The sequence below is a fragment of the Anomalospiza imberbis genome, chromosome 18 (assembly GCF_031753505.1).
Source record: "Anomalospiza imberbis isolate Cuckoo-Finch-1a 21T00152 chromosome 18, ASM3175350v1, whole genome shotgun sequence".
Taxonomy (NCBI): Eukaryota; Metazoa; Chordata; class Aves; order Passeriformes; family Viduidae; genus Anomalospiza; species Anomalospiza imberbis.
The window spans coordinates 1,059,291-1,347,648 of record NC_089698.1 but is presented as its reverse complement, the minus strand read 5'-3'; the positions used below and the strand labels follow the sequence as shown (position 1 = coordinate 1,347,648).

The window sequence follows — 288,358 nt, the reverse complement described above, 5'->3', positions numbered from 1 at the left end:
TGTATCCCCTATTTTTGGAAGTTCTTCCAGACATGGACCGTTTCTCATCGTGGGGTCTACTGCAAAATAACAGAGGTGGGAAAGGCACCAGATGCAGCAGGCTCTCCAACACACTGCCCGCTGCTCTGGGGGTTTAAGTCTCCAGGGTTGAATGTCTCTAATAAACAGTATTTAAAGGTAGGGGTGAGGAACAGCAAAAGCAGGAGAGATTTTGCTTGAGAGACAGCAAAGGACAATTCCCTCCTTTTCAAAGCAGGTATGGTAAAATGATACCTGCTCCAGCTCTGTACCAAGCTGCTTTGCAGCCTCATTTAAAAGGAAAAAACCATTTAATTAGCTCTCCCTGGACTCAGGAACAGGTGGGTCCCAGGTGAGGGGGGAGCAGAGAGAAATAAATATATATATATTTAAATGGAGAGCAGGCTGGCCTTGTTGCCAGCCCTCTCAGCTCTGCCTTAATCACTTTGAAGAACACAAGTCCACAGTGACCTCTGTTGTTCCTTTCATATTGGAGATTAAAAGATGAAGCACTGGTTCTGCAGCTGCTGAACACACAGAGAGGAAATCAATGACTCTTTCAGACAGGTCTCTGTGCAAAAAGGGTTATTGCAGACATGAAATAATTTTAATTCAGCTGTTTAAAAATAGATGCTACAAAAAGAGAAATGGCCTTTCTTTCTAAAAAAACAAGGAAAATGATTTTTTTTCAGAAGCCAGAAAATCAGATGACTCTCATTTTAGAATAGACCTTCCATTATATATATATTTTTTTTCCCACTTCTCATCTTTACTTTCAGACAGCAAATCTGCTGGAGGAGAACGTCAGGTAGCCCCCTGCATGCTCTGCTGCTCTCCGGGTTCTCAAGGCTCCCTGTCACCACCACAAAAAGCTGTGAGCAGCAGGGCTCAGACACAGGAACCTGTGCAGAGGCAGCACCACAGGCTGCAGGAGGGTTACATCAGATACTCCTGATGTGTTCAACAGCCAAAGACTTCATCAGCACCCGCAGCCCGTGCTGCGCTTCCCACCGAGGGCAGTCAGGAAAGCACAGAGCCTGGTCCCAAACCACGGGGACAGTGCAAAGCCACCCCTCACTGCTGTCCTGGCCAGCCAGGAGGGAAGGGATGGCAACCCAGGCACATAAACCCAACCCTGCCTTGCCTGCACACCCCAGTCATGCTGAGGAGGGGGTGGGGGACACCAGGATGGCCTCAGCAGTGGGGCTGGAGCCTGCTTTTCCCCCAGCCTGGCACCTTCTGTGTGGCTGAGGTTTAAAAGGCAGCACCAGCTGAGCTTGGAGCTGGACCAAAGTCATTGGAATGCTGCAGCCCTGCAAGGGGAACCTTTGAAGCCTTGCTTGCCTTCTGTGCCATCCCAAGCTGCTCAGGAGTGATAAGCAATTCCACATGAAAAGGAGCTCAAGACACTATTTTTCCTTCATGTGTAACAATAACAAACTGTATATTGATCCCTTTTTCTGGAAAATAGCCTCCATTTGTGACTCAGGAATTGCAGCCAGGTTAATTGCACAGTGCAGTTTGCTGTTTGACCTTCTATTTTTATCTTCCCTGGCCATTTCCACAATTCCTCCAGGGAGCACCAGCTGTTTGAGTAGATGATGCTGGATAGAGAGGAGCAAGCAGTGATGAAGTCCTGTAAGCACTGAGCAGTGTAAGATTTACCAGCAGTCCTCAGGCTGGCTCTCACATGGACAGAGCACAGTTTATTTCTTTAAACACAGAAACAAAGACAAGCTCAGCAGAATGCCACGAAGGAGCCGCTGTGCGAGTGAAAGTCACACTGCACACAACCAGACCCAGGAGTGTGAGTGGGTTTCCTCCTCACTCATTCCTGCCTGGAGTGGAAGACAATCCCCCTGTTCCCACCAGGGCCTGGGGCTCTCCAGGCCAGCTGGGATAAAGCACTGCAGAGGAAGGCACCCATGGATGCAGCACATGCTGGTAGAACACATCAACACTGCCCCTTCCAACCCCAGCCTGGGCACATTTCCAGGGCGCTTCTTCCCACGTGGAAGTTTCCCAAAGGTTTGGATTTTCTCTCGGATGCTCTGGCTGCTCAGGAGCCTCCAAGCCCCTTTTCCCTGCAGCTTTTGCAGCTCTAGATATGATGCTTATTGCCTGACCCCCTCTCTGGGGCACAAACTGTTCTGTGAACACGAGGAGAGAGCTGATGGAGCGCTGTAGCTGATTATGTGAGATTGTCTGGCATCCACTATTGCTCAAACCCAGTTACATAAGTCTGAGGTACTCAGAATAACTAAAATTACCCCCCGCTCCAGCTGGTTCCTCTCTGAACCCTCATCTGGCATCATGATGACAATGGTGGGGCAGAGGCTGCTGGCAGACACAGCCTGGGTGGAGAGGGAGGCTGCAAAACCACTTCCCATCAGCACTGCTGCACACTGCAGTGAACAGCCACCCAGAAAATTACATATATAAATATATTTTCCTATGCAATTATAAATTCATAATTTTAAATTCGAAATTTAAAATACATTTATAAACAATTACATTATTCATATGTAAATTTATATATACATAAATATATATTTCTATATAAACATATATTGCATATTTATTATATATTATATCTATGTATTATATATTATATTTATATATTATATAAATGTATATATAAAAGTATCAATTCATTGTTGGGGTTTACAGAGTGATTGACAGAAGCACTGCCTGGAACTGCTCCTGCTCTGGGATACAACAGCCAGAGTGAGCCCAATGCTCCAGGAATTAATGCCACCACAGCTTGCAGGAATGGCAGCAAGACACTTCAGTCCCTAAAAAGGTTAAAACAATTGAAGAACCCCGGCACAGGAGCCTCGTTTGCCATTCCCTACCAGCACTGCTTGGTCCTACCCTACCTCGTGGAAGTTTGGAGCTGCTCTCCCAGGGAGCCAGGCTGGGGCTCAGGGCACAGCCCAAACTCTGATTTATCCGAGATCTGCACCCTTGGTGATCACAGGGAAGTGAGAAACTGTTTGATTATTTAAATGATGGGAGCTGAACAGGTATACTCAAAGTTAGGAGAAAATGTGTGTTCCTTTTGATAATAGTTTTATTTATTAATGAAAGTCATCATGCTGTAATGTCATCTAAATTAGCCTCAATTAATTTCTGAATTAATTAGGTGCATTCCTGGTAATTTCTTTCTCCTCTTACACTTTTCAAGAATCTTTCAGTGATAAAAGGAATTTTAGTACAAAGAAATGGAGAGGTCTCTTTATAACAGACATTCAAGATAAGAATAGAATAGATACAGAAGGCAGGAGGGTAAATCTCATCAAACTGCTTTGAAACCATATATTTGAAGTCAATTATTATATCAAAGTCACTAAAAGTCATCAAATATCCTCATTAGCCACAATTTTTGATTTTCAAAAGTGATAGAGGCTAATGGAACTGCAAGTTTTTCACCCCAACTCCAAACCATCCCCAGCACCAAACCTGGGCACTGAAAGGGGTTTCTGACAGGGGAAATATTGCTATAAATATTGTGCATGGGCCTGGGCCTCCATTGCACAGAAACCTTGGAAGACAAATTGAGCCTGCTCTAATTTTAGGTAGAACCTGCACCTGAAGATCAGACCCAGGTGGATTAAGGGTTGTTGGGTGTTTTTCAGCAGGGTGGATCTGAGTCATCAGAAAGGAACAAAACACTGAGCAACCAAAATTCTCAGGGTGCTGCATATCCCATCAGCATCCAGGGGGCCCTGGGTGCCCCCAGGACAGGGCCCCACAGGTGACACTTCTCCCCTAAATTCTTTTTGGGGGTTCCCACAGAATTGCAGCATTTGATCAGCAAAACAAGCATGACAAGCAGCCTGCAGATTTTCTAGGTGGGGTATGAGGGGAAGAAAAAAAAAAAACCGCAAAAAACTCCTGAAAAGGAATAGTCCAAAACTGGTTTTTTCCTCTCTTTACCTTCCAAGGATTGCCACTGGGGTCTTTGGGACTGCAGCTGAGGGGTACAGTGAGGCTGCTTTATCAAAATCAACCTCCCACAGTGCATTACACACCCTTTACTACTACTCTGATGCTTCTAAAAATACAACCATGAAGCTGTATAATCTGATATGAAATTACAGCTTATTTTGCCACAGAAGGAGGAAAGAAAAAAGAAGAAAGGGAGAAGAGACTGATGCCACTGACACATTTGAGAACACATGATCTGTTTTGATAGCACATTGTATTTGCAAAGCCTGTCCCCAGGCAGGCTGTGCTGGAATGAATTTGGAATCAAAAGGCACGTGGTCAGGCTAACTGGAAATAATTCTGGTACCCTTCTTTGTGGCAGTACAGAAACGACAGAGGATCCAGAACATGCATCCAAATATATATCCTCAGAATTTAATTAGAGAGAATTATTCTTGCCTACCTAGGATAATTGCAACATTATGTTGTGATGGCTGTTAGCATCACATATGCTTACAGATTAATAGTGTTTCTTCCACGTCTGCTTTTGATTTAATCAGGCCATCACTCATTACAATCATGCATGGCTGGTTCTACAAGATGAGAAAGCACAAGAAACAACTTGCCTGGTAACAAACAGACCTGGAGCTGCAGGGCTCTGCCAGCAGCTGAGCAGGGAATTCACCAGAGCTGTCACCAAAACCCCCACCTGAGCTGCAAACAGCCACGTGTGCTGGATGCAGTGGGCACTGCAGGCTTTTCCTGCAGCATTCCCAGAGGATCCCTTCCCTTCAGGGCTGCTCTGCAGGCAGGGCACAGCTCCTGAGGGGACCCTCACACCCCTGGATATTCTGGGAATGAGACCTCGTGGTTTGGGATGTGCTGGCTCACAGGCAAGCCAGGGGGCTGGGTTTGTGGTCAGCCCCTCTCCAGGCTCTTGGCCAGCTCTGCCACACCATCAAAACCCACCTGGGGACACTTGGGGAGTTCTGTGGTCCTCATATACATCAAAAAGAAGGAAAAAAAATACAAGTATGTGGCTATTTGAAGCACAAGCAGTCACAGAGGGACTAGATTTACACATAAAAGCAAAATATACATTTTTACTGTGTCAAAACAGAGACTGAACCTGTGTTTGATATTAACACTGGAATCCTGACCACAACAGAACAATTCATTATAGCATTTGTAATAGCGGTAAAAACAAAAGATACATCACCAAGTTGAAGACCCCTGAACAATTCTCCCAGCCCTACAATATCATCAGGACATTGACCTAAGAACCAATCACAACCCAGATCAACGAAGCAGACACAGACCCAGCAGAACACCACAAACCCCATCAAAACCAACGGGAACAGCATTGTGATGCTTTATACCACGTGACAGACATAGCAGGGATCACTTTCATGCATTTCCAAATAAACTTTAAAAGGCTTTTATGGATAATAGTTTAACTTCACAAATTCTGGCTGAACAAAGCTGTCTCCACACTGGCCACTGTTTGGAGCTGGTATTTAACTGGGGAACCTTTTTTCTCTCTTTCCTCCTCCACCCTCCCTTCATGCTACAGGACCGTAATCCCTCTGAAATTAAGCATCATTGCCTAGGACACACATCTTTTCATGCAGCCCAGAAGCCATGATCATACCCTTAGAAACAAGCAATCCATAAAGCAAAATACACTCCGTGCCTGAATGCTAATGCAGCAATTAATCATTTTGATATCCTTGCTCTCTCCCCTGCTCATTTTCCCTTGATTTTTTGATGTCAGAACCAACTCAGTAGAACAGCACACTTTTAAAAAATCATCTTTCAAAGTCGCAACATTAAACACCTCAGAGTGGAAAGCAAACCAATCAATACACATTACAGCACTCATGGCAAAGCAAGCTCCAGAGCTACGCTTGCAAAGACACACATGCCAAACTCCCTCTGAAGGGAGCAACATCCACCTGAAACCCAGCAGCAGCTTTGCTCCAGAAAGCCGCCCAGCATTCCTTCTTCCTGACCCCCAGAGAGCCCCACAGTGACTGTGCCACCAAACACAGGGACTTGAAGGGAGACAGGTCCCATTTATTCCCCCAGAAGCACGACACAGTCACAAAACCCCAGGGCAGGCGTGCCAGGCAAAGCCCTCCCATCAGCACAGCGTGGCACAAAACGTACCACTGAGAAGGCCAGAAGTGACTCCAACCAATTGCAGAACAAGGCTAAAATCCACCAACAATACATATTCTGAGGGTTCTGTGAAAGTTGAAAGCCTTCCCTTACCTTTAGAAGCACAACAGGAACCAGGAGAAGCAGAGCAGGAACCTCCTCCAGCAGCAGGTGATGGAATGTTCTGGTGGTGGGTTTTGTGGGTTTTGTGGTGGGTTCTGGTTGGTTCCAGCACAGGTGGGGCCAATAACAGGGTTGGTTCTGGATGGTTCCAGCACAGGTGGGGCCAATAATGAGGCTCATTAGCTATAATGAGGCTGATTAGCTGCACCTGTGCCCCAACTGCCACACTCAGTGCCCAGTGAGAGCCCCTGCCCTCGGGTGGGTTCTGCCAGAGGAGATGGCAATTCCCAGCTCAGGTTTTAATGCATTCTGTGTCTGGATCCACACGTGGCAATTAACATTCATTTGCAAGAACAACGGGCTGATTAATCAGCTGGGATTGCAAATGACACACTTGCACTTGAGGCTCGTTTTGTTTTGCACCGTGCATGGTATTTAGCTAAACCTGTGATTAAAGGCTGGTTTCTGAGGCCTTGAAGAATAAACTTCAGCTTTGATGTTGCTGATAAAGGCAGGAGTTTTCAGAGAATGAGATTTTGTGGGGGAGTAAAAAGAAATTAGGTGTTTTGCTCTTTGCCAGTGATTATGAAATCCAGGAGCATTTTAAATTCAATGAAGATTTGTCACGGCGCTGCAGAGGGGACACAGGACTTCATTAGCAGAGGAGGGAAGAGGGAGAACATAATAGGGCAAGATTAAAACTGGGCTGCAGAAATCACAGTGGCAGGAGCACAGTGCCTTGCTGTTCCAGGTGAACGCAGCTCAGCCCCTGTGCATTGATCCCAGGCCATCCAGAGGATGCCCTGCAGAGCCAGCTGCTGTGGATGGAAGCAAGGAACAAAATCATCTTGCATTACTCCTTGCTTGTAATGATATTTATCACTTTTTAATTATCGTGGCTCTCTGATTTTCAACAAAGAGTTCATGTTGATTTATGGGTGAGAAGGAGGCCAGAGACAGGAAGGCTTTGGGTCACCCCAGCTGCAGTAGGGGTGCCCACCCATGCTCTAATTTTCCTTCCCAAGTGCCTCTCCCCATACAGTTTGCTGCCTCATCTCCTTGGCCAAGCCTGACACTTTCTGCCCTGCTTTTGATTATTTTCCTGCCTTCCTCCGGAGTCATTCTGTGGTACTTTGCCAGACCTTTGCATCCCAAGTGCCACAGACCCACCAGCAATGTGTTACTGCTCGTGTGAGCCACGCTCCTGAGCACAGCAGCTGCAGTGGAATCCTCATGATTCAGGTCAGAACTTGGGCCCAAAATTGAGGCTGAGTAAATGGTGATACTGCCTTTAAAGGACTAAATAAAATAATTCTTTAACTCCAGTGCTATTAGGCTGCAGAGTTAGAGGAGAATGACCAGGGTTCCCTTCAAGGTTTCCTTCCATTACCTCAGGTCTGTCATGTTGATTACTTTGAATCTTCTGCTCATCCCTGGAGGATCAGCATTAGTAACTGGGAACTAGGATGAAATTCCCCTCCCAGTGCAGAGGGCAAACCCAGATCTCTGACCACCTCTCTGCCTTCTTCACACACGCTGGCAGCACCTCTCTGCGCACAGATATCACCAGACTCTGCTTTCCCCTGCAGTGCTGCAAAGCTGCTCCACAGGAGCTTCCCCTCTGTCAGTCAGAGCAGGTCGAATTGGAAAGACTCATTCCCAAAAAGAATTTTAATAGAAAAATGATACGGTTCCCAACAGATATTATTTGCATGAGATCACTGAGCTGCCAACCATCAGTTTGTAGGTGAGCAGCAGCCAACAGTCAAGGACTTCAGACTGAGCTTGCTAAGAGTAGTTCTCCTGATAATTAAACACTAATGTTCTTCCATGAGTACATTATAATGAAATAAATTGCTTCAAGGGAACAATAAACTACAGGCAGCATCTGAAGCATTTCAACAGCACAGAGCATTTGGCTGCTGCAATATTCACTCAAAGAGGAGAAAGGTAATAACATCTCAGAAACCATTTAGAAAACAATTTTCTGAACTTTCAGGGTTTGTAGGGACAAACTGGGGCACTCCAGTGTGTGATTTGACTCGCTCCCAATGACTCACCTGGAATGGAAACACACACGTGGAGCTCCTCCGTGAACAAGAACAGCACCAGCCACGATGGCGCTGGGGTCAGGGCTGGGTTTGGGACCTGTGCTGTGCCCTGAGAACATCCCAGAACGTTTCTCTTCAGTTTTTCTTGCTTATCTCTTATTACAGCACGTGTCTGCTGTGTTTTGGATTTGAAGACTGCCTGCAACTCACCTGGGGAGCCTGTCTGGCCCCACAGCTCTCGATCACTTCACTCATCCCTTGGGACACAGCTCACAGCAAATTCAGTAACAATTCCACACAAAAGCCAGGCCCCACAACAGCAATATTTACTTGCCTCCTAAAGCAGAATAAATTAAATTATCATTGTAGCTTCCTAATACTTAAAGTGTGCTATAGAAATATTTATAAAGAATTGAGAAAGCGTATTGTACATATGTTTCCAAGTGAATGAAACTGTGCATGTGCCTCTCTAATTTAAGATAATATCCTGACATTTGAAGATATAAGTTGTGAGCATAGCAGTTAAAAATAGTTTAACTGTCTGCTCTCTTCCTGCAGGGCAGCAGTGAGGGATTTATCTTTCTATCTTGGCTTCTTTAACTTTTGGAGCTAGTGGAAAATACATTTTTCTGTCATAATGCTTGTTTAAAACACCAGGTTGAGCTTGTTCTGCTTGAAGAGTTAGCTGCTGCAAAGGGTTGATTTAAAAGAATAAAGCATATTCATGTTTATAGTGCAATTTGCAAGCAGTGATGAACATGCTCTGGGAATGGGAGCTGCTCATGGTAAAAACTCTCTGGCACCCAATTCTCAACAGCCATTGAGAATGTAAAAATTCACAGAGATCACTCTGAGTCATGTGCAACAAGAAAGAGAAATCTCCCTTCTTCTGCTCTCTCAGTGTGCCACAATTGCCTGTACCTTGGCCTTTAGCCAAGACAGATGGATTATCACTAAACACATTTCTGTAAAGCCTCCTTGCATTTACATAATGTAAGTTTCTAACACTTAAGCAATTAAAAGGATTGGTGCTTATGGCTTTAAAGAACTTGTGGTTTAATTACGACTCACTCGTTCTGTGGATATGATGGGAGAGAGAAAATGAAGCATTTTGGGAGTTAAGGAACTTGCTCACTGCTTTACCCTGCATGGGGCACGCTGCTTTGTTGAAGGACTTTTTTTGCTTGAGGAAGAATAATAAGGGTTGAATTTCAATTTGTTTTCAATGCGCAAATCCCCTTCCGTAAGATCTGTTCTATCAGTGGAAGTCTTTTAGGATGGGATTGGCTTCTTTAAAGTTGTGAAGATACAGTTTTGTTTTACATGAAGAAGCTAAAGACAGCCCTTACTGGCTGTATTCTGAATTCCAGCCTTGTATTTGAACGTGTCCTTGCAGTTCAGGTAAACACAGATAAAACTTTGCAAGAGTCTGTCTCGGGCTTCTGTGTTCAAGATGACCCTGAGACTGTAAAAAGTCCTCGTTTCCCAGCCCCACAGCCAAAGAAGAAGTCCAGATGTGTCGGTTTTGCTTCTCAGGGTTGTTTATTTTCCCTTATCTAGAACATTCTCTCTCTGCCCTGCTGAGCTCTGTCCAGCAGGTCAGCCATGGCATTCTGTCTGTCCTCAGGGTGGTGTTCACATTTTATACCAAAAACTCCGTGTGCCATGTTTACGATTAATTCCCAATACCTGTCACCTATGTTGGACAGTGTGTCTCTAAACCAATAAAAAGTGTCACCATCACAGTGCAAGATAGAGGACAAGAAGAAGGAGAAGAAGGACAAGACACATCCAAATTCCTCCACCTTGCCTCCCACTCTAAAAACCCCTAAATTCTACTTTTTCACCCTGTGTTATATTAACTCAAGCTCTTGTGACCTGTAAATCTTCACACAAATTTGGCAGCTTTTCCCATGGGCTAAAATGGAAGCCACAGGTGGTTTTGACTTTGTGCCAAGGTCTCTGAGCCCCCTGCCAGGGTCTGGAGATAGCCAGGGCAGCCAGAGGGATGTCCTGGGTTCCCACAAGTCTCCAAAGCCTTGTAGAACAGAAATCCTGATTTAGACAGCACCACAGAGAATGGGACATTGGCTGAATGTGCTGTTGCCAGCGAGATGGTGCCCATGGGAAGCACCTTTAAATGTGCTTTTTGGAAGTGTTGGGTTTTCCCACGTAGGAAAGGGTGGCATTCCCTAAAATTGTGGGTACAACAGGAGATGGTGCCACTGACCTTAATGGTCAAGCAACAAACACAAACACATATCCTGTTCTCACACGCCAGCAGGAACAAAGGCTGTGTTTTGGTTGAAGTTCTGTCACTCAGTACAAAATAAGTTTTAAAAGTATTAAATTTTTTATTTTTATTTTCAATTATCTCAGTTTCCTTTCTTCTTGTGACTCATTTCATTTTGGAGATGCTTTTTCTTTCCAAGGTAAGAAAACAGACATTAAAAGTGGGTTCTGGTACACAGCGTTCAACTATGATGAAAAAATACAACAGGCAACTAAAAAAGCACAGAAAAGCTTCACTGGATTCTCCTGTTGGAATGGAATGATGGTTGTGCCAAATGTTTCCAAAACTGAATAAGTAGTTTTTTTATTATTGTAACAGGGCACAGAGACTCCAGTCACCACGCACTAAAATCCCAAGCAGCTCTTGCTGTGTTGGGTGCTGCACAAAGATTGAGTCAATGGTCAGTGCTAATAAAATCAAATAAACAAGGAAATCCCGTCAGGGAGGAAAAAAAAGTGAGATTAAAAAAACCATGGGGGCTTTGTGATTTATCAGCTGATTTGTCCAAGGGCATTGAGAAAGTCTTCACCTGGAACAAGCATTTAAATCCAGACCTTTGAAGCCCTGTTCTTTCAGTCATTAAACCACTTCCTGTCTCAAAGTGCAAAGAAATTTTTTCTGAACTTTTACCTCTTTTGTTCTGCCCAATTTTATTACTTTAAACTATGTTTAGAGGACACTGACTTTTCCTTTATGAAAACTAAGTATTAACCAACATTAAAGATCCATCCTTTGATTTCTCTACGTTAGATCAAATTTAAAATTGCATGTTACTCACAAAAACCCCAAAAAAACCTAATCCTTTTTTTATGGAATTCAGCTCTATGCTTACTTACTTTTTTATCCTCCTTTTCCTTTCCATTTTGTTCTGTTCTATCAAAATAGGCCTCCTAGTAAGTAATACCAGTTAATAGCAATTACTTAAAGTATATTTTGCTTAGTAGAGAAGCAAAAATCATCCTTGATTTCTTGATGTGTTCTGTAATCCATGTCATATGGATGGCTCCGTAAATCTTTCTAATGCCTAATAAAATACACTACTGAATAGCACACTCATTACATATTAAACTGAAAATTCTGCTGCCTAACTGCTGGTGTGTGGTTTGAAAACAATAAAACCAGCATGGATTTATGAATTACAATCAGTTTTCTACATTTCTGATTCATAAAAATACATTTATATGCTCTCTCCTTAGCCAGCATTTGAACTTTTTATCCAGCCTGTGGCAAATGAATGCAATCAAAACATACTGTCTTTATTTACTGCTGCATAAGAAAATGTCCCATTGTGTCTAAACTGGACTCCCCATGTATGTTCAGAAGGTTGGTTTTATTTATTCTTGCCACTCTTTGTTTTGTTTTGCTTCCAGGTCAGGGCTCACAACATTTGAATTTCCTCCTCTAAATGTTTTTGTATTTCCTGTGTGCTGCTTTGGTATTCCAAATAAATACATTTGGGTTTTACACGTGGCTTTGTTTGGTTTGGTATTCCATTCTGCTCCCTCTCCTTCCAGTCTTTAGAAGAGATGGTTGCAGTCAGAACAGCCTGTTTCAAAATAAACCCAGCAACCACAGTCCTGAAGAACTCCATCCTTTTCCACGATTTCAGCTTTCCTGAAGTCTCCAGCAGCACAAACTCTCTGTACACAAATCATTTTCCTTTTGCTCCAGCCGGTGTCATTTGTGGAAGGAGAGGAACAGCAGGAGCTGCAGCAGTGCTGTGGAGGGGAGGCTGTCAGAGCGCTCACATCCTCTAACGGGGCGTTAAAAGCAGAATTACCAGCGTTTATTGCCAGCACTCATCACTGCTAATCCAGATTAACAGTCAATGGCTCAGCACACCGAGAGGGAATAATGAAGAGGCAGGTTCTGCTGAGTGGGTTGTGATGGGAGCAGGAATTAGCTGGGATGGAGTTCCCAGCACTGCAGCTTCTCTGGGGCAGTCACTGGCACGAACCAATGGCTCCGTTGGCACCCGGCAGGTAAAAACACAGAACCCATCAGTGCAGTGGCAGAGGAAATCCCAGGAAGCCACACCAATCAGCTGATGGTTCCCATCATGGTGGGGTGAATTCAGCCAGTGCCACCGAGCTGATCCCATCCAGAACTCTGCTCCTGGATGCCCGAGCTGGAAGGAAGCAACTGGGGAAACACCTCTGCTGTGCCAGCTTCCTGCAGGATCAAACTTCGGGGGCTATTTTCAGTTTGAATGACTCTGCTGTGAAGAACAACAGGAAGAAAGGTGGAACAACCCAGATTTTCCTGAAAGTGTTGCCTGTGGCTGGGTGTCTGTCTCAGCAGCTCAAATTTTCTGCAAACTTTTGACTTTGCAGCACTTCCTGCTGGTAGCAGTTTCCTTCTACCACTGCTGTCCTCATCATTCCCATTTTTCTGCTGGTCTTTTCCCTTTCCCCATCTAGAGACCCTGCCTGTAACCTGTAGCCATGAAACCCCAGAGAATCACAGAAGTGAATAAAGTTTCTGTGCTGGCAGCACCTGCTCAAGAGGCTTGAGAGGCAATTGGGAGTTTGCAGAAGATATCCCAACCACAGAGTCCAGCTTTTCCCACAGGTCTGTAAATCCCGCTCCCCACACATCATCCACGCTGACCCATATTATTTTTGACAGAATTTTACTCTTTCTGACCCCAAGATGTGGGGGTTTTCTCTTTTGGTTGTATCTTGGGCAGCTCCCATGGTCACCCAGCCTGGCTCACAGGGGCTGCAGCTCTTTGCTGACCCTCCTTCACCTGCTCCAGGTGAAATCAGAGGCTGTTGGAAAGTTTGACTCCAGTTAACAATCCCTAGCAATCGCTGAAGGTAAAGAGACAATTACTTTACTATCAAGTTGGATCCACAGGGGTTTGTACAGTATTAAATACAGCACATTGAGGGTACAATTTATGGAAGAAAAGAGGATCTGAAATAAAGTAACATCACTCAGATCAGGTTAAGAGATACTTGACCGGAGAAGGTCAGGAAAACTTTTAAAAGTTTTGGATAGAGAAATCTGCAGCTTTCTCAGCTGGGGATGACTGAAAACTCGTAGTTCAACCTTACACCTCACATGAAAGAATTTCCCATCTGTGTAACAGCAAGATTGAGGAATATTAGAGAAGGGAGCTTAGGAGATGGCAGGAGGATCTCTGCGTTGGTCTGTTGTTGATTGTTAAAATATCCTTAGCTTCTCCCCAGAGTGTTTCATTCCCAAAAAGTCTCTTACGAGGTCAGTTGTCCTTGAAGAAACTTTATGACTTGAAAATTAATGGAAAAGGATGAGGAAATATTAAGGGTAAGTACAGTATTCCAACACCTCCAATTGCAAAAAAAGTCTGAAATAGCTCTCAGCCTCTTTTATTATTTGATTTTTTTTTCTTTTCTTATAAGCTTCCACATCCCTAAATATACCCCACTAGTTTGGCAAGGTGGCTCAAAAAATGAAGTTGGATTTGATCAGTGGATGGGCATGGCAGGGAGTACTGGGACTCAGACTGATTCTGAGCTTATGCAGCAGTTAATTTATTGCTGGGCTAATTGAATAATGCATGAGACCTTCCACCTGGGACTGCTGAACTTCCTTTCTGATCTCAATCCAGCTTTGGAAGGACTGTGATAAACCTCTTCCAACCTACATTCAGTACCTACGCTGGAACATTCTGAGTGTCAGCTTCTGAAATATGGAGTGGTGATTGCATGCTATGGAAATTTTGCTCAGATTTGGCAAGTATTTAATGGTGCTTTCCATATTTTCCCCTGAATTTTTATCATCCCAATCAATTCAGAAGAAGATGTAATATTCAGATCTTAATAAAGCTGTAAGCAAGCATTTATTTCCTTTATAATTTTCTATTAATTACACAGCAGCTAATGACTTTTAAGAGTCTGCTATTAATTAATTTACATTGGCTGTCTTTAATTGCCTATTAAGTACCTGGACTCATTTGCAAGATTTACATGAAATTGTTGCCAAAAATGTCTTGTGCAACTGCACCAGATCCTTTTTCTGCCTGAATTCTCTATTGTTCCATGCCATATTTATCATGGTTACTTTCCTTTTGCACAGCTAGCCTCTTAGCAGCTTAGATCTAAAAGCATTTAAAGTAATTATCCTCTGTAATTACCTTCCTCCATTTCCCTGACTCTTTTCTAATAGTAAAAAAGCCAAGAAAAAAAAAAAGCCCCGCTCAACAACAAAACAACAGATTTAATCAGCTGTTGGTCAGGCATTAATTATTTACAAAGAATAACTGTGTAATCTATAACAAAGCATACACTAACAGTTAAGACTTGTCCCTGAGGCTAAAAGATGAATTTATCTTCCAAGGAAAAATTTTGAATTGCAAAAAATTTCTGCAATTCCATGCTGGGAAGAAAACGAGATATTTTTAGCATTTCAGATTGTGTAGGATATTTCCATGGTCGTGGCCTGCAGAGATGGGAATGAGGTTTTCCACCTCAAGCAGATTTTCCAACAGACCATCCCACAGCACACCCCTCCCTGCCCAGCTGCCCTGCCTGGAGGAGGCTGCCAAGAAAACAGGAATGGTTTTGAGGCCGAGTCCATTGGAAGGTTCCTGACACGGACACATCCCTGCACAACACTTGCACTTCACAAAAAAGGCATTTCCAGGGGAAGAATATTCCACAGGAGAATTTGTCTCTCTCAGTAATTGGCCCTGCCCTGAACCAGGAGTGCTTCTACCTTTTTTCCCTCCTGTAATCTTATCTAACGTAGCTGTGGATGTTCCTATTACCCATACAAATGTCTAATCCCTTTTGAATCCTGCTAAATCCTTATCTGTCCCACAGGGTAAATTTTCTTTGTGTAAAAACCCTGATTCCTTTTAGGCTTTTTCAGATTTGTAAGTGATCCATCTCTTTTCTCCTTGCATGATGAGAAAGGGTAAATAGGAGTTTCCTTCCACCTGCTGTGTGTTGTTTTGCATACCTCTTACACATCCTTGTTTCATGAGGTTCTCCACTAGGATAATCCTTTCCAGCCTTATTTCACAGGGAGGGGGTTTGTTTAAGCAGGACGTTTTTCCCTTTGGATGGAGAAGAAAATAAAATTATGAGATGTGAAATATATAATTTGACTCACCAGAACTGTAATTTTACGCAAGTGTAATTCCATTGAAATCAGCATCTCCTAATGTGCAAGGCTTGTCTGTGCTCTGCCTGTGCCTGCAGTGGCACCATATCATTTTCTGTCCTCTGCTGCACATTAGCGAGCAGTTTTTATCCTTTTTTTGAAGCACAGCTGTACGCTGAGCAGAAGGCTTCCTGCGACTCTCCAAAACAATTCCCAAGGCTTTCTGTGACCTGCTTCCAAATAATTTGGACACTCACACCATGCCCAAGCAGAAAGCTCTTGCAGAGACAATCTCTGGGCTGATTTCACTGCTTCAAATGTGCTTGGCAAGGAACGGGAGATGGATGGGGAGGAGGGAGAGACCACATGTGGCCATTTATTTTAAGATATGTAAATGGCTGGCAATACTCTCATTCTATCATATTTTATACCAGCAGCTGTATCTTAATAACAGAACAAGTTATATTTTATTTTGATGATATCCAGAGCCCCCACCTTCACGTGGGTTGGGTGCACCTAACAAATGTCTCAGCTACAGCAGTGAGGATAAATGGAAGATTATTTTCCCTGCTGCACAGATGAGACACAGGAAGAGATAATGTTATGCCCAGAGCCTCGTAAGAGGTTTGTTATGAAGGTGGAAACTGGATCTGAAGTTTCCAAGTCCCAGTTTGGAACGTTAAACCCCCAGCACTGCTCTGCCTTGTTCCTCAGAGAAGACAAGCCCAGAGTGGGACTTTGCTCCTTTCCCTGCTGCCTGTTCCACCCCTGTGTCCATCTACTCCTCCTGCTTGGGGCTTCAAACTTTTGTTTGATAAACTCGGTGTCTTTGGGGCTGTGGCACAAGCAGAGAGTCTGGCACAGAGATAACCCACTCCTGGTGACATCCAGAGCTGAGGGGCTCCTGAATTGTAATTAATGAACACGCAGGAGGTTCTCCAGCAGTGCTCAACTCCACAAGAGAAGCAGAAGCAGCAGAGATAAAGCAGCTCTTTTTCTGCTGATAATTAAGTGACGAAACAAACAAAAAAAAAAAGACAAAATTGTCTTTATATGTCAAATCAGCTATAAAAAAATTCCAGCTTAAGACAGAAGAAGAATGAAAATCTGTTACCTAAGTCTTTATTTTCAGAAGCCAGTATGTAATGGAACTAATGTGACAAAAGCTTGAAGAATACCTTCGTGCATTTTTGGGTTTTTATATATGCAAATCAAGTAAATGTTGGGCTTAAGGCTGCTTACTTAACAGCTGTACAATGGGAGCATTAATGTGCTTTGGCTTGAAAAATGCATATTTCAGGCAAAAGGAACTATTTGTGTCAATATTACTGTGTGGGTGATAGAGAGGTGTAAAAGAAGATTGATAATCCAAATAGCAGCAAGTCATTCCATACTGCTGAAATCAGTGGGGGGAATCCCCTGGAAACGAATTCATTGCTGTGTCCCAAATTACAGGACTCTGTTGCTGTGATCCGATGATGAAGCAGGGCAGGAGATGGTGAAGGGCATTGGTGTGGCTGTTTGTGACTGACACCAGGGATCTGAATCCTCAGCTCCTGCCCCTGCTGCTCCTGGAGCCTCCTGGGCTGCTGGAGGGGACACAGGCACTGCCCGCCTGTCCTGAGGGGGACATTTGGAATTCTCCTCACATCAAGGATCCTTTGGTGATGAAACCTCACTGGTGCAGAGCTCTCCCCGTGTCAGGAGCATGGGTGGAGCACAGCCTGTGCCCTTTCCCCGGGCCCAGAACAGACCTGCAGGCAGGAGCCTCCACGGGAAGCTTCCTGAGCTCTCCTTGGCACAGCAGCAATAAATAATTGCAATAAATGGTAATAAATGTAACACACAGTTGTTTGGAATAAACCCAGCTGGTGGTGATCCCACGCTGGCTCCACGCCTCGGGAGGGGTCCATGGGTCCAAGAGATCCCAGATTTGTCGCTATCGGACACAAAACGAGCACACAGAAACTCCGTAAGTTTAAAAAAGAGTCAATTTTATTTCTGACCTCGCAATATATGGAATGCTAAAAGTGATAGTGGATTGGAGGATGGAATTGCCACCTCTCCAGCCACACTGGTCAAACCAACAGTCCATCAGTTCTCTCCTCCCTCAAAGAAGAATGCAAAACAATCATAACTTACATGAACAGTGCGAGAACTCCAGTAGAAATACGTAAACATCAGAAGGCATCGAAAACTTTTAAAAGAACTTTAAAACTTTCAGAAGAACTATGAAAGAAAACGTAACACTTCTAAAAATCAGGGCAACGCGGATTCAGAGATGTGTCCCAACAAGGCTCATCCCCAGTGTCTGCAGAGCTGGCCAAGCAGCACAGGCTTGCTCCTCATGCATCAATTAATTGGGCTCTCATGCATGAAGAAACTGGCTGTTCAGACATGCAGCAGTGGGCACTCCTGCAGAAGTTAATTGGGCACTCATGCATGAAATAATTGGGCACTCATACATGAAATAACTGGGCACTCATGCATGAAATAACTGGGCTCTCATATGTAAATTAATTCTGCGCTCCTGCATGAAGTCACTGAGCAGCTATTTTTTGACTAATTACAGGATTTTTGTTTAATTATGCAGTGCCCCAGTTCGCCAGATGTTGTATCACTGTCACAAGTTACCTGCCCAACAAAGTGCCTGAACTGAGATATTTAGGAACAGAAAAGATTCTGGGCTTCATATTAATTAAAATGGAGTTTTTAGTTAGTGAAATAAGTATGACATTTACTTGATCATATACTCCAGAAGAAAGTATCATAATTTCTAGTATTTTTAAAATAAAATTATTAGTTTTATGCTTTCCCTAAATATTTTAATTCACCTCTAGCTGTCATCCAGAGCTCCATGCCCACCTCACTGCTGTGCCCAAGGGCTCTGCAATAGTGAGAAAACCTTTAGAAAGGAACCAAAGCAAACACCAAAAAGCCAAACACACACAGAGCCTGAGAACTGTTTAAGCCAAGCGATTCTTGGGCCTTGCAGTACCTGTATTTTCTTAAATGTGATGGCTGTAAAACACACCTGGCAAATTAATAACAGGATGGATTTTAAATGCTGCATCAGATCCCTCTGAGTTTAAATCAATGTGGCATAATTAACACTGTTCCTCCCAGATAAAGGTCTTCTGGGCTGTCAACATTTTTTAATACTCTTCCATCTGAATAGAATGTTCTTTTGGCAGTAGATATTAGTTGGCAGGAAAAATTACTCATGACCTTTTAGCTTACACAAATAATTCAGGCTTCTTTTTCTGCTTAAAGCCTGAACACTGCATCTTCCAGAAAAAGTGACAAAACATAATGGAAATAATTCTATTTTAGCATTCAGTGCTGGGTGGTTGTTTTCAGGCAAGAAAAAAACAATATGCACTTTTTCTTTTTTAAAGGCTAAAGTCCAAGAGAGACAGAATTTCATTATTAGACCATGCAAATTACTCAGCAGCCCGTGTGCCATTGGTACTCATAATATTTGGATATTCTTCTGTATTCTGAGTGTTTCTGGCCAAGTGCTGGAAGCAGGCAGGCTCCAACGTGCAGCAGTGGTGTGGATTTTGTCCCTCACGAGGCATGGACAGCAGCAAGGAGAAACCTTGGTTAATGTCGCTGCCGAAGACACCTCTGTGCCATAAGGCTGTGCTGGGGCCCTGCCTGCATTTTGTAGGGTTCCGTGTGAACAGCTGGGGAGAGGGATTGAAAGCAGAGGAGCCAGCCTTAGAAATTCTGGTTTACAGCTCAGTCTCTGCTTCTGATGCAGCAGATCTCCAGCTGTTCAGTCCCAGCCAGGCAGAGATGGACAGCAGATGCTCCCCTCAAGACCCAGCTGTGCCTGTGGAAGAGGTTGTGGCCCCTAAGTGCCCATTAATGACCCTCCTGGTCTGCTGGGAGTGCACTTTGCATGAATCACTCCGTTTGTCTGAGGGCAGAATTAACCAGACTCTCTCAGATCACTTCTTCAAATCATCTAAATGAAACCTTGCAAATCTTTGCTGAATTACTGGGGAGAGAAAACTTCTGCCCAGAAAGTGAAGGGTAAGTGACTTCAGGCAGGAATCTCTGCTGTCACTGGGGCCAGAGCTGGAAAAGCGATTTTTACTGGTTTTACTCCTCAATTTGGTGTCAGGGCTCACACACCAAGGGGGAAACAGGGCTGAGCCTGAAGCATTGACCCAGCAGCTCTTGCACACCCTGAGAAATTACCCTGCCAGGTTACCTCGCTGCTTTACCAGGTTCTGATGGTCCAACCTTCATAAAGACAGCACTAAATAAAAACTTTCCACACTGTAGTTAACTTCAGGCACTCTGCTCCATCAGAGTGGATGTTTGCTCCCATCCTTGGATATTCCTGATAAAATCTGAAGTATTTCCCAAAATATTTACTGTAGTCAATGTTCATTGGTTATTTTGCTGCTTAGAGAGATGGATAAAGTTGTAAATAAGGGTTAAGTGTAATTTTATATAAAATTTGGGGGCTAGGTATACTTAAATTTGGGTATAAAGTAATGAGTAAGAGTTAAGTGTAATTTTATATAAAATTCGGGGTTTAGATGTACTTAAATTTGGCCATCCTGTCCAAATTTACATTTGCCAAAGTAAGCAAAAGCTAACCTTGACAGGGGGAAGAAAGCTCTGTTTTGCTGACACCATGTTCCAGCCAACAAGAACAGAACAGAGCTGTTAAAAATTGTATTTTTCAGCAGGTGTGGTCAAGAACAAGGCTGGAATCCCATCGGTTCAAAAACCCAGGGCTTGGCATCACAGCTCTTTTCCTCTGGCTGCTTTTGCAGTTCCCACACGTTTTTTGCACCGCTGGTGCCAGCAGTGGGGAATTTTCACAGTCCACACCAGGGCTGTTGAAATTGCAAGGAGCACAAGAGCAGCAGCAGCAATTAGAGCCTGTTAGAGGTGGCTGAAAACGCCACAGCAGAACACAGAATTCCTCAGCTCTCAAAGCACTCTGCATTCATTATGAATTTAGAGTGAGGCCATTTTTCCGTGTAGAAAACAGGAAAGATTGAGCTATTTCTGTAGTGAAGTCTTGGAGGCCAGCAAAATCTGTGCTACAGAGATTTAGTCTCTAGATTTTTTTTTTTCTTGCATATAGGAGCATATTTTAGGCAGAAATAACCAAAGCAGAGTAATTTTCTTCATATTGGGAGTGTTCTATCATGGATGAAACCCCTCAAACCAACCCAAACCTTGGGCTTTTACCTGGAGTGAAATATCTTGTCAGCATTTCAAGAAAATCTAAGTTCTGTGCAGTAAAGCAGGAACTTAGGTGACAAATAACTTAGCTTCAAAATTCAACACCCACTCCCCTCCCAACCAGGCAATCTTGTCCAGCCTGACTGGTTTGTTTTATGGAACTGGGAGAGAAGAGTTGCAGACACTTATTTGTTCTAAAATCCCCTGCTTTTACCATCTGCTGGGATGAACCACTTGCCACTCATTAGTGCCTTTTTCAGGTTAATTAAGCTTTGCCTCGAACAACACTGCCTGACACATCCAATTTATGCTGTGCCATTGCCACTGGATGGCATGAGTTAGTTGTGCTACAGCACTGGATGTGCAAGGGATCAATTAAACCTGGACAGCTTTTGCCAATAGATATTGAAGCACTAAACTGGTTGAATTCCCATTAAACTGGGAGTTCTCATTGTTTTATCAGGGCATGGCCATGGGCACTGCCTTTGCCTCCCAGTGCTGAGCCAGTGCTCATGAGCACACCCTGAAAGGAAAATCAGCGTTTCCTCTTGTTTAGATAAAAAAGACAAATAACCTTGTCCTGGCAGTAATATCCCTTAGTACAACACTGAGGGTTTAGTATTGCACTAAGATACAATAGATTGGTGTTTCACACCAATCACAGGTTGGTGTTTCAGCTACTGCTGCCATCATTACCTAGAAATTCCAGTTCCAGCAATGGGAACCAGCACAGCTCAAAGCCTCAGTGCCAGCTTCAGAGCCCTTCCAAAATCCAAAGGCACTTTATTCCGAGTGCTTCAAGCTAAGCTGATTGCTAGATTTCCTTCTCCACCAGCCATGTGTTTGAGAGTCATGCCAAAACCCACAATAATCCCGCTGAAAGACAAATACACGCAAACACAGCCCATTTTTAACCCCCTCAGCTGGACCCACAGCATGGCAAGGGCTTTGTTCAAAAGCTGTCCCTGTGTGGGGCATTCCCCAGGGAGGACTCGGCTCCCATGGTGTTCCCTCTTTTAGCTTGGAACACTGAAGGAAAAAAACCAACCCCAAAAACAAACCAAAGGGACCTCTGAGTTATTTCCCCCCGTTCTTTCCCCAAAATGTCCCCTCCTAAGAGAATTTTCTCAGGAAGGAGGTGACATTGGGTACAGAACTCTGCCTTTCCCCTGAGGGGCACCTCAGATCCAGCTCCATTCCATGGGGCACAGCAGAAGCACAAAGGGGGAGGAGGTGGGAGAGCAGGGTTTGGGGTTTTGTTGTGGGTTCTTCTCCAGATTGTGGAATCAGATCATTTTCCAAATTGTGGAATTTGTGTTTTGGTGTGCGTTCTTTTTCAGATTGTGGAATGAGATCATTTTCCAAATTGTGGAATGAGATCAATTTCCAAATTGTGGAATTCGTGTTTTGGTGTGGGTTCTTTTCCAAATTGTGGAATGAGATCACACTCAGGAAGGTGCCCTGTAAAACCCTCAGGTGCAGCCATCCAGGATACAGGGTAGGTAACTGGGAAAAGCCCTGAGAAATCCCAGCAGGGCTTTCTGAACTTACCAAAGTTCAGTCCTGCAGCTGGAAACCAGTGCAGACTCAAAGGGCACATCTGTCAGACTGAAATCATGAAATATAACTAACAATTTACTGAAGGGAATGTGAGAGCTGTTCAGACAGGATCATCCCCCTGCTTTATGTCACATCCCCAAAAACTCTCTGGACATCTTCCCTTCACACTTTTTTCCCACCTCACATCCAAACAAAAGGGAAAATACAGTAGCAAATATCTCTTCTCCTGTAAGAAGATCTAAATGTAATCTATTTATGAATCACATTAATAATGGAATAAGGAATTGATGCATAAGAATGAAAACATTTACATACCACAAAGAAGCAGCTTTTACCATAAATTATTAATAGCCTAATAATGACAATATGAAATAATAATTAACAAAGGTACAGCTATTATCACCCAAACAAGAAATGGCTTGACTCAACAAAGGATCCTGCATAACAGATATGCTAATCTTATTTTCCAATTTCTGGAAACATTTTCTGTTACTTTTCAAAAACTCATTATCAAAGTCACAAGTAGGAAACTACTCAAACATTGCAATATTTTGGTTGTAAAACAATTTGATAGTTATAATAAAGGTTTTTTTTCATCTCCCAGTGGAGAAGAGGATGAATTCATTTATGCAAGAGTAGTTTCTTCCAGAGCCATTTTGCGAGATGATTTATTTGTAGAGCGGGACAGACAATAATAAAGTCTCAGATTTAAACAGCGCCTTTCACCCCAGAGGATCCTAAAGCAGCTCCCAAGATCTGTCTCTGCCCAGGAATGACATCCCCCACCCCTGCAGGGATGGATGGGGCTGTTCAGCAGCTCGGAGCAGTTTGAGGCAGGCGCTGAGGAGCACAGGGGCAGCAGAGCCTGCTGCCCTGATTTTTAGAAGTGTTAAGTTTGAAAGTTTTAAAGGTCTCATAAAACTTCTTCAGCCTTCTGATCGGTTTACCTGTTTCTACTGGAGTTCTCATGCACTGTTCATGTAAATAATGATTGTTTTGCATTCTTTGTGGGAGGAGAGAACTGATGGACTGTTGGTTTGACCAGTGTGGCTGGAGAGGGGGCAATTCCATCCTCCAACCCACGGTCACCTCTGGAATTCTATAAACACCAGATGCACGAATAAAACTTGCTCTTTTTTCTCTTTTAAACTTACCAAGGGTCTGTGTCCTCACATCGTGTCCAATAGCAACAAGAGCACAGGTGGCATTAGAGGCTGCTCCTATCAGGCAGATCGGGATTGTCCAAGGCAGCTCAGCAAAGGTGGGCTTTGAGTCCCTGAGTCTCCCTGTGCTGCTGCTGGGCTGTGATTCGGCTCCCAGCCCAGCAGGACACACCACTGCTGCTCCTGAGATCCTCCGAGGCACGGCAGTGCTTTTGGAAATGCCCCCACTGGCTCAGAACTGATTCTCCCAGCACAGCATTCTCCCCTAGCCGTGCAGAGGAATCCCCCCTGCACACATCTGGGAACCACTTCCCCATCACAAATTCCCAGTTTTGTACGCTCAAAAGATTTGGGGAAAAAAAAAAAAAATCTGACCTGTCCAGGCAGCTAATCCCATTCTTTAGGATAAATTCAGGAACAGAATTTATGACCTGAGAGACTGGACGTGAGCATCCAAGCCCCACGGAAAGCATTAAAGAGCATTTCACTGCTAAGCAGCAGGTGACCATCGGTTTTTTCAGTAGTCCTCCTGCTGACAAAGTGAGTGTTAAACACCAGCCGAGCACAGCAACATTCACCTGTTCCCGTGCTTTCATCCCAAATTCACTGCAGGCAGCCAAAAGGCTCCCGGTGCCTTCACTGGCTTTGGGCCACGAGGAGTTTTCTTTTTCAAGTCTTTTGGAAGAGACAAATTTCATTTTCCTTTTATTTTTTCCCTTTTATTTTATTTTTGCTTTTATTTGCTTTTGTTTTTTCCATGTTATCATGCAATACTTGGGTAGAGTTTCTGGCCAGGAGTTGCTGCACTCAGCCCAAAGGACTCGTTCTGAACTGAGCACAGGCAGGGTTGTTGCATGCAGACACAGGTGATTAAAACACTTAAAAAACACCAGGAAAGAATCCAGACCTGGCGTAAGTTTGCACAGCTCACATTAAAAAAATAAAATAAAATAAATAAATAAAAAATAACCCTCTGCTTCTTTCCTTCTAGTCTGATTTCACCTGGAAATCACCAAGATGCCAAATTCTCCAGGCTGAAGAATCCAGCACTGTGCCCCATTCCAGCAATGGAAAAATTCCAGCATTCTGGAAAACTGTAAAAATAGGGACAGAATTCATTTATACACAGCAACTTAACAACAGCACAGCAACACCTGCAACTTAACTGCAGACGATTGATGCTACCCTTGATAATCATTTTTGATGACACGGGAGTAGTAGGTGGTGTGGTCTTCCCCAAAAAAGCAAGGAGCCCAGGATGTCTGGATGTCACCAGAGCTGCTGGAGCACCGAGGTTTCCCACTGAACTATTTAGGTCACAAGAATTACAGACTGGGAGTTTAAGCATGGATTAATAAAAAAGCAATTTCCACTATCAGTGTTTTCCAGCACGCTTGATAATCCTTTGCTTTTCATGAGATGTAACCACCCTCACCCCCAGGTCAGTGCCCAAATGGTTTGCAGAGGGCCTGCAGAGGATAATAAATCGGGGTTGCCATTTCCTGATCTTTGTTTAGTCCTAGAGCAATCTGTTGTGTGACAGCCCCATGTTCCATGTGACACCAGATTCAGCTTATTTTACAAAAGTCACAGTTTCTTGAGCAGGGATGGGAGCAGCATTTTGTGGGGTTTATTTTGTTTTATTCTTTAATAAGGATTTATGTTGCGAAAAGGTTGCAGAAATAATTTTTCTTTATGTGGAACTTGGCAATATGGGTGATTATGGTGGTGCTGGGTTGATGGCTGGAATAGAGGGTCCTGAAGGTCTCTTCCAACCTTGATGATTCTGTGATTCTGTGGGACATGGAGCTTTTTTATTCATGCATTCTGCAGTTATATATAAGAGCCTTTATATATTTACAGCATGTAATTCACAATGTCCAATGTCTGCATTTCTTGTTCTCTGTAACTAAGCCCAGAGAACAGAATTTCAATTCCTTAGCAACTTCTTGGTGTTTATTAATGTTTCCATCCCTTGGTAACAAAAAAAAAAAAAAAAAAAAAAAAAAAAAAAAAAAAAAAAAAGGGCTAAAGGGCTTCTGGACATTTGGAGGAGCCAGAATGACCCCACACGTTGTATTTTCAGATTGAAAATTTGAGCTTTCCTCCCAAACCTCTCTCTTTCTCCCTCTCTCTCTCAAGGAAAGGATAAACATTCAGCAGCAGATGTTTAGTAAAGGTCACTACATTTATAAGTATGAGCAGAATCCTCCAGTAAAGGATGAAATTTAATACTAAGTGTTTCCTGACAAAGTGGAATTAATTACTACAGTCTTCCTTGCCTAAGTTCCCATTAAATTAAATTTCTAAATGATTGCAAATCCAAATAAAGTAAAGATGTGCTAAAGGTTTGTACAAGGGATTGTCAGTCAAAGGCCTGCTTATCTAAGGGGAAGCCTAAAACTTGCTGGCAGCAGCTGGTGGGAGAGGATTTAAGGTCAGGTTTGGAGTTTGTGGTAACTGGCCATCCCTAAATGTTTATAAAGTGACATATTTGAGCGATTATGCCCAGTTGGTGGATTTATTTCCAGACAACTCATTAGCAGCAGCAGCAGATTTTGCAAGGACACAGAGGCATTTCCATTCACGGGAGTTTTACAACATTTGATTGGCACTTCTGGACAACGCTGCACCATAAATATGGAAATATGAACACATTTATTTTTCCATCATAATGGAGCAAAACCAGGATTTCTATGGATGTCTTCTCCAATATCTGCATAAGGTGAGGCCGTGGGTTCCCAGCACACACAAATACCATGTGCCAGAGTTCAGAAAGCAGGGGAGGAGTGCACAATGCAGAGAGAGGAGAAGCTCCTTTATTAATGTATTCCTACTCATATCCCCAGCCCCTTAGCATTCTCATCTCTTGGGAAAACCGCATTCCTGGTGGGAGATTTAATCACTGTCAGGCTGAAACACCTCCAAAAAACTAAGGACTCAGCACTAATAAGCTCTTAAAATGGATGGAGATACTCTGAAAATTGATGTAGAATGTTACTCAATTAGAAAAAAAAAACAGTATTATACAATGCCATTAAATGCTGATCGGCAGAGTAAATCTCTCGATTCCAGCCACTTGTTAGTATGAAGGAAGTTTTTCCTTCCTAGTGGTGATGCCCAAGGAGTTTCCCCGGTGAAATGAAAGCATGGAACCCGGGCAGGCTCGCAGGAACTGTCAGTGGTGTGAACCGTGGCACTGGCATTGTCTGCCACACAAAGCTGGGGGCAGAGACATCGGGGTGGTGAAAAGCCACGATAGCATCTTGTGCTTAATGGAGTCCCACAGAAAAAGGAAATGAGCCTTGAGAAGCTGAATGCCCTTTACCCAATCCCCAAACATTATTTGTCCTTGTCCTTATGTTCCAAATTAATATCTTGTTTTCCAAGCAGTGTAGCATTTCCATTACAATGACGTGCCACTCTGGGTTAGCAGAATCATTAACCAAGCTATTTACATCAATTCCAGGCAGCCCGTTCTCCCAGGATTGCTGCTCATTCCCTCTTCTGCAGGTCCTGGTCTCAGGAGCAGGCAGGAGGTGTGAGGTAGCAATGGGTGCCAGCACACTGGTTTAGCTGTTCAGGGATTGTTTAGGGATTGTTTAGGGATTTTCACTCTTGTTTAGCTGTGGGATTTTCAGCCCGGAGCCATCCAGGACAGTCCCACTCTGCAAGAATAAAAATCAGCTCTGGGGCAGGATGAGAGAAGAAGCTGCCAGGGTCTCTGAGACTTTGGGTGCCTCCATCCCTCAGCACGTCCTGACCAGAATGTTCCTCAGCAAAGCCACACAGGCTGGTGTTCAGGTGATGAAGGTGTCACCAAAATCCGGGAGGAAAATAAAATCCCACTGGCACTTTGTTTGTAGTGACAGAGAGCCAGGCATTGCTTTATTGTGGCCAGGATGTGCCATGGAAAACATTCCACTGCCACCTCTTTGTACGAGACTTTCCACAAAACCAAAATCAATTCTCCTTCATTGGTCCCAAATGACACAGTTCTAAGGATTTGATTTCCCATTGGTTATTGATCCCTTTGTCTCTGATGCTGCTTTGTCCTCATTCTGTGGTTCTCACACCAGTCTTTCCCCAGCCCAGGAGGCTCTGACCGTGCCAGCAGAGATGTTTGGAGTTTATGTGCATCGTGCCCATCAATGGCCCTGTGTTGCCCTAATTTTTAAAAGTGTTACGTTTTCTTTTATAGTTCTTTTGAAAGTTTTAAAGTTCTTTTAAAATTTTTCTGTGCCTTCTGATGTTTACATATTTCTGCTAGAGTTCTAGTTCACGCACTGTTCATGTAAATAATGATTGTTTTGCATTCTTCTTTGTGAGAAGAGAGAATTAATAGACTGTTGGTTTGACCAGTGTAGTTAAGAGAGGTGGCAATTCCATCCTCCAATCCACTGTCACTTTTAGAATTCTATATATTACAAAGTGAGTAATGAAATTAAGTGATTTTCTCTTTTAAACTCACCAGGCTTCTGTGTGCTCATTTCGTGTCCATTAGCGACAGCCCCGTATCTCCCGTGCAGCTGCTGCTCACTCCCAGAACATGGAGATGTTCAACTCCCCAGGCCTGACCCCCTGGAACAGGGAAAAAACCCTTCAATTCCCATTCTTTTGAAAAGAGCCTTCGATTCCCTTTCCCCTGGGCAAAGGCAGACAACCCCCTGACCACAGTGACAAAAGCATTTCAAAAGTTGCAGCATTTCCAGCAAGGGCAGGGTGGGTATGCCAGGACTCCCCCCGGGCACAGATTTTCCTGGGGGGCACAGGGAATTTTCCCCAGGCAAGCAGTTCACTCCTGCAAATTCTCCAGGCTGAAGAATCCAGCACTGTGCCCCAGCCCAGCAATGGAAAAATTCCAGCATTCTGAAAAAATATAAAAATAAGGACAGAATTCATTTATATTATAACTCCTGCATTCCAATTCCTAACTTTGATTGCTTATCTCCGCCTAAAACTCCTAATTAAACTTTTTAAAATATAAATACTTTTTAGTATTTGAAATCTGCTATTTTATATCTTCAGGATTGATCTATCTTGTTGAATAAAGGCCAGAATGTCTGGCAAATATATTGTGCAGGGCTCAAACTCATCTATTTCTAAAGAAAAGAGAAAAGAAAAAACTGTTTTTTTCCAAATGAAAAATTGAAGCTGCCTATCCCTGAGAAAAATTGTCTGGACAGAAGTTGTGAGGCCATTTTGACGATGCTTCAATCCAGTATTTAGTTATTTATTTATTCTTATATTTAAATATAATATATATATCAATAAGTATATATTTTTAATATATAAAAATGTAATAATAATAGAATAATATAATAATATGTAAAATATTATTATAATATAATATAATATAATATAATATAATATAATATAATATAATATAATGTAATATAATTATTATAACATTACATTATAATGTAATAATATGTAAAATATGTAAAAATGTAATAATAATTTTTTTTTCTTATATTTAAGTATATATAATTAATCATGCAAGTGGAAACTGGACTGTTTTATTTTTAAAAAACCCCCACAAATAGTTGTTAATCATACTAACACAATTTCTTAATAAAACATTAGAAAATACCTTGTCCCCCTAAATTTAAAAACTGGCATGGCATCAGTTTGCTTTCTTTTCTCTAAACTTTTCCTGTGCTCTAAGGCTGACTGAAAACCAACAGTGATGGCCCTGGGTTTCTTGGCCAACCCTTTAAAAGTGGAGGATGCAGCCAAACCTGATTTGCCAATTTAAATATGACAGTTTTATTGCCTGCTGTTTAGCATCTGCCATAATTAGAGCCATTAGAGGAAAATATTTTATCATTATATGAGAATTTCTCATCTGTGGAAATATTTCTGCACAGCATCTAGTAAAGTATTCTTACACAGTCTCCAATTATTCAAATTTTTCAGTCTTAATTCTTTCTCTAAATCAATGTGGCTCATAATTATTTTAAGCTTTATGGAATTAGCTCTTTTAAAAGCACTGCTGTACATTCCATGACAGATCTGGGCTTTATTCTGTTTGCATATTACAAATATAATCCAGCTATAATCATCTACTCCTAAAACACGGTGATTTTTTCGTCCTCCAATTTATCAGCCTTTTGTTCCCAACGCCCTAATTCTGTGCTAAATGTGCTTTTTGCTTTTCACCATTTTCATTTTGCTGTCAAGGGCAGCATTGTGGGACCAAGCTCGTGTTGAGTCAAGGCCAGGCAGGAGGGAGCTGTGCCATTTCTTTTTCTGGGTGTGTCTTCCCCTTCATCACAGGTCATGCTCCACCACACCAAGGATTGTCCGGTGTTTGCAGAATTTTTGGAGAATTCTGTTGAAATCTGCTTGATTTTCCTACCAGTTCTTTAATTCACATTGCTCGGTCACCTCCAATGTCTTTTGATTTCAGGGGCAAACCCTGAAATTCTCAAATTAGCAACATGGATCCTCTGGGCTTTGAGATGGAGCTCCCTCAGTGGGGTCTCAAAGAGAGCAGAAATCTCTGAGAGGGTGCCTTAAATTTGGAATTTCTCACTTGGCAAACACAGTATGAATGGCATGGCTCTTGTGCACATGAGAGCAAAAAGAACTTGAAGCCGAAGAGGAAAAGCAAACCTAGGAAATCTCAGAGGTTAAATCAGAGACTGAAGGTGCTTTGCCATTTTGGGAGGTTCTGCAAGCACCGTGCATTAACAGCAGAGAAGTGTTGATTTTAAGCTGAACAATGCAGGGTAATTCTTAAAAAGCGTAATTTGCTTCTGCTCCAAGTGGTTAAGCACAGCAAACAATGATCCACAATTCCCTGAGGACAAATGGAAGTTCTCTCTCAGGCCAGAGGAGTTTCATCAAGAGCATGGTATCAACGTTAACCTGTTCTCCAGAAGAGGAAAACACTGTTTTCTGGCAGGCACTTTAATACATTTTTCAAAGTACTTGGCTGGTTTGCACAGTTAAGTACTATTGGATCCGAAGTTATGCCAAAATGAGGCATATACCAGCAAATAAAAAAGAAGAGAGAGAACAGGCCTGCAGGAGAGAAAGGCAACAGGTCACAATTCAGTGCCTGTTTTGAACTGACAGATTAGTCAGACAAATTTGAAGATAATGGGAAAGGAATCCAGCTTGATAATTTTGTACAATACAAAATTTGCAGGCAAACCTCTCTTAACACTGCTCCTTCAGTCACAAGGGCAGGGAACCAATAGGCTGCAATAGGAGTGAGTCAACACCAGTAAATAAAAATATGCATCCCTTGGCATTTTGAAAAAACCCCACAGATGTCACATCTAGGCAATTACCGGGCCTCAAAATGGACCATGCTGCAGATGGAAATGAGAAATGGCATTTACTTACCCATGGTTTTAATAACATATGCAGATATTGTGTAATGTGTGTCAAACGCCATTTGGCTCAGCAGAATGTGATTAATCTCAGCTCTTTGCACCATACCTTCTGCTCTGCAGACTCAACACCGTGTGCTGTGGGGAGCATCTTCTGGGGCTGTCATGGTTGGCTGAAGAATCTTTCATTTCTCCTGCTTTAATTCCCCTGGTTATTGTTTGGTTCCCCTGGTGAACACCAGCAGGATCCCTCACTACACTCCAGTTCCATCCACCAGCATTCCAGTTCCCAAATGGAAGCGGGGTATAACAGAGCTCCCTCTGATTCCCAGAAGAGATAAAGTGCTCAGAATCTCATACAACCAGGCTTTAATGGGAGAAATTGGATTTTCTTTTCCATGACTGTTCCACAGCAGAGAACCCAGCTGCCTAAAATGAAGTTAGAGCCATGCCTGCCATGATTTCATTTTCCAGCAGGCAGGCATTGTTGGCATCTTGCTGGAGTCCTGGGCTTGGAGTCAAAAAAATGGGGATGGGGCTCCATTTCTCTTGCTTAACCTTCTGCAAGACATTGCACTGCTTCCTTGGCTTCTGCATCAGTGAAAGGAGTTTTATCTCTCAGAAGCATCTGGCGACTTAGGAATGCACATGGGCTCTTAATTCACCCCAGCACGTTTCAAAAACAGAGCCCAGTGTCACTTCGTGTTCTTCCTGAGGATCTTTGGTAGGCCCTAAGTCCTGTGGAAGAGTTAAACTGTGCAACAGAAATAGTTAAACTGTGCATTTCTAACTGTTGCTAGAAATGCAGGAGTTTTTAACTCATCAGTGAAAAGGAACTTGTGAATTTAAGTTGTCCCACAGAAGTCTTTGGGATGTTCTCATTTTCCTTACAGTGATGAGCAAAAACCTTGAATAACAGCAACTAAAATAGACACCCAACCCAAAAAACAGTAATTTGGAGGGGCAGGATACACTGCTTTCCATCCCTTCCACTTGGCACCAAAAATGTTCAGCTACTCGAATCAACTCTCAAGAATTTAGGAGCAATAAATCATGCTACAGTTAATTTACTTAGGATTTCCTCCTAAGTTAATTTTTATATTGTACTTAAGGGAAACCAAAGCATTTATTTGCAAGGCTCAGGAATGTCACATCATACAATTTCTGTTTCAAACCTATTTTAAAAGAAATAGCAATGTTTCACTTGTATTAAATTTAATTTAGGCAAAACAGAGAAGTTGCAGCAACAGTTTTCACCACAATAACTCATTCTAATGGTGAATGCCAGGCATGGCAGGAATCCTGAACTACAGATCTGATTCCTTACCACATCTCAGGGCCAGGGAGGATTTTTGCTACAGCTTTAAGAGAATTCCTCTAATTTGTCTTTATCATTTGCCTTTTTTTGTCTAATTTGTCTTTATAATTCATCTTCTAAATACTGTAAAAGCTAAAATATCTCTGTAAATAATTGATTTTGAAATGCCTTATTTTCATCCCGCGCCAAGAATTCAAATAAAAGCGTGCTATAAGAAAATACAAGCCTTTACTTCTGCCCTGCTTTATCTGGGATGTTTAATAAGCTAATACTGTCCCTGATATCAGATCACAGGGAGGTTTCCAGCAGATGATAAAGAGTGGACTCTGAGCAGCTTTATTTTGCTGTCATAATTCTAGAATGTGTCGCTAACAGTTGCTGTATTTAGAGCTAATTTTATTTGTCTTTAGCTCTCACAGCTGCCCTACCTCTCTGTTTACATGAGAAGAAAGAGATTTTAATATTAAATAAATAATTTTTTTCCAATAAATTTTAAAGAGGAAGGTAAAGAAGGAGTGAAATGCATTCTCCAGGCAACAACTGTATTTTAAAGACAGAACCCCAGTGGAAAGCTCCTGTTTTTATCCTGCAAGAGTCTCCTCTGACAGCATCTCACAGTTTGAATCTAAGGAGCCACAAAGCACCTGAAAAGAACTTTGCCCACGTTTAGAGGGGAAAAAAAAGAGAGACTCTGAAAACAGAAAATCGTCCTTTTTTTTTTTTTTTAAGAACACATGAAAAATAACTGCTGACATATCACAACAGCAGCCCACAAAAAACTCACTGCTTACCAGTGGCTGCTAATCTCTGACACGGGACAATAAAAAGAGAAAGATGTTTTTAGAAGGAGATGGCTGTGCCTCTGGTGCCTGATGTGCTGTTTTCCTGGCTGTGCTCTCTATAATCAGCAGTTTGCTGATCTCACCTCTGGAATTGTCCAGAGCTGGAACAGGGCATCTCGGGGTCTGGGTGTTGAGGTGACCCCAAGAATGTAAAAGTCCTCGTTTCCAGCCCGTGCAGCCAGAGGAGGAGTCTGAATGCACAGGATCAGCTTCACAGGGTTGTTTATTTTCCCTTATCTAGAACATTCTCTCTCTGCCCTGCTGAGCTCTGTCCAGCAGGTCGGCCATGGCATTCTGTCTGTCCTCAGGGTGGTGTTCACATTTTATACCAAAAACTCCGTGTGCCATGTTTACAATAACGTGCCAATGTCTGTCATTGATGTTGGGCAGTGTGTCTGTACCTTAAACCAACAGAAAAGTGTCACCATCACAGCAAGACATGGAGGGCAAGGAGAAGGAGAAGAAGGTCAGGACACGCCCAAATCCCCTCATCTTGTACCCCTGAACCCCATTCTAAAAACCCCAAAATTCTACTTTTCCACCCTGTGTCAATTCAGCTACCACACTACTCAAACCCTTGTGGCTTGTAATTCCTCACACAGAGTTGGCAGCTTTTCCCACGGGCTAAAATCGAAGCCACAGGTGTTTTTGACTTTGTGCCAAGGTCCCCGAGCCCCTGCCAGGGTCTGGAGGCAGCCAGGGCAGCCAGAGGGATGTCCTGGGCTCCCACAGGGGCACAGCCAAACCCCTGCCCCCGAGTCACAGTGCAGAGGATCTGCACACAGCAAACGCTCCTCTCAAGCCAAACACGGATGGGAGTGGGAGGTAAAATTTGTCAGTAATGTGAAATCTCCAAAACGTTACTCTACACTCTGTAAAAGCCATGAAAGGCACTCATTTGCCCCCGGGGATTGCAGAGGAGAGCCATACCCAGCTGCCAAGGACAGCATCCCAGGAACACCAGGAGCCAGGAGCAGGCTGTGATCCCAGCTTTCAGTCACAGGAATTTCTAATGCTGGTCATCCAAACATGAACCCTCTTACAATTATTTAGAGGAAGCAAAGGAAAAAATAAAAATTATATTGAAATTGCCTTAAGAAGCAAAAACAATTTGCTTCAGTCATGGCCTGCCAGAAGTGATTTGCCCAAGTTCAGTGGCTGAAAGTCTGTTTCACTCATTTATGCTCCCTTTGCCACAGCAATTGATGTCAAGTGTGAGCCATTGGAAAGTTTAGAAAGGCAGCAAACAAGCTGTAAACAAGTGACTGAGGGAGAGGGAAATGTTTTATGGCTGGCAGCTTGCATCAGGCTGGAGTGTGGTGTTTGGGAGTGCAGTGCAGTTACAGTGAGCTCTGATTTATCGTGTTTATGGCAGCAATATTCGATGGCTGTGCAGTGTAAAGGAGTGTCAGCCCTGCATTACAATCGCTGTGCCATGCTCCATCTGTGTGATTTACAGGAAAACACATTCTGTCATCAAGCTTCTTTCACTTTTTTCTCTTTAGGAAATCTGACTTGAGTTCTGTGTTAAATGATGATTGCTCACAAACTGGAAAGGGTGAACAATTGCAACTGCAACAGGAGCTGAAACCTTCAGGGACTTATAATTTTATTTTTGGTAGGAAACAATTTCACTTTTAGATGGATGTGCACAACTTGTAAGAGGAGAAGGAAACAAGGGACATGAGAAATGGAAGAGCTAGAACACAATAGGATCCAATATTCTGCGCTTTTGCTCAAAACCAAGATGAATAATCCGGAACCAAGAGGCAACATTAGCTTGCAGCAGGCAGTGTTATTAATAGAGCTAAATAAATTGCTGAACAAGAGGCATCCCCATGATAAACTGCAGGTAAATCATACCACCAGGACTGCTTGGTTTATTAATTGGAGGCATTTTTATTTGGCTTTCCAGGCCACTGGCTTCTCTGAGAGTCTCTTTTGGAGTATTTTGAAGTGTGTAGTCCCAATTTTAGCATGCTGAGTGGTCATAAAGCCAAGGACATCCATGTTGATGAACAGAGAAAGGTCTCTGTAGCAAAGTGGAAACAAAGGCTAAATGGAAAAGTCTGTTCATAGTTTGTTTGGTTGTTTTGGTGTTTTTTTTTTTTGTTTTTTTTTTTTTTTTTTTTTTTTTTTAATCAACAACAGAAGAGCTCCACTTAAAGGAACCAGAAAACAACTGGGAACCACTTCCTGCTCAGGAGGCAAATAATCTGTGAGCAGGGAGAGCTCAATTCTTCCTGCTGCCCTCACTTTGGCTGGGGGAGAGGAGAGGAGAGGAGAGGAGAGGAGAGGAGAGGAGAGGAGAGGAGAGGAGAGGAGAGGAGAGGAGAGGAGAGGAGAGGAGAGGAGAGGAGAGGAGAGGAGAGGAGAGGAGAGGAGAGGAGAGGAGAGGAGAGGAGAGGAGAGGAAGAGGGAGAGGGAGAGGGAGAGGGAGAGGGAGAGGGAGAGGGAGAGGGAGAGGGAGAGGGAGAGGGAGAGGGAGAGGGAGAGGGAGAGGGAGAGGGAGAGGGAGAGGGAGAGGGAGAGGGAGAGGGAGAGGGAGAGGGAGAGGGAGAGGGAGAGGGAGAGGGAGAGGGAGAGGAGAGGAGATCATTCCATTTGCATCAGTGAGCCAACCTGCAAACATCTACAACCTGGCCCAGGCAAAACACACAGAGGTTTCTTATTCTTTTATGTTTCTTGATGAAAACATACATGGAATTTGATGATCTGACCCTCCAGAAATCTTCCCAGGGAATACACAGCCCATTTTCACATGGGCAGACTTACAGCTTCCACACAGCTCTGAGTTTCTTTGAACACACAATAAAAACTAAAAAAGGGGATAACTTGACATTCCAGTGCTTGAGAGAACTTGCTGCATTTGCACAATAAACAGCAGCTGGGAGCTGCTTGCCAAATAAATATTCAAAATTATTTAATTGACAAATGCATCTCTTAAAGAAGGAGAGAACTGTCACTTCCTCCACAAGGTGAAACCAATTAAAGTTTCCACTGTTTTTATCAGAAAATAAAAACAATCCAGCAGCAAGAGTAAGGAGCAATTATAGGTATTTCATGACAAAAGAGGAACTTGACGAAAAAGAAAAAATAGTAGAAAATTTTTATGAAAAAGTAAAGCACTTCATCTTCCCTAGCAGGGAGAGTTTGAATTATGGCTGCAGCTTACAGGTCTTGTGAGTGGAATTGCTCTGTTATAACTGTGTTTTTTATAGCAAACGGTGGTAAGAAGGAGCAAATACACATTTCTGGGAATGAACAGAGGGAGGATATGAGAGCCCATCCCCGCAAACAACGGATGATGTGGGAAACATTTTTTGTTTCTAGCACAAAGGGCAGATGGACCATGGAGAATGGATTCGAGTGACCAGTGTGTGATTCTCTGTTCCTACACAGTGCCATTGGCTTCACAGCATCTGAAGACACCAAAATAAAAACGTGTCAGAGTGACTCCTTTTTGAGCCTAGTATATAATATTTCCTATTTGAGCCTAGTATATAATATCTTCAGCTGGAAGAAACAAGTGTGGGGCTCTTTTTATCTTCACTGTGTGCTCCCTATCTTGAAGTCAGCAAACCCTCATTTTTTAAAGACATCTCTGTCTCCCTGTGTTAAGGAAACTGCTCAGTCTGATCATTCCTGAGAAGGAGTGTCTCAAATACAAGATCCTCATTAGGAAAATATTTATTTTCCCCTGCCTTCCGAGAAAATGCATTTCATTGCAATTATATCCATGCTGCACGCACTAGATATGAGAAAAGATTAGGTTCCTGGAAGGCTGCTCTATAAACCCATCAGGATAAATTTGCTGGTAATGTTTTCTTGGATAGATCCTGTACAATTGCTATTTGTATTATGGTGGAATTACAAGGCTCTCAGTTGGAGATCCATCATACTCGAGGCATGAGGTACCTGATAAGATCTCCAGTGGATTTTGTGGTTTTAATTGGGAAAAAAATAACTCATAAGCAGCCACCTTAACATAGGACCATGGGAGGAGAAAACCAAAAAGTATTTGGCAGGAGACTGCACTAATCTCCAGCCTGTCAGATAAAACTGTCAGTATTAATAAAATCTTCACCATTTTCTTTCAGTTCTGCAATGTTACCTCAGCATGTTTGGGGTTTTGCAGCCTCCCTGTTGCTGAAGGTGATTTGACAGGAGCCTGGAGGGGACAGGAGCAGAAGTTTCAGAAAACTCCTCACTGGGCTCAGCACTTCCCCAGCGCCAGGCAATGAGAGAGGCAAACAAAACATGGAACCTTAAAAACACCTAAAGAGGCAAACACTTAAAACATGGAGCCTGGAAAGGGCAGGAATTCAGATATACAGGACACGAGCTCATGTGAATCTGCCTGACCTCTGTCTGACCAAACTGTGAGGAAGCTTACTGACACTCTGCATGGGGTTCAGTTGTACACTGATGAGTGCAGGATCTGGAAAATATAAAAACTAAAAGCTTAAGGCATCACACGGTGTAGCTCTCTCTCTCTGGGTAATTGAGTGGAGAGCATTTGCTGGGATTTTTGTCCTCAGTTAAAACAGGAGGCTGACATGAGTGAGGTGTCTGTGCAATTTCCATGGGAGACCCTTTTTCCTGCGTGTAATTCATGACTGCAAATCCCAACAATAATTTAGAGCAGTGATAATCCTCCACAGCACTGACTCTAAAGATCTTTACAGCAACACAAATGAGATCAAAGGACAAATAAAAGTCTCTTAATCCCTCTAAGTGTGAGTTCAACCTAATCTTGCATTTCTGTCTTTTAATTCTCTCTAAATCTGTTTTTAACTTTGCTTAACATTCATTATCCTTTTTCATGCCCTAATTCTGCAAGGGGAGAAAAAAAAAAACATGTCCAGGAGGACATTCAACATTTCTACACAGGGGTGGCATTTTGAACATGACACACTGGTTTCTCCTGTCAGCTTTGGAGTGGGACTGGATGCAGGGGAGAAGTGGATGGAGGATATGCAGTGGAAGATTAAGATTGATGAACGAGGTGCAAATCAGCTCCTTGTGACAGCTCTGTCACTTGGATGAGCACAAAATCTAAACAACTACATTTCAAAATGAGACTGTCAGAAAAAACAAACCAAAACAAACCCAAGCCACCTGAGAACTACAAACAAACCCCCCTAAAACAACAAAAAACCCTCCTCGTCCACCACACCGCACCCCACACAGCATTCCTGAAGTTCCCTGGCACTAATAGACCATAATTAGCTATTCCTTCTACCTTGTTGAGCTCATATCATACATAAAAGATCTCATAGCTTTGGACTGTTTCATTAATGAGGTCCTGTATAAATTGTGCAGTGCAGCTATTGCTCAGTAATATTTGGAAGCCATGCCAACATTTCTATGTTCCGCTGATTTGTGTATTTTGGGATATTGAAGGCGTTTTTCATTAAGCATTATTCTTTGCTAATGTGTAGTTAATAACTTAATGGAAAAGCTTTTAAACTGCTCTGAGAATTAATCCACTCATACTTGTTTAACTGCTTGATTTCCTAATGGATATAGTGCAGGATTTAATATTCTGCTCATTTACATTACTTACCAGAAGAAAGGAGACCTTTAACTGCCTTTTCTAAAAACAACAGTAAATCATGTTTAGGTTGATTGATTTCTGCATACATATTAACACAATAATGAAAGGCACAATGTCTTCATAATCCATCCATTGTGTTCAACTGCAGCTGAAGAGTTAGATTTTTTTTTTTAATTTTTATTTTTCACTTAGACTGGAGAAGCAGCATCCCTACTGTCTGAATGTGACTTAGCTCACAGCTGGATTCACTCCCTTGTACAAAGGGTGGTGCTAGCTTAAAATGAAATTCCATTCAGTCCATAATTAACAGAGCTACACTGATTTACATCAACCACTGCTCTAGCCCTAGACATCTGGTATCATAATTGAAAATCTTTCTTCAAATACATCAGACATTAAAAAAAAAATACTAAGGATTAGATTATATCGACTTAATTCACTCTGAGGAATACTTTCTCCCCTGACACAGTCAGTGGGATGGACACTGGAGGGAACACCAGGAATTGAAGCAGCTCACAAGGAGATCTCTCCTTTCAGCCCTGCCTGCCCTCCTGCCGTGATTCCAGCAGCTCCACCATGATGGTGAATTTATGACACAGATTAAAATCTCCATATATAACCCCAGCCTGAAACATGCCCAGTCAACCCCAGGGAGGATGCAAAAGCTAACTGAGCACACATCTCCATATTTAACTACCAAATTCATGACCAGCTAACACTGACCCACATCAGAGTCTCCAGCAGAGGAACAGCTCAAGGCACCTGAGCCAAGCACTGCCCTCTCGAGCGTTCTGCGCTTCAGAAGGAAGGCAAACTGCAGCAGAAGTGTCTGCTCAGGTGGGCTCACCCTGCACCTCAGAGCTTCATTCACCTCCTTGGAACTGTCCCGGGATCTCAGCACTGCTCAGCATCAGCTGGAACGAGGGGCAGGGACACTCTCAGAGCTGAACGCAAACTTCTCACCCATACCCCTGGGATACCCCTAAAATATCCCTCTGTCTGTGCCCGGGCTGTCCCAGCCCTGAGGGCCGTGGCAGAACTGATGTGCCAAGAGCTGGGCTTTCTTATGGAAATGCCACATTTAGAACATTAGAAACCCTGACAGGCTTTACTGAGGATGCTGTGAAAAATTAGTGTCGTGAGTGCTCAAATAATCATAATCAAAGTGACTGAAAATTACTGCCATGAATGCTGAAACAATCAAATCCATAAGAGCACCACAAAATTGAGTAGCTACTCCAGGCCACATGTCAGGCTTGTCAGATGATATTTCTGCTGCCTGAGTGGCAGCTGTGGTTCAATACAATCACACCCCAAACGCCCCCACAAGCTGAAAGGCAGATACAAATGGTGTGACCTGGAAGAGCTGGCATCCCACAGAACTCTCTTAGGCAAACAAAATCAGCAAAGGTCAGAGAAACATCCAGGCAAATTAAACAGGATATGTACAGTCCTCTGTGGTTGTTAATAAATCTTCATTTTTCTTTACTTACGAGGCAATATCCTTTAAGAGAACTTCTTGGAAAATTAAAAAGAAAGATAAATTACCAAACAAATATTTCAGTGTAAAGATCTTGAGCCCTAAATCAGTAAGCCAGATGCAGACCAGCAAAACAAAACTTCTAAATGCAAGTGAGTATTTCCCCCTAAAGTCACAGAAGGGAAGGGGGCCCTCAATCATGGGAATAAGCAGCTGAAATAGCATAAACAATTCCATTTGAGCCTCAAGTTAATTATGGCACTGTAGCTGTCAAAAACTCATCTGAAGCACTTGCTGCCTAAATTGAAGGCTGGACATCCAAATTGAAATGTCGTTTTTATTAGTGTCTGACACAGAGGAATAGCCTCTTCTCTTCTAGTAGGCTGTGCCCATTAGCTGCCATTAGTGCTAATGGATTTATGCACAGACATCACATGCACAGACATCACTCAGCACCTTGGAACACTCCTGATGTCACATTAGATAACAGCTGGTTGATTGCAGCCTGCTAGGAAAGATTCCAGGTGAGGCTGGGCAGGGCCTATATTGGTGCTCTCAGTGCCCTGACATCTGGGGCAAAATTGGGTTTTTAAATAGACACTGCAAAGAAACTTTAATCCAGAGCTGCAAAGTCAAAAGGGATCATAATCTCAAATTTTGCCCAAATTATAGATATCATTTCAGAACTTTTGCCACCTTTCCCAAGGATTTGCTCTCCCTGCAGACCTGTGGCTGGAATGCTGTCCATACCAACTCTTTTGGGGATGGACCCAAAACCTTCCAGCCACCAAACTGAGGTTAGACAATCACAGTTATCTGCCCAGACATAGTTGCATTTCCAGTTTGAGCATAATTATCCTCATAACCCCCTGTTAAAACATAGCTGAGCAATCTGGAAGCAGCCATCCCTGATGTCAGCAGCAGCACCTGGCATAACCACGATGTCACCTTCATCTCAGGAGACCAAGTCCACAGAGAGGGAACAAAACCAAGCCCACAAGGATGCTTGTGTTTATTAAGCACTGTGCCTGCTGCCATAATCCCATCATTCCTTCCATTATTGATTTGGCATTCCTGGCAGCACTCTGCCAACAGGAAGTCGAGTTGAATATTTCAGCTGGAGGTAATTGTGACTAATTGCCATCTTCAAACAGCTCCTGCACTGAATTAATCCTTGCAGAGAGCCACCACGTTTTATTAATGCTGGGGTCTAACCTGCCACAAAGGCAGTGTGGAAGAGTGACTGTCAGAGTCCAGGACATCCCGCTGGCTGCCTCCAGACCCTGGCAGGGGGCTCGGGGACCTTGGCACAAAGTCAAAACCACCTGTGGCTTCAATTCTAGCCCATGGGAAAAGCTGCCAACTCTGTGTGAGGAATTACAAACCACAAGGGTTTGAGTAGTGTGGTAGGTGAATTGACACAGGGTGGAAAAGTAGAATTTTGGGGGTTTTAGAATGGGGTTCAGGGGTACAAGATGAGGGGATTTGGGCGTGTCCTGACCTTCTTCTCCTTCTCCTTGCCCTCCATGTCTTGCTGTGATGGTGACACTTTTCTGTTGGTTTAAGGTACAGACACACTGTCCAACAGAAATGACAGACATTGGCACGTTATTGTAAACATGGCACACGGAGTTTTGGGATAAAATGTGAACACCACCCTGAGGACAGACAGAATGCCATGGCCGACCTGCTTGACAGAGCTCAGCAGGGCAGAGAGAGAATGTTCTAGATGAGGGAAAATAAACAACCCTGAGAAGCTGATCCTGTGCATTCAGACTCCTTCTCTGGCTGCACGGGCTGGGAAACGAGGACTTTTACACTCTCGGGGTCACCTCGACACCCAGACCCTGAGAAGTGACAACATTCACCTCTGGCTGCAGGATCAGCTCCTGGGGCACCTCTCAGATAGCAGCCGAGGTATCCCAATAAGCTGTGCCGAGCTCCAGGCTGTGCAGTTCACTTCAGGGATCTCAGTTCCTTTTGTGCAGAGAGCAGATGGCGATGGGGACCGGGTTCTGTGGCTCTGCACATCCCTGCTAAGTGGCTGTCAGAAGCTGCTGCACTTGCTGTGTGCTTTACATGCAGCACATGGTAATTCCTGAAAGGCTTTTATAAACACCACTGGAGAGCACTTTCACCTCTGGAGCACTTTGGTTAAGAGCCCTCCAGCAAGGCCAGAGAGGCTGTACAAAATAAGAATGGGAGAGAGCCCTCACTGAGCCCCGAGGCTGCATCGTTTTTGGGACAGAAGTGGGAGGTGGAAGGGATTGAGAAAACAAACCTGCCTGTAACACAAGGGTCACTGGGTCAGAACTGCTCATGCCAGGTTCCAGCTGGTTTGGAAACTGATCTCCTGCTTGTATTGCAAGTTTATTTTGCACTGGTTTGTGGGGAGACATAATGCAGTGCTGCTGCAGAATGAAGTAACTTAGAAACCAAACAAGAGAAAATGAACGACAAACATTCCTTTTCTCATCACAAGCTGGCTGTGCTGTCTGGCCTCCTCAAAGCACACAGTTTGCTCTGTGAGTGGGAGCTGCAGGAGGAGGCCTGTGCTCTCTGCCCTCCTGGAGGGTGCCTGCGTCCTCTGCAAACTGGGAAATGCCCACCCAGAGGTGCCCTCACAGCCACAATGCAGATGAGACTCGAGTGCCCTCCCTCTCCAGGCAGATGTGAGCTCCACGCTGATGGGATCCTGGGAGTGTCCCCAGTGCTCAGGGCAGTGGCAGGGAGGGAGAGCAGCACAGAAGGCTCCAGTTTGATGGGTGGTCCTGCAGGAGCTGCATTCTTGGTGCTCCTACCTGTAAGCCAGCCTGGCTTTCGCTGACCTGCTGCTCACCCGGGCTTTGAGACATGTGATGACACTGCTAAAACTGAGCCATGGAGAAAGAACCAGCAGCTTGCCCTGAAACAGGTTAGTAAATCATCCTAGGGCTGAAAGAAGCTTTTATATTAATGAAATGGCTTTGTATTACAAACCTAATCTGGATAACCTGTTTAATTCCTTGTCATCTTAATTCATGAATCTACATTAGGAATTCCCAGAGGTCTGGAACGCTGGCCTGAAAATTTTAATTTCCTTCAAAATCATACATCTCAATCAGAAATCAAAATACAGTGTACCAAGTATTTCTTAAACAAGTGGAACCTGAAACTAAATATCTCTTACATATATTTAATGTATTTTCCTATTAAGAATCATTGTAAATATTAAATACATCACTTTAGTCTAAAATTCAGTTAAACGGATTTATGTTACTTAGCAATTCAAGTGTAGATTTCTTTTTCTAATGGAATTCTGAAACATAGATAATCCTCACAACATGTTCATGAATGCTATCTAAGTCTCATAATGCTCTTACAAAGCAGTGCTTTTCTCTTTCAATAGAAATATCTTGGGAATGGCAAGCAAACGTGGGGACCAGCAGAAATCACAGAACGTATCCACAGCCTGGATGTTTCCAGCTCCCAGATCCCAGTCCTGCCAGCTGGGCACCTCCAGTACAGCAGCAGCTTGCTTAGAACCAGTTTTGCTCTTCCACAATTGGGAATGCAGCTGTGAGGTCCCACCCACCTCCAACTAGGGCTGGACTCAGCCCATCAGTAACTCCAAACCATCTAGAGTTAATTTTTCTTACCCATGCAGTGAAAAGGTTTTCAAAGGGCCATTATCGACCCCTTCAGTTCCCTCAGAAAAATGTACTTTGGCTTACAGGAGGATCCTCCTTTATTCTGGAAGTTAATCACTGTAAGGTGATCCATGCTGGTGGGGTTTTTATGGGTTATTGCTGTCAGGCAATGCTGTCCCACACCACTGAGGCTATCAGAGCTTGCAAATGCAATTTTTATTTGTCTTTGTTCTTGCTATACAGCCGACACAGATAATACCTCAGTAGTTTTCTCAGCCAGCACCAACAGAGAGCTGGCTCATTTAAACAATCCCTGAATTGGATCCAATTTGGCTGCAAGGCTGGATTTTTCATAGCACAGCACAGGGCAGATAAAGACCATTTTTTGCCATGGATTTCTATTCCCTCCCAGCTCTCTCTCACACCTGTATATCAATACATCATTTGGATTATTGCTCAAAGCATCACATGCCAGTTGCACTTTTATATTTTCTGGGGTCCTGCTGTACTTTCAGGTGCAAACTAATGCTGAAGTGCTGGCAGTGACATGCACAAGGCTCCTGCCAGGCTTGGCAAGGAGAAGGCTGAGGTAACCAGCCTATTTATACAATGCAAGGCCTCATAAAGACAGCTCTGCCCAGTGTGAGAACCAGGAATAACCCACTCACTGGGGTGACAGAGCACAGACTTAGAACTAACACAGCGCAGAGCAGAATGAATGGAAATGCCTGGACTGGACACCCTCTGACAGCAATAGTCCAAAGGAGTTTGAATCCTCCCTGTCACGCAGAGTTCCTGCCTGATTTCTCATCTGGCTGAACACTGACAGCAGCTCCAACAAGACAGCACAGTGCTTTTCCATCCTCCTTTTATCATTTCTAATGGCAAATGCCAGCAGTGTACAAACACCTGCTGTATCACACTTTCCCCTGTCTGAAGAAGAAAGGAGGCTATCAAAGCTGGGGTGAGGGGGCTGACTGGTTTTCCTTATAACAGCAGGCAATAAATGGCCGAAATGGCCAGCCCAGAACTCCCAAGGGTCATTTGCAAATACGACCCTTGGCTGCATGTGCTTGTTCGTACAGTCCCTCTGTGGCTGCAGGGCACGGGAGCAGCGCAGGCAAGGCAGGTGCTTTGTGGTAATCATTTCCAGCAGATGAAGATCGGCCCCCCAGCCTTCAGAGTGTTTTTGAGAGGAGCCAGGCTGGACTCCAGATTGTCCTGGCAGCCCCACAGTTTTACCATTCTTCAGTGCCCAAATGCCCTCTCTAGGTTTGTTTGCTTCCTCAGACACATGAAAACCAGCACCCCTCTATCAAAATGTGCACAGCCCAGGATTAATTTCCCATCAGTACCTGCTTGGGACAGTGAGTTTGCCAGTCCATGCTTTGTGCATTGTATTTGATTGACCAAATTTACAAATGCTTTACTCCACCAATGGCAAAACCAAAGCAGCTGCCATGCTGATTTGTTTTATTTCATTCCTTACCAACTCTTCAGAACCTCAAATTTGCCCAGTATTTCCCACACTCCTGTGCTTCACCCTGTTCTGCAGGCTTGGAGTTATTCACCGTGACTTTGCACCCTGGACAGCCAAATTCTGTACAGACAGACAGACCCACTCTCTGTGGAATCCTGCCTATCCTGCCTCTTCTGGGTTTTCCAAAAGTTCTTTCCCAGCTACACAGATCTCAATTCTGCATTTCTATTTCAAAAAAAGTGAAATTTAAGAAGAACTAATATCAATTTCCCATTTTTCAAATTGGGTTTGCAGATTTATTCACAAAACTAACACTCCATTCCTTTGGGATCACTGAATGGAAGAAGAAATCCTTCCAAGAAAATTGAGGCATGTTGAAGCAAATGCTTGCCTGAAATTAAATGGTATTTTTGTACTCAGTTCTGCTTTCTCTACTGGGAATTGTGATCAGATAAAAAAATCATCTGGCAGACATCTTTCACCCTATTTACATGTTATTGTAACATCATCTCAATCAGAAAATATTTTCCATATTGTTTTCCCTCTGTATAGGAGACACAACTCTGCAAATTGGTGCAATATCTGAGATTTGAACTATGGGCAATAATAGCTGATGATGCTAAATGTTATGACTTTAATTGCACTTTCTAGGAGGCAGATTATTCCACTTTTCAAAAATTGTTTCCCAAGACACTTTGGTCTAAAAACACTTCAATTATTGTACTCACTTTTGTCAGGCTTTTCAATTCACCCTGGAGTTTCTCAGCCAAACCATCCTAATGGGCACAACCTCTTCCAGTGCAGGTCCAGCCTGTCCTTCCATCCCTGGACACATCTCCTGAAGGACAGAACACAGAAGGACAGACAGTCTGCAGCCTTCACTACAGGCAGTCACAGAGAACTGACTTTCCTTCAGTGAGCTGAGACCCATCCATGCATTTTCAGAATGGATAAGCTCCTTTTTATGGAGTCGTGCATCCCATGCAGGCAGTCCCACAGGAGCTGGCATTTTGTCACCCTAAAACTGCTTGACTTCAGCTTGGCAGCAGATTTTGGCTTTCAGAGCCTCCTCTCTGCTCAGCAGTTAAGGCAACTCTTCCATGTCCCTTCTAAGCCCCACTGGCTCATGAAGAAAACTCTGAAACTCAGCTAAAGGCAACAGCCAGGAGAGAACACATCAGATCACAGAGGAGGCATAGTTCCATTAGCCATCTATTTCTGTAGAATATATCTTTCCGCTTTTCTTTTCCTTTTTTAGTTTGTGTCGCTGCCAGGTGTATCTCTCCTCAAAGATAAACTGATTAGCTTTAGGAGATTTTAAGGGAAACATGCACAACAATAATTTTTATCTTCAAACCTGTAATATCCTAACACCAGCCTGGCTCTAGAATAAATTCAAGCCATCAGAATATCAGTCATGTAATGATAAACAGACTCTATAATGCAGATGTGTGTAAAATAATCACTTAATTATGAAGTGTAGCTCTGGCAGTATTTTGCCACACTACAGAATGACACAGCAAGTAATATGGGGAAGCAGTTCAGTGCACACATTACTGATTTTCTGCTGCCTGCCTTTGCAGCAAGCCCTGCTATTGCTGCTTTGAGTAGCAGGGCACTAATTCGGGGTGCAGGAGTTGAATTGGCCTTCCCAGAATACAGAGTGGGCTGTTTAAATAATCTGACAAGGTTTTTGCCTTCCTTTTCTCCTGCCACCCCCCAGCCTCCACACACAATCACATAGCATCATTTAGACAAATTGTTTCAAAGCAGCCTTCCCATTTCTTTTTTTTTTTTTCTTTTTTTTTTTTTTTCTGGTGTGAATTTATGCGGGCACTCAGATCCACCACAGACCAGGAGCTAAACTAACACACTACTTATGCACATGCTTTATTCAGCATCACCTCCGGGAGATTTCCTGCTTCTGAGCTACTGTGCAAACAGCCTTTGGTTCATAGCAGCAGAAATCTCTTTTGTCAACATTAGCATTCCGTGTTTGGATTTATTACAGATCCTGAAAATAATAATCATGTTTTCCTTCTCTGAAAACACCGACCCATTACATAACTCCTTTCATTGATTCTCACTACAGCAAAGGGATTTCCCAGTCCTCGGGGAGGGGGGACCTGTGCCAAAATGGGGTTTTCACAGCCACCCCTCAGCCCAGTGAGAATAGAACCTCTGTTTCCTCAGCAGAACCCCTCTTTTATCAGCAGAACCCCTCTTTCCTCAACAGAATCTCTGTTTCCTCAGCAGAACCCCTCTTTCCTCAGCAGAACCCCTTTTTCTTTAACAGAACCCCTCCTTCCTCAGCAGGACTCCTTTCTCTTCAGCAGAACTCTTTTTTCCTCAACAGAACCCCTCTTTCCTCAGCAGAACCTCTACTTCCTCAACAGAACTCCTCTTTTCACAGCAGAACCCTTTTTTTCCTCAGCAGAACCTCTGTTTCCTCCACAGAGCCTCTCTTTCCTCAACAGAACCTCTACTTCCTCAACAGAACTCCTCTTTTCACAGCAGAACCCTTTTTTTCTTCAGCAGAACCCCTCTTTCCTCAGCAGAACCTTTTTTTCTTCAGCAGATCCTTTTTTTTTTTCTCAGCAGAACCCCTCTTTCCTCAGCAGAACCCCTCTTTCCTCAGCAGAACCCCTCTTTCCTCAGCAGTGGCCTCGTGCTCCAGCCAGAGACCCTGCTGTGCAGAGTTGAGGTCCCCCAGCAGCAGCAGCAGCGGCTCTTCAGCAGCAGTCAGCTCCAAGGCACTGTTAATTTGTCCTGTCAGGGGTTGTTATTAATTGATCACTTCCTCTCCTGAGTCCCCACGTTCTTGTCCACATCAAACAATAACTTCCTCCACACAAACCTCCCTGATCACAGTGCAGTGGAAAGCAGGGGAAGGTGATCAGAGCATGGCCTCCGTACTTGAGCTTTCACCACAATAAATAAATCTCCCTGCCATCTCCCTTTCAAATTCTGGACTATTTCCTTTGGGAATGAATGTTAGCAGGCCACGGCCAATGCCTACTTAGAGGTTTTCCTTTATTTTCCAATATCTACCACAAAAACTGCAGACCTCTTTACTGCTCATGGTGTAATTTTCTTTCCTTCCATTTGCTGCTTTGTAACTTCAGCCTCTTGTAAATCACATTAAAAGGACTTGCTTTCTAATAGTTTTTTTATTGACTAATATATTTTATTTGGCACCTGTTACCTTGGTGGAAATTTCTTCTTGCAGTAATTTACTATATGTGCCACAGTCCCTTGAGCACTGGGCAAAGGAAGCCAGCACAGTTAAACACGAGATTTACTTGATGCTCCTTGGGCTTGGGGTTAAAAAAAGAACTTGTTCTTCTTCTGAAAACCCAGCAGCAGCCTCGGATCTGCAAGGAGAGCACTTGCCACCCTGAGTACTTACACCAAGCAGCTGGCATGATGGATTACCATCTACAAGTTATTTAGGCATGCTGGGCCCATTTATCTGTTTAAAATATGAAATAACTCTTAGCTAACACAGAAGTGTTTAGTGAGACTTAATGAGCTGCTCATGTGTTTATTACAGAGATTCCTAAGAACCAAATGGCAGAATGTTGCTTTAGATATGAAAGATGATTAAAACATCTTGTGAAGTATCAATTTGTAAGTAAAAAGGGTTCCAGCTATGAAACCACATGTGCTATTACACTCCAGAGGCCATGCCACAATGCCTGCATATTTTAAGAATATTTTTTTAATTTTAGTACAATATTTCTTTATGACCACAGTTTATTTTTATATTAGGGATTTAAGCAATACAAGCTCCTGTGAGACTGGGTTGGTTTTCACATATTCTGTCTGCTGAGCAGCATTTGCTCACTGAGTGAGTGAAGTGTCAACTGTGTTAACATCTTTGTTTTTCCAGGTGCTGGTGCCTGTGTGTTTATCCTGTACAAGACACAGGTGTCAAAACGGTCCCCCTCCTCCAGATACACAAAGCAAGTTTTAGGAATCTATTCCATTGTGCTCTGAAACATCTAAAGACTTCCAAATAGTCCCAGAAATAGTTGGCTCTCAGTGCTGTAAAGTGAGGCTTCTGAGAGGAAAGAAAAAAATACCACAACCAAAGCAAAAAAGTCCTCCACTAAAGGAAACTGTGACTAGAGAGAAGTTTCCCAGCTTTGGGGGTGGCTGGCCCAGATTACAGAGCTCAGCCCTGTGGGCAGTGCCAGAGGCAGCTCTCCTGCATGGCACAGAGGTCTGCAGGTGCCACCACACTGCTGGCCGTGCCCTGGGGCAGCAGGACCCAGCTTGGCCTTGCCAGATAACCAGGGGTTCTGAACCAGCCGTGGTGCATTTCCCAAGAAAGGAGCGCCCACCTCCCTGCTCTGTCTCTGCCTTCTTCACCGTGAGCCCGTGGTGTGGGAGCCCAGCACATCCCTCTGGCTGCCCTGGCTGCCTCCAGACCCTGGCAGGGGCTCAGGGACCTTGGCACAAAGTCAAAACCACCTGTGGCTTCCATTCTAGCCCATGGGAAAAGCTGCCAACTCTGTGTGAGGAATTACAAGCCACAAGGGTTTGAGTAGTGTGGTAGGTGAATTGACACAGGGTGGAAAAGTAGAATTTTGGGGTTTTTAGAATGGGGTTCAAAGGGACAGGATGGAGGATTTGGGTGCATCCTGGCCTTCTTCTCCTTCTCCTTGCCCTTCATGTCTTGCTGTGATGGTGACACTTTTCTGTTGGTTTAAGGTACAGACACACTGCCCAACATCAATGACAGACATTGGCACGTTATTGTAAACGTGGCACACGGAGTTTTTGGTATAAAATGTGAACACCACCCTGAGGACAGACAGAATGCCATGGCTGACCTGCTGGACAGAGCTCAGCAGGGCAGAGAGAGAATGTTCTAGATAAGGGAAAATAAACAAGCCTGAGAAGCTGATCCTGTGCATTCAGACTCCTTCTCTGGCTGCACGGGCTGGAAACGAGGACTTTTACACTCTTGGGGTCACCTCGACACCCAGACCCTGAGACCACGGTGATGGAAGCGCATCCTCACCCAGCATGGCTGGCACGGGGGCAGGAAGGGCAGGGCGGGTCTGGAGCAGTGATTCCAGGAGCACAGGGTAGGGCACGCACACAGCTTCCCTTCTGCAGCTCTTTAAAGATCAAGCATTATGAAAATACTATGGTAAGAAATCAGAAAGGCCCTGATACTCCTCCTGCAACCCAGCAAGGCTTGAGCACAAAAATATCAGGAGCAAGGTAGGCACAGATGCCCCGTGACACAGAAATCATGCTACACATATTTGTACCAACATTCCATCTCCTTCCTGAGAGAAATGTGCCTGAAGTTGGTTTTAAAACACATTCAGTTTTCACCAGCCCAAAAGATCAGCTCCTTCAGCAGAGATCAGCTCGGGTTAGAATTGCCCTCGAAGAAACCAGGTTAAAATCACTGCAGTCTCAGGAGTTAGACAGAGCCTAATGAATTTATCTCCTCTCTTTCAAAGCATGAGCACAGACAGTACTGAGGGAAACTTCAGGGAGCAGAGAGCAAACAGCTGCCTATAGGGATGGGGGAACGACTAAAAGAATGTGTATTTGGAGGAGTTCTCTTTAACCAAGTTCTTTAATAGCACAAGCAGACAAAATCTGATGACCTCCCGTGGAAATGAGTTCCATAAGCTCATCATAAAGTCAACAAATTCACGTTCCTTTATGCTTGTTACAAATGAACAGCTCTTTGTAACAACATTTTGTTCCAGAAGAAGAGCAGCCAGCTTATAAAAAGGGCTTCATGGCTCAGCAAAGCTTGTAAGCTTAACGTAGTAACGAGCAGGGTTTGATTATTGAGGATGACTCCAGGTGTTCCTCCAAAGCCACCTCACCAGCTGACCTTCTGAATCTATAATATCAAATGTTTTATGAGGCACATTGTAATGAACACAATGGAAATGGGAAACTTGGTGGCTAAGACAAAAATGCTGCCTCCTCCAGCATTGTCTGAGATTTTTACTATTGTCCTGGTCATGATCTGTGAAGTCAAGAATGGCAAGCAGAAATAAAGGGAGAAAAACGAGCTCATGAAAAAAAGAGACTTTTATTACATCCATGCAGGAATGTTATTAAAGTGAAAGAAACCTGAGGGAACAAGAGCTTTGAGCTATGATATTCTTTTCTGTAGAGCTGATGAAAAGAGACTATGAAAGGTCAAACAATTCTAATTCTCCTCCCTGAAGTTAGTCATTCTTCCTGTTGTCAATGTCCCTCTGTAGTGTACTTAGCCAAGGCAGGATTGCACCAGTGCAGGCTGCAGCAGGAATGAATGAAACAGAGGAATGGATGCATTCCTGCTTCTCATTTCCCTGAGATGCCGCCAGTCTCAAAGCCGCCCCCCAGCCTGTCACCCTGTTCTTTTGAAAGTTTTAAAGTTCTTCTAAAAGTTCCTATACCTCCTAATATTTACATATTTCAACTGTTTTCTCACACGTGTTCATGTAAATAATGATTGTTTTGCAATCTTCTTTGTGAGTAAAAAAAATTAATAGGCTGTTAGTTTAACCAGTGTGGTTGGAGAGGTGACAGTTTCACCCTCCAATCCACTGTCATTTTTACTATTGTATGTATAGTAAAGTCAAAAAATAAAGTTAACCTTTTTGAGTTATTTTTCTTTTTCCTTTTCCTTTCTTTTTTTTTTTTTTTAACAGAAAAAGGGTGACACCAGCCCCTCAGATCAAGAATTCCAGCTGTGGGAAGGAGCTTGGTTTTGTGGTTTGTTCATCCCAAACCTGGCTGGGAGTGAGTGACTGCTCTGAGCTGTTCCTGTTCCAGAGTCACTGCACAGCCCTGCTGACATCCCTCCCACACCTCCTGCAACACTCCCGAAGATCTGGGGAAAGGTGCAGAGCACATGACTATGGAATAAAGTGTGGAATCCCAGCTTGGTAAGAAACCACAGGGATTCACTCCAGCATGGTGAGGATTTCACCCAAAACACCAATTCTACACACACATGAATGAAATTACGTGTAATTTCTGGGATTTTGTGATGCCCTAAATCAGCTGGGTACAAAGGGTTAAAAATAAATATCTATGTAGGGAAGGAAGACATTTGTATTAGTAGTGTCTTTAATGAGTTTTATGTCTCCTGCAGATAATATTTCAGAGCTTAACATTTCAGTGTCACAGGCATGTGACTGAATTTTCTTTTTGTGGAACACAGGATGGTGGATAGGCAGTTGGAGAAGAAAATACAATCTTGCTTCCTTTCCATATTCATGATAATATTTGTCATAATAATTTAGTTTTGTTTCAGTAACAGGAATGTTGGTGTTTTTCCATTTCCCCAATGCATTTCCATTTTCACACTTCCCCCTCCAATATTAAATACATTGAAAATGCTGCCAAAATATTCAACAGCATCGAAAAAGAAGAGGAGAAATAAAATTACAGTCACAGATTTCACTTCACTCCTTCTTCTAAATTAATAAATATTTCGTTTTCTTGTCTGAAGCAGTAGCAATGTACCCCAATGAACTTCCACTCCCAAATCCAAATTTGAAAAGCTGACAAGCGTGGCTTACCATGTAGACTGCCTTAAAATGAAACCGTGGTTATTATAAGCAGGAATCATCCCCACGAGGGAAAAACCAATTAGATTTTGTCACATGGTTCTACCAATAAAGTGTCTCCAGAGTGAAAGGTTTAAGAAATAATTTCAGGAATTGCCAATGGAAGTGCGGGAGAGTGGAGTTCGGGGTCGCTGGCTCGAGGCAGAGGGGTGGCAAGCCACACTCCTGGTCAGGATCAGGGTTTTTCCTGTGCTGTGAAACTCACATTCCCTCCCCTGCTGCATAGCAAAGCCCATAGTGACACTTGCTGGTGCAGCAAGGAGTCTGAAACAGAACGCTGAAGGAAGCAGAGCCTGCCACGGCTGGTTTTTTATTCCTCTCTTCCCTTGGGGATAAATGCCCTGAGGGTTCTGTTTCCTGCTTGGCCGAGCAAAGACTGTCCAACACAGGGGCAATGATTCTCTCCTGATCTGCGGTGTCAGCACTGAAACAGCAGCCTGGGCTCCCAGGAGCAGGGGCCACCTTGCTGAGTTCCCTCCGTTTTCCCCTTTTCCCCCTTTTAAAAAGCCATCTGAAGAAGAAAACTGTGGATATTCTCAGTTCAATCAGAGAGAAAAAGAGAAAGATTTCTGCCAGGCTAAGCCTGGGTAAAAGCCCAGAGGAATGTAAACAATCCATTATCTTGCTTTCCATTCATATTGTTTATAGATGTGTTCTACCACACCGACCTGAGTCCAGTGTACCAGTCAGGTGAAATGTTTTTACTCTAAAGCCAATGGAATTAATGTTCACCATGTTCTCTATAAAAGAGAGAAGTGTTTTTGAATAAACGCTCATTTTGCCTTCTGAAATCGTGCGAGTCGTTTCGCCCGGCCCTGGATCAACGGCGCCAGAAAACTGCTCCAATATTTCCCTCCCTTTGCCCTCCACCCCTCCTGCCCATCTCCTTGAGCACCCGGTACCCCTGACACCCCTGGGCTGTGAGCAGCTCTCCTTGCAATGAGGGGGGATGGCAAGGTGTCTCTCCTCCTGTGCCTGGCATTCCTGCAGCCCCTCAGCCCTGCTCAGGGCTTTGCCCAGCTCCCAGCAGAGCAGAGCATGGCACTGACCCTGCAAGGACAGCCAGAACCTCAGGATGTGCTTCCAGCCACAGCAGCTTGAGCACTGCCTCATCATCCTGGTCCCAGCACAAAGGACGTTGGGAGACACGAGCTGACCCTATCTGAGGGAGTTCTGCACTCATGTTATCCATTTCTTAAAGCCACTTGGCCTGTAATATACCCTTAAAACCCCCCAAATTTATGACAATATGAAAATATTTCAGCTGGGAAAACTCATATTTGTGCAAGAGCAGGAGCAAGTGTTCGTCCTAAATTCCTCTACAAAAGAACCATAGAGTGGGAGATTTAAGTAGCTCCATGGAATGAAAGGGAGAGAGAAAATGATACTTCACCAAAGAAACCCAGGCTTCAGATATTGCCATATTTCTTATGGGAAAAGCATAAAATAAAGTAAGCCCGAGCTACTGCTTAGGTGATACTTCAGAAATGCAAGTGGAGTCCCAGCAGAATTTCTCAAGTTGCTGTCAATTTATTCAGGAGAAATACGACTTAGCAAAAGCCATCAGCACAACAAGCTTTTATTTACCCACTCCAGGGTTTTGATCTCTCCACTTCAAGCACAATCCTAAGGAGAATGTCTGTTTGCTGTGGTTCAGGATGGCTGATCTTGACTCTTTTTTAAACAACCAGGCCTGAATAGACACAAGATTGTGCAATCTAAATGCACAGTAGCCCTTGTTTGCAGCCAGCCAACCACAAACTGCAAACTGTTGCTTTTCCGAGACCCAAGCATCAGCTTACCCATGACCATCCAATGGCAATACCATCACAAAAATGTGCTTCTTGCACCTTTTGAGGTCTGATGCACTCACATCCTTTATCTTAGAGGCAAATAGCTGTGCCTGGAAGAACAGTTTGTATTTTTTTAAGCATCACACGATCTTGTAGGGCAAGTGTTAGAGGCAAGGGACCTGTAGCCACTGTCCTTGGTCTGCAAGCTTCTCCCAACTCATCAGAACCAGAAACTTAAATAAGGCAGGAGCTGAAAACATGGGGGAGCTGAAAGCAGCTGCTGCAGCAGGACCTGCCTGCTCCCCTCATGAGCCGTGGGGCTGCTGAGCCGTGACAACAGCACGTGTCACAGGAGATGGAAAGCGTCCCTCTCCATCCCAGGGGCAGATCCTTCACCTTTGGAACTGAATGCTGGAAAACAAAGGAGAGACAGCAGCCTGGCAACTCACCAGGAGAAGGCTGCCTCTCCCTCTGCTGCCCAAGATGGGATCTGTCAGCACGGCCCTTGTCCAGGAGATTGGGAGGTTCCAGAAGGCACCTGGAGCCTGGAAAATGAAGAAACTCACAAAGCAGGAAGTTAAAGGTGAGCAGAATACCTGTGCTGAGGTAGCAGGCTTTCTCCTTTCCATGTGGCACATAGAGCGTATAGGGAACCCCTTTCCCTTTAAGTCTATAGTTGTGTCTGTATTTTCATCCATGATCCCGCCCCAAATACTGAAGACAAAACCTTAGGATGGACACAGTCCACAGCTCTTGTAATACTTCAAAATACAGAATTGTAGCAAAACCAGAATGGAAATCTTTCCTTGAAAAATGCTTATGAGAAAGACAAACACTGCTCTTGGGATTACACATGAGGGAATGTAGAACAAATTAAGTTCTCAATATAATGACATTGAGGTTGCAGAGAGCATGAATAGAGGTGAATTTGATGTTAAGGAGTTTAAATAATTTGCTCGAGGTCACAATGAAGTTTTCTGTCTGCCCTGAGATTAGAAGCCGGGAGCTATTAAAGTCTTTATTTTGTTCCCAGACTGCCAGACTGGGGAATAAAGCTCCCTGCAGGGAGGAATATTCAAAAACAGAAAAAGAATGGAGAAGACTTATTTACTCAGTCCAAGCCCTAGAGTAAGAGCACATATGTACTGTCACCAGTGCTTCTCTGTCCCTCCTGTACTCTCCCTGACCTCCCCTGACTGACAGAAGTTCTGACAGCTTCTCAGGAGCCATCTGTTCCAAACTGAGGCGTAGAGCTTCTGGGGCTTGGCAGAAGGGGACTGAAGGGTGGCTCCACAGCCCCAGGCATGAGGAATAGCTTCACCCCTGCCCCTCAGACATTCTGGGGAGCTGTCCCTGTTGGCAGCTGCTGTTAGATCCACTGAGAGCTTGACAAAGGCAAGAGGAAAACAGGGCTGTTCCTCGCAGCCACTGGAGGAGCATGGAAAATAGGCCACCTAATCCTGGCGTGCTCCAGCCTCCCACACGGCGGCGGTGGGAGGCGGAAGACGGTGACACATTTCAGTCTGGTCCTTCACTCCTGCACGGAGCTGTCAACACCTCAGATCAAACACCTGCAGGATCTCCCCCAGCCAGCCCCTGACTGCGTCCTGCTCCGCTGCCGTGCTGCTCTCCTTCATGCAAACAACATGCCAGCGTGTGCTTTCCATCCTCTCTTCTGAAAAGCTTCCCACGGGTCCCACGGACACCAGGAAAGGACCCACGGACAACCTGGTGTCCGCAGGGCAACTCCCCACTCCCTCCAGGGCTCCTGGGGAATGCTCTGCTTTCAGCACGCTCTGGGGGCTCCGAGGGATCTGCTCTGAGGCAGGTGCTGTGCCACGAGAGGGACACCTCAAATGCAGCCCAGGGGAAGGGAGAAGCAGGAAATCCCACCTGGACCAGTCTATCCCACCTGAACTAGTCAGTCCCACCTGGACCAGTGAATCCCACCGGGACCAGTCAATTCCACCTGGACCAGTCAATCCCACATGGACCAGTGTATCCCACCTGGACCAATCCATCCCACATGGACCATTCAATCCCACTGGACCAGTCCCTCCCACCTGGACCAGTGAATCCCACTGGACCAGTCCATCCCACCTGGACCAGTCACTCCCACCTGGACCAATCCATCCCACATGGACCAGTCAATCCCACCTGGACCTATCTGTACTCTGTACAGCCCTGCAGCACCAAGAATATCACAAAAAACCACCGAGTATCACAGGGAACAGCACCAGTTTTTCAGTAATGGCTGTGTTTGCACGGATTAACAATATTTCTGATACTGAAAATCAACCTTAACATGAAATCTTTTGGAATAACAACAGGTTTTTTCTCTATCTGAGCAATTCTTACCCAACCACCGTGGAGATGTGGCCATTTACTGGGCCCCTAGTAAATGGCCAAATTACTTCAGTGCAATTTAAAAAGTACTGATTCCTCATTCAATTTTCTCATAATTATATTGCCCAACACTTGAATGTTGAAACTGCAAATGACAGAGGTATGAGAGCATTAAAACATCGCTACAAATAAAATTTGAGATTAAATCAGCTGGGGTTAGATGGCAACACAATCCTACATGTCTCAGGACTAAGCTGATCAACGACTGTGAATGGGAGGAGGTTTTTGTCAGGCTACAATCCAAAATTATCCTTACACATCTTTCTACACCTGGAATTCAACACCACAGCACCTCCTGCTGCAGCTCCTGGGCACTCTGGTTCTCTTCTCGGTCACGTTTAGGAGACACTTGGATGCTGCAGTGAGGGGCCAGTACCACCTGCAGTTGGTCTCTGTGCAGACAGCAGGTTTGGAAAGGAATTGAGCATTTTCACTTCCTCCTGCCAGCACTCTGGCTGCCTTTGGGAATTCAGGCTGGATGGACTCCCTGGTTGTTTGGTGTGTCAATGCTCAGGCTCCCACAAAAACCCCCACAATTTCTCCCTTCAAATGGGCCTTTTCAGGAAGCCTCACGTGCATTCAGTAAAGAACCAATGCTCAAGTTCATGCTATTATTAGCTTTTAACCATGCACACACAGTCCAAACAAACCTGGGCTTTGCAATGCCGTGATCCCTTTGACCCTCACCTGGTCATGTATTCTGCCATGAAAAGACAGCAAAAAACACCGTCTGTGCTTGGAGCATGTCTATCTTCCTCATAACAGCTTTACCTCAGTTCTTTGGATTGTATTTTTTCTGACAAATGAGGAACAGCTGATTAACAAATACGTTGCTCTTTCTACAGCAGAACTTTTTTTCCAGGCTGCAATGTTTGAGAACAGAACACCCGAAATCTGTCAAAACAAAATTTCTTTGGAATCAAGCCACAAAGGAGAAAATGGAAAATTAAGTTGCCACTGAAAGTTAATTAATACAAAGCACCAATTGATGGGAGGAATAAATCCTTAGACCTAAAAATACCTGTGCAATACAAGCTGAGAGGTTATTTTTAGTCCTACTCTTAACAAAAATACCTCAGTATGTTCAATAATTACAGACTAGATCTCCAGGGCAAGATATTGAGAAAAATTGTTTACAGCAAGCACTTCCAAATCTCAAGAACTTATCTCAACAGATTTTAAGTTGTTATTAAGCTTTTGCTGGCTTTTTAAAGAAATGGCTTTAAAACATTTTTCCATTATGTGCCTTCATTTTTGGTTATAGTAAGTGAGGTTTCTGTGTAACCAAAAATCATTACAGCACAGGTAGTTTCAGTGCCTGAGTACCCATGAAAGCCAGTTTTCTGGAATGTATGTGTGAAGCATGGATACACAAAAAATTGCTTTTCATGTACTGAAAAGAATGTATTTTGAAATTAATTCAGAGTTCAATTAAAAACATTTCATCTTTCTTTTGTAATAAATAGCTCCTTATGACCAAGGAGATGGCACAAATTAAATCTTCTGAGCTTCTTTTAAAAATCTATATCCAGTTCCTAAAAATCTATATCCAATTCTAAACATATTAAACCACTGGAGCCTTGTCCTGGCTTCTCCAGAGGGAGGGAAAAGTCTCATCTGCTGAGCCATGAGAGCCTTTAACTGTCTCTCTTTGGGAACTGGATGAAGCTGGATGTACTTTGAAGGTTCTTAATGCATCCTTTTGCAGCAGCTGACAAACCCCAAAGCTGTGCCCAGGGAAATCCACCCCTCTGCCAGGATGCTGGGTTTGTGTCCCCTGAGAAACGGAGTGGGAAATGGAGTGAAAAACGCCTCTATCCATCTCTCCAGACACACAGGAGTTCTTCCAGCTGGATGCCAGACATCCCTCAGCTGAGGGACCCTGCCCAAGCCGTGGCTGTTTGGCTCCACTCCCTGTGCTGGTTATGGGGGAAATTCCCTCCTCAGCTCCAGGCCAGAGCTGACCCCCCTATCTGCCACTGCCAAGCAGCAGAGGGGGGCTTTGCTGCCACAATCTCATCTCAATTCCCCTGGAAGACTCAGGTACTATTCAGGGAAGTGCTGGATATTGCTTCCTGAAAGAGCACATAAAAAAAAAAAAAAAACAAAAAAAACCAAACAAACAAACAAACAACCAAAAAAAAAAAAAAAAAAAAAAAAAAAAACCAAACAAAAAAAAAAAACCAACAAAGCTTCATGCAGTCTAAATATATGGTGCTCAAGTGTATGTCCAAGTACTGGGAGATAAATGGATTTACACTGGCAGGAGGCACAAACATTCATTCAAATACAACATCCCTGTTAATTCACTGCAGACATACGAGCTGAAGTGGACACATGGGTTAATTGAATGATTCTCCAGAAAGAATTTTTTTAACTTCCTCAAGTAAATAGTGTTTACCAAAGACTGAAATTATTCTTTAACAGGAGGAACACATGTCAGAAAATTCATTCGTATTCAGGAAGATCCATGCGTGCTGGAGGCATTCTCTTCTAAGAATTTTTGAGAATATCAGGCACCTTAGAACGAAAAAATAAGACACAAATGTGCTGTGAAGGACAGAGAAATGCCAGTTCCCTTCGAAGCAGGAGCCCAGGCTGGGTAGAGGTTGCAGAAAAGTGAGGTGACACCGCCTGGGATGCACAGGACAAGGCAATGCCTGTGCTGGGTGAGGATGGAATGACACACAGTGATGCTGGGAAGGCACAAACACGAATTCAGCCCCCTCCTGGCTAAGAAATCATGTGCAGTCCAGTCCTCGTTACTGTGTGTTTGACATTCACAGCCCTTCATTGGGAGTTTGGATATACTGTGAATTTTTGCCACGCTTTCTGTCATATCCCTATGCAAACTGTCCCTCGAATAATGTGTTATTGTTTCTCTGTCTTGGACGGCTTAGTTAAAGTTTCTGTTTTATCTGACTAAAAGAGAAGAAGGGGAAAACAACGTTGGGCACAAATTCCTGAGCAATCAGTTGCCATGAGCTCTGGAACTGAGAGTTTCCAAGACAAACACAATTTAAATCTGATCGACATCCAATGCATTCTGGATTTTCTTCTGATTGCTGTATTTAAATAACAGATATTAGGAGTACCCTCCCATGAAAGCATATTTTCTTCTCAGCACTCCCCCTTTCAGAGTCAGTGGTTGAACTGCTCAATACTTCTTGCATTTGAGGACAAATCCAGCTTTTCCTGTTGTGGCTGTGGACCTTTTCTGAGGAAGAATTCACTGACCACTTGCAAGAGGGCAAGTGAATGAAAAAGAGAGCAGAGCGGGACGGGGTGAAGGAAGAGACACAGATTGTGAGATTCCTCCCAGCTCCTGAATGACTGCAGGGGCACAGGGGACTGCTCCAGGACAAACCCCTGGGGCTCTGCAGTCCCTCCCCACCACCTCTGCAAACTGCAGCACCAGAGCGAGGCACTGGGGCATTGCTGACCCCAATTTTAGCTCCAGCAGCTGTCACTGCGTCAAGGGGGAGTACTGGGAATGTTCTGTGGGAATAACTTCAGTGTCCTTCCTGCTGGAGATGCAGCACCTTCTTGGAAAAGGGATCTCTGTAGAAGATGGGGAGATACAGAGGGAGATGGTATACTTAATAAAAGGTTTGGATGTGCCACTTTTGCTTACCAAAGAAAATTGGACAGAAAAAACCCTTGGCTGCTTGATGAATTGTTCAAATGCTCATTAGCATCAATCAGATTTATTTGAACAGATAATTATCCCCATATTGTGCTTTCATCACTGGAATTGTTTATGTTAAACTGTCAAGCAGCCGTTTTCAAATTTTACTCCTTGATGTGTTAAAGTTCCTTTTAAGGCAAGAAAAACAAGGAAGGATTTATTCCCCCCACCCCCCAGCTCTGTTTTAACCCTTTTTGAAGTCTTCCACGAGGCTCTTGAGTCTCCAGGAGCAGCGAGTGATTTCCATTTCGGATGTTCTGGATGTACCGGTCTCTGTGTCCTGCTTTAACCCCTTCAGCGCACAGGTGAGTGCCCCCTGCGCAGAGGGTGCAGCTCCCAAGGGACATTTCCCTCCTTGCAGAGCCCATCTGGCAGCTGACAGCCCCTGAGTGCTCACTTTGGGGGCTGCCATCAGTGTGTTCAGCAAATCAGCCTCTTTGCACTTACAAGAGATCAGAGCCCCTGTAAGATAGCAAACTGCTCTGCCTGAGCAAAACAAGCCCAGCCCTGCCTGCAGGCTGCTCTCCCTGCATTTATCTGCTGCTAAAGGAAGAACTTTGCCAATTTATGTGTCCTTTAAATTTTCTCTGGCTGTCAGTCCCCTTTATATTACATTCACAATAGAAGTTGATCGTGCTAACCAGTATAAATCCGTTTTCAATGGTAAATTACTGGTTTCTGACAATGTTCGACATTTGATGTTCTGTAAAAATTGAATAATTTTTAGCGATTGTTTTCCCACCCTTTTACCTCCCACAGCAATAAGCAGAAATTCTTTAAAGGCATCTCCCAGGAAAATTTGCAAATATTCCCATGAAGAATCACTACAGGAAAAGCAAAAAAATCAAACAAAACCAAAACCAGAACAAAACCCCCAAACCTATTAATAATGTCTTGAAAGGTAAATAATTCTAAATAACATCAAAATTTCCTAGTCTGCCAGTTCTCTAACTGCAGCATGTGTACTACAGAATTTAACTTGGGAGCTACAACCAATTGGTAAATGGCAATTTTGATGCCTAACTCCTGTCAGTAAGGAGCAGAGAACTCTGTCAGTGTTTTCACACAATTCTCAGCCTGAGAATTTAACAGCAAACAGGAAAACAAAGTGTTCACCAAACCTTGCCCATCAAGCAAGGAAGGACAAGCTCCTCTGTGGCCCCTGTCTTTTATCCTCATAAAATCCCTATTAAGCATTTTTCAGTAGAAATCTCCAGGCTTGGGTTTAAACTGCCCCTGGTTTTGGCCAGCTTTGCTGGTGAATCTCAGCACCCCGGAGCTGTCCAGCACCCAGGCTGTTCCATCCTGTTTGCTGGGCAAATTGGCACCTTACATCCTTCAGGAAGACTTTTTATTTTACAGCAGAAGTAGAAGCCTGTGGAGGAAACATGGAAAGCCACTCCAGCATTTCGTAAAGGAGCACATGAAGATTGGCATTATCATTTTGAATCCTCAGCAAGAAACCTTTTGAGCCCTGGGAGATGCCAGTGGCTGCTGGCCCCAGCCCCACCAGTGGCTGCTGGTGCCAGACTGGGACAGCCACACACAAAGGCTGGGCTGCTGCTCAGGGCTGCAGCTCCAGCTCTGCTCAAAGGGCAGCCACAGGAAGCTGTTCTCCTAAAGGGAAATAAATCAGGTGGCTTAACTCTATGGAGCAGAGGAACTTGCTTTATTAACTGTTGGTTTTGAGACTGCACAGGCAAGGCTTGAAAAATGAAGTGAGGATGGAGCCTGTGTTTTGCATTATAATTCAATTTAGAAATACCACACACACACGCACACACAGGGCTTTATTGCTAATGGATGCACCAAGCAGACCTGACTGCTCTACATCAACAGCAAAACAAAGAACTGCACATCAGCAGCAGACTCTCATTAGCAGTAATGTTATTGCAAAGCGTGGAGTATCTGTCAGGCAAATGTAAGTGCCTCTGACATCCACCACAGCTCTGTCTCCCTGGCTGGGATGATGTGTTTCAAATTGAGGAACATCTGTTTTGGGCATGTGATGAATCATCTTCAACTATATTTCCTATTTCCTGCTATCCTGTGAGATCAGATAGTGGAAAGAAGTTATATAATACTATAATTGTATTGGTTTTCAGCACTTCTGAAACTTTTCTCATCTATGGCTCATTTCATGATTAAAAAAAAAAAGTTTCCTGAGAGAGGATATTTCCATTTCTAGACTAGCAAGAAGTTGAAATCAAAATGTTATGGACATCCTTCCTTTCCTGTTGGTAGTGTGTTGGCTGAAGTGGCTCACCTAGCCCAAGACAACAATTCTAGAGAGGTACAATGCTGTTTTTGTCAGTGTCCTCTTCAGCTGATAAATTGTCTCACTGGATGTATTAGAATTTCAGCTGCTTGCAGAGGTGTGGGGGAGTAAGCAAGAAACAGGTGAGGTGTAAGGTAAAGTGTAGGTTTAACTAAAACATAAATAGAACACTGCAAAAGCTTTGGTCATAGAGGAATTTGGCAATGAAAATAAGACCCTTTGATTGAAATGTAAAATTTCACACCTCAAAAAAGGGATTATTATTCAAGCAATGGGACCTGACAGCATATCAGCACAGCACATGTAGAAAATTTAATGCAGCTCTAGTGTGCATGTCTTCTGCATTTCAAATGAAAATCAAGAGCTGTTGAGAAGAATAAGGATGTTCTAAACGTGCTGGGTTGTGAGCAGCAGTATGAACACCTTCATGCATGAGAAAGCACAATTTGCCAGCTCTCAGGAGGGGATCCCTGTGTGTTTAGCTCATCCACCTGCTGACATACCACCACTCGTTTCTCTGGGAATAGAGTTTATACAGGAAAGGGTTTTTCCAGGAAAGCTTTTGGACTGCTCAGCTGGTAGAAGGCAACAAGTCCTGCAGCTTTTGGAATTCCCTTTGGTTTCTGGACCATTGACGTTGTACTGGATCACACCAGGTGATTCTGGCTAAGCAGAAATGTCCCTTTCACTCAGCTGCAGGTCCAAACGTGGATCCCAGCTTCCCTTAAGTTCACTGGAATGTGAAGGAATTAAATCAGGAATTTAATTGGGCTCCTAGGCCACCGCTCCAGTTCAGGAGAGTTCTGTCCCTGAGCAGTACAGAGTTTGTTAAGCACAGTACATTGTTTATTCAGCTTCCAAAGCTGAATCCCTCACAGCTGGCCATGAGCTTTCCTCCAAAAGCAAACTGCCACCTCAGCAGGGCATCAAGAGCAGCACGAGCGTCTCCACCAGCAGCATCTGGTGTCTCTCAGTGGTTTTATCACCCTGGTAAGTGCTGCAGGTAAAGAAATCAGCACACAGAAATGAACACAGTATGAAACCCTCATGTCCTGGCATTTCCACTGCCCTGTCCCAACTCTCACCATGAACAAATGATGCCATTTGTCTCTTTCTCTGTGATCCCACAGTTGTCCACATCCAGTGAATTTAGGGTTTGCTTTGCTTTCAGAAGGAGGCTGATTTATAAATTTTTGCCAGCAATCAAACTTGGGCTGAATGAGGACAACCTGGAGACTGTGACATAACCTGTGCAAATCAGCCTGAAGAAGTTAAGGAGGTTTTTGATCAGTCTGTACCAGGTACTTCTGGAGGAGCTCCCTGTCACCCACTCTCACTCTTGGCTACTTCCAAAGGTGCACCTGCAGCCCAGGTGCTCTGAGAACATAAAGAAATGTTTTCCTCCAAGGATGCACATCTGAAATGCAGATCTTGGTGATCTGGGCATCAGACAATGCTAAGGAGATCATTCTTCAGTTCCCAGGAAGATCAGTGACATTGGAAAAGTGAGTTCAGTACTTTATGCATCTCTACTTGCTACAGCATTCTGCTTTATTAAGAGTGTGCAGTATCCCAGCTAATGAGGACCAGCCTATATATATATTATATATATATATATATATATATATATATATATGGACAACAACTTTATCTCTTTCTAAATGAGTGTCTCCTGTGACTGAATTCTCAGGGAAGGCTGTTCTTGAAATTAATCTTGAATGCTCTAATTAGAATGGCAGTGGCTACAGAATTCTCTAATGGCTACTTTGAAGAAACAATTACTGTCTTTATTATGATAACCCTCCAGATGAGATACTACAGTTGACAAAAGATTATTAAACAAGTTATTATTCAGTCACTGGCTCACTTAGGCAATGGCTTGTGCATGTAATGATGAAGGCCAGCATGCCAGCACTTAAAAGCGTTCTAATACAGTGCCCAACATTTTAATACTTTTTGGACAGTATGATATTGCAATAGATTGGGGCTTTTTTTAGAAAATCGATGGCAATTGTACTATAATTAGATCTTCGTAAGAATGTATAAGGTGTGATTAGCATACAGAATTTTAAACCTTTTATTTCACATCTCTCAGAAATTAGCGTAGGTCAGAATCTAACACAATGGGCATTATTTCCTATGGTGAAGAATTTATTTAATCCAATTTGTGTCTCCTTATAGCCATAGCCATCTGTCAGTCAGAAATGGGACTTCAAGATAAACTATGTCAAGTCTTTGATAAAGCCTGAAAAAAAAATCAAAAGGAAAAATTAAATCCTGACTTGTACCACTGAAAGCAGCGTTATTTGGGCTAAAGTAATGTTTATTTCTACAGCCCTTGGGTTGTATCTACTTGTAAAATATCTTGGCAAGAAAGGCATTGCAGGAATGCAAAGATGTTATCCTAAGACTACCTATAACCACTTTGCTCAATTATTCTCCCTAGGGATGGCTGTGTGAATAAGTGAGTAGTCATTGAGATTTTGAATTAGTCTTGTGTATTGTAACCTCACTGCATAGCTCATCTTCCTCTGCTGTGGAGAACACAAAGATCCTCTCTAAAAAGGCAGTGCACCAAGTTTTCTAATCAGATTCTTATACCCTGGTGACTCTGCAGACCATTTTCTGATAGAACTGAGGCATGGGCTATGGAGCTAAAATAGAACAGGCTATTAAAAATGTTATCTCTATGGAAGCTTATAATAACAATACTAAAACAATTCCATGATAGAGAAGAACCCACTTGGAAAAACGATGCATTAATTTAGAGTCACAAAAAGCTTCCAGAGAGAAAGAGATCTATAGAAGGAAGGTCTGGTATCAAGGAAAGCAGCTGCATCTCTAATGGCATAATTCAGTATACTAGACAACAGCTTTTTTTAAAAAAATCGTGCAATACTGACTGAATCACTGGTGATTGTTTTATCTGATCTCAGATGGGCTGTATAATTACAACAGTCATACTTGGGATTCTCTAAATACGAGCATACATATGAGCAAAGTCTAAAAGTAAGCAAGTAATACACAAAACAAGTCGAAAAAGTGATTTCCAGCATTTTGATGTCCTTCGATGCTCTTTTGTTTCACTTGTGCCGTGTGCCGTGTTGGCAAATCTCCATCCCAGAGCTCCCTGGGATCAGCAGGCTGTGCTGGATTCTCGGCAGTGGAACATGGGGAGAGCAGCTGCATTTTTCATCTGCCATTGCAGGGCGTGTCAGCACCAGGAGCTGCAGCTCCGTGTGTGCTGCTGGCTCTGGGAAGGACCCTGCTGGGAAGGACTCTGCTGGGAAGGACTCTGCTGGTCCCTGCTGAGGTGGGATGGCAGCACAAAGGGAGAGAGGGGTTTGTTGCCCTGATTTCTTAGGATTTTCTAAAGACTTCTGAGTTTACATTCTTGTAGAGAACTTTCTCACGCAACTTTCTGTAAACAACCTATTGTTTTGCATTCCTTCATAGAGGCGGAGAAATTTGATGTACTGGTAGTTTGTCCAGTGTCGTTGGAGAGGTGGCACGTTCACCTTCCAATCCACTGGCACCTTTTGAAAACTAGAAATGAATGGAGTCAGAAGAAATAAATTAGTCTCTTCATTGTGACCATAGCTGTGGTGTGTCGTTTTTCCTTGTGTCCTCTGGTGACAGGGGTTTACCAGGCAGATGGCTTCAAAGTGCCGCGGTTCATCTCTGTAGTCTGATAAACAATTCTCCAGAGAGATTTCTTTCCCTGCAAGTAACACTATTTGCCTCTTTCTCGCTGAAGGTATGTGTGAATATATAGTAATAAAATAAATACAACATTAAAATAACAACGCTTCGCCAAAACGGCCCACTGAACATCCACATCCTTGCTACCCTTCCATGCCATCATCTAGCTTTCGGGGAGATGCTCACATTAATCTTTCATTTTCACCCACGTCTTAGTTACTTTAAAATACCTGGTGAACCTGAGAGAAAAATTTTTATGAAAGACGTGAAGTACCTTGGGCAAAATAAACTCCCAAGCCTCCACACCCTACAGCAGTGCTGGACTACCACCAGCCCTTGCTGCGGGACTCTCTCCCGCAGAGCGGCTCAGAGCCGCGCAGCCCATCCTGCCGCACCAGTACTGGAAAGCTCCCGACGTTCCTGGGTGCTGTCCCTTCCCAAGGCCATGTCCTCACAGCGCTGTCAAGCCCAGGGTGCTCCGTTTCCCGAGCAGGAATTTGGCAGGGCTCCCTGGTAGCTCCTGGGTAAGCAGGCCGGGCTTTAGTCACTGGAGGAGTTCTGCTAAAAGGCTCCTTAGAAAGTTCCAAATCGCACTCGCTTAATAGCGCAATATTCGTTCGCTAACTCAAGGCAACAAAGATTGCAGGCCCAGGTGTTAATACAAAAAAGAATGGTTTTCTTTTAGAAGCGTGCTCGCAGTGTAAGCTTCCACAGTCTATAATTTACATAAACCCAGCTTAGGCTCTCCCCGGGGAAACAGCTCCATCGCTCGCAGCGCATTCTTTCTGTCTGTGCGCCTTCCCAGCCTGTCAGCTCTGTAAGTGACACATTCTGGGAAGCCTCTCCTGGCTCACCCCGAGCTCCGTCCCTTTTCCAGCTCTTCGAGCTTTCAGGCTGCTTTGATCCCGCACTTGGCCCTGGGAAGGGTCCCCGTGGCAGCCCGGCCGGAGCCAGCTCATTAGCGTTCCTCCGAGTGATGACCCAGCCATTATCACCCAGCTCCTTTGAAGCCACCTATCTGAAGTTATCCTTATCTGTGTCATTGTCTTACATTTCCTCTTAGCTCCTTTAACCAATTGATAGGCTGCTCTGATTTAACTCCGTCCATGCCGGCAGGGAGCAATACTGAATTGGACTTGGAAACACTCATAAACAGGAACGAGAAATGTGTTCCCGATGAGAAAACGAGTTTTCTTTTTCTCCAACACCTGTTTCGTCTTCCCTCTGTTATAATGAAGTCAGAGAGGTAAGAGTGCTTAATGATTTCCGCTAGGTCTGATCCAGAATAAAACCTTTTGTTTTCTTTTCTCTGCATACAAATACGTCTGGTCAAACTCTGTGGTACCTCCTGAAATATTGTTATAGGGATCTTGAAAGATTCTTGCACTTGGGCCGTTGAAAATTTCTTCTAAAGCCATAATCATATACAAGCCATCAATGAGTAAATCTCCTCCAAGTGTCCCAACAGCTCTGTTAAATTGGGAGCAGGGATTTACCGAATCCTTTCCTTGGATGCAGTTGTGAAGATTGTGTGCAGTCCTTCCCTTCTCATATCAGGCCAGAGAACACCCGTTCAGAAAGAACAAAGATAATGGCCGAGATTTAAAACGTCTGAACTTCCTTCTTTCCCTCCTTAAAATCAACTAGATTCACTCAACAACTCCATGGAAGAACGTTCAAAAAAAGGCTCAGGCACCCTGAAAACACCAGCCACAATCTCAGCGACTACAGCAATTTGCAGTTACCTTTAGGTGTGAAGAAGGCATCAGCGGACCTCCAACAAAATAAGCGAATTTTGTCACTGCTGTTTTTCTAGATAATTTCATTACAAGAAACATTCCCACAGATTTGGCCTGATTGAAATTAAAAACGAGCCGGGTGGTTTGTAAATATTTTGGAAGTGTAGGTTATTGGTGTAAAAAAGGGCAAAAGTCACAGGTAGGCTCTGCTTCTATCTAATGAAGTTTGAGACAGGAGACTGGAAGTTTTGGAATGAGCTGCTCATGAAGAATAATTTCACAAATTCGTTCGTTCTCCCACGGGTGAAATTCACTTGTGGTTTAGGGAAAAGTACAAAAGAGCTAAATCTCTCCTGCCCTGAGACTAAAGTTATTACTCAAACAATAAAATATAAATGAAAAAAAAAGGTATCCAGTCATCTTTACCAATTGCCCATTTTCAGGTTTTCTTATGAGATCTACTCAGTATATTTCAGTTAAAGAGATTTAAGTATTTCTGATATTCTGGTTAGGTTTGCCTTTTACAAGTTACTGTGAGGTTTTTGGTTATGGGACTCAGGATTTTATTACATATTTGCAATTTTTTTGCCAGTGCCTTCAGCAAATCCAGGATCAGCCCCCTTTCTGGAAGTTTTATATATCCTTTTATGCCTCTATTTTATTGCACATCAAGGCTCATTGATTTTTTTGTGGCTACCACAGTGGAAAATGAGTTATTCACTAATTATTATTCAAGTGGGTGTGACTATGTAGCACCACGATGTTCAAGCACTCCATCAAGTGTGGAGCATGGCATGAACTGATTAAACACATCCCTTCTTTGATAAATGTGTCCTTCCCTGTCCATCAGGCTGGGACAGGAGGCTGAGTGAATGACAAATTCCTGTCATCCTCACGGAGGTTAGCCAGGAAGGAAATGGCTTTCTGATCTCACTAATTTACTTTTCACTCCAGTTTTGGTTTAACAAAGCATCTCAGGTCTGACATGTTTCCTGCCCTCTGTGGATTGAGCACATTAGTTATGCAACAACTGCCTGAAACTTCCTCAGTGCCTGGGCTCAGCCTTCAGCACCTCTGGCGTTGGGTAAAGACGACAGAAGGTGGACTTGCCACGGGGAGTAACTCCAGCAGAACATCTCTCTTACAGAGATGGCTTCAGGGAAAAAAAAAAAAAAAAAAAAAAAAAAAAAAAAAAAAAAAAAAAAAAAGTAATGTATTTCACAGGCTAAGGAAAAGGAAATCCCCAGGATTTTAAACAGAGATCTACCTGAGGTGTATAAAACACTCCTAGCCTCTCCTGGGCCTCATGCCACTCCAAAACTACTCTGCAAGGTTCTGTCTTCTCCAAAACAGCTTTTTTAGGCTTCTTGGTGTTCTCCCTATACCCAACTGATATCTCCCCAGCTGGGCTTCCATCTAATGTAACATCTTTGTTCTGAGGTTGTACCAGAAATTCAGGGGGGACTAGCAAATCACAGAGCAAACTTTCTTGAGTATGCAGCCAAAATATCTCGTTTCATCAGGCCCCTAAATAACTTCTGCAGTACTCTCCCCCTGTTTGGGGACAGGTGTGAACTTCCTTTACAGGACTAATTTCCAGTTCCAGGTAATATCTACAGATAGCTTTACATGAATGGTATGTAAATACATCCCTGGGTCCAACAGCTGATATAAACCAACATTTTTTCACGGATTTCTGTGGTCCATGACTGGAAAGGAGGAGGGCTAGAAGAGCTGAAATTTGACATTCAGTTATTTTGCTTGAGACACTGGAAGAATTTACTTAACTGTTGTCATGGTGGTGGTTATATAAGGCCCGGCAGGAAAGAAAATAGAACACAAGACATACAAGCATTTCTAAAGTGCAAACATTTAAATAGCAGCTTCTGTTTAGTTTGTAGGGTTTTCTCACCTCCTCACTTCAGTTACAGTTCTCCCACATTTAATTAGCTCCCTCCAAATGGATCCCAGATCACGTCATGCTTAATGCAGGGTCTCTATCAGATGTTCTACCTCTAGCTCTGCCTCCAGCAAATATCTACTTGTTTTAATCATGGGTAGCACTGCTGCAGTGATGGAGGAATGTAGAGTCCCTGGGAAACAGAGATTTTCATAATTCAGGATAGAATTTTAAACAAGTATGCAAACTCAGAGTTTTAAATGTCTAAAAGGCTTCAGTGGAACGCCAATGGGATAAAATAATATTTGCAGCTTCCAACGACCATCTCCAATGATTTCTCCGACGTGTTAATGGCTCGGGCAATTTAATTTACATACAAAAGCACAAAGTGGAAAGCAGTTTCCTCTGAACACCTGTAGTATTTCTCTGGATATATTGGGGGATATTGCAAGTGCTTCAAGCGAGGATACATGAGGAATGTATTAGCCAGAGTTCATTAACTTCTTCTACTAAATACCAAATAATCGTGTTAAACTTGAAGGTGTACATGTTCAAAGAGATCCTACTTTTATCTTCTCCGTCTCTAAAGAAGGCTGTGGGAGAAAAGGCTCAAGCAATGTGTTTTTCTTTTTCTTTAACTTGAAGGACACACATCTGAATCCTTCCAGACAAAGCTCCTTTGCCTTCTTTCTTTCCTCTAGAGAAAGAATATGTGTATTTCATCACACTTTCCTCTTAAACCCTTTCACACCTACCAGGAGATGTCTGTACTCCCTCAAAATGTGGTCCATTAACGAAAAGATACAGGCTATAGCTGATTTCCATTATTAAAAAAAAACAACAAATGAAATAAACCCTGGTTTGTTGATACCCAAGCAGCTCACACATAGAATCGCACGTCCAGGGTTCTGCACATGAGCTCATCTTTGTGGAGAAGGCAGAGCTACTTACAGCCATTACCTGTGCAGGAAGTTTGTCAGATGTTTTACTCAAAGAAAGAACCAGAAATGTTGAGAGACTGCTGGAAGCACCTCCCAGACTGCTGTGGACAGCTCTGGCTGACCAGGACAGTGCTTCAGGGTGACAGTGGGCACTGAAAACTGAATTTGCTGCTTTAATTCCAGGCTGGGGATCTCAGCACCACAGGAGGCTCATCTCTTGGAGTAGGAAGTTTCACTGCCCTGGACAGGTCTGGCTATCTCGTTCTTACCCAAGGGATGGAGATAAAACAGCCCTGTCACAAATATTGCCTTTTATGGGTTTTATCACAGAATTTATATATCTTGCTTGTGATGGAACTCGGTTCTCATACTCCATCCACTGACTGCTGCATTACACCTGCAACAGCAGCAGGTGTAGGAACAAAGTGAATTTTTCAATTTGACCTGTTGTTTTGGATTCCATTAAAAGAAATTTTGAAACAGTGTGAGTCCACACTTTTTGTTTGATCTTTTGATATATTCATATTTGCAAGTAGCTAAACTAGTTTCAAGAAAAATGAATTGAGAAAAGCTTTAAATCTCACGCACACGCCTGAAGATTTTAAAAGCTGGGCCTAGAAAATGGTATTGGTCCATTAATAAATACCAAGGACATTTTTGCCAGCTCTGTTAAATGCTTCCATCAGCTGAAAATGCATTATTTTGCAGTTAGAAGGGTGTTAACCTTTTAGTTGTGTGGGATCAATAATAAATCCATCCTCTTCTAACATGGTTTACCAGGTAATGATGATACTTTAATAAATAACAATGAGCTCTTTATTCAACAATACATAAAACATAACTAGAATTTTGTTTAATGACTCATAACAGTAATTCCTTATTTTGCTTTTTTTTTCTTTTTTTTTTCCCTTTTTTTTTTTTTTTCCAATTCCCTGACCTATTGTCCCTGGTATCCATAAGATACTTATGTGCAATCCTTAAGAAATGAGATTTATCATCACGCCTTTGAAGTGCAAAGGACCACAGGCCTCTTTCCTGGTGGCTAAGATGTATTTTTTAAGGCAGTGCACCATTTTTAAGTGTTTCTTTTCTCCCTCGCGTCCCACCAATGCCACTGCACTCTGCACATGAAGATTTACCAGGGCTCCCATCTGTGGACAGCTGTAGGATTGGAGAAGAAGGCAGGGGAGATCCTTGAACTGGAACTGTCAGTGCTTGCCTGAGCTGGCTTGTGAGCCCTCAGTGTAGGAACTAAATAACTCTGTGCTCTGACATCTCAGACATTATCCACATCTCTGGCAATTAAAGACTTTTGTAAAAGGTGATTTCTGCATTAGAAAATTAAATGTCTTTTCTAGAGTGACCAGAAACTCCATGTAATACCAGAGCTGTGCTATCTCTAAAGCATTTCTAAGTGCAAAAGCACTTCCAGAGATAATACAGAGGTCAGCAACATTTTCTGTCAATGTGGAATTATCTGGAAATATCGGTTTTCAGAAAAACTGATTCAAGATCCACGCAGTGCAATAAAAGAAAGTGTTTTTTGTTTGTGATGAACTGTGGGCAAACATCTGCTGACCTAGAAGGAGTCCACATCCAAAAAACCACACTGAGGAACTGGCAAGAAAGGTACCAGGCTTGGAAAGGAAGGACTGAGGGAAGAGTGAACTTATTTGCTTCATGTGGAAGGGATCCTTCAGATCATTCCCATATCCAGGACTGAAGCTGGGAAAGAAAGGGAACAGCAATGGCCCAGGCAAGCAAAGGGCTTTTTATGAATATTTGATCTCAGAAACCAGTAACAGCTTTAGCTCGAGAAAAATGGGGAAAGGATACTCTTACTGGTTTTACTGGTCTCTGTGAGAGGAATTCAATCCAAGCCTGCTGCTGCTCTGGTAGTGGAAGATACAAGGGAAGAAAATGAGTAAAATGGGCATCGAGAGGGATGTTTTGGAAATCACTGTTCTTATGTTATCTGATTGCTGAATTCTTCTGGCCTCCCTGCAGCTGTAGTTCTGTATAAAAGCAGCCAAGCTGCGATGTTGTGAGCAAAGGTTTAACAAATAATAGCCTGGAATCTATTTATTTCCATCTGCAAATGTATATGTCTTGCTATTCACATTTGCATAATGAAAAGTGTGTTAGAATCCAGATGCTCATCAGCTTGGACACACAGTCAGTTTATTGGAGGGGCAGTTTTGATGCCTCAGTTCCACACCTGACCCACTGTGTTTGAAAGTCAGTGCAAAGTCTCCCATCCATTAAGTGAACCCTGTCCTGACATTGCAGGGGTTTTCAGTCCTTACCAAACAAAACTCCACATGTCATTCTTTGAAGATTTTCTCTGGCGGCCACCCCTTCTCTAAAATGCCTGAGCAAACCATCTGTTCTCCAGTGTGATGAGAAGGCATTTCCAGTCCCCGACTGGAGAACAGCCACAATCTCACATTCCCCAAGAACAACTCAACCTCTTCTCAGACCTCCACCCCGCCTAGCTCCAAGGAGGCAAGCCAGGCTTTTGGCTGCATCCTTGCACGTAGAGCCAGGACCATTTACCTGACGTACCAGGGGCTCTGTAGGAGTTTCACTTCCCTGCTTCTCCTTGACTTTTTGCATTTTTAACTAGACTGTATTCTCAAGTTGGAATTTGCCAGCTGAACTGGAACCTCAGTCTGATCAGGACCATTGATCAAAGTGTAACAAAAAAAAAGACATTTTAGTAAAATTCAGTAATATTTTCACCATACCCATTCATACAGGATAAATCCTAACCTATTAGTAATCTCATTTTCTTAGATGCCAAACCAGCATCTTTTGAAGTGGAAAAGCATCAGTGTAAAGGTGTTAAATAATTTCTCAATGCAATAATGAAATTGTTTTTGTCCTTTTCCTCAGTAGCCAAAGACTGCAACGAATCACTCCATTTGTAATGAAGTCTAACACTCGCTGTGTCAAAAATATATTTAAAGTTACAAAAGAAGATTAATTTTTACTTTTTCCCATAGTAGCAGATTACCAGCACCAGTATTTTCAGATTGTTTGACTTGCTCTGGGGGCAAGAACTCTTTGTATACCATGTGATTTCTGCATATGTTTGCACACCTTTCTGTAAAAGTGTTTTGGTAGCTGTTCCAGCCCATTGTAATTTGTCACTGTGTTGCTCCAAAAACCCTGATCTTTTTGTATCTTTTTTTTAAGTGGGGTAAGATGGAACAAGATCATATTCGGATTTTGTAACACACCGTATATTCTGCACGGGTGTAAAGTATGACATGAATTATTGCAGAAGCTTGTTAGAATGCCCTCAGCCAGGAAATACTATTTGCACGGGTGTAAAGTATGTATTTGCACGGGTGTAAAGTACGTATATTTGCACGGGTGTAAAGTATGACATGAATTACTGCAGAACCTTGTTAGAATGCCCTTAGTCAGGAAATACTATTTGCACGGGTGTAAAGTATATATTTGCACGGGTGTAAAGTATGTATATTCTGCACAGGTGTAAAGTATGACGTGAATTGCTGCAGAAGCTTGTTAGAATGCCCTCAGTCAGGAAATACTATTTGCACGGGTGTAAAGTACGTATATTTGCACGGGTTTAAAGTATGTATATTCTGCACAGGTGTAAAGTATGACGTGAATTACTGCAGAAGCTTGTTAGAATGCCCTCAGCCAGGAAATACTATTTGCACGGGTGTAAAGTATATATTTGCACGGGTGTAAAGTATGTATATTCTGCACGGGTGTAAAGTACGTATATTCTGCACGGGTGTAAAGTATGACGTGAATTACTGCAGAACCTTGTTAGAATGCCCTCAGCCAGGAAATACTATTTGCTCAACGACGTCATGAATTTTAGCACAACACACCTGCATTTGCTCATCACTTCGCTAATGGCCGCTGCTCCCGACGTGTCAGAAAACAACCGCTTGTTGACAAATGGAAGCAAGCCGGGAGCTGTTTACAGTAAGCCCCTGAGGCTGGGGAAGCGAGCGGCGCTGGTGCCAATGGCTGTGCTGAGGGCCCTGTGCCGTGCCAGGCCCGCCCGGGACGGCTCGGCCGCCGCCCGCAGGGACGCTCGGCCTTCGCTGCGCCTGGAGCCTCTTGGGGCCTGCCTCGCCGCTCAGCCCGGGCTCCGAGCGAGGTCAGGCACGGCTCCCACCCTTGTCAGGTGGCACAGCCATCTGGCCGAGCCCGGGCTGATCTCATCTCTGTTTCATCCGCTCCGCAGCCCGTGAAAGAGAGACAATGGCCTTTTCAACGGCCGGGGCTCAGCCTCTGCTGCTGTTCGAAGAGTGGGTGGCTCTCGACCTTGGAAATGCGGCCATGCTCAGCGTCTGTAGTGCTGGAATGTGCCCCCAGAACACTCCAGAGCTCCTTTCCAGTATCGAAGGCAAATGTTTGTTTATGGAAGTTGAAGCAAAGCATCCGCGTGATCAAAAGAGGAATGAACAGGCGCCTGGTATGCACAGTAAAGAGATCCCTCCTAAGAGGAAATTTCTCCTGTCTCAGCTACTGTTCTGAGTCCAATCAGGACAGAGGAAAACATTTCCCTCACTTAACTCTGAAATGACAAAAAGAACAGGAACCATGGCGGGGAAGAAAAAAGCCAGTTAATATCCCGATTTGCTCTCCTGTGTGCGTGAAGTGCTGATGCACTGCTGCCAACAGCTGTATCAGTCCATTGTACAGCTGAGACAGGACTCTGGTGACTGTTCCGTGTTCCTTGGGGCACAGATCCACAGCCCAACAACCTGCTGTCCCCAAAAGGGACAGACCTGCTTCTCCTTCCTTTCCCTCTGCTTCTGCCCTCTCATCTGCTCACAGCTGTCTCCCCTGCCCTGGCTATGCTGCATTTTTGGAATCTTCACTGAACTGATTGAATTTGTCAGACAAGCAGAAAATCATCTGCATTTTCTTTATCAGCTTTTTTTTTTTTTTTTTCCCAATGGCTTGTGTGAGCTCAGTGGAAGAGAACCAGGAGAGACATGCAGGGAGGAGGTGAAGAAAAGCTGGTACAGAAGTATGGTGGGACACAAAGATGTGGGATGTGAGCCTTGCTGTTCTGCAAGAGAGGAGAGGAGACAGTGACTGCTGCAGCTGCCAGGAGGAGTCAACCCTCTGCTCCTTCCCACCTCTCACCCAGCCCAAGTTTTCCTGCTGCCACAGCCACACATGACACAACCAGAGCTGGTGGCAAGGCTGGGGTCTTTTGCTGCACCCTCGCCAAGCTGAGGGTGCTAAAGACACTTCCCTGTCCAGGGGAAATCTGGGATTTTCCTTTCCCACTTTTTCTCACCCTGATCGTCCCTGAGTCAATGCACCAAAATTGTTCCTCTTTCTTCCATCCTATTTTCCCCCAATTAGAGTAAATTTAAAAATGTGACCTAGAAAGTCCTTACCTACCATTGAGCCTGCATAGCTTCTCACTTGGAATTGCCTTTAACTTGTTAATAAGGCACTGCAGGTAATATTAACCTCAGTCTTAGAAGGCACAGGCACTTTTCACTACATCAGTTAAACCAAACAAAATCTCCTTTCTCTCATGCAGCTGTTTGACAGCATTGGTGCTATTTATATTAAGCAGCTATCTAATGCTCAGACTATGTACTGATAGCTTAAGCATGGGATTTTTTTTTCTCATCTGTTAATACCAAATACATTGATTTGCTCGCTGAAATACAGTTCTGATATTCCTGGCCCTTCAGATTCATTCTGCATTAAAGAAAACTCTTACTTCACACCATGACTGAACTGTGGTCTTGGAACAACACATGCAGAATTTTGAAATTATTCTCTCCAGTCTTGACAATTGCTAAGGCTGAGAAATGAAACTGGAAGATTAAAGGCAATCATGGTCTCTTCTACTCTTGAATTCCTCCAGAATTCAGAATTTGCCCTAACTGCTGCAGTACCTACAAGCTTCAGGACAGAATCCCTGCAGTACCTGACAGGACAAGGAAAAGCTGCTTTCTGTGACATAACAACTGTTTCACAGAGAAACTCCAATCCAAGTTCTTTTCATTTGGTACCAAAATGGAACTGAGGTGCTGAAATGGATTTTGAGGCTTTCTTTTTATCAAACCTCCTAAATTAACAGAAATTGGGTAGCTAAGAATGGTGGGCAGAGCAATAAACCAGCAAGATCGACATCTGGTTTAGTTTGCCCATCCAAGAAGTGAGCCTAGGAAATTCAGGTGAATGTGATATTTAAATCACTGTCATCCATCAGAAGGAAAGAACAGGGAAAGCTTTTGTGAAATAAATGACAAATGTCTTCAGCCTGACATTCTAGAAGATGATGGACACTTCAGACTGTTCTTGCAGGTCAGGAGGTGGATTTTATAGATGTTTTTGAGAACGAGATTGGGACTGCTACCTTCCTAGGAGAAAGAAAACGAGAAAGAAAGCAAGAAAGGAAGCAAGAAAGAGGCATTAAAAACATCTCCTGGCTGTTCTGGCAAGCAAAACCATCCCAGAACAGAGATGAAATTCCTGCACAAAAGACATTGACATGTCATTTACAGACAGGTTGTGAGCATGCAGTTATTTCCTTCCTCTGGATGGAAGTCATTGTGTTTTGGAGAAGAAAATTCAGTTGATATTTGAAATCAGAAAAATGATTGTTTTGAAAGAACAGCACAAGCCTTCTTAGCAGAAAATTACAGAGAAGTCCAATTCCTACACTGCTGATTGCAAGCTTTCGTATCCAGATTTATCAGAGACTGTTTGTACCCTGCCTTGGACAAACATGGCATGTCAACCTGCAGGTGCCAATGCAGTCTAATGATTTAATAATAAAATACTATTAAAATAATGCATAAGAATATAACATATAATGAATATTATTATAAATACTCTAGAGAATAAAAATGTCAATCAAAATACATTCTTAATAAAAATGCTTCTATTGTATTGACATTAAAATAAAGGATCCTTGCATGCTGTCACACGTAGCTTTAAATGAAACCTCATAATAAAATTAGAATTGAGTAGCAAAAGCTCCCATGTTCAACCCTCTTAGAAGCAGTTGCAGTAAGGGATTCAGATTAATGCAGTGTATTGTTGCAAGATAATTTCCCCTGAAGCAGAGTTCCTTAATTTATTTGGTTAAAAGGTGGTTAATACTCTGATGAATGAGAGCTTTTAAATTTTCTGAAAATGCTACTGTTGTAATTTCAGATGTTGTCAATATAAATTTCCCGTACTTTTATAACACTGCTGATTACTTCCACTGCTGGTGTCTGTGGGAAGGAGTTCCACAGACATTGCCTCTCTTCATAAGGGCAATTTAAAAATTGCTGTATTGCAATTATATTGAATATCTCTTTGGCCTTACATTAATATAAAAATTAATGAAATTCTTGATTTACCTTTCCATTATTGTTCATTATTTATGCCATTTAATCATCTCTACTGAGAGCAATAACTTAACTGTTAACTGTTCTTACCCTATACTTAGGAAAAATGCAAGGTTGTCTCATGGACCAGTTTTGGTTTAAGTTCATAAATGCTTGAATGTAGTTGTGGAAATTTGGACAATCCCTCCCTTTCCACCTTTCAATTTGGCAGGGCTAGGGAGGAACAGCACTCTTGATATTATAAAAATCATGATGTCAGCCTTAAGTCTAAATTTGTAAGCACAGTAAAATCAAGAAAACTTATAAAAGTTCCTCCATGAGTCTTTCTAAAGCTGTTTTTTGTGTTAGCAGACAAAAATGACTTCATGTACAATCTATTCCTGGCACTAAATGTGTGAGCCATCATTCAATGGAAAGATAACTCAGCCTAAAATGCCAAGTTTCCATCTTGGTACTGCAGACAAAAGTCCTCCTGTTCTGATAGTGTGATTTATCTTTGACACTCAAGAGTTAAACAAGTCTGTCTGCTTCACATATGGGCCCCATTAAACTATTGATTAGAAGCCTTAACATTTGTGGAATGCATCATGGAATGGTTTGGGTTGGAAGGGACCTCAAAGCCCATCCAAGGGCCACCCCTGCCATGGCAGGGGCACTTTCCATCATCCCAGGCTGCTCCCAGCCCTGTCCAGCCTGGCCTTGGGCTCTGCCAGGGGTCCAGGGGCAGCCACAGCTGCTCTGGGCACCTGTGCCCGGGCTGCCCAGCCTCCCAGGGAGGAAATTTTTTGTAATGTCTGATCTAAATCTGCCGTCTTGCAGTTCCCATCTATTCTCTCTTGTCACTCCAGGCTCCTGTAAGGATTCTCTCTCCATGTTTCCTGTGGCTCCTTCAGGTACTTCAGGCTGCACTTAGGTCATCCCAAGTCCTTCTCTTCTCCAAGTGAACAATCCCAGCTCTCCCAGCCTTTCCTCCCAGCAGAGCTGCTCCATCCCTCTGCTCATCCTGGAGCCTCCTCTGGGCTCTCTGCAGCAGCTCCAGCTCCTGCCTGTGCTGGGCCCAGGGCTGGGGCAGCTCTGCAGGTGGGCTCTCACCTGAGTGGGGCCCAGGGGCAGAATCCCCTCCCTGGATCTTTTCCCACACTGTTTTTGGAGCAGGCCAGGACAAAGTTGGCTTCCTGGGCTGCCAGCGCACGATGGAGCCCAGAGCATCAAAGATTATCCACAGAGCTCCAGGTTCAGTCTATTTCTTTTTTTGGGCATCTTGAAGTTCCTCTTCTACCAGCTTCTGTGGGCAAAGATATTCAAAAAAGCAGCAAGCAGCGACAGAAGAGTTCTGTGGAGAGCTTTCTGCCTTGATCTGTTCAATCTAAATAAAACACATCACTTCAGGAAACTGAGCTGCTTTTTGTAACCACAAAACCTGGTGTATGTTACTGAGGAGGGAAGAGCAGGCAGACTTACACACCCCCTCAGGAGTTCCTGTCAGTCCCTGGGGATGTTCTAAAGTTTACATCATCACTCTGCATGTCACAGCCTGCCAAACTGTGCTCTTCAGACCACAAATATTTAATGGGAACATAACTAATAGTATCTGGCTCATCTGTAGAGTCATATTGTCTTTCATTTCTAATTAAAATTCTCATTATAGTAAGAGTGGTGGTAGTTTCTGAAAGAAACATTCAGGGCTGACAGTTTTCCATTGATCCAACAACCTTCTCTAATGCTTCTTGCCTTGAGTTCATCCCTCACTTTAACGTCCCACCCTCACTGCCAGTGATTTCTGTACGGTTGGCGACACTTGTAAATCAAAATACATCCAGGTTACTTCTGTTTGTGCCCTGGTAATTTCATGTAATTACATTAGTCTGAATTTCATTTCAGACTAATGTAAATTAGTCTGGAGACATATCTATGGAGAGCTCAGCATGGACAGTTATCACTTCGTTCTTCTTCTCCTCTTCATCATGTAACTTAGTGATTTTCTGGTTCCCATCAAGAACAGAACTGCAGAGTATTTTAGATTGCAAGAGGCCTCCGGAGGCCATCTAACACAAGCCCTGAGACACTAAGAGTCATATCTGGGGTGATTCCAGCATTTCTGCTGAGAACTGAATGCCCTGGTAGAAGAATTTTGTAGCCTGTTTCAGGCCTACTAATTAATTAATGTATAACAAAATGCCTGAGCACTGAACACTGCATAGTGAACTGAAGTTTCAAATGTGTTATCCCCTGGAGACAGTCATAAGGTAGGGCTTAGTTCAGCAAATGCATCATTTTATGATATGACTTTGGCACTTGGAGGGAGTTTTTGAAAGTAAATATGTAAATCTGAATATTCAAGAAAGTCTTTGGGACCTTCAGAAGAGCCAAGAGTCTGCAACAAAGCAGTTCCTGCATCACATGCACGTGTTTCTCGAAACCTGTTTAGATGGCTATCCTAAACCATTCGATGCCTAAAGTGTTTTCCTAATATTTCTCTAGCTCTGGTTGTTTGTGTGTTTGTTTTTTTTGTTTTTTTTTTGTTGTTTCAGGTCTTTTAAATCTGCCCTGTGACAGGCAAGACTCAGCATTCTTATTATTAAAAGACAGCTGTATCTAAAGTGCCATTTAAAATCTGTTTGTTGCACATTTCCTTCATTTGATTGGGGAAAAAATAAAAACAGGCAGAAGTAACATCTAAAAGTTCCTGCTCCATGCCAGACTATTATTAATTTCTAACTAGGACTATTTAATTGCATCTTCACTGATTTACAACAGTTATTGGCCACAGTAATCAAACAGCTATTAAAGCAATTTGAAGCATTATACCCTTCTAAGACTGTATTTGTTTTGCAACGTTTTCTTTACAAATAATATGCATTAGTTTGTAACATTATCCTCATCAGCCCAGAGGGCTGCTGAAAAGCAGCAGTTACGTGAAAGATTGAATTTCAGCATTTCAGGTCCTATTATGCTGGGTAATTAAATGAGAACCTCTTCTAATTGTAGTGCATCAAAGCCCGACAATGTCCCGGCAGAAGCGGCGTGTTCCGTTCATTAGGCAGGGAAAATGCGCTGGGCATGACCAAGGAACGGCGCGGGATGAGCGCGGGGCGCGGTGCGGGGGTGCGGAGGGTGCGGGGATGAGGAGGGGTGTGGAGTGCGGGGATGCGGAGCGGGGACGCAGAGCAGTGCGGGGTGCGGAGCGGTGCGGGGTGCGGGGATGCGGAGCGGGGATGCAGAGCAGTGCGGGGTGCGGGGATGCGGAGCGGGGATGCAGAGCAGTGCGGGGTGCGGGGATGCGGAGCGGGGATGCAGAGCAGTGCGGGGTGCGGGGATGCGGAGCGGGGACGCAGAGCAGTGCGGGGTGCGGGGGTGCGGAGCGGGGATGCAGAGCAGTGCGGGGTGCGGAGCGGTGCGGAGCGGTGCCAGGTGCGGCCGTGCCGCCCGGCCGGCGAGCGGCGCTCCGGGAGCGCTCCCGCGGCCACGGCGCTCTTCCTGCGCCAGGGGGAGCTGCGAGCGCTGCGAACCCAGCCCGGGGATCGGATCCAAGCCGGGAACGCATCCCCAGGATCCAGCCCGGGCATCGGATCCAAGCCGGGAACGCATCCCCAGGATCCAGCCCGGGGATCGGATCCAACCCGGGAACGCATCCCCACGATCCATCCCGGGAACGCATCCCCTGGATCCAGCCCGGGAACGCATCCCCTGGATCCAGCCCGGGAACGCATCCCCAGGATCCAGCCCGGGAACGCATCCCCTGGATCCAGCCCGGGAACGCATCCCCTGGATCCATCCCGGGAACGCATCCCCTGGATCCAGCCCTGGAGCCGCATCCATCCCGGGAAGACATCCCCGGAATTCAGCCCCGCGATCCAACCCGGGAGTCTCCCGGCAAGCCCATCCTCAGAGCGGCTCGGCGCTTAAATCCGCCTTACAGGAGGTTTCTCCTGGCTCCTGGCCGGCGGCTGTGCCTCGGTTATCCTGTGCGAGGATCCAGTACTGACATGACCATTCCCAGACCCCAGCTCCATTCCGTGCATCCCTGGGTGCAGCTCCAGGGACCCGTAATTGTTAGCACGTGTTGGAAGCACCGGTTGAACTCCAGCTCGGTGTCAGGGGCTGCCCCGGATCAGCAATTTATCGTGGGCACAGCATTTGGAAGCGGCTCTCCTCTGTCACAGTGCAGCCCGCAACACGTGGGACTTGAGTATTCCAAAGGTTTGCAGGCAAATCCAAATATGCAGCAGGGAGGTGACAAACACCTTCGCAAATATTGTATCTGACAGATATTTTGTTTCTTTGGTAAGTGCATATGAAGACAACTAATTGTCTTAAAGCTGAAACCAGGACACTAATTCACATTGCAGAAAACATCCCAGAGTACTTCCTGGTATTCATACTTAAACCTTATCAACAGATCTTAATTTCTTTTACTTTACGTAAACAAGAAGAGGAGTAAAAGGGATCAGAAACACTTGTGGGTGAATTGTTCCAAAGGTTATTAATATATATAAATGCTGCAAAATACACAAATGAAAAGTGCTGTGGAAGGCACAGAATTAGTGGGTTTTGGAAATCCATTGCAATAGAACCTAGAGCTTATAATTATTGCAGCATGGTCCTTCCCAAGAGTATATAGTCCCAGGTTATAAAACTTGGATAAAACAAAGAAACAAAGAGGAGAATCATTACAGATTGAAAAAAAAAAATACTGCCAGCAGAACTTCAGTAAGTATTTGCTATATGAAAATAAATACTCATTTTTGGCCCTGTCCAGATTCTGTTGCATTTGCTGTCCTCAAATGATGAAATCATGTTTGCGTTTTATGTCTCTGGAAGCTCATAGTCCCAAATGTTACTGGTAACTGAGTGCTTACTGCAAGTGTGGCTGTTTTGGTAGCTGTGTTGAATGGTAGGATGGAAGGCCATGTATGTAATCCCTTTGATATCAGTGATTTCAATATCTACTGGGTTTTTGTGTGGTCATTTACATTTTGAGGAGTGGTCTTCCGGTCCAAAAAGCCACCTCTTCACACCTCAAGCTGAAGGGTATCCACCCGTGGCACCCCGAATTTTTGATGCATGCAGTAGGTAGCTATCGTGTACTAGGAAAGATGAGTGACCAGGTGAGCTGATTCCTTTTGCAAATATCGGTACCTTGTGATCCCCAGTGGTTGTTAAAAACATTTGTCAGCCAAAGAGATGACAATGCCAGGCCCTGTGGTAGAAAAACCCCTTTCAGATGTACTGAGTACAAAGCCAGGCCGTGCTCTGCATGCAGCACCAGTGAGTAACTGCGAGAGATACAAGTTATATCTCTATTACAAGGATAGATGCTGACACTGGAGTATAATAAAATCACTTTAAATGGCAATACTCCTAACTGCAAACAAAGCACAGAAGGCAGAAGAGAGATGATAATGCACCCAGGCACAGGGATGGCATAAAACTGAATGTTGAGTATTTGTTCACTCTATTCCTTTATGCGACTTCAGCTCTCTGGCAGAATTTGGGGTGCATCCCTCTCCTGTTCTTCCTTTTGGAATCCTGTATAGATGGGACAGCACAGGATGTGATTTCTATATGGATACTTGCAGTGAGCTGGCCACAATCACATTCTAAGGATTTAAAATTCTGTATTTAAAGAGAATGAGTTATGAAAATTATAACGATGAATAATTACATGAGAGAGCAGAGAGATACATTAAATGAGACAGACAGATACTCACCCAGTCTGACCAATTTGAAGAACTGCAGAATGTATGTATAGCTCTTCCCTCTCTGCATTCATTCCCAAACCACGTGGTGTCATTAGCACATTTCACATCTAAGGACACTGAGGGACCTTGCTTAAGGTCCCACTAAAAGCCAGAGTCACTGGGATGATGCAGTGCCGGGAGAACAGTGCACGGCAGGCTCAAACTGAGAGCAGCTCAATGGGCCTTGGAGGAGCAGACACTGCTAAGGGATCCCTCCACACCCCTCACACGGACCCAGGGCAGTCGAATTCTGCCTGAGTGACAGGCTAGTGAGCAAGGACCACTTTACACCGCAGAGTTATTAAACTCACCATTACACACTGCAATGTCTGTTACACTCAGGTATGTCAGGAGTGCTGAACTGCTGGGAACATCCCAGTCCCAACACCTGCATTCTGAAGTTCTGTCAGGTTATTCCCTCTGATACACTTCTGCTGCCAGTCCAGTCTTAGGGTTGGTTGACAGGTTTCTGAATTTCTTTTAATATTGATTAATATTTTAATATTGAAGGTCTACGTAGCACAAAATTGAGTCATTTTTTGCCTTAAACCGCCCACATTTTCATATTAAGAAAATTGAGTATAATCTTATACTTCAACTATTTTTCCATTTTCTGATGAACATTATCCATCCCATGCACAGAACAAGACAAATTTTTAGTTTTTGCACTCCCTAACAAAAAAAAAAAGCAATTTGGATGGCTGTAGTACCTGTTGTCATGCTCAATCACCTACACAAAATGCTACTTCTCCAAATGTATGATCATGTTTCCACCTGAGAAATGTTGGTGAGATATATTTGATGAACAGAATTTCTGCATGACAAAATACAAATTGTACAAAACACCCCAATGCCTACACAGGGGTTGGAGAGTTCCTCTGGCAATTGCTACCTGCACATGGAAATAAGAGCTTGGATTTGATGGGTTTTTCTTTCTGTTTTCATTTTTTAGCATTGGGTCAGCGAATTGGCACGTGATTTCAACATTGTGGCTGGCAAAATATAGAGAGGGAGCTGAGAGCCCTCAAAGGCTGCATTTTCAGCCTAAAAAACATTACATGATACGTCTGAACATTTTTAGAGGCTGACTGACCTTAGGAAGACAACTTTGGTGCAGTCACTCTCCCTGCTTCTGAGCATGTTCCCTACTTCCTTACAGTTTTTGCAGGGGATATGCTACATGCGAGACTGAAAGTTTTGGTTTTGTTTGTTTAAAGTCATGAGAGCCCATAAAGACTTCAAAACAAACTCCTGAGATTCTGACGTTCTATAGATTCTCCAAACTAACTTCAGCTGGATAATCTGAGGAGCAGCACCATAATCGCCATGAATAAAATGTCAGAATCTAACTTTAAATGTACAAACTTACTCTGGAGCAACCAAACATCACAAAAATTCAAACCTATTCAGGATTAGAGATGATTTAAATGGCTTTGATTAGTGCTTAGAGACATAATTTGGACTATATCAAAGGTAGGTAATGACATTTTCTCTATTATTTACTGTTACAGTTTCCTTTTTCAGGACTCCTTATATACTGTCCCCTGCCTTCAGACACACTGCTCTGTTTTTTGTGTTTGGTGCTAATGGAGCTTTTGTTATAAATTGTTCACTGCAACCCATATTTTCATTATAAAAGCATTAAGAAAGAAATTAATCTGTGTTCTTTGATTGTGATTTATGTACTTAACCCCTTCGGTTGAAAATGCAAGCCTAAACAAATCATCTTAGGCAGAACCTGTGCTAAAATTCTGGTACTGAACTGCTGTACCTAGAAGGACATGAAATCAAATTTCACCGGAGTAAGAACAGTTGTAGCAAAACCTAATCTGTCCAGCCTTCTTTACCATTTATATCTCTTTGTTATTTGACTTCTGCCTCTTATCCACGACAGTCTCTGCCAATGGACTCAAGGTGCAACTTCCAAAATTTTGCTCTTTTATGCAAGCAACACGCAGGCTCCAGCTCAGACTTGATAAATAGGACCTCTACTGCCTGTCAGTAGTACTTCTGAATAATCTCATGTTCCATCTAATTTACATCAGACTGATTTTTTTTTCCCCAATTCGAAGAAGACAGATGTTGGTAGTTTATGAATTATGATAGGATTGGGTTTTGGTCCCTTAGTGAAAGTTGCCTTGGAAAGAAATAGCATTTCTTGTCACCATGTCTGCTTTTTCTTATAAATGAGATGAATTGTCTACATTATCTACAAATTCAAGATACGGGACATAAATGTTTGATAGCTGCTGTGTTTTACTGTCAACTGCGGGATTCTTATATTTAAACTCATCCAAGTATTTGTAGTGTCTAGTGAAATCTACCATCAAGCAGAAGAGACTAAAGCAGTTACACATTTCTAAATGAGTTTCTCAATGAGAAATGCTTCTTTACACTCTTGTGGGAAAAATTACATTGAAATTGCATCAATATGATGTTCTCTTTTTGCTTTTTCCACATTTGAATTAGCTGCTACTGACAATAAAATCATGTAAACCATGACAGCACAAAGCATACTCCTGACAAAGTTCTCTGCAGTGGAAATCTCTCTCCCTGGAAATCTCTGTGCTAAGGAACTCTTTCCTGACTTGGCTTATCAAACCAGGGATAATGTCTTGCATGAACAATAGGCTTTCTAGAATCTGCCAAAATATGCTTTACTCATTTTGCTTAGGGTAATATCTACTAATAAACTTTGACACCTTTTTCAGGAACTGACTGCAGATAGAGCCTCACTGATTTTGGCCAGCTACAAGAGAATGGCTGCATTTGCCTGAAGATCAGAGCCTGGTTTCTCAGGCTAAAACCAGCAGATTGTGGAATAAGCCATCATTTAAAGGAGTTGCTCTGTCATAGAGTGTTCATGGAGGGTTTTTTCCCCTGCTTAGGTGATTTCTGCCCTCAGTATATTTCAAATACTCACTACTTGATATCAACCTGCCCCTTGCTTGCTGTGTGCTACAGCTGTAGTAAATATTATTGAAAGTGTGTTTACTGTCGGGCCACAAATATTTACATTTGATTTCTTGCCACAAGGAGGAAAGAGACGCCAGCTATCCAGGATGCCCAGGGGAAAGCATCAAACCGAAAGCAATAAGGATGAAACGGCTGCCTGTGAATTATGTTTGGAGGATGGGACTGAGAACGCGTAAAAGAGGCAAAACAAGAGGGCGAGGAGGCGGTGGCGGGGCGCGGTGAAACTCAGGTGGGGCAGACACGGGCGGGCCCGGGTGTTTCGCGGCGCGTTTCCCTCCGCCTGCAGAGGAGCGCGCACAGGGCAGTCTCCTCTTCTGGCAGCGCTCTTTTCCTGCGCTTTGCCGTTCGCACCGTGCGCTGCTGCCGGCGGGAGCGCCGCGGCGAGGCCGGGGCCGAGCCGCTCCGTCCATCGCTCCGCTCCCGCACCGCGGCTCCCCTCGCTGCCGTGCCCGCTGCCCGGAGCCCCTCTCAGCCCTCCGAGCCCTTCGCCCTGAGCCGCTGTCTCACCGCACCAGCCGCGGGTCCCGCTCCATCGCGGCCTCGGCCCCGAGTCCCCGTCCCCTCACGCCCCTGAGGGTGGGGCTCGGCGGTGCCCCCTCCCTCCATCCCTCCCTCCTTCCTCCCAGGGAAAAGTGTCGGAGCGCGCCGCGGCCCCTCACACGGCCGGGGAGAGCGGCGGAGGGCGCTCGGGGCCGGCGCGGCCGGGCGGCGGCCGTGGGGGCGCGCCAGCCGCGCCGCTTCCCGCACCTTCCCGTCCCTCTGCTCACCCGCTTCCAAAGTTCTGTCCAGGGAGCGCCAGCGGGGCCGGCCGGGGCAGCCGCGCTGGGCGCTGCCCGTGCCCGCCGCGGTCAGCGCGGAGCGATGGCGCGGGCGGCGGGCGGCCGCAGCTAACGGCGGAGCGGCCCCGGAGCCCCGCGGCCGGGCGGGACGGGCCCCGGCGGCTCGGCAGCCCCTCGGCAGCCCCTCGGCAGCCCCTCGGCAGCCCCTCGGCAGCCCCTCGGCATGGCGCGGGCGGCCGGGCTGCTGCTCGGAGCGCTGCTCTGCGGAGGTAAGGGCCGCGGGGGCGCGGAGCGGGCACCAGTTGATCGCGCTCGGGCGGCGGCGCGTCCTTCCCGAGCCGAGAGCGCTCTCGCCAGCCGTGTGAACTAAGCTGCCCCTTCCTCCTCTTCTTCCCCCTGCCTTTTCCCTTTCAGTCCTGCCTCCGCCTCTCTCTGCTGCTTTCTGTCTCCCCGGTTATGGGGATGGTGGGAAACCTTGCGGGCTTGCGTTTGTCTGAGATGAGAAACGGGCAAAGTTTACTTTCGTCCTCGACAGTGATGGTTTTACAGATGCGTGTTAATTACTGCGTTGTGTTAAAGGAGCTTCTCTGTGGGAGGGGGTGTCCCGGCGCCGGCTTGGAGCTGAATTTGGGCAGCGGTGAAAGCTCCAAGAGCAGCACGGTGACAGCGTTTGGGAATAGCGTCCTTTAAATTATATTGGAATTGTGCGGTGTTAGCTCCGGAGCCTGGATGGAAGAGCTGTCACCTGGGTTGGACAAGATGCTTGTTATCTTGATTAAAGGCACAGCTGAGGAGCAGGTTTGGCTTAGCAGAGAGGTCATTTGAATGATCTGCTGGTTTTTCTCATCGCTGAACTTCTGTGATGAGAGAGTTCCTTTGACAAAGGCAAATCTCTTCTGAAGTGGCTCAGGGATGCACACAGTGCATGCTCCCAAGAGGGGTTTCTGTGTGGAATAGTAGGTGACTGCCGTGTCTCAGCACTTCTTGTTTTCTTGCTCAGATGAAACACGATGGTTGTGGATGCTTTATTAAACCATGCCCTCCTCCCCGTCTGGGTGGGAGCGTGTGGAAACTTCCTAAGCTAGCCGCAATGCCTGCTGTTGTTTCCATTCCTAGGAATAAAAACATAATTTTGCCCTTTATCCTGCTGGTATTAGTGGTGCTCTTTGACTGTCGTAAGAAGATTACTCCTAAAAGACTCTTCATTGTTTAGCTCGGTCCAGCCCTGCCAACCTCTCTCCCAGGGCAGTTGATTGTGGAAGCAGCCGTGAGAGATACGGAAATATCTCAAGGGTGAAGCAAGAGCGGAATCAGGAGCAATTCATAAAAGGACTTTTCCCACCCCAGTCGGCAGGGAAAACAAAGTACTTGGCAGAAAATTGCATGGCCTTTTAATGCCGGTCATTTCAACGTGCATTAAAATTAATGGACAGCCCAGTGCCTTGACATGCTCTGATGTGAAGAGTCTAAAATGCAGGTTTCTGTTCTGATTGCAGTAGCCTGGAGGTGAGAGCCAGATCAGCCTCGTGCTCACCTGCAGAGACTGCACGGGATTAAGGTTTGGAAGGAGTGCCTGGCGTTTTGTGGGGCCGCTTTGGTGAGCGCATCCTCTGCGGTGAGCGTTCGCACTGGGCTTAGTGTGCCCAGTTAGGCACCAGCACATGGGCACTGCTCTCGGAACCACCCCCCGTGCAGCAGAAACAGGGGTTATGATTCTTCCTGAAGGCTGGAGAAAGTGCTCCGGGGAGAGTTTATAAACAACCCAACTCCTTAAGCCGTTTGTGCCTGCTGGAGCCTGGCTCAGCGTTGTGTCTCAGCCATGCAGGAGAGAGGTCGGGAGTGGTGGCCCAGCCAGGCACTGCCAGCAGCTGCTGCTGGGGGCTCCGGGGCTCTGCTCTGCCAGAGGAAAAGACAAAATATTACTTTCCTTCGGGGAGGAAGAGCAGAGGTTCTGAGCGGGGAATTGGCCTGAGCATTGTTGGGCACTGTATGATTTAGAAAAGAGCCGCTTAATTAAACTTATTTAATAAGGTGTTTGTATAGTTTCCTGTGGAGCCTTAATGAGCGTTTCATTTGCGCTCCCCTCGTGTATTTTGCACTCTCTTTGTTGGCGTGTGACGACAGTGATTGTTCTTGAGAGCTAAAGTCCAACTAAATGAAAGTCACTTCATAGCTTGCAAGCAAAAACGTTTGTAAATGTGCCGAGAAACTTACTGTTATAGACAAGTTGTCGTTTGCTATTTAAAGAGCCATATTTACTTCTCTAAACTCATTAGCATCTCCTATCAGGCTAGAATTTCTAAGAAAATTCTCACGAAATGTTGCCTTAGGCCTCAGTGTGCCATTATGCTGGGGTTATTATCTGGCCAATAATGTTAATTCATTCAGTCTCAAGAAAGAAGCTTGGCATTTCATTTAAGCCATGCCTCTAGTCAGACCAGGATGTATAAAGTCAGTGTGCAAAAGTGCTCTTGCATTTAGGTGCAAGCACATGTTTTACATACCAATTATTGGATGTCTGCTCCTTAGGTGGAGAGGATGTGTGTGAAATTATATTTACATAAGTAAATCCCAAGTGTATATATATTCCTTTCAGGAAATGACCTCTTTTCAGCAAAGTGCTAATGCATGTGCTTAAGCCCCTTTATAGCCTATAGGAGGTATTCATGAGCTTGAAGGAAGATTATTTATTTATTTTAATAGCTTTTCTGAGTCAGAGCATAAATGTGAACACACATGTACAGATTCACTTCATTTTGTAATGGATAGGTAAGTGGGAATCTTCATTTTGCTATTAGCAGTGAGCTAGAGCAAGGCTCACAGAAACTGCAAGTACACTAAGCCCTGAAAAAAAGCGTTTAAGGAGGCACAGCTAGAGAACTGATTTGTTTGCACAAGCATCTCTAAGTGCAAGAAAGTGTTGAACAGGAGCAGCTGTTCAAGGTGAGTGGAGTTAGCAGGATTTTAGGTACAGAATCAGTGTTTGAGCCCAAATGCAAACACAGCTGTGCATCCATAGGTTGGCACAGCACCTGCCAGGGCTCTGCTCTGCCCTTCTTCATCCCACAACCCTGCTGTACGTCCTTGTTTTAGTTAAAATGCAGTGGACGCTGATTGAAGCTCTTTATTTTGAATATTGCTTCATTCTGATTTTGAATTAATCAAGCAGCGAGGGTTTTTATATATCTGATTTTGGAAGTTCAGTAGAATGGCATACCCTACTGTTATGGAAAACTTTGTAAATTTCCTTTTTCTCAATTTCATCACTTCAGTGCTAGCCAAGAGCACCCCGGGAACTTGCATTATGTTAAATTATAGCTGCGTGGAGTTTTTATAAGTGGCTAATCTCTCTTCTAGATAGAACCCTTTCAAAATGGAGATAGTGCTATTAATATTCTGCTTTACTTTGTTTTCATATTTGGTAGTAGATCAAAGTTTATTAGACACTGTACTTACCTAGTAAAACACCCAGCAGTTGTACTACAAATGGCTGTTCAAAGCTGCTTCTAAGTGCACGACTGTGATATAAAATATCATCCCTGTAATCGCTTTCCTAATGCATAAATGTGTGTCTGGCTGTTGCATTGCAGAACTAAATATCTGTGTAAAATTAAGTGCTAAACAGCACAATGCTATGTTTTCTTAAATGGCCAAGTATTAGTAAGTATTGACAAATTCTATTCATTGGGATGAAGGGATGGGGTTTTATTGTGAATTGGGATTTAGATCCGTGTTTTTAAACTCTAATGACAAAGCAGAAGTTCAGCACTACTGAAAAGGTGGCTTGTAAGGAATAGCCAGGAACTCTGTGAATAATGGCAAACTTGCCAAAAGTGTTGGAATACAAACTTCCCTGGTTAGAGTTTTCAAGGTAATGCCCCTCTGCAGTAAATCTTTCAGAGGTTCTGTTCCCAGGTGTGGCTAAGGTTGTGTCTATCTAAGACAGTTAAGTGACAAAAAAGTAAATTAAAGCCTGCAATCTTCAGGGTGTGACTATGCCATGAAAGAGGTGTCAGAGATTTCTGTGCGGAATCCCAGTTTTCTCCAGGGCTTTGGTAAACTTGTTAATTTACTCATAAGCTGCATGCAAGTTTGTGCTGCCACAGTGAGATTTTGGCAGTGGTTCATATCTGGCAGGCACCACTAGATGTGCCCCAGCTATTCCCAGAGAGACAAAAAGCATATTATGATAAAAGATGTAAAATGGCAACAAGCTGAGAGAACTGGGGTGTAAAGACACTAATGGAAAACCATCCCATAGGGGTGTTAAAAGGGTAAACTGAGAATGCTGGGGAAAGCAAATGCATGTTTTGGGTGACTTCCAGCCATACCTGTCCATCAGTTTGGAGGAGACATTTCCTGTGCAGCAGGGAGAGCTGACTGCACAGAGGAGGTGGGTTTAGTGTAAGGGAGGCTGTCAGCAGAGTTGTACCTGGTCTCTGCTGCCAGGATTAGCACTGCCTTGCTGGTTTTGTCAGTCATTTTTCTCCCTGTCTCTTATCCACTGTGATTGCCACTTTGGTGAAAGACTTTGGTGACCCTGGTTTGGCCACCTTGCCCGGTGGGACTTTTTGGTTTGTTTAGTATCTAAACGCTCCAGTGATAAAAATACAGGCAATATTTTGGGATGCTGTAAGGTGTTAGCTTAAGGTATTTGGCTGAAATTTGACTTGCCTGTCCTTCATAGTCATTAGCAATAACTTTCTGGCCAGAAAAGTTGTTTTTGTCTAGTTCTAGTTCAAACTCTTGTCCTGACGTGCTCTTAGAGGCCTGAGTCCTTTATATTTTATTCAGCCTTCCTTACAGACTCAGTACCCTGGCAAAACAGTTTCACAGTGTTCAGCTCTTCAAGCAGTTGTACTGTTTTGTGTTCTGTGGACTGGCTCAGGCTCTAGTGACAGATGTGACCCCTTTGAAACAGGGACGGACAAATGGTGCATTCAAAGTTCATAGCTTCTGCAGTCTCCTCACTCAGAGGTATCTGCTGAAAGCCTGCGGATGCATCTCGCTCTGGAAATCATTTCAGCCCAGCAGTGCCTGTGTTTTAGTTAGCAAATGGATATACTCTCTCTTTATCTATTTGTTCGCATTTTTTGGGTCAATACACAGCCTCAGGTCAGCATTTTTCTTTTCAGCTGTATCCAGTGAAATGACCCAGTGAGTGTACTCTTCTATTTTCCTTGCTAATCTAAAGCATATTAATCTGTAGAGCTTGGATTCCATAAACAAAGTGTCATCCCCATCACTGAAATTACTTGCAGCTTTGCAGCCCTGGTCAATTAAGTGAACTTTGTTAGGGAAGTACTTTGGGACTAAGTGGCTCTTTCCCATTACACTTAAGAAATGTGCTAATGTCTTTCTGTTGCAGCTCTGACATCTTGGGTCAGTACCTTTGTGCTTGCAGACAGCCTCTTCTGGCACTTTTTCTTGCTTGAGTAACAGAGATCATGTGAATTACAGTGCCAGTGTCATCAGCAAAGCCTGCTCTTACAGCTGTGCAGTTTTAGCAGCTTGACAGATGTGAGAGCAGCCAGAGCAGTCCCCTTTAGTGGACACTTTTACTGTACACTGCTGCAAGAATTTCACCTGGTTTTGCCATCCTCTGGTTTTACAAGGGGTGAGGTCAAATATCTTTTTTTTTTGTTAATTGTTCTTTCTTGCATCCTATGTTTAGTATTCTCCAGTTGTTGTAAAGTTTCTGTAATTTTGTAGAAGTGCAGTGTGAAATTTAAAATATTTTTATCATAATTACATTAATGGCTGTTGCCAAAATTTCTGTGTTTGGTGCTTTTAGTTGTGTATTTCTCTGTAAGACACCACCCTGCTGTAAGTGACTTGCCCTTTCCAATACCATGAAGCCAATACTAAGCCCGAAAACAGTGGTTAGGAATTTGACATTTATGAGAAAACTTAGAAGGTAAATAAGAAGGTAAAGTTTGAGAAAGGTGCTTATTTATGAAAAAAAAGAAAAAAAAAAAGACCACAATCAAACTCTGAAATATGTTTGTGCTTTTGGATAGAAAAAAAGACTTGTTTCCTAAGCATATTTAAAAATCAGATTTTCTGTGCCCAAAGAGGAAATCTGAAGTAAATAAAAGGAAGCTGATGCTCCCTGATGCTGATGCAACAGAGGGCTTGGACCACTGGATTCTGCTCATTAACTGCAGCAAGCAGTCCCAGGGTGTAGATATTTCAATATCCCACCAATGTGTTTAAAATTTCATTACTTAGGTAACTCCTGCATTTTGCTTTCAACTGGGCAGCTTTTCATTTGAAAATATTTTTGAAACCGATGCAATTTACAAGACAATTTGCTTTTAAAATTGGGCTTGCATCCCAAATTTACTTGGATGATTCTCTATTTTTGGTGAACCATTTCACATAAAGTGACCATTTTGACTTCAAGTAGATCTATTCAGATATAAACTGACAGATACTCTATTAACGTTTTTCTGTAATATTGTATAGCTTTTACAAAAACGAGCTGTGATGAAAAGATTTGTCATTCCAATCAGCTTCTGAAAAAGCATTCTAACTTTATGTAACCATTTAATTTTTCCTTCTGATTAAGAGTGAAAGTTAGCTTTTGGAATGTTCATTTCTGTCCTGGTGAAATTCCCTTTTCTAACCAGTTGTGTTGCCTGAGGGTGCTGCTCCTTACCAGCTTGAGCCAGTGGGAATTGATGCTGCCAGGATTCTGCCCTCTCCCAAACTGAGCTACCCTCTTTTTGTGTGCCAGCCCTGGCGTGCCTCTAATTCCTCTGGAAGCTGCTTCAGGGGAGATAAAGCACATAAAATACACTTTTTTTCTTTCAGTAAAGGGTGAGTTTGTATCTCCTTGGGATCAACTTTCTGCTTGAATTAGCGAGAAGGGGGGAGGAGAGCAGAGCTGAGCTGGGTCCTGCAGCCCAGCAGTTGCAGTGGTATGGCTTTAATTTGTCCCTGGGACACTCCAGTAAAAAAAAGGGATTGTTCAGGGAGCTGCTTACATCATATATCCACTGCAGGATATTAAACACTGAGAGGTTAGAGAACATGAGAGGCACTCTGTAAACGATGCAGCTTTGATTTTTGTACCAGGTGGAGTTTTTTCTCATTTTGCTGGTTCTGTGTCGTGTTGAACAAATAAAAGTGAGGCTTACATTAATATACTGCCATTTCCTCATGCAGGTAGAATGTGCTTTTTGATGTTTAAGATAAAATTATTTTCCTGAGCTCAAACCAAACATCACCATCCACAACAAAAAAAAGAAAACCCCAAACCCTGAGTTTCTTGCACTGTTATTTCAAACAGGATAGGTAGCACTACTGCTATTAGAGTTGTCATTAGGAGAGTTTGGTTTTAGTTTCTTATAAATTCCCCAACCATTAACTGTTTCAGCTAAAGTATTCTGTGCCAAGCATCTGCCTCAGATTGAATAATTTTTTTTCTTTTCCAGAACTTCAGCCAAGAATGCAGTGGTTTACAAGAACAGAGCTTATGGAGGGGGGTGGGGGGCTAGAAACTCTGAATTTTCCTTTGTTTAAAAACAGTTGCTGACCTCTTGTTTGGGAAGCACTGATACCCTAATGCCAGGAGGAGACTTGGGAGATTGCTGAGAAAACAGTCCATGGGTGATTTGATGGGGTGTCAAGTTAGCAACATTTGAAAGGATAATTTTGCTTACGACAGGGAAAGAGCCGACGTGTCCTTAGAGCTAGAACCTGTGGCAATTGCTGTGCACTGGGCCCGTGCCTGCCAGGGTGAGCTCTGCCCTGCTGGCACTTCCAGGTGCTCTCTGCAGCAGCGTCCCCTGAGCTGTGGGCAGGGCAGTGTCCATCCTCGTGCTGTCCATGGCCTGTCCCTCCAGGATGCTCTCCTGGAGCAGGGCTGGGCAGGTGGGCACAGACCTTCCGTGGTGTCTCCTGCTCCAGTGCCCCTTGTAGCCAGGTGGCACCTCCCTCGGTGGGCATGCAGTCAGGCCCGACTGCTCTGTGACTTAATTAGCAGTTTTAATTCCTGCTGTCTGCAGCTGAATTACCCCGTCAGTCATTGTTCAGTGCCCTCAGACTCGTGTGGAGACTGAAGCCTGACCAGTGGCCTGCATTTGCTGGGCTGCTGAAGTGTGTTTGACTCGTACACTCGTTTCCAGCCATGGCTGGCTTGGTGCTGCGGGTGTGCTGGTGGAGACAGCAATTATGCCTTATCCATCTTTTTTCTTTTAAATCATTTTTTCACGACTTGAAGTGGTGGGTTTTTTTTTTTGTTGTTTTTTTTTTTACTTTCTAATTTCATATCTCTCTGGAAACAGCCAGAATGTTTGATTTTTTTGCACTGTGGAATCAAATGACCTCTCACTCTGCTGGTATGAAACAAAGAGTAGCAAATGGAATAAGTGACTACTGTGGGGAAGTTAATATAGTATTGACTTCTGAATACCTGTTAATTTTCACTGATCAGGACATGGGGGAAGAGGGAGATTGAATTTGGCTGCCCCTTAGCGAGGGGTGGATACCTACTTATGAATAATATCATCCTAAAAACTCCTGAGGGTTTCAGTTTTGCTACAGATTTATGTAAAATCTTGTAGAGCATCAATTTGTATTACAGCTTTGTCATACTTCATAGTATACTTTGTTGTTATTCCTTGAATTCCCACCTTTTAAATGATGAACCTAATCTAGGCTTTCTCTGTCTCTGCTCTCTTGGTGGGATGTGAAATTTGATGTTTTGTGGCTTCCAGGTGTGCAGCATCGAGCTGTTTAGAGGGAGAAGATGCTTCTCTTGGTGCACAGCTGTAATTTGGGATTTAGACTCGACTCGTACAGCTAGAAAGGGCCCCTGGTTTTCTGGGCAGTGTCTGTGCTGTGAGATGCTTGTTGGGTGACTCTGTGTGTGACAGGCTTTGGCACCAGTACCAGGGAGAGCTGCACCTGCCTCACCTGGGTGTAAAGCCTCTGCCTCCGGGAAGAGCTGACGTGACACTGCATGAGCTTGGGATCCTTCTTGACTGGGTCTCTCAGCAGGTCTGGCCTGCTGTGTCTTCACATCTTTGTCTTTTAGATGGCCTTATTTTTGCTGTTAAAAACAAGAAGCTGTGTTTTATTTGGCAGAGTGACTAATTGCTATATTTTCTGTCTTTTATAGGTGCTCAAAAAAACAGTGTTTAATGACAGATGTTACTGAGCTCTTCCTGTATCAAATGCCTTTGTGCTTCTCTTTTTCATAATTATTCCCTGGGTAATTCTGGAATGAAATCTACTAACGGAATTCAGGAATAGGGAACTCTCTTGCCATGTGTATGTGTTGAACATGCCCCCTTGTCATTCCACCACAGTGAGAAGAGGGAAGAGCAAGGAATTCTAAGTGGTGTTCCCTATTTTCTGTAATTCTCTCCCCAGCTGTATGTGCAGATGTGAATGCTGAGGTCACCTGTCAGATTTCATTTGTTCATCTGTAGAATGGAAATGACTACAGCACTTGATTACCTTTTTGTTATCATAATGTGGATAGGGAAAAAAATGACTTTGGGATAAATTGTAAGTTCTTTTTACAATAATACCTGCAGCTGACTGGGGAGTACTGTGAATTATTGCTGTTCCATTTTTACTGAGGGATAACCCCAGTCTGATAACAGATCAGGCTCACATGACAGTGCTCAACAATTCACTGCAGGTGCCCATTAGTTACATTTTCATATTGTTTCTATAAGCTGATGTGTTGTGCTTTGGAACGTCAGCAAGCTGGTAAAAGGAAATTTTCCACTTGTGTGTGACAGAATGGAATTGGAATAGTCTCCTTTTTCCTTTGGAGTGTCACCAGGAGTCTGGAGATAAAAGGGTGGTGCTGACTGGTCTTGAAGGACAAATGTGGAAACACCTTTAGTGCAAGGTCCGTCTGGAAGGTCTTTATTGCATTATACCCTCATTCAAAGAAGCAGAGATTCGTGTGTTGCCTTGGCTATTTCACGGATTAAAGCTGGATATCCTTGTAGTTCGGGCTCAAAGCTTCACAAGTCCTCAAAGCTTCAGGCTTCCATTGAACTTTAGTCTTGGTTTTGAAAATTCATTTAGAATTAAATTAGCTGTAGCGATGAAACTGTGGCACTTAAATAGGAATCATCAGATGACATTTAAACATGATCCTGTAGTGCAGTCATGTCAGAACTGGTTTGAGGTAAAATAATCATGCCTTTAGGCAGTGTTGTTCAGGAAAGTCACAAAATGCAAATGGTTCCTTTGAACAGAACTTACATTGATTTGTTTTTGTTTTGAGAAGAGGAAGAGGATCCACCTTTGTCAGTTGCTGAGATGTGTGAATTGGAATTAATTCCACAGTTCTGAATGCCTCTAGAATTTGGATCCTGATCTAGACCCTGAAATGCACCTCTCAGCTTTAAATCAATTCAACACTGCTTCCAAGCCTTTTAGACTTTAGCAATGTTCTGACCTTTTTTTGTACTTTTTGCCTCTTGCACCTCCTCTCTTTTTTCCTTTAATAAAGGTGTTTCACATTGGAGCACTGGCTCTCCAGGCCTTTTTAGTTTCTCTTGACTTTTCCTAGTTCATTTTTTTATGACTGTGGACTTTACTAAAATCAAAGATGAGATTTTAGTGTTAGAACCTCTACAGGAAGACCTGCCGAGACACTGGCACAAGCTGTTGGCTGACAGACTTTATTTATTTAACAAGTCATGGTTGCTTGGTAAATGCCTTCAGCCCACCTTGTTTTCCATGCAATTTCCCTTCCAGTGAACAAAACTGGATTTTATGTGTCAGACATTCATAGTGTTACTCACAGACAGATAAAAGTGTACGATGATTTTTTTCCCCCCCAGCATTTACACATTCCTTTGTTGGAAGAGGGGAAAGGTCAGGATGTCAGGTATAATTTGGCACTGCTAGACCATGTCAGAGTTGAAGTGATTTTGGAACTGTGTCTCTTTTAGAGATAGTTATTCTTTTTATAAATGATAGGTATATAGGTATTTATAAATGATAAGAGGATGTCTGAAACAATCTGAGTCCATTTGCCCAGATTATTAAAGGACGTTTAATGTGAATTATTTGGCTGTGACAAGTAGGGGCATTTTAAATGTATTTATCTGTGAGTACTTATTTGGGTTTCACCTCTAAAGAAATAAAATGTAACCAGAATTTTCCTTGCTCTGCCCTGTGTCATGCCGCAACCTCGCACAGTTTCTGGACACAGAGAGAAGCTCAGTTTTGGTGGAATTTTGCTCTGGAGTTTTATCAGCACAGCAGTTACCCATTTTATCCATGACTTTATCAAATACTAGTTCATGTGCTGGTTTCTGGCTTCATCTGGTGCGGAGAGCTGCTGAATGTTCTCTCCACCAGAAACAGCGGGGTGATGCTCAGGGAGGGTGGGAAGAAAGCACAGTATTTTCATTGGTGGGCTGTAGAGTTCGGGTGCTTTGGTTCTTACTGGGAACTGGGGCTTAAAACTCAGTTTTGGTTCAATACAGCGGCTCTGGTTATTGTTCCTGGTGCTCAAGGGAATGGCCTTTGCCCAGGAGGGTGATTTGAGTTCCCAAATGCAGACACCTGCTTTGGAGGGACGGGATTTGCTGCAGCTGCAGGTGTTTCCTGTGTCCTGGACTGGTGGGAACAATTTCACCTGACACAGGTGCTGATAATGACAGCTGTAATCACAGGTGAGCTTTATTAAACCCAATTATTTAGCAGTGAGCACGGGGCCTGTAGCTGCTGGTAAGTGGTCAGCATTTCCTGGGAATCCATCCTGTTTGCACAGACTTGTAGATAAAGTTAAGATCCTAAACTACTCTCTGCTCCAGTGATCACAGAAGAGTAAGGAATGCTTCCAGAGGATAATTCACATTGATGGGATGCTTTGACTCCCAAAGGACCTTTCTTCTTCCACCTACAGAGTAAGTTTGTATTTCTGGGCATCAAATGGGGGTGAAAATCTCGCTTTTCTGTTACCTGTGCTCTATTTTGTGCATTCGGTTATCCAAATATTGCTCTAATAAGTTATCCAACCTTCTTAGAAAACAAGGAGGGAGTTTCCAGCCCCTGCTGCTGTTAAATTTCTGCTTGTTATTGAAGAAATGCACTTGGATTTATATTGAAATGTACTATACTAAAATGGCACGAAAGTAAACAGCACTTTACATAAGTACAGGGTGACTATGCAGACCCTCACCTCAACCCCCCCTTTTATAATTTCTAATTTGTCTCACCACATTTCAGGTTCTAGCTCCCTTAACTGAAAATGAAATCAAACAGTGTGAGCTTTTGGGAAACTGTTTTGAAGAAGGGAAAATGCAAACCACATGGTACATTCCCGATGTGAAGATTTAGTGGAGAAATCTATTTTCATTGGGAAAACAAACTCTACTGGGTTTACTAAGTGACATTTCAAAGCAGTTCGAGATGAAAGGACTGTGGTCTAATTCATTGCATATGTGATATTTCCTAGTGGATAGGTGTTATGGTGAGAAAGAAGCCAGAGAAGTGCAGTAAAACTGAGGGGGTTTGGGTCTGAATTGGTAGTTTAAAAATGAGTCTAATCCCATTTTTCTATCTAAAAAGTGGCAGATTCCCATGATCAGACAGTGACAGAGTAGCTGTGCAAGACTTTGCACTATACTGCTTTTAAAATGAGACTGCCTAAAGCTCAAGCAGTTTTAGCTGAGGTTTTTCATGCTGTGTGTTTTCTGACTGATTCAGAAGATTCTCTGTGAAGTGGTTCAGTTGTTTCTGAGAACAAAGACAGCTGGAGAATCCTGAGTTCTAGCCAGCTACAGTCATTTCCAGGAGCAGCACTAGTTGGGTTAAATCCTGTGATTTTCACTTTTGGGAGGCAAAGATAGATGGTGTTTTCCTTAATCTCTCTTTCTGAAGTGATGATGATGTATGAATGCTAGCATTCATTTTTACTAAGTAAGATTCATGACTGCAGATAACTCCTGCAAACATGTCCCTGCATTACAAAAAGGCACAAAAAAAGGGGGGGGCAAAAATATTTTGAAGCTTTTGGTCTAATTCCACGAAAAATCTATTCAAAGTCGCCAGACTCGAGTGAGAAAACTGCAGAATTATTATTGCAGAATTGAGGTGGTGGCAGCAGCCTGATTCAGGGAGTCTGGTCTTTGGGGAGCAGCCTGTCTGTGGGATGGCAGGGCTGCAGGTGGGTTTTGCTGGGTTTGTTCCTCTCTGTGAGCCGTGGTGGGCCCCGTTTGCAGGGGAGAGCAGCAGAGCTCTCAGTGCCTCCTTCTCCAGGGAGGAGGAAGCGCTCGGGGCACGCCAAGGGTTAAGGAACAGGTGCTTATCCACAGGCCTGCTGTCTCATTTTGCACACAGGATGGATAGCTTCCTGGGAAAAAATCCCAGTTTTTGGGCTGAAGGAGGGTATTGTCTGCAGGCTTGGGCTCTGTTTGCTCCAGGAGCTGGAAGGTGTGGGGCTGGTCAGGCTTTGCCTGGGATCAGCTCTGCAGTCTGGGAGTGAATGGTGTGGCTGTCGCTGCTTTGCACGCTCAGTGGTGGTGGCAGCATCCTAAAACACGTTTTAACAGCCCTTCAAAGACCACAGCCTTGTTCTTAGGAGCCAAATGCAAGCCGCAGAAGGAAGACAGGCAGGGGATATCTGGTTCTAGGCATCTTGCATTTCCTCTCTGCAATTTCCCTTGGCGTTCAGGACTCCATTTTCTGAATCCTTCTTTTACCTTCCTTTGCTGTAGCCAGACGTGCTGGATAAGTTTGCAGGTTAATTTGTGTCTTGTGGAAGGAGCAAAGATTGTAGAAGGACAAAGAGAAGTTTAGTGACACTCTGGGGAATTATTTTCGGTTCTTGTTCCTGCTGCACAGCACTATGCTGGGGGGGAAAAGGCACATTTCTGTTATGCTTTGATTTTTTTTTTATAGCCGTCCCTAAGGTAAGCAGGAGATTTGATCAGAACTTGCACTGATACTGACTCCTTCAGAAAATCAGGCCACAGGTTTTCTAATTAGGCATCTGTATTAGCAGATGCTTCTGAGAGTGTAGCTGCTAATTTTGCTGTGCTGCAGTTCAGCCTTTTAAAATCGTGGAAAATTCTGTTCAAGCAAAGGGCTGTGTAAGTAAATGTATTAATATTTCTGAAGTGTGCTGTATAGTACCATGATAAGCTGCCTAAAAAGTTTATCAGAATGTTCATAATTGAGTGCAACACTTGAATATTGTGTCTTGAATGACTGCACGGAGTTATACATAATGATAAAGAAATGGTGAGCAGCTGTCTGTTCTGTCAGCCTTGCTCACAAGTACTCTGGAAGAAATAAATTGTCATTAAAGGCTGTATCTTAATGCATATGTATGTGGGGATGAATTAAATTTAAGTCTGGATTTCCTTATTACTTTTTAGTGCTTTCCTTGGCAAAAGTAACATTCTTTTTTTTGTGAAGGAGCCTTCTGGCTCATTGTAGGCTATTCCTGCTGCTTTTAATATCCTTTGAGATTGATTCATGAAGTGCCAACATCTTGAGCTGTGGAAAAAGGGTAAGAATCCTAAAGAAAGACCCTGGATACACGAGAATAAATTTGAACTCAGACTCTTTCTGTGCCACTTTGATCTGAAAGAGACATCTTGTGATTCAAAGGAGCTTTGCTGTTAACTAAGACCATGAATTTAGTCAGTTCCATTTTGATTAAAAACTGACAGCATTAGCAAAATGTATAAAGACAACATCTGGTTCAAGTTTACTGGAGTGATACTTTAGAAAACTAAAAGAGCTATGTCTGGTAATTGTTGAATGTGTCTGTATGTGATAACTGCTTGGAGGGAAAAAATCTCTGTGGCTGGGTGAGCTGGAGAGCATTTTGATCCTGGTGATGCTCAGTGATTAATGTGCTGGCTGGTAGAGGATGGGTTGGTGTGTGTCCCTTTCACTGGCTGGGAGTTCAGCCTGGCAGAGTGAAGTTGTGAGGAGCCCAGAGAGCACGGAAGCGGAGGATGGATGGTTCCATCAGTGGAAGGATGTTGGGATCCCTGGCACACCTGGAGGAGGAGGTGGTGGACCCAAGTGCAAACAGCCTGGAACTGTGCATGCTTTGAAAATTTACCGATGCAGGTCATGGGAAGGAAAATCTGTGGCTTTTGGACGACTTTAGGTCTCTGAGCAGAGGGCAGGAGAAAAACATGTCAAAGCAATGTTTTCCTATAAATTTATCAGTAAACCTTTGGCTTGCTGTGTGTGCTCTGAGCAGTGTCGGGAGGATCTGCCATTCCCTTTCTGCACACTGCATGCAGAAGAAATGCTTTTCCCCCACCAGATTTCAGATGTTGCAGAATCCCCTAAAAGCTCTTTGCAGCTGTCAGGGAATGAGGATTCAAACATTGCAGAAAAGGCTGAGCACGTTGAAGGTCAGGAATGGTATTGACCTGTATGGTTGAGAAAAATGTTACAAGAATCTCCCCCAATTTTTAATCTGGTGCATTTTTTAGGTTTGAATTTAAATTTTTTTTCTAGGCTTCGACCACAAAAGTTAGGCTTTTTTAAAGATCTTTGTAAATATTCCTGCTAATTAAGCTATTGACAGTGAAGCTGAGAAAATCCACTTACAGATTTTTTTTTTTAGTGTAGTGGTTAATGCTTTGAGAATTACGTTGTCCATTGTATGAAATTCTTAACAGTCAGCTTACAGAATGAAACTTTATTTGAATGCCAGAGTGGTGATTTCCTTCAGCAAGTAGCAGAAATAGGCTTAAGACACTCCTTTAATTAATCTATTTTAAAGAAAGGGAAATACTAAGTGTTTAGAGAGAAAGAAAAACAGAAGTGTCCTCTTTTAAAGTCTCAGAAGTCTGTTCAATGGCTCTAGAGTTCCTTGATACTTCCTAGAGTGCCTGTCAGTGCCTTACCTGATGATATTTTCATCTGTTTACTGACACATCACCACTGAACTATAGTGCAGGAGTTTCTTTAGCTGATAAATAAAGCTTTTATCCTCATATCCTTCTTGCAAGAGGGCTTACTTGAAAGAAAAATAAATATTTTGTAGGTTCTTTTTACAATGTGAACACAGAGCAGTTATTTATAGTTCTGAGGGCTTTCTTCTGGGACCTCTTTTGGTTTCCTCAGGAAATGTACCTTATTCTCTTTTCCCTTCCTTAAATGTCATATATTAAAAAAATCTAAGGAGATGGTGGTGTTCAAATAGTTGTGACTGAGAACAGAAGTCTTTGGTTCAGACAGCCCAGCAGAGCAGTGTGTGTTTCAGAAACCTTCCTTTAATAAGCAGAAGTGGCCTGGAGGGTTTCTGTGAAGTTGAAGTGGTGTGATAGCACAGAGATGGGATGCATTGCAGATAAACCCAGGCTGAAATGCAGGTTTTTAATGCAGCCAGCCAGCCCAGCAGCTCTGCTCCGTGTGCTGTGCACAGAGGACAGCCCAGCCCCAGATTGCTGCTCCTGCGCAGAGAGGCTGCAGCAGGGACCTGGCTGAGCTCCTGTGCTCCTCCCCAGCCCTGCACACCCAGCTCTCACCTGGCTCTGAAGGTAAAGCCACCTACTCCCTGCCACGGTAGCAGGTGCAGATTTGGGTTCTGGCCAGATCGTCCTTGACAGGACAAAGTTGGTTTTGTACTTTGATTTTTGGATGCAGCCATTATGTTGGCCAAGCTCCCACAATAAATTATTTTTATGTGCCTAATTCATCCTCGATGAAAAAGACCAATCCATTAAGGACTCAGCACTGTTATGTGTTCTTGTGGTGTATGACATCAGTAGAATGCCACAAGTTAATTACATTCTTAATTACAGCTTTGTATTGAATTAGGGTTGTATTATCCATAGAATAATTGAAAACCTGCTGAGATCGCGTCTGGTAACATCTAATTGTATCCCATGATTTTTCCCCCTAAACTTTAAATAAAAACTGGCATTTCATTTAGCATGGATTTAATTAATTGACATGAGAAATGTAATTAGAGCTGAGGCAACAGACCAACTTTCTTTAAAAAACCACTCAGAAATTAATGTTATTTTGGGGAACAATTAACAGTTTCCAGAGCAGGCTCTATTCTCCTGCATTTCTGGAAAACCCTTGAGCAGGCACAGTTGAAGAGAGGAGTTGCTGCTATCAGAGGAGAAGACAGATTTGAATGTTCAGAGACATTCTCAGTGCTCTTCCAGCTTGAGGAAACTCAGTCCGCTCGCAGCTTCAGGCACGAGAAACCTTGGAGTAGCTCAGGAGGAGCACGGAGATGGAATGATTCTCCCAAGCTGAGAAGGACAGGGCATGGCTGCGCTGTACCAGCAGCAGCAGCAGAGCTTCCTGGTGCCCTGAAAGGCAGGGGCTTTCTTTGCCAGCTTTTACTGACTCCAGTGGAATTTCCTTCTGCCTGCCCAGAGTTTCACCTGTGCGTCAGCGAGAGCTGCTTGTGAGCTGGGCTGGTTTCCCTTTCTGCCTTTGAGTTTGTTTGGAAGCTGCTTTGCCACCCAGCATCCAAAGAGCACTGCTTCAGGTAACAGGAAAAAACATGATTTCCTCTTTTTTTTCTTTCTGCACTTCGCTTTAGCAGATTCTTGCCCTGAATTTCAAGGCTGTGGGTAGCTGAGTTAGGCAGGACCTGATAGTGAGAACAGTGGTCAGGTACTTGGCCAACACTGGCCATCTTTTCTCCTTTTTGATAAAAGTCTGGGATCTTAAAGAAAACTCACTGGACTTTAAAGAAGTCATCTGAGAAGGAAATGCAGTGAACAGTGTGTTCAGTGTCAGGATTTCTGAGCCTGACTTCTAATCAGAAGCTTTGGGTCTGTCCTTCTTTTCACTTTCCTTTTGTAGGAGCCTTGGAAATTGTTTGGGTTTGTGTTTTGTTTAACAAATTATGATTTTTTCCTACTGGTGTTTTTCTGTAGAGACAAAACTTTTTATTTAAATCCACCTACAACAAAGCTTTAATTCCAGGATGAAGAATAATGTCCTTTGGCTGTTTGCAGAAAGATTGATTTGTTTCAGGACATACAGTTACCTCCTGTGTATAACCTGACTTAGAAGTTCTTCTGTTTGATATCTCTAAAATGAGCATGCACTGTTCAGAGCTGCCTGTACATAAATCTGCATCTGCTTTGTTTCTAAATGGAGAGCGTAAGCAGGGGTGGCAGTGCTGTGTGAGAGCAGGTCTGAGAGATCTCGCTGTGCTTGGACACCAGCAGAAAAGCCCTGGGTACATCAACTGAAAGCTGGCTGGCAGCCATGGCACACAGAATGGAGGGAATGTTTGCCTAAAAGACTGGATTGTGTCAGGCGTGACTAAGCAGGAATTTCAGCTAAAATGCGTTAGCAAATTGAATGCTCGGAGCAAAATAAGAACCTTCATGCTCTTATCTTTGTTCACTTGAGACTGGGTTTGATTTTTAATATAGAACATCAATGGAGGGAGGGAAAGGAAGGTCTGCGGAGTGTTCCTTGATTTTTAGGAATGCTGATGGAGGTGACTGCTGACTATTTTGCCACGGCTCTGTTTACATTCCTTGTGGAATATGCGTGCCCTTTACTCACCTGTGGCTCGTGGGGCGCTGGGCTGTCAGTCAGGCAGTAAAATACTTTAATTACCCCCGTGCACCAGACAGAGCAGAGAGAAAGGGTGGGAAGGGATGAAAGGAGTTCAAGCTTACTTTGTGACTGTCAGGAGAATGATAAACTGTAAGTCCTGGCTATTATTATCCATCCTTTCTCCAGGAAGGGCATTCCTGATGGGAAGAGGTGTTGGGGTGGATGTGCTTTGCGGGTCCTGCTCCGAGTGTCTGAGGGTATGGGAATGGCCACTGCAGAGTGGTGGCTCCGTGGACTTTTATCCAGCAGCTGAGATAACCTGGAGCTCAGGGGGGAGAGATTTCCTCCCCCTGCTGCAGGACCATTAGGTTTTTGAGAGGCTGTGATGATTTTTTTTTTTACTTCTTCCCTTCATACTCCTAATTTCCTTTTTGTTTTTTCCTTTATACCAAAGATGCTTCCTCCCAGGTAGAGATCTTCAGCAGTTAAATTGTGCTCACCTGGAATAAATGGGAACCCCTGTTGCTATAAGGTTTCTGGAAAGCTGTCTCAATTAATTAATAAACAGGTAGTAATCTTCGCTGAAATACATGACCCTGCCTGCTCAATCTCTTTTTTTCTGGCCTGCTGTGTTCTTTGTTCATTACTTTTCTAATGATTATGTATGCAGTTCAGTGAGCAAATCACCATATTCATATTTGTCCTCTACTTGGGTTTAGCATGTCAAACACTGCTGTTCTGGCAAGGTTCAGGGAATTTCTGGAATGGGAGAACAGGGCAGCTGGAGGCTCACAAATTAGTTAAAAGGTAATTCTTCTGCAGGTTTGTTCTACCACTGTATCCCAATGTTCTTGGGAATACAGGGGAAAGAGGGATTTAATAATGGAGCAGATAAGGTGTGGTGACCAACAAAAGGGCTTTTGGAGCTGGAAACCATTGCCTGGCAGTGAAGGAATGCACTCAGCACAGCCTGGAGAGAGCAGTGGCCACCGTGTCACTGCTTGGACCTGGGGTGGAGCTGGAGAATTCCCTGTGCTAGGGATAGCATTGGAGCAGTGGTGCAGGAGCAGTCAGCTGTGGGAAATGGTGTCAGAAACTTCATGCAGAGCTGGTGTGTTGGACTCGCATTTCCAGAAGATGTTCCTCTTGTTCCCTGCAGTCAGGGAATGCATCAGTAGGGATGGTGTTTGTGCAAAAACCTTGTGTCAGGCACAGAAAATTCCTCGCTGAGATCATGTTTGCATCCAGGCCGTTTGCTCCGAGTTGATGCTGGGATAAGCTTTTGGGGGCAGGAAAAGGGATCCAATAGCCTGAACTGGTGAAGTTAGGGAACTCAGTTTTTCCTGCTGTGATTTCTGGCAGGTTCCTGTCTCCTGGAGGCTGGAGAAGGGAGCCCATGAAGCGAGCTGACAGGAATGGGCAGCCGTCTGTCTTCCCATCTCCCCGCAGCATTGCCTAAGCCACCCGTTTTTCAGTGATAATGCTAAATGAAGTACGAGCTTGGACAGCAGCCAGGTGTCAGCACATGGCAGAAGGTTTTAATTCTGCTTTTAGAAACTAGATAAGTGGTGTACTAATATAAGCTAATAAAAGCACAACCTCCCTCCTCAGTTGGACAGCTTGAGAGTGAAGATGATGATGACACTGCCGTGTTGTAGGGTTTTGTGCTGGAGCCTGTTAAAGCTCTGATTATTAAAGCTGTCTCTGTAGCGTGCTGCCTCACTCTTATAACATCTATTTGATTATATGCAATGGCAGAGCAACCAGATACATTCATTCCCTGGGAAGCTTTTTGTCTCTTGATTATGTGCTTTTTTCACAGTTGTGTTGGGAGCGAGACTCTGCTCAGGATTCATCACTGCTGTCGTCCTTTTCCATCCCCCTCCCGGCTCCAACCCTGGGAGCTGTGTTTCTGAGCAATCACCAGGTTATTGCATTTAGCTGCTTCCTCTCTGAGAGTCCCCAATTTCTTTGGATGTGCTGGAACTCGTGCCCAGGACAAGCTGATTATGCTGTAGTGTGTGCATTCTGGTGATCACTGCAGACATCTGGTTTCACTGAAGAAATTCGAACCGGAATGCCTCTCAATGCACAAATGGCCTGAAATTAGTGTTTTTAACATTAACTGCAGTAGTGCTTTTTAACCTTTTTCTCTCATTCTCCACAGATTTTAACCCTTTCCACTCTTCAGCAAGTCTGTGCTTGAGTTTGTGTATACTCCTCTGTAGCATCAGAGAAAGGCTGCTTTAATTTTATGGGTTTTAAGTATTTTTTTTTTTTAAGATGTGGGATTACTGTAAATTGTTTTAGAGAGATCAATGAGAAGAAAGTGACCACCTTTCCCACTGTGAGACTGGCTCCGATGCGGGAGGTGAGCATTTCTCCTCTACAAAATGCCAGTTACAGAGGAGCTGGTCATTTGGCACATTTTGGGCACTGAGGAATTTCAGGGTGTGAGTCTGGATTTGCAGAGGAGAGTGCTGTTTTCAATGCATCAGAAAACCGGGTCTGACTTCTGCAGAGCTGGCCAGGTGCATTTAAAACCTGCAGCTCCTCTGCTGGGGCTGCTGAGCTCTGACCCAGGACAAGCTGTGCCAGCACACTCGGAAGTGTCTCGATGGCTGCTTTGCCAGGCTGCTGTTTGCCAGCTGAATTTAGCATTCTCCTTCCCCTGATCAATGAATAGATTTTTCCCTCAGATCCTCTTTTATTTTTCGGTTTCCTCTGCAGCTTTTTTTTCCCAGTGGAAGATGAAATCTGTCACAGGGGCTTAGATTTATGAACTGCTGCATGAGTTGCTTTGTGTGATGTCAGGGCGGGAGAGGAACTGATTGTATCCTTAGAACTGGCTTAACAGAAAGGCTTTGGATAATTCTGTAGATTTTTAAGATGTTGTGTTGGCTTTAGTGATTAGTGTGAAAGCTTCAAAGAAGACTAAATATTTAAGGCTTTATTCTGCCCTTACTTTTACCCGTGCATATCTCTGGATTTTCACATTTGAATGAAAAAGTAATTCTGCATCTCCCTTCCATCCCTTCCCTTTTTCACCTCTCCCCCAGTCGGATTGCAGAGTTGGTGTTCTCCCTTCCAGCAGCTGGTGAGCAGCAGTGGAATACTGCCAGGGCCATGGGAATGGGGGAAGGCAGTGGATCCTAGTGGCACACAGGACATCATCCCCTGTCTTCAGCGATGACTGCTGAATGCTGCTCTTCTCCTGATCCCGTGTGCCACCTGTGACAGTGCTGTAACTAGGAACTGTTCATTCAGTCAAGGTGGGAAGCTCACTCAGCCTGGAATGAGCTTTTTACTGTCCCATTGTGTGGTCGGGAAGGCGGAATTCGGGTGGGAAGGACTGACTTGATCCGCTCTGATCCCTTGGAGTATCTCATTAGGGCTTTTCACAGTTCATGTGTAGCTGAGCTGTGGATTCTTTTTGCTAGGTGAGTTCTGGTTGTTGCACTGCTCTTCAGCTCCCCTTTCAGAAGCTGATGCCTGAAGGGGTGTGCAGTGATGCAGCTCTAAGGGAAGTGTGTATTCTTGGTCTGCAGCACCATTGCTGTGTGCTGGGGTTCCCAGGCACGTGCAGGGCTGGGCTGGTGGCACAGCTGGCAAATGCTGCCAGCCCAGATGAGGTATCGGTCACTGCAGGTGAGGGTTGCTGAATTGATCAACAGATGAATTTTCCTTGTTGGCCCTTGCTCTGGGTGGTGTGTAATTGCATCAGCAGTAGCCCAACAGGGCAGCTATTTGCCTTCTGCCCCGGGCAGCCCTTCCTGATGGGTGTTTCCTGCCCTGGCTTTGTATCCTGCCAGGTCTGGCAGTGTCAGCCCTCCCAGGAGCACTCCTGGAATTGCTCAGAAGGACTCTGTTGGGCAGACTCAGTGTGGGGATGCTCTCCCCAGGAATGGGCTGCTCAGAGCCATTCAGCTGATGTGTGGGAGGAGTCTCTCAAATGTCACTTGCAAGAAAATGAATCTAATAACTGTGGCCCTGAGTCAGGTTATAAACTGAGCTGCTGGTTAGCCATGTGTGCTGTGGGGACCTCTGCCAGCCACAGCAGGCAAGCAAGGGTGCTGATTGTTCAAGATGTGGAGGGAGTTCCACCCCTGGAGAATAGCCTAGAGGACTTTTTATTATAGCATTGAAGGGCACAGCATTTGCTGTGGTGATTCACTACTTCTGCCAATTTGTAGTTGAAAGGTGGGCTCTCTTCATTCAAACGGATTGATGGCTCTGAAGAAAGCAAATTTAAGTTGGTTTTTAATCCTTTTTTTTCCTGAGTAAGAACATTGCTTTTCTCCCAGCTGTGCAGAAAGTGAATCTGATTGCTTTCAGTTGTTCCTTTGTGGAATTCACTTAGGTTCCCTCACAGTAACTGAGGAAGTGACTGACTTTTTCATTATACTTTTGATAGTACAGATTGGCATAGAAGGTCCCTCTTGATCTTTCATGAAGTGGAATTGTGATTCAGGAGAAGGAGGGAAGAGGGAAAAATCTTTTTTAACTTCTCCCTGTCCCCTGCTCAAGTTCTTTCTATAAATCATTCTTGTGCAATGAAATAATTGCTACTGCTTAGTAAAATCACTTGGAATTTATCACCAAGGTGGCAAATGGTAAAGCTTGAGAAGCTGCTGAGGAGTCTGTAGAGCTTTGGAGTTGATAATGGAAGGCTGTGAGCTCTAAGGGGGGGTCTGACCTCAGGAATCCTGGATCCCAGAGAGAGTCAGAATGACACTTGGGCCCATAGCTGAGGAGCAAGATTCAGCTGATGCTTTGGATTAAGATTTGTTGTAATCTGGCTGTTCCCCTCTTGGTACTGGAAAATAAAGTAAAACCTAAACTGAAAACGGAGCATTCTGTCAGAGTGGGTACTTTTTCTATAAAAGTCATTATTATTTTCTTTTGTAAGAGGATGAGGCTTCATTTTACCTCTGCAATAATCAAGATGCACCGTGTCACAGAAACTAGTACATTCATTTAGCTGTTTGCTTTGGTACTTCTTACTTAAAAACACACTGTGTTCCTGACTATTCCCTCCTTTCAAAAACAAAAAAAAAATAGTGTGTAAATATATTTATAAAAATATTTTGAACTGCTTCTATGCCTGCCTCACACTCGGTGTGCACATGGGATGTTCTCTCTCTTGGGGTTGTGTGCTCCCTGATGCCCTGGTCTGTAACCCGTGGGATGAGGAATGGGCAGGTTGCTTTTCAGCGGTGACAGATTGCCAGGGGAAGGCAGGAGGGCTCTAAAGCCGTTCATTTGCTGTCTCTGGGGAGAGGCAGCCATCCATCCAGCTGAGGCAGCCTCTTAGGAAATGTGCTGGCTGCTTCTGGGGATTCCTTGGGTTAATCACCTTGGGTGAGCAAGTTTCAGGGAGAGAACTGCCCTCGTGGCTGCAGAAGCAGCCTGTGGAGAAGAGAAGCTGGTGTAATAGCTGGTATTTTTCATGAGAATGTCGTTTCACATAAGAAACTTGGTGTATTTCTTCATCCCCCGTGCATGTCAGTGCCTCTCTGTGGCTCACTCTGGAAGACTTTAGACAATGTATTGGTTTTGAGCCCACTTCTTCCCAGCTCCTCCCATATTGCTTCCTTTGGTGTCATTTTCTACAGTTCCACCATCCCTCCTCAATTGCCCCTTCTCACCTCACCTTTACCGGCTCACCAGCTGAAAGATAAGTGATGTGAGTCCTGGAAACTCCTGGATTTGTATCCCTTACCACTTTTTATCCTGCCTTTGTCCCTGAGGAGCCAGGGCAGCTCACGTTGCAGTCAGCAGGGAGCAGGAGCTGGGTGGGGATTTGCGGGCTCAGAAATGAGCTTATGGGCTCACTGGAAGGGGAACTGCAAACACTGGGTTCGTAGCAGCATCAAAAACCTGACTTAGCTCTTTTCAGAAGGAAGTGGAGGATGAGAGATGTATGTTACTGAGACGCTGCCTCATTTATCTGTATCTTCTCAAAAATCTGGATGTTATTAAAATGCCACGAAAGTTTAGCTGGAGCAAAGGAATGTGGGATCTCTGTTAATATTGAAGAAGCCCTTTGACTCGCACCAGTTGAGAATGTGATGTTGTAGAAAGACTGTTAATAAGGAAGATGCTTTAAAGCTGGGTATTTTAAATGTATTTCTAAGTGGAAGAAGCCTTTTTTTTTTTTGGTGCTGGTATTTAAATATTGTAATTTGCTATAAATAGTAGTTAAGAAGATGGAGATGTTCATACAGTTATGTTCTCCAGTTCTGGTGACTTGAACCTATTTTCAGTAAACACTCTTCAAATGCATGCTAACTTGCAAAATGAGATTGCAGCGTGCTTCATCATACTGAAAAGCATATTTTACCACAAGGGTTTCACTACAAATCAATGTAGAATATTGTGCTTGTTAGAACTGTTCTAACACTCTTCTACTAATGCAAAAGAAGTTCCCTTTTCCCCCAAGATCTTTGGGTTGCTTTACTTTCATTTACTTGCTTTGTGACATCTTCTTTACTTTCCTTCTGTAGGAGACTAATTGCAGGAGCCCAGCTATTTTGTGCTTTGAGGAATTAGCCATTGAATAGCACCGACTTAAGATCCTCTTTGATTGATTACATGTAACTGTCTGAATTGCAACAGTAATTCAGTGTAGCAGCCCTTGCTTATGAGGTGTAAAGTAATTTATCCTGCTAATAAAACATCATTGTATGCTTGCTAAGAGAAAATATTAAATTAACTTCTATTACTCTGTGTTTTTATATATCGATTCTGTTGGAATTTCTGCAGGAATATGAAAAAATATTCAGTTGCTTCTTGTCAGGAAGATGACTTTGAAATCCCTTGCAGTGGAAAAAATCAAGACAAAGAACTGCCAAACAGGAGTTGTATTCTGTGAATGTAAATAGGTTCTGCACCGTAATTAGTGATTTTCTAGGGCCGGACTGGAGGCCCTGTGTTTTCCTGGGAAAACATGTTTGATGTGCACCATCCCTAATTTCTGCAGTCCTGAATAAGCGGGCTCTGATTCCGCTGTAATGAGCCATGCGTTAATGCCGCAGCCTTGTGTCCAGCCAGGAGCCAAACACCATGTCTGACTTTGTAATGAATCCTGCAGTCGCCTTGTTGCCTCCGTGGGTAGGCTTTTGTTCCAAACGTGCCCCCAGAAAGGGCGAGTTCTCATTGAAACCTGCAGAGCTTCCTCCCCTTGTGCTGGGCTTTGCTCAGTTTGCCAGCTTTCCTGGAAAGCGTGAATGTTTCAAACCACTGGGGGAATTGTTTGTTTGTTTGTTTCCTTGCTAGTTTTAGAGCAGCGGGATTTAAAACAGTGGAGCTGACTAGAACTGGTTCTATTTCAGTTATGTTTCAGCTGTTTGTTTCCATTTTGTTTTCTTTTTTGTTTTTTTTTTTTTTAAGCGGTGAGTCACACAGAACAGAGATAAGGGTTTGCTGTGTGTCTCAAGGTGGAAAGTTCTATTCTTGCAGCCATCAGTTTCTTATCAGTAACTTTAGCATGTGGGTTGTTAGTTGTTTTTATTCTTTTTCCTCAAATGATTTTCTGCTATGACATTGTTTGGTGGTTTTTTTTTTGTTTGTTTTTCATTTGAGCTGCGATTTGGAATCTTGCAAACAGAACACAGGGCTTGGCACAGGTACAGTCAGAGCCAGGAGGACACTGACTGGCTTCAGGGGCTGTTGGTATTGAGGGTGACTTAGCAAATCCTAATGAAATGTGCAGAGCCCAGGTGAGTGGAATTCCTCCTTCCCTGCAGGAAAAGCCAGTGGGAATAGCTGTAGCTGTGTTGGGCCAGAGCAGCGCTCCCCACGCACCGTCCTTCAGCCAGCAGGGCTGGGGGCTGTGCTGGGCTCCCACTGGATCCCATCCTCGTGGCATCTGCAGCATCCCGGGCTTCGGGAACGGTCACAGGCCGACGCAAAGGTTGTTCCAGTTGTGCAGAAGGTTCCAGGTGGCTCCCGCAGGGTGCAGATAAGGAACATGGAAGTGTAAACCCACGTCTGTGGTAAAGGTGGGACTGTGAGGTGGGTTGCTTTTCAGGCATGTGGATGGCACGGTGAGTTTGCACGGTCTCACCCAGTTCCAGCACTTGGATTCTTTGTCCGCGTGCCTCCTCCGCGTTAGCATAGTTGTTACTCCCGAGAGTATGTGTTCATTCATTGCATCTCCATGTGGCAGTCAAAGAATTAATTACTCTGAGAAGGGACAGGCCTCTTCTAAAGAGTTTCACAACTCCAGCTTTTAATGGCTCAGTGTTCCCGCTGGGGCTGCAGCGCAGCTTGTCAAAGCATTGGCGGCGGCTGCACGGGTCAGCGGCTCCCAAAGCGCGACAGTGCCACAGCGCCCACGACACTGCTGCTCAGCCCCATCTCCTTGGAGCTGCACGGACTGGGGGAGCTCAGAGGGGGAAACCGTGAGCCCCCGAGTCATTGTTCACAGGAAACGGATTCGGAGATTCTCATTAAAACAAACAAAAAAAAGCAGCGCTTTATTCAAGCCTGCTGTCCGGCACGCTCAGCGCTCCCCTCGCCGAATCCTTCCGAAGCTGATTGTCTGAGTGGCCCGGCTTCAGTGCTGCTGGGTGCTTGTTTCATTATCTAATGTCCCTCATTGATTTTCATTAAAAACATGTCAGCATTGATTTTTCTAAAGCACCCTCGGAAATGCATTCTGACCCTTTTTTTTTAATGTTGAATCCACTGCAGAGTCTCCCACTGAATCGGTCTAAAGCAGGATTATTTTCTGACCGGGAAATGTTGATTAAATATTTTGATGTGTGAGTGGTTAAGACCGCTTTAAGAACAAAGCGTGCCACGGGGAAATGAACTGAGGCGAGGGAGAGGCTGAAAGGGAGGATGCTATGAACCAGGCACTTTGTCCATTCATGCATTGTTATTTAAAGTTAGCACTGGAAATAAGCTGAAGGCCTGGTGCTGTGTACGAGCATCAGTTCCCACTCCACATTGTATTGACATGATAGGAGAAAGGAGATGCTAGTTTAGAAACTCGTTAAAGCTGAGTACAGAAGAGTATTGCCTTTGCCTCATTATGATGACTTTTCAGGGAGCCTGGGGTATTTGTTGTGTGAGTTTTAAAATGCTGACAGTCACAGAATTTAGTCTGCCAGCTGATTTTGTCATATGCCTGTGTTATTTTCCTGCTCTCCTCCTCTTGCTTGTTGTGCTGATTTCCCGTCTCTGAGAAATGGGTTCTCAGACACGTCTGGTGATGTGCAGTGACACATGAGTGATGTTCTGGGGTCCCTCACAGAAACTCCAGCACAGCTGCAGGACTCTGAGCTCGCTGCTCCAAGACTTGTGCTCATGTTCCTGCCTTAGTTACCATTCACAGAACTGACACACAGCTGAAGTTCAGTGACTGGAAAGTTCTGGTACTGCTGAATTGACTATTGAATTTAAAGCAGTGGCCTGCTTTGGGTAGTAGTGTGCCACAGCAATCCAAATTCATGTCTGGAAACAGGAAAAGGCTTTCAGAGTCATCTTTGTGTGCACCTCTTTCTAAAGACAGACTAATTGGTTTCCCTCTAATTTTGACTTGCTTCTCCCACACCATAATCTGGATTTTCAGCAAAAAATTTTGCTTGTTTTTCTCCAGATTTTTTTAGTTCTGAGGCAGAAAATGTGATTGTACAGCAGACTCTCATCTCTCAGAGAAACAACACTTTACACTCGTTAGGTAATTAATAGCCTTATTTACCTGGCTGTTGCATCCCTCATGTTCCTACACTGCATGAGAAGGTGTTAGTTGAAGAGTAATGCCATCAGCAGACCTGGTGAGGCAGGGGGAGTGTGTTCACAGCTGAGGGAAACAACTGCTTGTTGCAGGAATATAACCTGCCACTGCTTGGTTAGCAAGGTTCAAGTTCAGTTATACAATTTTTTGGGAAGAAGAAAGTTACATTAATAGAAAAGAATATCAAAAAACTCGCTACGGATGAGCAGCTTGGTGTGTGGAAGCTTCCAACAGTTGCCCTGCCCTAATATTCCCTTTTTATAGGAAGAGAGTAGAGATGGAAAGTACAATCTGAGTCTCCTGTGTGCTGAAAAACACCTGACCAGGTATGACTTGTGTCACATGCAGGGAAGGTTCAGGATCTGCTCTGGGGGCTCTGTGTGACACACCTTGTGCCAGGTGTGTCCTGTGCAGGGTCTGTGTGTGACACACCTTGTGCCAGGTGTCCCTAGCAGGGTCTGTGTGTGACACACCTTGTGCCAGGTGTCCCTAGCAGGGTCTGTGTGTGACACACCTTGTGCCAGGTGTCCCTAGCAGGGTCTGTGTGTGACACACCTTGTGCCAGGTGTCCCTAGCAGGGTCTGTGTGTGACACACCTTGTGCCAGGTGTGTCCTGTGCAGGGTCTGTGTGTGACACACCTTGTGCCAGGTGTCCCTAGCAGGGTCTGTGTGTGACACACCTTGTGCCAGGTGTCCTGCGCAGGGTCTGTGTGACACACCTTGTGCCAGGTGTCCCTAGCAGGGGCTCTGTGACACACCTTGTGCCAGGTGTGTCCTGTGCAGGGTCTGTGTGACACACCTTGTGCCAGGTGTCCCTAGCAGGGTCTGTGTGTGACACACCTTGTGCCAGGTGTGTCCCGTGCAGGGTCTGTGTGACACACCTTGTGCCAGGTGTCCTGTGCAGGGTCTGTGTGACACACCTTGTGCCAGGTGTGTCCTGTGCAGGGTCTGTGTGTGACACACCTTGTGCCAGGTGTGTCCCGTGCAGGGTCTGTGTGACACACCTTGTGCCAGGTGTCCTGTGCAGGGTCTGTGTGTGACACACCTTGTGCCAGGTGTCCCTAGCAGGGTCTGTGTGTGACACACCTTGTGCCAGGTGTGTCCCTAGCAGGGTCTGTGTGACACACCTTGTGCCAGGTGTCCTGTGCAGGGTCTGTGTGACACACCTTGTGCCAGGTGTGTCCTGTGCAGGGTCTGTGTGACACACCTTGTGCCAGGTGTGTCCCTAGCAGGGTCTGTGTGACACACCTTGTGCCAGGTGTCCCGTGCAGGGTCTGTGTGACACACCTTGTGCCAGGTGTGTCCTGTGCAGGGTCTGTGTGACACACCTTGTGCCAGGTGTGTCCTGTGCAGGGTCTGTGTGACACACCTTGTGCCAGGTGTCCCTAGCAGGGTCTGTGTGACACACCTTGTGCCAGGTGTGTCCCGTTCAGGGTCTGTGTGTGACACACCTTGTGCCAGGTGTCCCTAGCAGGGTCTGTGTGTGACACACCTTGTGCCAGGTGTGTCCCGTGCAGGGTCTGTGTGTGACACACCTTGTGCCAGGTGTGTCCTGTGCAGGGTCTGTGTGACACACCTTGTGCCAGGTGTGTCCTGTGCAGGGTCTGTGTGACACACCTTGTGCCAGGTGTCCCTAGCAGGGTGTGTGTGACACACCTTGTGCCAGGTGTGTCCCGTGCAGGGTCTGTGTGTGACACACCTTGTGCCAGGTGTCCTGTGCAGGGTCTGTGTGACACACCTTGTGCCAGGTGTCCCGTTCAGGGTCTGTGTGACACACCTTGTGCCAGGTGTGTCCTGTGCAGGGTCTGTGTGACACACCTTGTGCCAGGTGTGTCCTGTGCAGGGTCTGTGTGTGACACACCTTGTGCCAGGTGTCCCTAGCAGGGTCTGTGTGTGACACACCTTGTGCCAGGTGTCCTGTGCAGGGTCTGTGTGACACACCTTGTGCCAGGTGTGTCCCGTGCAGGGTCTGTGTGTGACACACCTTGTGCCAGGTGTGTCCCGTGCAGGGTCTGTGTGTGACACACCTTGTGCCAGGTGTGTCCTGTGCAGGGTCTGTGTGACACACCTTGTGCCAGGTGTCCTGTGCAGGGTCTGTGTGTGACACACCTTGTGCCAGGTGTCCTGTGCAGGGTCTGTGTGACACACCTTGTGCCAGGTGTCCCGTTCAGGGTCTGTGTGACACACCTTGTGCCAGGTGTGTCCTGTGCAGGGTCTGTGTGACACACCTTGTGCCAGGTGTCCCGTGCAGTGCTTCCTGACCTTTTGGTGGCAGATACACAAACCCCACTCGGCAAACCCTTGGGTGTCTCTGCATGTGATGCCTCTCAAACCTCTTTACGTGGTTCTCCTCTTCCCTCAGTGCACATTAAGCTCTCAGCCTTTTCTTCTTTCCTGTTGCTGTGCTGTGTTCATGGCACTCCTAGCTGTTAGCAAGGCTCGGTGTTCTGCAGCACAGCAGGTTTTTTACAGGGATAGGCACCCTGTAAACACTTGCTGTGCTCCCTGAGGGTTCGAGAGTGCATCTCTGCGAGTGGGACCAGCTGGTGCAGCCAGCCCTCCCTGGCACTCTCCACCCCAGCAGGTGAGCATGTCTCTAAAGGCACATAAATTCAGATTCCTCACCTCTGCGTGGCTCAGCTTTGTGTAAGCACGGCTCTTGTTGCCCAGAGCAGGGCTGGAGCAGCAGCAGAGAGCTCCACGAGGCACAGAGGGATTGTAAATGCAGGTGAGCCTGGTGGGAAGAAATGCTGATGTGTGACTCCAGCTCAGAGGCTGAATGATTTCTTTATTATAACTATGCTATAATACATTAATATACCATTTACAGGAGATACTAAACTACAAACCTACTTGTTCTAACTCCCATATCTAACTCCTCACAACTCGAGCCCCTCTCTGAGAGTGCAGCCACAGGTGGGTTGGATTGGCCATCAGCTCAAACAATCCTCACCAGAATCCAACCAGGCAATCACCCCAGGTAAACAATTCTCCAAACACATTCCACATGGGAAAAACAAGGGGCAGAAATAGAAATTGCTTTCTTTTTCTTCTCTCTGTGCTCCTCTGTGAAAAATCCTGAGAGAGACAAGAATGTGCCTGGCACACAGGGGTGTCCCAGCTCAGGAGGTTCAGATGGCCCCAGGAATCCGGCCAGTTGTGCAACCCTACACCCCCGGCTGCAGGGAGGGCACGGGGCTTCTTCCTGACCCCCACCTGTCACTCAGCTCAGCCCTGCAGGATAAGCTGATCTTTTGAAGTCCAGGCTTAAAATGGTTGAGGCTGGAGGGCATGTGTAATAGGTTACTGGGTTAGCAGCAGGCTGTGGATGGTATCAGCTTTGCTTTGATCACACTCTGGAGTGTTGTGCACACACACACGCATTTAATAGCTACTGCTTCATGCTTACCTACACTGTTTGTGTTCCCAAATCAGAGCCAGAGGATGTCTGACACCATCCTTTGCTTGAGCAGATACATCCGAGAGCTTTTCCCCGGAGCTGGTGCCTAGTGAAGGGCTTCTTTTCCCTGGTAAAACAAGGAGGGGACAATGAATGAACTTGTGGCATGTGTAAATGTGTGTCAGTGTAAAATGCTGTGAGGCTGCCCCAACTTGCAGGTTTCAATGCCACTGAAATCTGGCACAAACCTACCTAGAGTAATGCACTCCAAATACAACTTCTGAAGAGGAAACACCTTCCTTGCCCCTCAAACCGCCACAGCATAAATTCTCCCCCTCTTTTGGTTTTAGTACTGTTGTAAAAAGCCCAGGCCTGCTTTAAAAACCTGAAACTTTCTCTTACAATGGCCGGGGCTGAGCTTTGAGGCACTGCCATAGCTCATTGTCTGTGGAAGAACCCTTGCTGGGAAGGCTGTGATTTATATCAGCCTGCCTGTCATGGGGTGAAAGGAATGCCCGGTTTTTCATTTTGATCAAATGTTAGGTTTGAAAACCACCCACTGCTGTAAACTCAGTTGGAGTGGAGAGATGAGATGGAGCACATTGCATGCTTTGTTGCTGAGATAGTGTTTTAAGGCTGGCTGAATCTGTTTCCCATTGCTGAGTGCAGGGAGCAAAGATGTGGATTTAAAAAAGCGAAAACTAAACTGAGTGGTTTTTTTTGTGTCTGCTTTCAGTGAAGTAGAAGATGGGGTGAGGGCAGTTCAGGAATATGTATTGTCTTCAGTGCAGACACGAAAGGAGGAAAAATCTTTGGTGTAGATGAGCCTGTAGAGAAGATGGGGGTGGAATTTATGGGGGAGAAATTTTCCAAAGGGACTAGCAGAGATAATCACCTAGTTCCCACTGAAAGATGCTGGACCTGCCTTTGTGCCTAAAACTGGGAGGGGAAGACAAAATAATTCTGATCTGTAGTTGAGTTTTATCTCCTTTTTGAGATTTTCAATTTTTCCTATCCCCTCTTTTTTTTTTTTTTTTCATTTTGTCTTCTGTTTAGCAGCTTTCACATGCACTGTCCTTTCTGAAAGTTTGGATGCAGATACAATATTCTTTCTATTTAAAATGCACAATAGTTTCTGTGGCTTTTTCTTCCCTTGACTGTGTTGGCAGCAGCATAGAGGGCTTTCCCAGTTTTGAGTTTCATCACAGATTTCCAGCTTGGACTGCCCTTAAGGTATAAAAGCATCTGATCTGAGTTTGTGCCTTTGCGTTCATGACATTCAGTTTCTGATCTTTCTTAGGTTAATTCTCATTTTGGTTGAATTTCGTGATGTAGAGTAACATTTTACCTCATTAACATGACTTTACTTTTTCTTAGTCCTAAAATGAGCATCAAAAAATCAGAATCTGAGATTTTTAAGCTTGAGAGTTGGGAGCAGTCCTTGCTAAGATTGTGTTAAGTAAAAGCTGTGATGAGATCCTATGGGCTCTTCTGTTAAAAACAAAGAATTCTGTGCTGTTGAGTGTCTGTAGACTCGTGATCACAATCTTTAGGTAGTTCTGTGTGATGCTCATGAGCAAGGTTTATGATTAAGGCTTGACTCCTATGAGTAAGAAAACCACTGTGTCTTGCCCTGCTGCTGTTCCATTTGTAAATGTAAAATTAGGAGATGTAGATAATTTCCCTGCTCTGCCAGCACAGGCTGTACAACCTTGGGCAAACCACGTCTGTGTTCACCTGATACAAGAAGGGATAATGCAGCCTCAGAAGGCTGCTTTGAAGCTAGGCACGTTCAAGATTAAAATATTATGGTGACAGTGGTGAGAAAACCCCCAGTGTGCTCCAAGCAGTGCATTTGATCAGTCCTCCAGGTCACAGGAGATTTAAAGGCCATCTGTGGTACGACTCCATTGACTTCCATAAACCAGGATCAAACGTGATTCATGCATCTGTGTGGTCTGACCCCTTTGAATTCTCTGGTCAAGTTATGTCAGGAAGGGAGAGAAGCACTGAGGATTGCTATCAGTTTTTATGTGGGTCTTTAGAGGAAGCAAAACCGTGTCAACAGCTGATGGGAGTTCTGCAGTTTTTGTCACAGTTTCAGGGACATGAGGAGCAAGTTGAGATGTGCCTTTCAAATTACAGAATAAAAGACCTCTGAATATTTTTGAGGCAGTTAATATAATATGGGTGTTACAAAGGAAATTACTTTTCCCCCCATGAAATAGTTTAATGCCAGAGCTGCTGAAATAGAACACCAGCTATTATTTTAGGAATACAGTTTAAACCCATTGCTTTTCCATGGTTTTTTAAGCCATAGATTACACCTTTATTGGTTTTGTGTTTCCAGATGTAAAGAGGGGAGTTACTCTCTGGCCACATAGTTCTGTCCCAGCTGGGAATGGCCAAAAGGGCTGACTGATTGCAGTCCCTAACAGTGCTCCACAAAGGTGGTTTGCAAATCTAGGAAGAAATCCAAGGTTTGTTTCATCAGGGCATCAAAGGCTGAGTTTTTTTAACATCAAGCTAGTACTGCTTCCCAGCTGGAATGTGTTAACTGCAGGCATTATTGTCAGAAATGGCAAACATCAGGTAACATTGCACTGTGGAGCTGGAAATGATTCTCAGACTTCTCTTACAGCTCTCGTTCTTGAAATCTATATCCTGTCTTTTCCTTCATAAGGTCCAGGCCTGTGTTTCTTGCTGCTTGGTATTGACTTTGTGCTTGTTCTCTTCAAGGTGTGATTTAGCAGTGAGCAGAGTACTGAATGTCAGCGTTTTGGAATGTTCTTGTCAGAGATGTGGGGTTAGGATAACGTTTGCTTCTCTGTTATTTTGGTGATGTGTTTGTACCTGGGGAATCAAAGCAGGGCTGAGCTCTGACAGGTCTGGCTCTGTCTGTCTGAGACTCTTTTGCAGATAAGGATTTTAGAGTTTGAGTTTAACAGCCATTCAGAAAACACGCTAGGGCTCCCAGCAGTGAGATTTCTTGCTAGTGAGTGCAAAGGCCATGGAAGTAAGAGCTGAAGCTGTTTCCGAGTAGAAATGATGTTACGACTGTCTCCCCAGCTTCTGTAACGAAAGCTTGCACAGAGCATCTTAGTGTACCATCAGTAAGATTCTCCCTAGTTTATAAAAGGAGATTATCCATTGAAAAAAAAGCAGTGTAAGTTCATTTAAAGACCTCCTTATTCCATAAAATGGGTGACTTAGCATTTCTGCATTTTATCATATATTCATATTTAGTTGCTGCATTTCTATCACTTAGATCAGTCATCTGTGTGCACAATCTCATTTGTTTCATTTGTGGGCTTTCTGCAAGAGAGGTGAAATTATTCACAGCAAAAACTGAAAATATGGTAAAGCAAGCTTTGATGTGACAGAATATTACCACAAAGTGGATTACTGCTTACTATACCTATGTAGATATATTTGATTCCTTGTTACCGGGTTAAAATGTTAATGATAACTATTGCAGGATAACTGAGTACTTATAAGTCACAGAAAAGGAAAAACTTCTGAATTTACTGCTAAATAGGCAGTATAAATTAGGGAATCCTTTGGACCAGTCCCATCGAGCCCTGGAAGTGAGAGGACCTCAGTATTTCATAGAAGCCACAGTCCTGTGATGGAGAGAGATCTGCAAATAGCTGGAGGGTCGGCTCTGATCTCTCCGGTGAGGCTGGAATTTGTCCAGGGGGGCTCTTATCTGTGAGGTTCCCTCCCACACTTCAGTTTTGTGCATTGGCTGCACACATTTACTGAGCAGAAAAGGAGGGCTGCTGAAAGCTGCCTTAAAACCACAGGCTCTGAAGGGATCGGGGGAAAAGAGGGCAAATTCTTTTTCGTTCCCATTTGTACAAATAATTCGCAGATTAAGGATTTTGGCTGAGAAAGAGAGGCTCAAGTCTGAAATGTATGGCCCCCATGTGGGCTTCATATGAAGCAGCTGAACAAAATGCTTCATTTCCAAAAGCCACTGCTCAGCTTCCCACTCTGTTCTCAGGGAGATGATGAAGAAGAGAAAAGACGACGAGTTTGCAGCTGATTAATCACTGGGAAACAGTAATCACTGGTGCTGTGTTTGGGATCATTATTCAAGGACTTCCAGACAGAAATAAACCCAAGAACTACCACAGTAGCTTTCTCTAATTGTTTTTCTGTGCTCAGCCCTACTTTGTGTATTGAGCAAAGCATTCCTCTTCCAGTTTGTGGGCAGTGATCTCTGGGGCACAGATTCAAACCCTCCTGGGGAGCTCATTCTGGAAGCTGACTCATTGTGACCATATTTACAACTTTGAAAGAGGCTGTTTATTATGGCATTCATTCTAAAATCACAGCTAAGGGTTTATATAGCAGGTTTAAATGTATATATCTGCTTGAAAAATAGTTTGAGATAGATCTTTGTCGTGTTTAAATCGGCACAGCCTCTCCAGAGCAGAAAGAAACCAAGCAGGTTTCCACCCACAGAAGTTTGGACCCTTTTGATTTTCCTTTTCTCTTCCGTGTGTATAGTGCATAGAGAGAGAAGACAACCCTCTTTAATCTGGGGAGAATTTAGACACTCATCAAGCACTAAAGAGGCACCATGCCGAGGCTGAGAGCCGAAATCCCAAGGATGAAATCAAGTAATTGCTTTATCTCTTTCTTTTCAGACATCTAGCGAGACGCTTAAAGGCAAAACTGAAAGTAAATGAATGAATCGAGCCAAGTGGGTTTAGGGGTGGGTGGATGTATTAAACTTGCAGGGAAAATAGCAGCAAATAGGTGACATTCTGTGCAGCTGGCAACAGCAGCATTCAGGCTGCAGTGGGGCTCTCTCAAGCATCTCGCTGAAGGGAAAATGTGCTTCAGAAAGGACAAGTTTGATCTGAGGTTTTTTTTTCTTAATAGCTTGTAATCAATTAACTACCGTAAATACTGTGTTCAGCAGTTAACTGTCTTCATGTCTGTAATTGCTCTGAGATCCCAGTGTTTGCCCAGGCCCTGAGCTGTTGCAGTAGTGATTTAATGATTTTTCTCATTAATATAATCTGAGATTGGTATTTGCAGAAAGACAAAGTCTAGAGGAGGGGAGGCAGGGAAGGATTGGACACTCTTTTTAAATGAGCTATTGAGTCTGCATAACAACATGACCATTTTACAGTCACATTCTGTTGCAGCCAGTTTTTCATACTTTGCAATAGGTTGGGATCTGTTTATTGCTACTGGAGGGCTTTTTTTTTTTCCCTCAGCTTTTTCTCATGTAGATGGTTTTATGCTTCTCTTCTAGGTTAGGAACAAGAAATGCAAATTTTTTATCAGACTTGAATAACCAAGCTGTTTCCAAGGAAAAAAGTTTCAGGCTTGGATGTTAGGTTCTGGGCAAAGAATTTATGGTATTTTTGAGCTCACTTTGTGTAAAGTAGTAAATGAATAGTGATACAGCAAACTTAAGGCTAGTAATAAAAAGGTTAAAAAAACCTATCAGGTTCTTTATTTATGGCAAGGAGGCTTCTGGCTGTTGGGAAAACTATTGACATCAACTTTAAGCTGTAAAATGAGGAGTTTGCACTACAGACCAAATTTTGCTTAAACCCCAGGGGCCGGATTCTCACAGAAGCTCAGCCTACAAGCTAAAAAAGAAAGAAATTACCAAATTTCTAGAGCCCTGTAGGTTGGGTCTTAGAATTGCTGCTTCTGGGTGCTGCCTGCTCCCAGACTCCAAATGTGGTAATGCAAGTTCAGCCTTTATCTGCACTCTAGATGTGTTGTAGCTTTAATTTTGGCCCCTGAGAAGGCCAATTAACTCATACAGACCTAATGACAGCTCATCTGCACTTTAATTAACTGAGGCTATGATCATATTCAGTACAGGAGCCATACAAAAATGCCACTCACATTTCACTTTAAGTGTTCTGTGTCAGACGCCATCACCCAGGAATGAGCTGCTGCTATTAAATTTCATAAACAATCATTTAAAATAAAGAGTTGTCACAGGAGCAGACTTAAGCAGCATTTTAATGTTGCATCAATGGCCCTGCTGAGCTGAGAATCACAGAACTCCCCTCCAGTCGGAAAGGAAAGGTCACCAGCTCTTGGTCATAACTCACCTGAGTGGCCAGGGTGCGATTTATCTCTTCCTTCTGGAAGTTACAGATGTAGTCTGGGAGATCATGAGGCCACCAGCCCTCCCTTGGCATCTGCCCTGGGAACACCCAGAGTGTGTGTGCCAGTCCTGGCTGCTGGTGGGAGCTGCTTGGCACTGAACTGACTCTCCACAGTGAAGAATTGTGGCAGCAGGGCAGTAATAAATTCAAAACAGTCGCTGTCATGGCCAAGGTGGGAGAATACTTATGTTTTGTTTCTCATATCCACTTTCTGAAATGTTTGATTTAAGGGCACCACGTATGTGATGTGGCTCAGCCAGCACACGGGGACCCTGTGCAAATGCTGGTGCTCCTTTTAGGACTGAGGAGTAGAGAGCTCTGAGCAATGGTGGGAAATTCAAGTTGCTTTCAGGAAATAAATGATTCCTGCTCAGTGCAGAGCTGTGGAAGTTACGATCCTGCCAAAGATGAGATCCATGACTGCACCTCCTAAAGCACATCGCCCTGCTAGAAGTGCAGATGAGAACTAACTCAGGCTCCTGTTCGGCAGCTCTGTGGGTGTAGTGTTTTGGGAGCCATGGTAATTCTGGGGAGTCCTGTTTGGGTGAATCAGCTCGGTCACAGAATGAAGTGTGCAAATGCACTGTTTGAGGAATTTGCAGTTAACTCAAATGGTGTAATCAGGGCAGGGAAGTGGTAGTATTTAACCTGTGCCTATGTGCTGTGAGCTGCTGTCACAGTTCATGCCTCCTGGCATCATTATTCTCTGCAGAAACAGAAACAGTTTCTGATAGTTCACAGATGTTCAGTTCTTTGTGGATATAACAGTAATTCTCATACAATACATATTTTTAACTATCCAATCACGTTTGGAGTTGCTAAACAGAGTTCTCCAGTTCTGTGATCAGTAGGGAATAGTTCTTTGTGTCTGCAGTAAGACCAGATCAGGATCAATCTCCAGGAGTTTAATACCTTGGAGCAAGGTCATGGATTCTAAGAGGAGCTGCCAACGCCATCTAGAGTTGAGGCTGCCTGGGATTTCTCATTATTATAGGAATTATTGTAAGGAAATAACACCTACTTCTCAGCACTTTTGGCAGAAATACTCTAAAAGAAACAAACAAATACTATCCATTAGCAGAGTGCCTTTTTCAGCCTCACACTGAAAAAGGAGAGATGTGCTGTGTTCCTTCTCTTCACTCAGGGGGCTGTGTTTCATTTTTTCCTGAAGCAGCTTTTTGCTTCTTGAATCCTTTTCCTTTGCTCTTGAGTGCCAGGTCTGGTAAGGTCTGACACACTCAGTAATCCCCCTCATATCTGCAGTTACAAAAACCTGGAGAAATCCAAACCTACCATGGAAACATGCTGGTTTAATCAGGACTTTTATCAACTGTTTTGCTTTGCTCCCCCAGGTGTTTTAGGATGCTTTCCTAGTAGGTGCAAGGGAATTCTGGGAGATGGAAATGAGGATTTCTATGTAAAATGTGGCATTTGAGGGGGTTTAGAAGGGAAGATGAAGTGGGTGAAATGTTCAGATCCCATGAGTTCCTGCAGAGAATGCCTGTTTTTCAGCTGGGAAGGCTGTTCTGAGGGACTGAAGGAATGGTCTCAGATCCCTTCCCTGCAGCATGCTGGAAGTGGGACTGGAGCTGGGATGATGAGCAAGGTGATCATCTCATGATAGCAGAAAATTCTTACTTGCTCCATGTCATCCATTAAGAGTTTCATCCTGCTTTGTATGAGGAATGTGATCCTGAGTGCAAGTAGTTACTTCTTAAATGAGACTGAAACCAGCCAGTATTTAGTATTTTAATGAATAATCTAGAGACTAAGAATCAAGTCTAGGTGTGCCAACTTCTGTCTTACTTCTCTGCCCGTTAGCCCGTGCTCACCTTTTAAGATTTGTTTCGATTGGCAGCACTTCTAATGAGAAATGCAGCTTTGAAAACCTAAAGGACATTCGTCTTCTTTAGTTTTGAAGTGCTTTATTGTGAGGCTCGTTTTGGTTCAGCTGAAGCTTTTTGAGTTGGGGACAGTGTTGAGGCTGGAAGGAAATGCATGGAAAATGCCAAACAGAAGGAGATTTAACAGGACAAAGTTGTTCGTGTGGTTATTTGGTGGTTGCGGGAATTAAATGTGCCCAAGGAGTTCCCTACTTGGCTGTATCATACAACTCATTCCCACCAACATGAAATACTAATATTCCATCAGTGAGGTTTATTTATGCTCTTGTTGTAATAACTGTAAAAATGCTATGAAAAAATCCTTTATTTACATTAATAATGCCACTAATATTTCCTGGATCTGGTGAAGTTACTGCTTTTTGCTGCTTAAGGAGATAGGGTAATTCAAGTATATAAGCTTGAAGGAAAATGGGGAGAGGTGTTTCTCTGAAAGGAAATGAAGCTGAAACTCCTAGGAAATATTTCTAGCCCACACCAAATTCAAACATCTCCAGCAGAGATATTTGCCAGTAGGTGTTCGGTGGGTCTGTTCCTGAGCAGGGACATTGCCAGGAGCCAGGGTTTTCCTGTGCTCCAGAGGGATGGGATGGCCAGGGAGGATGAATCAGCTCTGCTGGGCATGGCTGAGCCTGGGAGGAACTCCCGGAAAACAGAACTCTGCTGGGGCTCTGGCAATTGCCATTGATGTTGGAGGAGCCAGGGGCAGACTGGAGCAGCAGAGTGGGTTTGTGGAGTGAGGGGAAGGTGAGGTGGGCTGGGGAGAGAGCAGCACAGCTGGGACTCAGCCCCTCCCTGGCCTGCTGGGCTTTGCTCTTGGGGCGGATAATTTCAGTAATTGTGCCTGGTGCTGCATTCAGCAAACAGCACTGCTCACAGCCTCCAGACTGAAAACACCACCAGCAGTCCTGGAAGTGCCTCTAAAGCCTTTAAATGCAAGATAAGGTTGGTGTGGTTGTGAAATGCTGAGCAGTAAATATTTTGCTTGTTTGCTTCTACTTAAAATTGAATCTTGGAGGATTTACATGCAAATTCTATCAAGTACCAATCTTAGTTCAGCCTTTGCTAGGTGTTTTGATTTTTTTTTTCCTCATTAATTTGAAAGCATTTGGGAAAGGAAAAGAGCCAGTGTTTTCTAATTGGCTAACATAAAGGGAAATTGCTAAATCCATATGTGGGCACCAGACTGTGCTTTGTTTCTTAATGGGGCTAATTTTGCTGAGACCTGAGGGACCTGAGCATCACAAATCAGGTTGCCTGTGCAGGTATTTCAGTTTAAGAGGCTGGTTCAATTCTCAGCTGTAGGGGCCTGCCAAGGGGGCAGGAGTTACATCTGCATATTTGAGGAAAGCATTTGAATTGCTGCTGGAATCCAGGTTATTTTCTATGATGAGAACATGTAGCTTTATATATTGGAAAATTTAATTTATCCTGCCCAGATTTTCAGTCAGTCCCAGGAAAGCCAGAAGGAGTAAGTCCAGTGCTGTGACTGAGTTGGTGTTTTAAGATGAGTTGGACTTTCTTTGCCTTCTGTAAATATGACTGAGAATGAAATTTGACACCTCTTTGCAATTAGACTGGTATCAAATATCTAACAAATTTTTGTCTCCTCTTCCAGCACCTGTACTATTGCTGGCATCTCTTATGTGGTGCTATGTAACAAATAGTGAAAATACATTTAAATATACATTTTCCCTTTGCTTGTATCAACCACTAATACATTGATATACCTTAATATATTTTGGTTTTATAATTTGAATAGTATCACTCTCCATTATATACTCACCCTTTCAAAGACCCCAAGGTGTTTTTGAGCACTACTCAAAGCCCCAGGCTTTAACTAATTTCTTTCTGCAAAAGAACTTTTAGATATTTTCCTTTAGCTTCTGCCTATTTAGAAATGAGTGGCCTAAGGTAACCCAGCATCCCTAGGAGAATGACAGATATGGTGCCTCTATTGTGGGATTACCTTATTTTGGGTAACAAGCTTCATCTGAACTCAGAGTTTTATTAGCTTGGCGTAACTACAGTGAGGAATTGTATGGTTTATTCTTGACCAGTTGATCCAAAATACTCTGTTTTTTCTTATCACCACTGCTTCCACAAAGGATCCTTTAGCTCTTGATCTCTGCAGGTTTCTAACCTGCAGTTTTGGGAAAGACAGTGCATTTAAAATGGTTTAAAATCTATTTCCAGCTCTTTTGCATTTGAAAGATCTTGGTCCTGTAAGAATATTTCGTCTCTAGTTCCCCTCTAGTTGTCAGCATGAGAGCTCCGAGAGGAGCAGAGCTGACAGAAGCCCCTTGGAGCAGCAGGACTTTTGGCAGCTGTGAGTTCCTCGTGCCTGCTGCTGTGTGAGGGGAGGCTGGAGCAGCAAGGCACCAACCTGGCTGGAATAGATTTGCTCTTTACCTGTTCTGCTGTGGATTAAATGGGAACAGATTCTTGGCTCTGAGCATCTGTGCATAAATTCCATCTGAATAGGAGGCGAGTTATGAAATGAGATCAGCTCTAAAAAGTAATTCTAACCACAGCTAATTTTTTTTTTTAGAAAAAGGAATATAAATGGCTACCTTTTGAGCAGCCAGAGAAAATTAGGAGCTTGTGTAGGCTCTGAGATTTTGCCAGATTTTGTATTGACTCATGTTAAGTCTGGTTTGCTTGAAAGGGTGTTTCAGAGTGGGTGTGAATTTTCTGCATCAAGAGGATGTATGTACCTGAAGCTGGGATGAGGGCAGGTACAGAATGCTGTGTAACGGCTTCAGTTTGAGCACACCACACTAACAGCCACCTGTCTGAGCAGAGCAGACTCTGCTGAGTTCCTTGCATTTTCTGATGTGGGCACTGACTGTGCTGGCATCTGTGCTCAGATGAGATGGGAGCAATTATCAGGCTGCTGCAACTTGCAGTTGCTGCCTGCCTGGACTGGATCTGAACCGGGCATCTGGAGGAGAGATTGTTTGGGGTTTTTTTTTGTTTGCTAAGATTTCTGAGCTGAAGCATGACAGCCGAGGAGAGGGCACTGGAGGGCAAAAGTAACTAGTGGTCATGTAAGGAGGGAAATAAAGTGACACAAGGCATGACAAATGGTCGCGTGTCATTGAGGACAGTGCTCACTGTGCCAGAGAACCTCTCCCGTGCTCCATGAGAGATGGCCTGGGAAGCTTTCCCAAAGTGCTGTGTGCACTGCTGGGGGCTCGCAGGCCACTTCAGAGCAGCGCTCTGAGCCCAGGCAAGCGTGCAGGTCTAAAGTACACACCAGTGTCCTCTGAAACGGGCTGCAAAGGGCTGCCACAGCTCTCCCTGCTGCAGGGGAGCTGGTGGCAGGAATTCACCTTTCTGTGACGTGGTGTGATGTTGTAAATGCAGGTGAAGCCAGGTGGGAAGAAATGCTGATGTGTGACTCCAGCTCAGAAGCTGAATGATTTCTTTATTATAACTATGCTGTAATACATTAATATACCATTTACAGGAGATACTAAACTACAAACCTGCTTTTCTAACTCCCATATCTAACTCCTCACAACTCGTGCCCCTCTCTGAGAGCGCAGCCACAGGTGGGTTGGATTGGCCATCAGCTCAAACAATCCTCACCAGAATCCAACCAGGCAATCACCCCAGGTAAACAATTCTCCAAACACATTCCCCATGGGAAAAACAAGGAGCAGAAATAGAAATTTTCTCTTTCTTCTCTCTGTGCTGCTCTGTGAAAAATCCTGAGAGAGAGAAGAACGTGCCTGCCACAGTGTGATGTTGGACATGTTGTTTGTTCTGTCTGAGTGACGGTCTCTTGACTCCAAAGTGAGGAGAGCAGCACACCTCTGCCTCACACGGGGTAAGGGCTGCAGGGTTCTGGGGCTGAGCACTGCAGCCAGCCATGGGCTGCCGTGGCATCCCAGGGTGTTTATCCCGAGTCGGGACTCGGGTTCAGAGGGAATGTGTGATCTGCAGAGTGCCTCTGCTGGAGCTGGTTCTAATTAGTCATTTTTATGAGCTCCAGAGTCAGACAAAAATGAGGAGCCCTCCCCTTGTGTAGTTTCCTGTTTGCTGGGTGCATGTAAAAGAGATCTGGCCCTGATGTATGTTAATAATGAGCTGATAATGTAAGCCAGCTGAGAGATGTGGAGTTAGTCTGGTGTGCTGCCAAGCAGGAGGTGAAAGTTCAGGAACTGACTCATGTTGCCAAGACCTGGTCCTGTGGAGAAGGTCTGCTCATTAATAGATTGAGTTTCTCATTAGGGCTGCAGAGCATATGCTTACAGCTTTTGGGTTGCAGGCTGAAACCCAATCCCAGTAAAAGCCTGCTGAACAGAGAGGCAGATTTACTGGTAAATAAAGGATTAAAGGAACACTTGGCAGGGTTGTTGGACTGGAAACCTGACTGGCCTTTGAAGACTTCTCCATATTGTAGGTCCTCCCTTTAAATTTATACCAAGAAGAGACATGTTCTGCTCTTCACCATGCAGCCCAGAGGGCAGGAGCTTTCGACAGTCTGCTCTGTATCCAGCAAGGGTAGAAGATACTAATATCTGCCTTCTAAATCAATGCATGATATTGCCTTCAAAGTAAAACCTCCCGTGTGAGTTGTTATTTCAGAGGAGCCTGGTGCAAACAAGGCTTCCCTCCCACACCCCCCTCGCTTGGAGGCCTTGTCTGCACAGAGAACAAGACTCTGCATTAGTTTTCAGAGCAAGCAGCTCAGCATTTACAGCAACTCTAAAACTACTCTTGTTCTCTTTGGTTTTTTGAATGAGAGTCTCCAGCAAACAGGCACCACTGCCTGCTTGGGTTACAGCCTGTGGCGTTCATTACAGCTGGCCGTGAATGGACGTCATACTTGGCTAAACAGCTTTAGCAAACTGAACTGCAGACAGGTTTAAACAGACTTACAAAGGGGAAAAAAATACATGTACAGCAGTCCAAAAGCCCTGCAGCTGACGAGAGTGCTAATACAGTACTTTGGGAATTCAGGGTGGCATTAGCTTTATATTTCTTTATTGAAGGAAAAATGATCCCTATGAAAGTTTTGGTTCTTGAATGTGGATGATGTAATGGCTCTTGTACCACTCTGCCTTAGCTGGCAGGGGTTACCTGGGGAGACAAGGAGCCAAAAGGAACTGCAGGAGAGGCTTGGAAGCTGGTCAGGATGGTCAGTTTCCTTTTCTTGTGAACTGGAGTCATTGCTTTGTTAGCTAACGAAGGAGACTAAACTGCAGGAGTGGAGAGAGCCGTGAATTTTATCAAACCCCTCTTCCAGCAGAAGGGTTTCCTTTGTGCCTGCCTGCCCAGAAGCCACAGGCATCTTTAATCATTGCAGAAATCCTATTGTCTAGATGCAATAGCCGTGCTAGAGCACAGGCTTCACTGCAGCCAGATGTGTGCCAGCAGCACAGTTACAGCAGGGAGAAGGTACCCGGCTTGTGCCTTGCTCAGATGTGGCCACTCAGGCTGAGTGTCAGTTCAGGGATTGGATTTACAGCAGTTTATCCTGCAGAAATGAGCTGTGCTTGTGAGTGTATGCACAAATACATGTTTATCTGTGCTTGTGCATGCAGCACGTTTCCTTGTGATGGTGCACACTACTGCTGTTAAACAAAGAACTGTATTATTTCTTTTACATTAAGAGAACCAGCAGAAAGATCTTTTTTTCCTAACTCCAAAGCCTCTATTGAATATCACAGACCAAGATGTGGTTGTGGAGTCCACCAGGAACTGAGATGCACATTAGTGATGGAATTCCTGCAGCAGAGAGGCTCTCCTAAGGAAGGCTGCTGGGGATGAGCAGCTGTGCTCCAGCTTGGCTCAGTGTGGATCACAGTGGGCAGGGTGTTTGTGTCACCACAGCAGTGCCACAGCTCCTGCTGGCCCTGGGCACGGAGTCACAGCCAGGTGACAATGGGGACAGCCAGGCCCTACAGCCTCCTCAGCCCTGAGTGTGCCTTGGTGTGCCAGCACCTCGCTGCCAGTGGAGCCCAGGACTCCTGGTGAAATCAGCTGTTATTCAGCTGTCACCCCAGTCCCTGCTCCAGGCTCTGCCACCAGAGCTGCTGTGGCTGCTGGCAGCAGAGGACAGCAGACATTGTATTGAGACATCTCTGGCCAGACACATCAGCCCCTCCGTCCCTTAGAGGGCAGATAAAAACACTCCTAATGCTTAATAACATAAATTTGGAGGAGATCTTATGTAAACATATTCAGTGAGCCCTCATTAATTTCCCTTTGGAGCCAGGCTGAATGAAGATGAGCTTCAAAGCAAGGAAGAAATTAAATTTGTTGTTAAGGACTGCACATGTTGGAGAAATTGCAGGAGGCACTGTGTGTTTTTAGCTGTGTGAATTAGGGATTTGTGGCAGGGACATGGGGGAGGAGGAAGGTTTGGAAGTTATATTGGGAAAGGATAAAAATAGTGCTTACAAAATGTATAGCAGGGCTGTATTGCATTGATTTGCTGGGAGCTCTCAGTGATTCTTGAGCACAGCAGCACTTTAGGAGCACAACACATTCAACCTCTTAAAAAGATGGTGCAAGTCGTTTGCTCTGTGCAGTTTTGTGGTGCTCAGCATAACAAACTGGCATCCATCATTGTCATTTGTCTTTGCCAGTGACTTCAAGGACACCTGAGGAACAACAGGAAGGTAGGATTCCGCTTTCCACCCGCTCCAGAAAATACAGAATTACTCTGTTGTGCCTTCAGAGCTGCACAGGCCAGCTTTGCCTCTGGCCTTAATGCCCTCCCTGAAGTTGTTGCAGACTGTTGCTCTGCTTTGAACATAAACTGGATCCAGCTCTTGTCATCATCTTAGGCATCTTTATCTCTGGCTTCTGAATGTACTCCTTTTATATAATGTTCATCTTGGAAAGCAGAACTTGGTCTCATTGGCTTCTGCATCCTAATTCCAGAACTGGAATTGCCAGAAGTGTTCTCCCAGACACTTTCCTCAGGGATGGCACTGATGGAGTGTTTTGGTTTGGCCCTTCCTGGGCAGGTTTTAGCAAGGCATTAGAGCAAAGAAAAGATTTTAGAAAGCGACTTCTCAGCCATCTTCTCTGCCTTAAAAACAGAATTAAAACCACGTGTTCATAATTCTTCTGCTGCATTTTCTCACTGTGATTTAGCATTCTGTCAGGTCTGCTTGTGTTCCTCTGGAAGATTCCTTCTTCTGGATCTCATTTTTCCTTTTGTAGTTTTGCCTTTCCCCTTCTCACTGCCAACACCACAACCACTTTGTTCTCCCTGTCGTTTCTGGCCCCACTCTCGTTTCTGGTGTGGGTAAACAGGGGAGGAGAGATGCCAGAAGGGCTGAAGTTGGGGGCTGGGGCTTGAGGAGCCCCTTCCCTCCTGCTTCTGCCCCTCAGTACCAGGGCTCACCAAACAGCACCCAGTGGCTGCTAGGGAGAGCTGGGCTGCTCCCACAAAGCTTTTGAGTCAGGACAGGATACTTGAGAGACAGAATTTGGGGGCTGGGGAGTAGCTGCTCACCCAAGACCCACAGTGGCCTTTGCTCTCTTAGCAGCAGCCAGGGCGCTGTAAAACCAGCCCTTGGAGGGGCTGGGAGCACAAAGACACCAGTGCTCCAGCCATCCCTTTTGATTAATCCCTGGGAAAGAAGGTGTTTAACCAGATAAATTTCCGCTTGGTTTCTGTCCTGCTGCTCTTCTGGAATGATGAGTTGCTTTGTGCTCTGTGACAAAGAATTACTTGGAGGTTAAAGGTGACGCCGAGTTCATTTCCCCAACAGGCAGGGCTGTCCCCCACCCCCTCAGCCTCGTTTCTCAATCAATCTTCTCATAAATCCTCATTGCGTTTTTGAAATGGAGATGATTAGCAGGGCTGTAGCCAGGCTGTTGGGATATTCTGGCATGGTTTAAATCACAGTTTGCATACAAGCAACTGTTTAATACATGCAAGCATTAAAAATGTGCATGCGTTGCATCAGTTAGTGTTCCAAATTCTTCCATGAAGGAGAGGAGGAGAAAGTAAGGAAGGATAATTGGCTGCTTTATTATTAAATTAAATTTTCATATAAATAATAAACTTTTTTTCCCAAGAAGCAATTAAAAATATTTTTGGGTCATTGCTGGTATAGCACATGGTGATTTTCTTGTCTTTTATGAAACTTTATTGATTTATACCAGTGGTGAAACTTCCTTGAGAGTGGAATTCTGCAACAGTTAATGCTGATCCAAGTCAGTACTTCCAGGGTCTTTTATTCCCCATGATTTAGATGTTTGACACCGAATTTGCAGATTCCAGGAGACGCCAGGCAGCGGAGGTTGAGGCTCTTGGTTCCCACTCGGAAAAGCTGACAGACTAGAGTCTAATCTTGGCAGCATTTGCTGCCTTGCTGTGCCAAGTTCCATCCATCACATCCCCTTACCTTCGTGCCTTGGTGCTTTCACCGGCTGCCCACGCAGTGCCACTGTCCCTGCTCCTGCCTGGTTTCTGTGCTTTGCTTTGGTAGAACCTCCTGGAAAGCTCAGTGTCACTGCCCGAGTTCCCTGTCTACATTGTGGGAAAAATGATTGCAGCTGTTGGGTATTGAGTTACTGAGTGGGATGAGAGGTCTGAGGGGGTTTATTCCCAGCAGAGCCCAGGACCCTGGCAGTACCAGCCCTGAGAAGTGAGTTGCCAGTCAGGAACGTATCAAGATGTGTGCTAAAATGCTTTACAGACCCCGGGGAAAGCCTGGCTCAGGTCTGGTTGTAAGAAACCCCTTTTCAGCCTTGGAATTACTCACTGCCAGGTTACACCTGGCTCTTTGAGTAATATCCTTTGTACCTGTGTAATGCAGATTCCAGTGGAGGCTGGGTCTCAGTGTGGGGCAGTGTGAGATAAAGTCCTGTTGTTCATGTTGCTGGCTGGCTTTATTTTTCATTAGTACCTATTTACAAGAAAAAATACCCTTTTTCTTTCTGTATGGTAAGGGGAAGAACATTGTAATTCATTTAATGAGTCCCCTGTGTGCTCCTTCTATGCTTTTGCAGCTGAAAGCTTCATCCTGTGCAGTCCGAGCTCTTTGGTACTCTCGGTTCTTGTTGGTTTTCATGGCAGGCAAGAGTGCTGAGCAAATTGCCCCATTGAGGCTCTAGGACCCTAATCTCTCTTTAAACAAGGAGCTGTGCAAAGCAATTCAGTGTCTAAACAGAGGAGTGAGTGCCTATCAGCATCTGACAGAGACTTAAACAGCAGTGGAAAGCACGGAGCTATTAAAAACTGGAGAAGGAGACACAGGACAAGTAATTGATTCATTGCCAAGGCCAGAACTTGTTCAAGTTTGTAACTTATATCTTGCATGTTCCCATTTTTATGACACTTGAGAACTTAAAAAAAAAAACAAAACCAAACCCAACTAACTGTGATATTCATGTATTTCAATCATTATGGCATTCTGGCCAAACTTTAAAATGCTGTGGAGGCTTTGGTGAGCCATCCTGTAAGGCTAAATTTGATACATCCCCTGCAGAGAAGTGTCTTTCACAGAACTGAAGTGCCATGAAAATGAGGCTTCTTCAGCTGCGTGTCTTCCGTGGAAGATGAGCAGTCCAGGTCTCTGAAAAGGCCCTGCTGGAGGTGGAAAACACTGACCACACTGTCTGCTTTTCCCCCACTCTGTCGCTGCCACTGGGTTGTTTTTGCCTGCTTTAAAGACCAGAAAAACCCCCCAGACAGACAGTGTTTTACTTGGCCTTTTGTGTGATGAACTCCACGTGGTTTTGACTCGCAAGTCAATCAAACTGAATGATAGCTTCTCTCATGTCACCGCCAGAGAACCTGGCTTGCAGAGGTTTCCTGTGGCTACCATATGTTTTTGATGGAGCTGGCAATAAACTCCAGTGCCCTAAATCCTCCTCTTCTCTCCAGCTATCAGATGGGATTGGCTGAAGTGCTCTGTGCTTTGTACTTGCAGTGCTGGCACAATGGATGGTGCAGAATCCGTGGAGTCTGCCACAATGAGGCCAGCAGGGCTGCAGGGAAAGGCCAGCGTGTGACATTTTGCCCACGGTGTGCTGCTCACAGGACACTGACATTTGCAGCCTCTGGCCAGCACAAAACCTGAATAGTGTCTGTACAGAAGTTTTCCAGCCCTTTCCTCTTAACAAAAGCTTTCATTAGTGGGAATTGGAGTTCCAGGTATTTATCTTGGATTCCACGCAGCAAACTGGCTTAAATAGGTCAGATGGCCTCGGCAGTGGAGACAATTGGGAATGGCAGCCCTGGGAAGAGGGAGTGATTCCGGAAATCTTCACTGACCTTTGCATGTTCACTGTTGTTTTACAGACTCTTAAGGTCATCAGCCAGTCTGAGAAAACCATTTATAGATTTCAGCCCTGAATGTCAGGCAGTCTTTGGCTAATGCAGCTCTGTGAACAAAGGGTCAGAGAGAAGACAGACCTGTAATAAAAGAATATCTTGGTATTTTGCAGCCAAAGGGTGGCGTGTACAGAACTGCAAACACCACTGGAGGCTGTTATTAAAACATTGGAAATGCGTTTCTGATGTGCAGTTTTCTGAGAGTTCTGTTTCCAAAATAGACTTTAAAGCTTCTCTTTCCTGTTGGCGAAAAGGCTGTGCCTCACAAGCAGCTATTTGTGGTTTATACACGTGTCTGTTGTGTTGGTAATCCTGAGGAAAATGGAACAACCTGACAGATGTTGGATAAGGCTTTAGAATGCAGAGGTCTAATCCTGGGTTCTAATCGATGCAACTAAAACAAGGAGTTTTACATGTGGTTAATGACACTGCTCTGGATGGGCTGCAGGGCAGTGCCAGCATTCTGATCACCCTTTTAATTCTGGGAGAGTTCCCTGGCAATGAGCTCTAACCATGCTCTGAAATATGTTTTTATCCACTTGGAATTCCCATCATTTCGTTTCGGTGACCATCCCGTTGCTTTTGTGTTTTCAAGGAGTGCAGCGGTTGCTGGTTTACCTTTGTTCAGTCCTTGCTTTAGGTGCTTGTCGTGTTCTGACAGCTCTGAAATGCCACTGTTCTGCCTCTGCTGGAGAAGAATGGGGCAAGTGTTCACTTCTGTACTAAATCCAGGATTGTCTGTAGGAATTCAGTGAAGGTTTGATCTGTGGTAATGTACAAAGGATAAATTCATTAAGGATATACTCTCAAAATGTGAGAGAAGTCTATTTAATAGAATATTACTGCAATTTTTCATTTAACAATATACTGAATGAAGTTCATCTCTCCCACTGAAATAAAATAGGAAACTTGTTCACAATAACTGATTATAACGTCACAATAACTGATTATAATGTCTCCCAACAATCTTTGCAATGTGGTTTAATTGAGCTCTGATCTAGGCTAAATAAGACTGTGTCTTTATCTGGGTTTAAAATATGTTTGGTTGGTTACCAGACTCTGTACTCCCATGTATGTGAATAGGAATATCCCATTTCAGCTTCATCTGCAAAGCCCTGCAGGTACAAACCTATCTTTGGACTCCAACTTCAGATTAGGGAACTCTGGATTCAAAAAAGAACAGCTCAAATAATTTTGTTAGCATTAATTTTGTTTGATGAAATTGCCCTCGCCAGGTGCTCACAGAATATTTGATAATAGGCTGCAGTTTCCCTCAGATGTTTGCTCTGTGGATTTCTTTGCCAGATTTGTTTGCAGAGTTTATTTTTAGCTTCACAAATTGGTCATCACAAGCATTTGACACATGACATTGCCTGTGTGCAATTAGTCCAAGAGTCCCTGTGACCCCCTCAGAGGATGGGGAAGCAGCTCTGATGGGCACACGTGAGGAACTGTGGCTTCTGCACCTACCCTGCCACCCAGCTGATGTTTTGGAATGCTCACAGAATTCAGCTTTTAAGCCAGAAGGGAGTGTGGGTCTGCAGTTATCCCTGTAACTTGTGCAGAGAAAAGCGTGCCTTTTGGGGGGAATCCAGTCTGGATGTGAAGACATGGACGAGCCATTGCTCCCTTTGTTGCTCTATTTCATCAACCTCCCAGTTCAAAATCTGTTCCGTATCCTGAATCTGAGCTTGTTTGGTTTAAGATTCCACTCAGCCTTTCCATCAGCAAAATTTCCTATTTCTAGAAGTTAAGAAATGGGAACTTGGAGGGGATGAGAGTATAGCTGAGGTCATCCTGAGGTCTGAGTGAATGTATTTGCTGAGCTCTAGTTCTGAGCAAAACATTGCTACAAAGATTTCATACACTGTGAAGTCACTAAGTGTGACTGAATGTGGTGCTGGCACAGAAAATTAAGGGAAAATGAACCAGCAAACAGAGCTGTTGACATTTTGAGGTGAAGGAAACATTTGTGCTGATTGAAGTGAATCTTCCCTAGTTTCATTCTGTTCTGCAGTTCCTGAGCTGGAATATGTGATTTTCTCTGCAGGAGCAGGACAGGTTTGTAGTGGAAGATGGAGTCAGAAGAGAATTTAAGGATGGGGATTTTGTGAGGGCATGGTTTGTGTCAGGTGCTCATCTGGGTGCAGGGGCAGGTGGGAATGGGTGTCCATGGAAGGAACAGGGATGACCTTTTACTGCATTTACAGGATTTTAGGTGATGGTGGTGCTGTGAATAATGTTAGGTAGGGTTTGTTTCTTAAAACTCTTGTGGCATGGAAGAGGAACAAAAATTAAAATCAATAGGGTGCAGCATTCAATGACAGCTAGGTTCAGGAATGGAGGAAAGGTAGTGGTAAAGCTGTAGGAAAAAGGAGGGAGAAGGTCCTGCCTTAAAAGTTACGGAATTCTTGGTGGGAGCTCCAGCTGTGCTGGGGCTCCAGGAGAACACACAGGCACAGGAATCTCTTCAGCTCTTTTCCTCTGGCTTGTCTCCTGCAAGGGACAATTATAAATGTGCCTCTGAGGCCCAGACAAGGCGCAGGGAAGGTTTCTCACATCACTCCTCCTTTACATGGGCAGATGTCTTCTGCTCCTCACTGACTTCCCTGGCCCAGAACCTTCTGGCTGAGGGGACAGGCAGATGGTTGCCTTGAAGGCTCAGTGGCTCATCCAGCATCAGGCACTGAAGATCCGTGGCCATTGGCCAGTAATCTCCCACCCACGAGCTAAAACCCTTCATTCCCTGCCCAAAAGAAAGTCAGTTCAAACCAACCTCATGAAAGAACAACTCCAAGATATGAAGCTTTTATGACTGTTCCAGTGAATCCAGCACCCAGGGCTCCAGCTCCAGGTGAAACACCCCCAAAGAAAATTCCTCTTATGCTGCAATCCAAGAAATAATAAGAATAATACAGATCAGAAGTCACTGTTTCCCCTCCAGTGAGCTCACTGGGTTGCAGGAATTTGAGCTGCTCTGTCACACTGGAGCCAGTGATGTGCTTAGCAGATGCCTGCTTGGGTTCAGATGAAGTGCTGCAGAGGCATATGATGCCAGAAGAAGGATTAAAAAGTCACCAGGCTGTTACAAAGAAGAAATAATTACTTGTAAGCCTTCACTTTTGTTCTTGGCTAATACTGGCTTTGTTTGATGGTTGTTAACCTCTTCCATGCAGGCCATCATCTCTGGGCAGCTGTGATTGCTGTTGGGTGATGGAAAGGGGTTAAAGCACTTTAAAATACAAAAATCTGTTCCAGAGCACCTGAAAGCACTGACAGACAGAGCTGCTTTTTAAAATTTACTTTTTCAGGTAGATAAAGTAAACACCGCTTAATGGTTATTTAAAATAATAACTTGTGGTGTGGAACTCAGGAAAACCCATGGCATCCTGTTTAAATAGATTCTCTGATAAATTAAAGAACTTTGAAACTGAGCTGATCAAGCATACAAAAGTGTTCTCTGGAAATGCTGGTAATTAATTATACCAGGATGTGAAAGTTATTGGGTAGAGAGGAAGAGAATAGAACAAATCCCTTAAGTGATGGCCTGCAGTTGCTGATGCATAGTGTTGGTATTCTAAAAATAAAATGGACAATTTAAACTACCAGTTTTATCAGTAAAAGGCTTAAAGTGCTTAAATAAATTGTCTAAAGTACAGCCTTCAGTATAGAAATATAGGAATCCATTATGTATGGTATGAAAGTGGGTGGAAATCTTTAGACTGCAATAAAAAAAAAGTGAAGCTTTTTTTCCTTTCTGCTGTCAGTCTGGCCACATGGGTTTTGCTGTTTGTGTTCAGCTTCTTAAGGCAGAAGTTGCATGACTGTTTTTCTTAATACTGGGCCAAGTCCTGCATACCTCATGCATGTGATTAACCCAGGATAAATGAAGTGCCTGCAAAAATGAGCCCACTGTCTGTCTGAGGATAATGTGCTGCAGCAAAAGTCCTGGGAATTGCACAAGAACAGCTGCTAAGTCTCAAGCTTAGATCCTGACCCACAACCCTTTGAAATCACAGGACTTCACTTGTCTCTGCAGCCTGCCGAGTTTATTTCTGATTTGTGTGGCTCTGTCGAAGGCAGGGATTCCCTCAGGAGCAGTGGGGCCGTGTCTGGAGAATCCCTGGTCGTGGAAACCCTTCAGAAAACTTGAGAGCCCAAACCAATCCGTGCTTCCCTTCACCAGGTGTTTCTGTGCTTCCCCTAAGCACAGCCCTGCCCTCTGGTACCACGGGGCTCCTGGCTGAGCAGGACACAGAAGAAAGAAATTCTTGTTAGTCACCAAGTCAAATTCAGTAGCCAAACTGGCCTCCAAGAGATTCTTGTCTAGCAAACCAGGTGTTTTAATTGAAAAGAATGTTGGCATCTGTCACGCAGGGTGTCAGTGGCTGCTTTCTGCAGAGGGCTGCAGGGAGGTGAGCAGATCCCAGCAGGCTCATCCAGGGTGGCTGAAGGGGCTTAGAGAGGAAACTCCAAAGAAATCTCTAGGTTTTCCTCTTCCCTTGAAAGGTCCATGGTCCAAAGTGGATCTTCCTTGCATTCCTTTTAGAAGGGTTAGAGCACTTAGGGGTGGAAGCCTGACAGACTCAGGTAAGGGAAATCAATCAGCTCAGGAGGTGGCATTTGTAAAATCTTCTTCAGCAGAATTAAACTGTGTGCCAAGGACTGGAGCCTTGAAGGGCTGTAACAGTGGGCTAAACTGATGCTTTATGTTTTAAATGTGATTCTGCCTGAAAGAGAGGGTGTTGTGCTGGTAATTCACTGTTTCTTTTCCTTTCTTTACCGTTTTGTTTTGTTTAAATTTCTGTCCAGTCATGGCAGTTTGCTCAGTTGTGAGAACAGTTCCATGGTGGTGCATGAATTAAACATGAGTGAACACATCTTAATTCCTTATTTCAAATTTATGGCTGCTGTCCTGTGAGAGTTCTGATTTCCCTGTCCTCTACATTTGTCTCCTTCTTTTCTTAATTACCTCACACCTGCCTCCCAAAGCTCTTCCCTTCCCTGCACTCTGGCATTGCACACTCCACAGGACTGCAGTGGGGTTGTCTGTCAGCAGCCATTTGGTGTCATGACAGGTATCGATTGTTTATTCATTACTTGAAAACATTTAATTAAATTTGACTGCATAATTAGCACGTTAGCAGCCAGACATGCCAGGGCAGCAAATGTGACTTGCAGAAATCCCCAGGCTGCAGCCCTTTGTGAGGAAGGTGGTAAGACAGTGTCTCTGTGGGGTGTTTTGGGATCCTCGGGTGTTCCTGAGTTCCAGATGAATCTCTGCATCCTGTGTTGTCCTTGTGGTTACCTTTATTCTTTAAAGAGCTGAAACTACACAGAACCTTAAATCCTGATTCTGATGGGATTCCCTGAGAACCCTGGAACTGAGGGCTGAGGGCAAGCTCTGTTTTTTCAATGCTCAAGGAGTCCAGCACTAGATGAGTTTACCTTTTGTACCTATGGCCAATGCCTTCAGCAGGAGTTAAGGAGAGGGGTTGTAAGCTCTATGACATAACCAACATGTATTTGAACTCTTTTCCACCGTTATCCACCCTAATTTAGACAATACATTTTGCCTTTCAGCAGTGTGGTTGTTAATCTTAACAGGAAAACATTTAGGTCAAAAGGGATCTGATGTTCAGCTGAAACGTGAAATTGGCCAGCACATGCTGGTTCTCTCTGTGTGCATCTTGCATGTTAGTACTTGTTGAAATACTTCTGGGTTGTGATGCCCATCTGCATTTAAAGAACTTAGGAAATCATCAGTATTTTACCACAGAGATATGGACTATAGTGCCAGAAACAATCATACAAGAGCAAGGTTACCTGACAGAGAGAGTGAAATGGCTGTGTGAGAGTCCTTAGAAAAGCAGTTTCCTTGCACCTAGAAGAAAAGCTCCCTTTGGTCCTGCAGGGCTGGTGACAAGCAGCCCTGGGGCTGTTGGTCATGGGGTCTCCTGACATGCTGTATTTTATTTTCTTTTGCAAATGTAATGCAGGAAAGAATTATTTGTATCTGAACATGTAGCTACCCTGTAAATGTTCTTTGCATGGAATAATGCCTGTCCCTAACTTACCAGGTGGCTCCACTGAAGCTGTGCTAAGTGTCCCTTTGAGTCCATAAGCAGACTTTGACTAACTCACCTTTTCTTTTATCAGTGACAGAGTGTCGAGGGGTCCTGGACAACAATCAGCGATTTTCTTCATTACCAACGTTCCTACCTGTGAGCTATCGGCTCTTCAACGCGGAGACATCCTTCTTCCTCAAAGAAGCCAACCAGGACTTGATGAGAAATTCCAGTTTGCAGTCCAGGGTGGAGTCATTCTTCCCATACAAAGCCAAGAGGCCGCCCGTGTTGAACGCCAGCTACGGACCCTTCTCCGTGCAGCAAGCAGTGCCCCAGGACCTCATGCTGACTTCCAGCTCTTTCGGATCCGCCAACAAGTTCACGTACAACTGGAAGCTTCAGGCCTACATCATGAGCACCAAGATCTACCTGAGCAAGCCCAGGGTGCAGGTGCTGTTCTACATCGTGGGCAGGGACTGGGACGAGTACAGCCCCGCGGAGCGGCTGCCCTGCCTGCGCGTGTTCGCCTTCCGCGAGACGCGCGAGGTGCGCGGCAGCTGCCGCCTCGGGGGGGACCTGGGGCTCTGCGTGGCGCAGCTGGAGCTGCTGCCCAGCTGGTTCAATCCCCCCACGGTGCTCACGGGCCGGAAGAGGCCGGCGGAGCAGCTGGAGGGGAGCCCCGTGGAGCTTTACTACACGGTGCAGCCCGGGGACGAGAAGGGCGAGTGCACGGCCGAGGATATCCGCAAGGGCAACGCCATCCGGCCCGGCAAGGACGGCGTGGATGAAACCGTGTCCCACCTGCAGAGGATTGGCTCTGTCAGCCTCTACCGGGGCCAGGAGGCCTCCCAGCTCACGGAGCTGCGGCTGGACAGCAACGTTGTGGTGTGGCTGCCCTCCAAGCCCGTCAAACAAGGGGAGGTCGTGAATGTTTACGTGACAATTGCCAACAATTCCACGGTGGATCAGTTCGTTCTCAGGTAAGGAGGTTGGCCGGGCGTGTTTCTGACACGGTGACACGCAAAGATGTTGGGGACGTGGGATGAATCTCGACTGATTCGAAGCTGATCCCCACTGAAGGTTGCTCCTAGTCACTGAAATACCTTATTTTCCTCTTTGCACGCCGCGAGGAGGATTGAAAGCCCCCGTCACGGGGAGGTTTTTAGCGTGTCTGCCGTGCTGTTTGTCACAGGCCCACGGTGTGCAGCAAGGTACAAAACTGCTGCTCTAGCAGGGCCGTTTCTGTGCCGTGACAGACGGCGAGGCATCACAAAACTTCTCTGCTTTATGGCGCTTTTAAAATCAGGTTTTTATTCCACAGGCATGGAGTTTGAATGTAGAAAAACTTCAATTACCTGCTTTTCTCTAAGTGTTCTGGCAGAGCTTGCCTCTCCCACACACAGAGTGGTTTTGTTAGGAGAGCTCTGTAGGGAGGGTTTAACTATCCACTTGCAGTTAAGCAGTGTTTGTCTTTGGCAGCACATTTGTACTTTAAATAAAGCCCAAGGTGTTTGATATTGCTGCTGCCTGTAAGGGACTGTTAGAAGTGAGTGCCATTATTTTGGACAGGAGTGGGAACAGAGGAACTGCCTTACTGGGTCAGATCACTTCCCTTTTATTTTCATTTTTAGCCGTTTCCCTACCGATCAGATGAAAATCCTTTGAGGATGACAAAGACTGGGAAACTTGTTAATCACAAAAAAATTTGATGTATCTTTTTTTAACTTGTTACCAGGCTTTAAATTCAGTGGAAATTTCCACGGTGATAAGCAACAATTGCTCTCTAAAGCCTCAGGGAATCAGTTTCCCAAAAGATTCTGTACATGAAAGAATTTATTTCTAAGGCTTATATGAATTAGATTAATACATAGTTGACAACCACCGAGGAGAATAGCCTTTAGAACAGGAAGTGTCGCTTGGCAGATAAAAGGCTTTTATTTGAAAAAGGGGGGATTTTAGTCATCCCAGAACCGTTGTGGTGTTTGCAGCTTTGCTTAAATTGGAGAGATAATCTCCCAGACACCTGTTTACTGAGTGAAACCTCTGTGCTAGAAGTATTTTCTGATGTTGCTACTTCCCTTCTATTGAAAATCCCTTTACACAAAGTAGTAGAAACAGAATACTTTTTCACATAACAAACATAGCAGCGGTGAAAGAAGAAATCCAGAGGCAGTGAGCTGGGTGTTCGTTGGGTGAATGGGAGTGGGGATCACTCTCTGAAGGTCCTTGTCACTCTCTTCATTTTCCTGAAAAGCGAGTTCAAGATAAACAAGCTTGTTGAAATCTGGGGCTGCATTTCTTTGCTCAGAAATGAGTCTGGCTGAGAGGTGCAGGAGGCAGAGGTGGGAATGTGGGATGTTGGTAGTTGCCTGTGTGACTCGCTGTTATGGACAGAGAAGACTGGCTTTAGTTTTGGGAACATTTATCTGGAACGCACAGTCTGACACAGGTTGGTGTATTGGTGGTTCTGTGCCAGCACAAATGCAGAGCTCAGGCTGTGTTCTCTTGCTGAAAAAACCCTTTTGGTGGAAAGATGATTTGCATTTTTGCTTAACATTACTTTGAACCAGATGTAGGAGCACAAGAGGCTGAAAAACTAAGATTTTTTTTTTTTTTTAAGTGTTTTTTTCTTCCTTCCCGTGGGGATGGGCAGGTGGTCGTTGACCTCAGGTGTATTTCAGGGCTGCCTGCCTCTGGAAATCTGCCCTGTGCAGGGTGCTTCTCCTCTCCACAGCCAAGGCAAGAAAACGAATGTGAGATGTTCCAAAGCAATCATGGGTTTGAAATCTCACAGGCACGGTGGGCTCGTGGGTCTGTGCAGCTGCCAAGGCATGAAATGGGAGCTTTGCTTGAGTGTACAGGAGGGGAGCTCCATGTAAAGGAAATGAAGTGGTTTTTACTGCTTTCCTGCCAGTGCAGGGGGGGGGACAGCTGACCCTGCTGGCAGGGGCTGTGTGGGACCATCCCACCAGTTGTGAACTCTGTTCTGTTGTTTGTAGAGGTTCTTCCAGTGGCACTGATGCCTAGGGGCAGCACAAGAGCCCAGCTGTGGCTCCACCCAAGCTGGATGGCATGTCACGAGTTTTCACACTTTTGTAAGTTTTGGTCCATTTCTGTTTTGGGGTTAAATGTCCAATTCCAGCTCCAGGCTGTGCAGTCCCATCCTCCCAGACTGCTCTCCTCAATTCCCTGTTGTTTTACACTTTCTGGGCTGAAGCTGTCACAGTGTCCTTGGTTCTGGGACTGGAAAAGGATTGCTCTGTGTGCCTGAGCTGTGAGGAGAGCTGCTGACACTTTATATGGAGTTCAGAGCCACACACTAAGGCAGTACATAATATAAAAAATATGAAAGCTCAAACTAAGGCATCAGCAGAGGGCTGGTGAAAGGCTGGCAAAGCCAAGTGGAGCTTCCCGTTCTGTGGTGGGAATCTGATGTCTTCAGTGCAACTTCCGAGGTGTGGAAGGGGTGGAGTGTGAGCCAGGAACCCCTGGAGTGTCAGTGTCTGGAAAGAGAGAGCAGAGCAGCCAGGGAATAGCAGTGCATATGCTGGGCCTGCCCAGGGGCCCCTTTAACCTTCTCCGTGGCCATTTGCCTGCTTGGAGAGAGCTGTGTGCTCTCATCCTCTTGGGTTCCCAGCAGAGCAAGCCCTACATCCTATGACATGCACTCACATTTAATCATCCTAAAGAAAAACACACCACGCATTATCCCCGGGCACAGTGGGCTTGTTTATTTTCTGCTCCTTGTATATTATTCATTGAGGTATTGCAACGTGCAGAGCTGAAGCAAACAGCATGTGATCATTGCTTGGGGGGTGGGAAATAATAGCTACAAATCTTCTCTGGCAAAAGGGAAGCAGACTGATCTAAATTACCTCATAGCCACAAATCATAGCAATTGAAAGTGTGGTCTTAAATTGTGTCTTCATTGAGAATCCTGGTAGTGTATCTGTGAATTTATCCTGTGTCCTTAAATTGTGTCTTCATTCAGAATGCTGGTAGTGTATCTGTGAATTTATCCGTGTCCTTAAATTGTGTCTTCATTCAGAATGCTGGTACTGTATCTGTGCCTTTATCAGCCCAGGAGCACCAGTAAAGGGCAGGAGGATGACTGGTGTGGCAGGGACTGAGGTGGGTTGTGCAGGGTAGTGCATTAATGCCGTAGGAGCACTGTGTGGATAAACACAGCTCCTCCTTTCTTGCACCCAGTGAGCACAGGACTGTTGTGGGAACAGTCCAAACCGTCCTGAGAGGTTGTAGGCCCTGTTCCTGTCCTGCTGTGTCACCTCTGGTAGGTCTTTGCAGGCATTTTCTACCTGCAAAACAGAAAACGCAAACAGTTGGTCAGCATCACCCATGGGAGCATTCAGCCCTTTTACTGCAGCCCTTTTACTGGATTTCCTCTCATGGAAGGGGTTGCAGGTTTGCCTTATGTTATCAACAATAATATGAATGGGAAAATCTTGGTAAAAGAGCTGAAGGAATAGAGAAGGGGGAGGAAAATATTGCCCTGCTTTTCTACCACTGGATCTCTGGGCTCCCAAAAGGGAGGTGAATTACACTTGCTGCTGATGGTGCAGCAAGGAAAATTACTGTTACCTCTAGCAGTTGGTAAAGTATGAACAGAAGGAAAGAAGCATCAGTACAGGAAAGAAAATTAAAAAAAAAAAAAAAAAAACCAGCAATTTTTAAAATGAAGATCATTGAGGTCTTGTGTCCTTCCCAGAGCTGCCACAAATTGTTACCACTGACTTTGGCAGAGCTACCAGGACTGATTGTCACCTCTCCAAGTGCTGTTGCACTCTTCTCTAATGTGAGTCATAATTTTGGGTTTGCTGTCTGTGAGGGTTAGAAAGCAAAATCCTTAGGGCACGACCCTGTTCTTGACTGCTCTCCTGAACCCTCACACCCAGAAAAGGGAAAGCATCATAACCAAACTGAAAAGAAGGTATTCTCGTGGGGTTGACTTCCAGAAGGGTACACGTAACTGGATGTGATTGCTGGGGTACTTGAAGGTGGGGAGGGGTGAGCTGGAGGCACCAGGCAGCTCTGAAAAGGCTGCCCTGTGTGCACTGCTGTGTTTGTTCTGGAGCTCAAAATACTTCTCCAGGTACTCACCACAAAAAAAGGATCCTGCCAGCTGTTTCTCATGCCATGTTGTGGCATGTCTGACTTGGCACAGCTCTGTACAGTACAGGGCCAAGCAGAAGGGGTGGGAGTGCTGAGTGCTTTCTGTCACTCTGCTGGACAGCAGATCAGCTCTGACTCACTCTGCAAGGTGCTGAACCAGCACATAACCTGATTTACGGGAGCTGGTGAGCAGGATAAGTAAAGAGAAAGGGGATGAAGTTGTTACATCCTGATTAGAGAAAAGAAGTGTAACACAGAAGTGGTTTTTTCTTCCCTTCAGGATTCTTATTAAGAGATTTTGCAGTGCAGCTTGCTGCACTTGGAGGGATGTAGGTTGTAATCAGTGCTGCCTTTGTCCAGCAAACAAATCAACCCAACACGATGGATAATTAGGAGTAATAATAAATCTACAAATTGGATAAGGATAAATGCAGTGAGGAAAGCTATTAAACCCACGAGCTGGGACAGCTTTTACATTTCAGAGCCTAATGAGTATTGACAGCAGAGCTGTGTTGGGTGGTGCTGGCAACAGCTGAAGGACCTGGAGGAGGATGCACGTGAAGAACAGCACCAGAGGTAGAAAAGGTTGTCATGGTCATAACATCTGTGTAAGTGCTTGGGAATCTCAATATAAAAAAGACATTTTAAAGGAATTGGTCACAAAAAAGGGGCATCTTCAACACTAATTCTGCCTGTTCTGCATGAGAGACCTGTTTGAGTCTCCCCAGGGAGTAAACCTCTCCCAGGAGCTTGGCACTGCCCTCAGCTGCGCCGAAAACAACCAAAAATATTAACATTTTCAGGCAGTTACTGTTTGCTTTTAGGTAGTGACGTTTTCATTTTACCATATGATGAAATAACATTTACTGCCCCGAAATCTGTACTTAGTGTTAGTTCATTAGTTCTTGACACTCTGCAGTGTGGTGGCATCATGGCAAACACAAATGACATCATGATGAACTGAAGTTGAAGGTATGAAAACATGCAAACCTAAACCAGAGCTGGAATCACTCTTAAGTTTTGTGTTAACCAAGAATTTGGGATGCATTATCCCAAGGATCTATTTTCCATGGTAAATGGAATGCAGTTTTTCAGCTCTGAGGTGAAGGGTGCTTTTTTTTAACACTGATTCGTATTTAAAACCAGCAGAGCTTGGAGTGAAATGAAGAGAGAGAAGAGTTTGGTGGGATGCTCTTCTGGGTGTACATGTCCATCTCCAAATGGCAAGAACTGCAACCAAACATTTTACATGTCCTATGCAGCTTTGCATTGCTTAAATATTGAAGAGTCATTTCACTGCACGAAAGCATTTCAGGTGACATCTGAAGGGAGAGGAGTTTGATCCCCTGGACTTGTTTTGTTGTCTCATTCTTTCAGGGTGTATTTTAGTTGGAAAATTGAGTTGTTTTATGGCATTGGTAGGGCCCCTAAAGCCAGGTGCTAGTCCAGAGTTGCTCTGCAAAAATGCCCAGAGGTGTGAATTATGACTTGAAGGGGTTTAATATATTTCATTGATGAAGGTTTATATACTTCACTGTCTGGTGTTCAGCCTTGTGGAGCTTTAAACCTTACTGATTTTTTTTGCTTGTTTTACATTCCTTTCTGTAGAATGATTAGTAACAATTCAGCTACACGTCTACAGTGGAGCAGGTTACTAAAAGAGGAGAACACTGGGGGATTTTGGTTTTAGCAAGTGCTGAGGTACAACAGCACCTTGCAAGTGCTTTGTTGAGATTTCTCCCAAGTAAATTCATAGCAGTGGTGCCATCAGCTTGGATGTTCTGCTCCAGTAAGCAATGGGGGCAGTCTGCTGGAGCACTCCTAATTACCATTTACGAGAGAGGTGACACACGAAAGGGGGAATATTTCCCAGTGTAGCTTTAAAAAGCATTTGTGATGTAGAAAATACTCCTTCAAAGAAGGGAACGTGTTAATGCTATTTTGAGAGAGTGGCATGCGCTCCAGTTTAATTTCATTAGCCCTTAGCAGGCACTTTTCAGGGACATTGGTGTCACACCAGAGGCAGCTGGGTCCTCCAAACTAATGACTTGTTCTCAGAGCTGCTAAGCTGGGGAGGAGGATGCCCTTTAAACATCTGAGAAAGGTGCTTCTCACCAGAGCGAGGGAAAGGAGGGAAGGGCTCACTGTGGTAGCAGCGAGTATGGTCTAATAAAGTTTTAGAAAGAACTAATAATTAACTTGAAATTAAAGCTACCTAGAAAAGGGAAAACAGGCACTCTCCCCTGGCTCTCTTTAAATGCCTCTGAAAAACTGTGGTGCCTGAGAAACCTTTTGAACAATTCTCCAACGAAATGTACTCATTAGCACTGAGAATAACCCATGGATTTATTGTTAGAAGGCTGATTGTGCGTTCCATGCTTTGGAAATCATTTGCTGACTGACCAGCCCTGAGCTGGTGAAGCACAGCTTTGCAGCCAGGGAGCCAGGGGGAGGCTTCAGAGCCTTGTTGTATACAAACCTGAACTAGATACAAATATTTATGTATACATGTATACATACACTCCTATGTATAAATACATATACACAATGTATACCTGTATATAAATAATGTATATACCTGTATATAAAACTGTAAACAAACCTGAACTAGATACAAATATTTATGTATAAATGTATATATACACTCCTATGTATAAATACATATACAGTATATATACACCTATATATAAACACATATAACTATATATAAATAAACACATATATAAACATTGTATATATATATACACTATATATATAAATATATATATAGTGAATATATGTATATTTATATATTCTCTGAGCTGGGTCCTGGGCTATCTCCATGGAACTGTAAAGAAACCTGAACTATATGTAAACGTTTAAATATTAAAAAAAATATATATACTACTTCATATAACTATACATATATATACATAAATATATATAAATGTACATTAATGTATATAACTATACATAAATATGTGAATAAATACAAATATAAACGTTATTTTTATTTATATATGAAATAAAAATAAAATTAGATAAATTATATATAAAATTTTATATATTATATATTATATATATAATATATATATAAATAATTATATATAGATATATACACACAATGTAAAAGGAATTTTGGGCTTTTGCACTTCAGGCTTGTGTGTTTGAAAATTTTCCCTAATGCGTTGATTGGAAAAGTGGAAGAAATGGGTGGGGGCTGTTGTAGGGATTGGCCGTGAATGGGAGAGAGGGAGATCAGAGTTCCTGGCTGCTGGTGCTGCCTCCCGTGCTGGGGGCTGTGTTACCTCCTGGCAGAACTTGTTGGAGGTTGGGAACTCGTGCTGAGGTGTGCCGTTAAAATCCCCTGTGTGCGGCGCTCCCCTTGCCGTTGAGACAGAGTAAAAATTTAACGGGGTAGAAACCCATTTGGATTGAGGTGAAATGTGCCTCTTTGAGCTTGCAAACATAAGTAAAATATGTTGTTTAGTCTGGTAGTTGCAGCAGTAGCAAAAGTGCCCCAGCTAAGGAGAAAGAATGCAAATTTCCAGGCTCAAGAGGTAAGAGACTCCTCGGACCTTGAAACAGACAGCGCAGTGACCCAGGAGTTTTCTCTGTGAAATCAGAAGAATGAATGTGCATGAACCTATTGTGAAATTCTATGAATATGTAAATTAGCTAGAGTAATAAGAGAAGATCGGGAGTCCTCAGGGGCACGCATGTCCTTTGAAGGGAAAAGATCCCTCACATGCGTCCAGCGCTGTAAATGCATACCAAATCTTACAGATCTATCGGAATTGTAAGGTTTTGATTTATCACCGCAATTCACCGTCCCCTCCAGCTTGGTTGGTGCCAGGTTCTGGGGTCACCCCTGGCTCTCCCAGGTGCTCCAATGCCTCTGGCTCCTGTCCTGCTGCAGAGCCTTTCTGCCCAGCTCTGGAAGCCCTGCAAGGCTGCCTGGAGATGGGGTGAGGCACCACTGCTTAATTCCTGTTTAGACTGTTAGCCACTTGTGTGAGTTACACTCGAGTTACAAGCGTTAATTAAATCCTTGGTTCCCTGCCTAATTAGTGACAGTGGTGGCTCGTTAGAAGATCAGACGGCGTAAAACCCCAGTCCTCCCAAGCCAGCAGCGAGGAGGGAAATTCCACTCTGCTGGGAGTTGGGCTGAATCTAGAGAATGTTTTGTGGCTGTCTGAAACACGGCTGTGATCTGCTGCATTAGGGGATCTCCTGGGACTCCTCAGTGTGATTATCTGACAAGCTGTTGGGTTCCAGGGCCCCTGGAAGCAAGGAAGTGTGTCAGCCTGTAGGTCTGAATGGAAATGAGCATCCCCGAGAAAAACCGAGGCTTTAAAACCTTGATGCATCTGTTCAAGCTGCAGAAGCAGGAGTGACCTGCTGGAGTCATACTGGGAGGCACACCAGCAGCCCCCAGCTCAGAGCTTGCAGGGAGGAGGATTTGAGATGGAAGGATGAAGGGGGAGGTAATCCAAAAGTAGGTACCCGTGCTGGCAGAGCTGTAAAATCTGATGGGTTTGTTGTTTTATTGGTGCTTGTGGGGCTTATTATTTAAGACAGAAAGTGTCAGATTGATTGAAGTTTCTGTTCTGGAAGAATGCTGCTCCTCACTCATGACAGCACAGGCACAAAGAAATCACATTGTTTATATGTTCTTGTGGCACTTCACAGTTAAAACTTCCACAGAAGGCACAAGGATCTTGGAAAGTGCAGCTCTGCACTTAGGAGTTAATTTCTACAGAATGCTGAGCTTTCCTATAATTTATAGAATGTTTGACTCCAAGTTTTGCTACCTTTTCCTTTGGGACCCCCTTGGGTGGGTTTCCTGGAAACCCCACCCTGCCCAGGTGTGCTGTTGTATGTAGTGTTCTCTCGAAAAGCAAGTTGCAATTCTACACACTTTGAATACACAGAAGAGCTGATTAATTCATAGTTGAGATGAGGCTGGGTTAGAAGGAGATTCAGCATTTTTTTGTTTGTTTGCCTGGTTCCTGGTGTGTTACAAAGTGTCTGTATTAGCAAAGCTGCCGGGGGTTAATTTGCACTGACAGCCTAATCATCTCCAACTACACCGCGTTAGGTTTTCATATCGCTGCTCAGATCAGCAAGACCAGAGAAAGGGGGGCTTGAGAAACAGCGTGGATCTTGGGAGAAAAGAAAAATAGGGGGAAGCACTTCAGCCAGAGCCCTCTGCATTTTCAGCTGTCAGGCTGCTTAAAAGAATCTCTTTTTCATACAGGCTCCGGCTCTAAGATGCAACCCTTCATTTCCAAAGTGCCATGAGAGCGAGCACTTTGTACAAGCCAGGCTCGTTAAGGGGAAGATGTGGCACTTACCAAAACCTAGAGCTTGCTTCCTCAACCTCCCTGATTAGCTGTTAACACATAAACAGGTGTGGGTCATGAATCACAACTTGGTTTTGCAGATAAAAGAGTGTCTGACAGACCAGACCATAAAGGCACGCTTAGTCTTTCATTCACCCCGGGAGTGCTGGGAAAGAAGTTCAGCCCTGCAGGTGATCCCTGAGGCAAAAACGTTGTTACTGACCAGCCTGAGGGGTTCCTTGCTTGGCACATTGGGCATCTCTGGATCCTATTTTGAGGAAACTAAATTTTCCTGTGGGTTGCACGGCTGCTTACTCAGGGCTGTGAGCTTTACTGTAGCTTTTTAAAAGTGAGGTGCTGTGATGGTAATTGCTGGAGTCACTGAGTCACTCGCTGTGCCTGGTCTCTGCAGGTTGTACGGATGCCACTGGTGGCAACAAAAATATTTTTCTGCTTGAGGTTATGTCTAGCTTAGAAAAAGCTCTGATTGCATTGAGAATTCTTCCTATGGAAAGGAAGCACCAGCTCACAGTAGGAGCCTGTCACTTAGGAACGGGCCCAAATTCAGTCCTGTGGAAAGTAATGAGAATATTCACAGGCTTTAGGCTACTTTTTATTCCTCTGGATTCCAGACGTCCATGAAAGGCCACATTAGCAGCAGCCTCTGACTTTCCCTTCTATAGCAGCCTGATTACAGTTTTCCAGTAGAAAGGAATGACAAAACCATTTTTTTGGTATGTACTTAGTCACTGTTGGTTGTGTGATGATGACTGTGGACAATGTACCCTTGTAATACTGGGTTTTGAGACAGAAGAGGATAAAAGGCTGGTTTTAAAGCTGTAATTCATTTGTGAGAACAGAGCTGGCCTGAGCAGAGGCTCAGGGCAGACACAAGAAAGAGCAGGCAGTGTGTCACAAGTCAGCCGTGGGGACAGGAGTGTCACAGCCCCACAGGTGACATCCCAGCACTGTTCAAGGAGGTGGCTTTGGGTCCTTGAGACAGGACTTTGGTTTGTGGCAGCGCACTGCTGTCCTCAGGATCCACGAGAGTGGTGATTCCAGGTGGAAGGAGCTCAGCCTCACAGCAGCCTCTGCAGGGAAGCCCCAGGACCTCGGGGCTCAGGTCCCTCAGGGCTGAGCTGGGTGACACTGCCCTCCCAGGAGCTCCCAGTGCCTCTCCTGGTGCCGTCAGTGCCAAACCCACGCTGTTCAGAGCCCCAGACAGGATATTGCAGGTGACAATCCAGCCTGGGCACAGCACATGAGGATGATGTGTAACCTCCCTTTTCCAGACTCAAGGGTACTGCTGAAGAATTTTTTTTCTCTTATCTATCTGAGACAATGCTACTGTAATTTGTACCGGGCAGAAATATTGAGAGGGCTGAATGAAGATTGTATCAGCTGCTTGTAGATAGTGACAGCCGGTTAATGTTAATATCTTCTGAAAGATCTTTAAAGAAATCTTGAATAGTTGTGCAGAAATTAATATGCCTCATCCCTCTTTGTGTTACTGAAGTGGGGCTGTGCTGGCATCTCCAGCCTGCATTCTTTAATTTTCATAGCATGGGCTGATGGGCTCTCTGTCCATTGCTATGGTAACTGCTGCTTTATTTCTTACTCAAAGAAAACATTGACATAAACCCCACCACAACGTGCCCTTTTTATTCACGGTGCACACCTAATGGATGCCAGAGCTGTGCCAATATGTCATGATAGTGCTGGATGGAGAGCAGCAAACTGCAGGGCTCCTGCCCTGGTGTGTAACTGGTGTCACCTTTCAGCACACGTGGAATTTTATGTCAGCTGCTTCCACTCTGCTTTTATTCCTGCCCATGTTTAATTAGATTTCAGATACTTCAGGGTGGAAACAGTCCCTGGCTGGGTGATGAGGCGTGTGAACTTTGGTTTTGCTCTTAAACAGCTCCATTTTGAAGTGGAATTGATCCCATGAACTTCTGGCAGTCATTCAAAATCCCTCCCAACCTTTTTGTGAGCACTAATGAAGGGAGTAGTGGTTCTTTCCCTGTGTTAGTACTTCTGTTTTGTTGCCTTAAAACCCACAAATGGCTCATGAAAATCTCTACAAAACTGCAGTAGTTTAAGTCCCCTCCACGAGGTTCTGCTACCCAGTTCCCTCCAGACTGCTGATCCTCCCATCCTCTGAGTGATGCAGGTGCAGAATAAAGTGTTCCCAGTTCCTCCCAGCGTGGGCAGCTTGCTTTGAGTCCCCACACCCCTGTGCCACCCCTGCCAGGGACAGCTCTCAGGTCTGGCTCTTTTGAAAGGAAAAATTCTCCTGGAAAAAAGTCTTCCTGCAAGTGTTTTCTAGGGTTTTCCCTGCTCCCTATCACAATTATCTGATAAGTGTGGCAATTATCTTTTCATCTTAGAGTAAAGAAAAATTAAAAAGAAATAATTAAAAAATCTAATCATGATGTACAAGAAGAGGCTTGCACGTTCTGTGTTACATTCTGTATGATTTTAGATGGAACCTCATTAAACATCTTTACACCCTCTTAGGTTCATCTCTGTTAACTCTTTCAGGGGTTTCCCAGGAGGAAATGACTCTGTACCACCTTGCACTAAAATCAAGCAGAGTTTAGTGTGACAGAGCAATTTGCTGGAGTGCTGAATTGAAGATGCTGTGCATGGAGAGCAGCGTTTGCAGGGTTGAGGCTGTCAGCTCCAGTCCTGCAGAGCTCTGTGCCCTCGTGTCAGGGACTCTCTAAATCAGGACTGTGCTTTCTGAAATGCCTCACCCTGCAGCTGGGAGTGTGCAGTGAAAAGTGTTGGAAGGGGTCTAATTGCTCCCCTGGTTGACAGGGTGATGCTTTTGTGCCTCTGCAGGGTCATGTCGATCCTGCAGTTTGCTGTGGTTTAAATGTTGCTGGCCCTGCTTTGGGGGCACTCCTTTTTCCATGCCAGGAGCAGGAGGTGTCGTTTTGGGGGTGTCCTGCAGTGTACAGGAGATGTACTCTCTCTTGTTCTCATAACAGCTCTGCTCTCATCTCCCTAAATGAGGGTGAGTCATGGCCAGATCTCAGCTGGATGCAGGAGCAATTCCAGGGAATGGGAAACGGTCGAGAACTTCTTGTTCTGGGGAGCTCTGCTTGTTCAGAGAGGCAGTGATTGTCCTGTTGTGTTGTATAATTATGTCTGCCTCCACGTATCCCACTGCTGCTCCTTCCTATTATGTGTTCTTATCTAAGCTCGGGCTATTCAAGGAGAAAATTGAACAGATTCGTGGCAAAAGCAGGTGAAACATCCTCGTGTCCTTCTCAAAAAAAAAAAAAAAATCTAAAAGGATAAGGAATGTTACTTTGATAATTATTTAAGCGCTGCTTAAGGGGCCTCCTGGACTGGTTACATTTGGTCTGTGATTTGCCTTTTCACCAAATACTCAACTGATTCAGCAACATGAAAGAAAAGGGGGAAGAAAGGCATGAGGATTGTGGCAATTGAGTCTTTCCAAATGCAAGAAAATTAGTCAGTTGCATTGAAATTCACAATTGCCAGGCTGAAGTGTACTAAAGTGTTTGTTTAGTGGATAACTGGTTTTACCTTTTATTTGTCTTTTCCAGAAACACAAAAGGGATAGAAAAATAAGAAACAGAAATTGAGTTTAACTCAATCTGAGCATGTTCTTAGTAGCTGGAAAAAAAAAAAAAGATCAGCTATTCTCTGTGTTCTATTAGAGCTTCGTTATTCAGAGCAGAAAGAGCCATGTGTGGGAATTCATTTCAGAAGAGTATTTTGGAGAAAATTGGAATCTGGATTGATTTTTATAGGAAAATCTTAAAAACTGGCCATTTATGCTTTTTAACATCTTCCTAGTGTGTTTCCAAGGCTTAAATCACCCTCTAGAGAAAAGTTTCTTGTAAGACTCCAAATGAGTGCTGCTGACCTGGTGGGTAAAGCTGATTGTGCTGAATAGTCAGGCTTTTTTCCCCCCCAATTTTCATTTCAGTTAAGTTTTTTATTCTGATACAGGTACTTTTATGTAAGTGAATAAGTTGGTTGTACTAGAACTTGAGATTTATACCTTTCCCTAAGTGTGTGGTTTTGTGTCCAAAATCCAGTGCATCCTTTTGTAGAGCCAAGTGGACTGTTGTTTTCTTGTTTGAGTTGGCTCTTCTTGCTTAATCTGGAGCTGTGCCAAAAACATGAATATTCATGGCATTGCTAAACAAGATTTTTATTGAAAATAAAAAATGGATCTGAAGCTTTCATTTGTCATTCTGAACTCAGCTAGTGAAAGCACTGTGAACATGCACATTTATCAGGGAGGTTTTCCTGGTGTTTTCTGGGTTTTTTTGCTTATTGAGTGAAAATTTGTGAGACCAAGAGTATCTCACTGGGCGGTGAGCCTACTGTTAAGGTATTTCCGTGTACAATATGAATATAATAGAGATGAAATGTATAAATTAAAATATTTTATATGTTGTGTCAAGTAGGAGATGCTTTGAAAGTGTTGAGCCTCAGGGAAGGTGGTACAAGCAGAGGACAGATCTAGCAGAGCTAACAAAAGCCAGTGTTCCCTTTTTCCAGGGCTGCTGGTGGTGTTCCCATCCTGGCTGCCCTGCATGCAGGGGCCAGGGCATTCCTTTCCTTGGGATGGGCATTCCCCAAGCTCAGAGCTGATTCTGAGTCCCTGTGCAGTGGCTGAACGAGAGAGACATGTATTTCCCATGGATGGAAGGAAGGGGAAAGTGAGAAGACGAGCAATAAGACAGGTTTCTCTTGCAGCCTCTGGCCTGTACAAGAACTCAAACAGGCTGAGCTTTTAGATGACACGTGGAACTGATTTGAGAGGTCCTCCCTCATTTGTTTTGCAAGGTGGAATTCTCATGGGAGCTATCTCTCCGTTTCACCCTGCAGAGCAGACTGGCTAGGATTTTTCCCGGAAGAACAGTATCCAGAGATTAGTGGGAATTACTTATTTTATTCTCATTCAGGCCTGCTGAACAGTCCAGTGTGGTGCTTTGACAACCTGCTGCCCAGTGTCTTAGGTTGGGTGGTGTTCGTTTCTAAACTTTCTGGAATGTTGTAAACTACCCAAAAGCTGTGTAGGCTGCAGTGAAACAAGGTTTTTTTTTTTTCAGATATCTTAAACAATTCTCCTCCTAGCTAGAGGAGGAAAGCAAGAGCTAATTCCACACAATTTGCTTGGGGGGGAAAAGGGCATCAATGAGTGCAAGAGGAGAGAACATAAGAGGGCAGGAGATGACAGACAGTCCCCCAGGGAATCCTGATTTCCTCTGCACTGAGGTACCTGGCACCTGGGTTATTTTCCCCCAGCTGCAGTGATGGCACTGCAGTAGCCAGAGTTTGCCTGCAGGACTATTGCTCAGGCTTGGGGCACCCCTGGAGGAGCTGTGGCCAAGGAGGGAAGACACTCAAGATTCGGAAACCAGGGGGGCTCTCAGGGTAGAGTTGTGGGAAAGAATTGCCATAACAACAAACTCTGTGCTCTTAAAGAGGGGAGAGCATGTAACACCATCAAAGGGGGACGAGGATTCAAAGGGAAACACATGTCTGAAACATACGGGTCAAATTTATTTGAAAGGAAAATTTGTTTGCTTTTGATTCTTTATAACATTTCCCATAGAGACTAGCAAATATAGCTGCCACATTTTTGGCAAAGGGTGTCTTATCCTAAACCTGAAACACTTAAATACACATACTTACATAAATATGGTTTCTATTACTTTCAGCTGTGGGACTTCTAATTCCTGCCTTTTGTAGTTTGTTTTTTTTTTTTTTTTTTCCCTCTGTTGGCTGTATTTGAAGCTTTAAAGGGGCTTGATAATAAAAAAATGTTATTACTACTTTTTTAGAAAGAGAAAGAAGGACAAGATGATGAAGAGAAATCTTTGTCAGAGCTTCTGGTGTCTGAGCAAAGGTGTGCAGGAGTGGGGCACTGGTGATGGCCTGTATTATAAAACCTTTCTGTAGGGTGCCTGAAAGCACCCAAGGTTTGTAGTTATTGAAAGTGGTTATTAAAACTGGTTGGCTCTTACAGAAAACATGTGGGTAGCCGTAACTCAGGAATCCTCTCTGGCTGTGCTTTCCAAAAAATATCCATTAGCAGAGTTGAAATTTGAAGCAGGAATAGGGTGAAGTCAAATCAGCCCCTAATCACTGAACCATTCTGGTCCCAGAGCCTTCCCTGGGCTGGAATAAAGCTGTTTTTCCTTTTCTGTTTTTCCCCAAATGGTGCTTCCAATCCCCCACCACTCTCTTTGATTCAGTTCACTTTGTTTATTTTTAAATAAACATATGGCACACTCATCTCTCACCCAGACAAAGAGCTCTCACTGATGTCAGTGGGAGCTTCACCACCTTCAGGATGAGAGTGGGGATCAATAGAGGAGCTCCTGAGAGCTGGCCAGGCTTATATTCCACTAACACAGGGTGCTTGAAAAAGCAAACAGTCCAGTGAGACCTAATCAAGTTAAGTGCATTTAAAACACCCATGGGGGCTGTCTTTGAGGGGTTGCAGTCAGCAGGATTGACAGGAACCCTTCAAAGCCTTGGTGCCAGAGGTGGGCACGCTCCTGGCTCAGTCAGAGCCTCCCACCTGCAGGGAGAGGCTGCAGTGCCCTGAGTTTGGTCACCCTGGTGCTTGCTGACACGAATGTTTGTGTACAAATACACAGACACGTGTGCGAGGGGGGTTTGGCAGTGCCAGGCTCCTGAGGTGTGTGCATACCTGTTCTCCAGACAGGTCCCTTTGGGTCACAGAGCCACAGACTGGCTTGGGTTGGAAGGGACTTCAGAGCTCACCCAGCTCCGGCCCACCTTCCACTGTCCCTGGCTGCTCTCAGCCTCTTGTCCAGCACGTGGGACTAGGTTTAGGCTAGGATTAGGGTTTATGGCCCAAAGCTTTTGCCTTCTCCTCCATGCAGGTGCTGCTCTTGCCTTTCGTGCACGTTGCAATACTTGTAACAGCTGAAATGAGACAGCAGCGACAAACACGGGGACAATTGCCAGGGTTTGTTTGGCTTTGTTTCCTTTCTCTCTCCAGCCCAAAAACCAGGCACAGGGAGGAGGAGCAGGGGATTTGACTGTTGGCCAGTTTGCTGAGGGGTCTGCAGAGAGCAGACACCTGCCCTGAGGATGGGTGGTGGCAGAATTCTGAGCAGGAGGTGCTGGGGCAGCTCTCAGGACACTGCCCTGCCCAGCCCTGCCCTGCCCCAGGTGATGAACTGCCTGCACCCCCTTCTGACTCCTGACAGTGCCTGGGGGTCAGGTATGAAATGACTCTTGATCAAGTTAAACCAGGTGTGGGGCTGTGCTGTGTGTCCTGAAGTCTAATTTTGCTATTTTTACCGGGCTATATCCGTCATTTTGGGTGACTGATAAGGCAGTAAATATGCACAGATTGTGTTTTACACACATTGAGATAAAAATCTCTTCCACTGCTGGGCTTCTTTACCCAGAAGGAATATGTTCTTTAAATATTTCTTCACAGCTAAACTCAAGCTGAAAGATTCAGTCATCTGCCACAGAGGCAATCTTTGTGTGCAGACTTGGTTTTCTGGGTGAGACTTGGTGGGTGCTGGACTTGGGTTCTAAAACCTTGAAGTCTCCTGAGCTCTGAGTCCCAAATGGCTCAAGTATTTTTCTTACATTGAATAATTGGATCAATTTTCTTCCCAGGAGTGAATCCACTCTTTGTGTTGCTTAGAGTTGGGTCTCATCTTCAGATACATCTTGATGTCATAACAATCGTAAAAGTTAGTGTTGTCACTGTTGGGTTTTGGCCTTATAGCTGAGGATGGATTTAAGAAAATTCATTCCTGCTAACACAGGGATATTAAGAGATTCTGAGCTACCTCTAGGAGTAGTGATAAAGAGGGTGAAACATTCTAATGAGCCTTTTCTAGTAGTCTGACTTCTTTCCAGATACACCTAGATTTTGCTTAGGAAATACAACTTCCATAATAATTTATAATCTGTCAGACTCACTTCCCAGTCTTGTTCTGAGTGTGTTACACAGTAAACCTGAAGGATGGTCTTTTTTAAGGACAGCCCAGGATAAAAATAGTATCTTTCTCACAGAAATGGGTGAAGGAGTTTTCACAGACCCTGCCAACAGTGTTCCTGGCTCAGAGCATTTCTATTTATCCTGCTTTTCTAAAAGCACTGAATTCACTTTCAAATTTGAAAGCATTAAAAAAAAAAGAATAAATTGGAGATCCAGATTTGATGGTGCACTTGAAAGATCCAGCAGGCATTAAAGTTCCATCTCGTATTTGAGTTGCTCTCAGTATCAAGCACCGAGATGCCAGATTCTGAGCTGCTGGCAGCACTCCCGTTTGCCTAGCAAAGCAATCCCATCATAATTAATGTGGCCAGGCTTTTTGGGCAGGAAAATATTTGTGGGATCTGCGGAGCCCACAGAATGAACGGGAGTAAAAGAGCTCTGCCAAGCTGGGCTGTGCAGATTAAGGACATATGGTTCTTCTGGCTGCTGCTGGCACCATCCTTTGAAGCCTGGTTCTTGCATTGTCTTCCTGCCATCCCTTCTGCTCCCAAGTACCTCTCCCAGGTGGCAGGAGGGACCAGCAGGAGCTGCTGCAGCCCCTCCAGGTGAGCTCAGGCTGTGTTCTGAGCTCAGGTGAACAGCTGCAGCTCAAATTAAAAGTGACACCGAGCTGTGTCAGAACCTCCCCGTCTCCTCTCTCTGCATTATATAAGTTCTTCACACAAGTAGTTTGGAGTTTCTCATCATCTCGACTTCTTTTAGAAGTTATGCAGCCAAGCCCATGTACAAATCTGCTCTAAATGTTGAATAATCCTGCTGAAATCACAACGGGAGAGAACGGAATTTAACCCAGTATATATCCAGATTAAATAAATCCTGCTGGAAAGACAATTAAAACCTCAATTTTTGTGTTGATTACTTCAGTGTTTTACTTTTAAAAGCCTGTCTTTAGGAGAAATAATACTGTAGAGTACTTAAATTATTTATTTTTGTTCTCATGCAGAAAAGCTAGTGGTAAGCTGGGTTAAAGGCTGCCTAATATTACAAATGATTGTTTATTTTTAAAAACGGTGTTTGCCTCACTGGAAAGACATTGGCATTTGGGAATGGGAAGTGATGGGAGATGTAAACAGAAACATCCTTCATTGTCAGGGCAGCTTCACTCAGAAGCATGTTCAATCAGCACTGGCTCCTTCTCATTAAGTGGTGTCACTTAATTACAGCTCCAGGTGAAACAAAATGATTTGCAATAACCATGTCAATTTAATTAGCATGATACAAATATAAACCTTTTGGTTTTTTCTCATTGCATAATGCATGGCCATGACCTCTTTAAGTGTATTTACTTCTATTGACATCTTAATTGGCCGCCCACGCACGGCTCCTCTGTGCAGTGATTTTCATAGGAACAAAAGACAAATGACTCTGTCACTCACAGGAGGAACCACATCAAATCACATTGCTGGCCCTTTTTTGCTTCTCTTCTCAAGGGGGAGAGCATCCTTAAAAATCTACGGTGTGAATAGCACAGTAAGAGAGGACATTTCTGTATTTTAGCATGATCTGGCAGGGCCAGAGGTAACCAGGGCCCTCCCTGACCACTGAGGTGGCAGAAACTGCAAAGCACACCCAGAGCAGCTCTCAGAGGATACTGCAGGCCCATTTATCTCCTTTTTAAAATCAGACATGCTTAAAGGGAATCCAGAAGAGCATCTTTCCCTCATCTCCCACTTTTTCCCATGTTGCAGTTTGTAGATACTTTTGCAAAATCTTTTAGGGTCATAAGTTATTTCACACTTTATAAACATACATATATATATATATAATGTTTATTTTTCCGTTATTTAAACCATTTTTCCTGTTCTTATCTTGGACAGTGCAAGTTAGTTCCATTTGTCATTCTCTGTGGAGGGTTGATAGGTGCAGGTTCTGTTAATTAACTAACCATGGATCAGTTTTTTCAGAAGATCACCTTTCAGGTGCCTGGAGAGAGTCTGTAAGGTATCCAAACAGAATGAGTGTCCAGATCTTCTTAGAACTGGATCTTTGGTAAGCACCATCTGGGCGTTTAACTGTAGCAATGCCTTTAAAAATCTGGGTAGGTCTTGGTGTGATTTGTGAGCTCAACAAAAGGTGCTCTAAGGGAAGGAGTTGTACATTTGCAAAATTGCTACTGAAACAACAGCAAAAGGCTCTGTAAGCTCAGTACCTCTGCTTCTGTACCTTTACCAGGATGATGAAGACAGAAAAGGAAGTCAGGCCTTTTTCTCACTCATTGAAAAAATTGCTTTCCTTCTGTGAGCAATAGAATTTTGTACCATGCCCCAAATGGTCAGTGCTGTTCCTCTGCCTAGAACTAATTCTCACTTTGCCCTGAAGTCATTTGAAAAACTCTTCCTAAATTTTTTTAAAGTAAGAATATGCTCTGAAATGTCGTTGCAAAACCCCACAATAGAGAAGCAAGTGGAAATTCACAGCAGAAATGACAGGTGTGGAAGGGACCAACCTGCATGTTACCACCAGTGCTTCTAATTATAGGCCAGCAAAAGGAAATTTTGAGCTGAATTTTGCCAACATTCAGCCCACAACAGTCAGTCTATGATTAGTCAAGTCATCAAAATATAAACAAAAATAATTCAGTCATCAAAGCAGAAATCCCATCTGCAAGGGGATGAAAGAAATGCTGTCTTTTGGAAGGCCAGAGCAGGATCATGTGTAACTTCTGCATCCGGCAGAAAAGCTTCACATGCTGTGTCATATATGTGTACAATTTTAACGTGGATGCAGACACCATCAGAACTTCATTTCATGGCAACACCCTGGCAACCAAAGCGTTTGGCCTGTGAATCTGATGTTTTCAGACTGGCAAAGTCTCAGCTAGAAATTAATGTGTCTAAAGACTAGTTTTGTTTCATAGAGCACAGATAATATGAAAATTTGATTAGTTCATACTCCATCAACATAAAAGATACGAGGTATGAATATTCTATTAACATCTTTGAACTGAACAAATGGCTGTGCCTGCTCAGTTGCAGGCACTGGATTGCACAATCACAGAGAACTCCTCTGTTTGTAACAAAGGCTGATACATAATGCCAGCTTCAAGTATTTATCATTTTGCAATAGCACTGCTAGGACAGTTCATGGTCTGCTACAGAAGCAAAAAAAAAAAAAAAAAAGGAGGCTGGAGTTATAAATGAGAACAGAAAATGTAAAAAAAGTCTGAACTCTCTCTGCTTTATGATTTTCATGAATATAATGAGAGATGGGTGGGCCATTTGAATAGATAAATGATGTACGATGGAAGCACAGAGAGCATCAGGAGTGAGAGGTTTTTCCTCTGAGCATTTTAAAATGTCCAGTTCTTGTGATAGAGGCTGATTGTTAGGTGAAGTGCAATCTAAACCCTCAGTGTCTACAGTTATTAAAAACTCTTTCTTGTTCCTTTTCAGAGGTAATGTTTTAGTGTCGTTCTTTTATCTTCTCAAAATCCTTTCTGTAGCGGCAGTTCTAGAAACATTTTTGCTCCTGCCTCCACTCCTATTTCCATGAAATGCTGTATGGCTCCATCTTTCCACTAATGGAAAAAACTCCATTGTTGTGGTGTTTATAGCTCTGGATTATTAGGAGCTGAGTTTGGCTGAAATTCTTGGCAAAATGATGTGTTCAGTGAAGAGTACAACTTTGAGGCAGCCAAAGAAATTAATATGTCAAATTTTAATTTAAGAAAGAGCTGAACAACCTGAAAATGAAACAGAGCCTTTCAATTTATGAAAAAAAAATCATTTCATCCAGTAACATTTTTTCCTGCCTTCTGGTAAATAGCAACCTCCAAAACCATTTTATGTTGACAGTAATAATTTTACCTCTGTTCGTGGTTTAGTCTGACCGGCAACCCCCAGACCAGTTACTCACAAAGTTCTATTTCTGAGCTTTTACTTCTTAATATCCTTTAAAAATGCGGGGAGTTCTTTTCATGATTTGAAGAATCCTCCTGGGGCAGCAGCGTTTCTGCAGTTGTGTTCCTGCTGATCCCACACCAGAAGAGTGTCCCATGCTGAGGCTTTTTCCAAGTCACTTCTTGTTGCAAAGAGCTTCCAGGTGCAGGGAAACCCAACTGTCCTTGGGTGAGAGGGACAGGATTTCCAAAACCTTCACGAGAGTCAGCCAAGTCTGCTCATTTCATTTCATTTCATTTCAATGCTGAGCTGGACTGAGGGTGGGGACGCCTCTCCAGGGATGATGTGCAGATGGAATTTGGCCCTGAGGTCACTCCCAGCAGTGTGTGCTTGGGTGTAAAGGTGGTACCATGCAAGCAGTCTGTGAGAGAATTTTCTTGATCCTTATGCATGAAAGAAATCCAGGCGTTGTTGTTTCAACGCAATTATGCTGGCAAAATCTCCACAAAATTTCTCTTTGAGTCTTCAGGTCAATGTCATCTTATGTATGTGTCTTACACATGGATTTTCTTGTTTTCAAGGCAGGACAAGTCTCTGCTGTTTTGTTTTGTGGCCACACTTGAGCCAGTGATACCATCCCTTAATCACATTACCAAACTGGCACAAAGGAGAAGGAAAAACGTAATGCAGGCTTTTGGATGAGAGTCCTGAGATGGAGATAGAGCACTTCCTGGCTCCCTAATGGCTTTATTCCTTTTCAAGGGGAAAAAGATGCTTGTATCAGCTTGGAAGGTGAGGTGGTAAAATCAGAGGTGAAGCAGTTTCGCTTTAGTTTTGGATGCAGCATTAAAAATTCCTGTTCAGGGGCTGGATCGAGCAGCACACGGTCACTTCTGCCTGTTCATGGGTCTCAGCACTGGAGCACAACTCCAGAGATTAAATCACAGAACCACAGAATGGTTTGGGTTTGGAATGGACCTCTCCTTTGAAAGCCAGAAGTTCAGGCCAGGTTCTAAACCCACTGATAAGCAAGCAAAGCCCTAAAAATACAGCAGGGTTGTTGCTTTCCACCTCGGATTTCTGTCCACGTAGAACTGATCAAAAGCTACGAAAAGATGTAGTTGGATTAAATCTGTGGAATTTGAACTGCAGCTGCCTCCTGTGGGAAACCCCCAGCAGCAGGGCTGGGGTGCAATCCCTCTGTCCTCTCCTCTGCCCTCACAGGGAAATAGCCAGCCCTGGGGCTGGCAGAGCTCCCTGCCCTGAGAGGGGCAGCTCCCTCTCTTCTCTCCTCTGCGCTCAGAGAGGAGGGGAGGCACTCACCTGCACCTGCCTGAAATTTGGGAGTTCACCTTACGTTTCTGTTTCTCTGCTGAATTCTGTGTGGCAACGAACAAATCTCGAGCCCCTTTATTCACCATGGGTTTCTCTGTGAGTGTGACAGCACTAAGTTATTTAACGGGACTGAATCTGTTGGTGAGTGGGGTGATAAGGGCCATATAAAGTCACTGCTGTGGCTAATCTGATGGTGCTGCTTTGGAATTAGGCCAAGGATTAGAGATTGCAGTTGCTCTTCCAGGATTTGACACTGTGGCAGTAAGAGAGTCTTAAATTCATTTTGGTTTTCCTGCTGCCTCTCATGCTCTGACTCACAGGCCATTCTGTCTGCTAAACCATTTCCCACTAAGCTGTCTATCTGTTCCTCACCTCTTGAATGGACAGTGGCTTGTAAGGACACCTGGTCAAAGGGCAGAGTATTTCAGAAGGGATTTCTCTGCTCCTTTTTTGAGCAGCCTGTGATTCCCAGCAAGCTTTGATTTCCCAACAAGCAAATTTAAGCAAGCTGGTGTTGTAACAAGTGGCTTATCTTGCTCTGGGGGTGACCCACAAGTTGCTTTGATTATCTTCCCCTTTTTTGGAGGTCTCTGAGCATTGACTCTTGGCTCTGTCTGGTTCAAGACTCTGTTGTACAAGTAACCAGCTCATCTTCAGTCAAGCAGTTCTTGTGCTGCAGGGAAGAGTCCACACATTTTATGCCTGACGCATGTCTGGATCAGTGTAAAAAAGAAAAGGATGAGAAAAATACTAAGGAGAGTTGAATAAAGAGAGCATTTAGAAATAAACCAATCGTGTGACCTCTCCTGTTACAATGCATTTTGAAAATTCGGCTTATGTAGCAAAGTTCATTATTTATTTATATGATAGCAGTTTATTTGGAAGCTGAGAATTGTGCTGGTTTGTGCAATAAAGAGTCTGCAGTGATTCTGCCGTGCCTGAGAACAGAGAAACGGGTGTAATTTGTAAGAGAACCAGGTGTGCTGGGTGATGAGCAGGAGCAGAACTGAAGACTGGGGAAGTGGAGGAAGCTTAGAAAGTGAAGTAGTTTTGACACTAAAAGTGATTCGTGTTCCTGCCTTCCTGCCTTTGAGGTAGGGTAGTTGAAAGTTTCCTCTTTTTTTTTTTTTTCCCTTTTTTTTTTTTTTTTTGGTCCTGCTTCATCTACATTTGTCTCTGCTCTCTGTGGAGAGAATCTTTAGTTGGAAACAGAATGGATTTTCTTTTCTGAAATTCCATAGATTTCTGTATCAGCCTCTAGTGTTTCCACCAAGATAATTCTGTATTAATGAGGTTAACTGAAAGTGCAGTTGTGCAAATCCAGATCGTCTGCATTGCTCCCCGAGGACTCCTTTAAAGCTGGGCTTTGGATCTCTCTGGCTATAAAACCATTTTGTAAAAACCCAGGGCAGGTTTCTGGGTTGGTTTCCTCCCTTTGCTTCCAGCATTCAGCTGTTTGTGAGAGCAGAGCAGGGAGGGAAGAAAGAGGCAGCCCGTGGCGATGGAGCAGGGGAATAAATACATTATATTAAGAAAATTCAAGAGCGTTGGAATCTCATTAAGGCTGTGTGGTTCTGAATCTTAGGCTTTCCTCAGTAGGAGGAAACCTTAGCAATTCTGTTGACATTTGAAACAGCAACTTCTCCTCCCAGGGCAGTGTGTAGTAGTTCTCTCACTTGTGCAGTTCTGCTTTACCTGCACCTGATTCCCATTCAGACCCCCCAAAATCATGACATGGTCTGGAGGATGATTTCTGTGACGAGGTGTATTTGGGTTTTCCTTGGGCTGGAGGTATTTTCCATACTCAAGCACTGTCTGTCCAATGACAGCAAGGTTTAGAAATGAATTTCTAAAATTCTCACTGTATTCTGACACTGCAAAACACTGTGACTCAGCAATGCTGTTCATTATCTTCTGGCTTACTACAGAATTGACAAAATCTCCTCCTAAGTTTTTGTCTAAGCAGCAGTTGTGGCCCTGAGGAGCAGCTGCTACAACTGCAAATAAAGCACCATTGAGAATAATTAGGAAGTTTTTTATAGGAAGTTTTTTTCCAGGAGGTTTCCTGCACTCCTGAGGAGGTGAGGGGTTTACTGTATTCTCCCTTTTCCTGGTATTCCCTGTGCTGTGCTTATTTTTATGCTCAGGTAGGGGAATGCCTCATGCCCCATCACTGTGCTGCAGAATGATGTGTCTCTCAAATGGCCTCTCCAGCTGCTGCCCCGAATTGCCAAACAAATACAGCTTGTTAGCAGCATCCAAATAGATGCTTCAGTTATGCCCATTTTTAGTTGACTGAGCTATTATCTGAAGGTCATTCAATGGTTTTTTGTGTTGTTCTTTGATGGGTTCCGTTTGAGAAGAGACCCAAGATCCTGGGGCTTGCTTTAGGAGCACTTGGGCACTGTGGTTTCCTCAGGATCCTGCAGGAGGGGTGAGGAGCACCTGGGGCTGAGAATTCCTAAAGCAGCCACTGTTCCTCTGTGAGCATCTCAGGCTGGAATTGAGGTTACAAAGGGCCCGAGCAGCAGCACGGCTGCTCCCTGGCATGGTGGTCTGAGTCTCCTTGAAGCATTTCCCAGCAGTGAATGTGTTCATTAGCAGTCTGCAGACAGGTAAAAGGGAATCACAGTCTCCAGAATCAGAGCAGGAGTTGCCCAGGACTGGTCCAGTTAAATCATGTTTGTTCATTGACCTGGCACTTCAACAAAAAAATCTGGTAACTTCTTAGGAAATGCTGTTGGGAAGATGGAATTTTATATGTACAGAGGACATTACCTTGAGAATTCTGACACTCTGAGGACATAAGGTGTACTCGTTAATAGCTCAGTACAAACTCCTTCACTGCTAACTCTAATGTTAAAAAACAAAAAGCCCATGAAAATCTGTTTCTGTTATGTGAAGCCAAACTCGCATCATGGATGTGATGCTAATATTTAGTCAGGGGAATGCAGAATGATTGACAAGATACTTTTAAAGACTTATTTTAAGGGTTTTGTACAGGCTTTAAGGGAAAACATCCTCACCATGATTTCTTTTGAAGATGCTTTTTAAAGACATAGAAAATCAACACCCTGCACTTACAGAAGTGTGGCCATTTCTGCCTCAGAGACTTGAAATGTCAGGAGTGCAACAAGCCCAGCACCACTGGCTGTTTTCTGTTAAAGCACTGAGCCCTCGGCATGGGGAGGAAGGCTCAGTGCAGGAGCTGCACCAGTTTCTCAGTTCTGACAGGAGCTGTGAGCAGGGTCAGCACTGGGGGTATTGATTATGCTGCAATACCCTGGTGATACCAAGTGTGAATGAAGAATCCCAGACTGGCGAATTTCTGCTTGTCTCAGATGCATCCATGTGCTTTGTAAAACACCTCTGTTTCTCCAAAGGCTCCCACAAACCGTTGGATGGCCACTGATGGCAGCCACTTTCCATTTAAGCTCTCACATCCAGGCAAAGGGGATGTGAAATGTGCTGTGACTGGGAGAATAGCATTATATATCAGCCCAGGCAGCTTCCAACAGGGACAAATGACTACTTCTGTAGTACAAGATCAGCCTTTGGGATTTCATTTTTAAGAATCAGAATGATATAGCAATCAGGTGGGGGGAAATCCTCCTCCCACTGCCTTCTCATTTTGAGTTTCAGACACTTCCCCCCACTTTTATAGCAGCTCTATATCATACTTACAACATCCAGCATTTCAAGGTTAGATGGCCAAGTGTTGAGTCAAGGAAAAAATTGCCTTCCCAGGGATACTCAAATATTTCAGTTCATGTCTGGGAGACAGCACTGATGTGCAGCTGGTTGATTTCATTTCAGAAATGGACACCACAATGATTCATCTAGAGAGTCAAAAAGCTGATCTCAACCTTAGCCCTCACTTTTCAGACATAGTCCATGATCAGATGTCTTTTGTGCAGGCAAGGAATTTATTTATCTACAGTGCTGCTTCTGGAGGTTTTCAGGTTTTTGAAACCAGCACGATTCAAATACAGATGCAGCTGTGTTCGGGACGTGTCAGGGGGCTGAGAGTCCCCATCAGGGTTTCCTGAGTTTGGTGTCACTGGCTTTTCCTGATTCACCTGCACACTGTAGGAATTAAAGCAAAAACCTGGCAGAGGCAAGAAAGTGTGCCTGTTGCTGGAGAGTTCTGGAAGTTCTTTTCCTGTGCAATGGTCTCTGGGAAATAAAAAAAAATGGGAAAAGTTCTTTTCCTGTGCAATGGTCTGTGTGAGGAAAACAGGGCACTCCTGGCTTGTGTGGTCTGGAGAAGAAGAAAGATGGAACAGGGAGCTCAGGCAGGTTGTAGAATTTATGTCCTTGAAGGAATTCAAAATCTAGCAGCCCTGAGCAGCCTGCTCAGAGTTCAGTGGTGACCCTGCTGAGAGGGGGGGACAGGATGGGGGTCCCTGACCTTGGGTTGTTCTGTGCTGCTAGGGAAGGAATGGGAATTAATTAGAAAGGGGACCTGGAGAAGGTTGAAGGGGAATGTGAGTATGGATGTACAAAATCAATTAGAACGCATAAAGCTAACTGGAATAAAATATGGATCACTTAAGGACTATCTATCTTAAAGCATCATCTTTTCTTTTGCCAGTTAATGTAGAAAGGGGATCAGCAAGTTGTCAGACCAGGAATGACCAGGGACTTTTGCAAATAATTCTGACCCTTTCCTGCTTTCCCTCTCTGATACAATGGCTGTTGGCTGTCACACTTCCATCCTTTCTTTTAATCTCTGTCACTTCTTGTCAATAGGATTTAAAGTGCCCATAAAGATTTAATGATCTCAGTGTCTTCTCCCTGGCATTCTGTGTTTCTAACTTTAAGGAGTTCTGTCTAAAACCCAGTGTTTGCAGCACATAAAAATCTCCCTTTGCAGCAGGAAAATGAAAGGCTTTTGTCTCCCTGCAAAGCCCTGGCTGTTCTGCAGACAGGAATTCTCTTTATTCCCCATCGTTTGTGGCTTGGCCAAAGAGGAAAATTGGAGTTTATGCCACTCTTGGTGGCTTGAGCTTGAGTTAAGCTCTGTAATTTACAGGTGTGCTCCATTTCTTGGAGTCCTTGATGGCAAGCTGGGGTTATTGGAATGACCTTTTTGGCTTTAACATTTTCCGGCAGTGATTTCAGGAAATTCAATGGAGGAACAAACAAATAAATGTGACAATTGTATTATTGTAAATAAACATGCTGAAAAAGACCCCTTGCATGTTTTATGCCTTTAGCATTACTGTTCCTTCCCAGGGAGGGATATTTTACCCCACAATATTTACTCCTTCTTTTTCTATATAAATAGTTGTTATGTTGGTTCCTGCTAATATTTATATATTCTCATTTGGGAGCAAGACATTTATCAAATAAAGGAGTAGACACCTGGCCCGATTCTGTTGTGATTAAAGCAAAATCTAGGCTAAATGATGTATTTTTAATAAAAGAGCAAAATTTGGAAACACTTGACTAGCCTAAGAAATTATTCAGAAGAAAATTAATACTTTCAAGGGAAAAATAATATCTTAAATTTAAATCTCCAGAAGCTAGGAATTATTTTATATATACCCTATAAAATAGACCTATAAAACTGCTTTTCGGGTGACAGTACATTTTCCAAGAATATAGCAGAATTCAGAATGGGCTGGACTCAGCAAAAAATTGTCATATCCAAATTTTTGTTAAGCATCATTACAGCAACTTCTGATTAAAAACTGAATATGTCCTTTTAAGCTTTAACAGCACACCTTGTTCACAGTCCTTAGCTCCAGCTCTCAGTGTGCCTTCCCTCACCTGTGTGATCAAAGATGAGCATTCTTGAACTGTAAAGATGCCAACCCCTGCTTTCATTGCAGCAGTTGGATCAGTGGAGATGCTGAACCTTCCTTGTATAAAGCTCTGAAAATGTCGTTGATGGAGCCACTTGGTATCTCCCTACACTCAAAGCTGGCAGTGTGGGACCTGCAAATTTACTTTTTGGTGTTTAACTACGGAGTTTGAAAGGCATTGAATGGTTTTGCAGATTGAAAATGCTTTGTGCAAGAATAAATATCAAAACATCTCATTAGCAAGAATGGTTTCCTTTACGTTTCCATTGGGAGGTCGGCAAACACACGCTCATTACTGTCCTGTCTTCCTGCAAAGCTGTGCTGAATCGTGCTTTAAATTATCCCATCCTAAAATCCCTGTTCCTTTTTTATCAGTCGAGAAACCTTTACAAGCATCCTAAGAGTCCTTGAAGCAGTTACCTTTGGGCAATTACGCCGATTGGCGTAAATTTCCCATACTGTTTTTATTGCCTCTCTGAAGCGATCTGGGATTTTATATCCCTACTTTTTCATAGGGTCTGTTTCTCCTGACAGATGCTTGCTTACATCTCCCAGGAACTCTAATGAGAGCCAGGCATATGTCTGCTTCCCAGCCTGGACCTCCTTGTGCTCATTTTGCATTTATTCTTTTTCCTCCTCAAACCTGCCGTGAAGTTAGAGAGGAGAGCTGGGGCGGTTCCATCCCGAGCTGTGCCTTCCCTTCCCCGCTCCTGCTCATCTTCAGTGAGCTGCAAGTTAATGACAGCAGTTTGCACTTAGGTTTTAATTCCTGAAAGAGTGCTTCTGAAAGCTTTAAAAAAGTGAAATAACGGCAGTAAGCCGCGATTGCGCTCAGGGATTGGATGTAGAATCCGTCTCTGGTGGTGAGCAGTGGAAAGCTGCTGTTCTTACAGGCTTCCATGTGCCTGCTGCTTTCTGCTTGCTTTGCCTTGCTACTCCCATCCAAGCACCGAGGCGTTGAGAGGAGATTTGTTGTGTGAATGGTGAGAGCTCAAAGGCTCACAAACTCACAGAATGTCCTGAGCTGGAAGGGACCCCCAGGGATCATCCCAAGGATCATCCAGCCCCTGGCCCTGCACAGACACCTCAACAATCCCCCCTGAGCATCCCTGGGGTGGTGTCCAGCAGCAGCCTTGGGGCTGTGCCCATGCCCTGCACCCCAAACCAGCAGTCCCTCCGTGTGTGCAACAGCTGGCTCAGGAGGTGCTTCGGGAGTGATCTGTGTGTGTGTGGCAGGTCCAAGGCGCTGTGGAGCTCTTGCTGCCCACAGGTGAGGACACAGGCGTTCCCTCTGCATGTCTCCTGCCCCCCTGGGCAGGTGAGACAAGGCAGTTTATCTCTGGGCATGCTGCGGCACCAATCTTTTGGACTTGTCTCCTTTGTGGGCAGGTAGAAATTTCCCCTCCTGCCGGTTTCTCTGGTGTTGTGGTTGTGACTGGAGGCTCTGGGCATGTAATAGCAAGGACGTGAAACCCTCCCTGTGAGGGCTGGTACCCAGGAGGAGTTCAGTGGCTGCGCAGGCAGCGTGTGCTGGAGCTCACTGGGTGTCTCATGAGACACGGCTCTGTGGTTTAGTCCTGCCTTTATCTCTCTTCTAAGTGCTTCTCATATTAGAGGAGTTGCAAGAAATCTAATTAGCTAATGCTCCTACACGGTGTTCAGATCCTCAGATAAAAGCCTGCCTACAGGCCTGCAGAAGGTGCCAAGAAAGAGTTTGGAAACTTTTGTGATGCGGGGTGTCTGAGATTAAGATGGTTTGGGATGATGGGGTGACTTCCAGTTTTCGGTCTTACGTGTTTGCTTATTAAAAGGAGTAAATAGCTGCTAATTAATGCGGGCTGTTCATTTTGCTGTCTTAAAAACCTTTTCCTGGGTTGTTGAGAATGTCAAGAACTGCTTCTATGTCAGACCCGTTTAAAGAAGAGCGTGTACTTAAGCCATTCATGACTGGCTTTGAGTATCAACTCAAAAACATAATGCTAAAAAATCTTTATAATAAAGAAAAGGTATGAAAAAATCATTGCTTGTTTTTCACCTCTGTGCATCTGAGCTCAAACCCTGTCTCAGCACTAAAGCAAATAATATTTTGCTGCTCAGTTAGGGGGAGGTTGTTCATTTTCTGTGGTTGGAACTGTCTTCTCCAAAGCCTTGACACAGCCCTGTTGAGAAATTTGACTGTTTGGCTGCAGTGCTCGCTCCCATTAATGCAAAAAAATTATTTAGAAAGTGGATGGAAAATGCAAAGCTTCTGTGCTTCTTAAATCCCCTAATCCTGTTTTGAGGACTTGAATGGCAGATAGGCTTCAGCCTGGGGGTGTGCAAGGCAGTGAATTTCACTGTAGGTGAGTTAAAGTCACATCAGGAATAAAACAGGCTGGGTTTATTCTACTGCAGATCTGTGCCATTCATTGGGCTCATCCCATCCTGGAACGGACGGGGAAGCGCCTCGTTTCTAGAGCTTTTTTGGAAATGCTGCATCATCCGACCATATTCACAGAATATTTGATGTTGACACACTAAAAACATTCTTATAAAAGGTGCCACAGGTGTCATGAAGGACTGACAGCTTCGTAAATTGAATAACTCACAAAATAAGAGTGAAAATCACTGTGTCAGTATCAGTTGTAACCAGAAACAACAGGTGAATATTCTGGACAGATAAAGCTATCAGGAAGCTCAGCTTTTGCTGTTTGTTTGTGTCTGGGATTGCACAGTGGGTCTGGGAAGTGCCTGTGCCCTGGAATTCCTTATCTGCTTACATGGCTGTGGAGTGTGATGAAGGAACACTTTGAGCCTAATCAGTAATATCTCACGCAGGTTTTTCATGGCTGAAGTGGTGTTGCTTCAACTCTGTCATTGACTTGTTCTTTGAGCTTTGCTTGGGGAGTCCAATAACAGGAGATCCTTCCTGCTGCCAGTGGGACTCCCAGCTCAAATGTACAGAGCAGGCACTTGGTAACACTGGATTTCATGGTGTCCACCACAGCAGAGGAGAGGAAATCAGGTGTGATGATCCTTTATTTGCCATTTAGACACTGTGACCTTGGGTGAGCCATCCTTTCTGGGCTCCCTGCCCTCTCCAGAGCAGTGTCAGCATGCCTTGGATCATTAACAGCAATGCTTTTCCTGCCTGCAAGGGCTGCACCTTTGATAATCATCTAGAAATAATATTCATATGGATCATATTTGAATTAGAACCTTAGCAATGAAAAGTCAGCATCAGCACCAGGAATTGCCTAAACTCCAACCCCTCTCCTTTTTATTTATATGCATTGGATTTATCTAGCACCTTCAGGTAAGACAGGAGTGCTGAAATGCACAAATGCCTCCAGCTCTGCTTGCATTGCTGCTTCCTGCTGAATAGAAAAAAATGAGGTGTCTGTGGAGCTTTTCTACGTGCTGTGTGCTCCTGATTTTCCCTTGTTCCACGCTATTTATACAGTCACAAGGCATTTGATGAGAATATGCCAATCTTAGGCCAGGGTAATGGACGTTCCATTACTTATCTCTGCAGACATTGTTGGAAACTCGAGATGTAAAATCTGATTCATTACCCAGATCCTGGAAGGGAGCAGGACATTAATCGTACCCTGGCTTGTTAAATATTGTCGCTCGTTGCCCTCTCCATTTATTTAATTATATTTCTGCTTCTCATTCAGGAGATCTGAATGGGTCCTTTCAGACAGTGATATGTACCTGTGGAATTTGGAGCTGATGCAAAACAGTTTTTGCTGTCAAAACACTCACAGGGTTAGAACTTTTTCATCCTTTGCAGCTCATGTGTTTGCTGGTTCAAACGGTTCTGCAGGTGCCCCATTTCCCACAGACACAAATGGCACAAACACAAGCTCCTGGTGGGAATCAGCAGATAGGTTCCATTGCAGTGTTTCTTGAGGAATCGGATACTGCCAGTCGAGAAGGGGGAGGATATCACTTTTCTATATTTTATCACAGCCAATGGAAAAAAAAGAGGCAAAAAATGGTGAGAGAAGAGCTAATTTAAGAGACACTGATGCGCTCTACAGTTCTGAGTGGTTTGATGTTGTATCAGGCTGTTTGTTGCAGAACTTTCCTGTTCCAGAGCATTTCAGACTCCCAGTTCTCTCCCTGGTGCCTGGGTTTTCCATCAGCCACCCTGGAAGTGTGAAACAGCAAACCAGAAGGCCCTTTCCTTTGGAGCTGCTGACATGAGAGTCTGAAATCAAAACAGACTCGATGGAAGTGAAGCTGTTTGTTTGGGCAGTGCTTTAAGCAGGCAGACCCACTGCATGGGTGTTTTCAAGAGGAGAAACCCTCTTGCATGTCACAACCTTTTGCTGCAGTTATTTTTTTCCAGGTTGCTCTAAGTTATAGACTTAGCTTGGTACTGGGGCGAGCATGGAAGGAAACATAAATTTTTTCTGAGCATAAGTCAACTGCATTTCTTGTCCAGGACCTGGCATCAAAGATGTTCCAGTGTAAAGGTAATCTCAGTGCCTGAGGCTGCTCTGTGCTTTTTGTACTTTCGGTGCTTATCACTCCTCTGCCCTAAAGCTCCTGACCCTTACCACTGGCAGGCTGAGGCAGCTCCAGGGCAGGGGGGAACTGCCTGGGGAGCACCACACTCAGAAAACTGCCTGAAGCAGAGGGGAACCTGAGAGCACAGGTTCAAAGCTGGACAGGTACCAGGTTTAAATCGATCCACTCTCCGTAACATGTGTGTTCTTAGGCTGGGCTCTGCTCCTCTGCCTGTGCAGTGCTGCAGCCAAAACCCAGCCTGACACCCCCTCAGTTATTTATCGTGCCTGCAAACAAGCTCAGTGCAATTTGTAGGATTTTCAGTCAGCACCTGCCTTGCTTTTTAACATCAGTGTTGCTCTAAACACAATTTCCTCAGGAATTTCAGTCTCATTTATTATCATTTTAATAGGAGCGTCCTCTGCTACAGTTGAGGGATGGCAAGGAGGACTGAGTGGCAAGGAGGACTTCACATTATAAAATGATCTTTTGAGCCTTTATTTTACATTTACAGAGGAAATTGCCCCATGAATTTGAAGTATAAACTCAAAAGAGGAGAACTTATGGAGTTCTTTTTTCCTTCCATCCCATGAGATTAGGGATCCCAGGTCACTGTGTTCTGAACTGCTGAAATTAGCAATTTTATTTTTAAAAAGTCTGTTTTTGGGGTGCATCTATTTTAGACCACCCCCTGTGAAACACTTTACAAGAACATGTGCACTCGTGCCATGATTTCAATTTTATTAGAAAAATAGCAATACCAGAAGAAAGTCTCTTGCCTAAAGCATATTCCATATGTTACTGCTCAGTGCTTTATTTTTCAGCCCTGCAAGAGACAAATGCACTTATTCCATTAATAAAGCCAGTGACTTAAAGTGCTGCCCTACCCTGGAAAAAAAAAAAAAAAAGAGAAATGTGAGGTTCTAAGTTCGTTTTCCATCAGTAGCTCCTCCATTGGATTTGCTGAGATTCCAGATGAAAAGGTGGAGTTATTTCTCAGCTGTGAGCCCCAGGGCCGTGTCTGTGGTGTGGAAATCACAAACCAGCAGCAGAGCTCAGCCCCACTCTGCCTCTGCAAGGTGACTCCAGGATTTCAGAAGGAAAATGTTATTTACATAATGACATTCATTATTACCATGAATGTTATTTTTCATGTTATTTACCTCTTTTTGCATGTGTACAGGGGGCAAATCCTCATCACTGGAATACACTCCGAGTGCTCAGCCAGGGCAATGCAAACACAATCCCTCTGCTTTTTTCTTCCCTCGCTGAAGTTTTAATACAAATGCGATTTTGTTCCTTTAAACCCCTCTCTGATGCAGTAATGATTTCATAACCTCCCCGTTCTCAGCCCTCTGCCTTACCATTAGAAAGTAAATCTCCCTTCTCCCCAGTGCTGTGATGGATTTTTTGCCTCTGAACCCCGTTCTCCTTGGCTCAGCTCAGCTCCTGATTTTCACCAGGAGCTCTGGACGAACGTCAGGAGCCACGAGAGGATCCAGCGTGCACTGGGGAGATGGATTCATCCCGGGGCCTGCAGCTGGGTGAACAGCAGAGGTGGAAATTAAAAATGAAAAATAAAAAATGGGCCATTGCTCCTCCGAACGCTGCCCTTGCAGACAGAAGCTGGGAGATGCCAGCGAGGAGGGCTCCGCTAAAAAAGCCCAAATAAGCAAATTTCACATTTTCCAATACATTCCGAAGTACTAAAGGGTTGTTAGGGGCTAATGTGCAAAGTTATCATTTTGAGGAGGGAAGAAGGAGTAAAAGCACGTGGTAGGGGCGATGTTTGCTTTCTGCATCACTTGCAGTAAAATCTTTTTTTTTAAATCGCTGATCTAATGGGATTAGGAGGGCAAAGGTTCTCAGAAATTAGCAAAATTGGATTGAGAGAGTGGGTTGGTAGTGAAAGACTAAATGAGATGATAACTAAAAGCATGCTTCAGTAGCTGGATTTGGGCTGGCTGATGGAGACAGTCCTTCAGTCCAGCCCAGGTACATCTGGTCAGACACCCCTGGGGCAGGTGTCTGAAATTGTCACACCCAGCTGAAGCTCTTACTCCAAAGAAAACACTCAAAGTGTTCACTTCAAGAGATTTTTTCAGATAAGTTCCACTGCTACTTTTCCATAACAGCAATTACACAGTTTGTTATTTTTTATATGCTGAAAGGGCGGCCTTAACATTTCCTAATAAGGTGTAAAATGTCCTTGCAGCCTATGACATAAGATGAAGTCAGGGATGATCCTGTGCACTGGGACACTGCTGTGGGTGGCTCAGGATGACACCATGGTGATGTGGGCTCACTGCAAGGCTGGCACACGTTCTGCATATTAACTCATGGCAGCTCTGCTCCATGCAGTGCAGCTCTGCTCTTGATATTTATTCAGTTTACTGCTTCTTTGTGTTGAAAATCAGCTCTGACTCTCCCTGTCAGTGACAGAAACAACAGGTCTCTGAGACTGGGATGAATTTTCAGCTCCATGTGCAAATAGATAATACCTGGAGCTTGAGTAGTTTGATCCAAACAAAATCAGGGCTCTTCTGGCAATTTATGATGTGAATTTTTCCCTTTCTCCTCCCTTTAAGAAACCCTTCTGGGGTATAAACTCTGTAATAATGCATGAGTGTGACAGCACAGCAGAGCTCCCAGCTTTCCTCTGGAGGCTGCTGTTTCTGCTAGCAACAATGACATGGTCCAAGCTCTGATCTGCTTTGGGTTGCCTTATCACCTCTGTGTGAGCTGAAAATGTGCCCAGGCTGACATGGCTGCGTTTGCATGACGCCCAGCAGTGCCAGCAGCAGAGCAGAGCGTGGCTGCATGTTCCAGTGCCACTGTGTGATGTTTCCTGACACAGCAGCTCCTGCTGAGAGCTCCTCAGCATCCCCAGCTGGTCTGGGCTGGAGCAGGGGATGCAGCCCTGCTGATCCTTGGGGAGAAGGGGCTGGAACTCTGAGGGAGCTCGAGGTGCTAAAGGCCTGACCTGGTTTTAAAGCACAGCAAAGCAGGCTCAGAGCTGGCCCTGAATGATGTCTGTGTGAAACTCCTGTCGCTGGGAGAAGACTTGGTACCCGATGGCCAGTCTTGCCCCCTTAATGTCAGTAACATGAGCTGTGTCAGCCCTAAAGGACACAAGATTGAGAGCATCAGTGTCTTGCTTGAGGGGAACGTGTGTGCAATTCTGTAGAAAGGTCTGTGAGACTCAGTAATTTGTCTCTCCTCCTGGGGTACTCTGAGTGTGAAAGTGTCTGCTGCTCACAGGAAAAATAAATGTGTAATTGCACCATCAGCTGATGAAATCAAAGTGAAATTGCTGGCAGCCTTCTTCCTGCCCTCCCTGCGTTTTTCTAGCATTAACATTCCAGCTTTGTCACCTTTGATCAGGGGAAGATAAATCCTTCCTTTTGTAAGGAGCAGAAACACTTTCCCTGGGTACATAGAATAATGGCCTCTTCTGTATATTATTCATATTCCTCTCTTTGTACTTGTCATTTCTCTATATCCTTGCTTGTTGTATACCCCATAACTCTTGCTCATTTTATCTAAGACCTTTCAAATAAGGAAGTGGATGGCTTAGGAGGCAGGGGGAGCTTTGCTAAGGCATTAAATGGGCCGGCACACTGAACGTGCAGGCCCTGTACCACCACCCTGGTGGCTGCTCAGCTCCCTGCTCCATGGGGACTGGTGCTGAGCATCCCTCACAGCCACAGCCTTGGAGCCAGAGGGAGAGAGAAACCAAGTGTTTCTCACCTGTATCTACAGGTGCTTGGCAGAGCAGCACAGAAATGGAGCTTGTCTTTGGCCCAAACCACAGTGTGCAGCAGCCTGGCCAGCCCTGAGCGCCTCAGAGGGAGTGGCAGGAGGATCTATATTTTATATGTATTAAAAATATTACATATTACAAGTATAATCCTTTATGACCCTCTATATAATCATATCCATTTGTGCTGGTTTTGTTCTCTGTCTGCTGTTTGAGCCATTCTGATGCCCTCCCGACATTCCCAGCCCTGCCTGCCCAGCCTAAACTGCTGTCCCTTGAGCTGGCTTTAGCTGCAGGCAGAAATTGCGGCGGGGTTGGAGGAGCTCAGGGGCAGGGCCGAGGCTGTCCCTGCAGTGCAGGGACAGAGGTACACCTCTTCCCCCTGCAAACAGACGCGTGATTTCGGCTCGGAAAGAAGGGACTATCTTTTTTCTCTTCAACAGGCTTTGGTTTTCAAAGCCAAGGGGTATTCTTCCTGGATCTATTACCTGGATTTATTACCTAGAAGGTAATAAAAGTCATTCAATATTTGGTAAAAACTGTCCTAACTACATCTTCATTTGAACCCTTTAGTCCAACTTAGGTTGCTTGCATGCAATTTTTTTTCCCAAGTATTATGGCAAAGAAAGAATAATGACATCGATGACAGATCATGTTTTGCAGGAAGACATTGATGGCATGTTTAGCACACACCTACGGCATGCCTTTTTTACGAAGGGATTTTTTCAAGAAGTCTCTCTGCATTTAATTTTTCCAATTCTTTAACTCTGGATTCGTTAAAATACTGAAAAACTCATTAAAACCAATGCCTTGCTTTCCAAATATCAGCTACCCCAGTTCTATTTGGGTTGTCCAGAGAATACCAATCAGCATGGATAAACTGTAGGTATCACCTTGTAGGTAGGTTGTACCTTGTAGGTTATACCTTGTAGGTACAGCCCTGTGCTCTCCTGTCCGTGCTCATTCCTGTTGTCCCTGTTTCCCTGGGAATGTTCTCCGTGTGATGCAGGGGTGTGGGGAGAAGCTGCTGCAGCACTTCCCCAGAGCCAGTCCCGAGCTGCTGCTGGAGCAGCCCTGGATCAGGTGCTCCTCTTGGGCCCTGTCATCTGCTGTGTAGCTCCACAAGTTTCTGCTGCATCGAGCTGAAACAAAATGATTTTCATCCCTGCAGTTAGTTGCTGGCTGGAGTTGGATGAATTGAAGTGACTTTTGGGGAGAGTCATCCAGGGAGAAAAAAGAGACTCCCCAGGAGGTGATGGAGGGAATGTGACTGACGCTGATCTGGAATCCTCACAAAGAGGAAGCCATGAGCACAGTGAGGCTTCCAAATGTATTGATCTGGTTTATCTTGAAGGTGTTTTATGTTGGTTTAGCTATATCATGACCTTAATATCTTCATCCAGGAACAAGCTGTTGCCTCTGGCTTTCACCAGCAGCTGCTTTTCTTTCGATACATCCCAGAATCTCCTGCTGATTCCTGTAATATGTCAGAGGAGCTCAGCAGTTTGTTGCCCTCTCAAGACTTCACTCTGTTCACTGTGGCTTCAAGAGTCCTCCATTCTCTTGAAGTACAAGCACAGCCTCAAAAAAATAATTTAAAAGAGTCCTTAAAATGTGCTGTTGAAATAGCCCACGGGAGCTGCTGCTCTTGATTGTGTCCAGCAGTGGTTGTTGAGATAATATTGATGATCTAAATGGGCCTGGCAAATCAAAGATGTAAAACCTGGTCCAGAAAGCTCGTGGTTTCCAACGTGCAGACATCTGCCCCCACTCCTAAGGCAGCCCCATCTCCACGAGAAGCCTTTCAGCCTCTTCCAAAGGGCAAACAGTGCCTTGCTTAAAAAAGTGTCAAATCATGCACTCATTTGGGTTGCAGCTTTTTTCCTTTTCCCCTTTTCTCTCTTGCTTGTGAGTTTCTCTAGGAAAAGCTCTTTCTTTGATGGGCTGTAATTAGTAAAGGTGAAGCCCACCAGCTTTTGAAGAATTTCTTAATGATTAGACAAGTGTTTCTGTCTCTCTACTCAGTCACTTTCAGAGATAAAAAAAAATTACAGAAGAAGCTGCAGGAGGATGAGAGTAGTTTTGTAGAGCAGTTAAGCTCCCCGAGCCACATCCCATCCCTGGTTTTTAGTGTTGCTGGCTCCTGCTGAGCTGCAGGAGCTCCCATCACATGCCCTGCCCCTGATGGTGCCCGGGGCTCTGGCAGTGACCCCTTGGAGACCCATGTGGGATCTGGGCCACGGGCCCTGAGCAATGCAGGAGCATTGCTGCTGATTTTCTGAAGGCTCAGGGGCTTCAGATCTGTGCCTAAATACACAAACTACCAGCAACTGCCTCAGGGCAGGAGGATTTGTGCTTCTGCTGGATAAACTGAAAGCATGAAAGAGCCCAATCTGGAGGCTGTAGTACAGATCAGTGCCAGCATTTACTAGATTAAGACTCAGTTCTGTGATAAAAGCTATCAGTTCCGTCTGCTCTATCCCCTAGACCATCTTTGTAGCGTTGCTACCACACTGCTGCATGCAGAGTGCAGCACAAGGTGTGCTGGTTCTGACACAAAATCACCATGAGCTGCGTTAACGTGCCATAAAGTGACCGTGAGCAAGCTGAGGGTTGCGATGAGCAGAGTAAGAACTGTGCAGGTATGGGAGTGGTGCTCCAAGGGCTGTGGGGGAAACACGAGGCCATAATTCCTGTCTGCAGTTACCTGAGCAGTCTGTGTGCCTCGTTGGTCACTTTGGGCACTCAGCTATGCCAGAAAGTCGCCCCTGGCTGGTGCTGCTCAGTACTTCAGAGGGAGGTGACACCTTAAACTTCAGCTCTCGTGATTTCCAGATCTGTACTGCCTTGGTGTGTGACTCTGAACTCCATATAAAGTGTCAGCAGCTCTCCTCACAGCTCAGGCACACAGAACAATCCTTTTCCAGCCCCAGAACCAAGGACACTGTGACAGCTTCAGCCTAAGAAGTGTAAAACGACAGGGAATTGAGGAGAGCAGTCTGGGAGGATGGGACTGCACAGCCTGGAGCTGGAATTGGACATTTAACCCCAAAACAGAAATGGACCAAAAATAATATATAATAAATATACAATATATAATATATAATATATAATATATAATTAATATATAATAATGGACCAAAACTTATAAGAGTGTGAAAACTCGTGACATGCCATCCAGCTTGGGTGGAGCCACAGCTGGGCTCTTGTGCTGCCCAAGGTGCATCCTTTGAAGGCCTTGTAATAAATCCCTACTTTATTCCTGTACCTCTGTCCAGCCTCGGTTCCAGGCAGCCTCTCCAGGCACAGACTGGGGCACACACAGAGCCAGCTCAGCCCTGCAGGCTGCAGGGAGCTCCCAGGGCTCTGGTGAAAGCCCCCCCTTCAGTCAGTGTAAATCAGACTGACTAGATTACAGAGACAGAGCTGCATCCTGGGGCTGCACCAGTGCTCATCAGTGCTTTCCTTAGCTGCTGGGACAGGAACCCAGCATAGGTGCATTTGAAACAATTGCTTGAGTGGAAGGCTCCTCTCTTTCTCACTGCTTTAGGGACATTTGTCCCTTCCTCTTTCCAGCAGCTGATCTCAGCAAAATTATTTCCCTAAGGGAAGAAGTGTGACATTCCCATTCTCTGGACAGAGGGACACGATTCTGTCTCTCAGGAGAAGCACAGAGAGAAGCAGAGACAACAATCTTTCCCTCTGCCCCTTTGTTCTCCCCATGTGGAATGTGGTGTGGAGATTGTTCACCTGCAGTGGTGGCTGGGCTGGATCCTGGTGAAGGTTGTTTGGGGTCAGTGACCAGTGGGACCCAGCTGTGGCTCGGGCTCTCAGCAGAGTCACGGGTTTGAGTGAGTTAGAGAGGTGAGTAAGCAGTCAGTGTGTACAACAGTACAGCATCTCTTTAAATAGTATATTAATGTAATATAGTATAGTTTAATAATCTATCCTTCAGCCTCCTGATCTGGAGCAGACACCATCATTTCTTCCCACATCCGGGGCTCGCTGCATTTTACTGCAAAGAAGGAAGCACAGCCCTGGTAGCTCCGTGGCTGATGGCAAAACTGTGTTCATAGCAGCTGCTGAAGGGGCAGTGAGGATGGGATTAAAAACACAAAGGGACTGCACGGGAAGATTACTTCAGAAAGTCACTTGGGGTCTAGGTAATAATCCTAATAACCACTGCAAACAGTAAGTATTTTCCTCAGCAGTGCTGTTGCTCTGCCAGCTGAGGGAATGTCACAAATATGCAGCTTAGAGAATTTTTTTTGGTAATAATAGAAACTGGATGTAGTAGGGAAATATAATCTCAAAGCATTTACTTATCTAAAAAGTGTCTCTGGTGCTATAAAATAGATCCATGAGCTTGTATTTAGCATGTGCAGCTGAATCTGTGCTCTGGATTCACCCTGGTAGGGTTTTTATTTGCACAGCACCCATCTCTGTCTCTTCTGCCTCTCTCAGCAGGCATGTGTTGGTGTGAGAAAGATTATTCCAGCTGCCTTTGTGACTGCAAAGCAGGCAGCCTGGTCCCCAGTGTCTCCCCATGTGATGAGGAGAGTGTTCACCCATAAAGGTGATAACACCCATGTCATAAAGGAGTGTTCACCCAGATACTGATCCCACTGCAAAGACTGTCCAGGGATTTTACCTGGATGTGATTATGCTTCAACTTCTTTCATTCCTTGCAGAGTCCCTGAGATGGATCTGTCACTCATACCCATCCATTTGTTTGAGTTTCAAATCAGAAAGGAGCTTTGCTGCTCGTTCACCCTTTAATGAAATGGAGAGCTGCAAACTCAGACTGTCCCCATGTCAGCTGAGGTCAGGCATCCCCGTGCTTGGGATGAGGAGAACAGAGGCTTTAAAGCACTGCTGCAAACCCCCCTCAGGCACTGCAAGACTTTGCTCTTCTCTGTAATTCCCCCGCATTTCTTGTGAACCCAGATATTTTGCTGATTCCATGAGTAAAAGGTAAAGGGCAGTGAAAATAGGGCTAAACGTACTGGCCCTGTCCCCTGTCTCAAATTACGCGTGATAATGCAACCAGCAGAATTACATGTCATCATTTAATCAGCACACCTGCTGGTTAGCATGTGCATTGTCAGTTCTGGGGAGGAGACCTCCCTGTGCCACCCTGGGACTGTGTTTGTCAGGAGGGGATCTCCGTCCTTCCTCGGAGCAATGGGGTTTTCTATCCTGACATGCCCGGCTCAGGTGTTGGAAAAATAAAAACAAGGAATTCATGTTCTTGAAAAGACTTTTCTGCTTTCAGTTTTCCCTCTTCCTCATTTCCTATTAACTGTGAGGATTCATTGCCAATGGTGCTGGGAGCTGAGGCTTAAAAATCCATAAATACCCAACCCTGCTATACTTCATGTAAAACTCTGCTATTTGGCACCAACTGCTACGTCCACAGGAATTCCTGGGGCTGTGGACTGGGGAGAGAAGAAATGAAGGTGTGTGTTGAGCTATTTGGTGCATGATTTTGCTTTCTCCTCCCTTGGCCCATCTTGTCTCCTGCCTTGTTGCTGCTCTGATAATTTGAGCTCAGTGTCAGGGGTTTTGCCACCAAAGTGGCCCCAGAAAAGCAACTGTGCAGGGCAGAGAGGGCAAGGAGAACTCCTGCAGGAGCTGCCCGAAGTTCTGAGCCTGCTGCAGGCGTGAGTGCTGCCCTGAGCAGTGATCTGGGGCCCTGGGCTGCCCTGGGTGTTTCTCTGGAGGCAGGAATTGAGCTCAGTGCAGCAGCAGCTCAGGGACAGCTGCAGGGAACGTCAGGAGCTTGCAGTGCTTATTTTTGCTGGAGGCAGGTTGTGAATTCACATTGGGTTTCCTCGCAGCTTGGATGACCAATCCAGATCCTCTGGGTTGTGTAGTTTCTCTCCTGCTTTTATTTATAGATTTTTTTAGGATTTCCCCACCCCCTTGCACACCTTTCCCAACCCCTTAACCAGTGCTATTAAAATTCAAGGTTGGAGAAAGCAGTTTTGCCATAGGTCTGCTAGGAGGTTCAGTGCCTGGCTGTGCCTTGAGTAGGGGTATCCAAACTTCACAGAAAGCGCCTCTTTGTTTTGCTTTTAAAACTCAGTAATGGAATACCTGACCCCTCAAGAGGGCTGGTAATGTTAACACAGAGTTAACCACAGATATCAGCCCAAAAACCAAAGAACTCTGTCCCTGGAACATCCCCAAATACATTGGATTTATTTTCTGGAGAAAAAAAAATCTAAATTACAGCTGACAGCATCCACCTCGTGCCTTGCAGCTGAGCTCTTCAAAGCTTCCTGAGGGATAAGAAGCACCTATTCCTACTGAAATAGAATTCAGCTGATTTTCCAGGGGTCTCAGGGAATTTCAGTTATGTAAGAAACACTACAGAAGATCAGCCCTTGAGCTATTTTAGATCTCAGGACTCCTCACTGGCAATGGGAGAATTTGTATAATTTTGATGGACATGAAAGTCACCAAAATACACAGTTTTGGGGAGGCTGAATTTAGTCCAATTTGCCAGACCGAGGAGGTTTCAGAAATACTGAAATCTGCTTCAGCTGCTCCCTCTGTTCAAGAAGCTCAAGCATTCTGGTTTGGAGATTCTTAAGGGATTTTATTACTGCATTTTCAAAGTGAAATATTTCCATTTGTTTTGTTTTGACGTGTTATCTTCTCCAAAGTCATTTCAAACAGACCAACATTGTGGTCTATTGGAAGTGAAAGGAAAATTGGAAGGAGTGAAGAGCAAGAGCTGTGTACCTAGTTTAGCTGTTTTGACATTTTAAAGGCTGTTTTCTCTTTTTCTACAAAAGTGGTTTCCTGAAGGCCTTTTCTGGATACACTGTGAGAGAGAAATGCCTGAAGGAGAGAGGATGCTCTGAGCAGCAAGGTCTTTGCTTTTACTGATGCTTCTTGCATGGATGGCCCTTTGCAGTAGCTCCTGAGTTGGGAACCAAATCTGAAATGCTGCTATTAATTTATTAAATTAATAAATTAATTAATGCTATTATTTATTAATTTATTAAATGCTGCAGTAATTTATTACCTAATCAATTTAATACCTAAATTCTGTGGTTGAGAGAGGGCTCTCTTTTCCTGCTTACGTGGGCTTGTGGCTTGTAAATGAAAATTTCAGTAGGAAAGAGGTGGCCACAGAGAGCTGTGGTGCCCATCTGCTTGCTGGAGTGGGATGGGGCAGCCAGGGATCCTGTGTGGAGCCCAGCAGGAACCTGGAGCTGATACCTGATCCCCAAATTCCCTAAGCTGAGCCAAGCTACTCAATCACACCCTGCCCGTGTGTTCTGCAAATTAAAGGATCATATTTGAAAGGCTGACCCAGCTAACCAGGTCATCTTCTGTTCCACTTCTGGCTTCTCAGCTTTTCATGAGTAATGTTTTGCAGGCAGATGTTTGTCCTGTTCCTTCAGAGCTGCAGTGAGATGTAGCAGCTCATTTCATACAGAAAGATGAAAGGGAAAATATTTACTTAATAAAACAAATCTTGCTGAAGTGCTGTGGCCGGTCTCTTGCCTGGGTTTTATGGGTTCCTGCAGCTGGCTTTAATCTCCTGGTTTACTCTGGGAACAAAGGAGGAGAGGAGTGAACATAAATCATGGCAGGAAGAAGTTGAAATTTTTCTGGCAGAACTCATGAAGTTTTGAGGCTTAATTGTAACGTGCAGTCCAGCAACAAGCCACCAGGAGAGCTGCTCTGGGTTTCAGGAGCCACTAAAGGAATTCCTTACAACCTGACCTTTACAGCCGGAAAAGTCAAGGGCATCTAAGGGAGAGCATCGGGAAACACCGAGGCTCCGGAGGAGACTGACCAAAAGGGGTCAGCATTTGTTCAGTTGAAGCTCCAGGCTGGCAGATGCCAGGAGCCGGGATTCCCTGCGGAGCAGGAGCAGGAGCAGGAGCATCCTCCGGGGAGCAATGCAGTGACCGCGGACAGCCCGGACAGGAGCCCCCCGAGCTGCTGCTGCTGCTGCTGCTGCCCCTGGGTTTCACTCTGGGGTCTCTGGAGGCTCTCGGTTCAGTCGAGGAGACATCAGAGAGAATTCTCTCAGGCTTTGGCTTGGGAAAGTTAGGAGAAAGAATCAGAACAATTATTGTCTCTGTCCATGTGTTGTGCCCATGTGGAGTGTGTTCTGGAGGCTGTGTCCCCAAGGCGATTGCTTGACTGGATTCTGGTGACGGTGTTTGGAGTCAGTGACCACTCAGATCCACAGCTGTGCCAGGACTCTCAGGGGAGAGGCACGGGTTTTCGAGCTGGTAGTTGGTGAGAGCTCTTGCTACTCTAATCTAGTGTAATAGAAGTATAATATAATATGCTATAAGATGACATAATAATAAAGCAATTGATCAGCCTTCTGAACCATGAAGTCAATGCTAATTATTACCTGGCTGGGGGCCTGTGGCAACAGGGATCCTTGCTTGGACAGCAGATGTGAGCTGGAGAGACTCAGAGCAGTGCCCTGCCCTGCAGGCAGGCTGCTCCAGATCCAGGGGCACAGGGGAGCAGCGTGGCACTTCAGGGGATGGCAATAACCCACGGGAAGCAACCAGCCTGGCAGGAAACACGAGGCTGAGAGTCTGGACAGCTATCCACTCACCGTGAGGCTCAGTGCTTGTAGGAATTTAGTGCTGGTTTAGCTGTTTATTCTTCAGAGAGCCCTGCTGTGTAAGCTTTGGTTGGAGTGCAGTGTGAGCCCAGGTGAGAGGTACCTGGTACCTGCTGCTGTGTGAGCCAGGTGAGAGGTACCTGGGACCTGCTGCAGTGTGAGCAGTGTGAGCCCAGGTGAGAGGTACCTGGTACCTGCTGCAGTGTGAGCCAGGTGAGAGGTACCTGGTACCTGCTGCAGTGTGAGCAGTGTGAGCCAGGTGAGAGGTACCTGGCACCTGCTGCAGTGTGAGCCAGGTGAGAGGTACCTGGTACCTGCTGCAGTGTGATCCAGGTGAGAGGTACCTGGTACCTGCTTCAGTGTGAGCAGTGTGAGCCCAGGTGAGAGGTACCTGGTACCTGCTTCAGTGTGAGCCAGGTGAGAGGTACCTGGTACCTGCTTCAGTGTGAGCCAGGTGAGAGGTACCTGCTGCTGCCCAGGGCATGGCCCTGTTGCCCCCTCCAGCCCCCACTTCTGCCCTTCCAGGCACTGGCACTGCTGCTTCCCTGGTCCTGCACCGAGCCACAGCTCAGCCGTGCTCTGGGTGCTGCCAGCTCAGCGTGCCAGGCTCAGGGCAGCCAGGGAGCTGCTGGCCTGCTCGGAGCCCCAGAGCCTTCCTCTGCAGCTCCTTGTCCCTAACACGGCTCAGAGCAGCCCCTCCTGGGTCCACGTGAATCCCTCTGGAATGAGAGGAGTGATGCTCTCTAGCACAATCAGCAGAATCCTGCACAGCCAAGAGCTGTTGGAAGCACTCAGCGGTCTGCCCTCTCTACAGCACTGCTGCAGGTAGCACAAGCCTTCCATGGCATAGCAGTTCTGCAAGATTAAAATTTAAATTTAAATAGGAAGCTATAATTTGAGCTGCTTAAATCATAAGTCACATCTCCAGCTCTGGCTGGTGCTGATTCAATTGCCTTTTGGTTGCTGTCTTTATTAGCTGTACAGTATTATATCTAAATACTGCTGACATTTCTTGTAATTTGAGGATTGTGAAATGGAAGAATTAGATTTTCATCTGCAATTGATCAGAATGCATTAATTAGAAGCATCATTTCTAGATTTGACATGTTAGGAAGGTGAGGTGCTAAATGGAAATCTTTGTATCTAACTGAAAGTTGAAAGTGAAATATTTGCTTGGAAATTGCACATTTGCTGTGTGATTGTGTGAGTAAATAAATGCTTTTGCTTGGTCTCGACACAAATTAAGTAACGATTCCCAGGTAAGCTGCTGGAGACTCTCTGTAATATCTTTGAGATGCTGCTTGCTCTGCTTGCCAGCAGGATCTTTTAATTCTCCATTTGAGAGATTTAAAGAGAGGCAGTTATTTTGAGACAAAGCTGAGGCAGAGATTTCCCCTGCTATGAGTTAATAACCTCAGAAGTTCAAGCAAGAAAATCTCCCAGTGCTCTGGGTGCCATGTGTTCGCTTCCAGCTCACGGACCATCACCCTCAAATAAACGAGCTGCTGCCCTTAGTTTTGTGCATTTTTAGTTTTAGATTCAGTGACAGCCAGGGAGGTTGTTTAGAATGACGTTGGAGGGGAAGATCTTGGTTCCACTTCGGGTGGAAGTCCAAGCTGACGAGTTTTGGCTGGTGGATGTTTGCAGGCCATGGAAAGCCTCTGTGTGAGGCTTTTCCTGTGCAGAAAAGCCTCTGTGTGAGGACAGCCATCTACTTGTGGATAAGCAGGAAGGGCAAAGAACTTCCCAGCTGCAGTGGGGAACCCCACACCGAGTAAACCTGGAGTACCTCAGCTGTTTGTCCTCTCCATTTATTGCCACCCTACCCGCCAACCTTAAGTAAACACGGTAAATTTATAAACACTGTGAGGTTAGGTGGGTAAATACAGGAGACTGTCAAGTCATTTGGCCTCCAGGTCCTCGGTCTTGGGGTTTATTGAGGTAGTATAACTTAGAGATTTTTATGTACAAAGTTGGCACTATTGATTTTAAAAAATGCATATTTAATCACAAGCATCCAACAAGGTCAACAAATCTTTGGTAAGTAATTAAATAGACTTTTCCTTGCTAGCACTCAAACAGCAAGTAAATAAAAGTTGGAGTGAAAACATTCGTAGCATGCGTACAGATTGCATTTGGAAATGTGTGGGGCTCAGTTCTGTCTGACTTAATTCTGATGCATCCATTGACCTTGTTATGTAAAACTCAATGCCCTTTTTAGAGGGAGAGTTGCAAATTGTGCTGCTGCATATTTATTTCAGAAGTTCAATCTTCTGGGTGTTCATACCCTCATTCCAGTCCTAAGTGCAATCACAACATTGATTTTTCTCACTAAACATAACCTACTTTACCCTGGGATGGAATTTTTTTTTTTAATGGGCTTTATATAATGGCATATGTGAAAACCACTCAACTTAATGCCCCATCCTGTAGTTAATTAACAAAATGGCATTGTAGCCGTGGTCTGGTCCTCTGGCAGTGTATCTGACCACTGACCCTGCCCATCCACAATGCCCATCCTAATTAACAGGAGCCCAGGTATCGACTGTGTCGAGCTCCATGGTGGGAAGAGCAATTTGCAGCTGCTGACAGAGTGGTAATCCTGTTGAAAATCCAAGCACGGGGGCCTCGTTTTGAGTGGGGTTTTGTCATTTCAGAGCCTGTCTCAAGGAGCAGCTGAACAAAGTATAAAGGATGAGGTTTTACTTCTCTCCAGTTGCTAAATTGCAGTGTCCTAAAATACATCCAAAGATCTCCTAAAATACAGATTGCCATAGAAATACTGATGGATTTACACAGCTTCAAGATTGGCAGGAGTGTTTTATAAATACTGAAGCATTTATTTATTGTTCATTTATTTGAACTGTAATACACTGGAAAACCTAATGGGACTTAAAGCTTTAATGAACCTTCAGGAATGAATTTGATTCGTCCTTTGCCTTTCTGTTTTTGCTTCTGAGTAATTCAGCTGAAGGCACGAGAGATTCATCAGGCTACTTTTACAAGAGCGAGACAGCATTCTCTAAAGCTCTGTGGTGTTTCATGTTACAAATGAGAGAATTAATCTTTTATGCTTTTATACTGGGAAGGAAGAAACCACCAACTTTTCTTTTGCAATACCTTAAGTTAATTGTGTTTTGTTGAAAAACTGCAGGAAGACAGGTACTCTCAGTCATTCCTAATGACAGCTTTTGAGTGTTTTATTGGCTGAAGATGCAAAAAGACCATTTTTTAAAAGAAACTTAGGTGCCAAGTCCTCATAAATGTCAGGAAGATACCAGCATCTTGCTAGATGATGATTTCTGCTCAGTAACTAACATTTTCTGTTGCATAAATATTTTAGGAAACTGTGATTTTAAGTTTAGCCTCTGTGCTGTGGTGACCTGTGATGCTACCTGGAGTCAGGCAGCCCTTTCCCTTCTTCCTCTGAGGATGAGGCCAGACTGCTCACAGGGCTGGGAGCTCCTCAGTGGCCTCCTCCTCCCCACATTCTCACCATCCTTTTGTCCGTCACTGTCTTCAGAAGAGAAGGTCTGTGTAATTCTGCATCTTTCCTATTCCTGGTGCCAAATGTGATAGGGCTGAGCATCAGCAGTTCAGCATTCTGCACCCAAACACACATTTGCTGAGAATTCTTTGTACAAATGTTCTTTAATTAGCAAGTGTTCTGTAATTAACCTTCCATGCAGTTGTTGCTGGTGTTATTAGCAGCACTAGATAAATACAGGTAACTTTTCCACAGGGCATAGCCACTGAGAGTGGCAGAAATCTGCATCCTATAAGAACATCTCTGGGTTACAAAGTCATGGGTCAGCCAACACCTGCATTCTTTCCAGGCTGGAGATTTCAAACAGAAATTTCCTTGGGAAGCTGTTGGAAAGAGGAAATTGTCAGGCAGAGGAGCAGCAACCTGTCCACTGATACCTAGAAGAATATAATCTGGATTAAAAATGGATTATTAAAAAGCCTCCAGTGGAGTATTCCTCTGTGCAATGATGAGGCACAATTTTGTCTTGATACAGACAAACATGCCAGAGTCCTCTGTGTTGGGACAAGCTTCTCTTTGGGAAAAAAATACTGCCTGAATAGAGAAAACCTTGGGTGCAGGTTTTCCTACCAGTTCAGTTTGACTCCTAACTCCAGCAGAACATAGAAAGGCCCTGTCCAGACAATGTGATGTTGCCAGAGGTCTGCATTCATTATATCACTTTCCTGTTTACTGCTGGATTAGGAGCACATCTGATACTTACCTTAAAACTGACCTGCTGAGATTCCCATGCCTGAGCTGCATTCAAAGATCCCTGAATGAGGCTTGTAAACCTTTCCCAATTGCTGTTTCCAACAGGGCAAAGGTGAAGAAGGGTGTGAACATTCTCGGTGCGAGGACAAGTGACCCCCGGCAGTGGGACGTGAAGCAGGAGGTGGGCAATGGTGGCAAGCACTCGACCACCACAGTTATTTGTCAGAGGATAGCCCCAAGTTCAAGGAACAGGTATGAAACCTCATCTTCTCGGCACATTGAACTCATTTATGTCCATGATACCATTCAGGGCTTGAAAGATTTAAGGCTCATCTCAGCACTGCTCACAGCTATTAAACCTGTAGCCTGGAAATCTGGAGACACTCAGGTTAACTGCAATACCATCTGCTGATCTACAACAGAGGGTAATAAAATTCATCAGGGCAAAGGAAAAAATTAATAGAATACACCTACATTGGGTTGGGGGGTGGTGTCACTTTGGCAGCAATGTGAATATTCTTAATTCAAAGGGTTTTAGTGGCCCTTTAATTTTTCTGGCTTGGTAGTTTTGACCTTGTTTCTCTGAACGTAGCACAGCCTCTGGGGCTGGTTCATCGAGCAGGCAGTGAATTCTTGCACAGTGAGCCGCTGTACAGGGTAATTCAAACCTCCCAGTGGGTAATACAGAATAATCCTCGTTGGCAAACACTTGATTCTTCCAGAACTGGAGGTTCCTTTGGCCTGCTGGGTGACTGTCTGAGGCCAAGCCCTGTGGGGAGCACTGGGATGGGCTGGGCTGCCACTGCCTGCCTCCCTGTTTGCTGTGTTTGTAGGGACTTGGTCTGGCTGTTCCACAGCACAAAAGCAGGGCTTTCTCCATCAGCAGGGTTGTCGTCCATGGCACACGGTAAAGTTGTGTGTTTTCAGTGGAAATCCTTTTGCTCTTCCCAGGTTTCATAATGAATTCTCACAGCACTGCTGTGCGTTAGCCCATGCAGAGAATTTCCCACTGCACAGATCCAAACAACGCTTGGATCACAGCCCCAGCTCTGTGATCATTGGCAGCCACAAACCTGGGCTCGTGGAGGAGCATCCTGGAATCCTTGGTGGGTGCTGGGCTGGTTTTGCGTTGTACCACACCTGAGCAGATTGAAACTTCTGTGTTCTGTGCCCAAATATTGGACATGTGTGAAGTGCAGGAACTCCTCTTGCCATGAGCAGCTCCTGATGAGCTGATTGTCTGAGCCGATGTATTTCCACTTGGTGGATGATCTCTCCCTGTCTTTATCTTGACCCTGAGCCTTTCATTCTATTTTTTTCTCCCTGTCCAGCTGAGGAGGGGAGAGATGGAGCTGCTTTAGTGGGCACCCAGCATCCAACCAGGGTCAACCTACCTCAGGACTGGTAAAGGGAAAGGAAAATGCATCCTTTGAGGCTGCCAGGAGTAAAAACTAAACCAGTTTCCAAGGGAGGATATAGCTGTAGAACAGCATGTAGCTCTGAGCAGATTTGCAACTGCAGAACTATAATAGTCAGGTTATCAAACCCCAAATTAAATCTCCTCAATCCAATTTGCATGAAGTCTAATTAACCCATAAAAATATTTTTGGCACTAATTATGCAAATAAAACTCAATGTTTTAATTAATGCCTCTCTCACTTGTGCATGTAAATAGTTGCTGTCTTCTGAAAGCGTGATGAGCCTTGGTTTGAGTGAAATGTTTGTGAACAGGGAAGAGCTGGGTAGGGAAACCTGAGGGGAAGCACACGGTGCAGTGGGCATTACTGAGTCCCCGAGTGTCACTGGGAGCCCTCTGCACAGAGCACAGATACTCCATCAGGCTAATTTAATTTGGTGGAGAGCTGTGGGTCCCTAATGGGAATTTTCTGTGCTGCCACCAGCTCTTCCAGGCTGGTTCAGCAGGGTAGGTCATGGAGGGGATGTGCAGTTCTGTACCGAGGTCAGTGTGGGTGTGAGGAGCAGTTCTGGAGCTCCAGCACCAGCACTGCCTCATCCTCCCTGCAGCAAACTCAGCCAGCTCACAAATATGTTGGTTAATTGAGGTACTAGAAGGAGTTTTCTGCTGTGTTTGCTTAGAAATCTCCCTGCTGCACCATGGAGAACCATTACACTCTTTCCCCTTCGTACCCCAAGAGACAAGTTCCCAGACTCAATAAAAATACTGATTTTTATTTCTAGCTTTTCCTTTCTTGCACATTTCTCTGTCATTAGTGTGTGGATATAATTACAATGTAAGCACTTTGAAAGAAGCAGTTTGAGTCTCAATGCAACAGCAGCTAATACACCTTTCACATTATATAAATAATAGAACACAAGAGATATTTTAGATACATCACATCAGTAATTGTTTACCATTACCTTTTGAGAATTTAAGTGGGTCATGCTTCTTTACTTTTTAAAAAAATACTTCGTGGTGCTCAAGCCAGGAGCCAGAGCTTAGCTTAGAATTATTCAAAAAGGCTTTGCAACTATGGCAAGGAACTGCAAACAGCTTGAAATCAGCAATGTTTGTGTGCCTCATAATGCAGTTTCTGCTGAGACTCAAGTAGCTATTGATGAGGATAACAACAGTGTTGATTAGTGAAAACAAGGCTCAGACAACTGCTTGGTTGCTTGTTTTCCTTTGTTGCTTCTGCTTCTGGAGGTTTGATGTGTGTGCTTGGGGTAGACAAAGGAAGGATATTTTTGGTTACTACTGGAACCAGCTCCATCTCTCAGAATTGCCTGGTTTGGCTCCAGCCTAAGGCTGGCTGGTGGATTTGTGAGGTGCCACACTCGCCTGAGAACAGCCCCAGTGGAAGGGCTCCTGCTTCTTGGGCACCTTATTCTGGCAGCACACGGGCCAGGAGAGCTGTTCCAAGGCAGAGCAAGGGGTATCTGTGGGGTTTGTTTGTTTTTTGCTGTAGCAAACTTCAGTGTAGCAGACCTGTGCTTGCTGCCGGCTGTGGGGATGAGGAGGCAGGGGAGGGGTGGGAGCGAGGAGGGCACGGCAGTTTCTTAGGCTGGCTTCTGTGCCAAAGCCAGAGCACCAGAGCATGCTGTGTCTGAGTCTGATCTAGGCCTGGCTCCTCTTGCTGCTGCACACCTGGGCTGTCCTGGAACAAGCTGCTCTCGGGTTGGTGTTTGTGCCCCCGGATGTGGCGCTTGGTTTGTGGGGACCGGAGGCACCCAGCGCTGTGGAGAAACCGGGCGTGGGAGAGCAGAGACGTTCAGAAAAGCTGACATCATGGAAAACTGCTGTGATGGAGCACTTTATCCTCTTGGCCTTGAACCTTTGGAGAGGCCCGGGGGCTTGGGCTCTGCAGCCATCTGTGTGATAAAGAGGCAGGCTGGGGAAGAGTGCTTCCAGATGTTGTGGCCGTGCTTCGGGCCGTGCCACAGTCACTTGCTCCCTCTCGTGTGCCACAGGTGCACACGTCCTGTTGGGCTGGGGTTGTTGTGGCTGGCTTTGAGCCCTCTCTGGCTACCTCTGCATGCCCAGGGAAACGGCATTGATGTTACCAGGCTGTGTTTGGTGTCATTAGCACGTGGAGGAAAGCAGCAAAGCCGCTGCAGTTCTGTGCAGATCCCTGCTCTGCCTGCTAGCACCATATGCTGCCAAGGGGTGTCAGTGAAATAAATTCCCCTGTGATTGAAAAACAAAAGTAAAGTGTGTATGTACAACATGAGTCAGGCTTGAAGAAGTGTGAGCCATGTGGAGTGTGTCTGCCTGTAGCAGAGCACAGCCAGTCTGTGCCCAGGATGTGAACAGACAAGAGTACTCACACGTTATGAGCAGGGAAGATGTTATTAATTATTTCAGAATCTGGGTCATCCTGCCCTGGCAGTTTTGGGTCAGAGTGGTTTGCAGAGCTCAGCAGAGTGGCAGTGGTGCCTGCTGACCTCCAAACCTTGCAGCCAGAGCAGAGCACGGTTCTCCCGAGGATTCAGATGTTTAGTGCTTGTGGGTCAGGATTCTCTCGTGCCAGTTGTTTATCCTTTTGACTGATAATTGGGCAGGAGCAGAGCTGAGATGGCACATGCCACTGCTGTAGGTGCTTGGGAAATTGTGCATGTCTGCAGGGACTGAGCTGTACAAATTGTACAGGTACTCTGGGAGGAAGGCACCAGCAATGGCTGTCTTACACCATTAAACCTTGAAACAGAAGCAATTTCCATTCATTTACAAGAAATTCACATATGAGCAGGCATTATATATAGATATATGAACAAAAGGAGAGCTCAGGAGAATCTCCATTCTTCACTGGATTGGATCATGACAAAGGATGAGGAAGAGGCTGAGGTGCTAAATGCCCTCAGCTGAGCAGATTGAAGCCTCCATAATTCAAGGGAAAATTGGAAGAAGAGCCTGGAAGTGTTGGCTGGCAGCTGACTGAAGATGAGCCAGTTGTGTGCTCAGGGAGGGCAAGAGGAGATGCCTCAAATTGCACCACGGGAGGTTTAGATTGGATATGAGGAAAAATTCACCACTGAAGGGGTTGTCAAGCACTGGAGCAGGCTGCCCAGGGAAGGTGTCCCTGGAGTATTTGAAAAACAAGTGGATGTGGTGCTTGGGGATGTGCTTTGGCAATGGACTTGGCAGTGCTGGGAGGATGGTTGGACTCAATGGCCTTAATTAAAGTCTTCCAAGCTCAACAAGTCCATGATTCTGGCGCTTTGTTTGAAGCATTGTGCACATTCCAGTGCAGCCTTTTAGGCTGCTGGCAAGTGACTGGAGCAGCCCTGGGAGCTTCCAGCGTGAGTCATTCTTGTGCTGAGCATCTGTGTGCTCCCAGTGCCACTGGGAGCGTGTGTGTGTGTCCAGAGCTGCATCAGGAGCTGCAGCTGAGCCTTCACCTGCTGCTTTAGCCATCCTTCCCCGCCCTGCTTTCTCATCTCCTCTCCTCTCCCAGAGAACCTGCTGTCCTTGCACTGGGAGGTTCCTCCTCGTTGGGATGCCTGCTCCAGGTCACAGCAGGGCACAGATGTCTCCAGTGCGCAGGGGAGGTGCCAGGACACGCTGGACATCTGCACACACCCACGAGGATCAGCCAGCTGTGCCCTGCAACAGCATCTTCTCTGGGGCACACAAGGCTGGGGTTAGAAGGTGCCTTCCCAAAGGAGCCTTTCATATGGCTCCTCTTCTGCTGCTTTGGATGTCAGCAGTGTTCATCAAAGCCCCGAGCCAGGAGGAGGGTGAAGGATGGAGGATGGGGGGTGAAGGATGGAGGATGGAGGGTGAAGGAAGGATGGAGGGTGAAGGATGGAGGATGGAGGGTGAAGGAAGGATGGAGGGTGAAGGATGGAGGATGGAGGGTGAAGGATGGAGGATGGAGGATGGAGGGTGAAGGATGGAGGGTGAAGGATGGAGGGTGAAGGATGGAGGATGGAGGGTGAAGGATGGAGGGTGAAGGATGGAGGATGGAGGATGGAGGATGGAGAGTGAAGGATGGAGGGTGAAGGATGGAGGATGTCTGTGGTGTCTCCCAGGAATAGCTGCTGCAGTAAGGAGGAGCTGCTCTGCTGTCTCTGGCTGCTGCAGTGTCTCAGAGTGTCTGCACAGCTCCCTTGGGAGGCAGTATTTGTTTCCTAGACCTCGCTGTGCCCCGGGGTGCTTGTGGGAGCAGGGCAGCTTGTGGAACCTCGTGCATCCTGAGCGTTACCGGGCTGCCCTCACTCCAAAGTGAATTCCTCGGGAGCCTTCGTGGACAAGGACCCTTACAGAGCCTGAAGGACCCTTTCTTCTCACTCCTCTCAGAGATGCAAGTCCAGAAAGCCACAATTTGAGATAACTGGAGCAATGGTCATGGCAGCAGCACAGGTCTGTGTGGGTTTCCTGCAGCAGCAGAGCCCAGCAGCACGGGGAGAGCACACCCTGCACCCAGCACAAGCTGTGCTGCACTGCTCAGCCCAGCAATCCCTGCTGCGTCCAGAGGGATTCTGTTCTCTGAGCAGAGCACAGACTGCCTCTGCACCAGTGCTGGGCAGGATGGGAACTGCCAAGTGCTTTATCCTGATCAGGTATCTCGCCACACTCTCTCTTCTGTTGGAAGTTCAGAGCAGGGGGTTGTAATCTCTGGAGGTTTTTGAAGGCCAGATGTTGGGTGCAGGTGAAAGGAATTCCTGTTGGATTTCAACAGAACCACTGTTAGACTTAGTCCTGACCATTCAGAAAATACTACAATAATCTTCATACAGAACTTAAAATAGTATTAGCCAAGGAGTAAGGCATGCCCATGAGATTTTTATCTAAGAGAAGAAATTAATTAGTAGAGATGAGATAAGAAAATGCATTAGAGATCCATCCATGATCTCTACAGAACATTCAATTGCAATAATTGTTCTTTTTTTTTTTTTTTAATCTACTTTGGAGTTCTTGGGTCTGTTGGGAAGCAGCAGGGCTGAAGCTCCAAGAGAAAGGGCATTCTTCACATATTTCTTGCCCAAATGAAAGCATCCAATCTGTTTGCACAGCAAATTTGTATCGTTTGGAAAAGCTTTTTACATGCTTATCAAAACCAAATGCTGGAGGCTCATTCAATGCCTACAGTGACCCAGCCTTGCTGAGAGAGCTGCAGCCAGTGCCTGCCCTGCTTTCCAGGCAGGTTGGATGTATTGTTTTAGTTCATTATAATGTAAATAGAGCAGAGCCCACAAAACAGAATGGATGTGCAATCATGGAATAATGGGACAACAGCTTTCCATCCATCCTGACTGATGCACAGGTTCAATAATAACTGTAACTCCTGATGTCCAGGGCAGAGGATTTTCTGACTCTCTGACAAGGTAATCATTTCTCAAGAGCGACCTGCAGACACGCAGTCTGCTTTTCAGCCTTCACTTGGCCTTGGGAAGGTGTTCTGAGGCACTCCTGGAATAGGCAGGAGGAAGAGCTGCCAGTCCCACTGGCTTCTTCTGCCCCACACTGCTGCCTTCTGGCCCCTTGCACACAGCAGCCCCCATTTTAAGAACCTGCAACTCACAGTGAAGTTACCCATGAGAATCTTCTCCTGATGCAGCCCATCTGTGGTCTGACGCTTCTGCTCTTTTCCTCTTTGCACTTCAAATCTGCTTTGGGGCAAGGTCAGCCCTTATTTCTGTGTGACACTGTTTGGATGGCTTAGCAGCTATTGTGACAGAGCCTTCCTTGGCATTTGGAGGCAGTGGAAGATAAGAGACAAAAGATGCAGGACTGGGGAGGAGGAATTTGTGCGTATTTTTTTTCTCCCCCTGCCTTTGAAGCAGAAACATCTGCTGAGAGCCACAAACAGCTGAGTTCAGCAATACCACATCACGCTGCCAAGCAACTCTGCTTTCCTCTGGAACTTTCACAGCGCAGGAAATAAATCAGTCAGGCAGTAAAGAATGGAGAAAATTTAGGAAAAAGTGCCAAAAGCCAAACCTTTCAAGAATAAAGTGAATAAGAACTTTGTAAGTGTTTGGCAAAGCAAATTGAAATAGGTTTCTTACATTTGTAAGCTCTCTGTGCCATTGCTGCTTGAGGAATTTTGTAATAACAAAACTCCTCTGAGCTAAAGACACTTAAAACTGGTGAGGAGAGACCTCTGGGAAGCTGGCTACAATATCATAAAAGACAATTAGATTATTTTCAATATTTTTCCATCTCATGTCTCTGTCAGATCAGTCACAGCTGACCAGCTAACAGTGGTGAAGTACCAGTGTTTATCTGAAACCTTTCCATTCCTTACACAAAGTATAATATATTAGACAGCTGAACCATTTGTTTCTGCACTGGCTTACTGAGATTTACTCTTCCAATCAAAGTTACTTTGGTTTGATGTGTTACTGCCTATTCAGAGTACTGATAAAAATCTCTATTTCTTTTGTTTTATATTAACAGGGACTGCTCTATGGAACAGGTGGAAAATTATTATATAAATGCTGAGTCTTTGTTGTAAGTTGTCCAAGTGAAGCAAGGATGGTTAGAAAACCAGTTGGTAGGTGCTGACTGGGAGGATTTGGGGATGTGCTGCTGGTGCTGTGGGCTCCTGCTCCCCACTGGCAGCAGAGCTGTCCCTGCAGCCCCCATTCCTGCCTGCCCAGATCATGAGGTTCCATTCCCAGCTGCCCCTGGCGTGTAATCCAGTAAGTTCCTTGTGAAGCTGCAGTGAGGGATGGCTGAACAGGCACAGTTTGAAGGGCTGATGTGCCAGGTGATGTTGGTGCATCAGTCCAGGTGTGTTTTTCTCTGATCCTCTCCCATCTCAGGCATAGGAAACCCTGCTCTTCTCCAGTTGCCTTTGTAGAAGGATGCTGGGAATTGCTGGGTTTTGTCCTACAGCTCTCCAGGACTTTTTAAAGCATCCCCTGCACTCCTGACTGCTGTCCCTCTGCAGCAGGGTCCCAGCATACGCCACACACAATAAAAATCCCATCCCCTGCCTGGTTAATTCTCTGTCTCTGCCTGCAGATACCTGAATGGATCCTTTGCAGGCTGCCACAGAGGTGACAGGAGTTTGCCCCATAACCAGGAACAGGCCCCACTGGAGGTGCCTCAGGCTGCAGGGAGCAGCAGCATCATTGCTCTGCAAACACTCCCAGCCTGTGAGCTCTGTGAGCAGACACAACAGTTTGTGTAATTCAAGCTGGACAGAGCACAACTCAGCAAAACCCATGGTTTCTCACCTTCTCTGAGGATGGATTCCACTCAGCTCCCCCTGCATGTTTTACACACTAGAGCAGGGATAATACATGGCCTTTTACAAGCTTAGGAAGTAAAAACCTTTGCCTGTTACAGAAAAAGCAACTCCTGTACCTTAAAGAACTGTCTTGTATCAGAGATCATTGCACTGCAAGAGGAGTTACTCTGTTGGCTTCTATAAGTCATCATTTACAAATCACAATTTATCTACAGCTCAGGCTGCAGGGAGACCCCTGGTATGTCACTTCTGGGAATGACAGAAGATCTTGGGTTCTTTCACTGTCACTTCATGGTGAGTATCAGCAAACAGTGGCATTTTAAAAGGCAGCCTTTTCCTTTCAGAGCTGTGCAGCCACAGTCCCTGAAGTGTAAATCACTGTTGGATCTGTCTTGCACTGTGTCAAGGGCTTGCACAAATCACCTGCTCTGAGTTGAGCTTTGTTCATGAGTTGGTGGCTTGGAGGGGACATAGGAGCTGTTTGGAGGGTTCTCTGCATTTCCTGAAAGCTTAACAAGGTAGAGCCTGGCTGCTCTTTTGAAAGGTGGTAAATGTGTGAATTCCACAAAAAAAAGGTAAAATCCTGGCTAAATAAGTTCCTGGACGCCTGTTTCTTTGAGTAGATGTTATGGACAGTTAAGATCTGTGACCACATCCTTTTGTAGAGCTTTCAAATTAAGAAATGAACAATGAAATGGGAGTAGCAGTTTTATACAAAATGTGCTAAAGTTTTTTGATGCAAAATTTTGCCTTTCTCCTTAAGCAAGGCAATTCTATACTTATTCTTGGAAAAATCTGTGATGAGTCCCTATTGCTCTGAAGGCTCAGGATGAGGAGTGTAAAGGACTAGTTTAAATCAGTCCATATCTGCTGAAACAATGGAGAGGGATTTGTCCCATGGTCATTCACAAAAAACTCCTACAACTTCGCTGTGACTCCGTTACCAGCGTGCCAGTAATCTCATGGAGAAGTGAGTTTATTAAAGAAACCTGAGATGTTTGTTGGAGAGTGGCTTTTGGATCAATCAGTGCTGAATTCCTGATGGCTTGCCAGGAAGTTTCCAGGGAAGAAACCTTGTCTTCATTGAAGCAAATAGCAAAATTTCCTTTGCAGACTGAATTTCAGCCCAAGTTTAGAATGAATTTTGACTTTTCTCTCGTTTCTCCTCTCTGGTGTACAGCTCAGAAAACCAGGTGATCTCTTTTCCATCCAGGGCTGTGACAGCAGCTTCCCCACTCCCCTCCCACGTGTACACCCTCATACATGATGTTAATTATTGTAAAAAAAAGGAGTTTGAAGTAGCACCCCATTGATTTTTGGTTTGCATGCTGCAGATTAATGGACTGAGCACGCACTCTGTGTAATCACACTGGTAGAAATTCAATAATGACTCTGCCAGAGTACTCAAGTGACCTCAGACACTGAATTCATCCCTGTTTCAACCATTTTTAATGAGACTGGCGTATTTAGCAATGCCATCAGATGGTTTGGAAAGCAAAGTGTCCTGTCCACCAAAGCAATCCTGATGGGCCAGCTGACATTAAATTTCAGTGTGTACATCTGTTCTTAGCCACAGTAGTTCACAGTGGCATGGAATGCATTCACTGGAATGTACTGAGGAAAAGAAATCTCTGATGTGTATGATCTGCAGGCCGCACTCCACTAGAACAAGGTTTCAGCCAAATCAGAGCTCAGCAAGTACCACTGACAATCCCCAAAGGAGCAGAATCTCTCTGGTTAGTTTAGCAATTGTTCACTTGGGTTTGGAGGCTTTAATTGCTTGTGATTATCATTTCCTGTGGCGTTTTTTGTCATGTCTGAGAAAGTGCAGGAGCGTGGTGAGGCTCTCCACTTGGAGATGCTATTTGTCAATTTTTATCTTGAGAAATGCCCAGAGATTTAATGAGCCTGGTAAGGAATATTTAAAAGCCGAATCTGTTCATTGCTGGGGATGTTTGGCTGGCTGTATGTGTGCACTTCCACAGTTTGGTTATGCCTGCTGTGATTTCCTCACCAGCTGTAAAACTCCTGTACATTACAGATAAACGTTGTTTAAATGCAGGGTAAACTCCCAACAGAACTCCTGGAAAAGTTAACCTGGAAATGTCGTGGTAAGGGCAGGGGACTTGATCACTCCGAACTGGCCAGAAACTCAGCTCTTGCTAACATTACTCCCAGAAACCACCCAAGAAGGGGATTGTTGCCATGTTCCGTTAATTAAAGCTGTGTTAATTATTTTGACAGGCAGCCTCTCCTGTTCTCTTCAGTATTTCTGGGCTGGTAGAGTTGCTGAGGTGAGATGAAACACAAAGTCACCAAACATGATATAATTGCCACGTCCCTCAGTGATGCAAATCAGTCGAGATTTGTTGAGGTTCACTGTGGATCACACATAAATTCATTGTGTGGGTTTATTAAACACAGAAGTCCCACAAGACACCCAGAGTTGTAGAACAGAGGGCATTTAGAGCAAAACCAGGACACTCGAGGGCAAGTGGCTTTTACGTGGTGTGCATAAAGAGGCTCTGACTTTTTAAATGTTGGGAAAGTCTGAACTCCTCGCCGCCATCTGCTCCCAGGGGATTCCTGATTTCCCTGGCTTCGCTCTGACCTCAACAACTGATTTTGAAGAGATGTGTCTGTAATTGGCAGTAGGAGTTAAGACCCAGCTGTGAGGACAGAAAGAAATAACCAGGTTTTTAATTTGGAGCCTGATTCAGGGTTCAGTGAAGTGTAGGGAGGAATGTCCATGAGCTTTAACACCTCTGTGTTTGTGGGAACATATATCTTTAATTTGGGTCACACAGTGACCCTGGAGCAAAGGCACACCGTGGATGTGCATGAGCAAGAGAGTCCTTCCAGGCCCCAGAGTCTGGCCATCACCCACTCGTCGGATGTTGAGATGCTTTAACCACCAAAGCACAGTAAATCATTTCTGTTCTGTGTTATTTGCCCTCTTTTCTGTGTGTTTCCAGTTTTCAGTTCCCTGTGTACATGTGAGACCCAGAGCAGAGTCTTAGTTTCAGTGATGCTCTCAAGATAAACCCCAGCCTATGTGGAGTAAGCAGCTGGCTGAAGTATTTATCAGGCTCTATTATAGCTGTTCCTGCCTTCTGGAAAATTATTCACAAATACACAAGCATGACTTCATTTTGCCAGGAAGCAAGACCATTAATCCTGCCTACTTTGAAGCCATGTCTTTTGTGGACTGTGGTGGGTAACTTATCTGTTCAGATTACTTAGATTCTTGGAGACTTCATCCCTTTGTAATGTTAATGACTGCTGAGTAGCTCAGCCCTGCATGAGAATTTTTTTCTTACATTTAAGACTATTTTTCTTTTCCATCTTACATTTTTTCTTATATTTTCTTATATTTGACTGTGCTTAGTTCTAAATTCTTGCATTTCTTATTTTATTATGTATTTTTTTATATAATAAATCCTCTCAAAGGGGGATTTGGTTTCTAAGGAGTTAATTGCTGTGTGCTCTTTTACTCATGAGCCAATTGAATCAGATAATTTGCTGTTTCCTGAGTAATGTCAGAGAGTGTACAGAAAGATCTTTTGTTCCACTGAAGATTTTAAAGAGGGTTTGAGGATTCCTTTCTCTGCAAATCCTTTACATGAAAGATTTACAGTATGTACGCTCCAAGATTTGGAAATGCTGCTATTTAAGCATCTACACATGTAATTAGTCACTAATTGTTAACAGCTCCTCCTCTCTTTAGCTTTTTTATTAGACCTATTCCAGTTATCGCTGAAGTCACACTCAGGAGAGTGTGCAAACCCTTTAGTTTTATGGCTGGTTTTTCACCTTAAGTAGGGAAAGATGGAATTTTGCAAGGCATTTGAGTGCTGAGGTTCTGGCCCCTGACATTTAAGAGCTTTTAGCTGACTGTAGCCCCCAGCTCCTTTTTGTAGGACCCCAGCCTGGTCTGTGCTGCCCTGGGGACACCTCCCTCTTCCAGCAGCATCACCCCCTCATTTCATGAGTACAGGGCACAGCTGTGGCCCTTGGATGCCCCTTTTTGTTCCCACCTTCTCAGTGGATCAGTGCTGCTGGTTTTCTTACCAGAGACTGGCAGCCAAAATCCTGGTGGAGACGCCCTGGGGAGAGAGGATGAGCATGGGTGAGTGTGAGGGATGAAGGGCAAGGAGCAGCAGCTCTGGAGCACTGGTTATGGAGTGGTTATGGGATCAGGGACACGGAGCAGCTCTGGAGCACTGGTTATGGAGTGGTTATGGGATCAGGGACACGGAGCAGCTCTGGAGCACTGGTTATGGAGTGGTTATGGGATCAGGGACACGGAGCAGCTCAGGAGCACTGGTTATGGGATCAGGGACACGGAGCAGCTCAGGAGCACTGGTTATGGGATCAGGGACATGGAGCAGCTCAGGAGCACTGGTTATGGAGTGGTTATGGGATCAGGGACATGGAGCAGCTCAGGAGCACTGGTTATGGAGTGGTTATGGGATCAGGGACATGGAGCAGCTCTGGAGCACTGGTTATGGAACTCAAGGAGCCCTGGCTGCAGCCTGCCTGTGTTCCTCATGGTGCAGACTTGCTCTGAATGCTGAGTGCAGAGCTGGGGCTTCACATCCCGAGACTTTTCCTGAGCTCAGAGCTCAGAGGCTGTGCAGGTTAGCTCTGAGCTGTGCATGGCTCACCACACACCCTGTGCCCCTTGTCTCAGCAGCCAGGATCTGAAGAAAAACAAGAAGCAGGGGGCTAATCAGCTGGGTCACCAGGTGGTCAGGCTTGGCAGGAGTGCTGCGAGGGGAAGGACTCTGAGTAGGAGGGAAGTGAAGAGACCAAACTTCTCCTGAGCCTTTAAAAGTTTTCTGTCTCTCATTGTAATCAAGTGTAGATGATTTGGGCATTTCAATTTCTGTCTTCCATTTCGCTGCATTGCTCTTTTTAAAATCTTAATGCTTCTGACTCCAATAGCCAAAACATCTCAATTATTGTCAGACTCCAAGGAGCTCAATGATTATAATCCTCTACAGGGAAAAAGATAGTTTAAGTGAAAGGAAGAGATTATTAGATGCAGGAGAGATATGTCAACAGTCATTCTCTCTTTGCTAAGTACTTGTAACTTAAATTTTAAAAGAAAGTATTGAAATTACTGCTCTTCAAAGAGAATACAAAAGGATAATGGTTGTTCTTTTTCTATGGAAAGTCACATTTCACTTGGGGCTAATGCCATAAGGTTCTTTCTTTGTACTGAAAACCGCAGAGTGCTAAACAAAGTCTAAAGATTGAAGTTATTAGAGGGAGATCTATGCACTTACAGTTTTATAGTTTGCAGTATGCCATTCCTGGTGTTGCCTTCCTTCTGTGCATTCCTACTCACCAGGCTATAGAAACACTTTCCATATTGCCATCAGTCAGTGACAGCATTTTGACATTTGCCCAAGGTTGTGTAGATATCAAACCCCCAGCTTGTTTCTGCTGATACCTGAAAACTTTAGATTTGCAAGTCTGGAACTTGCAGGCTTTCCCAGAGTTTCCTAAAGGTGTATAAAGTTAACCTTCAAAGTCTTTGTAGGACTGGTGTCCCTCTAGTCTCTTCTCTAAACCAGTCTCCACGTTCATCTGTCATTTTGCTCTGAGACTTACTGATGTGGGGAGAAATCACCTCCCTAACTTCTCCCTCTCCTAAGATACATACTGGAGATAATGGCCCTTATTCCTCTGCTTGACATGCCAGGTTAAAAATACCAGAAGCACTCAGCTCAGCTCCCTCTCCAGTTCCAGTCAATGTCTGGGAAGGACATTGATCTCACTAATTACCCTCTGCAGCAGAAATGTGCTGGAAGTTTCTTGGGTGACCTCTGGTCATGGAATTGCTGCTGCCTGGGAACTCCCCATCACAAGCAGAGCTTTGGCCTGGGCCAGCTCAGGTCTGCTGTGTCAGAAGGGGGAAATGCTTGATCTCCTGAATCCAGAACATTCACTTGAACCCTGTGCACTCTGCCCTGGGTGCTGCTTCTGTCCAGCCATGCCCAGAAAGCTTCCCGTGCTCTGGGGCTGGATGGAGGAGAGTATTGTAAATGCAGGTGAGCCCGGTGGGAGGAAATGCTGATGTGTGACTCCAGCTCAGAGGCTGAATGATTTCTTTATTAGAACTATGCTATAATCCATTAATATACTATTTACAGGAGATACTAAACTACAAACCTACTTGTTCTAACTCCCATATCTAACTCCTCCCAACTCGAGCCCCTCTCTGAGAGTGCAGCCACAGGTGGGTTGGATTGGCCATCAGCTCAAACAATCCTCACCAGAACCCAACCAGGCAATCACCCCAGGTAAACAATTCTCCAAACACATTCCACATGGGAAAAACAAGGAGCAGAAATAGAAATTGTTTTCTCTTTCTTCTCTCTGTGCTCCTCTATAAAAAAAACCCTAAGAAAGAGAAGAATGTGCTCCCCTGCTACAGGAGAGCTGGGGGATCTGTCATGGGCTGCACAGAAACCTCTGCCATGCCCATGCCCTGTTGTCATTTGTGCAGCCCAACCTTAAATTTCTTCTGAGCACTGATGAGGGCCCCAAAGATCAGGGCTCTGGTGTGGGGTGCCTGCAGTCTCTGCACTTCACTGCCAAAGCTGTGGCAAGCAGGGGAAGGCTGTGCTGCTAATTCTGAGAGTCTTCAGTCTTCAGTTCTCTCTTCCCCACCTTTAGCTCGCTGCCTAAAAGCGTTCTTTGGAGGAAAAAAGCCACAGTGCTGCAGGACTGGCTGATTTGCCAGCACAAACTGCGTTACCCAAGTGCTCACTTGTCCTTTGAACATGAAAAGACAGACAGGTGGAGCCTGGGGTATTACTTGGTACAAAGCAAACATTTAAAAAGCACCGAGTTTCAGGTCCTTGCTGGTAATGGAAAGTGCTATTTTCAAAAGTGCCATTTGACATTTGGAAGATTAACTGGTACTGACTTCCTGTGTGAGCTGGGCTCCTGAGTATCTGAGTCACTTCTGGAAACCTGAGCTGGCCATCTGTTTCACTTAGGCTTTGCAGTGCCAAGTGAAGCAATGCATAAATACTTGGATGACTGTAGTTTGTAGTACCTAAATTTAAAAAAGCAGTTATTTCAACAGCCCAACACCTATTGGAATTTTCAGAACTTCTGGGGCCTCGAATTCCCAGTGCCTGGGAGAAAGCAGAGGCATTTGAAAGCAATCAGTCTGAAAGGAACTTGTGTTCTTGAAAACCCCAGAGCTACCCCAGCGCTTTGGAATGTGGCAGCAAGGTACTTCTAGAAATGTCACCTGCATCCCAACGAGAATCTTGCAGCAGACTTACACGTGAAAGCAAAGTATAATTCTTAAAACAGAGCCAAAAAGTGAGGTGTAAAATGGTAACATACATAACAGGGACCTCCTAGTGCAAGTTTGTGTTCAGACTGAGATGGAGAAAGTAAGAGGAAATGCAGGGAGCTGCTCTATGTGGGGCTGCCTCGAGGAGCTGCAGGGAAAGGCAGGCTCGTGCTGAACAGTGGCTGCTAGCTTTTGGTTAAAGATAGCACTGTATTTTTTTAAATTTCATTATAAGTAACTGCGTGTTGATTGTTTTAAAGGAATTTAGAACAATGGCTGGTGTTGGAGTTTATTCCTGCAGCTGGGTCAGGAGTGTAGAACAGCCTCAGTTTTATGATTTCTTAGCTTTGACATTAATTAAACAGTCATTGGACTTTGTGGATGAGGTGGATCTGGACTGGTTAACATGAGAGCAGATGCAAATAATTTTTAAAATATTTTGTTCCTGCTATTTAATGCACTGATTTTCTTTATACCAATGTCAGGGCACTCAAAGCCTCCCTCACACAGTAGGCAGAGCTCTGCAAACTCCTCAGGACTCAATTTAAACATGGATGTATTGTTTGTGTCCTCATTTCTCCCATGAACTCCTGCATGACCTTGGGCAAGTCACTTCCTTTATCTGTCCCCCAGCTCTGGTAACACAAAATAGGTTAATAGTTGTGTGCTGTGCGTGGAAATCCTGGCTGAAAGCAGCAAGAGAAATGTATTGCAGTTGTTGTTGATGTTATGGATCTGTTTAAGCAACGTGTCCTTATGGACCTGTGCATCATATGAGCAGCCCCTCTGAAGGCAGCAGGGCTGTTTAACATTGAGAGTGGTTTGCTGAACAATGGCCAGAAAACAGGGATGAACCCATAAGCAGCAGATACTCCCCAGGGCATTTAGCAGCAGCAGTGATGGTTCAGAGCCCCCTTAGGAGGGTGGTGAGATATACAAATAATTGTCGTCGGGATTTAGGCATTCAGGAGGCAGCAGTCTGCTTTGCATGTAAACAAAATGTAGGTCTTGAGGGAGTCTGTGTCTCAGCTAAATCTGCTCGTGTATAAATCCTCTTTTTTAGGCTTATATTTTGTAATCATTGTAATTTAAATTCAGCTACAGTCCACAGGATTTGCACATTTTACCACCATTAAGGAAGTCAATAGGAGCTGTGCATCCCACTCCCCGTAGCTGCCCTTCAATAATTAACTCCTTCCCCTCTCCTAAATCTGAAATTAGGGACAGCAGCAGCACTTGAGAGAGGCTTCGAGAGCGTTCAGCCTGAGAATCTGCATGTGAAGGACAATTAATTCAGCTGCAGTGTGTTCATCTCTCCTGTCTGCTGGCTTTCCAGGCTGCTGCCCTGTGCTTGCTGGGTCAGCCCCAGCCCCGGCCATCAGCAGAAGCTTGGGCTGTGCCCTGGTGATTGCATGCCAGGGGATCAGGCTGCCAGCAGCACGGCCCCTGAGCCCTTTGGTTTCCTTCTGATGTTTGTTTGGCACCCTTCCCATCACCCACATTCCGTGGAATGAACCAGCTCCATGTGCCCTGCCAGCTGAACGAATTCCTCACAAACTCACCGCTGAAACAAGCTGGTGCTGGGACAGGGATCCCCGCTCCCCAGAGCAGCACTCCATTCTGCTGGCATCCCTCTGGTCCTCCCTTCACGTGTCTGCATTTCACGGGCAGAAAGCTGTGCTTTGTAGCTCTCCAGGGGTGACAGATGCTGCTCTGGCCCTTGGCACAGGAGGCAGATGTTCCACGGAGCAGGACGGAGAGGAGAACACCCAGCCTTACCCACCAGCCATGGCTGAGGTTTTTCCTTGGCAGTTAATCATGTAGAATTCAAACCTGCAGGAGAAGGGGGTGTTGAACATCACCTCAATTGTGCCTGTTATAGAAGTGTTATAATTGAAAGAAAGGGAGCCTCAATATCTGTATTACACGTGGAGCATTTTATTAACTCACAGAGGCACTTGGGGTTGGCTTTTTTTCCCCCTGGAGGCAATAGTAAAATTTGACAGGTGATTTTGTAGATGAAGACAGTAAACATCTGTTGAAAATGATAATGTCTGAGTAGTTTTGTTGTTTCTGTGAAAACTTAGTTACACTCATTTTAGATTAATTTTTCATTGTCTTCTGTAAATGAGAATTGCTTACATGGCTGCTTCAAATGGGACTTTGATTGCTTTCCATCTACTGCCAAGACCCTAAAAGACAAAAAAAAAAATCAAGCATAAAACCACTTATGAGCAAAGATACAATAAATTCGTGTTACAGTGCATGTTAATTTGATAAAATAAAGTTTTGCTATGCAGCAGTTTGTGCTCATGTGTAAGAGAGGCATATACATTAGCCATTTAAATTCAGCACTGTGTTAAACAGCAATAAAAGCAATTCTGGCTGCTATTGGGAGCTTTTGGTGTGGTATTATGGAATTTCCCAAAAGTCTGAGAAGCAATGTGGGAAAAATAAAATGAAATTTTACTCATGGAAAAATTGTACTCGTGGAAAAGGAAGTGCAAGTGCAGCCTTGCAGCAAAGGCACCAGAGAGGGATGGAGAAGGTGGAGCTTCAGTTCACCCCCAGAATTCCTGTGCTCGCTTTTTTGGGGAGTGTGGAAGGAAGGGGCTGCCCTTGCCATGCGGGCACAGCACTGGGGGCTGGGTCCAGGTGTTTGGTGGGGTCTGGAACAACTCACTTTTCAGTTTATCAGTGAACTAACAGACATCCTTCCGCACTCCCTGTGTGTTCAGTGGGAGTGTGGCCACGCAGTCTCCTGTTAAGTGAAACCATCTCTTCGGTGTAAAACAGCACTTAGGACTGTGTTGTGCCAGGATTCAAAAGGAGCAAGGCAGAAGAGCTGGACAGAGTCTAAGCCATGATTCAGCCTGCTCTGGAGTAGGTCAGAGGCATTTCAAGTGCTGACTCCCTGCAGGGGGGATTTCACCCAGGATGGTCTTTGGGCCTGGGGAAGTGGTCAGGACCTGTTGTTTGTGAGTTCACAGAATGATCAGGCAAGTGCGAGTGAAAGTCACCTGCTCTTTTGTCAGATCACACACTTCATAACGCTTGAGTCCTGTGCTGACCTTTTGCAGAAGTTTCTTTTGGCATAAATGTCAGGAAATGCGGCTGGGAATGAAAATATTGATAAATATAGTGCAGGATCTAAATTGTAACTTCAGCTTGCTGGGGAGCGGCTATTTGGGCAGCCTTCATTTGTTTTTGAAACACTGTGCATCACCCAGTCCTTCATATCAATCCCTCTGAAAATGTTTCTAACACACATCACTTGCCTTCCAAGGCTTCACACCACAAAGAGCATTGTTCAGAGAGGGAAATCGCTGCCTCTCTAACAAATTGATACTTCTAAGTTCACAGCAGAGCTGTTTTTTATAACTTCTTCACCCGAGGAAGTTCAGCTCAGATGTGCCAATACATTTTTAAGGAGCTCCTGTTTTTCTTGCATTGAGCCAATTCTTCTGACAGGCTTAACAGGAGGCCAGGGAAGACAAATGACTGGTGTGAGATCACACAGCCCCTGCATGACCCCACAAAGGGCTCTGACACAGGCTCTGAACACCACGGGGACCTGCCAGAAGCCAACAGCTAATGGAGCTGCCTGCCTCTTCCCAGTTTCCAGAGCTTGGAAGGAGGGAGAGAGCGGGGGGCAGCGAGCAAGAGAGTTTATCAGTAATCAGAGGATGTGGTGTGGATCCCCTGTGGCGGTGCTCCCTGCAGAAAGGGCCCAGGCTCTGTGGTGAGTATCAGGATTGTTGGCTAGCAGAGGATCACGTAAATGTGATGGAGGATTTGAGAGCTGGGAGTGGGGAAGGGGAGCAGATACCATCTCAGCTGGGCAAACTCAGCCTGCCCAGCCTGTTGGCTTGTGTCTGTGTCACCTCCCACGGCACACACACTGAGCACTTCCTTCACAAGGTCCATGTCCTCAGCCTTTGGCTTGTCACAGATGGCTTTGTGCTTGCCAGTAAATTACATCAGTGGTTCCAGAAGCTCCTTTTTTTTGTGTCTGCTGGCACAGGTAGAACATGGGAGTACTCTACGATAATTTAATACAGCCAGTTTAGACATTCTCTGGTTTTTCTCTTCCCTTTCTCTCTCCTCTTCACCAAGACATTTAGTGCCTTGTTGATGATCTGTGAACCACATCATCAACAAGAGGAATTGAATAAAAATCGACTGATGTCAGGAAATAATGTCAATTTACACTAGGTGCCATCTACTGAGGATGAAGAGACAATCTCAGATAGCCTAGAGCACTTCTTACTTGCCTTAGGCATAATTTTATCTTTATATTTGACTACTTGGAGCTTGGTAATGCTGTAAATCCCTTTTTCTATATTCAAAAAGCTCCATCTGTTTTGGGAAACCCTTTAAATGAGTCCTAAAGGCCAAGTCTCTTTATAGAAATAACTGGAGAGCACAGCTATCCTATCTGCAGAAAAAACAGCCAACTTCCTGGTGAAAAGTAATTCTTGGACGAGTTGGAAATGCTGCTAAAAATTACTAAGGAAATACTTGTCCATTTTCAAAAAGCCTTTTGATTGAATGTCGTGTAGATATGAGCATGTTTGGAATGTGTATCAGACTGTGAAGATTCTCCCATCTAGAGTGGGGGGATCCTCTCTCCCTCTGGTACAAACTGTGCATTCTGCAGCCAGCCACCGCAGGATATTTGCAGAGATTTGTGCCCTGTGTTTGCCAGTTCTCTGTGTACCATGTTGGCTTAGCACAGCTCACCCTCCCCAGAGCAGCAGAGCTGAACACTCCTGGAAATTCAGCTCCTAACGTCACGTTGCCCTGCAGAGGTTTTACCTCTGCATTAGGCAGAACTTTGTCCGGAAGGGGAAATTTTTGTTTCTGTTGAAGCAATCCCCAAGCAGAGGAGGAGTTCCTGTCCTGTGCTGGCCTTTGCAGCCTGGTGACAAGTGATGCCACAGCACAGGGCAGTGACAAAGGTGTGCAGCAGAGGAGAGCCCAATTCATCGAGTTAGGGCGAGGAGAGGGACAGCAAAAGGAAAAGCCAACCCTCCCGCAGAGCAGCCAGGTCATCTGTGGGAGCAGAGCATTACAGCTGCTGGAATATTCAATAGCAGCTGTAAGCAGCTCTCTGCTGGTGGAAAAGGTCATCTCTTGGTTTGCCTTGGGCTTTAGAAAATACTTTCAAATTGTCCTGCCTTCTCTAAGCTGACAGTGCTGCTGGAGAGAGCGCCTGAGGGAGCAGGAGAGGTGACACTGCAGCAGGGGCCCCACTGCCATCAAATCAAAAGCAGAACCACGAGTGACGAGCCAAAGTCAGGTCAGGCCCAAAGTGTCACAGCAGCCAGGCTCGGGGCTGTCACCACCTGATTCCTCAGGCACAGGGGAGCGGGCAGCAGCACTCACTGAGCAGCCCAGGAGTTTGGAGGGATGTTCTCACAGCTTTTACTGGGTGGATCCTTTCCTGCACGCTCTGGTTTCTGTGTTAAAGGAAAGATGGATGGTTTGCTGCACGCTGAGGGCAGTGACAGTGTGTCCATGGTTCACCCCTTTTCTAATGGCTCTGAAGGCAGGGCAGCTGGCAGGCTGCGACCCCAGGAGAACCAAACTAGATGGAGGATCTGAGCTGGGAGCCGGCTGCAAGGGGCAAACCCCTTTATACTGTTGAATTTCCAATTCCTGGTTGGCTGGCATCATCCTTCCCCCCGTTTAACCTTTTTTTTTTTTTCATATTGCAAGGCTGCTGTATCAGACAAGAGCCCGTGAGAGCGTTCTTGGGTTTTCTCTCCCTGCAGCTGTGTTTGTCACTGGCAGTTCAGATGGGAGCAGAGGCAGCCTGGGCTGACAGATACTGAGTGCTTGTCTTTAAGAATTGTCTCTCCCGTGACAGTCACACAGCTGTGGCGTCACTGCTGCTGCTCTTCTCCTGCAGGAACAATTAACAAGTGTAAGAAAATTTCTTACCACACAGGCAGAGGTGGAAATGCAACTGAAAGGTCCAGAGGAGCTTCTGATTTTGGCTTTGTATTTCCCCAGAGCCTTGGAAAGCTGGACTTCCATCAGTGCACTCCCACCTGTGATCAAACAGACTGTTCAAAGTCAGCAAAGAGCAGGAGTGGTGACTAGTATTGTTGAAGATTTCAATAACAAAGGGAAAGCTTGTTTTCTTTAGAATCTTCTTTCCTTTTTTTTTTTTTAACAGTGTCCCCTAAATGTCATTTGTATAATTACATAGAAACCTGTTTTGACTCACCAAGTGCAAAAAGGCATAGAAAGAAGGGCATAAAAAGGCAGCAATGATTGCTTGGAAAAAATCACAGCAGAGTTTGAAATCTTTGCTCTGGGCAGTGAGGCAAATGTGTAACTGTGCTGCGTGGAAGGATTCTGTGCTAGGCTCTTGTTTATTACTTTCTGCAATAGAAATCTTGCTGTTGTTTGAAGAGTATTCTGATATCATGGAGCCTGTGGTTCCCCCTAGCACTCCTGCACTCTTCTGGGGGTCAGGAGAAGATGAAATTGTTTTCCTAGCAATGGAAAGTCACCTCTGTAAAGCACATCTCTCAAAAGCCCCATCCCAGTCCGTTGTGTTTTCTTGCTTTGCCTGATTTAGCACATTTAAAACTGAGGTTTCCCAACAAATTAGACATGGCAGTTTTCTAACTGAGGTGCTGTAGGGGGAAGGCAGATCTGGACAGGAGCACAGATGTCAGAGTCATCGCTTCAGAGCTGCTCTCGGAGTCTTTCTGCAAGTGTTGTGTCAGTCGAGGAGGCACTTGCTTTTCTCCCAGGCCGTTTACCATTAGGATCATGTCTCCTTCATCTGTCTCGTTGAGACACTGAGGACACTGCTCTCTGTGTGGCTGGCAGCAGACAGGAGTGTCTGCACGCTGCCTGGGGAGCCGTGGCCCCTCTCAGCTCTGAGCACACTCGCTCACATTCCGGTGGAATCTCCAAAAGTAGCTGCAGTCTCCTGCAAACTTTGATGAACGTTTTGCTTAAAGACAGATTTTCTGCTAAAGCAGATACCTTCTGTATTTTCCTGCCTTTCATTCTGTTAATTACCAGGGCTGGATACAAATGCCAAGGAACAAAGATCCAGGATTTTTCATAAGCACAGAGTCCAGACCTGGAGCTCCATCCTGCTCGTGACAGTGCCTTCACTCACAATACACAGTGACTTCTTTGTTAATCCACCCTAACACCAAACAGCTTTTGCCCCACAGCTTACTTTTCTCTGAAAAACGAAGTATTTTTCATTGTGAAAATTACAACTTGCTTGTGGAAAGCAGAACATTAAAAAAAGGAGACTTTTTTTGGATAGAAACTCTGATTGTGATACAACATTAGTGATGGCGTGGGGGAGAAGCCAGAGAATCCTAGAATGGTTTGGGTTGGAAGTGACCTTAAAGATCATCCAGTTCCAAGCCCTTGCCTTGGGCAGGGACACCTTCCATTAGACAAGCTCCTCCAAGTCCCATTTTGAATGATGGCCTTGAATGATAAATTCATAAGATGATAAATCTATAAAATGATCAATTTTTTATAGCACCCTCAATGCAGTAGACATAAGGAGAAAGAAAAATATAAATACCCAGAAATGAGAGGATGAACTTGCTAGTGAGATGCTGAATTAGGCAGAAATCCAAACATAGATAGTTGGTGTAATCTCAGATCTATCAGCCGTGACAGTATCCGTTTAAATGAATCCTTAAAAATGTTAATTGCACATCATAGGCACTTCAGCAATGACATTTCTGCCACTGAATGTCATGGGGACATTTTTCCTTTTATTATCCTTGAACAGGAGGAGTGAACTACCACCAAATAACTGCATCATGAAATGTAATGGATCTACCTCCAGTATTTATGCTGGTTCCCCTTTCAATAAGCTTCTTTTTAAATCTACAATGAGCAAGAGCTTTGGATGGCATTAGGAAGGCAGCGTTGTTAAGCTTTGTTTTATGAACTGTAAAATAAAGGTTTGTCCATCAGCCTTCCAGAACTGCAGCTACTGAAAGCCCCAGGGTCCGTGGTTTTTGTAAATTTGAATAAGAGCTGGTTTATAACTGCAGCCTGAAGTTGGTCACATTTTTGTCTGATTTCCCCAGGACATTCACTAGCACCAGCTCACTCTCTTTTGTTTTAAACATTCAGAAGAAGGAAAAAAGACAGGGAAAGCAGACAGGGAATTGGAGAATCGTGGAATGGCCTGGGTTGGAAGGGGACTTAGAACCCATCTAGTTCTGCTGACCTGGCTCCTCTCAGTTTTCACCCATGTCATTCCCATTTACATGGCGTTGCATGAGCTCAGGATTTGTCCCACTGTTGCTGCTGGGTGTTTTCCTCAGACTGGTTTGTGTTTCTGCTTCACTCTACTTGTGACTTTAGCATAGGAGAGACCATGTGAGCAGCACACAGCATTAAAGAGAGCTTACAACAAAAGAGTAGGATTAAAAGAGTAACACAAACATTCTACAAATACAAAGAAGGGGAATAATATGGTTTGAGACAGGAGGTAGAGCCTGGGATTGGGGGAGAGGAATACACTCATGCTGCAGAGTGCTCCTTAGTGAAGCTTGCAAAAATATATTGACTTTCTAGAAAGAAAACTTCACCTTCCCCAGACTGGGTACTCTCCAGCTTTGGGTTGAACACAGTATCACTCAATTCCCTGCAGCTCCCAGTCCAAGGGACTCCACACAAACTGGGTTTGCTCTCTGTGAAATTGCAGCTGTTGGGTTTATTTCTCAGAGGACACAGCTCATTTCAAGGCCTTTTTCTCTCTATTCAGGCAGCTTCACAAACACCCAGAGAAGCTCTGCAGCTGAGCTGGAGCTCTCTTCAGACAGCTGCCATCGAGCAGTTTTGGTCATTGCTTCTGCTCTGAAACAGCCCTTGGCAAAGGAAACTTGGAAGGCTGCAGTTGTGTCCACAGGGAGTGCAGGGGGAGCCTGGGGCTGGCACCCACAAACTTGACTTTTCTGTGCCCCATGGACTTTGTCCCTGGCCAGCAGGGGTGAAAAACTTCAGTTCACCTTAGTGGTACTTTCTTAGTTGTTCCACCACAATATTCATCACTTAAATGCTGTTACTCTCCCTACTGAGCCATTAAATGTGTGCTTTCTTCAAATCCGTTGCCTCTGCAAAATGCAGATATTATATCAGCTTTACATGCCTGGTGAATGGTTGACTTGGTAGGTGTTTTTCCAGCAGGCAGGTTCTCTGTTGAGAAGGAATGGGGATCTTTATGCACAAATATTTTTGGAGTTTTAAACACAGCCAAAAAGCAGATGCAGTGGCAGAGCTGTAAAAAAACCCCAACCCAGGAAGAGCTATAGGAGCTGGAATCTGAAGATACCTGACTTGAAAATGAGATGTGCATATCCCACACCTGATCTGCACACACAGTTACATCTAAATGTGACTTTTCTTGCCACCTGATTCATAATGCAGCTCCATCTTCAGTTTGTTTCCGAGGAAGTGCCTGGCACTGTGACTTGCACAGCAGACTGAGGCAGTCAGCAGTGGGGCTGTGTCCCTGCCTTTGGTCACTGTGTCACCTGGGGGCACAGCTCTGCCACAGCCCAGTGCCAGGGCCCAGTTAGGACAGAAATCAACTGGTCATGGCAACAGCAGCTGCCACATCTTCCCTGGGTTAAAGGTGGGGGCTGAGCCTGTCCAGCTCACAAATGGATTTAGTAATTGGAGTTCTACATCATTTCCAGGGGTACTGCTGCTTCTAAGTGGAATAAAACACATGTGCAAGGTATTTGTGCCAGATAATGCCTTATCTAGACTGCTTTGTCAGAGGTGTTCTCCTGCCTCTGAAAATGTTTCACTGGCTGCTCCCAAGCTGTTAAAGGCAGCAATTAAATGGGAATGATAAAACCTCCTTTGGGGTATTTGATCTCATCTTGCTGCATCTTTCAAGCTACAAGAGCCATGAAATCTCAGGCTGGTGATGAGAAGATTCTGCCTTCCCTTCTCCATTTGAAAGCTCTGGGTTTGGAGTGAGTCTCTCTGAAAATATCTGCTCAGGGTCTCCTTTCCACTGCTGTCCCTTGGAAGCTTTTCAGTGCTTGCACATTTGCTGTCTCCAAAAGGGGAAAATGCTGCTTACTGGCCGTGCTGCTGGAGAGGTTCCAGCACTGAATGAATACTGAGTAGAAAATGTCCTTCTCAGAGGCAGGAGGAGATGATGAATCGCTGTGAAAGCCGATTCCTTGACCAGTCTGCCGATGTGTGTTGTTACCTGCAATGGTAATGAAGACAAGAGCAGCCTCCTGCCTTGTGCAAACGGAATGGGGAGCGAGAGGAAGGTGGGAGATGGTGGCAGCTCAGGACCTGTGTTTGCACACAGCCTTTTCCAGTCTGAGGCAGAGGCTTGCTCACCTGATTCCTTTGGGAACAGGGAAAATCAATCTCATCTACCTTGTGCCTCGTGTGCTGTAGTATCAGAGAAGACTAATGAGCCTGCTGTCCTCACTGCAGCGTTTATTGGTGATTAGTGACTCAGAAAATCTGCTCTGCATGGAAGGAAGAGATTGGGGATTTGCTGTGATCCCCAGTCAGGTCTCCCTCCTTCAGGGCCTGTCTTATTCAGCTTTCTGCCTGTCCAAGAGAGGAGCATTTCTGGTTTTCTGTACTCCAGTTGGCAACATGACTTTTGCTGTTTGTTCTCAATGTACCATCACTGAGATTAGCATCTGCAGGCAAGGCTTGGACAGAGAATTCAGGCACTGAGCTGATTTTTTGTGAGACTGGAAGAACAAATTACTCCTCACCTTGTTCCCCTGGGAAATAAAGGCACAGAAATATCCCACCCTAGGCCCTCTCTACCCTCTGCCACGCAGGCAGTGCATATGTAATTAGCTGAGAAGGCAGCTCTCAGCAGGTGAAGCTGAGTGGTCTCCAAGTCTTTGCCCAGCCCTGCTGTGGCTGAAGGCAGCAGGGATCCTGGGCTCATGCCAGCATGGCAGAGGTGCCACGTTCAGGTGCAGCAGGCAGGCACCAGAGCTTTCTAAAGCTCCACCAGGCCTAATGCCTATTGATTTTATTTTAGCTGTAAGGATCTGTATCTTCATGTCTTGCCTGAGGTCGTTCAAGGATGCTGTGGAAGGGCTGGGAAGTGAAATGAGATTTCCTGTCCTAGTCCAAATACCTTAATCAAAAAGCGATGTTTTATATCACAGTTTATGACAAGAAAGCCAAGAAACCTTATTAAGTAATCTAACTCTGATCTGGACTGTACAAAGAAATCAAGTGCAGCATTATATCATGCTCCTGAGGATACACACGTATATTATGTTATGGTGATCAAGAGTTTGCTCTTATATATAACCTTAATATACCTTGGATATTTTATACCTTGGATATTTTCCTTTGGAGAACTTCATAATACTTTTAATGTCTTAGATTTCCATGAAATGATGTCCTCCCTATCTGTTAAAGTCAAAATAGATCATCCTTTTCTTTCTCCTCTGCTGGCTTTTATGGTTTAAAGGTAAAATAGGTTAATACTGCAAAATGAGATATTTAAGCTGCATTTTGTCTCCGGTAGTTAGCATTACTCTGTAATTACTACATCCTTTCCCCAGTTTTTTTGAGGGGGTTAGCTTTGTAACAGCTTTTATTGAGGACTTGCTGAAAGAAACTTACTTTTAAGCATTTGTACTCCATGTGAAGAAGTGTTTCAGGTGGGCAGTGGTGGAGCAGCCAGGTCTGGTGGAAGTGGGGTGGAACTCAGTGATTTTTAAGATCCTTTCCTCCCAAACCATTCCATGATATTTAAAGTCATCTTCAGTCACACTCTCCCAGATGAAGTTCTAATTCTGTGCCGTTAATTTTCCTTAAATTGCTGTGACTCACCCTGGTCCCAAGGTGTGTTCGTTGCAGATATCCCCATTATCAGCCGTGGTTAGGAAGAGGTGCAGGAGAACAGGAGATGGAGAATGGCAGGAACACGAGCCCTGAACCCTTTCCCAAGGTGGGCAGAGGCCCTGCTGTGCCTCAGCTGCAGCACGGGTTGCTCTGGGGTCCAGTTTGACCAGCAGCTTCTGATGGGTTTGTCTGTGCACATGGTAGTAACATGCTTCAGTACACTCGTTTTAGTGAAGAGTGAGATGTGCAGTTTAACTGGGGGATGATGGGGTCTGTACTCTTCTCCATTTTTTGTGTCATTTGGTAAGTGCTGATCTTGCATTAAGATGTCACTGTCAAACTGGAGAGCATTAGAGAAGAAAGGAGTTGCTGAATTTCCAGCAGGTCGAAGTATTCTCGGATCCCTAGGCACTTTCAGTAAAAATCTGTTGGAATAAAGGATGGCTAAAAAATGTTTTTAATCTAGGCTTTTTAAAATTTCTCTTTTGAGAGTCACTGTAATAAATCGAAATTATTGATTTAGCCTGTAGCAGTCCTAAGATTCACTCATTTAAGAGTGGAAACTGCTCTATTACTTGGAGCAATAACCCAGCACTGTGAAATCTCTCATCAGAGACTGCTGGGCCACACCTGCAGATGGGCATCCAGCAAAGATTTCTGTCTGCTGATGGCTCTGGCAGCAGCTGAGCTCTCTGTGTGCTTCTCTTGGTGATCCTCTGCCTCCCTCCCCCTGCCCCTGGGAAACCTTTGCACTAATCCTGGCCTCAGTGGTCACTAATCCTGGGCTCAGCTCAGCCCTGGCCAGGTTTCACATTGCTCCACCTTTTCCAGACCCCTGAAGGAAACAGAATCTATTTTGTGGTCAGTGTCCGTGGTATTACCCACAGTGTGAGTCTGCCCGTGAGCTTAGCTGGGTTGGACACCCACGGCACCCGGTTTTAAATCCCCTGCATTAAGTACAGCTTCTGATAGAGCCAGTCCTACATGTTTACCCTTCCAAGGATAAATATTTCTTAGGGAGAAATACTTATTTTTTCACTGAAGGTTTGAATGAGAATAAGTACTTGCCAAGGAATGCTTAATATCATACTCAAAAATCTTCTAAAATCAGAAGTCCTGGTGCACTTAACACTGGCTGATCCCCCAGGGGTGTGTGCTACCCACACAGCTGGCAGCAGCTGGTGAGTTTTGTGGCATTTTCTCCCAATGTCATTTCTGTTTTGCCTTTTATGCATCTTTTATTATCTTTCCATTAACAGAACACTTCCATTCCAGCTTCTTTTCCCAAAACTGCGCTGCTCAGAGGCATTCAGGGGCTCTGCTGCCCGTTCTCCTGGGGCAGCACTTTGCTGCCAGCCTCTGCCAAGAGTGAATTCCCCCCAGCCCTGACCTGCAGGCTCAGCTGCTGAAACCACCAGCATCTCCTCATCACTGCCCACCTGCTCCAGCAGGGAGGAGCTGTGGCTTCAGCTGCTGGCTGATGTCTCCTGCTCACACCCACCCTCCCAGGGGCTGCTCAGCACATCAAAAGGAGTCCTCACTCCCCTGTGCTAGCATGTGCTCCAGTCTGGCCCTGAATGATTAGCATTTTTATAAATTAAAATAAATCCAAGGAGTGAACTGGCCCAGGGGAGCTCTCAATCCAATCAAATTAGACTCATATATCCACCCTGGAGCAATTCCTCGGAAGCTCTTCCTTGAGGAAGCTTCATTTGTAATCACTACGTGCTGTGTACTTTAGAAAAGTTTTATAATTACTTGCTGTTCCGGCTGCTGAGCACTTCTAAATGTTGGATATTAAGGAGCTGCTGTTTCAGTCAGTGAACAAGCTCTGAACGTTAAATGTGCTTCACGAGAAGCATTTTTTCCTCAGCCATTACACATCTCTGAAGGCATATTTTTTTTTCAAGTGGATGCTTTCCCAGCTGTTGATCGTCTCTCTGTTTCTTGTGTGTGAAGAGGGAAGGAGGAAACTGATGATGGTGTGACATTGCATCAGGGCTGCTTTGCTGTGGAGGGAGGTGGGTGCATTACTCACAGATGCAGGCACTGGAATATTGATGCAGGTCAGCCTGGACGAGCACCAGGAAGAGCTTTGTCTGCACCACGCACGTTTTTTGACGTTTTTGTATCTCATCTTTTACAGAAAAAAACACTTTAGCATTCATCAGAAATCTGTAGGTGAATTTTGGCACCGTTGTTTATGGCCCTCCACCACTAAAGCAGCCTGTCTTTGTCATGGGGACACCTGGCCAGAACAGCTCAGTGAGTGGTACCCAGTGCTGGGGGGAGCTGGAAATCCCAGCTTGGCAGGGGTTTTGTAAAAGGTGATAACAGTGATTTCTGTCACAGAACAGCTCATGAAAACACGCCTCAGGTACAGGGTGGTGTTAGGACGCTGAAGAACATTTCTAGAACCAGGTGCTGTGGTTGCCAGTGAAACCAGAACGGTGGGGCAGTGGTTAATAAAAGACTTGGCAAAACCCAGATCTGTTCCTTACCTGTGCCAGCCTCCCACGTGGCCCTGAGTGTGTCACCAGCCCCTGCTGAGTCCTGGGAGCAGAGCTGGGACACTGAGGGGGAGGGAGAAGAGGTTTGGCAGTCAGGGACTGGCTGGGAACGAGCTCCTTCCCACCTGCAGCTCTCTGGAGCTGCCAGCACAGGTGTGGGGCTTCTGTTGGAAAGATGCACGTTTTCAGAGGATCTTTGGAGGAATGCAGGCAAACTTCCTGATCTTTCCTGGCGTCCATTAACTCTTGGAGCAGCTTTGATGTGTGCAAAGAGTTACTCTCCATTTGGTGGGAGTGAAAGCACTGGGATAGTCAATCACACGGCAAAACTTTTCCTCTGTCAGTTGCTAAGAATCAGAACTAGAAATGGTGCAAATAATGTCATTTCAGGTGTCATTAATCTGAGGCACAATGGTGCCTTTAGCAGCCAAATGAGCGCTGCAGCTCAGGTGATTCAGGCACCTTTGCATTTGCTCAGGTTTGCAGATAAATTGCCAGGTCCCTCTCAGTGTGTGTTCACTTTGAGGTGTCCCAGAAGTGGGTAAAGCACAGCTACTGCAGCTGCCTCGTATTTACAGCCTGTAAGATTTATTTAATAGGAGCTCTTCAAATGCCAATAGGCTGGGCCTGGGTTATGAATTGCTAAACCCATCCATCCATCACATTGCTGCCCAAAATCACGCTCTAAAAGCAGGCAGGAAATCTGCCACCGTCACAAAAGTGCTCCAGTGTCTCTCTTTTGACACAGCAAGAAAACAGCAAGGAAATAAATTTCAAGATTAGGCAGTATTAAGACTTTTCAGAGGGAGCCATCCAAATGAAAACCTATAATCAAAATAATAATTATCAGGGGAACCATTTGCTTTCAAAGTAATCATGCAAAGTAAAGCACAGAATATGGCTTAAGTAGCAAAAAACAGTGATTTCTGTTCAGAGGGGGAAAGAAAGTCTAGCACTTGAGAATATAAGTGCTTTGTACATGATCAGCTCTTGATGGATTTCCCCAGAAATGGGCCTTCATGTATTGTATGTAAAAAAGAGAGGGAAAATGGAAGCTGTTACGTGATAAATGCAGGCAAAGGTGTGATGAGCCTGGGATTGGGTTACTGAGCTAGGAAGTTACCTGTCATTCCCTTCACTTTCAAATCATTTCAGCGTAGGGGTGGAATGCAGGAATAATCAGTGGAATATTAACGCTGTGGGAAGGCATTTGGAAAGTTCCAGGAAAGGTAATGGATAATTTCTAAACTTTTTTTTTTTAATATTAAATTAAACCAGCAAATTTCTTTAATATATTCTTATCATTTCTGGTGTAGTTAAAGAAATTTAATGTGAGGGAAACATTTCCAGCATGTCTTTTCATATTTGTTTTTAAGATTTGCTTACTGACTTTGTGGTATATTTTACCTGCCACAGCTTTTTTCTTTGTTTGGTCTCAGTGGCCTGAGATTTTAATTTCCAGAGACCACCTCTAAGATTAGATTAAAATTGTCATTTTTTCATTTAATCCTGTTAATTGTTTTAATGGCTTCCCCACACCGGTTACGCTGAGCGTCATTGCTGAGGATTTCTGTGATTTTGGTGGTGGACATCTTCAAGAAACCTTGGTTTTCTTTCTGACTGCAGTAATTCTGGGCTTCTCAGCCTTCATGAGCTGCACTGGCCTTAACTTTGGTTGATCAGAGTTCAGATCCAACTCAGATATATTTGAAATTTTTTTTTAATTTGAATTTTTATTTTATTAATTAATTTAGTTAATTTTTTATCAATTAATTTATTTAATATTTATTTTATTTTTATTTAAATTTATTTCTTTATTTAATTTTTTTAATTTCAATTTTTATTTGAATATTTTTCAGATATATTTTTTATATTTGAAAAATCAAACAGAACTTAGAACGGAGTATGCGTGTTACAATAACCTGGATTCCATCCCTCCACAGTGCCCACAGGAGAAGCTTTGAATAATTGTGAATAATCCCAGCTCGTGTGCTCTGGGGCAGTTGTAGATGGGAAAAACTCTTCCTAGAAGCGTGCTATGCGCAGGTGAAGCGCCGAATTTGCAGTGGTTACCCGGTTCCCTTCCTCAGCCTCCTTCTGCCCAGTAACGGCTCCCCTCGCCTGTTTGCTCTCCCCAGGAGCACCAGCCTGTTCCACGAGGTCGTGCAGCTGGACTTTGAGATCGCCAGCTTCAGCAGCCTGTCGGGCACGCAGCCCATCAGCTGGCAGGTGGAGTACCCCCGGCGCGGCGCCTCCGACCCCGCCCTGGCCGAGATCTTCATCTGCCAGAAGGACCTGGTGGGAATCGTGCCCCTGGCCATGGTAAGAGCCCCTTCCAGCCTGAGCCCACCCTGTGCCGCAGCCTCAGCCTCGGCACGGAGTGCTCCCTGCCCTGGCACTGCCGCTGGAGCCATCCTCACTGCACAGCACACAGGAGAGGAACCATCCTCACTGCACAGCACACAGCTGGGAGTGTCCTCCCCACAGGAGAGGAACCATCCTCACTGCACAGCACACAGGAGAGGAACCATCCTCACTGCACAGCACACAGGAGAGGAACCATCCTCACTGCACAGCACACAGCTGGGAGTGTCCTCCCCACAGGAACCATCCTCACTGCACAGCACACAGGAGAGGAACCATCCTCACTGCACAGCACACAGCTGGGAGTGTCCTCCCCACAGGACAGGAACCATCCCCACTGCACAGCACACAGGACAGGAACCATCCTCACTGCACAGCACACAGGAGAGGAACCATCCTCACTGCACAGCACACAGCTGGGAGTGTCCTCCCCACAGGAGAGGAACCATCCTCACTGCACAGCACACAGCTGGGAGTGTCCTCCCCACAGGAACCATCCTCACTGCACAGCACACAGGACAGGAACCATCCCCACTGCACAGCACACAGGACAGGAACCATCCCCACTGCACAGCACACAGGACAGGAACCATCCCCACTGCACAGCACACAGCTGGGAGTGTCCTCCCCACAGGAGAGGAACCATCCTCACTGCACAGCACACAGCTGGGAGTGTCCTCCCCACAGGACAGGAACCATCCCCACTGCACAGCACACAGGACAGGAACCATCCTCACTGCACAGCACACAGGAGAGGAACCATCCTCACTGCACAGCACACAGCTGGGAGTGTCCTCCCCACAGGAGAGGAACCATCCTCACTGCACAGCACACAGCTGGGAGTGTCCTCCCCACAGGAACCATCCTCACTGCACAGCACACAGGACAGGAACCATCCCCACTGCACAGCACACAGGACAGGAACCATCCCCACTGCACAGCACACAGGACAGGAACCATCCCCACTGCACAGCACACAGCTGGGAGTGTCCTCCCCACAGGAGAGGAACCATCCTCACTGCACAGCACACAGCTGGGAGTGTCCTCCCCACAGGACAGGAACCATCCCCACTGCACAGCACACAGCTGGGAGTGTCCTCCCCACAGGACAGGAACCATCCTCACTGCACAGCACACAGGACAGGAACCATCCTCACTGCACAGCACACAGCTGGGAGTGTCCTCCCCACAGGACAGGAACCATCCTCACTGCACAGCACACAGCTGGGAGTGTCCTCCCCACAGGAACCATCCCCACTGCACAGCACACAGCTGGGAGTGTCCTCCCCACAGGAACCATCCCCACTGCACAGCACACAGCTGGGAGTGTCCTCCCCACAGGAGAGGAACCATCCCCACTGCACAGCACACAGCTGGGAGTGTCCTCCCCACAGGAGAGGAACCATCCTCACTGCACAGCACACAGCTGGGAGTGTCCTCCCCACAGGAGAGGAACCATCCCCACTGCACAGCACACAGGAAAGGAACCATCCTCACTGCACAGCACACAGGAGAGGAACCATCCTCACTGCACAGCACACAGGAGAGGAACCATCCTCACTGCACAGCACACAGCTGGGAGTGTCCTCCCCACAGGAGAGGAACCATCCTCACTGCACAGCACACAGCTGGGAGTGTCCTCCCCACAGGAACCATCCTCACTGCACAGCACACAGGACAGGAACCATCCCCACTGCACAGCACACAGGACAGGAACCATCCCCACTGCACAGCACACAGGACAGGAACCATCCCCACTGCACAGCACACAGCTGGGAGTGTCCTCCCCACAGGAGAGGAACCATCCTCACTGCACAGCACACAGCTGGGAGTGTCCTCCCCACAGGACAGGAACCATCCCCACTGCACAGCACACAGCTGGGAGTGTCCTCCCCACAGGACAGGAACCATCCTCACTGCACAGCACACAGGACAGGAACCATCCTCACTGCACAGCACACAGCTGGGAGTGTCCTCCCCACAGGACAGGAACCATCCTCACTGCACAGCACACAGCTGGGAGTGTCCTCCCCACAGGAACCATCCCCACTGCACAGCACACAGCTGGGAGTGTCCTCCCCACAGGAACCATCCCCACTGCACAGCACACAGCTGGGAGTGTCCTCCCCACAGGAGAGGAACCATCCCCACTGCACAGCACACAGCTGGGAGTGTCCTCCCCACAGGAGAGGAACCATCCTCACTGCACAGCACACAGCTGGGAGTGTCCTCCCCACAGGAGAGGAACCATCCCCACTGCACAGCACACAGCTGGGAGTGTCCTCCCCACAGGAGAGGAACCATCCTCACTGCACAGCACACAGCTGGGAGTGTCCCACACTTGACCCCAAGGCAGAGGGGTGCTCAGAAGGATGCTCAGAGGGAAGGGATGCTCAGAGGGAAGGGATGCTCAGAGGGAAGGGATGGTCAGAGAAGGGGATGCTCAGAAGGAAGGGATACTTAGAAAGAAGTGATGCTGAGAGGGAAGGCATGCTCAGAAGGAAGGGATGCTCAGAAGGAAGGGATGCTCCGAGGAAAGGGATGCTGCCTCTTCAACTGTCTCCTCAGGTTTAAACCCTGAATTTCCTGGCTTTTCCCACAAAGCCCAGTAGATTTTCCTTCCTGCTTCTGATTGCCTTGAAGTTGCAACTCCAGAGGGTCTCAAGGACCTTCTGCTGAAGGCCAGGTTCTTGGTCCTTAGTAGGCTGAGGCTGATACTGATTCTTGTGCTTGATGACCTAATAGTGTGAGAACTTTTGGGTTGAAGTCAAAAGTAGAAGACAATAATAGTCTCAATAATACATTTAAGAATCATAAAGTGTAAACTTTCCTGTGGGTAAATGTTTGGGTTAAAATCTGCTCTCTCTGCTCAGTGTTTTAGGAAAACAAGGAATTTCACTGGATTCTCCAGCATTTCAGCTGTGCTGTTTTTAGGCAGGCATTTTATTTTCTGTTGGTCGGGATTTGGAAGAAGAGTTAGACATAGCTCTATGCTTCTTGTGAATTTTGCCCCTCCAGTACATCATCTTGGTGGCAAAATTCTGGCAGCCTTTTCTTTGAAAAGTGTTCAGCAGATAATTAGATGAGTATTATTTCCTGGAAGTCCCAGTCTTCAATAAATTCTTCCCCTTTGAAGAGTGAAACTGCTGCTCATATCAAATGAGGTCATGCCCAGCAATTTCCTGATCCACAGTTTGTTAAGTCAGCAGAAAGCCTGCACTGGAATCCAGATCTGAGGGGGAAATAATTGTCCTCATTACCTGTCAGCTTGAACAGGGAATATTTATTGGAGAACGTGCATGAAGAAGAATTTTTGTGGTCAGATTTTATTTTGAGATAGATGCCTTCCACTACCAAACAACAGACATGTGTCTGCTGGCAGACTTCATGTCTTCTTGCTCTTTTCATGAAAGAATTAATCAGCTTCTTCTCTGTGTTCCATGTCTGAGGGAATGGAGATTCTGGTGTCTCCTGTTAGGGCAGGATGCCTTCGCACTTGCATACAGGGTTCTTGCAGACCTGTGTCTATTCTGCATTAAAATTCATCTGCCTGCGAGGGTTCCTGTAAGAACTGGAGGTCTAAGAGGATGAGTTTAGTGTTGTATAAATCATGTAAGGCGAGATCCTTTATTCCCAGCAGATTGCCAGTAGGCACTGCGGGTTCAAACAATGAAATCATTAAACCTTTCTCTTCACAAAGCTTTCTCGTGTTCATCTCATCGCTGTACCTTGTGATAACACTTAGCCAGAGCCAAAATACACTGTGTTAACAGAGTGCAGCTGGATGGAGCACCGGAGCACAACTGGCTTTACTAGCAGGGTGTTGGTAGATAAAGGGAGATCTCTCTTCTCTGTTAGCTAACGCTGCACACGCAGCCAGGGTGCTTCCTTCATCCCGGCATGAATCTCCAGCTGAGCTGATTACCTGGCAGTCCCGCTCAGAAACAAGAGTCCCACTGGAAGCACAGAGGGTGACCCTGGCTCTGCTGAGAAGCCAGATCAGAGTCTCCATCTGCACTGCCCAGCGCAGCAGCAGCACGTGCTTGTGCACAGACAGAACTCAGATCTCAGTGGGGAGCAGCAAGTGGGGTTTATAATCCTCTGGAGGGGAAGGGACACTTTGTTGATTCAGGCGTGGAGCGTTCCAGGGTAGAGCTGCTAACATCCAAAGTCAAAGCTGTCACTGCACAGTTTTAAAAGTGACCAGGAAAAGGCGCTGCCCAAAGACACTGCAGTGCCCCAGGGTGTGGGGGCTGCTCGGGTCTCTGCCCCTGGTCTGAGGGACACCCTGGAAAGTCTTTCAGCAAACTTTTCCCTGGTTTGGGTGTAACATAAGGATAAAGGCTGCTCTGACCCGTGGACTGAAGCTTGTCTCGTGTGAGCCATTCCAAACTTATGAAGCAAGAAAGATCATGTATCTTTTATTGCCCTGTGCCTGATTACATTACAAAAAGAGTAGGAAGATGAAAACCAAGTGGTCTTCAAAAGATTAGTGCAACTGTTGCTATGGCGTTCTGAAAGAGATTAAAGAATTGACATTGTCAGCAAGAGCTGAACCTGAAATTTTAAAATAGCCTTGTAGGGCTTGGATCAGTGGAGCAAGTGGTAGGGTAAAGCTGCTGAAAAATGGATGGAAATTCCTCATGAAGTCAAAAGAGAGGGTTTTAGCAGAACCCGTGTTCCATGTGCCTAAACAGTGTGTACAGGTAAGGAACACCACGCAGGGATGTGCTACAGGGAAAGAATAGGAGCAAGAGACATCAAAACTGCTTGGACTGACAGTGACTGTAATCATTTTTTGCCAGAAAAGAATTACATGTAAATTTGAGGGAACTCTATTTTTTCCAAGCTCAGAAGTTAATCAGTCTGAGTAATTTTGGAGGACGTGTCACCCTTCAAGGTAGTTGGAGAGAAAAAATGAGACAGAAAAGTTAGAAAAATACAGATTTAACTGGTTTGTTGCTTTGTAACTCTCCCATAACAGAATATCAGCTAAGTACTGTGCACCAAACCAGCTTCTAGTCACACATATCCTCTCCTTTCCGAATTCCTGAGTATGGCACCTGGTGAAAGCATCCACTCAGTGTACCCTGCGTGCAGGCTGTATGAAGGTCTGTGTGTCTCACTCAAAGTGTGAGATTAAATTCACAGTGTTGTATTTCCAGCACTGAATAGCAGTAATTACTGAGGCAAGATCTGTAAAGAGGTAATGTCATTTAATAGACCTTTGGGTAGAGATGGGAAAAAATGAAAAAATGCTCTCTCAGGCACACACTCCCCCCTTCTGATCCCTGGACTCACTTAAATCACAGCTGCTGTGAGATAGCACAGCTACAGGAAGTGGGGCTCATGAAATTCATCAAGTAGGACAGTTGAATAAGAAGATAAAATAATTTCTTAAGGCATAGGAAATATATGCCACTGTCTGTGGACAGGAAGAACCCACTGGCTGGATTGTGCCCTATTCTGGCTGGTTTTTATTTCATGTTACTTGCTGCAGGATCAATTAGGAAAGTGCTTTCGTAGGGCCTTAAATAATGATCTGCTAAGCTGCTTTTGAGAACCTCCTCAATTAATCACAGGTAACCTCAGAACTAGCCAGTTAGGGTCTACAAGGTTGTCTCGCTTACTTTCCACAAATTTTTCTCAGATTTCCATCCCGTCATGAGCAAATGTAGCCAAGTGTGTAGATTCTGCCTCTCGACCCTGTTAAAATACCCCAGACTTCCATCTGTGGTGTGTGCACACAGGAGTCCCACGGGAGAGCTCTGTGTGTTTGTGTCCAGCACAAGGCCACCTTCTGGGAAGCTCAGCCAGAGATTTCTTTTCATGCTCTAGGTGGGTAATGCATATTTTTAACATGACCAAGTTCTGCTTTGGGATGGAACAAGGTACAAAACCTGTGTATGAGTGCGTTGTTCAGTGCTAATATTAAAGGAAAGCTCCTTCATGGGGGGAAGATGGGGGATCACTGATTTAATATTTATGCAAGACCATCTGTATGTGGACCTGGAGCTGCAGTCCTTCCCCAGCAGTTTGCACTCCCTCTGAAGTTGATCTACAAGTGTGACTTGCATGAAATACAGGCATTAAATGCTGAAGCATAAACTCAGTGACAGGAGTCTATTCTGAGAGTTCTACTCCAGATTTACTTCAAAGGCCACTTGTCCCCATGGGAAGCCATGCAGCTTGCTCATCCATGCATATTTCCTCTTTAAAATAACCCTGATTTTCAGTGGATCTTTTGGGTTTCACTCCTCAGCCTCTGTGATCCACTGGCACCCGCTCACCAGCAAAGCAAACCTGGAGCAGGCTCGGGCCTTTCTGGAAGTTTCTTGCTGCTGTTTCACGTGCCCAGGAGTTGTGTGCCCTCCTCAGCCGTAGCAGTGGGTCTCATAAAGGATGTCGTAATCTGTCCTTGCCTGTCCTGCCTTTCTGCTGCCATGAACTGACTCCTCTGCTGATGGGAGCTGATTCTTCCACTGATGGGAGCTGATGCACCCACTGATACAGACAGAGTCTTTCCCCTGTGAGCTGCTGCTTAGTCCAGGGCTCCAGTTTGTGCACAGAGCAACCTGGCAGTGCCAGCATCAGTGTGTAGCTGAGACTCTCAGCTGCTCATTAGGCAGTGCAATTCCTCACGTGCTTTGTGCTCAGTGCTGAGCTGTTCATTGGGAAGTGCTTGGTTTGTGTTTCTTCACATTCTGAACTCAGTGTTGGTGCTCCTGCTGCAGGAGCAGGGCATGGACCCACTGCAGAGCTGTGACTCAGCCAAAACCACTTTTTGACAGTTTGATGTGTGCTTGTTAACTGGCTTTCCATTAAAACAGAGGTGATCAAAAACTTAGCTCCCAAAGCACTGTTGTTTTATATACACATTTATGTCTGCTGTTCCTAAGGTAGGGATTTCTTAAGGTATTTCATTGTAATGAAGTCCCTGCAATACCATTTTAAAATATGGACCTGAATAAATAGAGTTTTCATCCCTGCACAGTCTGTGAGTTCACACCATAAAGCTCTATCTAGTTCAAGGGCACACAAGTGCAGAATTCTCACTCTGGTTCCTTTTTCAGTCGAGTGAAGTGGAGGCAGCAGGCATGGAGGAACTTTCCAGAAGGAAAAATCCATTTCCTGACTTGCTTATCACAAAGAAACAAACGAACAAACAGATCATCCACATGTCAGACTTTTCAGCTGACAGGTATTGTCTCAGACAATTCAGTTATGAATCGCATGAAATAAATACTGTGAGGCTGGGAAATTCATTTTATGCAAAATGGAGCTATTCTATTAATAGTGCTGACTGGGACAGCTTCTATCAGCTCTGCAGCCCTGAGCAGAACCATGAAGTCAGGAGTTTTTAGAGTTCAGAGCTGGTGTAGAGCAGAGTCCCAGTCTCCTGGTGTGAGGGGAGGCACGGAGATCCTCCTGTGCCTCCCAGTCCCACCAGTGCAGCTGCAGTGCTCTGAAGGAGAGCAGCATTGCTCCCTTCAGGCTCAGGGGGGATGTAATTGCACTGAGTGTGCCTCTGCTCCCAGTTTGTATCAGCTGAACCCAGAGGCTCTGTACCTGCCTGTAAAGCCCCGTGTCACAGTGCCTGGGACCTGCAGTGCTTGTTGATTCACCTTGTCTGGGCAGAGTTGGCTTTTTTTTTGCTGCCTGCCCATCAGGAAACAAAAGCAAAACATGGACAAACTTGTTCATTGATCTCAAATTGGTCAGAAGATGCAGACAGCATAAAGAATCCAAAGTGACTCGATTTGACACTGCCTTTTTAAGTCCCAGAGATCATGTCTACAACCCTTGCACTTTGCCTCCAGCTTCTGTTTTCCTACATTTACTGCATTCCTACTTTGTGCAGTCACATTCAGTCCTGCCTTTTGCAGGAAATGAGAATGGATCAATAAGGCTATCCCAGCTGGCTGGAATGAATATTTCCATTGGATCAAGCTGTGTGTCATTTTCTATGAGTATGTGCAATTTCCTCTTGCAGCATCCCCCAGCCTGACAATGCTGTGGGATGGATTACTTTGGGACTTTTAAGATGCTGAGGAGAGGTGGGGCCAGCTAACTTCCAGATTTTCAGAGGTCTCTGAGAAACGTCAATATGAGGCTTAATAGATGCTTCTTAGTCTCGACAGGAGGCAAATCCTGCTAACCAAACAAGAAATTGCGGAGCAAAAAGAATGTGCAGTGAGACACAAAGTAAATGATTGGCTGCTGGATGTGCTGATACCAAAATGCTCCCCTGGAAGAGGAGTGCCAGAAACCTCTAGAGAATTCTGTGTGTGAGCCAAGCTGATCAAAGTCAGGGGGCTGGGTCAAGGTTCAGTGAAACTGAGCTGCCTGAAAGGGACAGGAGGGACAGCACAGCTGGCAGAGGGACACTTGTGTCAGTTCATGGCACTGCATGGTGTAAGGTGTGAAATCTGGAGGCTGTGTTGCTCTTGTGGTGTATTTTGGGGATTGTTCTAAGTGTTGGTTCAGCTTTGTGGCAGTGCCCCATCAGAAGAAGACATCTTAAACAGCAGTGAATATTTGAAGTGACAGCTGATGGAAATTGGGGTGTTGAACATAACCACAGAGGCAGTTTCCCAGCTGCCACACGTGCCAGCAGAGCCAGCACAGAGTGAGCTGTGGTCCCTCGTGGTCCCTCGTGGACCCTCCAGGGCTGGGTTTTGATGAAGCTGCAGCTGCTGAGGACTGTGCCCTGCCCTGTGTGCTGCCCTGGCAGCCAGAGCACATGGAGGAGGGCAGACAGGCACTGCCCAGCAGGAGCAGAGCAGCTCCAGAGGCTGATGCTTGCAGAAGTTTGCAGCGTGAACTGGAATTGAAAGGCAGAGGAGTTCTAATTGGTGTCTGCAGCGTGTGTTGAGCAGTTCAGGCTGTGAGCAGAGCTCAGCCGTGGCCAGCTCTGCAGGCAGGTGCTTGCCTGGCTGGACTCCTGCAGCACAGAGCTGCTGCTGCCAGGGCTGGCGAGGAGGAAGAGGAGCTGGGAGAACTTTGCGTGGCTTTGTTTGGGAAAGGGAATTGCACTCAGCTATCTCCATTGCTGGATTTTGCCTTCTCCTCTGGAATTAATGCACCAGTTCTCCCTCAACTCGAGTTTTCTCATTAGCTTTAGCTAGGTGATATTCTTGGCTTAACTGGTAAATACACATCCACTGTCCAAACTAACTCCAGACAGCAAACATCTGTGGTTTTCCCTGGAGGGTAAATGGTCTGCACCTCCTCATGCTGTTCCTTCCAGGAGGTGGCAGCTGAGCAGGGGCTGCCAGGGCAGGCCAGGTGTGTTTGCAGACAGAGCAGTTTCTCAGCCAGCCCGAGCTGAGGTGGAATAGCTGTGACCCATGCAGAAAACCAGAATGGATTTCTCTTCATTGGCAGCTTCTAATGACGATTTTGATCTGTAAAGAGGGTTCTGATATTTCTGGGGGATGCCTCACTCTTCCCCAGCAGGTGAAATATTTGCTTAGCAGAACTGTGAATTGTTTAGGCTGAACTCTAATTGATGAGGTCCTGAGGTGTTACAGCTTGGACAGTGAAACGAGGAGGACAACAGAAAATGCTTTACTCTAATGGGATATAATGAGGGAGCATGGGGTTAAAAAATCACCATGACTTTTATAAGACTCAGTGTTTTAATGAACTGCCCCCAAACCTTAAAAACCCAGGAACTTTTCACCTTCAATTTGCTCTCAATGCATGTTTGCCTTGCCCTGCTCTCAGTTTGCAGTTCATTATCCAGACAGGTGCTCCTCACTGAGGGTGTTTGTCATGGAATTCACTCGGAATCTGTACTTCAAACTCAGTAGTTCTGCTTGAGGGAGATAAACCACAGAAAGCAGGACAGGGCTCAGCACAGTGCAGAGGACAAAGCTGGCACGGTGCTTCTGGCTCTCTCTTCTCTGCAGCAGCTGCTGAAGGGGAGCAGCAGTGGGGATGGGATTTGATTCACCCATAATCCCAGAACCTCACCAAAGCTTGGACCACCAAAAAACCCACTTAAAACCAGGCCTTAATGCCCCAGCTCTCCGTGTGATGCCCTGTGCTGAGGGAATTCCCAGCCCAGCCCTGTCACTCCATGGCCCCATTGCTGTGGGGTGTGTTTAGACCCCAGGTAAACTGCAAAGGGAATCCACACAAACACAGGACTGATCAAGATGGGTTTCCCCCTCAGAAACAAATCATGCCTAATATTTAATTAGCACCATGGCACGACCACCAGCACGCTGGCGAAGGAGGGAATTTCAGCAGGCAAATGGAAAAAAAGTACCACTGACATTAATTTTAATCAGGTCCCAGTCATCTGATTTGTCCTCTGTATTTTTTTTCCTCTGGCAGAGCTGATTGTCTTTCTGCAAGATTTGTTACCCCACAGAACAATAATACAGGCTGTAATGATGTAATTTATGGCTGTAATTTGCTTTTGGAAATCCTCTATTAGTGAAAAATAGCGACAGTGCAGTTTTATTAATTGCAGTAGGTGACTGTTGAATGCTGAGTGTCAGTGCCAGAGGAGTGACTGTGTTGTACTCTGCTCCCCAAGGTCCTGTAGGAACAGAGCTCTGTGTCCTTTGGAGGCTGTGGAATGAGTATTTTGCTTAAACTAAATAAGTGTAAAAATAATTCAAGTTCACTGGGAAGTTGGAGAAGATGACAGAGGGAAACATTAGCCTGTAAATTCAGTATTGAAAGGCACGGCAGAGTGTTACTGCACCCCATAATGTGCTCACATGCAGGATGGCTCTGCAGAATTGCACATTTATTTACACCTTCTACCCCCAAACTGCTGCTTGCACTTCAAGCCTTGAGGTTCATTACTGAGCTCCCCCCTCGGTGTACCGTGCCAGGGAGAACCACTTCATCTCTTCCCCTTCTTTAATGTGGACATTTTTTACCCTGGCATAACACTTTTATTTTCATTTGCATAAACCAGACTTTACCAGGATGTAGCCTGGGGGGAAAAGCGTGCGGGCAGAAATCACCTTTGTGTGATTTAAGGGTGAATTCTCTTCCTTTTGTGTTCTGAAGCAGCACACGGCTGGCTGAGGTCCAGGCTTGCTGTAACCTCTCTGTGCTCTTGAGCTCTCATTTTGGGGAGCTGACAGAAGGCAGGAGCCTCCTGCTGCACAGATGATGTCAGCAGCAGAAACCAAAGCCATCCGTCTCAGACCTGGGCATCCTGAGCAATCACTTTGTCCAGGCTCCTCCGTGCCTTTTTTGGGGGCAGTTTTACACAGCTTGCTGCTCGGTTGAGCCAGCAGAGGAGCCTCTCTCTGGTCTGGCTGCTGGAGCTGGGACAAAATGTCAATTGGAAGCGTTGAAAAGCAAGGCTGAGAGGGGAGCTGCCAGCTGGCACAGGTATCCTGAGGCATATGTTTTAAGGATGCCTGGAAGCTCCAGGAGTCAGCTTGCTGTGGTAATAAATAAGTCATTCCAGACTCAGTAATTCCTCCTCGCTGCTCTTACCTCATCCAAATTATGGGCTACTCATTAAGCCCTGGGAGCTCGGATAGGCAAAAATAGGAGTTGTCTGGCGGGGTGGGAGCCACAAGTCTGTCTGCAGTCAGTCTCTGCCTCTCCTGGGTCTCTGGCTCATCTTTACAGCGGGCATGTGTTGCAGGAACATTCTTCTTTCTTTCAGGATTTTTCACAGAGCAGCACAGAGAGAAGAAAGAGAAAACAATTTCTATTTCTGCTCCCTGTTTTTCCCATGTGGAATGTGTTTGGAGAATTGTTTACCTGGGGTGATTGCCTGGTTGGGTTCTGGTGAGGATTGTTTGAGCTGATGGCCAATCCAACCCACCTGTGGCTGGGCTCTCAGAGAGGGGCACGAGTTGTGAGGAGTTAGATATGGGAGCTAGAACAAGTAGGTTTGTAGTTTAGTATCTCCTGTAAATGGTATATTAATGTATTATAGCATAGTTATAATAAAGAAATCATTCAGCCTCTGAGCTGGAGTCACACATCAGCATTTCCTCCCACCGGGCTCACCTGCCTTTACAATGGGCGTGTATTTCCTGTGCTGCAGTGCCAGGGTTTGGCTGGCAGTGTTCAGGAACGCTCACAATCAGGGAATATGAATCTGTACAGGAGCTTTCATTGCAGAGCTCTGGGAATCTGGGGTACAGCCCCAAATCGGACTCCCACATGGCTTTTGAGCTGAACGTATTTTATATTCTATCGTTATAGAACTTACATATTAATTATTAAACTTGTATTGTTCTGCTGTATACATTGATCCTATTCAAGCATTAATCTCTCTCAAGCCCCTGACCACAGTTTCTCATGATTATTCTTATGATTAAACAGTAATTATATTTAACTACTAAACAATCATCGCATCCAACAATTATATCATTTATCATATACTGGTTGCACAGGTGCAGCTCTAGCAAGCACAAGGCCTGGAGTATTTTCCCAGGGCCTAACTTTCCTTCTAACTCCCCAAATCCCCATGATTTTAAAACCCTTTTACTGTCAACAGGATCACTCTGTACTGCTGGCTCTGTGTTGTATTATGATAGGAAATAACTCACGCATTTATACTGAGATTAAAAGAGTAAAAGGAAGTGAGTTTTATTTCTGACTTTGTAATATATAGAATTTTAAAAGTGATAGTGGATTGGAGGGTGAAATTGCTACTTCTCTAACTGCACTGGTTAAATTAACAGTTTATCAATTCTCTCATCTCACAAAGAAGAATGTAAAACAATTATTATTTTACACATTATTTATATAATGCACACATAATATTTTATTCTATTTTATTTATATATTTTGCACGTAATTTATTATTTTACACATGCACAGTGTGTGAGAAACTCCAGTAGAAATACGTAAATATCAGAAGGCATAGAAAACTTTTGAAAGAACTTTAAAACTTTCAAAAGAAGAGGGCAGCAGTTCTGTGTGAAGGAGAATTCCCTGCTTAAACATGGATGCTGGTCTCCCCTGCTTCAGTAGTGGCAGGGCAGGTCTAGCCCTGAAGAGTAAAAATCTAATTCCAGAAGTGAAGCCCGGTTTGTGGCTAGAGGTGATGTCTTTTGTTAGGCCATCCGATAGAGTAGGACAAAAAGGCCAAGCTCTCAAGCACACTGATCTTTTTTCAAGCCTCTTTCAGCGCTGGTGGAAGTCGCTGTGAGATGCTCAGATAAAGTTAATGGTCACTGCTCCAGGTTACACTGACAAAGCAAATGGTGCTTTAAACAAATGGCTTTGATCCCTTTGTCCGTCGTATCCCTGACTTACACAATGATCAGAGCAGCCTCTTTCAAGGATGCTTCTCTGGCCAGGAGCCTCCAGCAGGATCTGGACAAGCAGCCCCTGAAGGTAAAACACGTTTCTGCTGGAGGGAGGGGGAAATAATCGCATCTGTGATTATACATACTGTATATATTGAATTTTCCTCCTTCTAGATGTATGCCAGGTTTAGTTTCTATAAGGCCCACCAGTCTATCAGACATGTGTCTGATCAGTAATTTAATTTTCCTGTGTCACTCTCTCATCTTTTTAACCGCAGTGAGTTTCTGATGTCTGTACAGTATCTGCTCTCATTAATGCAATAATCTTGTTCCTGCCCTCTGTGTGCTTTGCTTATGTAGAGCTGCTGTGAAGTCAGTGAAATCAATAAACTATTTGAAAAGGGAAAACAATCTAGGTGCAAGGATAGGAAATAATAATGACCATTTTCTGCATTTTTATGACCACTTTTTCATAGCAGTTGCAAAAGAGTTTGTGGTGTCTTTGTTACAGATTTTGCTTATCAAAAATTAAAAATGTACAGCCAATATAAGAAAAGAGCAAGTAGAAAGTTCCTCTTGCTGATCTCAAACCAGACTAAATTAAAGTGAAATACTGAAGCAGAAGGTGCCTGCTTCACTTCCACTGTGGTTTGAATAGGGCTCTGACATCCACAGACTTCAGCCAAGTGCAGGCCAAGAACTGAGGAGCTGCAGGAACTTGTAGGACATGAATGCTGTCTATTAGAAGGAGAAAGCAACTCATTAATAATCCATGGCATATTAATCTACCCAAATAAAACAAGTTCACAACCTCCACAGCGGCCATAAAAAACATCCCTGTCTCATGCAGTACCCCAATTACTTAAAACAAGACATTGTCCTTGGGACTTAATCCTTGAAGTCCATAAAGCATTTTAAAATTCCTTCACCTCAGTGACAGGGGTCAGATCACCCTCACCACCCTCAGGTTAATGCTCTTGATGTGTTTCTCTCCACTCTGATTTCCAGGCACTTGTCTAAGGGTGCCCATTAAATAAAAATTCTGTGTATGGCTGCATATTGTAGGTGTTTCTGTGTCTGCCAGAGATGAAATGTGTATAATTTATGCACTGCATCAATGCATAAAACCAGAAGTTTTCAAGAGAACCAGGACAATTTATTGCTTGTATTTATCAAGTGGAAGTGTACTGCAGGTGTGCTTAGATCCATAAGCAGCAGTGCTCTGAAGCAGCAGCAATGGCTCTCAAGTGTGTTGGTCTCAGCATAAGGGCTTTTAACCTGTCACTTCATGCATTTTCATCTGTTTCCATTTTCTGTGCTAAAAAGAGCCAGTTATGGTGCTGGAGTTGGAGTGTATCAGGTAATCACTCACATTTCAAGCCATAACTACAATTTTTTCTCTCTAGATAATGTTTCCTATGTAAGTACTTTCATTTCTAAGCCAATTTAGCTAAATATTGAAAGTGAGGACTGAACTGGCAGAAAGAGGATCAGGTAGTTTCCTGTGTTACAAATAAGCATCTTCTAAAAAAATCTGGTTTTTTTTTTTTTTTTTGTTTGTTTGTTTTTGTTTGTTTGTTTATGTATATGCTTGAAGAACTAAAATGTAGGCTTCTGCTTCCCGCCAGGCACTTTTATGTCCTTATTCTATATTTTAAGTGGTTACAGAAAGATGGAATGTGGGGTTCTGTTTCCCATCTCCTGCAGTTGTCCTTAAAGTTTTTTGTTAAGTTTGAATAGGTTCCAGAACTGTTTCCTTTGAAGTCATTTTCAGTTCCAGACTCTTCCTCCACACAGCAGGAAATGCCATCTTTCTTTGCAAATACAGACTGGCCACTGAATCCTGACGTGGCTGCTCAGTCAACAGAAAGCAGAGACAGCTTTGGTGTAATATTTGGGTTTTCCATTTTTAATTTTATTTATTTGTTTAATATAATTTAATATTTGAGCTGTTCATCATGGGATTTGGTGCCACAGCTCCAGCAAGGCAGAGGGGCCCCAGCCAGAGGCGAGACACACAGATAATGATAAACACTCACAAAAAACAAACTGCAACCATTTACAGCTTTAAAGATGCTGAAGGGAGACACAGTCTAACATAAAAGCATTGATTTTATTCCATCTCCTTATTAATTCACTTCTCCCATCACCTTTCTGCAGGTTTTAAGATAAAACAGAGGGGGTTTTATATATATATATATGTATATATAAAAAAAAAATATATATAATAAATATATATTTAAATATATATAAAAATATATTATAAATATTATATATATATTTAACATATAATATGTAAAATATATAATATATATATTATAAAAATCCATAAGGGATGGAATCAAGACCCACTTAGCTATAGTGGTACTTGGAGGTCTATAGTTCATAAATAGGAGTAATCAATTTCTTTGTTTTGTTTTGATTTAACTTGGGGGCTGTGTATTTCCCCAAATATATTTGGAAAAAAAACCAAAGAAAGCTAGAACACTTCAATACTTTTTAAGTCTTTTATTCAGCAAGGAAACCAAACCCAACCCACCTGTGGCTGCACTCTCAGAGAGGGGCACGAGTTGGGAGGAGTTAGATATGGGAGTTAGAACAAGCAGGTTTGTAGTTTAGTATCTCCTGTAAATGGTATATTAATGTATTATAGCATAGTTATAATAAAGAAATCATTCAGCCTCTGAGCTGGAGTCACACATCAGCATTTCCTCCCACCGGGCTCACCTGCCTTTGCAATATTTGTCCCCCAGGTGTGCTGGGGGTCCCTTGGTCTGGGTGCTCCTGGTGTGGGAAGTCTCAGCACAGTCTCTGCTCAGCCAGCACGTGGAGCCAGGATGGGGCTGCTTTTAGAGAAAGGATGAATTCACATTCAGGCAGTGGAGCTTGAGTGGTAGAAATATTAATGCAAGTGCTTAGATCCTTATTTCACAAGGGAGAGGAAATAAGATTTCCTGGTTAGTCTCGGTGCCTGTGGCAAACTCATACAGCTCCAAAATTATGTTTTGCATTGGTTTTATGAACTGCATATGATAAAGTTAGTACAACAAATACAGTGAAGTAAATGTTTACTTCTGAAACCAATTTGTTAAAAGAAATCTGAATTTGATTCTCAGTTGTTCAGGAGTGGAAGAAGTGACAGGAGCTTCATTGCCATGGTGGTTCTGTGGTTCTGCCTCTCTGGACCTGCTGGCTGCTAAGGGTTCTTCATTGCCATGGTGGTTCTGTGGTTCTGCCTCTCTGGACCTGCTGGCTGCTAAGGGTTCTTCATTGCCATGGTGGTTCTGTGGTTCTGCCTCTCTGGACCTGCTGGCTGCTAAGGGTTCTTCATTGCCATGGTGGTTCTGTGGTTCTGCCTCTCTGGACCTGCTGGCTGCTAAGGGTTCTTCATTGCCATGGTGGTTCTGTGGTTCTGCCTCTCTGGACCTGCTGGCTGCTAAGGGTTCTTCATTGCCATGGTGGTTCTGTGGTTCTGCCTCTCTGGACCTGCTGGCTGCTAAGGGTTCTTCATTGCCATGGTGGTTCTGTGGTTCTGCCTCTCTGGACCTGCTGGCTGCTAAGGGTTCTTCATTGCCCCTGGTTGCAAAGCTGGGAGTGAGGAGAAGGGCAGGTTATCCCCCTCAGCAGTCACAGAAAGCTGCCCTGTCTGCCAGGAGAATTCCTTTCCCACGAGCTCTGCAGGAGGGGCATTCATCAGCCCTCAGCTTAAAGCAGACTCTCAGGATTTGTCCCTTTGGGGAGGTTCCTTGTTGGTTTTTTGAGGCTGGGATTGAAGGCACTTGGGACGGTATTTTATGGTTGGACTCAGGTGTTTATGGTTTCTTATTTATGTTACAGTCTCACTACTGTGAGTTTTGTAGTCTTTTGTTAGCAAGGTACAAAATGGCTAACTAACTCTTGTTGTAAGATCTTTTAAAATTAAACTGTCTAATTAAGAAAGGACACCTAGATTATTTTCCCTTCTAACTCAATAACTGAAGTCCACAACGTGAACTTTTTTGTTTAATCACAAAACATCACTCGAACCTGTGAAGAAGAAGAAAGAAGAACAACTTGCATTCACCCTAAAACTTCTATTTTGTTTTATTTTTTTTTTTTATATTTTAAAATTTTAAACTTTTTCTACTTGGTGATATTGCAGATTTTTAACTAACTACATACTCGTAATCCTAGTGCTGTTAATCAATTTTAAAAGCTTGTTCCACGACTTCAGGTTAAATGTAGTGTTTTCTTGTGGGTCTGTGTCTTTAAGCACAGAAAGTTTAAAATTCTCAGCATTCAGGATTCCAACAGTTCCTCCTGCTCATAACCCAGGGTGTGCCCATTGCTCGTTTTCTGCTGGCCAGAACAGCATTTTTGGCCTTTTCACATGGAATGCTGATACAATTTCACTTTTTTATTCACAGTTACAAAACTCCTGCTGTCACAATAATGTGGGTAGAGCCCAGAGCTCTGTCCCTGACCCTGGGGCAGCGTGGCCTGGGTGCCCACACACAGACCTGGGCAATGCCAGCCTTTCACAGCACCAACTGCAGACACAACCAAGCAATGAGGTGCCCCAGTCCCTTCTTCCTTTGTAAGGGATGCTCACTTTTGACAGATGATAGAATTGCATTTAGCAACCCAGTCTGCATCTGCTAAATCAAAGTAATCATGGGTGATGCTCCCTTCTGCACGTCTGGATGCTAACAGGATGGATTCCCTGCAAGGAGAGTGGGGATTAGTCATCCAAGGATCCAAAGATATTCCTCTGCATCCATGTCTGTTAATATATTCTACATCCCCCTTTTCTGTCTGCAGACTGTAATTTATCAGGCCTCAAAAATTCCACTGGCAGGGAATTTGAAAACTGTGCAAGCAGGGAAGAAAACTGAACGGTTTGTTGCTAATGCAGGGGGCCAGTAATTAAGATTTATCTTAATGTGGAGACTAAACAGAGACGAGATCCTTGATTAAAAGGGCACTGCATTTGCAGAACACTGAGTTCCCATTCTGAAGAGACACTTAGATCTTGATCATAAATTACACTGTCCACAAAAGCTACAGGGAAGATTGTGCTGGGCCCAGAAAATTCCCATCCCAGCTTTGCTTTCTCTCCTGCTGGCCCCAGGAAGCTGCCACTGTGTTCCTGGCAGTGGTCCAGCCCCAGGAGAAGCTGCTGAGGGGCTCCAGCCCAGCCTGAGCACTGGTGGGCTCGAGCTGTCAGAGCCACTTTGCTGGCAAGTGGGAAAGATCCCACTTGAGGGAGTCTGAATCCCTCCCTTGTGTCCCCAGTCCCACCTCCTGCCCCTGTGCAGGGCTCCTGCAGACCCAGAGCCCCGGTGCCACATCCCCTGCTGCCCAGACCCAGAGCCCCGGTCCCACATCTCCTGCTGCCCAGACCCAGAGCCCCGGTCCCTCATCCCCTCCTGCCCCTGTGCAGGGCTCCTGCAGACCCAGAGCCCCGGTCCCACATCTCATCCTGCCCCTTTGCAGGGCTCCTGCAGACCCAGAGCCCTGGTCCCACATCTCCTCTTGCCCCTGTGCAGGGCTCCTGCAGACCCAGAGCCCCGGTCCCTCATCTCCTGCTGCTCCTGTGCAGGGCTCCTGCAGACCCAGAGCCCCGGTCCCTCATCCCCTCCTGCCCCTGTGCAGGGCTCCTGCAGACCCAGAGCCCTGGTCCCACATCTCCTCCTGCCCCTGTGCAGGGCTCCTGCAGACCCAGAGCCCCGGTCCCTCATCCTGCCCCTGTGCAGGGCTCCTGCAGACCCAGAGCCCCGGTGCCACATCCCCTGCTGCCCCTGTGCAGGGCTCCTGCAGACCCAGAGCCCCGGTTCCACATCTCCTCTTGCCCCTGTGCAGGGCTCCTGCAGACCCAGAGCCCCGGTTCCACATCTCCTCTTGCCCCTGTGCAGGGCTCCTGCAGACCCAGAGCCCTGGTCCCACATCTCCTCCTGCCCCTGTGCAGGGCTCCTGCAGACCCAGAGCCCCGGTCCCTCATCCCCTGCTGCCCCTGTGCAGGGCTCCTGCAGACCCAGAGCCCCGGTCCCACATCCCCTGCTGCTCCTGTGCAGGGCTCCTGCAGACCCAGAGCCATCTGAGGCTCCTCAGGCAGGTGTTGTGCATGGCAGGACAGCAGAGTGCCAGCCCCCAGCTCTGGCTGTGGCCAGGGGAGATGTTTGGGCTGTGCTTGTTCTTGGGGGCAGGTGCTGCCCTGGATTCCTGTGCCCTGTGTGTTGTTGTATTTAACAGAGCTTGAGCAGGAGGAGATACCTCACAGTGCTGGCTGTGCCGGCTGCAATTAGCATCCAAAGGAAACTCCGAGCTCCTTTGTTCTCCTGTCCTCGTCAGAAACAGACTGCAGAAATGGCAACTTCTATTCACTAAGTCTGTTTCTTATGTAGATTTGGAATGGCCTGGTTTTTCTCCACAGTTAATTTGTTCCCTAGCTAACATTTTCCGTGGCAGTGTGGACCTTAGAGTCATGGAGTGACCTGGATTCCACCTGCATCCACGTTTGGAGACTGAGGGATGCTGTTAAGGAAGCAGGCTGTCCCCTTTGGGTTTCACTCTGGACAGCAGATCCCTGTTTCTTCTGCAGCTGATAATACTCACGAAATAAAAGCCCTCCTGTTATGAAGTGATAAATGAAGAGCAGGATTGAGATGTGATGGGCCAATAGTATTGGAATCAAGGGAAAGAGCAGCCCAAAATCCAACCCACAAAATCTGCCCTTCCCCACTCGTGCCAGAGGGTGACTGCCTCAACCCCCTTGGTCTGTAGGAACAGCCCTGTTCTTCTGTGGGGTGTGCTGAGAATTTCAGAAGCAGGATGTCAGCTTCCTTCCCCTCCTGTACCCAGTCCTGTGGACGTGGAGTGTCAGAGCACCCAGCTGGCAGAAAGCACAATGTATAATTTACTGTTAATCGTGGGATTATGGAGATAAGCAGAGCCTGCTGCCTACCAGTGTTCTTTTGTTAGTCAGCTGTGATCTCAGCAGCATTAATAACTGAACCCACAGCCACTGTGTTGCCAGGCTCACACATCAGCCCCACAGCTGCCCGCAGTGCAGGGCAGCTCTGTGGCTGCTCTGGAGCTGTGATGCACAGCTCAGTGCCCCTCCTGGCTTACCCGGGCTGTTTGCAGCTGGCATGGGCAGTTCAGATCTCCCACATCTCCAGCTCCTCTTGCAAACGTGCTGTGCTGCCAGGGAGTCAGCGTTCCTCAGGGTGACGGGGGAACCTCCGTGGAAGCACAGCCCAGCTCCTGGAGCTCTGCTGGGTGGGCTTTGTCTGCACTGCAGCCCTGTCAGCCGGCAGGACTTGCTGGCTCTGTCCTTGTTCTGTGAGACAGAGGCTGGGTTCATTTTAAGGTTGACAGTGTCCAACTGCCCCTTTCCCACATGCTCTTCCAAGCAACTTTCCCTATCAAAACATAAATGGCATTTCTGTGTCAGTCCTTCAGGTCTGTGCCACAGGTTTGGCACTGGTGAGGTGGCGTGGCTGTGTGAGGGACAAACCTGAATGCTGAGCCGCGATGAACACCATCCTGGGAGGCTCCACTCGCAGCATTTCCAGCCTGCACGCTGGACCATTCTCATGACCTCAGGCTCCCATGGATTTCTCTTGATAACACCATCTAATCGGATTTAGAGTTTAATTAAACAGCTGTCACTTTGCTTCCTCATTCTGCCACAATTTAATGTTGAATTAGTTCCTGAATCAGTCATGGCTGAATGCTTGCCTTCTTACAATTGAGAGGCTGGATGAACATAAGGTTTGCTCTTCAGCTGAATCCAAGCAGTACTTTGTATTCTTGCTCTCCGTGCAGAGCTCCCACTGCCATCAGTGCAGGTTCCCTGACTGAAAAGGGATGGAATCAAATGTGAGATTGCTGCAGAGTCAGCCCGAGGGGTACCTAGCTCTGGATGGGCAGATGTGAGCACAGCCTTCTGAGCTCTGCCTAGAACACGCTTGCTTCAGGGGAGTTCTTTCCCCTTTCTAAGGAAGAGGTGATTTTTCTGAAAGGCAGTCCTGCACAGTTTGCTCTGAGCAGCGCAGTGGGTGCAGCTGGGGAGGGAAATGCTGAGGCCAGTGCTGCTGCTAGCAGGCTTTATCCAAATTAACCCTGACACAGGCAAGGCCAGAGTGTGAGTGGAGGTTTATGGTGCTCTGAGCTGTAACAGCAGCTCAAGGAGGAAAGCTTGGAGATCTCCTGGACAGTGGTGGTTTTGCATCAAATTCTGTCAGTACATTTTAAAGTAATTTCTTACACACAAAATTCAATGATTTGCTTTCAGCTATCTCCTTTGATACCTCCCTGAGCCTAACCACTAGAGTTTTCCTCTAAATCATTTGAGGGAAATTTGCTCTTTAGTTATCCTATTTGTTAATTAAATGCATTTAAATAGTAATTATTTCCTTCATATGTTGTATCCATTGAAAGGGATGCCCTGGTAACAGGAAAGAACCTTCCGAACTGGGAGTTTGTAGATGTTCTTCAGGCAAGAAAGGCAACTCAGCCTCTGCAGTATCAGAGTCAGATGTTGTTGGGATTTGGGCAGTGCTGCCAAGACAGTTGGAGGCTTCCGAAGTCAGAGCTGCCATCTCCCTTGTTTCCATGAGGATTATCTGTGTAGCTCTGTTTCAGCCGTGGAAGTGCCAGTCCTGGCTTTATAGGGTTTGCAATTCATTTACAGAGACTTCTTTCTGACCTGGGTATTGATGCTGACTTACAGTGCATCTTCTGTTTTTTTTAATTTACTCTACTCCCCTCATTTTTTAATTTCTCAGGGAACAAGCCCAAACACTTCTGTCAGATGCTTTCAATTTTTTTGTCACATAAAATAAACTTCATTTTATAACTCTACTTGCTGCCTGCACAGAAAGTAGATTAGTTCTTGGGGGATTTTAAAAATTAAAGAATGTGAAAATGGCCAAGATATTGTGATTTTGAAAAGCGCCTTCATTTTAAATGAATTTCTAGTCTCTCTGAAAGTTTCTTAGGAATGCTGTTTGTGTACTCCCAAATTAGCCTGCAGTCAGGGCAGTGTATTGCATTTAAAAATGAGACCCAGAAACCCCCACCTCTGCCGGCTGCTGGGTTTCCTGTGCTGCAGGAGAGCAATTGTTGTCCTGGTGACGCTTGACATGTGTGACATTCCCATTCTCTGGACAGAGGGACACGATTCTGTCCAGGAGGAGAAGCACAGAGAGAAGCAGAGAAAACAATCTTTCCCTCTGCCCCTTTGCTCTCCCCATGTGGAATGTGGTGTGGAGATTGTTCACCTGCAGTGGTGGCTGGGCTGGATCCTGGTGAAGGTTGTTTGGGGTCAGTGACCAGTGGGACCCAGCTGTGGCTCGGGCTCTCAGCAGAGTCACGGGTTTGAGTGAGTTAGAGAGGTGAGTAAGCAGTCAGGGTGTACAATAGTACAGCATCTCTTTAAATAGTATATTAATGTGATATAGTATAGTTTAATAATCTATCCTTCAGCGTCCTGATCTGGAGCAGACACCATCATTTCTTCCCACATCTGGGGTATTCGGGGTGTTGCAGGGGGTGGGAGAATGCAGGGAAGCAAATCTGGGTGCTGTGGCTCACGTTCAGGGTGCTCATGGACAGACAGACAGAATCTGCTTGAGCTCCCTTTATTTTGATCTGTTTCAGTTCAGCCTTGGAGGAGTCTTGGATGCTTTCCTGTGCTGTTCAGAGTTTTCTGTCAGGTTTTGTGGTGCAGACAATGGCTGGTTCTCCCTGAATTGCCTTTGGCTTTATTGCAGCAATATAAAGGAAACACAGGAGGCAGCAGTTGTGCCATGAGGCTATTCCATATCCAGGGATATAGGATACATGCGTCTCTATTTTAGTTCTAAACAAAAAAGACAATAAAATCAAGGCTTTGTTCCTTGGTCTTTTTTTTTCTGGTTTGTTTTAACTATCACAGGGCACTTAGAGCCTGAGGAAGGGAAGTGGCAGAGCTGAAAATTGCTTTTAGTATAGTGTGCGATATATTTATTGCTTATACATCAGTATTTCTTAATCTGTGTAATACCCATGAGTTACGGCTGCTTTCAGGGGAGGGGAAGGCAAAAGGTTTCCATCTCTGCTCAGAGCTGTGGCTGGATGGGCACCAGTCCCTTCCCAGTGCTGGGGATCTCTCGTGCTGCAATAGGAATAATTTGGGGTTCTTACATTTCTAGAACAGTCAACATTCCTTTTTAGCATTTCCTTTTAAGTTTGATGGGATTTCGTAAGAGAGCTGCAGGAGAACCTGAGATATAACAAGTTGCCAGATGAAAAGAAAATATGACCTAAATTTCAGACTCACTAAACTTGAATTGAAAACAGTATCAACTGTGTCAGTGCCCCATTTTGCTGCTGTTGACATCAGTGGCTGCAGTCCTCATGACTTCAGTGCTGAGGAATTTGCTGAATATTTTATTCACTTTATATTGAAAGCTGAAAAGTTGGAGAAAACTTTGAAGTTTTTCCTGCATGGGAATCTTGGGAATACAGTGATGCTGACACAATTGAGGAGTTCCAAGTGTTAGCCTGGTCGATGGTGCATTGAAAGGCTTTTATATGCCACAACCCCAGTTCAGACTTCAGATTTCCTTGTTATTTCCCCTGCAGTTAACAGCATCACTGACTCCTTCTGGATCCCTTACATTGCTTCATTGGCCATATCAGAGGAAATTAAATAATCTTGAAACAGCTCCAGACACAAAGTTCACAGAGAGGCCCCGTCTCTGCAATGGGCTTGGATTCATTTTTACACTGGAGGCGCTTTCATCCTTACCCAAACATTGCCAGCCAAGTCTACATTAGTAAAAACTCTGAAATCACATGTTGGAAGGTGAATATTGGGAATAACCCCACACATCTCAAAAGCAGGAGATACCTGTGGGGTGTGCCTGACCTGAAATTGGAGAATGGTGCTGTTGCACAGAGTGCAGCACTGAGTGTTTGTGACATTCCCATTCTCTGGACAGAGGGACACGATTCTGTCTCTCAGGAGAAGCACAGAGAGAAGAAGAGAAAACAATCTTTATCTCTGCTCCTTTGTTCTCCCCATGTGGAATGTGGTGTGGAGATTGTTCACCTGCAGTGGTGGCTGGGCTGGATCCTGGTGAAGGTTGTTTGGGGTCAGTGACCAGTGGGACCCAGCTGTGGCTCGGGCTCTCAGCAGAGTCACGGGTTTGAGTGAGTTAGAGAGGTGAGTAAGCAGTCAGTGTGTACAACAGTACAGCATCTCTTTAAATAGTATATTAATGTGATATAGTATAGTTTAATAGAGCTATCCTTCAGCCTCCTGATCTGGAGCAGACACCATCATTTCTTCCCACATCTGGGGTATCCGGGGTCGCCTCTTTTGCTGTGTTTATCCAGCAGATCAAACAGGGCTGGGCTTTCATTGCCTTTCAGCAGGTTGCACCTCTCTGGGGATGAGCTGAGATCTTCGGCCACCCAGAGCTGCTGTGAGCAGTGCTGTGCTTTGTTTTGGGTGCAGGACACGGAGATCCTGAACACGGCCATCCTGACGGGCAGGACGGTGGCAGTGCCCATCAAGGTGGTGTCCATCGAGGAGAACAGTGCTGTGACAGACATCTCCGAGGCCGTGGAGTGCAAATCCTCCGGGGAGGACGTCATTAAAGTAAGTTCCTGCCACCCAGTGCCTTCTGGCTTTTCACATTTCATCTGCAAAAGGAGAATAGCCTGGGAATATCCACCAAATCAGCTCCTGCAAATAAACCCTGCTCTTGTTCCCACAGCATAAGGAGAGGGGTTTTTGGGAAGAGTGAGATGCAGCTGTACAGCCACCACACCGAGTGTCATTTTTATCCCTGTCCCACTTTTAAAGTGCCTGGGTAATTTCACCTCAGGTCCTCTGTGCATGCATTCCATTCAGTGCAAAATCAGCTCTGCTGTGAGCCCTGCTCCTCCAGATGTTCCCCACCACCTTTCCAGCTGTGCCTCTCCCCTGCACAGCTGCCTGGCTGGGCTGGACGAGCATTGCCCAGCAGCTGCAGTGCAGGGCTGCCAGCCTGCTGAGAGTGTGCTGGGTGGCACTGCCAGGGCAGCACAGCTCCTCCTGCTGCAGCCAGTCCTGCAGGGCATTCCCAGTTGTGCAGGTGGTGCCTTTTGGGGCAACCTGAAAACAGAGGCCAGGCAAAATGAAGGGAATAAAAAGCAGCTGTATTTATTGAAGGGCCCTCAGGTACATTTAGGGCAGATGAAGCCCCCCAGGGGCTACACCCAGAATGGACCATGGGCCACAGGTTTTCACACTTTGATAAGTTTGGTCCATTTGCATATTGGGGGTTGATCTTCCAGTTACAGCTCCAGGTAATGAAGTCATTTACCCCAAGTTTGCTCCCCACAAAATTCCCTTTTGTTTCCATCTCTGGGGGCCTGAGGCAGTGAGGTGTCCTTGATTGCCAGGCCTGCAGAGGAATTGTTGTGTCTGCCCAGCATGGGAAAGCAGGAGCTGACACTGCTGGACTGTTGCAGTTCTCCAGCAGTTTGTTTGGGAAGAATGTTTTCCTGAAGCACCGTGTCCTTTGGTTAGCACTTGGGGCCCTGCTGTGCACTTCTCTTACCTTCTGCAGAAATCATTTATCTGCACTAGAAGGGTTCCTCACAACGATGTTTGCACCATCAGAACATTCTGAGAGGCTTCCAGGAGCCTCCCCTGCCTGGGGCACTCTGAAGCTGAAGTGGAACAGATAACTGGAGGTTAGCCCAGCATTCACTGGGATCAGCCAGGGACATTTTCAGGTGCCATTTCTTTCTCTTCAGAGCTGGTTGGAAATTGCTCAGATGGTGAGAGAAGGTGTCTCCTGTGTGTTTGGAATACATGCAGAACCTCTGGAGGGATGTGGCTGTGACACGAGTGCTATCTGCTGTAAAACGCACAGCTGGCTGAAAAACACAGCTCAATTAAGTGCTTGGAACAAAAAGGTTTTCTCATCTCATCATAAAGGAAAAAAGGCTTTTTAATATTTTTTTTTCCATCTAGAATGTTCTTGTTTCTACAAAATTTCTTTCTTTACATGGGGAAGTGGTTTGGGGTTCAAGGCAAATTGACATCTTCAATTGATTCAGATTTTAAAAAGCACTCAGAAAGCTTCAAATGAGCACAGAGGCCTTTCATCCTTAATTCATTTTGAAATTCTCCATCAAGCTTTTATGTTCAATTCTTCAGAAATATCTTTCTCTGTGAAATCCTGGTGTAGAGACCTTGTTGGGAATAACCTTTCTGCTTAAAAATAAAATCCAGCCATGATAAATTTTGTTTTTGGGCAGAGCCCGTGGTACAAGGGCCGTGTGCATGAGCTTACAGTTCATGTAAAGGCTGTAGATTACCTTAAATCACAAATTTAGGGAAAAATAAAAGGAGTTATTGATGAGAACTATTGAGAGCTATTTGATACTTACTCATATTATCATCTGGAGGTTCAGGCAGATATTTTTGTGTGCTTTTAATTGTGTGGAATTTCTGGTAATTTGGGTTCAGCCAAACCTGACACTGAGGCCAGAAGCTGGAGATGCTCAGTGCCTGTCTGCACTTGGCCTGTAATACTTAGTATCAAATAAATATCCTTTAGTTCTGGTAAAGGGCTTAAAGGTAATGCTGCTGCCCAGCAATTGGCCATCAGCTCAAAGCTTATTTATATTAATCTTTACTTCAGCTGTGCTGAATTACATTGTTCTCAGTAACAGAACCCTGTGGAAGTCTGAATTTAAGACCTATCTGCAAATAGCAGGTGAGAGTTTCCCAGTGATGCTCGTGGTCCCAGGGCAGTTCAGTGCACTGTTTTGAATGTGCTGACTGCTATTCCTTTTACTTCTTTTATTGTCTCATAGTTCCCAGTCTTTATTTCCAAATTTACAGCTGATTTCATGAACTTTAAATGCCTTTGAGTGCTCTAGACCTTCACACAGTGGTCCAACCTTTTAAAAGTGGACACAAAATTTATTGTGGCACTAAAAAGGAAGCAAAAGGCAAATTTTCTTTGGCTAAGCTGGAATTTACCAACAGGCTCCATCTATCTGGATCCATGAACAGCAATTGCAGTTGCATGCACAGGCTCCTTGCCCTCTGCTGGGAGCTCAGGTGGATTTTGCTGCTTTTGCTGATGTTTTGTGCTCTTTGCTCAGGAGCAAACCCTGCCCGGGCTCCTGGGTCACCTGCAGGAACAGGTGACCTGCTGTGAAGAGCACAACAGTCCCCTTCCCTGAAGGTTTGAGCTTTGTGTTCAGCAGCTGAGGAGCTGCAAATGCATTTCCCACTGACCACACCCGAAAATAGCCTGAAAGCCCTGGACAGCAGCAGCTGCATCTCTCTGCGAGCCCAAAGGCAGCAGCCTGGTTCTCTGCTGGCTCCTCCTCCCTTCTGATGCTGTGTGAACAGAGTCATTTGTGTCAAACTGGACAGCTTTAAAAACAGGGAAGAAAGTCACAGCATGGAAATGCCGTTGTTTTGCTGCTCTGAAGCCCCGTGGCTCTGAAGGTTTTTCTTCTGGCAAAGCTGGCATGTTATATTCTGAACAGGATAACAAATGGAACGTCCTCCTCCTTGCCCTCCTCCATACTTCCCCTAGTCCTGTGATTTATGGGATCAATATACATCAGCAGAGCAGCAGAACTTGAGAGGAGCTTTATAAAAATGAAGCTTTACCACACACTTCTGCCAGATGCCAAGAGAGTAAGGAGGGCAGCAGTGGCTGGAGCTTTCACAGGAGGTGTTCTGTCAGGCATGGTCAGCACCACTCCCCCAGCAGCCAGCCTCTCTGGAAACTGGAACTCAAAATGGGCATGGACTGAGGTACATTCAGCAAAGAAAGTTGTAAATACCTTGCCATCACATAATAGGCAATGATTTCAAGGGCAGCTGAACAAACTCCTAAACTCCATCCTTGCAGACTTCCCTCCCTGTTGCCTCGTGCCTTCACCCAGCTGCCTGCCTGCCCTGGGGGTGGAGAACCAGTACAGCCCAAAATCACAGCAGCAGCAACAGCACCTCAAGCTCCACAGAAAGTGCTTCACAATCACCTCCAAAGCTTCAAGATCAGGACTGGGAAAGGAAATGGAGAAACAGCACCAGTCTTGAGCCAGCTGCAGGTGTGATGGGAGAATGATGGGTTTGCTCCAGACCTGTCTGAGTAACAGAGTCAGAAGAGAGGATGGCTTGATTCTACTTTGCTTTCTGCCCCTGGTTGTCATTTACTCACTGTGCATCTGTGTATTGTAGATACACACTGAGTTAAGGAATGAGAAACACTGTGATGGAAATGCACAACCACTGCCTGAACTGTGAGATGGAATTAAAAGTGATTCCACCCTGGGATCCTGCCCTGCCAAGCAAGATAACTGGGGCCATGCTGCATATATGGGCTGCCATATCCCCAGTGAGCAGGAGCCAAGCTCTCTGTTTGTCCCCATTTCCAGAAATTGCTTGTTTGGAGAGTGCACAAAGCAAGGCAGATTTTGGGTTCTGTGATAATGTGAGCTGCAGCAGAGAGCTCCCGTGGTTCAGCACAGCTACAGCTCAGCTTCAAAAGCTGGTCATTTGGGAGCAAATAGATGCCCTCCAGTCTCAGCTGGCATTTTGTACCCCTTTTACTCTCTCAGTTCTGTCGTAGTGAATGATATTCAGTTAGTTAAATGTAGTGCTGCTGCTCTGCAAGGCTGCCTCTGAAATCCCTGTAATGAGATTAGATAATGTACAGCCTTTTCCCTAAGAAAAGCTCTCTTGCTCTGGGGGGTTTCTGCTTAGTTTTGCTAATCTGGCTGCTGATACTGAAAATGCAGACCCTGCTCAGCAGAGAGAGCCCAAATTGCATCCAAACCATGGCCCTGGTTTTGCCCAGCTCTCCTCTGCAGTGCTCGGGCTCCATCCCTGTGCTGTTCACGTGGATTGCTGGGAGCCTTGCCTGAGGACTGGCCACAGGGCCTGGATCCTCTTGCTGATGTGGCAGCCTGCCCTGTGTGCCGCTGAGAGCTGCAGGTTGCTGGATCAGAGGGGTGCAGCTGAAACCAGTCCATGCAGGTAATGCTGCCCTGCTCCTTGTGCCCAGAGTGGGAATCCTCCCTCAGCTATCTCACAAAACAGATCCATTCTTTGGGGGGGTCACAAAAGGGGGGTGAAAAGGACTCTGGGGGTCGTTCTTGCACTAATGTGGGAAAACCAAGCCTTTGCAGTGTTAAGGTGAGAGTTGGCCAGCCTGCAGGGCTGAGTTTGCCTCTGTGCTGGCAGGCAGCTCCTGGCTGCGCTTCCTGAGCCTCTGAGCTTCAGCTGCATCCCTGGGAGCCAGGGGTGGCCCTGGCAAGCCCAGCCACTGGAGCAATTAGCAGCTCCTGGAATGCAGGTTTCCATCCTGAAGGCTGCTCTAACATTGCCACAAAGCTGTAAATAGCATGGAAGAGCTCAGGTCTGAAGCTTTAACCTTCATCAGACTTGAACAGTTTAATTTGAAAAAATGAGTACGATGGGCCTTGAGACAGCTTCAGTTTTCCACTAGGTTACTGATTATTCAGGATTATGCAGCCAGGCATTGAAATCCTTCTTAGGAAGCCTAATGTTCATGTAGCAGAGGATTTCCTTTGTGTATAAGACCTTGGTGTTTAATTGGAATCAAGGCTGGAGAGCCACACGGAGTCTCTCTTTCAAAACCTGTAGAATTTAATAGAGGATAATTCCCTTTCTACAGAGCACGTTGTTAAAAAGAAATCTTGGGAGAAATTCTATAGCAAGGACATGAATATCCAAAAAGCATGTGGGATGATTATCACTGTGTAATATTTCCTGTAAATGGCTGAAATAATATTTCCTGTGCTGGTCTGTGGTGAATAAGTGATCCTGGTGCTCTGTGTTCCTTAATGCAATGAATGGCTGCTCCCAGAGCTTGACCTCCATGAGCTCCAAGTGCCTTCCTGCCGTGGCAGAGGGATGACACCGAGCTGAACACAAGGAGTCTCATGTATGAGAAGTGCTGAACACCACTATTCTTTGCTGATTATCCTGTAATTTATTTTTTTCACTGAAATTGAGATTCCTTTAAGAGGCACTGGAAAAGCTCTCTGCTCATAGAAGTGCTGTCATAAATATTTAAACATTTATGTAACCTTTGAACATGATAGCAACATTTACATGAGTATAACAGAAATGGATAAATGGGTTTACAGACAAAAATGCAAGATTCTGAACCTGATGAATACAAGCAGGGCATCCCCTGGTACCACGTCTCCCCATTTCTGCTCAGTCCTAAAACCACACTGACCTCTACCTGGAAAATGGACTGATGCCTCTCAGTTTTTCAGCCTCCATAAACCTGACAGGATTGCTGCATTAAAATCTTCTCTTTTTGTCCTTCTGAAGTGTCCTTCAGAGGCTGGGCTGGTATCTCCAGAGGTGCAAGCCACTGGGAGCATGAACAAGCTTGGACTAGAGTAGACTCACAGAGGCAACCACTCGTTTATTTTTGGATTTTACAGCTGTCGTTCTTTCCACTCCTGTGTACAGCAGACACGAAGCAGGACAGACAGTGCTTTGAGTCCATCTTCTGAAAGGCAGCCTTAGCTTGTATTTGACACGAAATTTGTCTTTCTAAAAGTGCCTGACTCCACCAGCAATTGAAGGAAGGTTTCTCAGGAATCTGGAGTGGAATTTTACCCAGCAAACCCAATACTCTCCAGAGGTGCCAACAGCCCCTCTCTGGCTGTGGTGTCCTTGTCACATCCTTTGTGGTGCCCTCCAGCAGCTCGTGCTCCCTTCTTGCAGTCCTGCAGTACAGAGGTCATGGTGGGATCAAAAGCTTAATCTGAAATGAGGAAGTGAAGGGAGACCCAGAGGTTCTGCACTGGACTGCTAACAGTTCCAGGAATGTCCTTTAAATTCACTGCAGCCCATCTGCAGACTGCCAGGGGGGAGGGCAGTCCCTCCCCAGATCACAGAGTGCCACAGGTAGCCATGCAGGAGTGCCTCTCTCTTGATTTCCAGGAAGCAGTTCTGCCTGTCAGCTCAACAAAATGTGATTTGTTGCAGAGAGAATCTATCCAAGTCATCTGGAAAGGCAATGGCCTTTGTTACAAGGGGGCATGAAAATATAATGCCAGGAAAAAGACAAACAGGAAGCCTCTAGGGAATTGTGCTTAGCCCTGTCTTTGCTGTCTGCTTCTTTATTTTACTTTTAATCTGGAGAAAGAAGTTAGGAAAACAGAAAAAAGGGAAAAGTAGCTGAATGCAGCTTAATAATGAAAGAAACTGCTGAAATAGCATCAGAGAGCTCTTTAAAATGCAAAACTTCTTGCTGATCTGCTAAGCAGGAAAGAAAAAACCCAATCACTTAAAGGTGGTGGCTAAGCAGGCTTTCCCTTCATCATTGCTCTCTTCTTCTGATGCCAGAGATAAAAAGCACTTTCAGAGGGAGGATGTTTTCATAGTAAAAGCATAAATACTACAGGAGATGAGAGACACATCATTGCTCACAGAGTCTCCAGCTTCTGTTAGAAACTTTCTTGACCAGGAGTGGGCAGGACCCACAGCTGAGATTGTCCCTGCACTGCTCCCTGACCTTCCAGAAGCGTTGGCAAAAGCCTGGAGGAAAACAGAAAAGTACTTCTATCTATCACAAACTCTTCAACGAATATACCTTTTCAATTAAAAATAAATATTTTGAGTTCTAATGTGACCCATTTTTTAAAAAATCTGTTTTCTACCCTTCCTCCATGGTTGCATGTGACACTGGTCGTCCCTGCCAGCCCTGTGTTTCCATCCTGTTTTACCCCACAGGAGAGCAGATCAAAGCAGTGTAGCCAAGCCTGTGCTGAATAACTCCAGAACCAAGTTGTCTGGGATGGCATTTCCACCTTAGCTGGCCTGAGCTGGGGGGCTGGTGAGGCACCACACAACCTGTTCCCTCTTTTTGCCAGGGGCATGTGCCCAGCAAATCAGACCCCACCTGGGGCGTGCTGGAGTTGTAAATTGGAGCAGTCAGTCCATCTGCATCTGTCCTCTGAGGCTGAGAAACCTTGTTCACTGATTTTTCAAGTGTCACTGTGTGAGGGAAGGGCCAGGAGGGCAAACGCCCCTGCTGTCACTTTGGTTCTGTTGTGGCTGGCCTCAGCTGAGCTGTGTTCTTCCAGAAGAGCAGCTGTGGAATGGCTGCACCTGCACATGGCACGGGGATGGGTGTCAGGAGCCCACGGAGAGCACAGCCACCCGTGGTCAGAGGCACAGACACTTCTGCTGTGTAGCACTGGTTGGGAAGCGTTGCCTTTCTCTGTCAAGGGTGATGGATGATCTTCCAGGATGGATGGATGCCTGGAAAGAGTTAAAATGCACACAGAATTGCAGGAATGCAGTACAGCCTGAGCTTTGCTCCTCCTTTCCTCTCCTCTGTGCTACCTCTTTATCACAAGTACAGAGCAGGGGAAAAGCAGTGCAGGGACATGAGCAGTGCTTGTTCTTGGGGAAGAGAATCATGTTTTTCACCATGCAGCTCCTAAAGACCTGAAGTCCATGCAGTCCTAAAGTGCTGCTGATGCATGGCCAGTAATAAATATCAGCCTGGAGCAGTTGGAAAAGCTTTGTGGTGGCTGCTCAGCCACCTCCTTAGGATGCTGTGTGGACTTGTTCAGCCGTTTGTTTGTGCCATAGCCACAAAGGCTTGGAGCAGCTTTCCAAATACAGATGGGGATTGGATCTCAGCCCAGAGCCATTTTGGACTTGCAGTTTTGCTACTATCGTTATTCTTTTTCTTTCCCCAACAGTTAGATTTGTTCAGTTACTGACGACACTGAGTTTAGACAATATAAAATCATACATCTGGACCTGACCTGACCAGTCTGAAGCCGAGTATGTTGTCAGAAATCTTTTATCAGCACGTGCAGGTGGTTTGTACGATGCATAAATAAGCAATTTGCACAACTAAGCCAGTAAGTTCACTTTGGGTTGATCTCCATAGAAATGAGTGGGGTGGAACCAGCTTCAGGACAGCAATGGCTGTTGCTCCATGCAGAGTTCAGCTAGATTTTGCTGATAAGCCTCCCAAGCACTTCTGCTCAAAGGAAGGTAAGGCTGAAGAGCCAAGAGCTTTATCTGAAGCTGCTTTGTCAAATGTTCCAGACCTTGGATGGACACCAGCAGCCCAGATACAGGGGCTGAGTGTCCCTGGGACGTCCCAGGGGCTGCTCACTGCTCTAGGCACCAACACCTCCCTGGGACTCCCGAGTGCAGCCCTTGCTTGCCTGCAGCTGGAGCTCTTTAATGAGAAACATTTTCAGGATTCCTCTCCCAGGGTGAGGCTGATGCAGAGACACCATAGAAAGAACAAGCAGCCCATCTGGGGGTGTGTTCTGAATAACTGCCTGGCATTATATAAGATATTAAACATAGTATTGGGTTCCTCATCACCTCTGCTGCACGGTGCTTTTAGATGAGATCAAACAGTCATTCTGAAACAGCCTGCTGTGAACTAAACCTGTTTCTGTATTGCCATTCAAGTTAATAGATGGAAAAATAGGCCATGGCATTCACAGTGCTAAAATGAAGGTGTTTCTGCCCCCTTCAGGCTTTTAAACCGGCCTCGGGAGGTCTGAGGGAGAAGAAGGGAGGGATGGGTCAGGTATTGTAGCACATGGTAGTGCTTCAGTCAACAGAGCTGTTAGAGCATAGCCCTCTGAGGCAGTGAGGCAGAGAAATGTTTGTATTGCCTGCTCTGAAGTTTCTTTTTGCAATCTCATCATCAAATATTTTAGCAGAATATGAGCAGTGCCTAAACCTGAGAGAGGATACAAACAGGGTGTGTCAGACTGGGAGCAGTTCAGCTCCTGCATCCGTGGCCACAGGGGACATCCATCTGCTGGCTTAGTCTGGGGACATCAGCACTGCCAGCTGATAATCTTCATGTGAACAAAACAGTGCTGGCAATGGATAGAAGGGAGCAGATGATAATATAAATACATGTTCAGGTGGGGAGATGCATTTCCACCATTAGCAATGCTCGTTAGGGGTGATGAAATAGAATTCTGACAGGATGGGAGCAAGAGCAGGAGCTGGGGTCTGCTGGGCTTCTGTTAATTTCTGCAGACATACCAGCTCATTTAGTAATGTAGCAGCTCCCACTGCTCACCACTTAATGTATGATTAATGTGCCACAGGATTTCCCCAGACATTTATGACACCTTTAGGAATAGAAATGACAATGACTTTATCACATGGAGTCACTTCATACTATCTGCATCTCTCTTAATGATTTATATATCCAGGAGTGATTTTATCACTAGTACTCAGTGACATAATAAATGAGAAAACTCAATGGTCTGTAAATTACAACACTGATTAAAGAAGTGATTACTGATATAACTCTTACACGGCTATGATAATGCTTGCTTATATTTCAGGACAGCATTTACATATTAATGATAAATCTACTGTAGTGTTTAGAAATACTTTACAGCTTTAATCAAAATGTAAACATTTACAAACAGATAATGTTTATTGCAGAGGAAATGAGTCGACTTCTGTTACTCTTCAGTGGGTGAAATCTACTGCAGAGCCAGTCTTGAAAGCAGCATCACCCCTGATGGAGGTTGTCTTCAGGGTAGAGCTGTGATTGCCTGCTTGCCCCTGTGGAGACCAGTTTGGGTTTGCTGGGTTGCTCTTGACCAAGCTTGGAAGAGCTTTGCTCATAAAGAATTCCCCAGCTCTGCCATGGGTTTGGAGCTCGCTGCGTCGCAGGCGGAAAATCAACCACAGGCTTCACAAATAGTGCCCAGTCCTTAGGCACCTCCAGCTCAGTCGTGCCTCCCGAGCCAGGGAAGGGCTTTGTGCTCAGCTGCTCCCTCTGCACAAGGCCTTCATTAACCTGCATAAAGAGAGGGGAGCCTTTTCTGTTTGTTTTGGGGTTGAGCTGCCAGGGTTACACTTGGAGTTGGTTTTGTGAGCACAGCGATCACCTTTTCTCCTTCCCCCTCTCAGGTTTCTGACAGGTGTGACTACGTTTTTGTCAACGGCAAGGAGATGAAAGGCAAGGTGAACGCTCTGGTGAACTTCACCTACCAGTACCTGAGTGCTCCCCTGCAGATGACGGTGTGGGTGCCACGCCTGCCCCTCCAGATCGACATTTCTGACACTGAGCTCAGCCAGATCAAAGGCTGGCGAGTCCCCGTTGTTTCCAGCAAAAGGTGGGTTTGAGTCGCTACATTGCTTGGGTGATTTGTGAAAGGAATGCTCCCGAAATGCAGCATGTTCTCCTGAGGAGCAGCACTGCTGGAACCCCCAGCTTTGCACTGGGCATCTGCAGATTCAGCAGAGCTGTAAAAGTTGGGGGACTTGTGCTTCTGTGCATGTGTCTGTCTTGGGCAACAAAACACAGCGTGGAGCTCTGGCAAGGTCCACTGGCACAGGTGTTGTTTGGAGAGGGCAGCACAGATGAAAAGGTGGCACAGTCCAGTTGTGTGGTCCCCCATCACGTGAGGTGGACATCAGTAGTCCAGAAATCCAGAAGGGAGGGCTCTGCTTAAGGGGCACTCTCCATTAGAACTGCAGTGTTAATTTTCAGGGGTGTTTTGAGAACGTTTCCCTATGCTGAGTTCTCTGCTGCCACCAGGCCCACCAGGGACAGCGATGACGAGGACGAGGACGAGCGCAGGGGCAGGGGCTGCACCCTGCAGTACCAGCACGCCATGGTCAGGGTGCTGACGCAGTTCGTGGCCGAGGACTCCGGCCCCTGGGGACAGCTGAGCTACCTGCTGGGCTCGGACTGGCACTTCGACATCACAGAGCTGGTCAGGGACTTCATGAAGCTGGAGGATCCCCACATTGCCAAGCTGCAGGAAGGCAGGATCCTGATCGGCCGGGAAGTGGGAATGACCACGATGCAGGTACAGCTCTGGGCAGGGATCTGGGCACGGGCTGTGGCTGCCCCACGCTGCCATGCCCACAGATTATACATCTGTGGCATGACACATGTGAGTCCTTGCTAAAGCCAGTGCATAAAGGGTGGATAGAGCCAATCTGTGTGGGTATGAGGAAGGTGGAGAAGACAGCATGTGCATGAGCTGGCTGTCTGTAGTTCCCTAAAGAGAGCAGCATGGCCCTTCGTTTCAGCAAAGGGAAGGATATTCTACTGTCTTGATGTTCCATCAGAAACAGAAAAAGATGGAAGAACAAGAATTTCCAAGCTAAGAAATGAAGGACAAATCCTAGGCTGGTAACCTCCCTTTGAAGTAGCTGGAAGGTTTAGTGAGCTCATCCACATGGGAAGACAGAGTAACAGGAGAAGAGAATTTTAAATCCACTCTCGTGGTGAAATAATGCAAATAACACAACTGGGACAGGACAGCTCCCAGTCTTGGATGGTTCTCAGCCATAACCTCTCCACTCAGGTTTTCTGACCCTGCTAATGAAATCAGACTCCCTTTCCTGTGCTCTTCATTTCAGTGCATAAAGCTTTGGAGACAAGAAGGGATGATGACCTTAAGAAAGGTTTTATCAATTGATCAGCCTTTTCCTAAGTTGATTCTTCTGTGTTTTTCCAAAGGTTTTGTCTCCTCTGTCTGACTCCATTCTGGCAGAGAAGACAGTGACTGTGCTGGATGACAAAGTGACCATCACAGACCTTGGAGTGCAGCTGGTGTCTGGGCTTTCTCTCTTCCTGCAGCCCAGTGCAGCCACCAGCAGGGCCATTGTGGCCACAGCCGTTGCCCAAGAGCTGCTTCATACTCCTAAGCAGGTAATGTGCACTCTGAATTTACTGGGTTTGCCTTCTGGGATGGGGCAGGATTTTAGCAGTGTAAAGTACAGATGATAATTCATAGCCAGTTTAGAATTTAGACTTTAGGTGTAGTCCGTGTCCATGTTAATTGCTTTTCCCTATGGATACTCCAGAATTGCCTTGTCTGTTCTTCCCTTCCAATAGGGACTTCAGTCTTCAGTAAAAGTTGTAGCTACACTGAAGTTTATGCTGTTTACAGTCTTTCTTTAGCTAATGAACCTGTGTTGTTTCCACTGCACAGGCAGTCTTTGGACAGTGATCCTGGTTTGCTCGATGAGCACGCCCTTGTTTTCTGTTCTGGGGAGCACAGAGCTCTGTGTGTCACAATTTAATATCTTCAAGAGCTGTAAAATAGAGGCAGAAGACTGCCACATCCATTTCTATTCCCTCCTGGAGCCATGACACACTGCCAGGCTCATCTCTCCTTTTATTTTTCGTGTGGATTTTGGGGGTTTAATCGTCCAGTTCATGTGCTGATCTTAATTTAAGCCAGCAAATTCCCATCTCTCTAAAGGGGGTATTGCAAACAGCTTGTTTCAGGTCACAACCTCTGTGGAAAAGAAGATTGGAGAGCACCACCAGATCAAGGCAAACGGTCACTCTGGCCCAGAATAAACCCAAGGGTCACTGGAGCATGCTTCCTTGGTCAGTTGATTTGAGGATTGGAACTGGGCACCATGCAATTAAATCTGTCCACAGCTACTCCTCTTGCAGAAAGCATTGTTCTTCTCACATAGACAGGGAGAGATCTCAAGTCAAGTTTTATGGCCCATTTTCATGATTATTGCTACCTATTTTTCTGGGACATAAAAATAATCTAGTTTGTTTTATAACTTAGTGACAGGAAAATGTCCAAACTAGAAGGACACGGTGCCCATCTGTTCCATTTGTTGCATCCTGTAAACATAAGAATCTTATGTAATTAACCCATTTATACCCTTCTTCAGGGCTTAGAAACCACATCTGGCATACTGTCTTCAGACAAAGACTGTGGAAACAAAAACTGGAGCACTCCTAACCCAATCCTGTCCTGTGGGACAGAGCACCATCAGTCCTGCAGCAGCACTGGAAGACTTGTGGATTTGATTGCAGATAAAAGAGCCTGTGAATCTGGAAAGGCTGCCCAGTCCCACTGTCAGCTTCTCAGATTTATGGATGATCTGTCCTGAGTATGCAAAGGCATTTATCAGCATCAGGTTGTGGCAGGTTCTGCCAGGGGTGCCCGTGGTGACACCTCCTGTTGTTTATGGTGTGGCAGTATGATGTGACATGTCATGATACATCACTGCAATTGGCAAGTTAGGAAGTAATGCAAAAGAGTGAAAACCTGTAAAGGTGGTTTGGGTTGAAATTATTTTTCCCAGCATCTGAGTTCTGAAATTATTTTATGACATGTTTGGTTTAAGCTGCTGTTCCTCTGCAGGACGATTTCAGGCTGCTGAGAGTGGCACGTTTCTGACACAGAAGTCAGGCCCTGGTTCTGAGCAGTGCATCTCCATCACCAAAATCTAGACAGGAACAGATTCCACACTGGGAAGTAAACGGAAGGAAATGGCGTAGGAGTGACCTGCAGAGTCACAGACATCTATTCCTTTCATTTGCAGTTTGAATGAAGGATAGAACATTTAAGTCACTTTCCCCTAGAAAAATTAATGCAAATGTGGGAATGTTTGTGGCTAAATTTTGCAAGAAGTGACTCATGATTTGGAGTGCATCAGCTGAGATCCTGACTGAGCTGGAATTTTGAAGGCAAATGCTGAGTGTTTTCTGAAAATCAAGCCCTTTTGAAAGAGGGTTTTTTCCAAGGAGACAGCCCAGGACTAAGCCTGTACTTGAACATTGTGAGGACCTCATTATTTAAGTGTGTCTTTTCCTCTCAAGCAGGTTTATAAAAGGCCCAAATAACTCATGCAAACCTTACTGCATGATGCAACTGAAAAACAAAATGCAGAATTTTTGCTGTGGATTTCTTTCAGTGACCATAATGACTGGATTGCCTTAATTATAATGAGCACACCTTGTCTGCATACGCAGCACAAAGCAGCCAGAACAATGCCCTGAAAAGTTGGCAGGTTCTCCATAAATACAAAGCACTCTAAAGAAGATAAGGCAATATTTTATCACCTTGGATGCCTTAAGTTAGATACCTTTATCTGTAGCTGAGCAACTAATTACCTGCTGTGCCGAGGTGACCTTGAGGGATGCTGAGCCCATATATTATTTTTTAATCAATAGGGAGCTCATTGGCACTGAAAAGTGGATCAGTGATTTAGGTGCCTAAAAATAGACACGGGTTGACCAACTTTTAAATAGCAGAGATGAAGTGTCTTGTGAAAATTTGGAAACTCTAGCTGTGAGTAATCTATTTTTGGTGGCCATCTGCTCAGGTAGGAAAGCTGTTCCATTTGGCTTGCTGACGGTTGTTAAATCAACGCTGTCATCTTAAAGGCTTCTCCAAAATGTAAACAGAAGAAAACCTATAGTGCTTAAATGTTTTCTGATCTAAGCTTCAAGGACTCTCAAAGCTCAGCTGGCTCTGCAGGGAAACTCACAGTCATATCCAGCCTTTTTGTCACTGTAGGGTATTGCATGGGGGCTAATGAACTGAAATGGGTCAGTGAAGAGAGAAGAAAAAAGCCTTTAATAAACAGCTCTGTGCATTAATGTATCTCTCAGTGCTACTGGGGAGCTGCAGACACTTTCTCAGGGAAAAAGAGCAATGCTGGTGCTTTCTCAAAGCCAAGTTCTGGCGTTGCCAGGTGCAGTGCCTGACCCAGCCCTGCTCTCACTCTCTGGGAGGGGAGGGTGCCCAGCACCCTTGGTCAGGAGGACAGGCTGGGGTCATTGCCCTGGCCCTGCCTTGGGGATGGTCTGGTTCAGCTCCTGGCCTTCCTGCAAACCAGTCCTGAGAATTCACTGACACCTCTCAGTTAACAACAGGTATCAGCAGTGTTTTTGTGGTGTGGATCCGTTACCCCATCCTGGCAGTGTAAGTTACACCTAAATTGTATTTGTGCCTTCTCTAAGCTGACAGAGCCATGGAGTGGCTCACAGGAATGACAAAGGAATTCAGCAGCATGGGAAAGGGAGAAGGGATGCATTGTTGGATAAGAATCTCAATTCTTCCCTTGCAAATACAAGCAAATTCCCACTGGAAAGGAATGTCACATTAGCAGATTGGACAAAAAGGAGAGAGAGAAATACACAGTGGGGGAATACATGGTTTGAATTAAGATCTGAGTCTTGGCTGCCTTTCATTTCCACATCACAACGATCAAGCCCAATTTTTACTACACAAGCCACAGGCTTAAAAATAAATGCACATGTAATACTTTGATATTTCATGTGATAAAATTGCTAGGGAAATCCATGCCAGCATTCAAGTCCCCAGACAGAACAATCAGAGCTGGTCTAGGAGAAGCTGCTGAGAACAGTGTTCCTTTGCCTTTATTTGAGGGAGGGATGTATTTGTTTTCTGCAGAGCCAACTGTTTCTTTCCTCTGATGTCCTGCCTCACTCCAGGACCCTTGCAGCTGACCCCAGCAATTGAGGGCTTATTCACAAATACTTTTATTTGTGCTATAGTGAATGAAGACCATTAAAAGGCCATTTTATTCTGAGCATGGAATAAAATCAAATATTCTGATCTGTGTTTCTAAGCAGCAGAATTGTCTAAAATGCAACCAGTTTATCCAAGAAGATTTATCAAGTGGTATCTTTGGACTGATAAGCCACGATGTAATTCAAGGCCAGGAAAGGTGGTGGAACTGCAAAGAGAGCAGCAGAGGCACAAGGGAAAGTTTAGACAAAATATGTCTTCATAAAGTTTTTTATGTGCTTAAGGAAAGCCTGGTGGTAATCAACAGTGGTTGTGGGAAGCAGCTTCTGCATCTCTGGACTGGATTTTGCTGTCATTAGCACGACCTAATGAGCGTTCTCTGACTCTTCACATCCCAGTCAGCGCCGCAGACCCTCCTGCTCTGTGGGCAGCACTGGCACTGCTGTGTCCCTGGGGTCACTTCTGGGAGTGCAGCTGAGCACCTCTGAGTGCGTGTCTGGGGGGGAGAGGAGGAGAAGTGGGGGAAAGAAAGGCTGGAAAGCAAGATAATCCCTCAAACTCTTTGTTTATGCTTGATAATTAAAGGGCACAAGCATTTGTCACCTCAGTGTTGAGGGCATGAGACGAGGGGCAGCAGCTTGGCAGGTGAGAAGGATCCGATCCATCTTCATCTTCTGAGAGTAACTGGAGGGCCTTGTCAGAGATTTGGAGGGGATTTATTGATGTGGTACACAGGATTTGCAGAAACAGCTCCTTGAAGGACATGGCACTAAATCATTTCCTTTTTCTCTCTTCTTTTCTTTTTAGCTTTTCAGAATTTATAATCATTTGGGAAATTCACTTCCTTGCCCTGCCTTTGGCTTTCCTTTCATGATGTGAATGAGAGGAAATAATCTCTTGCCAAATAGGACATTTGGGCTGATACAATGTATTTTGGCAGGATTTTAAACTCTCCCCATCTTTCTCTCATTTGTTTTCTTTCCCTTTTAATTAATGTTGTCCATAGTATGGGCATGACAGCGTTGTTTTGTGAAAAAAAAATTGGTTCCTCCTATGAAGAAACGTTCTCTTGGAAATAAAAAACGTCAGTGCTGGTAGAAAATAATGGCTAAGCCAGTGCACACCTCTGTTACCTACAGTAAATCACATGTGTGCCTGCAAATTTCAGCTGACTGCCATCTCATTTTTCTCTGTCTCTGCTTCATAAAACCAGGAATGCAGAATTGTAGAGCAGTGGCATAAAGAATAAAAGTTGCTTTGAAGTTGTGGGCAACTTTGTCCAAGTGCACAAAGGATTTAGTGACGTGAATCCCGTGGCAGAGGTGTGGAGCTGGGCGTGTTCCCAGCTGGGGAGGAGGCACGGGTGCCATCATTTCCAGCCCTACCTGCACAAAATCCTGCACGTATTTTCTCCCCCTGCTCTCCAAAGGAGAGCACCACTGGCAGGCAGTGATGATGTGCTGGAAGTGATGCTGGTGTTTTCCCTGGCATAGGCTGATGAAAAGTCAGTGTGTCTTCCCCAGTGGCTCATGAGGCTGACCTTTGTTTTAGGGGGAAGGAAGGCAACAGGATGCTGAATTGCCTGAGGAGGTGAATCTTCTTCTCTCTGCACATATCCATTAAAAAACCCCTTTGATTTCCTGTGACCAGGGTTGCTCTACTTTAGATTTCTGTGGCAGAAATTCGAGCTGTGCCCTGCAGCTTTATGTTTGTTCAGTCATTTCAGGGTTGTTTCTCTAATGAAAAATCAGATGTTTTAATTTCCTTATGCAGTTCACCCTTCCCAGCTTCTGAGTTACCCTGGCTCCGTTTCAGCTCTTTGAAGTAAATTTGAATCACCAAGAACTTTGCCTTCTTTCCTGTTGTGCCACAACTCATTTTTCTTCCTTCAGTCCCTCAAGTACTTGCTGATAGTGCTTTGGAAATCAAATATTCAGTATGGCCCAACCTTCTGCCCAGCTAAATGCCCCTTGCTGTTTTCATTGAAAAGCTTTAAATTCAACTGGAAGGGTAGCAATTCTCTTTGTTTGTAACCATAGCATAACAAATTGCAGCCAATTGAAAACCATATTAAGTTGTAAATTTGTATTATGACTGGACACGAACAGGCTGGCAATGTTTTTCCCCAGTGCTGGTTTTTCAGCCCAGTTGTTTGGATGTACCCAAGTGTGAAGTTATTAGAGCCATTTGTGGTTGAAGTGTGGGAAGGAAAGAACTTCACTTTTGTGGGAAGTTGCACTCTGGCAATCTGCCTGGCCGTCTGCTGGCTATGCAGGCAAGACACAGAACAAATGAAAAATTAAAGAAATGTCCTGCAAAGAAAGCTATTGAGATGTGGAGAAGTAAATATCTGTATCATCTGGATGGGATTTCACATGGCAAAGAGCTGACCTCTGGCTTTGTGTTTGCTCCTAATGATGACTTCTAACAGTGCTACCTGCAGAGCACAAAGACAGACCAATTAAATCCAGGCCGTTTGTATTTTTATTGTAGAGATCATACCAGAATCCCCATCCTCCTCTTCTAGACACAGAAAGTTGGTGGACTTTTTTAATTACCTCAAGGATAAAATGTGTTTTACTTAAACCTTTCTCCAGCGAAATGGCAATTGTTCTGTGAGTCTTCTTCTTTCAGATGAATCTTCTGCTCCAGCCATTTCCAAGATACTGTGGTAGCTCCTTCCTCCTGATAAGATACTTATGCCTTAATTTGACAGCTCCTCCTGACACCTGTGCATGTGGAACATGAGGGAAATAAGTGTTCTGTCAAGTGCCTCTAGTAATTTTTGTGATTTGCCTCTTTTGGCTTTTGTACGACAGGAATGACTTTCCTTACAGAGCTTGTAAAATTGTAGCTTGCTAATGGGTACTTTGGTAATAAAGACATCTCATATCAATTACTTCCTCCGTCCTTGTGCAAAACATTTGCAGGGAGAGTAACAGTGGAACCTTTAGTGACAAATGTGACCATTTTCTGCCCCATCAGTCGAGGCTTGGTTTGAATGCAGTGCAGAGTTGCTGTGTCCCATCTCCTCCAGCTGAGAGGTTGATGAGCTGCAGCGGGCTGGGCTGATTTACCGAAGGCCCCGTCTTTAACCATCTCCGTGTCCTTTCAGGAAGCCGTGGTAAGCACCTGGATCCAGTTCAGTGACAGCTCTGTGACCCCGCTGGACATCTATGACCCCAAGGACTTCTCGCTGTCGGCCGTGTCGCTGGACGAAGCCGTTGTGTCCGTCCACCAGAGCCCTGCCCTGAAGTGGCCCGTGGTGGCAGCGGAGGGCGAGGGCCAGGGAGCGCTGGTCAAGGTGGACATGATGATCTCTGAGGCCTGCCAGAAGTCCAAGAGGAAAAGCGTCCTGGCCGTGGGGAGCGGCAGCATCAGGGTGAAGTTTGGGCAGAACGACGCGGACGCGGAGGCGGGCGGTGACTACGACGCGGACGAGATCGAGAACCGCGCCAGCGACCGGCGCCACAAGGGCTCGGAGCCGGAGCGCCACGGGCAGGACGGGCGCTACCACGGCGGCTCCTCGGCAGAGAGGGACGAGGGGCCCCTCAGGAAGGTCAGCACCACGGCTAAGTCCGTCCTCAAAAATAAAGTCGTCAAAAACACCCGCCTGGACGGCGGCAAGCTCTCAGACGACAGCCAGCTGCAGAACATCCCCATCGACTTCACCAACTTCCCCGCCCAGGTGGACCTGCCCAAAGGCGGTGCTGGCATGGAGGACAACGACCTGGTGCAGACACCCCGGGGCCTCAGTGACCTGGAGATCGGCATGTACGCCCTGCTGGGCGTCTTCTGCCTGGCCATCCTCGTGTTCCTCATCAACTGTGCAACATTTGCACTCAAGTACCGCCACAAGCAGGTCCTGGTGGAAGGACAGACCACCATGACCCACTCCCACGACTGGGTGTGGCTGGGCAACGAGGCAGAACTGCTGGAGAACACGGCAGACGCGTCGCCTCAGCAGGACGAGCACACCACCATCATCGACCGGGGCTCGGCCAGCGAGGAGAGCAACCAGCTGCTGAACGGCAGCGCCCAGAAGAACACGCAGAGCCAGGTGCACAGGGCTGCAGACCCGGGGGGGAGGCTGGGCAAGGAGCACAAGGTGGAGCCTTTGCACTCGCCCACGTCCAAGAGGAAGCGGGTGAAGTTCACCACGTTCACCACCATCCCGCCCGACGACGGCTGCCCCACCGTCAACTCCATCCTCAGCAGCAATGACGATGACATTAAGTGGGTGTGCCAGGATATGGACCTGGGGGACTCCAAAGAGACACGGAACTACGTGGGGAAGTTCAAAGACAAAGCGTAGCTCCCTGCTGGGGTTCTTTTTTTGGGTTTAACCACACCTTGATGCCTTCAGTTCTACAGTATATATTGGGATGGGCGAGGGGGAGGGGAAGGGATCGCCAGGAGAAATGGTGAGGCAGATTTTATAATCAGGGAAAGAAATTTGCCAAACTGTCCGTGGTTTGTTTTTGTTTCTCACTTCATTTTGTTGGGTTTTTGTTGTTTGTTTTTGGTTTTTTTTTTTTCCCCAGTGGTGATTCTGCCACTCATGGATTTAGGAAGTGGAACACAAATAGCAGAAAGGAACAAGGAAATGGTATGACCAATACGATGAACTGGGCAAGATGAGGTTGTGAAAATTCATTTTATGGGTCATACAAATAATAATGATAGTAATATTTCACAGTACCAAACATATCTGTGAAAAGAAATGAGAGAATATAATACCATGAAAAGAATGAGCAAGAGGCAAACAATAATTTGTTCTTGTTCCAATAAAACATCACAGTAATGGACACATGACCCACAAGGACACTTTTTATATTGGTACTCAAGCCATTTCATTCCTTAATTTGAAATGAAGATGTGTCTTTGGCATTACATGTGAAGGAGGAAGAAATTACCTGGTATTTTCATTTTTATTTTTCCATTTGTCTTGTAAATTGAAACAGAATAATTTTCCCACTTGTACTTTTCTTTTAAATATCTTGAAAACTGGAAAATTTAAAATTCAGTAAATTCACAGTGGGACAAGAACATTCTAAGTTAGCTGTAAACAGTCTTCTGTCATTTAAAGAATTCAAGGGATAAGTGTTGACTAATAATTTCCATGTGATGTCTCTTCTGAAAGCCTGAGCCTCCATTTCACCCTAGCTAGAAAGGTGTTCTGTTTGGAAGAATTTTCATTTTCCTTTCAGGTTGGGGTGGTTGGTTTAGTTGCTCGTTTAAAATTTCCACAACCAAAGTTCCTGTGTTTCACCAAGGGAAGAAGGTGCTGTTTTCTGTTAGCTTTTAGAAGTACCAAGCAATGGGAGTGCCCCACTGGTGCATTGTAAATGTTCCTGGAACTGAGACCATTACAGGCCAAATATGCACAGCCTGGAGTTGGGTTGTTTGGGTTTGGTGGTTTTTTTTGGGTTTTTTTTTTTTTTTTTGCCAGGTTCATGGATTCATAATTTTGTGCTGCAACTTTCTGTTTATTCTGGTGTCACCAGCTCTCATCAAGCTCTGAAAGCAAGAAGAGGAATGGACAGAAAGACCCTGATTGCCCCAAACGTTTATTCCCTGGTACTGGGAGAGCTGGCCTCTGGGCACACTGGTGGGAGGGAGGGAAATATTGCTGAAGCAAGAACAAGAAATATCTGGAGCTGTTCAATAGTTTTTTTTTTTTTTTTGCCATTGGACCAGCTAAGACTGAAAAGTTTAGACTAGATTGTAAATCTGATGTTTTGAATAAACAAATACCAAGGCAGTAATAAATCGGGAGCAAATACAAAACTGAGATTTAATTGGTGGTGTGAACTGGCAGAACTGTGTTGGCTCAGTGCCAGTTCACATTCACGGAGGACACAGAGTGAAATCCGTTCAATGAGGAAACCACTGTCCTCCCAAGCCCCTCCTCACAAAAAGGAGGTGGTGGATCCAGCCTTTGGAAAGCACTGTTATGTCCTGACTGTTAGCCAGAAGCACTTGCATCATCCTGTCCTTGCCATGAATTTTGTTGTTTTGGGTTTTTTAATTACTAAACTCCGTAGTTTGGGTTTTTTTTTTTCTCTTGGACAAAGTCAATCCTGCCACCCAATAACATAGATGGACGTTTTAACAAGATATGCCTAGTATGCATTGTAGACTGAAAGAATGTAATATTTATTTATACATGTTATATGAATTGTAATTAAAATGCTTTACACGGCTTGACAAACTCTCTTTCCTCAGGGGGGTGCTCCTCTGTCATTTCTGTGGAGGGCTGCATCCACTGCCCTGGAACACGACTGCAGCCACTTTCTGGAGGGAGAATAGAGATGAGGGGAAGCTTTCCCTGCTCTGACCCTTCCTTGGTGCAGCACTTCCTTCCCCGGGCAGCGTGGTGATGATGATGGATGGCAGGAGCAGCTCAGCCAGGCACAGGTCAGGGCAGTGCCACAATCCATCTTCTTCATCCCCTGCCTCCACCAGCACCAGCAGCTCCAGGACTTTCTCCTGGCGTGGGCAACCCCTGCAATTCATTAATTAATTTCATCCTGGGAAAACACAGGTGTCCCTGAGGTGGAAAAGGCACTTAGAGCGTGGAGCTGCACCAGACAACAGCAGAGGAGGGAGAAGCACAGTACTGGAGCAAAAAATAATGGTGTGGTAGCACAGAAGGGGCCAGTTCCAAGGGGGTTTTGAGGAGGGTGTCCCTGGGCAGCGCCCACGAGGGGTGGCACCTCCAGGAACCCAGTGCTGCTGGCTGGACAGGAGCAAGGTGACCAAACCATGGCTCTGTGCAGAGGAGGACAGGCTGGACTGGAAAAGACAACAGAGGGAAGTAAAAAAAGAAAAAGGGGGGAAAACTGAGCCCTGCCTTTGCATTTAATTTGTCTGAAGCTACAGAACATGGGGCTTCAGAGGCCAATACTGAAACTTTCCAATTTGTCTTGCACTGACCAAAATTTCTGTCACAGCCCTGTTCCGAGTGAGCCACCATAAAGGATCATCTCAGCAGGGAGGAAACCACTGGGCTGTGAAATATCATTTATTTGAGAAATTCACATCGGGTCAAATGGCAGGATTCACATCTCTGGAGCTCTGCCGTTCCAGAGGCACTGGGATGGGGCACGGGGAGCTGCTGGAGCTTCCCTGCTGTCAGCACAGCTCACTTGGCAGGAGAGGGAATCTGCCCGTGCCAGGGGTGCGTGCCTGCAAAGATAACGTGCTGCAAGGCACATCTTCCTGTCAAGGAGCCAGGGGAGAAATTCATTAATAATAATTTGCACTTAGAGGAGAGCCTTTCATCGGAGAAGCTCAGTGACTTGCAGTTGTAAAGGATGAAAATGTGAGCGGGCTGAGGTGTCCTGGAGGGAGACAGTGCTGGCTGAACACGTTCCCCTGTGCCTGGAGCAGAGCTGGGGCTGCCTGCTGGAGGGGCAGTGAGTGAAATCACCTGGAACAGGAGCCCGGGCAGGTGGGGAGGCAGGATGAAGGTCAGGATTGGTGGAAGCTGTGATGGGTGTGATGAGAGGTAGCTGTGGGAGAGGAGAGAGCAGGTGGAGGTCAGTGACGCTCCTCTGCTGCTGAGGCCACTGGGACAGAAGGGACTTGGGGGAAAAAGTGAGTTCTGCTCTTTTTCTCTTTTATTACTGAGTTCTATTTGGAGGGAAGGGGAAGTTCTATGGTTTAAGTGTCCTAAGTGTGGGAATCAGCAGGAGAAACTGTGTTTATCCTGCCCTGCCTTTGGCAAGGGAATGAGCTGCAGCCAGCCTGGTGCACACCCATGGGAGCCCCTGGCAGGGCAGCATCCCCAGGGAGCACCCTGCAGCAGAGCAGGACCCCAGACCCTGCTGCACCCCAAATCCTGCTCCATCCCAGACCCTGCTGCACCCCAAATCCTGCTCCATCCCAGACCCTGCTCCATCCCAGATCCTGCTGACGTGGCTGAGCTGCTGGGCAGTCCATATTCCCACCCCAGCACGCTCACTTGCGCTCAGCTCTAGAAATACTTTGAGACTGATGAAATTTGAGAGGTGACCTGAAAAAGGCTCTGGCTTCTGGGGAGCAGGGAGGCAGTGAATTCGTGGTGCTACACCCCGTGTGCTGGGCTGGAAACAGGACAGTGACCCCCAGTGCTTCCTTCCACAGCTGCTCCTCCTTCCCTTGCCAAGCTCCCAGACCAAGTAGCCATGGCAGCGAGAGGATTGCTGTGTTCTGAAATGCTCCTAGGCCAGATTTCAGTGCTCAAAAACGAGCTGTCAGCAGAGATGCAGCAGCAGACAGAGATAATGATGGAAATTACCAAATAACTCTCCCTCTTGATTACTTATTTTGGACAAACTCAGACCCATTCTTTTTATGCTTATGTTGAGAATTAAAGCTCTTTGTGTGAAGCAACAGTGTCAAGGGCAGCCTCGAGCATCTTGGGGAGTGCCTGATGTTCAGCTGAGCCGTGTCAAGTTGCAAAGACCCCCTGTGCTAATTGCATAGACCCGGAACCAGTCCTCTGCCTGTCCCCTGGCTGCTGCGGGGGCTGCTCTGGGCACATTTCTGGAGGTGTGTTCAGAGGTGGTTGGTAACTTCTTTACCCCTCTTTTTCCCCTGGGTTTTTGGGCAGCTGCTCTGCTCTGTGGCCATTGAGGGGGTGGGTGCAGCAGACACTGGAGCAGCTTCCCAGCCCCTCTGAGCCTGAGCTGCCAGGGACAGGTTCACTGCCCCCAGATCAAGTCGTGTGAGTAGCAGCTGAATTCCTGGAGGCCACAGCTCAGGCTGGAACCCCTCAGGAGCAGCTTGCAGCCCTGAAATCACCTGGGCACTTCTGCCTGGCTCCCAGGGCAGGTGGGAGGGGAGCCCCTGCTCACTCACTGGATGTTTCCTTCACTGGTGGGTGTTCTAAGCTTCCTGAGATTGCAGATTGAACTTTGCTAACGAAAAGCCACCGGTACAAGTTCATGCTTTGCATTTGTGGGGAGAGGGGAGGTGGAAAGAGACGTGGACAGGTTTTATTGCAGAGGTGAAGAATGAGAGAGCAGCTGTGTGAAGGGTGGGGTTGTTAGTTTGCTTTCTGTAATGTCTGAATCATTTCCATGACTGCTGTGGTCTCTCCTGGTTTGGAGTGGCAATTTTCCTGCTTTGGGGGTGAGATCTGCTCAACCCCCAGAGCCTCTGAGGAGCTCTGAGCTGGGCAGTACTGTTGGTAAGGGCTGTTAATTCAGTGTTTCTTGATGCTGGGGAAGGCTTTGGTTCCCAAATGAGTTGTACAGCTTGTTCTGCTGCTGGCCAGCTGCACTGCCACTGGAAAGCCCCATGGGAGACGGACAGGCACCCAAAATCCCAAGGATTGTCACATCAATGTCATCTAGCAGCAACTGCTCTAGGAGCAGAATTATCCAGGGACTCCTCTTGACACTACACATCTAAGGACTCTGAGCTGAGCCCACCATAATGATGGGACTCCATTAATTTAACAGGATTTTGCTGCAGGGCCTTTCCATGCATTGTCTGAAAAGATTAATATTCTCTAACGGAAACACTTTGGCAAATCAAGGCACCATTTCCCATTCTTCCACTCCAGCCCCGTGTTTTGGGCTCTGCCATTTGCCTTTTCCATGGTGCCTCTGGGTTCGTCATTCCACATCCATCAGCACAGCAGGATCCTGCCCCCACTTTGCACAGGTGCCCCAGGAGTGTGTCCTCTGCTCTGGAGGGCACTGTGTCTCACTGCCTTACAGCCTGCCAGCACAAAAACAAAATGTGGGATCACGCTGGGGGATGAGGCCTCTAGGTCTTCCTGACTTTTGTTCTATTTTAGTTCAATAATTTTAATATCCTGGTTTAAATTGCCTTTAATTTTGGAGTGATGAACCAGGTTATGCTTTGTTAAAATAACCAGTTCTGTGTTCTTCCAGGTTTTATTAAAAATATCAGCCAATAAATATAAAGCAGGCACATTACTGAAGTAACCCAGTGCAGCTCCACTGAGCTACCAGAGGGGAACGCTGCATCCATCAAGGGCTGCAGTTAAACTGGACCCATAAATCAGCAGATCCAGATTGACCATTCACCAAATTAGACCAGCAGCTAATCCAGTTCAGTGAAGGGGTGATGCTAAGAGGGATTGCTCGGAGTTGCTTTCCCTGGAAAAGCATATGGAGAGGCCAAGTCCTTGGAGCAGGACTTTGGCCAGGACAGCTCAGCTGGGGAGGTTAAATTAAACCCAGGAAAGCTCCTCTGTGCAGACAGAGGCAGAAATTTGATTTGCAGGTGTGTTTTACATGGAATTATCAGCACCTGCAGCAATTGCCTGTGTGGGACTTGCTCTGTGCCAGCCCTGCTCTGTCACCTGCAGCAGCCCTGCCCTGGACACGCTGAGGGAGCTGCAGGTTTCCATCTAGATACAAATAGGTAAAACACCCAGGTTCCTTAGAGCTCCTGGTGGGTGAGAGAGGGCATTCCCAGGCTGTGTTCCCTCCCAGGGCTCTGTGTGCAGGGGCAGAGCCCATCCTGGGCTGGCCCTGGGGGAAGGAGCCCTTGGGCAGCTCTGGGAGGGATGAGGTGGCTGCGGCCAGCCCGTGTCTGTGGAGGCAGATCCTGCCTTGCAGATCCTGCCATGGCCCAGCACAGGCACTGAGAAATGACCTTTGTCATCCCCAAACCTGCTCAGATAGCTGGGAGCACGTGTTCCTCCAGAGATGCTCCGAGAGCAGCGTGAGCACACGGAGGGGAGGCCAGCCAGGAAGCTTGATGTCAGCTCCTAGCTGAGGTAATGGACCTAAAAACCTCCATATGCTGAGAAGTCACTTTAAGGAAAACTATTCACCTAATTAGCCCATTTGTCTCTTCTCTCATCAAGCATCTTCCTAACAACATTCATTTCTTGCCTTAAACTAGGAAGCTAGTAAGTGTAATGCCATAACTTGTGCTTTGGAGGTATTTGAGAAGGTTATCTTGATCTTTAGAAAAAATTAAATTCAAATTCTGCCTGCAAATTTGTCCATTTAAGGCCTGTATGGTTAGAGTGTTTCATGGCATTAAGCTAGCAGGGTGAACCCCAGGTTCAGAAACGAATTTATGGCCCTTTAGTAGGAATGTCAAAATGAGGAAGCCAAAATAATAATGAATTTCAAAACAGAGTCTGTTGGAAAGTAGGAATTCACCACAGGTAATGCAAGGGCAGTGGCACCCAGCACTGGTGTGGTTAAACAAAAAATGGTTGAACAAGGTTTGGTTCTAAAGAGGCCTGAAAATCTGCTGGCTGCCAGCTTTCCATCAGAGCCCTGTGGCTTAATATTGGGCAAATTAAATTATTTCAGTTTCTCCTGGCATGGGAACATTCCCGATCTCCTGGCATTAGGAGTGTTCCCCATCTCCTGGCATTAGGAACATTTCCGATCTCCCGGCACGGAAACATTCCCGATCTCCTGGCATTAGGAACATTCCTGATCCCCCGGCACGGGAACGTTCCCGATCTCCTGGCATTAGGAACGTTCCCGATCTCCTGGCATTAGGAACGTTCCTTATCTCCTGGCATTAGGAACATTCCTGCTCTCCCAGCACGGGAACATTCCCGATCTCCCGGCACTAGGAACATTCCTGATCCCCCGGCACGGAAACGTTCCCAATCTCCTGGCATTAGGAGCGTTCCCGATCTCCCGGCACGGGGACATTCCCCATCTCCTGGCATTAGGAGCGTTCCCGTTCTCCCGGCACTAGGAACATTCCCGATCTCCTGGCATTAGGAACATTCCCGTTCTCCCGGCAGGAGCCCTGCGGGCTCCGCGGTGCCTTTAGGGCTGGGCGCTGCCGGGGCTCTCGTCATCGCTGCGGGAGAAAATCCCTCCCGCAGCTCGCCCGGGGAAGGAGCGCTGGGATGCCCAGGGAGGGACCCCGGCTGATAACGGGGGCGGCGGGGGCCGCTGTGACCTGGGGAGATGAGCGGGGCTGGCCGGGGATGGAGGGGTTAACCCGGCACGGCGAAGGGAGCCGGGCGCTCCCAGGCAGGGAATGTGCCGGGACTGCCGGGGATGGGAGCCAGGAGGTGGCACTCGCAGCCTGGCATGCGACATGTCCCGGCACCGAGCGCGACATGCGACATGTCCCGGCACTCAGAACCTGGCATGCGACATGTCCCGGCACTCGGAGTGCGACATGCGACATGTCCTGTCACTCAGAACCTGGCATGCGACATGTCCCGGCACTCGGAGTGCGACATGCGACATGTCCCGGCACTCAGAACCTGGCATGCGACATGTCCCGGCACTCGGAGTGCGACATGCGACATGTCCCGGCACTCAGAACCTGGCATGCGACATGTCCCGGCACTCGGAGTGCGACATGCGACATGTCCCGTCACTCAGAACCTGGCATGCGACATGTCCCGGCACTCGGAGTGCGACATGCGACATGTCCTGTCACTCAGAACCTGGCATGCGACATGTCCCGGCACTCGGAGTGCGACATGCCACACGTCCCGGCTCCTCTGCCCGCAGCTGCTGTCGCTCGGGCGATGCTCTGTGCACACCTGGAGCGGAGGGAGCTGCCCTCGGGAGTGTCAGCCCGGGTGTGTCAGCTCAGGAGTGTCAGCTCGGGTGTGTCACCTCAGGAGTGTCAGCTCAGGTGTGTCAGCTCAGGAGTGTCAGCTCGGGTGTGTCACCTCAGGAGTGTCAGCTCAGGTGTGTCAGCTCAGGAGTGTCAGCTCGGGTGTGTCAGCTCAGGTGTGTCAGCTCGGGTGTGTCACCTCAGGTGTGTCACCTCAGGTGTGTCACCTCAGGAGTGTCAGCTCGGGTGTGTCACCTCAGGTGTGTCAGCTCGGGTGTGTCAGCTCGGGCGTGTCAGCTCGGGAGTGTCACCTCGGGTGTGTCACCTCGGGTGTGTCAGCCCGGGTGTGTCACCTCAGGAGTGTCAGCTCGGGTGTGTCACCTCGGGTGTGTCAGCTCGGGTGTGTCAGCTCAGGTGTGTCAGCTCGGGTGTGTCACCTCAGGAGTGTCACCTCAGGAGTGTCAGCTCGGGTGTGTCAGCTCGGGTGTGTCACCTCAGGAGTGTCAGCTCGGGTGTGTCAGCTCAGGTGTGTCAGCTCGGGTGTGTCACCTCAGGTGTGTCAGCCCGGGTGTGTCAGCCCGGGTGTGTCACCTCAGGAGTGTCAGCTCGGGTGTGTCAGCTCAGGTGTGTCAGCCCGGGTGTGTCAGCTCGGGTGTGTCACCTCGGGTGTGTCAGCTCGGGTGTGTCACCTCGGGAGTGTCACCTCGGGAGTGTCACCTCGGGTGTGTCAGCTCGGGTGTGTCACCTCAGGAGTGTCAGCTCGGGTGTGTCACCCCGGGTGTGTCACCTCGGGTGTGTCAGCTCGGGTGTGTCACCTCAGGAGTGTCAGCTCGGGTGTGTCACCCCGGGTGTGTCACCTCGGGTGTGTCAGCTCGGGTGTGTCACCTCAGGAGTGTCAGCTCGGGTGTGTCAGCTCGGGTGTGTCAGCTCGGGTGTGTCACCTCAGGAGTGTCAGCTCGGGTGTGTCACCCCGGGTGTGTCACCTCAGGAGTGTCAGCTCGGGTGTGTCAGCTCAGGTGTGTCAGCCCGGGTGTGTCAGCTCGGGTGTGTCAGCTCGGGTGTGTCACCTCAGGAGTGTCAGCTCGGGTGTGTCAGCCCGGGTGTGTCACCTCAGGAGTGTCAGCTCGGGTGTGTCACCTCAGGTGTGTCAGCCCGGGTGTGTCAGCCCGGGTGTGTCAGCTCAGGAGTGTCAGCCCGGGTGTGTCAGCTCAGGAGTGTCAGCCCGGGTGTGTCAGCCCGGGTGTGTCAGCTCAGGAGTGTCACCTCGGGTGTGTCAGCCCGGGTGTGTCAGCCCGGGTGTGTCACCCCCCGGTGCCTGAAAGGGCTCTGTGATGCAGGAAATCGTTTGTTTGTTTGTTTGTTTGTTTGTTTGTTTTGTCGGTTTTTGGGGTTTTTCCGCAGGACGTCGCTGCGGAGATCTTTCCCTCGGGAGCTCTGTTGGGAGGCTGCAGGTGCACAAACCCAGCGTCTCTGTGTGTGCTGGAGAGAGGGGTCTCCCCTGGACAGCACATCCCGCCCGGGAATCCCTCACAGGGACTCCTGGAAAATAACGGCTGTGCTGGCTTTGGGAGCCCCGGCACCACGGGCCGAGTGTGGGCAGAGCAGAGGGCTTTGCTCCGAGCTAGGACTGCTTTTAAAAACACACATGGAAAGTGTAATTATGAGGGAGATGGGTCGTGCTTAAGGTGGAGCTGCAGCTCTTTGCAGCAAGAAAACATCACTGACTCCACATCCTCTGGCAGCATCAATCCTTGATAGAAAACACAGAAAACAAACCTTGGAAAAAGCAAAGTGAGATGCTGTGTAGCAGAGAAAGGTAAGGGGGTGGAAAAGGAGCAAATTATGATTAAGAAAAGAGCCAGTGAGAGAAATGCCATGACCTTTTCAGGAGGGCTGGGGTGTGAGCAGGCTGCTGCAGTTTGATTGCCATTTGTGATCCCTCGCTGCGGCTGCCTCCCCTGGCTTCACGTCTGTCCATCATCTGATCCTGCCCCAGCTGCCAGGGTACCTCTCCTCCTTCCTCCTGACCCGGCTCTCAATAGCTTTACATTTTCATTCCCTTTCCTCCATTAAAAACTTCTGGGATTTGGTTCTGAATAGAGACGCTGGCTGGAAAATTGAGGCCCTGAATGGTGCTTGGGTGGAAATCCCTTGGGATCCTTTGCTCCGTCACTCCCCACGCTCTGCTCTGGGTTTGATCCTGTCCCTGGCGTCTCTTGGCGTGCTCCAAATGCCTCGTTGTGGGCAGAGTTCTTCAGGCAGAGCCCGTGGGTGATGGAGCAGGGCAGGGAGCTGAGCACGGGCACATCCCCCCGCTCCCTGCTCCTCCTCTGGGCTCTCCCAGTGCCCTCCCCAGCCCAGCCCTGCTCGGGGGCTGTCACACACCTGAGCCCTGCACAGGCAGCAGGACCTGGCAGTCCCAGGGGACAGCCGTGCCTCGGGCCAGAGACCAGGTGAGCAAGTGATGCAGCAGAGCACGGAGCAAAAAAACTCAGCCCTTTTGGGAAATATTTATAAATTCCATCATTTTCCCATGGATGATTCAGGAATCTTGCTCTGCCCTTATTGTTGTATGCAAAGTATTACTAGAATATGGTTTCAGTCACTCTTGCAAGCAGAAAATAGGGTCCCTATAGGCTCCCTGGACATGGCAGCTCTGTGTTTTCCTGGCTCAGTGCCATGTTTGCATTTTAATTCAGCTCTGGGTTGTGTCTTAAAAAAAATACCCATCCAAGACCACTGAATGTGAGATATAGCCTCGTTTATGTGTATGACCACACTGTATATATATAATATATATATATATATATTATATATATATATATATATATATAATATTTCCTTATATTTCTATATGGACTGCCTGGCCCCAAGCTGTACTGAATTCCTGAGAGGTCATTTCTGCCACAAACAAAAGAAAATTCAAATTACAGTAGAACCAGGAGTGGGAGCTCCCGGGCACTCCTGTCCAGCCATCATTTCACCCGTTGTCTGGGCACTAGGAAAACCCCATTTTCTCCCTGCAGAGTCCTGCCCTCCCCCATTCCCTGGAGCAGTTGCTGCACGAGAAGAACTGTTTTGGTAATTACAGCTCTGCCCTCAGCTGACTGCATTTTCTGCTTGACATGCTCATGGCCTTAACAATTAGCAAAGAAAACAACTGCTGGAGAGCTGAAGTGCTGCTTCCTAAAGCTCCAGCCTGTCCCACAGCTCGTGGGAGGTTTTGTCACTGACTCAGGTTTGGTTTTCTCTCACTGGCCAAACTGAGCAGTGACGTGGTTGGACACGGGGACTTTTTGTAGGGTCAGTCAAAAACTCCTTCATCCTCCCTCAGCCCCACCATGGCAATAAGTCCGCTCTAGGTTCTGTGGTTTAATTTACCTTCTTTTGGTGTGGAGCGAGTGATTGAACTGCCTGGCTCCAACTGTGAGCATTCCCCAGCACAGCTCTTGTTCTGGTGCAGATTCTGATCCCCCAGGCTCTCCTCCAGGTGCCTTTGGGTTGTTTTAGTGGTCCCTGTTGGATGGGGGCTTTCCTGAGAGTCTCCACCTGTGCTGGGGCTGCCTTGCACACCTGGCCTGGCAGGTTTGTACTTGAGCAAGATCCTTGTCCATCTCTTTTCCAAGTGCATCCTGACTTTGTCCTGCTCAAAATGCAAAATTCCCTCCCTCTCCCAGGTGTGCACTTTGTTGGGCCCTGGGAGGCTGTGTCCCCTTCAACACAGGGCCAGCTCTCTTTGCAGGAAGGGATTTTTGCACAGGGCACAGAGTGTGCGGATGGCTCAGAGTCACCAAGGAGCCCGAGCCAGCAGCAGCCCTGGGCAGGGGTTCCATTAAGGCAGCTGAATCTGTGGCAGGTAATTGTGTTTTGTAGCAGCATCCCCCAGCAGAGCGGCTGTGTTAAACACTCAGCCTGGCAAAGTGGAGGAGAGGGTGGAGAGAACTCGTGCATCTTGTGCTGGGAAAGGCTCCTGGGCTGCTCAGCCCCACGTCCTGCACCCAAAGGGCCGGGGGGCTCCCCTGGCCTTTGATGCAGCCCGGGAGGGGAGGCTGGGTGTCACTGCCGTAAATCCCTGACTCCACTTCCAAAAATGTGCCCCGTGCAAAAGCAGGACACCGGGCTGGGCTTTTCCTGCAGGGCAGGGGAGCTCTGGGCAGGTGAGGGTGCAGCAGGAGCTCAGCTGGGGCTGCAGCTCGCAGGGATGGTGCTCTGCAGGCTGAGGAGCTGGCAGGCAAACACCCCCTCCCTCCCTGAAAATCAGCCCTCACACAGGGCTCCTTGCTGGCAGAGGTCCCCAGCCTATTTGCTATTCCAGCATGCAAAGAGGAACATAAATAATTTGATATTCACAGTGACAAGCCCAGGCTCTGCCGTAGCCCCAATTTCAACAATGTAATGGACAGTGTGTTATCTCAGAATGTGTTTTGAGATCAGAGCTGATTTAAAGGTTATTCACCCCAGGAGAAATTATGCTGTAATTGAATTTATCTCGCATTTGTCTATTCGGGAAAACATAACTACAGTTTAAGGGAGAAAAATCCAGCAAGGAGCTAAATTTTTATCATCAGTTTGTATAAAAAGATACAAATTATTCCAGCAAACTTCCTCCACTGAGCTGTGTTATTTTCTGCATAATCGAAGTCCAGACTGGAAAATAAAGACTTCTTTCAGCAGAATAAGCTGTACACCTTTAACTCATGGCTGCAGAGGATGGTGGAGCAAAGCAGCACAGAGCACTGAAATAAGGAGGTTAATGTGAAATGAATCAGAAAGTCTGGGCTTTAACAGAAAAGGCAAGGTTTAGCTGTGGAAATAAAAGTGGAGCTTTGGCATTCCCAGCCCGGGCTGGGGGCACTCACCGGGGCACGGCGGGGGCTCAGGGCTGTCCCCAGGGCTGGCCGGGCTGGAGGCAGCTTCTCTTTGGCTTAGGAGATGGGCCAGGGCTGGGAGAAGCCCCTGCCCCCTTTAGGGCAGTGCCAGGCTGCCCCAGCGTGGGGCTGCAGAGGAGCTGGAGCGGGCCAGGGCTGCCTCCGTCCTGGGCAGCTCCAGCAGCAAAGCTGGGGGCAGCAGGGACGTGCTGGTGCCAGGGCAGAGCCAGGGCAGAGCCAGGGCAGAGCCGGGCTGGGAGGTGGGAACGGGCAGGGCTGGGCTCAGCCGGGCCTCGGGAGCTCTGGGCAGCTGGGTCTGACAGAGGTGGCACCCCCAGGCCCTCCTGGGTGTCACGGAGGTGTCCTGGCACACTCGGACACCCCTGGATGTGACAGAGGTGTCCCTGGCATACTCCGACCCTCCTGGCTCTGCCCAGAGGTGCCCCTAGCACTCTCAGACCCTCCTGGATGTGACAGAGATATCCCTGGCACCCTCAGGCACTCCTGGATGTGACAGAGGTGTCCTGGCACACTCAGACACCCCTGGCTCTGCCCAGGGGTGCCCCTGGCACACTCAGACACCCCTGGATGTGACAGAGGTGCCCCTGGCACACTCAGACCCTCCTGGATGTGACAGAGGTGCCCCTGGCACACTCAGACACCCCTGGATGTGACAGAGGTGCCCCTGGCACACTCAGACCCTCCTGGCTCTGCCCAGAGGTGCCCCTGGCACACTCAGACACCCCTGGCTCTGCCCAGAGGTGCCCCTGGCACACTCAGACCCTCCTGGATGTGACAGAGGTGTCCCTGGCACACTCAGACCCTCCTGGATGTGACAGAGGTGCCCCTGGCACACTCAGACCCTCCTGGATGTGACAGAGGTGTCCCTGGCACACTCAGACCCTCCTGGATGTGACAGAGGTGCCCCTGGCACACTCAGACACCCCTGGATGTGCCCAGAGGTGCCCCTGGCACACTCAGACACCCCTGGCTCTGCCCAGAGGTGTCCCTGGCACACTCAGACCCTCCTGGATGTGACAGAGGTGTCCCTGGCACACTCAGACCCTCCCCAGCCCCTGCCTGTGCTGCTGGCCCCTGGGCAGGCCGAGCCCATGGAGCCTGTGTCCCTGGGCTCAGGGAGCACCCAGGGATGTCCCTGTGCCCCTGGCACTGCCCTGGGGCTGTTCCAGCCCCGAGCTGCCCCTGCAGCACCTCGGGAGCACAGTGGTGAAATCACTCTGGAAGGACTGGATGTATGTGTTCCCATGACCAGATTACCTCAACGAGCTGGTTTTAGAGCAAAGATGGATCTTAGCTGATAAAAACACTCCTGAATGTGGCTCTCTGTATCTTGGGGTTTTTTTGCCCCAATCCAGCAATTTTGATAAAGGGAAAATAATTAATTTACCTCTGAGATAACAAATGCTATGCTAAATTTCAGCCAGATGGTACAGAAAACAGCCGAGAGATTATAGCCCCCAAACCAGGCTTTAAATAGAAATGATAAGTTGCTATAAAGCTGCCACTAGCACCATTCTAACAATGGAAGAGTTATTTCCCTCATTCACTCTCACATTCCTTATTAATCTTCCTGTTCTTCATTATCCATTTTATTTCACTTCTCCCACTGCTCATTATGTCAGAGGGAAGGGCTGGAGCCTTAGAGAGCCTCAGAAGAAGCAAGATTTCCTGCTTTGCCTTGAAGTTTTCTTCAAAACTCTTGTTTAACTCTGCAGAAAGATTCTGAAGGACGCAGCAGCCCGGGAGGTTTGGCTCAGTAGCAGGGGGAAGGCTCCTTGGATGGTGCTGGTGGCACCAGCCCTGCTCAGGAGTTGCTGCAGCTCTCCTCAGGTGTCGCCTGCCCCAGCCAGGCTGCTCAGCCCCTGTGAGACACCAAAATATCACTGCAGGGTCCCTCACCTGCTTCCCCTCCCTTTATCTCCCCGTGGCCAGCCTCGCCTGGTGTTCCAGCCTCGTGCTCTCAGAGTGATGGCTTTGCTTTCCTTCAAGCAGCCCTTCAGCTGAATCTTCATTGTGGTGCCAGCCTGCGGGGACTGCGGGAGCCCCGGGCGTTCTTTCAGGGGCACTGGAGCACAGTCAGTATCTGGGGTGCAGCCAGGGGCCCAGCAGAGCCCCTGTGCACATCCAGGAGTGTCTGAGTGTGCCAGGGCACCTCCGAGGTCCTCCGGGATGCTCCTGGGCAGGCTTTGCTGAGGCTCTCAGCGTGAAGTGTCCTGAAAACGCCCAGCTCTGGGAGGCTCTCAGCTCCCTGGGGATAGAAACCCCAAATTCTGGCTGAGCAGCCCTGAGTGCCTGCCTCAGCCCAGGGCAGGCAGTGCTGGGGGGCTGAGAGGCACAGCAGCTCTGGGCAGGTGTGAGCAGGGGCGTGGGATGCTCTCATTCATTTCTGGGATGTTTTGGGGACTTTTTGGGATGTTTTCATTCATTTCTGCCCCAAAGTCAGCTCCTCCTGGGAAGGGCAGTCCCTGTTCCTGGGGGTGGCTGACAGGGACAGGGATGTGCCCCCTCCAGGGGCTGAGATGTGCCCTGTGTCCTGCAGGAGCCCCTGCCCAGGCAGCTTCTCCCGGTTTCCATGTGCTGTGAGCCCCCGGGGCAGAGCTGTGCCTGTCAGCGAGGAGTGCAGTGGGGTGGGTGAAGCCGTGGCTTGGCCTGAGGAACATCCACACATCTCTTTACTCATCCACGCTGATTCAGGTAGAAATCCCAGGCTGGTGGGAGTTAATGGGTTGGCTGGGCTGGGCTTACACCACTGGTGGAGCTCGATAGTCTCCATCCTTTATTTTTTTGCGAGCAGCCTTTCCAGTATTATTCAATAAAGTTGCTTTCCAATTTAATG

General features: G+C 45.6%; 1 protein-coding gene and 1 long non-coding RNA gene across 5 annotated transcripts; one reads left to right on the top strand and one right to left on the bottom strand.

Annotated features, from left to right (window-relative positions):
- The first annotated feature begins 88,371 nt into the window (after positions 1 to 88,371).
- Positions 88,372 to 272,922, top strand: LOC137484491 (transmembrane protein 132C-like). 4 transcript variants are annotated; one of them, XM_068208338.1, is made up of 9 exons: positions 88,372 to 88,432; positions 144,328 to 145,216; positions 194,938 to 195,084; positions 227,324 to 227,507; positions 252,285 to 252,428; positions 262,758 to 262,963; positions 263,389 to 263,662; positions 264,322 to 264,513; positions 271,230 to 272,922. In XM_068208338.1, exons 1-9 carry the CDS (start codon positions 88,387 to 88,389, stop codon positions 272,427 to 272,429), a joined length of 3,282 nt encoding a protein of 1,093 aa, XP_068064439.1. In that variant the 5' UTR covers positions 88,372 to 88,386; the 3' UTR covers positions 272,430 to 272,922. The 4 variants fall into 4 exon arrangements, with proteins under 4 accessions (XP_068064439.1, XP_068064441.1, XP_068064442.1 ...); XM_068208340.1 differs by lacking the exon at positions 88,372 to 88,432 and adding an exon at positions 99,882 to 100,054; XM_068208341.1 differs by lacking the exon at positions 88,372 to 88,432 and adding an exon at positions 114,279 to 114,382.
- LOC137484492 (uncharacterized) lies at positions 208,330 to 209,531 on the bottom strand. The gene is made up of 2 exons (XR_011004898.1): positions 209,286 to 209,531; positions 208,330 to 208,492 (listed from the first exon to the last, which is right to left on the bottom strand). It is a non-coding gene; the product is annotated as an uncharacterized lncRNA (long non-coding RNA).
- Positions 272,923 to 288,358: the final 15,436 nt, after the last annotated feature.

Coding starts and splice junctions, on each gene's coding strand:
- LOC137484491 (XM_068208338.1), top strand. CDS start 88,387: ATGGCGCGGGCGGCCGGGCTGCTGCTCGGAGCGCTGCTCTGCGGAG. Junction 145,217..194,937: donor GTGGATCAGTTCGTTCTCAG/GTAAGGAGGTTG, acceptor TGTTTCCAACAG/GGCAAAGGTGAAGAAGGGTG. Junction 227,508..252,284: donor GAATCGTGCCCCTGGCCATG/GTAAGAGCCCCT, acceptor TTTTGGGTGCAG/GACACGGAGATCCTGAACAC.